Below are 288358 nucleotides of genomic sequence, written 5' to 3' on the forward strand. Positions count from 1 at the left end.
AGTAAGTGATGGTTTCCATTATGAGGGCTTTAAAAAGCTCGGGGGAATATAGGCACCAGGGAGGAAATGAAGTCACCCATAACCTCACCTCCTCAAATTTAGCGTCATAAAAATTTTGATAGAAATATGACAATGGCTGTATCCATACCGACTCGTCTTTCACTCGGTTAGCAGCTGATCAGCTTCCATTGCTTGTAAATGGTTTCTTTAGAGTTATCAGCCTTACAACATGTTGAATTCCACGAACTGTAATTTATTTAGTCTCTGTTTTTGCCCGATTATTTTCATCTCTCTCTCTTTTTTTTCCTGTTATAAATCTTATTATGGACAATTTCGTATGTCCACACATCTCCTGGGTTGTTTCCTTGAAATACATTCCTAGAATGGAGAAATTGCTGAGTCAAAACATGTTGGCAATGTGTGCTGTGCACTGCCTGGTTCCCAGGAGAAGGGCGGTCCTTACATTTCTCCCTGGGGCAGGGGGAAGAGTCCCCCGAGGACCAGGCATCCTTGCGCTGGCTGCCGGGCATCTCTGGTGATGCCCCGCGTTATTCACAGAGGCAACAGTTTCTCTTGCTGTCTCTATTTGCTTTGTTTTTCTTTCTCTCCCCCTTTGTTTCCCTTCTTGGTTTTCTGCCAAACAGCCCCTTGTGAAAGGACCGCCTAATTAACCCTGTGCTAATTAACAATTTAAAATTACACAGTGTGACTGTTCATGTTTAATTCTCTGGGAGCTGAAGCAACAGCAGGAGCCCCCTCCCCTTCCTTAGAACCGCACACCCCTACCCAGCCTACTAGAAAACTGTAGCATTTTATCCAGCCCTGTCTCCTTCATGGAATAAGACAGAACTTTCCTTACACACCCTTTTTAGTTTAAAGAGGAAGATAATTGCCTATATGAGTGGCATATCACATTGTACCTGGTAGCATTTTATCCTTGAAAAGCAATCTTTCCAAGAGGTTGGTGTTTGCAAAACTGCAGTGGGCTTTAACACAGGGAAGCACAATGTGGGGGTGAATACAGCTCCCCCTTTCATTGGGATTATTTATTCCTAAGGTGTTGGGGCTCTTCTGCATGGGGTACTCTGCAAATGGCAGACTTAAATGCTGAGTAGAATGAGACAGTGGACAAGACTGTATGTATGCAAATGCTTGCCGATCGCTCCTGTGTCTCCCCTCGAACTTTGTCATTGGGAAGACGTGCTTTATAAAACCTTACTGAATTCTCAAATAGTGTTGAATGCAATATTGAGGTGATTTAAAGGGAACCTGAGGGAGTGGCCGGGAAAGATGAATTGGCCTGCAGGAAGAGTTCCGCGTTCTGCATGTGGGATGGGTTCACAGCCCAAGGACTGGGTTAGAGGGCTGAGGAGAGGCTTGTGAATTTTGACTGGCAGGGCTTCCCGTGAATGTGTGGGGACCCACTCGGTTCCCAGGCCGCCCTCTGTAACTGAAGAACATTGATTTTACGGGAAACCATGTTTACAGACAGAGCGCTGATCGACCTGCCGAGTTGACTTCTGCCTCCTTAAGTAAGAACTACCTTTTTCTTATTGACTGGCTGATAAACAGAGCAAGCACGCTGGGTGGGAGAGTAGTGGATGCCCCGAGGCCCATGAGCTGCCAGCCTGGGCAGGATGAAGAGACCGCTTCATGTCAGTGCATCTCCCCCCTCCCCCTATGCATCCCTTATCTGCCAGGGATGGAGGCAGAGGATGTATGCGGCCATCCTTCTCCGATTACCTGGCAATGTGGGGACCAAGCACAGGCAAGCTGGTCGTCTGGTGCGGATGCAGGGAAGCAGTGTCCCAAGCTTTAGTTCAAGTTCCCTGGAGTGATGTGGACATTTACACATTCTGTTTGGGGTGGGGTGTGAACCAGGAGCCTACATGTTTCAGGACAGTGTGATTAGCCCATGAACCATGCCTCTTGTTTTTCATGGGGCTGTCCAACGCTCTGCTTGGTCAGCGTGCATGGAAGAGAAGCTTCAGAGCAGGCAGCCCAGGTCTAGAAATCGGGTTCTCTTTCCCACCTGTGTCCTTATGGACTGTCAGCTGTGAATGAATCCTCCAGCTCACCCCGCTGGCCCAGGGTCACCAGCTATCTTATCTGCCTTTCAGAAGTGCCCACAAGGGTCATTGCCTGCTTAGGACCAAAAAACAAATTAAGGTTTTGTTTTTTTGTTTGTTTGTTTGTTTTAATTTTGTCTTTAAAGTCCCAACCCTTAGCTGGCCAGTTCATGGAGGAGGAGGAAGAGAGCCGAGCAAGCAAAGCCCACCAATTAATTGGTAAATGCTAGCAGGTTTCTCTGGCCCAGCCCAGGCTGGAGAGGAGATTGGCTTTGCTGTCGATAAACAAGTCCCTGGTGCGGCATCAAAGCTCTTCTCCTTTATCAATCGCGGCCTCCCCTTCCCGCATGTTCCTGTAACTTACCAAGCATTTATGACATTGATTTTACAATCGGGCTGTTAACCCTCCCGCCCCTTCAGACCTGCCAACCTTTTGGGCTTGAACTGCCAATCAGGTATCATCCATCCAATCAGGAACATCCTTAAGAAGAGCCTCCCCAGATTCTCACCTGTATCCCAGCTAAGCCTTATGGGAAGTCCCCGTTCATTTGCCACTGGGGTTGATTTAGCACGGTGATCTGTTTCAAACGAACCCGTCCTTTCTAAGGCCTACAGAGGCTCTGCTGTCTCGGAGACTGCGGTTATCAGTTGACAGCCATATATGCATGTGAGTTTCAAACCAGTCGTGGCACATTCTTCGAAAAAGTGATTTCTTCCAAGGCTTCTGCCAGCCTGCCTTCTCCGTCTTTTCCCGAGGGGGAGCTGTTGGCTCACTCTGTAGTCAAACCTGCAGAAATACGAAAAGAGTAAGACAGGGTTGGCAGGAGATGGAGGGGGATGAAACCCGGCCAAAAGCTTTGTCTGCTGCAAGAGGTGGTGGAGCAGGGGAGCAATGGCTTGGGGCCTGTGGGTAAAAGACCAAACTCTGAAGAAGTGCTGAGCCACCTGTAGGAGGGCAGCAGCAGCAAGGCAGTCACCACCCCTGTGGTGATGTCGCAGGAGCCAGGCAGCCTGTGATCCGGTTCTACCTTCCCCAGGGACGGTAGCTCTCAGAGGGCAGGTTCATCTCAGGAGCTCTCTGGAGTCAGAAACGGAAAAGCCCCAGGGCTGAAGGACAGCTGCTTGGGTAGCAACTAATAACGAAGAGGCAGGTGTGGAAGTAGGGCTTGCTAAGCCCAGCTGCCGTCTCTGCTTGTGCTAAGACCTTTGCTAGGGAAAATCCACTGCTCGCCTGGTGGATGGGCTTCCTGCAGATGGGGCGAGGCTTTGCCCCCCTCCACAAGGGCACCAACAGATTGAAAGTCCAGCCGGCTCTTATTCTCGGTGCCTTCCTATTTTCATTGTGAGCTCTGCTGAATCCCAGACAAGGAAGCTTTCCTGGTTTGGGTAGAGGAGATGGGAATTTGGGGTGTCTTCAAGTTTGATAATGAGAATAGTGTTGGTCTCTGGTGGGATTTACCCTGTAAGGTTTACTGCTCAAGAAATGGGACTTCTGTTGCTTCCGAGACCTGAAAGGGAGGGATGTGGACGCTGGCCCCCTTGGGCCCTTTGCAGAATGAACCTAAGGCTTCACCTTTGCCCTCTGAACCTTGTAGACCTTTGTTCGAACTTACCAAACCTGACACGCGGGCACTGAAAAGCACCTGATTTCTCTATGTCATTGACCCTTCTCAGTTTACCACTCTCATTCTGAAGCTGCCTCAGCTCCCTCCTCTCATCCTCCCTGACGCCCCCCCCCCCCCTCCAAGTGTCATGCACTTGGGATGACTTCATGCAAGCTATCTGTATGCAGGAGGGCCCTTCCAGTGACCTCGCTGGGTCCTGGAAAGATAACGGGCCTCTTCCATTATGGCTCCCTGCCCAGCCTGACTCAAAGTCCCGATGGCATAGAGTGAAAAATTTCAACAAGTCTGTCTCTAGGGTGAGAGTGACAGACAGTGTGAAGTCAAAGAGGTGTGCTCCTGACCGCTTTCCCCACTTCCCATTCATTACATGGACCTGGCTGTGTTGTCCATGGTGCTGCTTGCCCTCTCTGTACTGCACTGTGCAGGGCCATGTCCCCCAGCCTGCCCTCTGCCCTGCAAGCTTTGTGTTGTGGGTATGGACAGAAGCTGCTTAGAGCACTCCGTGCGGGACCTTAGCCTTGGCCCTCCTAACCTCTTTCCTTTCTCTCTCTCTTTCCCCTCTCTCCCTCCTCCCCCCCCCCCTTGCCTCCACCCTTCAGGTCCGATCCGTACTGGGTGCAATGAAAGCTCCACGCTGGCCTTACCATGGAAGGCTGTGACTCGCCCGTCGTCTCGGGGAAGGACAATGGGTGCGGGATCCCTCAGCACCGGCAATGGACTGAACTCAACAGCACCCACCTCCCCGACAAACCCAGTAGCATGGAGCAGCCCACAGGCGAGAGCCATGGGCCCTTGGACAGCCTAAGGGCCCCCTTCAATGAGCGCCTGGCAGACAGCAGCACCTCGGCCGGGCCGCCAGCCGAACCCGCCAGCAAGGAGGTCAGCTGCAACGAGTGCTCAGCCTCCTTTGCCAGCCTCCAGACCTACATGGAGCACCACTGCCCTGGCACGCGCCCCCCACCGCCCCTGCGAGAGGAGAGCGCCAGCGACACCAGCGAGGAGGGCGAGGAGGAGAGTGACGTGGAGAACCTGGCCGGGGAGATCGTCTACCAGCCAGATGGCTCCGCGTACATTGTCGAGAGCCTGAGCCAGCTGGCCCAAAGCGGGGCCGCGTGTGGCGGCAGCAGCAGTGGCAGTGGGCCTGTCCCCTCGCTCTTCCTGAACTCTCTCCCCGGGGCGGGGGGCAAACAAGGGGACCCTTCGTGTGCTGCACCCGTGTACCCGCAGATCATCAACACTTTCCACATAGCCTCATCCTTCGGGAAATGGTTTGAGGGCTCAGACCAGGCCTTCCCGAATACCTCAGCCCTGGCGGGGCTCAGCCCTGTCCTGCACAGCTTCCGCGTTTTTGACGTGCGACACAAAAGCAACAAGGATTACCTGAACAGCGACGGTTCTGCCAAAAGCTCCTGCGTATCCAAAGATGTTCCCAACAATGTGGACCTGTCTAAGTTCGATGGCTTTGTGCTCTACGGCAAGAGGAAGCCCATTCTGATGTGCTTCTTGTGCAAACTCTCCTTTGGGTATGTCCGTTCATTTGTGACCCATGCGGTGCACGACCATCGCATGACCCTGAGTGAAGAGGAGCGGAAAATTCTTAGCAATAAGAACATCTCCGCTATCATCCAAGGGATCGGCAAAGACAAGGAACCCCTTGTAAGTTTTCTGGAACCAAAAAACAAAAACCTTCAACACCCTTTAGTTTCCACAGCTAACCTCATAGGCCCCGGACACAGTTTTTATGGTAAATTTAGTGGCATTCGCATGGAAGGGGAGGAGACCCTCCCAGCCGTCGCTGCTGCTGGCCCTGAGCAGCCCCAGGCTGGTCTCTTGACCCCCAGCACCCTCTTGAACCTTGGCGGGCTCACCAGCTCTGTCCTGAAGACTCCCATTACCTCAGTCCCCCTGGGGCCTCTGGCTGCCAGTCCTACCAAATCCTCGGAGGGCAAGGACTCTGGGGCAGCGGAAGGAGATAAGCAAGAAGTGGGGGATCCAGATTGCTTCTCCGAGAAAGCAGAGCCAGCCGAGGAGGAGGAGGCGGAAGAAGAGGAAGAGGAGGAAGAAGAGGCGGAGGAGGAAGAAGAGGAGGAGGAGGAAGAGGAGGAGGAAGAGGAGGGCTGCAAAGGACTCTTTCCCACTGAGTTGGAGGAAGAGCTGGAGGACAGGGCCCCCGAGGAGTCTGGAGCCACATCAGGTGGTAGCAGCAAAAAGGACCTTGCTCTCTCAAACCAAAGCATTTCTCACTCCCCCTTAATGCCTAATGTGCTCCAGAGCCTGTCGAGGGGCACAGCTTCTACTACTTCTAATTCTGCTTCTTCCTTTGTTGTCTTCGATGGTGCGAACAGGAGGAACCGTTTAAGCTTTAACAGTGAGGGCGTCAGGGCCAATGTGGCAGAGGGCAGGAGGCTGGACTTCGCTGACGAAAGTGCCAATAAAGACAATGCCACAGCACCAGAACCAAATGAAAGCACAGAGGGCGACGATGGGGGCTTTGTCTCTCATCACCAGCATGCTGGCTCCCTCTGCGAGCTTGGGGTTGGGGAGTGCCCCTCGGGTAGCGGTGTGGAGTGCCCCAAATGTGACACGGTCCTGGGCTCTTCCCGCTCCCTGGGTGGCCACATGACCATGATGCATTCTCGTAACTCGTGTAAGACACTCAAGTGTCCCAAGTGCAACTGGCACTATAAGTACCAGCAGACGCTGGAGGCACACATGAAGGAGAAGCACCCGGAGCCTGGGGGCTCCTGTGTCTACTGCAAAAGCGGGCAGCCCCACCCGCGGTTGGCACGAGGCGAGAGCTACACGTGTGGTTACAAGCCTTTCCGCTGTGAGGTGTGTAACTACTCCACAACTACCAAAGGCAACCTCAGTATTCATATGCAGTCCGACAAACATCTCAACAACATGCAGAACCTGCAGAACGGAGGGGGCGAGCAAGTCTTCAGCCACAGCGCTGGGGCCGCTGCCGCCGCAGCAGCTGCAGCTGCCGCCGCCGCCAATATAGGCAGCTCCTGTGGCGCCCCCTCCCCCACTAAACCAAAAACCAAACCCACGTGGCGGTGCGAGGTGTGTGATTATGAGACCAACGTGGCCAGGAACCTCCGCATCCACATGACCAGTGAGAAGCACATGCACAACATGATGCTGCTGCAGCAGAACATGACCCAGATCCAGCACAATCGCCACCTGGGCCTCGGCAGCCTGCCCTCCCCGGCCGAGGCCGAGCTCTACCAGTACTACCTGGCCCAGAACATGAACCTGCCCAACCTGAAGATGGACAGTACTGCCTCGGACACCCAGTTCATGATGAGCGGATTCCAGCTGGATCCTACAGGGCCCATGGCCGCCATGACGCCTGCTCTAGGTGAGGCTGACCCCTCCTCGGGCTTGTGTGCTTTCACCATATAGGAGGTTTGTTCCGTTGGGGCGGGAAGCACGTGGAAGAGGTCGAGGTGTGTAAATTGGTTTTGATTTTTATCACCTTGATTTTTTTTTTTTAATGGGAATGTCTCACAATCCAGTGTTTTCCTTCAAGAATCCCTTGCACTTGCTGTGTGCGTCTGGACAGTTTTATGCGTCCGACAGAGCTGTGATTGTACTCTGGCTATCTAGGGCCAGGATTAAAACTCATGTGTTGCCTCTAGTTTTTGGCTTATGGTCAGCTTTCCTTTACTGTTCCCATTCTTTCTCTCTTCTCTTTCTCAATTTGAAAAATTGCCATAATCACTCAAAACTTTTGGTTTCCATTAAATATTTATTAAAACTTACAAGAAACCATATCTGGGACCATCATCTCAATAATTTAAACAGGGACAGTCATCATTCCAATAGGAGCTATTGGAAGCGGTAACACATCGCATTGAAAACCCAAAGGCTGGCTCCGTGCCGAACTGGGAGCCACGGGGAGATTTCTGGAGTTCTCTCTGTAGCTCTGTGGATCTTGATGGAAGAGGCACGTTCTTATCCTCCCTTAGTTTGGATGAGTTGTTGATTAGTGGAGTTGGGAATGAATTAGGAATTAAATTGCCCTGGGGACATGGTCACGAGTGGTGTGATAGCTGAAGAAGTGAAGAAATTGTAAGATTGTCCTTCAGAGAAAGCTGACGTTTTGATAGCAGTTAGACGCTGACTAGTGGGCCTTTGTTGCCAGGAGAAACAGTGCTGAGTGAGTCTACACCCAGACCCCAGCTGTGTTGTCCGCGTTAGTAGTAGTCAGCTTTCCGTTAATGCGGCAGGTGCTTGAGATGTAGAAAGAAAACCAGTTTGTCTCCCAGGCTGGGTGGTTTCAGTCAGTGGTCAGTGGCGCTATTGCTCTGGGTCCTGTGGTGAAGCATTGTATCATGGTAGAGAAAGCAAAGGGCTAAAAAGGAGAGGAAGGGGTCAGGAGGTTCCACATGACTGACTGGCAGAGGTCCAGCTGGTTCCCACCTCTTGAAGGTGGTTCACCACCTTCCCGTTGAGCCACAGGCTGGGGACCAAGTCTTTAACACGTAGCCTTTGGTGAGGGACATTTTTTCAAACCACAGCGCCAGGTCTTACTGCTCAGCTTGACACATCTAAAACAGAACCAGAAATGAGAGATTTGGATGCTGAAAAAGCTATGGTTCATGATCAATTTTTTGAGCGGGAAAGTGTACAGATTGACTTTATGAAGGCTAGTATGTTGACCAGGTCCCCTTTGACCCCACTTGGTGTTCCATTGATGGAGCCTAACCTGGTCTTTATTCCCTGCCTCTACTGTCTAGCCCTTTGGGGATCTGTGGAGAGACCCTAGTTAAGTAGAATTCTATGATCAGCCTGGGGATAAGTAGTTTTCTTAACAACGAAGAGAGCACATACCTTTATTTGGCATGGGTTAGGTAAGTGCCAGGAGGCCAGATCTCACCAGTGTGCGGTCTTCACTTTGTGTGGGGCTTCAAGACTAACTTGCTAATGAGCTGTGTTCCCAAGCATTCAGCTTGTTCTACCTGCTCTCTGTTTTCACTGTGAATTCATGATATTTGAGCTTTGTTTTCTATCTTGAAACATTAGCCTGTTGATCCCTTATGACCAAATGATGTGAAGACGTTTTGCTGACTGGTCTTGTTAGCCCACGAAGGCACAAGAATCCATTGTCTCACTTGTCCCCAGAGTGAACCATGCACCCCAGGAAGGGTGGGTGTTGGCCACTAGTGTTCTGAAGTCTGTCTCTCCTCCTCTCCCCATCTCTTTCTCTGTCTGTCTCACCAATAGGAAGTAGTTTCTTATCTTAGGGACAGTAAAATTCTGGTAGTCAGATCTTCAGAATAAACTGGGCATTCTCTCCATATCACAGAAGCACGGAGACAGGGTGACTTCACATTGACAAATCAAGGACTTGTTAGCTATCTTGAAAATCAGCGGCTACTGTTTGCATTGAGCAATGGAGACATATACTGTGGGCTTTTTTTTCTACTTGGTGTCTTTGAGTTCCAGGGCATCACAGTTCTTAGTGTAATCAGGCACAGAGGGACAGATCCTTGTGTCCAAACACACCAAGGCTATCCCCACGGTCTGTCTTGGAGTAGAGCTGCCCTGCGTCTTGCCCAGTTCAGTCAGGAAGGGCTCTTGAGTTACCGGCGCTGCAATTGCATGACGTGGGTCTCCGTCCTTTTAGCGGCCACGAGGTCAGTTGGGGTGACGAGAGTCAAAGTTGTTGAATGTTACACGGTTGACCAGGTGTGCGGACAGTAGGATGTGTCCACATGATTTGCGGAGGAGGTTGTGTGGCCCGAGCAGGAGAAAACACAGGCAAGGGGAGAAGCTGCATGTTGCGGTGCCTGCTGTGGTTAGGCTGCTGGTGAGGTGGATAGAGGATATCGGACATGATTGGGTTCCGCAGTGAGGCAGAAAGGGGCTTTTATGAACTGTCTTCTTTTGGAGCAGGGTACCATTCGTGCCTTCCTTGACAGGACCTTCTCTTTAGGTACTTGTCTGGAGATGCCATCATTCTGGTGGTCATGAGGCGGAGAGGGTTACGCTCCTTGGTCTGGTCTGGCTGAAGCGAACCTGCCACCATTTATTGACAGGATATTAAGACCTGCAGCCATGTGAACATCCTCCCAAGCATCCCTTTAGACTCCCAAGTCTAACATAGCGTCAAGAAATGGGTCCCTTGCAAGGCATTTTCCTCTTTCCCACCAAGTAGCCTGGCGGCCATAGAGCACTCGCTTGTCCTTTAGGAGCCCCCTGCTTTCTTCCTTTGCTTTTGTGTTATCTGATTCGTGCCTCCTGAGGCTGAGCTTCTTTCTGAGCAGGCTCACATGCCACGGTGTGAAGCCCGAGCTAGTTGGATCTCTGTCATAGGCGGCATGGTCCTTCCCAAGGCCCATAGAGGGCTCAAAAGAAACGGCCTGCTGCAGCCTCACTTAGGCAGCTCCCAGATGCCTGTGGATCAAGTGAGGGTCATCTAATTCACTGGAGTTGAATTGACTGTGTGGACTGGAAGGATTCTAATGCCTTGGCTTTTCTCCAAGGTGGAGTCTTGGCGGGAGTCCTGGCAAGCTCTTCGTCATCCCGGTTTCCCGCTGCTCCTCTGCTGGGCCTGTGAACTGGGGATAGGAGCAGTAGCTTATTCTCTCTGCTTCTTCTGAGGGCTTCTAATGTTCATCCAGACCCGCAGCAAGTGACAGTGGATTTTCTCGGTAGAGTGGTGGTATTGATGTGCCGAGCTTGCGTTTGAAGGTTGGGGAAGAGGTTGCTGCTTTAGGTGGTTGACATCAGAAACAAATACGCATTTGCTCCTGTCTCACCCTCTGGGCGGTTTTTGCTTTGAGTGAACGCTGAGTATGTTTTGTGGATGTTGCCTGTCTTCATCCTCATTAAGGATAGAACTTTTTTCTCTCTCTTTCTCTTCTTTCTTTTTCCCTTATTTTTTTCCTCTTGCTCTAAAATGAATGTCATAGCTAAGGTTCCTCTCACCGGGGGAATAGGTGGGGGAGGGGATGGTAAGAAAGACCACACAGAGAAAGCTTCCTGAACCTTCTGGAACGCACGCGTGGAAGGTCTCTGTGGCTTCTTACATTGTCTGCAGATTTCGAATGTAACTGGTCTGGCCTAGTGGAGGCCGATCTGAGCTTCATAGTCAGAACAAAGTCGCTCTCGTCATTATCATCATCGTCATCTTCATCACCTTCACCACCACCGTCGCCATCATCATTTTGTTTCCTTTGATGAGCCACCGACTTGAATTCTAATCAGTCATTTAAAAAATATCTTCAGTCAAACCACTCTCAAAAGGTCAAGTTTAAGCATCAGTTGGAGGGTGGGGGCAGACCTCGTAGTTCAAGGTAGTTCAAGTGTGCACGTGTTCAGAGGAAAGGTAGGAACCAGAAGCTGCCAGTCAGCTCCTGAATTACTGTGCACGTCTAGGGGATGGAGGTAAGCCCGCAGTTTCCAAGGCTTTCTCATGGTGTAGGTAAGAGCGGGTGTGTTAATCTCCCGCCAGTGAAAGTGAGCGTTCCCCTGGTTTATGCACGGTAGTGATGGGCTGAAAATGGGCCGGGGTACAGAGACCTTTCTTAGGGAGTGTGAGCTGGCATGCGCGCGCGCACACACACACACACACACACACACACACACACACACACACACACCCGCCTGCCTCCGTCTATAACTGCCTGTCTGGATTTACTTCCTGAGCGTGTATCATTTGGTGCTTTTGACCCTTATCTGACGCAATAAACATTTTGTTCATGTGTGCAGTGGGGTAGGTTATTCAGCATGAGGCTGGACCTCTGCTCTAGTCTGCCCCCACCGTGGTAGGGATGCAGCTGTGCTGGGGTCCTGTGTGTGGCTAGCTCGGGCACAGAGGCTTGGGAAAGGAAGATTGTCCTAGAAACAGTTAGAGGTGGGGGTGGGCAGCTCTGATGGACAGGTAGGATGCTGACAAGAGGGTGCTGGGAGGAGTGGAGGGCTCGCTTCTGAATTCTGTGCTGTATGGTTGGTTGCGCATCAGTGTGGCCATCTCTACTAATATTAATGGCAATAAATCATTCCACTTTAGCTGGGCAGTGGTGGCGCATGCCTTTAATCCCAGCACTCAGGAGGCAGAGGTAGGTGGATCTCTCTGAGTTTGAGGTCAGCCTGGGCTCCGGAGCAAGTTTCAGGACAGGCATCAAAGCTACACAGAGAAACCCTGTCTTGAAAAACAAAGAAAAGAAAAAAGAAAAAGAAAGAAAAATATAGTTTCTTGTTGTATGTACAGCGCAAGCTTCCCCTTCCTACGGTGGTGGGAAGTTTTGTTCATTAGCAATGCTATAGATGAACTCTGGGCACAATTTAGAATCTTCCTAAAGGCCCGGTGTTATAGATTGCTCTGCTCCTTCTTGATTCTGGAGGTCGGCTGGAGTCTGGAGTTTCAGATTCTGTTGCATTCAAGGGTCATACAGACTTACCACTTTTCCTAGAACATGAGAGAAGGGAAATCAGTCAGGAGACCGAGCTCCCCAGATTTGTCTAGATGTTCTTTTTGAGAAGGTGGAAAGCCCGGAGCCTTCCGCAGACCACGGAGTCTCCAACACAGCAAGAGGATGTTGTTTTCCAGCAGGTAGCTCCTTGCAGTGTTTGTGCCTTGTACCGCGTCTGTGAGCCTGGCTTCTGACCCTCTCCCTCTGTCCTTCCCTACAGTGGGCGGTGAGATACCCCTAGACATGCGGCTCGGGGGCGGGCAGCTGGTGTCGGAGGAGCTGATGAACCTGGGCGAGAGCTTCATCCAGACCAACGACCCGTCCCTGAAGCTCTTCCAGTGTGCGGTCTGCAACAAGTTCACGACGGATAACCTGGACATGCTGGGACTGCACATGAACGTGGAGCGCAGCCTCTCGGAGGACGAGTGGAAGGCCGTGATGGGGGACTCGTACCAGTGCAAGCTCTGCCGTTACAACACGCAGCTCAAGGCCAACTTCCAGCTGCACTGCAAGACGGACAAGCATGTGCAGAAGTACCAGCTGGTGGCCCACATCAAGGAGGGCGGCAAGGCCAACGAGTGGCGGCTCAAGTGTGTGGCCATCGGCAACCCGGTGCACCTGAAGTGCAACGCGTGCGACTACTACACCAATAGCCTGGAGAAGCTCCGGCTGCACACGGTCAACTCCCGGCACGAGGCCAGCCTGAAGTTGTACAAGGTGAGGGCGGCTCCTTGAGACCCAGGAATGGGCTCTCTGCGGAGTGAATTGGGGAAGATTGAGAAGGGGGACTAGTAATTTGTGTTATAATCCTGTTAGGTGCTTGTCGCCACCCAGCAGCAAACTAACGCTAAAGGTGTTGCATCCAGTGGCCAAAGAGGCTGAGATGTGTCGATGGCTTCCATCTGGAGGCTGAAGGTTCGGGGTGTCTCGTTGCAGGGGCAGGTTAATCCAACAGACCAATACTGTGGTTTTTCCTTTCTTGGTTCCTGGTCTCTGCTGGAGTCTGTCGAGTCACCGTCAGCCGCTATGGCCCACTCGTCCTTCTCTCCTTTAGTCCGTCTTTTATTTATTCTCTCCTGATGCTCCCAGAATGCTTCATCCATTCGTTCACTCTGTTTACCCATCCCGCCAGCGGCTACACACCAGACACGTTCTGTATACCAGCCGCTGTTCTGGAAGTATGTCTGTATCAGTGCATATAATAGATTACCACAAACACACGTACGTATGTACATAGATACGAACACACACATTCATATATACATGTGCATATGTGTGCACATATAACTAGACACACATTTATATAGATATACATGCATGCATATGCTCACACCCCCATCCCTGTCCTCACAGAGTTTTCGTTCCTTTGGGACAAGTTGAGGTACACTCATAATGGGCAAATGACATGGTAGAAGGTGGTAAATGCTATGAAGGAAACTAGGTCAAGCAAGAGGGCCCCCATGTTCCTGTATTTTACATCCCTGTTCTCTGCTTCCTCTCCTTTTAGCCCCTTTGGTTTCTCTTTTCTCTCCCCTTCCCTTCCGTTTGCTCCCGCACCCCCAGTCTCTGGCTGTACAGCTTAGGCCAGGCCTTCAAGAAGGAGGAGGGCCGCAGACACTGTAAACAGCCCTTTTACTTGCACGGCAGGATTGCTCCAGACGTCCCTATTGATTTTCGGTGGACTTAAGGCCTCACCTTTTCCTCTAATCATCCCGTAATGGCTTTAGTATGAACAATCAGGTACAAATCGCCATAAATCTCCCCAGCCTCATTCCACACACCCTCCGCTCCCTCGCTCCTCTCCATCCTCCTCACTTTCACCCCTAGTCTCTCCTTTCTCTTTCCACACCATTGCTCACTCTTGGGCTAGCAAGCGTTCCGTTTCCGCTGACTCTGGAGTCGGTGGAGCCTCCTGTGTCCCCCTCACGATTATAGATGGAGACCCCGCCTGAGGAAGGCTCAGGATCCTTAGCCCACACCGGTCTCTGCTCAGTTGACGTTATAGATGGAGACCCCGCCTGAGGAAGGCTCAGGATCCTTAGCTCACACCGGTCTCTGCTCAGTTGACGGTTGCAATTCATTTTGCTGTTGCTCTCATTCTCGGGGAGTACCATGGGTAAGGAACAATCTTAGAGCAAGTTAGTAGGGATAGAATGTCCTAGAAGGGACTGCAGGCACCAGCTGTAGTGGGCTAGGATTGGTTTAGGTACCAAGTAAGTCATAATCCTTTGTCCTGTGCAAACCTTCATGTACTGGCTTGATTTAGTGCTACCCTGGAAAGACAGTTTCCTGCAGTCAGGTTGAGTTGGAGGTCTGACTGGCCATAGGACAGTGCTGACGTGGTCAAAACAACCATGTGGGAAAACTGGAGGAAACAAGCATTTCTGAAGGACCCGGCAGTCAGATCGGCCACAGGAGGTTGTAGGCCACTCTGATGAAGGGTCACAAAAGCATGGAGTGAGGCTGACCTCTTGCATCTCTTGAGATGGATTGCCCTTTAGGTTATAACTGCACACAGTGGCCACTAAGTCTGTATGCCATATCTTCCATGTGGTCCAGGTCTCGACTAAAGCCAAGCACTCGGGCTTGCTTCTGAAGGCCCCCCGAAACAGAGGATCTGCTGAGAGTTTCCCCCAGCCCCCAAATCATGTCCACGACTCACACCCTGGTCATCAGGATAAGGCATTTTCTGAGGGTGGGTGTGAAGGGGACATTTCCTGTACTACTCGTTCTGGTCACTTACATGACTGGGCCTTATTTATCTTATTTTGTTGGTTGGTTTGTTTGTTTTCTCAAGATAGAGAGACCATACACACAAGATCTTGTTCAAAGCTTCTGCCACGAGTAGAAGAGGCCTAAGTCCTGGGAGCAGCAGCTGTTTGACCAGTGTGTTCCCTAGAGTAACCAGCCCTCGTACTTCAGTGTAGCTGGCCCTGTGTCAGGAGGCAAAGGTCTTTAGTCTGGTCCTATTAGTCCTTGGATAATGAATGTCCCTCTGCTTGCTGATGCTCTTTTGAGGGGCAGGGAGACCCCCCCCCCCCCCGCCTCAACCTTCGGATGATGAGTCCAGAGCTTGCTCCAAGCCCCTTTGTTCCCTCCACGTGACTAAGATAAACTTCTTGCCACAGAGGGGGCTCCCTCTCCCTGGGTTTCTTCAGTGCCTGGACTCGGGTGGGGTTCGGAGGTGGTTGGGCCCTGGTGTGGCCCATCGTAATGGAGATTGATTGCACGTTATTTTTCCTCTTGCTAATGTAATCCATTAGCCCGGCACATGCATAATCAGTTTAGAGCACAGTTAACTGGATGTAATCGAGTTCTTTACTGTCTGCTAGAGAAACCGCTCCAGAAGCGGCTGGCTGACAGAGGGGGGCACTCAGCCTGCCCGGCTCACCCCATCCTGCCTACCACCCCTTCTCACTCTGTCCCACTTCCTGGTAAATTGTTCGTGACTAGCCGGTGAAAACTTGAAGTTTTTTTTTTTTTTTTTTTTTTTTTTTTTTTTTTTTTTTTTCTGTTCTGCTTTGTGCTTTCATTTTTGCCTTTGGAGACAGGGTGTCATGGATCTCAGCATGGCCCAAAAGTCACCCTGTATTCGAGGATAACCTTAAACTTCTGATCCTCCTGTCTCCATCTCCCAGGTGCTGCCACGACAGGTGTGCATCTATGCACCCAGTTTTATGAGGTTCTGGGGATTGAACAGAGGACTTCATGCCAGGCAAACACTCCACCCAATCTGCTGCATTCCCAGCCACTGAAGTTAGTGGTTCTCTAGGGTACCCGCTGAATGACTGTGACGTGGCTTCTCAGTGGAACTCCCACACTCCTCCTCTGAGCCAAGCCTTTTATTCTCCCTCTCTTTCCTTTGTGTTAGAGGAGGTGGACTCCCAGGACCAGGAGATGCAAACAGTGCTAGGCTTGTGATCTCTTACCAGCATTGTCACTTCCTTGACGTCATGGGGATTGATGTAGGCGGAGCAACCTAATCGAAGTATCCCCAGTCCGAAAGTTGATGACCCCGGGATGGACGATAGTCAAAACATCTGGGCACTGTAAATATGGCATCAAGTTATCTCCGGCTGTGTGTATACGGGGATGAGTTTTGTGCTTAGATCCCAGTCCCAATCTAAAGATGAGTCTTAAGGTATGGGCAGATATTACAAAATCAGGAAAACAATTTCCCCAAGTACAAACCACCTGGGTCCCCAGGTTTCAGATAGTGGACAGATAGCCTGTAGCTATGCTGTATTAGAACTGGACCCTCCAAAACTTGGAATGACCTAAAATTCAGGCACAGAGGTGAAGCCAGTCTGAAGCCCCCCCAACCCCCAATCGTCTATTCTGGATTCTATGCAATTTTTAAGACACACACACACACACACACACACACAATTTGAAGGAATTCATTCTTTTTTTTTCCCACCATGTGGGTCCCACTGCTTGTTGGCAGGGACCTCTACCCAAATGAGACATCTCAGCTCCAGTGACGAATTCTAAAATGAGTTTTTTGTATGGTGGGCAGGGGGTCTGGAGAACACAAGGTATCAGATGGGAGGCTCCGTTTTCTTACCTCTGTACTCCTGCAAAGCGCCCACAATGGAATCCTTGGCTTTTGTTTGAACCAGTGGCTGCCTCTGGTCATGCCTCTAACTGACCAGAACAGTGTTCTCCATGACTGTAGTGGTGCCCTGATCACCTGTCCCCTGCCTTCTGTGTTGGGTCAGTTTCCTAAGCCATCGTGGAAGTGCAGTGAGGAACAGTACCCTTCCTCTCTCAGCAGGGTCAAGCGCAAAAGCCTCAGTTACACCTTTTCATGCTTCTCTGTGTAAATACATCCTGCCCACTCCCACCTTCCCATCCCTCCCGCTCACAGATGCTCTTGCTTGTCTTGATGCAGAGAACAGCTCATGCTAACAGACATGTTCCCTGCACTTTCTTCCCTGGACAGTGTAGATTCTGAGTCCATGAGCTAGCCTCGCTTCTCCTGGGTTCATCTTGGCCTTCATGATCCTAGAGTGCCAGTGATGTGAGCTCTGGGAAATACGTGGTCTTTTCTGACTGGGGAAGAAGGGAGGGGTACAGGAAGCTGAATGGAATACAAGCATACCTGCCCACTCTTAGAACCTGCTTTGCAGGGAAAAATGCAGCAGCTCTAATAGATGGATTAAGATTCCACCCGAGCCCGTTACTCAAGCAGTTCCCAGCTGAAGTACCTTTGATTGGGCCAAGACCCCAGGTTTTATGGTAACCTTAAATTACAGCAAGGACCGTTGCCTACCTAGCTCATTGTCAGGATTGAATGTGAGCCACCTGGGGCTGGAGAGATGCGAAGCCGCACCTAAGCGACCAGAGGGAAGGAGAGGTGCTGGTTTACAACAAGCAAGCATTCACAGCTAAGTTGTACATGTGGTGGATGGTGCTCCTGCCTCTTCTGATAGGGACACAGAACAGAAGGACAGACTAAAGGACAGGAGAACATTGCTTCACATTCCTCCTCCTCCTTCCTTTATGAGTAAGTTGCTCCTTGGATTTCATTTCCGGAGCAGGGTCATAAAACCATTGCGTGGTGGATGGACAAACCGGAAGATGTAAAAATGCTCAGGAGTTCATATGAAATCCACATCTTGGTCTCCTTGATGGCCACACCGTGTGTAGTGTGTATGTCCTGTGGCAGCCGGGCAGGGAGGGATCTTCAGAAGACAGCTGCATCCTCAGCACCATGGTGGCTGATTGATAGCTTTCCTCTTGCTCTGACAGCAGGGAGCACAAGTTCTCGCGGGGGGGGGGGTGTCCCTCCACCCCAGCTAGCATTGTGCATGATTTGATTTTGGAACCAGTCTCTTCTAAGCACGTTTTCCTATTAGGTAGACTTGTAAGTGTCTGCTGGTGCCTCTGCCTACCTGGGCGGCTTCAGCCGGGAAGTGGGGGAAATTAGATGCTTTCCTAAGAGGTTCGGGAGGTGAGAAAGGCCAGATGCTTTGGTGAATTTGACCACACTTGCCCTTTCTGGCCTTCTCCTCTGGAGCAGCTGGGTCTTGGAAGTTCCTTTCCCTCAGTGGACAGCAGAGCTGACAGGACACGGGCTGCTGACCTGGCCTGAGTCCGTGCTGGAGGGATCCCAGGCTGGCTATGGTAGCGCTTCCAGCTACTTGTCAGCCTCAGGGAACTCTAGGGAGAGCCCTCCTTGGGGGCAGGGCCCAGACAGGACTAGGTTAAGTCATCACTGATGTGGGAACATGTGACCATGTGTCACCAGTGTCGTATGGATGGTCCTTACCCCACTGAAGGCCCTTGACCTTTCAGAAGCATCTCGGGCTCCTTCGTCTGCACTCCCTAGAAGGTCCTTATGTGTTCACTGGATGGCCTCGCGCACATACACTTTACTCAGGTCCTCCTGGTTAAGGGCTTGTGCAAACCCTCAGGTCAGGAGGTTCAGGTCAGTGTTGCCTTTTGGCTCTACACTTGAGACTTCACATAATGGAGCTCAAATTGTGTTAGATGTGTGTGTGTCGCTCTCTCTTTTTAAATCCCGTGCTTAATATGCCATTTGTGGAGAAAACCGGTGCTATGACCATTAGCCAAAGCACTTCCCTTTCATTCTCCATGTTCGTGCCCACGCTCCCCTGCCATCCCCACCCCCTCTGGTGAGCGCTCATATGGTCTTCCTCCCCTCCCACCCCATTCTTTTTTTTTGTGGGTGGAAATGAACAGTGCAAACTCTGATGGAATGTTACTCTATTCTGTTGCACTCTCTATTCTATCTTACATGGTTAGTATTGCATTTACAAGCCAGTAATGATGTGGATTACCTTTTTTTTTTTACTGCAAATGTAATATGAATAGGTGTAGCCATTGTGAAAATACTGTTTTTAAAGACAGGAAGAAAAGGGAAAATTACTGTCAGTTTAGTGATCTCTCGCAGTTAGATATTTGTGTTTCCCTGTTATGGGGAACAGGGTCTCGCTCTGAAGCCCAGGATGGCCTTGAATTAGTGGTTTTCTTGCATCCATTTCTGCAAGGATAGGATTACAGGTCTGTGCCATCGCTGCCAGCTTTTGCCTAGCTTCTCTTTCTCTTGTGCGCATGACAGAGGTGTTTTTAAAAGTGTCAGGATGACTTGGGATCCCTTGGGGGCTGGGGAGGTGGCTGGGTCAGTCGGGTGCTTGCTGCCAAGTTCTGCAACCCAAGTTTGATCTCTGCAATACACAGAGTGGAAGGAGATCATAGACTCATGAAATCTGTTCTCTGACTTCCACATGCATGCTGTGGTGAGTGTGCGCATGCTAGGCACGCCAAAAGTGTTACAGCTAACCACAGCAAAGAGAAAGATACTTACTTTTCCAGCCATTTTCCAACTCTGCCCCTCTGCTCTTGTAGATTTTCATATGCTTTCATAGACAGACATGTATGCGTTTGAAGAGATGTGTTCACATCTGGACTGCTCACCCAAACACCGTTTAGATGAGGTGCAGAGAGGCTGTGGGTCACAGCTGGTGAGTGCTGGTGGAGCTAATGCACAGCTCAGGACATTGGCCACAGGTCCTGGTGCTTCTTAAATCCTTTGCTCCCATTTACACCTGTTAAGTCTGAGGGGTGTGTTTGGTTTATATTTTCTTTCAGATAGTTTCTGTTTTCTTTCAAATTTCAAATAGAACGGTTACTCCAAATAGGATCGTTACTCCTATGGGGGAGTTGGGGGGGGGGGAGACAGAGAGAGAGAGCTTGAGCATCCGAGGTTGGCACTGGATACCCTCTTTAATCTTTTCTTTATCTTTTGAGACAAGGTCTCTTACTGAAGCCAGAGCACAGTTCAGCTAGACCCCCAGCCCCCAGGACTGGAATTACAGACCATGGCTAGCTTTTAAGTGGGTGCTAGGGAATCCAAACCCAGGCTGTCCTGCTTGTTCAAGCTTTACCGAGTGAGCCATCTCTGCAGGTCCCCAGCAGTTCATTTTTTAAAGGGACTTGCCTCTTATGAGCAATGTAAGAAGGTTCATTTCACGTTCCTCACCCTCCAAACCTTACAGAGCGCCTTGCGAGGACCACACAGACCTAGAAGGCTTAGAATGTGTCTAGGGAGGCAGGGAGACAAGGCAGCTTCCAGAGTCCTGTGCACACAACATTGCCACCCGCTCCCTTTCCTGGTCTCTCTGGCACACTCAGGGAGAAATGCGTTGGGTTCGTTGTTTTCATCAAACTTTCCATCTTGAGCTATTATCTGAGATATTCAGGGGCTCAATGGGGAGCAGTTTCATAGTACGTTAATGGGGCCTGCGTATATCTCTCATCATTTATCTTTAAGAATAAATGTTCTGAGAACAGTCCCAGGATGCTATAGAAGCTCCCTTTGCACTGTGTGTGTGTGTGTGTGTACGTACGTATGTACGTATGTTTGTTTATAGAACAGTGTCTCTCTAGGCAGTCCAGGCCGGCTCCTTGTAGAGATGGGTCCTCCTGCTTCTGCCTGAATCACAGGTGTTCAGTGTCACCCAGTCAGGGGGATCATTGCTTCTCTGTGAAGTTGGTGCCCAGATGGTATGGATGCCATTTCTGGGTAAACTGTTTTCCAGCGCAGGCTCCAAGTCTCCTGTACGCTTCCGTTAGTGCGCCACAGTCCCCGAGTTGAGCCGAGGAGAAAAGGAACCATCATTTTGTGAGAGGGCGAGAAAAGCCCCGGATCTTTTTACCTCTCCGCCCGCTGCGCCTGCTCCCTTCTAGAGCTCCTCCTGCTAGTGGCTCTGCCCTCTCAGGGGTGGACTCTAACAATTAGGAGACTGTTTGTACAGCTATTACCTTCCTTTGACTTCTAGAACAACCCTGCGTGCCGTAGTTATGTGGATAAGTCAGGGAGACCAGGACAGCCCACATTGCAGGTGCCCGGAATGGGGCAAAAGTGTGAACTCCATTTTGAATCTTTTCATGTTGCTGGGGCCCTGGACTCAGAGGGCACATTTGAATACGTACAGATCCAACAGGTGCTTCTGGTTCTTTGTTTTGAAAGGGAAATTCTAAGGGAACAATTAAGGCATTGTCAGCAACACTGTCAGGAAAAGGCAGGAGTTTTTAAATAATTACATAATATGCCCGAGCCATATTCTTGGTTCTGTTTTAAACAGAACTGAGAACTATAAATACTACATACATGTGGGCTGGGAAAGGCTGTTCTTATGAAAACCGTGTTGGTAGTACTAAGTAATTTTATACTTTAATAAAATTAGATTTCCAGTCCTTCCACCCCTGCATTTTTGAGAAGCAACTGTGATATTAGATGGGAGTTTGAAGACTTTAAACAGAAATGAGGGCGATGGCTGAGAACGTGGCTCTGTGGGGAGAGCGCTGGCCCAAAGTGTTAGAGACTCTGGGGTCAGTCTCCAGCACCCCATAAGCCAGTATTGTGGTCTGTGTCTGGAAGCCTAGCCCTCAGGAGGTGTAGGCAGGAAGTTCGGTAGTTCAAGGTTATTCTCAGCTACATAGGGTGTTTGAGGCCAGCATGGGATACAAGAGACAACAAATGGTGGCAGGAGGAGATGACCTTCGAATGGGAGTTCTGCTATAGAGTACTCTAGGTATGGCTGTCATACCTAGGAATGACATCGCCTAGACATACCTAGGTATGGCATAGCCATTGGCATGGTATCGTGCTCAGAGACTTGCAGATTTTAGATGGACCACGTGAAATATGCATACCATGGCTGGCCCATGCTGGCCCATCACCGCCTGTAACGCTGCTTCTAGGAGATCCAGCAGCCACTTATAGCCTTCATGGGCCCCAGGCACATACGTGGTGAGGACATATGTGTGGGCAGGACACACACATACACAACACACCCCTACCTACCCACCTACAACTCACGTTTCAAGTGACCATCTTACTTAGTTTGGCATAATCCACCTTTGGGTGTTGACCTGCCAGCAGGCCCTACAGGAGGCTGAGAACAGATAAGTCGCTTCCTTTGTTTTGTCAATCCCCCTTCTTTCCTTTTCCTATTGTTTCTCAAAAAGACAAATGCTTCTCATGATAGTTTCCAGTTTTTCCCCCTCATAGCAAACTCATATCAGATGGTCATATATATTTTGGTGTTAAATAAATAAAATGCCTTTCCCTATCACAAAGGTGGAAAAATATCCCCATTCATTTTCGTTAGTTTCCCCCCTTTAATGCCCTTCCCTCTTGTTTCCTTTCATTGATGTGATTCCGTTGCTTTTGCTGCTGTGGAGTCAGGATGCCTGGTTGGGTCTGCGGTACCTGTGCTAGCAGTGTGCACTGCCCTTGCTTAACCCAGGCCCCGGGGTCGCCGCCCACAGTTGTTTTTAAGATGCAGAAAGGCACCCGGATCCGCCTGGGAGCCTGGATTATTGCACGAGGAGGACCCCTGTGTCTGTGGCGTATGATTTGTTAAGCGGGAAGGCAGAGCAGGTTTGAATTCAGCCTCATCAGAAGTGATGAAGGAGCCTCCTCTAGGGTCCTTTTCTGGTCCGTAGAAGGTTAGGACTATTTACCTATTGCTGATATTTGATCTGTAATTGTTAATGAGCAGGGCAGGTTCCCAGGCTCAGGACAGCCTCCGAAGCATGCTTGGTCTCTTAGGTCAATAAGTATAGCAGTGTTTTCTTTGCCGATGTGGCCTGCACATTGGAATTACTGTAGGGAATGCCCACCCCTGGCTGTCGGCCCCCTCCTTGCTCTCTCTGGTGATGACCTCCTCCTTGGGGACTGTTGGGTCTTTGCAGACACTTCTGAGCTGTCTTCTGTGGCCTGCTGTGGGTGACATGCGTCATACCATGAAGCCACCACCTTCTTGTACCTTGGAGGAGGGTTGAGCCCACGGACTAATAGCTTGTGATGGCGATGTCCTGATGTCATGGGATCTGCCCTCTTCCTCTAGCTGCTTCTGAACCCAGCTGTGGCAGCCTGAGAGGAATCAAATCCCAGACTTTCCCTGACTGTGCTTCTCACCCAGGGAGGCAAATAGGAAAGGGGAATTCCTACCCGGATCAGCTTCCCTTACTGAATGTTTGTCAGCCTCGTGGGACAGTGTACAGACTGGGGCTCAAGGCTTTCTAACCTGGTCCTGAGGTCTCTGTTCTCCAAGGGGCTTTGTCTCCAGTATCCATCCTCCGGGTGGTGGTTCCCAGGCCCTGAGAGCACTCTGTTTCCTGTATGTGTAGTCAAAACCCTCATTTCTTCTGCAGAACTCCCTTTGGCCCAGCGGGGAAGATGAGCAGGTATTGGCGTGCCTCTGAATTCAGGTGGGGTGGCTTGTCTTGAAGTTTCATGGGAGTCGTCTTTCCGACTGACAGAACCCCAACCTCTTTGACACCTCTGACCAGCAGAAGAGGCTGGAAGGGTATTGCAGACAACCCGGACAAGATGGTGAAACTGCTGGGCCTCGGACAAGGGGAGAGAGTGAAATCCTGACTGTCCCCAGTGTTCCTCGCACAGGGTTGCCCAACCCTCATTGTCCTAGGAGTGTAGGTTTCACCTGACAGAAGTTAGGTGTTGGGTCTTGGCACTTGCGTGTGAATGTCAGAGAGGAAACTGACATAGCAGAGAGGAAGTGTCCTCAGCTCGTGATGACTCAGAAACCTGCTGCCTCCAAGCAAACCTGCAGGCTGAGAGGTGAGGGATGGGAGTGAGGCAACACTACACACACACACACACACACACACACACACACACAGCGCAAGTGAGCACGCACTGTAGGATCTAGATTCAAAGTAGGCCACAGTGAGACTGCCCAAGAGGAGGTTAGAACTCTACTCTCTGAGGAGACTGTTTGCTTTTTCCTACCTGGACCAGTTGGCAGTCATCACTGATGGAGCCAAATCTGGCAAACTATAACCATTAAAAAAAAAAAAAAAAAAAAAAGCCTAAGCTGAGACTTAGAAAGTGAGTACAGTTGTAAAAAGGGGGTCTCCAGCCGAGTGACTCCCACATCTCTCCCTAAACCAGAGCTGGCTTAGGGGCCGTGGTGGGGGCTGCCTCACACTCATTGAGCCATGTCTGGAAGAGTATTAAGGAAATCACAAGCCTGGGCCCAGTGCCACTTGGCTTGGCTAGAGGGGATGGAGGATGCTCCTTAAGCCCCTTCTATTTGGAATCCATCTAGAAAGCTGGGGAGATAGTGGTTATGAAATACGGCCTATCACAGCAAAGCAGATGTGGGAAGATTCCATGGGCCACCATCTTGGATGCGGGGACTGTGTTCTGTCTTCCCCCAAACCATTCTCTATAAGGAAGCCACTGCATGCAGTGCGCAGAGAACCTACCTGGGCCCAGGTACTTTACAGTGTCTGGAACTGGAAAGCATTCCATTCAAACACTGCCTGTTAAAAGCAGTGGTGGGGGGCATGTTCTAAAGCTAGGTAGGGTCTTCCTGCTATGGCAGGCCCCAGTACCAGTGAATTCAGATCACTCTGGAATCTTCTTCTTCTTCTTCTTCTTCTTCTTCTTCTTCTTCTTCTTCTTCTTCTCCTCCTCCTCCTCCTCCTCCTCCTCCTCCTCCTCCTCCTCCTTCTCCTCCTTCTCCTTCTTCTTCCTCCTCCTCCTCTTCCTCTTTTCCTCCTCCTCTTCTTCCTCTTCCTCTTTCTTCTCTCCCCTCCTCTCTCCTCCTTCCTTCTTTTCTTCTTCAAGATTTAGTTATTTTTATGTGCATTGGTGTTTTGCCTGCATGAGTGTCTGTGTGAGGGTGTCAGGTTCCCTGGACCTAGACTTACAGAAGGTTGTGTGTTGCCATGTGGGTGGGGGGAATTGAACCTGGGTCCTCTGCAAGAGTAGCCACCGCTCTGGAATCTTCTTGACACCTGTATCGCAGCTCCCTCCTAAGCCCCCTTGCAGGGCAGGGCCTAGGGGAATAAGAATTAACACCTACTCTGATGGTGTCATCCCTGCTGTCTCAAAGAGGTGACTCCCCAGGAAAAGCCAAGAGGGAAGTGAGTGACAGCCCCAGAAGAGACCCACCTCCTCAGTCTTTTAGGAATCCGTATGTCCATGTATAGCACAAAACAGTGTGGAGAGAGAGAGAGAGAGAGAGAGAGAGAGAGAGAGAGAGAGAGAGACAGAGAGACAGACAGACAGACAGACAGACAGAAGGATGTCAAGTGCCTTCTTCTGTTACTTCTCATCTTACTGCCCCGGACAGGGTCTCTTACTGAACTAGAAGCCCGACACCTCTGCTAAGCAGACCAGCCAGCAAGGTCCTAGGAGCCTCCTGTCTCTGCCCCAGTGCCTGCTGCTACTGTGGGTGCTGGGATGTGAACTTTTCCTCTTGCTCCTATAGGAGGGAAGCACTCTTACTCACTGAGCCATCTTCCCAGCCTCAATCCATGACTTTTTGATAACACCACTCTTCTGCCTTCAATCTTTCCTGTGTCTTGTGTAGATATATAACTAAATAATTTTATATATTCATTTACATTTTTTTAATTTTAATAAAATAATTTCTCCTTTGGTAGTGCGCAGAATATCTTCTGGAACTGTGAACACTAGTCCATGGGGGAGGCTCTGGGTGTAGTAGGCACCAGCTGGACTTTTCCATGTTCAGTGAGTCGTATAGGTGTTGGCTTCAGCTAGGGCTTTACTGATAACTGATGTTTTATAATTTGGCTCTCATTGGCTCTGGACTTGACACACTGTTGACTTGGAGGAGAGAGTGCCCAATGTTTTGTGTGTGTGCCTGTGTGTGTGAGCATGTGAGTCGCGGGTGTGGGGGAGAAGTTTCTTTTTCGAGACGCGTCACAATTACTAGTGTTTAGTGAGACTGAGTGTGTTACTTGGCCTTGGTTGGTCTGTGGTGGCCCTGTGTGAAGAATAAGAAGCCTGGCCACATCACTGAGGTTCCTTCCAGGACTAAAAGTATACGGTTATTGAAGTTTTTGAAAAGTGGCTATGTCTGCCTCTTCTAAGAAAGTAGGGGCCTAGGGAAGGACTTAGGGACACCGTCCCGGGCCAGCTTCACTTTGGCTAGCACTCACTCCAGCCTTCTCTGGGGAGCACCTGCTGCGTAGCCCTTAGGAGAAGTGAGCTACAAGCTCCCTTTTATTGCTAGTCTCATAATAGTGGCCTGCATAACCTGAGGCACTGCCACCTACCTACCTATCTATCTATCAACCTATCTACCTGCTTGCCCTGCCGCCTGGCCATCGTCCGTCCGTCCATCCATCCATCCATCCATCCATCCATCTTTATTTGGTTTTAGTCAATGTCCAGCATCAAGGTAGCCACATTTTTCTTATGTGATCAGAATTAGCTGCAAGTGCGCGCCTGGAGGCTTGGAATTGCTGTCGAGCATGCAACGCCTTCTCTGAGAACAACATTCTCTTTCCTTCTTTTTCTCTTACGGTTTGGGACAAAGGCTAATACGTACTTAAAAAAAAAAAAGAAAAAAAAAGAAGAGAAGACAAAGCAGGCAAACAGCAGCAGCACAACTTTAGCAAAGCTCCAGCCCAGACGTGTGTAACAGAGAGGGCAAAGATGAGCACAAAGAAAGCTGAACTCTAATTAAACTGGAATATGTCTGACACCGGCGTCCTTTCATGTTTTGTGTCTGCTTCCAAGAGCATCTTGTAACCTTGGAAATACCACAGACCATCCTGGAGTGGGAGCAGCCCCCCAGACACAAGCCCGGGGTTGGCTGGCGCCTCAAAGCCGCCCTTCCCCGCCTTGCATACGTGAGTTCATTTACATCGAAAGCCACAGTGTCTGTGACATGGCTGACTTAACATTGCCTTAGGAGTCTCCCTTTAATGTTTACATTTGTGTCCCTGCTTGTGGCCTTCAAGTCCCCACTGTCCCTGCCTTACAACCAGCACCTGCAGTCAAGTATGCAAAACTGTTTCCATGGCAACCTTTGGTGAGCTATTAATTTTAGATATTCCAGAAGTTTTTTCCGCTGGAACTTTTTTTTTTTTTTAAAGGATGCTTCCCTCCCTCCTCGTCCCCATTTGAACGCTGGAAGTTAATCTCCTTGGCTGCCCTAGCTGTAACTGTCTCCTCATTTATCCCCTCCTCTTTTAAAGGCAGATTTGCTTGCAGTCTATCTAGTACTCACTCCAGCCCTTCCCTGTGGAGCACACAGCTAGCCCTGGGGTTCCGGTTACAGATCTAAGTCAACAAGTAGTAGGAGAAGCCTCCTGTCTTGATTCCCCAAGTGCTAACTTAATGGCGACTTTTAACCCCACAGCCATGTGCCCAGGACACACAAGGGGAAAGTCTCCCCTGGTGCACTGCCTGCTTGGTAGTCAGAGCAGTGTGAGCAGAGTCCAGGAAAGTAGACTTAGCGACAGAGCAAAAAAAGCCGCGCAGCTCTTCTCAGTGGAGCCGATAGGTCGAACCAGGGAAGTCTTTGTGATGGTTTACCTGGGCCTCAAGGGCTCTGTGATGCCCAAGTCTCCAGGGTTGGGAACACCTACAAAACAGGATGCAAACGAGGGACAGCAACTCACCAGGGTTGCAAATAAAGAAATGCAAAAGAAAGTTTTGCATAGCAACACTCATTTCCCATGCGGTGATCACCCACCACACCATATTGTAATGTCCAGGATGTGGGGTTGGCCCAGGTATTACGCAGTTTTACATGTTTTTAAGGACCGTGTGCAAGTCTTTTGCATTCCTTGTTCACGTGTCAGCAACGGCTCTGTCATTTGTTCCTAGTACTGCGAGAATCATCCTTACTTTGAGAATGCGGAAGCCTTAGCTCCATCTTCTTGCCCAGTAGGTCCTGTCAGTGTTTGGCTTCCCTGAATGTGTCGGCTCCCACCTGTTACCCACTGGGGGCAGAAGCTTGACCAAGGGCAGCGCGGGTTTTGTTCCATGGCAGCCGAGCTTTGAGCTAGCATTGCCCTCTCTCAGCCCTTCAGCGTAGAAGAGGCCCTCCTTCCTCCTCTTATTTGGGTGGGCACTAGAGATGGAGCCCCCAGGGCCTTGCTGATGCTGGGCCAGCCAGCACTCCCCAGCCAGCGAGCAAGCGGAGCTGGGCCTGCAGCCCTTGGTTAGCCCTTCACTTTTGTGCATTCCCACCACGCTGGACCTTTAGACCTCAGGCTGCGCTGCACAGCAAACCCTCGTGGAGGACTGGAGCCCACCCAGCCTGCTGCTAGCCTCTTTCAACTCCGGTTTTGTTGTTTTTTTAATAAGCCTCTTTATGTTTTTTCTTCTTTCCTTCCATTTCTGAATAGTTTGACAAAAAATCTTTTCCGTGGGGAAGAATCTCACAGTAGTGTTTTCGTCAGTTGCTAGCTAATCTTCTCTCTTGGGGAGATTAAAAATAAAATGAGTGGGAAGTCCTGCTTATTAAGTGAGTGAGGTTATGTTTCCCCTCCCTCTCCCCTCGTTTTCATTCCATCCCTCCATCCCCCCTTCTTTCTTCCTCTGCCGCCTTCATTCATTCCCTCTCTCCTCCCCTTCCTCTCTTCCCTTCTTTTCCTGTCCCGCCCCTCATTCCCATCCTTCCTTACCCCTCTTCCACTTCTACCTCCTTTTCCTCTGTTGTAGTTCGGTTTCTCTTGCTGTAATAAAAACCACCATGACCAAAAGCAACCTGGGGAGGAAAGGGTTTAAATATCTCACACTTCCATAGCGCCACAGTTCATGAGGGCAGGAGCTGAAGCAGGGCAGGAACCTGGAGGCAGGAGCTGATGCAGAGGCCATGGAGGGGTGCTGCTCACTGGCTGTCTCTACATGGTTCGCTCAGCCTGCTTTGTTGTCGCCCCCAGGACCACCTGCCCAGAGGTAGGAGGCACAGTGAGCTGGGGCCTCTCATATCAATCATCAGTCAAGAAAATGCCCCCAGACTTGCCTTTTGGACAGTCTGGTGGGGGCATTTTCTTAATTGAGGTTCCTGCCTCCCCGAGTGACTTCAGCTTGTGTCAACTTGAAAACCTGCCAGAGCACCTCCCTTTCCCATTTACTACTCACCCCCACCCACTTCCTCCTTCCTGCCTTCATTCCCTCCTATCTTCCCCTGACTCCCTCCTTGTGGGCGCCCTTCCTTCTGGAGTGCTCTGTGAGCACGGCTGCTCCAGGCCCAGCGCCTGGGTCTCATTTCCCACAGCTGATGAGGAATCTATCAGCTTGGCTTAGCAGGCTCATTTTCCGTTCCCAGTGCAGGCTTGTTTTAATGTGTTTCAGTTAATGAGGTAGAAGAGAGAATGAAGTAAGTGGCACTGTTTACACACAGACAGCCTGTGCTGAGGGCCCTGTTGCAGCCCATTTGGCCCTGGGCATCCTCAGGGAACAAGTCCCACAGAGCAAGGACCTTTTCCAAACAGGGTTTTGTGGGGCTAGAGCAGGTGATTGTGACTATGTGAGCCTCCCTGAATCATCTACTTTGGGGTTTTGTTTGTTTTTCTAGGTGAGGCTTTTCTTCTGGGGTGATGAAAGATAACCAGACTAGAGCTTTAGGGGGTAATCAGGCGAATTGACCCAACCCCTCTCCCCAGGCCATTTCAAATTCTTTTGCTTTCTCCAGCCCCACACTCTTTAAGGGCCGCCTCCTGGGCTAATGGTCAGTTCCTGTGTAACTCAAAACCAGTTTCAGGAGTCCCAGAAGAATCACACCTTGTGCATGGAGTAGAGTCTGGTTGCCAGCATGGTTCTGCATGCCTGTAATCCTAGCACTCAGGAAGAGGTAGAGGCAGGAGGATAGTAAGTTCAAGGCCAGCTTAGGTTACATAGTAGTTAGACTGTCTCGGAAAACAAAAGAAACAACCCCCCCCCCCCCCCCAAGCCTCCAACAGCCCAGGCAAGCAGTTAGAATTGGTACCTTCTGTTACGTGGGCAAAGGCAGTACTGCTGATGTGATAGACTCCGAGGGGTAACCTTGTCTGAGCAGGTGTCTAGTTTGGGCCGTGACCCTGTTGTTCATTTTGGGCCCCTTCACCACCCAGGTGCAAAACACCGATGTCCTGTCCCATCTCAGATCTGGGTGTCAGGAAACTGAGATTGGGTTGATCTTTTCTGTCATTCAAATCTGTAGCTTCTGAATGCATGGAAGATAAAGGGGTTGGGGGCAACAACGAGGGGGCTGTCCCTCTGTGGGACCCCTCTCAGCCACGGTCTCACTGGCACCCGCATTGTGGAAGGACATATTCCCATGCTGTCCACTCCTCCCATCTTTCCTTTAGCCTTTCTTCCCTGGCTGCATGTAGCCCCTAAATGGTTAACCCTGTTGCCTGGTCTTGGCATGGCGCCAGCCCCGAGGGGCGATGCACCGGCTGGAGGCCCCCAGTGCATCCTGGCTTCCCGAAGGCACAGCAGCCCTGGGTTCCAGCAGGAATTAAACAATTACCAAGGCTTAGTCCTCCCCACCTTCCGTGGATCGAGTCTATAAATTGTCAGCCTGTTGACATTTTAATGCGAATTATGTCATGTGGTATCCCCTTTGATTTCGACATGCCTCAGTTTGTAAATACATGAGCCACTCAAAGACTTGTGGTTAGTGTACACTCCGGAGGCCTCGGGGTTTTTGGTGGGGAAGAGAGTGCTGGAAGAGAGAGCACAATGCTGGGAGTGTGCCTGGCATGGAAAGCTGTTCTCTGGCGCCCAGGGTGGCTCTGGAGGGATGCTGGACTGTGCTGTGCATGGGGCACCCGCTGTGAGCCCTACTGTGCCAGTTCCTACCTCCCAGACCCTCCAGGGACCCTGGGAAGGCTCCTGCCGTGGGGGTGTTTTTACTGGGTGAGTGGGTGGGCGAACATTTCCCATGTGACGGGGTAACTGTGTTCTGTAACGTGATGGCCACTTTCTCTGTCTCTGTGCCCCAAGAAGAACCAACTTACTCTAGATTTCAGGGTAAGCCAGCAGGTCAAGGGAACCTCACCCAGGGCAGGGCTTTTTCTAGAAAAAAAAAAAAAAACGTGGTTGAGCCAAGGGGAGAATGGATGGTGGATTCTCCAGCTGAAGATAAACGTGAATGGAGAAGCTGAGGTGGAAGGAAGGAAAAGGCTGTTAAACTATGTGGTGGACATGGCACCTCGCACCCATGATCCCAGGACTTAGGAGGCCGAAACAGGAGGATTGCTGTGAGGGCAACGCCAGTTTGCACTGCAGAGCAAGACCCTGTTCTGAATAGATGATTCGTGGTGGTGGGGCTCATTATTTGTGTGGGACAAGGAAGCTGGACATGTTAAATGCTCAGATTCTGAAGTGAAATTCCATGGGGGGGGAGAGAAACACAAGGATAAATTTGTATAGAGGGTAGGTATTTCTTGGCGTGTGAATGTGTGCGTGTGCATGTGTGTGCGTATGTGTGTGTGTGTGTGTGTGTGTGTGTATGCTCACTCGCGTGCGCAAGTACGTGACACTCACACAGAGGTCAGAATTGAACACTGCATGTCTTCCTCAGTTATTCGTCCTCAGAGTGTTCTCTGCTTTGCTTTTTGAGATAGGGTCACTCACTGGCCTCGAACAATTCAGCAGCCTCACTCCCAGCAGCCTCTTGTGCCCACCTTCCCAGCCCTGAGGTTACAGGTTCTGGCTCCGGGACCTGACTTGTGCACATGGATGCTGGGAATCCTAACTTGGTTGCTCTTGCTGGTGCGGCGGGCACTTTGCCTGCCCTCCCCAGTCCCTTAGGATAGACTTTAATGGTGATTTTTCTCCTGAGAGCAGCCAAGCCCCTGTCCCAGGACTTTCTACCTGTTTTCTGCCTACAGGTCCCCGTATCAGAGGTTTCGCTTTAAGTCTTAGGGCCCTGGAGGTGTTGGATTCTTGGCTTTTCCCCCACGTATAGATGTCATTGTTCAAAAATGGGAAACTGAGACCTTGTGAGGGTTGATAGATCGTGCCCAGATAAGAGTGGTTGGACAGATTCCAAGAATGTGCCTCAAATCTGGAAGCTGGTGTCTTCACTATTTTGCACAGAGGGCCTGGGAACATGTAATCTTCCCTGGTCTGAACATGGCAACTGTTGAGCCCGCTGTCTGGGATGGAATTTGGCTGACTGACAAAAATGTCACGGGATTTTTAGTGGCCCTGGGTGGTCAGGACCTGTTTCCCACATGCTGCGTAATTCCAGTTTCATGTGTGGATAATGCCTGTATTAAAGGCAGTTAGAGCCACGCAGAAGCTGAGGAGGAAGAAGGGATCCATGTTCAATGACACATTTCCCATTCATCCGAGACAGAGGCTGGGAACTTCCCCAGGAGGTTGGGAAATGGTTCTGCAGTGGCTTCTGTCTTTCTACTTATTTTAAAAGTGTTCTCATATGAGAAAGGATTTGAAAGTTAGAGTTCAGGCTGAGTCTTTCTTCTCTTGTCTCTTCGATGATTTCTCTGTCTTTATTACTTGGGGAAGATGGGATGTAGCGAGTGAGTGTAGGATAGACAGACATGTGTGGGAAACATATAGATTCCTTCTGAGAATGGTCGTGGAAATTCTATTCAGGCTCTCTCCAGTATCTACTTAGAGTTTAGCTGTAAGGATATAATTTGAAATAAAATGCCAAGACATTAGAGTTTGAATCATTATAGCCCACACTGGTCCTTGCTAATTAAAATATAGTTGATAGATTACAAATTCAAACACTGGCACCCAAGCTAAAAGAGGGCTCCCTGCCTTAAAATATACATATATATACATATACATACATATATATATATATATATGAAGTATTGTTTGCAACTTGAAAGTAGGGCTCATCCATCTCTTTTCTCCTCACTGTGGGGAGCAGGCGCTAGTGCTTGGAAATGCTTCGATTCTTAAAGCAAGGCCTTCTGTGAAAACACGCTGGGGCGAGAGTCATGGCTATATGGTTAAGAACACTGACTGCTCTCACAAAGAATCCAGATTTGGCTCCCAGCACCCATACAGTGGCTCCCAGTCACCTGTAGCGTCAGTTCCAGGGGCTCCAGTGCCCCCTTCTGGCCTCTGACAGTACTCTGTGCACGTGGTGAGCATACACACATGCGGGCAAACACACACACACACACACACACACATTTTAAAATAAACTTGCACGTATAAGCTGGGATGTGCCTCAGCGGTAGAACTCTTGTCTAGCATGTGTGAGGCCCTAGGTTTGAGCCCCGTAAGAGAACTAGATGTATGGTGTAACTTGCCGGCAGCAAGCCGTTTATTTGATTCATGCTTTCCAGTGATTGTGGCACGGTCATCGTGTTCTCGCCTAGACGCCATTCTCGCCCTCCTGGGCTGTTGGTGAGCCACATCAGAAGAGAATGGCACTTGGTTCTCCATTTTATAGAAGAGATGATTCTGATGATTTTGGTGGTGTTAGTAACGTGCGTTCATTCTCTCCCACTCCTGATTACTTCTGCCTTCCTTCCTTCAGAATTCACTGGAATTGGGTACCGGGCACAACGGTGAGCTAGTTAGAAACACATGTGAGCTGCAACTTAGTAAAGCTGGGGACTGTCATCACAAGGGGCCACTCCATCCTCATAAAAAAAAAAAAGTCTGTGCCTGTGGGGCGGGAGAACACCCACGGAGGCCAGAAGAGGGTGTAGAATGCCTTGATGCTGGAATTAGGGGCAGTGTGAGCCCCCTGTCGTGGGTGTGGGCAACAGAACTCGGGTCCTGGAAGAAGGATAAATGCTTTTAACTGCTGGGCCATCTTGCCATCCCCGGTGAGTGACCTTGTCCTGACTAGATAGCACCTACTCTTGGCTTTGCTGCCTCCCTTGGGAGCTGTTGCCTCTGACCTGGATGACCCCGGACCCTTTGAGTTTTTCTGGCACCTGGGAACTCTGTAATTTCTTTGCCTTTCATAGATTTAGGGGCTCTCGACATTCTTTCCGTTTGGGCATCTGCTTCTTTTTCCGTCTCTGCATCCGTTTCAAGTAGAGTTAGCTAGCCAGGTGGCAGGCTAATGGACAGGGTGAGGGTGTGCTTCTAGGGTTGGGTTTGTAGCTCATTTGGTACAGTGCTTGCTTAGTGAATCCAGAGCCCTGGGTCTGATCGCCAGCAGCACATAAGGCAGGTGTGGAATCGGGCATTCTGCGGCCTTCTTAGCAGTAGAGTGAGTTTGAGGCTACTCTGAGCTGAGGCATCCTTCTCTGTATGAAGGAGGAGGAAGAAGGTGACAATGAACATGAGGCCCTTGCCTCAGCTGCAGCCAAGCACAGAACATCAAGGTGTACCTGAGGGCATGAGAAGAGTCGTAGTTAAAGGGAATCTAGCCAGGCTCTGGGCAGCCAGGAAGAGTGTGCAGGCCCATCATCTCTTTCTGCCGTACAGCAATGGCTGTGTATGAACTCCACATTCTAGCCACTCTCCCCCTATGGGTTATTTGCATTGCGTACAAAGCGCAGGTCGTACGGTATGTGCAGGTGTCACAGACCCTGGCACCTGACCATGGATATGAATGAGACCTCTGTGTCCCCGTCGTGAGGCCTTCCCCAAGTACCCCTGTGACTGCCTGGGCAGAGTTCAGCATCATCAGAGGGGGCACCTGGGTAAAGACCCAAAGGTTGGGCGTTCCCACCTCTCAGGACTAAAAATGTATCAAGGAGGGGTAGGATGAGATGGAATTAAAATCCCCAACGAAGTAAATGCCCCAAGGAAGAAAACCCAGGGTATTGTTTAGTAAGGGAGAAATGGGAGCGAGTTAGAGGGAGTTGGAGGGTGTGCAAAAGAGTTAGTAGTGGGGCGGGGGGGTCTGACAATTAACTAATTCTCCTTGCTCTAACCCATGACAGAATTAATCACACATTAACATAGTGACAACAAAATTAATGTCATATGCAAATTAATCGTGCAGGCTTGGCATTCAACAGCCTGTTGGTTTTCTAAGGCTTGTGTTGTGTTTAGCACCCACCAGAGTAGTTGTAGTCCATCAGCTGGCACAGCCCCACCCAACCCTTGTTCTGCCTGATAACACATCTAGGGCCTCTTTAAAGCAGAGGGGACTCCCTTCCTGCTGCCGGCTTCCCTGAAATGGCTTAGGTTAAAACTTAGTAAAGTCAAAATAACACCAGCCTTGACTGGAGACCCCTCGGGCTCTGATGTGGTTTGCTCCCCCTCTTCAACTGTCTGTCTCTTGTAGGAAAGCCAAATCTGTTTTCCTGAAGCCTTTCTAGGGAGCTATTAAAGCGCCCCAGAGATAGATGCCCTGTTGAAAGAGAGCATTGGGTTGGCACAGTCAAATCTCAGCTCTTTCTAACATGAGTTCGAAACTATGAAGGGCATTGTTTTGTGTGGCTTCAAAGAGTTAGCCCAGGCCCATTAAATCAGCTCTGAAGCAGTAAACCTGCGCCTCTCCTTGACGGCAACAAATGAATAAGTAAAGAAGAAGCAAGAACAGTGTGTTGTATAGCATTCTGCCAGCTTCAACTTCTGGGCCCCAGGCAAGTGTGGGCTCGTTTGGTCCAGCCAGCTACCAACCCGCTTGCACATTCACCATCTGTGATAATTACTATTTTGACACTTAATGAGTAATAGCCTCGCTAACCAGGCATTGTAGGGAATGTAGACACAGAGATGCGGTCCTGCCCGGGAGCCACATGGCGTAAGCGCCAGGATGACGCGATTCAAAGTAGGATAAAAACGGTCCGCTGCTGATGTTGATGGCGAATGAGTATTGGCGTTTCCTTAGTGGTACTGATTTCCTTAGCTTTTTCATTAGCTCCCACTTCATCTGCTACCAAGGAGAGAGACTTGAGATTGATGAGGTCATGGCAGAGATCTGGGAAGTGCCGCATGGGCTGCGAAGAGTCTTCATTCCTGGGGGTGTGCTTCCTCTACTTTATGCGCATTGGACGGGGGTCCAGGGAGGAAAAAGTCAGGGCCGTAGAACCTGGGGCACTAGGATACCAGTAGCCAACATTTCGATGTCAGAAAGCAAGGCATCAAGAGTAGATGGTGTTCATACTTGTTTCTTCTCTGCTTATTATAGACAACTTAAGAGACAGGTTATGCATGTATGTAGTCTATGTGTAGATACAAGCATACATGTGCATGTAAACGTATTGTAATTTTTAGGTGTGTTATGCCTTATATACTAACTTTACTAGTCTTTATAACAGTTTTAAAACGACTACATTTATGTTGTGTGTGTGTATATGTGTGTGTACATGCGTGCACATGCACTCGGGTGTTTGTGTCTTTCTGTCTGTCTACATATATGTGCTGTGGCATATAGGAGTCAGAGGACAGCTTCCAGGGGTCTCAGGAGTTGGTTCTGTCCTTCTACCATGTGGATCCTGGGGATCACACCCAAGTCTTCAGACCTGACAGCAAGTGCCTTTCCTACATGAACCATCCTGCTGGCCTGTAACAGCTTTACTATGTATCGACTGAACGATTCAAACAAGAACTTAGTGTGGCCAGAGCAGGGAAGCAGGGCGAGGGTGGGGGGGCTTCCACTTCTGTCCCCAGCTCTGACAGGTGCCAGTCCCACCTCCTCATGCATGGATCATAATGTCATCTGCAGAACAGAGCGGTTTTCCTTGCCTGGGGTCTAGGATTGGATATCCTGATGCTTAGGAGGGATTCTAGAAGCGATGCAGCATGTAACAATCTAGAGAAGTACCCAGTGATGCCTGATCATGACCGTTGTGTACAAACAAAACCAAGCAAAACAAAAGACGCCGGGTGTTAGAGTTGCTTGGAGTCATGTAGTGCATTCCTCCGGGCTGGGACACACGTGGCCATATGCAGGCGCATCTGGCCCTAGTGTTACCTTGTCTCTGTGTTTAATATGGTGCCTTTGAGGCCATCTTGGATGATAGTCCTTTGCTCCAGGTGCTGGTGCCCATTGCCACACCTCCCACCTGGTACTTACTGGCACAACAGGTGGGACAGGATAAGATGGGCTGAGGCTGGTAGAGAAGGCACACACAAGTGACCATGGCCAGAGAAGTGTCACTTGTGTAGGCATGTGGGCCTCACTGTCCCCATGGGTATCAGGAGATGATCATGCCCAAGCAAGAATGGTCCAGGAGAAATTACTTTAGGGAGAGGAAATTGGGTTCACAGAGCAGTCCAAACATGGTGTTTGGGTGTCCCTGCTTATGACCAAAGCCTTCAGGAAGACAGTTGGGAGGGCACTTCTGGCCCCGAGATGTGACCTGTGTGGCCATGTCCTGAGTGGCCATGTCCTGATGCTTCAGTACAAGGAGGTCGTCTCCATAGCTTCCCCCACTTCCCCCGTCCCTGGTTCTTTGCCGTGGAGATTGGTTTAAGGACCAGCTGGTAGGGGTCCCTGCATGCCTTCCACCGTGCCCAGCTGGGAGGCGGGCCTGCTTTCCTTCTGCATCTGTGCGTGTGGCCATTTTAATTTTTCCCTGGACAGCCTTGCCTGGGATACTGCTTGCCGCCTGCCATGGTTGCTAAGAAACCAGCAGAGGCCGGCTCCTCCTTGCTCAGGACAAGGCCCCAGCCAGCATCCCAGAGCCCGAGCCTGCATGTATCCTGCTGAGAGCTGGCCACCTGTGCTAACCCCTTTGCTCTCTGTCAAGAGTTCTTCTTTCTAGACCCCAGGACTCCTTTCTACACGTTCAGCGGCCGTGTCTGGTAGCTGTCTCTCCATGTCTCTCCTGTTAGTATTGAGATTCCCTCAGTTGGGACTGAGGATGGCCTGATGGCCACATGAAAACGATAGTCCCTAAAGTTTATCCCATCACCCTGCTCACACCACACTCGAGCAGACCAGATCCCTTCTGGGTTCTCCGCCCCTCTGCGTTACCCACAGCCCCTCTTCCTGTAGCTTCATGCCATTCCTGCTTCCGCTGAAGGAAGGAAGGGGGAAAAATGGGTGTGTTTTTTGGCCCTGAGGTCGGGGAAGGAAGTAATCCTAGCTGCCTTATTTCCCATGCGGACTCTGCCCAGTTTCCAGAAGCTGCAGTTTCTGGAAGCAGTGTTGCTGATGTTGCCACGTTACCTTCAGCTCTTTCAGAGCTATGTAGGTGGAGCAGGAGAAAACAGGGCAAGAGTGGGGATGGTCGGTTAGAAGTAGACCTTTATCAGAAACTTTATTTCAGGTACTCAGTTATTTTTTTAAAGTTTAGCAAACTGTTCGGTTGGATTGATTAGAACAATACAGTTCACTGTGGAAAGTAATGATACATATGTATTTCGTAGTAAGAAGAACAGCCCCCGTGTACTAGGAAAATAGTGCCTGTATTGGCTTTTGCGTTTATGTAAAACTGTGGCGTATTATATGTTGGACATACCAAGACAGACATCAGTGGGAACTGTTCATCTCAATGGTATGGAATTTGGTGGTCGTTTTTTATTTTTTCGTTTCTTTTATAATGCCTTTAAGGAATAACAAGCCCACACTGTAGAGATGGCTCAGTGGGTAAAGTGTTTGCCTTCCAAGTATGAGGACCTGAGTTCAACCCTGAGAACCCACAGAAAAATGCCTGGTTGTGGTAGTGCAAGCTGTAATCTCAGCAGAGAGAGACGGGAGGGTCCCTCATGCTCGCTGGTAGGCACTCCGGCCAGTGAGAGACTGCATCGCAAACGCAATTGGTGCTGTTTCAAAGAACGGTACCAGCTGTGTCCTCTGACCTCCACACACGCGTGGGCACGCACTCACACAATTTTTTAAAAAGCAGATAGATTACTTAAGGTGTCAGACTCAACTGGGGAACAGTTTTAAAGGATGGGCTGAAGTTCTTTTCTGAGGTCTTCTGGGCACATGGGTGGAGAGAGAGAACATGTTTCAATAGACTTTTCCAACATCTACCCCTTGAGGTGATTTAGGAACTTTTGAACCCCAGGAAAGAATATCCCACTGAAATATCTCTGAGCAGCAGCCATCAGGTTCCTGGGCACGGTCCCACTTCTGAACAGTCAACTCCAGACACTGTTAATTGTAGGAAAGTCTTTCCTGTATGAGAGAGACTATGTTTCACTATCACCTTGGCTAGACACAGCTCTGCCTTGTTCCTCGTCCACAAAATCTTTCTCGTGTACAATCGATCATTTTATAGACTATGATGCTGAGTGTATTTTGTCCCCAACTTAGAAAAAGCTTCGAAAGGAGTGATTTTTTTTTTAAATCGCTTTTAATATTTTTCTCTGGCGTGACTTTAGCAGCTATGGTGCACTGTAGTCCTAAGGTGCTATCGTGGTGGTCACTCACCGCCCCTCCTTTTTGTCATTTTTCCATGCCTCCGGCGTGTCCTTCATTCAGCTTCTTTCTGTCTCCTGCATTTGTCACGACCTATATCCTCACCCCATGTTGTGAATGATGATGCTCCTCATGAGGAGCCTTGGTAAAGCCTCCCGGCATCAGTGTCCGTAATACACACATCTATCGCATCACCTTTTTCTTCCTTCATTCTGTGGTTCTAAACAAATCCCCAGTCCCTACAGAACTCCCAGTGCCTTGAAATGATCAAAACTCGGGGGCTGGAGAGATGGCTCAATGGTTAAGAGCACTGCCTGCTCTTCCAAAGGTCCTGAGTTCAATTCCCAGCAACCACATGGTGGCTCACAACCATCTGTAATGAGGTCTGGTGTCTTCTTCTGGCCTGCAGACATACACACAGACAGAACATTGTATACATAATAAATAAATATTTTTTAAAAAAAGAAATGATCAAAACTCAAGGAAGGAATTCCTTGCTTCCCTTTGTCCTGTTGACTGTATTGTTTCATTGAGTCCCCTGCCCCCTCGATACTCTAGCAGAAATTTAACAGCTTTATATATGTACACATAGAGTCCTATTTTTATTTATGTCTAGCTTGAAAATTCTTCATTTAGAAGGTCTGAAGTGCAGAGAACACACCAAAAGAAAGCTATTCCTAACCTCATTGCCCAGAGGTGATTTTAATTTGAAATATGTTGGTACATGTAAATTTAGCCTTTCCTGTGCAGATACGATACTGTTATTTTATAGAATTAAAATGATCATGCATATAATTTGTAACTAGCATTTGTGAAGTTTTACAGAGTATGACCTTTTCTTTAGTGGGGAGGGACGGGGTGGACACGGGTTCTCCTGTTACCCAGACTGCCCTTAAACTGCTGGTCCTCTTCCTTCCAGCCCTTGGAGTTAGAAGTGTGTGCCACCATGCCTGGTGCGTGACCTTGCTTTGCTGCCACTAAATATCTTCCTACAACAGTAATATCTTTTGATCCAGTGCATCTGCTTATTTGTGTGTGCATGAGTGTGGATGTCTGAGAACAACCTGCAGGAGTTATCCCTCCATCCCGTGGGTCCTGAGGATAGAACTCAGGTCCTTAGACTTCCCATCAGCCTCTGTTGCGGGCCCCACGGCAGGACTTCCAATAGCTGTGAACTCTGCTGCTATACAAAGGTTCTCTGGTTTATTTAGCTGCCCCTTCATATGACATTCAGTGGTTTGCCACTTTTTAACTATTGTAGGAAACATTAACAAAGACGCTAGAGGACTCACTAAATTGGGGAGGACTTCCTCTGTATTTTAGGCCCCCCGCTCATCATGGCTTCTTACTGGTGACTATCCATTTTGAGACCCACGTCTCACATTATTATAATGGTGAAATCTTTGCTCTTCTCTTTTCTTCCCCTTGGTGAAATGCCTCCCCCATGTCAAGGTCATGTGTCGGGTAGTTCCTCTTCGTTCTCTTCCTGGCTCTGTGTTTTCCACACACGAACCCATCTGAAGTTTGTTTATCTGTGCGCTGTGAGGCAATGATCTCTCTATATTTATTTTCCATGTTTAGTCATCGACGTCAACTTCCTGTGCCAAACAGTCCACCTTCCATTCCGTGGTTCCCGGCAGTGCTGACGTACTACGTACTAACGTTTTACTTAGGTCTGTTAGCTCGTTTCTGTAATCTTGGAACTTGAGAGACTGAGTCCGGAAGATTGCTGCAAGTTGAGGGCCGGCCTGGGATCTGGAGGAAGACCCTGTCTTAAAAATACCAAACAAAACAAACAAACGAAAAGCTTCCTTTTCCTCCTTATCACCTGTTTATTATTATTATTATTTATCACTCGTGACTTTTATAGACTGTTGAGTTAATGGGCAGTGCCTTCTGTGTCTGTTCCAATCTATTTGAGATGTTGGACAAAGGAGGACCAGTTAGACAGCTGGGCTTTCCTGCCGTGGTTTCCCTGCAGGTTCACTTTGATTCGTGAGCAGCATGCTTTGGGCCAACACTCTTGAGTGCAGGGATGCTTTCGGGCACCCCGATCAGCCCCTCCTGTCTCCAGATTGCCCACAAGGATCTCCTGAGTGACAGAAGCCATCGCCACTCATGTTTAGTGGCCCCTTGACCTCATAGCCGAGCAATCACCATCACAGTCGTCACCGCGCTTGGGTGGCAATGGGGCGATGAAGAGTCGGGGGGAAAAAGGCGGCCGGCCCCACCTTCTGTGCTCCGTGTGCACAGCTCTCTTCTCATCATTCCTGGCTATCTGTTCTAAGAATCTGCCGACGTCTGCCTGGGGATTGGGTTTTTGCCTCGTTGTCCAGGCCACAGTGTACGGGTTCCAGTGGCCTTGAAAAACCAGACACCGTGCTGCTTCTCACTGCTGCTCTTCTTTCTCAGGATTCGGTCAAACATTGAAAGTGCTGGCTGGGGGAAGCGAGGAGAACATGTCATTGGTCCTTGGCGATTGCTAACTGTCAGCTCCGGGGTACCGAATCGTTAGAACTGTGGTTGGCACGCGACGCGGCCTGCAAACTCACTGCCGTTGTAGCCCTTCTCGACAGCTTAGAAAATGGGCGCCCCGAGAAGTATCCTGTATCCAGAATGCTTGGGACCCAGACATGTGGGCAGTTTTGGAATTCTTCTTGGAATGTTTGCATATACATATCAACATAGATTGCGATGGGACCCAGGTCTAAGCATGAAATTGATTTGTCTCACATGTGTCTCGGTAACGTCACATGGTATTGGTAGTACACCCGTGGAGTGACCGTGATCCCTCATGTGGTATTTTCCAGTTGTGTTGTTACGTCAATGTCCTCAGTGCTTTTGATCTTAGAGTATATCGGAGCCTATGTGTCCTTTAAAGTTCCCTCTGAGGTTCTGTCTTGAGAAGAGGTTTCCCTGTTACTGTCTAGCTTACTGGATAGTTTTGGGCTAGACTCCAACACTTGCCGATTTGGAATGGTTACACCTACTGTGTTGACAGTTGAGAGCCGCCCCTATTTCTTGTGCTTAGCTGTACTGTGTGTTCACAGGAGGTCTCCTCTGCTCAGGTCCAGATCCATGTCAACATGGGGTTCAAGGAATGCGTGTGTGATCTGGTTCTGGACGAGTGCCATCCTCTTGGTCACCTCCTCCCCATGGCAAAGAGTGGCGGGGAGGGTCAGTACTGACACGGAATAGCATGGACTGTGTAGGTGAACATGGCCGTTCTCACCCTCACATCTGTTTCCCGCTTGTTTTCTGGAAGCGGTTTATTTTCTGTTTGTTTTTGGATGACCAAACATTGAACCGTTGGAATTAAACAAGCTAGCGTAACAGTGTTTGTAGGTTACAGATCTCTGGGTCCCTGCCAGGTTCTGCCCTCTTGCTGGCTGTTGGCCACTTTTACAGACCTGTGTGCCTTCCTGCTGTGACCGCTCCATTGGCCGCTCAGACTGGTAGAGGTCAATATGATTGGTGAGGCTTGTCCCTGTGTTGCACGGTCAGAGGCAGTAGCAGTGAACGCTGTGACCTTTGAGCATCGCTGGCACCTGTGGCTGGAAAGTTCTCGGCTCAGCTCTCTGAACTACCAGAGGGCTGCCCTCTGTTGTAGCTGAGCAGAGTGTCTCTGCTTTGTGAGTTCGCCTTAGCCTTTAGTTAGTTATTGCCACTTGGCTACGCACTGTTCCATTTTGATGGCCTTGAGCTTTTTTTAGGTTTGTTTGGTTGTGTTTTGTCTTGTTTTGAGACAGGGCATCCCTTCGTAGCCCAGGCTAGACCGGTGCTCCCTGTGCAGCCCAGAATGGCCTTGGCTTTGCAGTTCTTCTGCCTCAGCCTCCCGCGTGTTGGTATTATAGGTGTAAGTCTCCTTGAAATTTTAAAGTTGAATATGAAGGTGCAGGGTAGCAGACAACTCTTGGGGCAGCAAGCATCATCTCTAGAGCAGTGTTTCTCAACCTGTAGGCCAGGACCTCCTTGGGGGGTAGAATGACTCTCGCATCCTGCATATCAGATACTTATGATTCACAACAGTAGCAAAGTTACAGAGGCAACAAAATAACTGTATGGTCGGGGTCGGGGGTCAGCACAGCATGAGGAACTGTGTTAAAGGGTCACAGCATTAGGAAGGGTTGAGAACCCCTGCAGGAGAGCAAAACAACCTGAGTTCGAGCCTGCCTCTGCCCTTCACACCAGTGCCAACACGGACCAACGACTCACGCCTTCTGCCATGTCTTCCCACTTGTCGTCTGAGGCGCATCATCCTAGTGCTGGAACATCGCATCCAGTAGGCTGCTATAGGTCCAGCGATGTCGTGTTTGTGTGCTCACAGGACCCTCACTGGTGTAAGACCTCGACAACCCACGTGTTCATAACGGAGACAGCAAACTCCTGTCTTTTAGGTAGACTGCGGTGAGATGTTAGTGCAGAGAGAAGCTTACTTCTGTTACAAGATGTTTTTGTTTTCTACTTTAATGCCATCAGTGTGGAGTTTCATTCCTCTCACCCCCCAGAAGCCTGGGAAGGACTTAGTGATTTGTTTCCTAATGAAATACGTGGGAAAGGCCTGCAGAGGAGTGACTGGCCCAGGTTTAGAGGGGCTGGGCTGATGTCATCTCCACCAGGTGGTGGAGGTTGTCTTGCCATCTTCCTTATGATGGGATGTTGTATTGGATCCTCTTCTCATCACCAGATGTGGGACAGAAGCACACCGAGAGAGGAACTGCATGGTTTGTCCTCTGGTTCCTGAGGGGTCGGATGAGGTCACTCGGCTCCATGTTTCTGGTTCTGGTGTGAGGCAGAACATCATGGCAGATGTGGAGGGAGAGCATCTTCCTGGGGAGAAGGGAAGCAGAGAAAAGAGTCATGGGGGAAAGAATCCAGAGTAACATATAGCCCGGATCATGTGCTCACAAGGATCTGCTTCCTGTAAAGGCCCATATTCTCATACACAGCACTGCTTCCTGGAAGTGCTATCCTATCATATGTCTGCTGGAGGATGAATCCACCGGTTAAGTCAGAGCCCTAGGGATCTAATGGCCTTCCCACACACAGATGCTTTATTAGCCTTCTCGGCATGTCTTAACCCAAGCAAGTTGACTAGGAAGAGTAAGCACCTGAGAGGCCATAGGCAGGGCACGTGACCAGCGCTCTTCCGAAGTATCCAGGCCTTGGAATTCAGGGGCACAGAGGAACTGTCATCGACAGTCCAGTGCCATGTGGAGTCCTGATTCAGATCCCAGATCACCTGTGAGAATGGAGAGCCTGAGCAGTCTGAGGCTCAGTAGCCTCGGGTCCCGGTCTCCCTCGTACTGACAGATGGCCTAGGTGTCCGGATGGGTGGTGTTGCCACCAGAGGAAGCTGTGTGAAGGGTGTATGGGAACCTGGAACTACCCTGTGACTCTTCTGCTGTGAATACAAACTGATTACAAACTGAAAAGTTAGAAGCAAAGAAACGGAACCTGGCGGTACATGCTGGTTCTCAAAACACTTAAAATGGGTTTAAAGCCGGAACTTCAAGTGGATGCCACCGTGACTACCTCCCAGGGACAGTGAGCTGTTAAATGTTGGTGGCCCCCCTGGACTTCCTTCCAAGGGCGCAGGCACATTAATGCTTTTATTAAATGTTTTTAAAGGCCCTTTCCTTGATTCTGATTGCTGGCCTTAGAAGTTCCAATGATTGTGCAGCCCTCTAGCCCCCCCCTCCCACGCCCACCTCCACCTCCCCCCCAAAGTGTCGTTTTAGACCCGCTCGGCTCTTCCATAGGATTTCTTTAAAGTGTCATTTGTTTAGCTGTGTTTAATTTTATTTTCCACTCATATTCCTAACCCATCCAGGTCCCTTTTATATTGCCTCTGCCCTTGCCAGTCTTTTGAAAGCCTCCCAAATTAGCATCATCTGAGAATTTAATTAACTTGCTGTTTACTAACCCTCTCCTTTCAAGATAATTAATGAGGATGTTAAGTGACACTGGGCCTGACACTGCTCCCAGTGGCACCTGAGCGGGGCAGCTACCGGAGTGAAGCCTTGGCAGGGTGGGGCTCTCCCCTTGGCTGTCCTGCAGCCCAGTGTCCAGCACCTGTCCAGCACCGTGGCCACACGAGGGGCAGGCCCCCGGGGCCAATGTTTGCTTAAAGTCAGGCTTTCCCACCTCACGTTTTCCCACTTTTTTTTTTTTTTGGCTTTGTTAATTAAAAAGCCCATTTTACTTAGAGCGGAATGCTTATTTTTCGTGTTATTCCCCAGACAGCGCCTCCATTACCAGACTCGAAATTAAACTGGCTGAGAACGTCCAGTGTCACAATTCCCTTTTGTTTCTGTCTGAGTGGTGGCACAGCGTCTTTGGCTTTGCCCCGCCCCCTCCCAGCTTTCAGCTCAATCCAGGTAACCAGAGATTATTGTTGATCTAGACCTGAGCACTGCCTGCTGGAACTCCTGGGGCCATGGAAGCCCACTGCATCCAATGTGGTAGCCCCTAGCCACTTGGAGCCCTTGACCACCGTAGCTGAGGACCGAAACTTTAAATGGTATTATTCGGCATGCTGGAAGTTTAAATAGTCACACGTGGTTAGGCGGTGACTCTTGGCCACCGAGGCTGCTGGTCCCTCATCTGCTTGGGTCTGTGTGGGTCTGAGGCCGTTTGCCTACCCTCTCCAGGGACTTTCTCCTCAGGTGGAGAGGGTAAACGGATTGCAACATGGTATCCAAAGGACCTGTAATTAGGAAGGTAAGTTTTCCGAAGGAAAAAGATGTTACTTTCTAAATCCAAATGTAAATGACTTGGATTATCCGTGTCACTGAGCACTTCATTCATGCAGATAATTGAGAATTGACAGTGCCCTTTTCCCTCAATTACTTCCTGAGAGTTCCATGCGGTACAATGGGGGGAAACATGAAGCTATTTTTAAATAGCTATGTTAATGTCCTCATTAATTTTACCATTTTTCTACCAATTAGCAAATATTAACTCTCGAGGCAGAATTAAGTTGGCTTCCCCTCGGAAGCCATGTTGGCCGGTAACTCCCTTGCCACGAGAACCTAGTGAGGCTTTAGCATTTCAAGCCTTGTGTTTGACAGTGCGCAGGTGAAGCGGAAACACGGTGGTTTTCAGGGTGATCCTGTGCTGGACCACACCCAGCGTAACTCAGTGCCATGTGACAGATGCTGAACCAGGACAAGAACCACAGGCTTGAGTTCCATGGCCTCATTTGTCAGCCTCACATATAACGCAATGCAGGGCTACATACATACTCGGTGCCTACAGGGGCCCCAGGGTTTGAAATGGGTAACTGGGGGGGATGTGGAGCCTTCCTTCTGCCACTCGGGAGGCAGAGGCAGGCGAATCTCTGTGAGTTCAAGTCCAGCCTGGTCTACAAGAGCTAGTTCAAGGACAGGCTCCAAAAACTACAGAGAAACCCCTGTCTCGAAAAATCCAAAAAAAAAAAAAAAAAAAAACCTACATGAGTAAGTAAAATCCCTTAACGTGCAGGGTCACATCGCTGACACTTGGGCTTCTCATCTGCTGCCAGCTTGCTCTCACTGTTTTAACTCGGGGATATCATCGGGCCTCTCTCTGCTCCCTAAGAATCAGCCACAGTGTGGAATAATGGACAAGCCCTTTGAGATCCATATAGGGCTGGAGACAAGTGTGGCCATGTTATTGAGATGTTTATGTGATTTCTTTTCCAAGTCCAGACTTTGAGACCGCTCCTTCCTGACTTTCAAGATCCTTAGCCTTCTGCTTTTCAGTGGATGCTTAGGGGGTACCCTCATGGGGTGTAGCGAGAGACACAGGCTTGGCAGTCACCCGGGTATCACGGTCCACCTGTGTTCCCTGGGCCTTGTAAAACCCGAGCTGCTCTCAGCTCCTGGAGAGCATCAACGGTGTCTGCAACCTGCGTTTTCAGCTGTTGCTCAGCTCAGAGTAAACATCCGGTCTTCACCCCCCCCCCCCCAAGGTGTTGGTTACTCTTGATTATAGAAGAATATGCAAAACCTGAGGATCACATGGCCCAGGGCACATTTACACCGAAGTCCTTACAGCGGAAACGAGGGATGGTGTTTAATTATTCTTAATTCATTTCGCCATTCAGAGTTAAATGACCCTTGGCTAGGTGTTCACCTTCAGTTCCAAACAGCTTATTTTTATAGAAAGTTTTCCAGCCTGTGCGTGTGTTTGTGCGTGATTGCGTGTGTGCACGCATGGGCAGCAAACAAAGGCTTGTAGATCGGGGGCGTCCCATCTTCTTTGAGACCAGGCTTGTGGGTTTTCATGTGACTGGGCCAAATTTTCAGTTTCAGATCAGGATCAGTATACTACCAAGAGAGGAGGGAAAGCCAGCTAGCCAGTTGTCTTTTATACATAAAGTTTTATTGGTATGCCACCACCCTTCATCTTCCCATTACAGTTCACCACTGCTTTTTACAGTGCTAGAAACTGGGTGACTGTGACAGAGATGTGATGGCCTCGGCTTCTAAGGTGTTTGTCCTCTAGGTGTTTGCAAAGTCGCCTGAGCTCTGGTCTGAAAGAAAGAAATGAACCTTCTTAGTTTATAGCAGTGGTTTTCAACCTGTGGGTCACGACCCTTGGGGTGGGGGGTCAGATGACCCTTTCACAGGGGTCGTGTATCAGATATCCTGCATATCAGATATTTACATTATGGTTCATAACATTGCAGTTATGAAGTACAACGAAATAATTTTATGGTTGGGGCCACCACAGCACCAGGAACTGTATTAAAGGGTTGCATTAGGAAGAGGGGGACCCACTGGTTTAGAGGCTTGTTTTACCGGCATTCTGGAGAAAGTGTGGAGTTAGACATCCCACTCACAGCGTCCTTAGAATGCCTCTGTTGTCAGCGTGGCTGGCTCTGGCTCATTCCCGTGATCTGAAAACTTGGCCTAGGAGCTGTTGAATGCAGTGACCCTGGCTGCCTCGGCCTCATGCTGATGCACCGCTGGTCCTTCGCTTTACTCCCGAGAGCAAGGAGTTTCCAGCCTTGCTGTGGGGAGGACTCTGCTCATTAGTGTGTGCATGCAGCCTTTGGTTTCGCTAAAATCAGAATGCTTTCTCAACCCGAAGCCACGGCTATTATTCTAAATGGTAAGTGATACAGCTCTGTCCGAAGACAAAGTGTTCCCTGGTCATCACTAGACAAGGTCCATCGTCGTGGTAACACCGTGAGGTGGGCTCTAAGTACTGCCATCTGGCTTCACTGCTGAAACGGGATGGGATAGTGACTCACTGAAGGTCATTTGATGACAAAGCCCACTGGCCATTCGTGTCATCTCATGAGTCACGGTGGCCCTGGGGAATGCAGCTGGCACCTGCAGGGCTCACACCCAGAGGCAAGCTGGTCGGCCTAACAGGTTCTTCCCTGACAACCCAATGATTTAATCGCCAAGGTAAGTGAATGGGTGATCAAGCAATTAATTCGTCGCCATGTGGACCCTGGCTCCCCGTGAAATCAGAGGCTCCAGCTTCCTGTTCACACTGGTCACCACCTGACCTCGGATTTCAGTTTGCTTTAGCACTCGTGAAGCACCTCCACGCTGACTTCCTTCCTCCCGCCTCCTGGCATGTGGTGTTGCTGGTCCTCTGCTTACAGTGGAAGACACCACTTGGTCTTCTCTCCCCCTGTGTTCTCGCTGTTAGATGATCTAGGTTATGGATGCTGAGTTCAGAGTAGGATGCATAGCTCCTGCCTTCAGAGGCCGTCCACGGGGACTACAGGCACAAAGCAGAGATCGTAGATCCTGAATGACAGGGAGAGGAAGTGGGTGGAGCCTTCAAGGCTTAGAATCCAGGAGGGAAGGGCTCTCTGTAGATAGAAAGGAGATGCATACAAGGGACGGTTGTGTTAAGACGTGCCGGAAGTAGACGCGTGCACAGACTAGCACACACCATATACAGAAAGAACCATGAGAATAACTTTTCTCTCTTGAGTGGTCAAAAGTGTGAGGTAATAGAAAAAAAAATTAGAGCTAAGAGGGGGATGAATGAGTTAAAGCTGGAAGAATGATCGCTTAAAAAACAGTGACCAGTACTTGGGAAGCTGAGACAGGAGGATTGTCATGAGTTCTGAGGCCAGCCTGGATACTGAGTAAGATGCTGTCCCAAAACAAAACAAACAAACAAACAAAAATATTACAGTGGCCAAAAGTTGAGACTAGATGTTGGGTCGCCTGGCCTTTGGTTATTGTAACTGCAAAGGCCCTTGGCTCTACGATTGGAAGGTTTTAAGACTTAAATCTTTAAAATGCCACTAACCTGAGAGATTTCAGAAAGATGGCAGTTTTAGATTGGCAACATCTTACTGACGTGGTCCAGGAAAGGAGCACAGCCAGGCTTAGTCCACATGGCCCCATGCCCCTTTCATGTAGGATGTCTGACATGGCCGATATGCTGTAGCTTTCTGGTGCTTTGCTGCTGCTGGGGTCTTGGGTGTCTGTTTCCGGGCCCCATCTTCCTTCCCTTCCTTTTTTCCCCTACAGATTTTACTCCTATCTTGCTCCAGTGAGTTTGCACTTCAGTGAAGGGAACTGCGTGTTACATTTCTGCAGGGTTTGTGGACTGTGCCTAAAGTGGAGCTGCCCCTGCCCCCAGCAGGTTCCCATGGCCTTTTCTGGCCTATCCGTATTTCTTTGCCTGTTAGAACGCTGAGGGCATGTCTCTGAGGAGAGGATGTTTGGATTAGTGCTGGACTAGTTGCTGCAAAGCCTTCCTGTGTATCACACTTAGAAGTAAGCTTCCTGGGGCTGGAGAAATGGCTCAGTGGTTCAGCAGCTCTTGCTGCTCTCTCAGAGGACACAGGTTCAGTCCCAAGCACCCACATCAGGTGGCTCACAAGCACCCGTAACCCCAGTTCCACTCTATCCTCTTCCGGCCTCCATGGGCATATATCCACATACACAGAAATAAAAACGTTAAAAATAAATTTAAGAATGTTTTGCTGGCAACTTTGTCTTTGGTCTCATTCCGCTGATGACTTGAACAGAATCCTGTGTCAGGGGCTTAGGTCCAAGTTGTATGGGCATCTCCCAGAAGGGGACAGTTTGGGCTGGCCAGCCAGGCAGAAGGGTGGAGATAGAGCTGAGATGGGAAATATACACACTGCAGTTGTGGATTTCTGAGCCCCAGTGGGGAGTATCCCCCCCCCCCGCCCCCTCACAGGCCCTGGAATTTGGAAATCAAGGAAGGCAAGGCACCAAGGCATTTCAAGGGAGTTGAGAGACTCAGTGGGGAGGGTCAGACCAGGCCCCAGCCACAGTCAGATATGAGGATGGCAAAGTTACGTTGTTTGTGAAGAAGAAGGGCTCTTCCCATGAGCACCTGGGAGCTGAGGTGCTCACCTTGTGCACTGTGTCCCCTGTGTCCCTGAGCAGCATCACGGTGCTCCTTTGGCCTTGGTAGCTCTTTCGGGTTTTCTGCTGATAGACGGATGAAAGGATTCTTTGCTGTAGGGTGCGGTGGGCTCTGCCACACCTCCCACAACTTGAGTGGCTCCCTGGCATGAGAAGGCATGTACAGGAGGCTGTTCTCTCTCTCTTGCCATCTTCGGTGTTCTTTTCCACGTTCGGTATCCAGGTCTTGTACCTGCTATCCCAATAACAAGAGAGCGTGGCGACCAGCCTCTGCCTCAGAAAACAGGGCAATCCAAAGAACAAACACAGCTAGGTATATGTAGAAGAGATGGAAGGGTGGGACACCTGTGACCGCTCAGATGTCCTCTAGCTGGGACATTCTGTGATTTGTATACTAAGAAGGGGGAGGGGGACACTGACACTCTCTTGTGATTTGTATACTAAGAAAATTGGGTCACTAGGTACAGCCATTGAAAGTCATTATCTCCTGTCTTAAAATAGTTTTTAAACAAGTAGTAAATCTTAGCAAACATTTATTTTCTTCCATCCCCAACCTTCAGTTCAGTGAGGAGGGTATAGAAAAGGAGGGTGCAGTGAGGTTCAAAGGAGATGATGCGTGGGGGCTACTGACAGGGATTGCCTTTAGCCCCAGGACCCGGAGGGAAAGAGACAAAAATTGCTCAGCTGTGATGGGGAAGGAACTCTGGAGGATGCCGGTGTTGTCACCTGCATTTTGATTCCTGTGGCATTTTAGCATGTAAAGGAAGTACCTGGGAGGGCATCCAGCCAGGAAAAGGCGCCCAAACCAGAAAGATCAGATTGGTGAATGCAGGGGGAGCTACCATAGATCTGCTTTTGTGGGATGTGGAAGGCTGAAACCTGAGCCAAAGGGAGCAGGGCATTCAGACTCCATTAGCTAGGTCTTGACAGGCATGCCAAAGACCTAGAGTCAGATGGTGCGGGAGAGGATTTTCCTCATTCATGCAGATCATCAACCACCAGGGTTTAAGGACCCACCATGAGTCTGGAGCTGTGCTGATAGGAGAGAACAGAAAGATAGGACCTGGACCCAGCTTGAGAGCTGCTGTTCTGGGGAGGAGGAGGGGGCGCGGAGAGAAGGACTGCCGGTCTCAAAGGAGGGGCTGCTGGACCTCTGTAAAGGGCACAGGTCTGGCCATTCCAGAGGAATGCTTCTTTACATCTGTGCACACCCAGACTCCCTTCAAAAGACGCTGTGCATTGTTTTCAGTCAGAAGATGAGCCTGTCAACACTTGGAATTCAGTAGTATGACCGATTTCATGATCTTCATTTAATGAAAGGAAGCTTTGCTATAGGATAGTGCATATCTTTTGGTGTTGTTTTTTTCTCAGGGACTTTGCGTTTTGTAGCAGGCTGTGGGCTAGCCTGCATAGTTTTTTACCCTGAGCCAAATCTCAGTGCACATATACCCTTTCAGATGGATCTTGGGCACTGAATAGTTTCTCACGGGCAATCAGCTGGCCACCACATAAACACACAGAAGGTCCTCTCTGTATTGGAAGCCCGCCTTCCCTGACCCACTGTCTAAGACAGTGGGCCCCAGACAAACTTCATAAGAGTCACCTGGAAGGCTTGGCTGAAACCCATGCTTCCAGGTCCCACCTTTAGAATTTCTGTTGACTTGGACAGAGCCTAAGAGTCTCCAAGTCCAAGGTTTCCTAGAAGTGTTGATGCTGGCAGTCCATGGCCGCTCTTGGGTAATGTTTGCCAAAAGCTAAGCATCCTTGGGCAAGGAAATTGCTGAGTTCCTGATGGGACCCCCCCTTTAATGGCTCCTTCTCAAAGACTGGAGCAGGACTAAAGAGGGGCAGGAGCCGCTTCAGACCCCGAGTCACCCTCCTCCTCATCGTTGTGAAAGTTCAGGCTCCTCCAGTGTCCATGCACTTTGTGTGATGCTGGGCCCCAAGCCATGGCTTTCAACACTCACAGCTTCTCGCCTCTTCCATCCCTGAGGAGCAAACAGCCCTTGTGAACAAACACCAAAGCTGGGTATCAGCCTCAAGGGGTGGCGGTCACACTGCAGGGTTCAGTCTTGCCCTGCGTTCCTACTGAATGGTACCGAGGTCCCTCCGTGAGAGGTCCCTTGTGACCTGTAAACACTGCTGAGGAAACAAGGGACAGCACAGTCAAGAGAAGACTCCCAGAGATTCCCCTTGCCCAGGAGATAGTCCCGTCTTTGAGCCCATGCCCAGTGAAGTGATTAATCAATGCCCTCCACTCTGCTGGACAATTAAGGGAAGCAGGAGAAGGAGGGAAAAGTCTTCAGTTAGACCTAATTTGGCACCATATTGTTTTCTGTTAATCTATTTTGCTTTCTGTCCGTCTGTCCCAAGGGACGGGTGCCTTGCTGCTTGCTGAAGCATGCATAGCTAATGTCCTCATTAAGGGCTGGTCTGTTTATCAGGTCCATGCTAGGAAGCTGGGCTGCCAAAACCTAGGCACAAGCTGGGGGCCGCTACCTCCCTCCGGGCCTTAGCCCCACCTCATTAGGCTGGTCCTGGCTATTGATTGGGAGCCTGTGTTTGGAAGAGTCTTACTTACTCCATGCATTATCTTGACAGATTGATCAGACCTGATTGAGAACCTCTTAAAGGAACGAACAGCTGTAATGGGAAAGTTGGACTCTGTCATCCGTTAGGATGATTCTGGAAGCAACAAGAACAAGGCTGACATCTTGGAGCAATTGTATTTACAATTAACATGGCTGAAAACGATTGCCTCTATTGATCCCCCCTTCCTGCAATTACAGCCCCATTGTTTACATTCCAGCACTTCAGTTATAAAAAGGAAATTCAATAATTATTGCATTATTTAAAGTTAAAGTGCCACAGAGTTTGCTGGCTGCGCTCGCTGGTTGATTTAACGTTCAGTAAAATCCATGCTGAGCTCTCCATCTTGAGGCCAGCGGTATCGGCTTTTAATGAGACTTAAGGTGGGGGGTGCTCGGCGAACATGGTGTTTGTCTGGGTTATTTATGGGGGTTGGGGAGCAGAAAGCAGGACGGAGAAACCAGCCATGTCATGGTTCATGAAACAGTCCCTCTCGTGTGGGACCTGCGGATGGCCATGTCTCGATCTCTTGGCGGCCACTCAGCTCTATTTCCTCCAAATAAGTTTTCTTTGCCTTGTTGCTCCCTTGTCTGTCCCCCTTCCCTTTCCTTTCAGCCTTCAGCAAAACCTGTAGTCTTTGAGGAGAAAAGGTGGGCTGTCAACAGCGGACAGGAGGATCCCTACCAAATCTGTTAGTTTCTTTCTGTCCCAGTCCCATTTTTTCCTTTCAAGGGAGAAATTAAATAAAAAAAAAAATCACCCCTCATGAAGAAGTCAGTGATTCTATATCCGTGTACCTGGCAACAAGGATCTGGGTGTTTGGAAAGTGACCCTGAGTTTGGAGTACCAAATTCATACTCTCTGCAACAGCAACTGGAAAGTTGGAGAGTATGGGAGGAATCTTCTAGACCGTTTTCCTGTTTTTCCTATTTGGTTGAGAGTTACTGTGGACTCAGTTCCAGAGAGCATCTGGGCAGGTGGACCTAGCAGGATGCAGAGCAGAGGAGGAAAGAAAAGCAACCCCTTTCACTTAGCCCTCACCAGCCACGCTCCCTTCCACAGCCCCAGGACGTTCCTACTACAGGTGCCGAAAGCAAGAGGAAGATGAGCAGAGCCCATTGTGACTTTTATGAAGTATCCGAAGTAGACCGGTAGCGGGCAGCTACTTCCCAGTGAAGTTGTCCATCAAAAAGGAGAACTGTTGTGTGCAGGTCTTGGGTGATTTCTCGGATATCCCTTGTGGGAATCCGAAATTCTCTTTAGGAAAACAGCAAGTGCAGAGGTTGGAAGGAAGCCTTGAAGTTTTCGTGCCTCCTGTGAGATTGTCTCTGTTTCCTAGCCGGGTTTCTTTTCTCTGTGATTGCTGTCCAAGCCATAGCCTCAGCCTCAGCACACACACACACACACACACACACACACACACACTCCTGCTGAATTAGAAGGCACTGTAAGGGACCTGATTAGGAATGACAGCCGTGCCTGCCCTGCAGGTGCTCCTGATGGTGGTCAAGCTGGAGAGCCACTGAGCAACAACACCCATTGCATCACAGACATCTGGGCCTGTGGTGTGGCGCCCACCTGCCAGATACGATGAGGCAGGATCTGGGTTCACAGTCTGATGATCGTGGCAGTGCCAGATGACAGTCCTTCCCCGTTTCCAAAGGGTTCCACTCGTGGTTTCTCATCATGGTTCCGTGAATGGCTTCTGTGGAGGCACCGCAAGTGTGAATATCTCCATTTTTCAGACGAAGTGGTGACACCTATTTGGGCCACCGAACAGCCCCCCTCCCCACCATGTGGATTCTCACGGAGTTGGAGATGCAGATAAGCAAACTCATCAGAGTGTACTTGGGGACAAGGGAAGTGTCTCCCAGACACATTATCCATCACTTTCTCCCTGTCCTCACCTGGGGCGTTGACAGACTTGATTAAGAACGTAACCCTTGATTTTCATTCTGTCAGCATCCCAGTAGACCAAAGGGTGGGTAAACACATGGTTTTGTGGCAAGGTGCGTGGACTGCCTACCCGAGCTGCAGGGCATCTAGGTAAATTACTTCCAGTAGAAACGGAGCATCTTTTTATGAGGAGGAAGGTGGGTGCACACGTGTTCAGGATCTCCCAGCATAAATTCTGTCTATTACAGTTTCTGTACTGTTGACACTGGCCTCCCCTTTAGGATCTGGGAAGGTGTGGGGTTGGTTGTACTGAGGGAAATGTTAAATGAGCTGTTTCCGTTCTTAACCCCAGAGATCAACTAATTTGAAAAACATCACAAGTGATAGTAGCCTTAATGATTAGGAAAGCTGACTGCATATCAGGTATAGTGAATAAACATTTTGTGTACAACACACTATCAAGTCCTCCCAGCCGAGGGATAAGGGAGTTCTGGTACTGAGGAGATGGAGGCCTGGTAGGAGGTGTGACTTGACCCTTAGTGTAGCCAGTGGACTCACAACGAGAGTCTCGTGCTGGGCCGGTGGTCAGCCATGGTGCGTCCTGGGCCAGCATTGTTGGCAGTGGATTGATGAGGAGCAAAACATATCATCATCCTTGTTTTTGTGTGACAACTTCTATCTGTGAGGACTGGAGAGTAACACCAAGGCAGGCAACCATCTCAGCAAACGGAGAAGGGCACAGCTGTCAGAATGCTGTCCTGGTGAAGATTTGAGTTTCCCGGGCCTGGGGCCATGGGCGTTTTCTGAAGGGTGGTGAGAATTTTCCTCACAGGGAAATTTCCTCGCAGGGTGCTAAGGCACCGACCTCACCCAGACATCCACGTTTGTAGTCTTTCCGCAGAAAGAGTCCAAGCACAGGCGACAGTCCGCACAGGGTGTCAGATCTCGGTAGTTCTTTTCCTCTTAGGCTTTGGCGTCTGGCACAAGGCTGCCAATACTGAGATTTAGGGACCAAGCAGTGCTCACGTAGGAGATAGAGTCGGGAACCTCAGCCCAGATCCTGGAGTTGGGAGGCAGAGAGGGGGCACCCCGGTGACTCGTTCTGGGACGTGAGGAGCCTGGCCTAGAAACCGGAAAATAGGGCAGAGCCACCCAAACGATTGATCTCGGAACCATTTTTACTTCCTTTTGTTTTTTTTTTCCTTTTCTTATAAATCATATCTTATGGTGTCTGCAGGGCTCCTACGGTGAAATGGGGTTAAATTAGCATGTGCCAAGGACGAGGGCACCAGTGGATGAAAAGCCAAGATTAAACAGAAAATATGTATATATTTAGGTTGACCTTTCACGCATCATGCCGGAAATTTGACATTCAGTCTGAAACCAACTCAACCCCACTGATTAAAAAAAAAAAATTAACTGTCCTCGCCCCTGGATGCAGCGCATCTGAAAGGGATTCTTTTTATAGGCGCTCAAGGTGAAAGCCTGGGCTTTGGGGAGCCTCTTGGAGAAAGGTCTTTCAGATCAGCTCCACGTTGCCCACGGCACACACTTGGAATTCTGTCCTGTGCCTGCTGATGCGAGGACGGTCACGTGACCCTCTCAGTGCTGGACAGGAGTCGGGTTCTCTGAGCCTCCCAGGGCGCCAGTGCACCCATCTTGGCTTCCTCTTTCCATGTTGGGGAATTTGCAGGCTAACTCAGGATCCTCCTCATCTTCCCAGCCCCTTCCCATCAGATTTGCTGGTGAGGTTTCACTACTGTACCCTGGCCCCCAAGAACCTGAAGCCCTTAGTATGTAACCCCAGGGGGCTGTTCCCTTAGAGCCCTCTCTTCCAGCTTCGTGGATGGAGAGAAGTCCAACACACACACATCTTTACTAAAGGTGCCCTCCAGGACCCAGCAGGTGACTGGAGTCAGCCAGGACGTCCCCTGTGGGGATTGTTCTTTCACTGAGCAAGAGCTGTGTGGTGGTCCCTTGCTTAGCTGGTTCACTGGGATGGATGCCTAGAAGCTGTCTCCCTCACTAGAGAGCTTTGCCATTTTTCTCTTACTCTCAAAACACAGTTACACACCATGTACCCTGAAGTGTGGCGAGAGAGTCTGTGTGGGCGTGTTGATAATAACAGGTGCTACTCCCAACGGCCTGCCTGTTGTGAATCGTGTGTGCTCTGAGTGTGTGTTTGTACACGCACGGGCGTGTGAATGTGTTCTGCCCATTTTTTCTTTAAAGTGGCAGCCGTGACCGAACCGGATCAATATTTCACATCCCATGCATGAAGAACCAGATGTTAGAAGTTTCCTTTTGCTGAGGAGGAGGTGGTAGCTGGGGCCTCTCCAGATTTATAGAAATCAATGTTCTCTGACAGAAGTTGGTTCATTTTCCTGAGAAAGAAGTAACAGGAGCACATTTTTTTTTTCCCATGATGAATTATTTCCTAACGAGCCCTCTTTGGCTTTCCATATTTGGCTGGGGTGAGCTTGCACAACATATTAATGGATAGACTCCCACAGCCACACAGCCTGGTTCTCCCTTCCTTCTTAAAATACTAACTGGAGTTCTGCGCTCACATTCCATTGCCAGGCTCCTTGTCAAAAGCATCTCACTGTGGGGAGGGCTCTCCGCCTTGACCCAAGTCAGAAAGGGAAGCCATGGAAAGAGGTGTGGGACCTCAGGTGTCTCCAAATGAGGTATACCATGTTCCACACAGCTGGGACGAGCATTTTAGAGCAGAGAGAGACAAAGAGAGAGCAAGAAACCATGATCTGGTGGAGACACAGGAATGCCACTCTGACCAGTGACTGAGCCACCCCCTTTATGCTCGGCATAGGATGCCAACTGCCTGGCATGTACCACTCCTATTCCCGGTGGCTCGCCGTGATGGCCAGCTGGTCTTCTGTTGCTGCTCGGTGGTCATTTAGAGACCTCAGAGATAGAGACCTTTTCTGCTTCTGAGTATGGGTCAAGCTGGGTAACCTCTTCCCTCGTAGAAGTCTTTCACGGTAAGCCTCTCTGCCAGTCCTTTGCAGCATTCACTCATGCAGTTTGCCGTCCGCCCTCCCACCTACCCATCCATCATTCATTCCTTCAGGTTAATATCCGTCCGTCTACCCACCCACCTATTCACCCGTTGATAGGACAGGGGTTTGTTCTCATGGTAGCTCCTGTAGACAGTTTCCTAACAAACAGAACTTGGAGGGCAAAAGGACTGGCATCCAAAGCTGCAGACAAAGGACGACTAGGCCCGGAAAGTTTGGATAGACCTGGGTTCCACTGTTTGCCATTTAGCTGGGTGCCTATTATTATAATTATTATTGTTGTTTTTTTTTTTAATTTTCTCATTGGTCACCCTTCTTTAGTAATCCTTTGCTGTCTGTGCTGTTTCTCTGGGATGTGCTGGATTTCAGAGTCTGGGTGGCATAGTCATACAGTGACATTAGAATTGATGGGATCCTGTCCCCTGGCACCTGTCATAGCCTCTGCATCATCGCTGTCATCGCCTGAATTCTCGGTTGTGAAGGCCCTGGTGTGGTACACTGTGTTTCTGCCTGTGTAAAGCTCATGTGTTGTAGATACTTAGACTCAAACCCCAAACAAACCCCAACAACTGGGCTCCACAGCCATCTTTCTGTGAGTCCCAGGAGGCCAGACACCGCACTCACCACAGCCGAAGCTGAGGCTTTGTTTTGTGCAAACCATACTTGTGCCCTGACAGAGAAGGGCACGGAGGGATGATGAACATGGAGGCAGGGAAATGGAAAGAAATACAACAGAACTTGGGTTCCTCCTCCCCATTGGGAGAACTCCATGATAGAGACGAAGCGTCCGTCGGGGAATTCAGGATTGGCATGGGAGAGAAATTTCCTGCCTGGCTAGGAGAGCAAGGAGGCTGAAAGAGGTAGCTGCTCTGTTACTGAGTGCAGCAGTGGGATTTGTGCCTTGGTGGATTCCTCATATATTACAGTGAATTTAATTAAATACATTGTGATCCCAATTGAGGGTATTCTAATTAGCTGGGTCAGGAACAAATTATTCTCCCTCCTTCTCCAAATGAAAACATCTCTGCTCTTCTGCTGGGAAGGCATGTCCTTGGCGGCCTGACTTGCCCTGTGGAGTCCTCTTCTGGCCCCACCCGCTCCTGCTGTCTGGCATTAGGCAGGTTCCCAGGGTGGGACTCTGGCGAGAGGCAGTGCCCCCCTGTGAGGAAGACAGAATCTGGACAGCTGGGCCAAGGAGGTTGACACACTCAGGGCTGGGGAGTTACTGGAGGTGTTCAGGGCTCAGGCGGAAATCAAGAGTCTGCTACAGGCCTTGAGTCCTTGTTGACTCCAGTAACAAGGAATAAGGACAGGGTTGTCACATGCAGGTAAGCGCCAGGAACCCCATGTTGTGCATGGGAAAGTGGACATCTGGAAATAGAGAGAGAATGAGAATGTGTGAGTGTGTGTGTGTGTGTGTGTGCGCGCGCGCGCGTGCGTGTGTGTGTGTGCACGCGTGTGTGCGCGTGCGTGTGCCCACCCTCATGCTCACTTGCTTGCTCCCTGTACTATTATTAGTAGAGGGGACTGTGGCTCAGGTCTTCTTGTTTCCTTTTATTCTTTCCTCTATGATTTGTGATGGGTGGCCATTTCCTTTCCAGAATGGCTCTCCAATGGCAGACAAAAGAGTTGGTGGCAGTTCTGTGGGTTGCACCTTACCACGGCGATCTTGTGAGCAGAATGGTTTTAGAATTTATCTCCCCCCCCCACCACCACACACACACATTTTTTAAAAACAAGAACTCCCAGCGTGATGTTTATCTCAGTTCAGAATTTATGTGGCCTGGCCATCCTAGAGCCCCCAGATTGGAGAACAAAAGACAGTTGGACATCTCAGTTCCTGTCTGACTCTTTGTAGGTCTTAGTCTTCTCTTCTGGCTCAGAGACTAGAAGCCCCAGCCATCTGGAATAGCACCCTCACCTCTATGTTTAGGTGCTTTGCTTCAAACTCAATGCATTCTGGAAGGAAGTCCTCTTCCATGAGGAAACCATGCGGGTTTAGGGGTTGGGACTTTTACAAATCTTGCTAGTTGGTGATGCTATCAAGACCTCTTATGGAATGGGACACTCTGGGCCCTGGCTGTTTTCTCTCTTAGTTTTTGGTCCCTTCGGTTTTAATGGTCTCTTTAACAAGTGTTATTTTGTTAGTCTCTGACCCAGGAGAGCAGTTTCTGTGTTCCCAGCTCCCACTCCCAGGCCACACCCTCATTCTCGGGAAGATCCATCCCCCTGGGAGATTTAGCTTTTGCAAGGCCCAGAGAAGAAGCTGGAGAGAATGACCTCTCCAGATCTTCCTCCTCCTTGGGTTGTGGACCCCACTAAACATTGTCTTGTTGTATACCCTAACGGTGAACAATGCGGAAAAAAACCCACACACTTTATCTGCAGAAGATTTTTATTGTACTTCTGTGCTTCTCATGCAGGTTCTTCTGGCTCCTGGCTGTGGAGTTGCTCTGGGCAGCTGTTACTTGCAGGGGCTTCATTTTGTTCCAAGTGCTGCATTGGAAAGAGTTGACTTTCCCATTTTTTTTTTTTTTTTGGAGAATGGGGTGGGGGTCAAACCATGGACCTGTTCTCAACTTGGTGCCCGTGAAGCCCTCTGAATTTGCTCCTGCAGGTTGGCACAGGTTCTTTGCAGAGCCTCAGTTCTCGTGGTTGAGGGCCACCATCCTCTCGAGTAAATTGGCCATAGTACCTCATAGGTATATTCCTATTTCTCCATCTGGTTATGTGCAAACCTTTTGGATTTCCCTCATCCTCTTGGTGGATGTAAGATGTGCACGTGTGACCACGTGAGCACCGGGACGGTGTTGTCAGATAGGGTGTGCTCGTGCCCGTAGGGCCATTCTGTCATTTGCAGTCTCTGGAAGCACATGGTGTTCTGAGGGCTCTGGCTTTGTTGTGCCTTGCCTTACTAGCTGGACAAGAAGGCATCCCTTCCCGTCCCTACAAGATCAGAAATCGCTGTCAAGGCATGGGCATTGCACAAGCCCTCTGGAGTCAGGAGGGAGACTTTTGCCACAGAGCCATCCCAAGACATTTGTTGTGTGCTTGTTCAAGCTCCTCCGGCCAGGCTCTGGTGACCCGAGTTGAATGTGGGAAGGTGGAGCAAGAGGAAGGGCCCCCAATCACATGAGCATGTGAGGCCTGTAAGTCTCCTGTACTCCTTCATCCCTGGTGATGCTGGCTGTACAGTGTAGAGGGGACAAGATGGGCTCTAGCTGTTTCTTTGCCTGTAGCTGAGTTACTTGGGTCAGCCACTTGAGCTCTCTGGACTGTTTGCCCTGCTTCATGTACAGTGAATGGGGACTGTCAGAATAGTCCTTTGGACTATGAGAGATGTCTTTTTTTTTTATGCAAAGAGCAAATCAAATCCCTGTTAATAGCCACCTCTTTCTCACAAGAGGTCCAAGAACTTGGTGACTTTTGCTCTGGGGTGACCGTTAAGTTGCACAGGTGCAGAAGTCTGGCCTCTGTGGACTGTTTCTCTGGCACCTGCTGTTCTTTTGCCCACGCTTTAAGCTGCCTGTGTTCTGCTTCCTGTTGGCTCTTGGGCTTCCATGTTCTGGAATTGATGTGGTGTCTGCCAAACAAAGCATCATTGGGACCAGTGCAACTAACCAGTGATGAACTAGATGACCTTGCTGTACTGCTGTTCTGGCTTTGTTTTAGTTTTGAGGCCCGAGCTTACTATTTAAGACTAGGCTGGCCTTGAACTAATGATCGTCCTGTTTTTCAATCACCAGGTGCTAGGATTATAGGTATGTACCGCCATGCCCAGCTAGAAAAATTTTAATTAAATTTTTTTTTTCCCAGATAACCTTATGTAGCCTACTTTAACCCCACACCCACTGTGTAGCCAAGGTTGACCTTGAACTTCTGACTCTCCTACCCCTACCTCCCACACTGGAATTATAGCTGTGCACTCTTAAATTCTGATCTCACAGATTCATACATGCTGGGCAAGCACCCACCTACCAAATGGGCTGCATCCTCAGCTCCGTCATTTTAAATACAAAAAAAAAAAAACCCAAAAAACAAAAACCAACAACAACAAAAGTCCCACGATTGTTTTTATTAGGGAACTGCCCAGACCTGTACTTTGCTTCTGTGTGAGTGATGGAGGGGACTTTGCTGTCAGATTGACCACGAGCTGTCCCAAAAGCAAGGAGGTTGGGCGGGGTGGGGAGGGAGGAGGCTTTGTCTGTAAAGGTCCAGATCATAATATTTTAGTCTTTGCAGGTCATTCATCTGTGTCACAATTGTTCAACTCTGAGGCTTCAAAAAGGTCTAGAGATTGTAGTCTGTCAGTGGCCCTAGCTGTGCACTAATAAAACTTTATTGATGAGAACAGACAGCAGGTCAGATTTGCTCTCAGGCCACAGTTTGCCCACCTCTGCTCTAAACGAAGCAGTGCACGCTGCAGTGCGAAAGGGCGAGCCTTTTATAATTGTGTGGAGCTGAGAAAAGTGGATGAGCACCGTTAACAGGGCTCATTGTGGAAAGTCGCCCGGGAGGGGCCGGCCACACGGGAGAGACGGGCGCACATACCTCAGCATGTCATTTAACCCTCGAAGTGCTTCCAGAGACGAGGACGCGGGGGAAACAGAAAACAGCCGGTGCAAGGAGCCTAGCATTGGCTAACCTGACCTACCACGGTCCCTAGCTGACACACCTGTCTCACTGTGGCCAGTACAGGAGTGGCTTGTGCCTCCACGTGCCTTGAGTGTTGCTCTCCTCTGTCCCTGCAGCACCTGCAGCAGCACGAGAGCGGCGTGGAGGGGGAGAGCTGCTATTACCACTGTGTCCTGTGCAACTACTCCACCAAGGCCAAGCTCAACCTCATCCAGCACGTGCGCTCCATGAAGCATCAGCGCAGCGAGAGTCTGCGCAAGCTGCAGCGGCTGCAGAAGGGCCTTCCGGAGGAGGACGAAGACCTGGGCCAGATCTTCACCATCCGCAGGTGCCCCTCCACTGACCCAGGTGAGACACGGCAGTGCACAGGGGAGGGAGGGCTTGGTGGGCTTCTGCGAGAGCCTCCCCAGTGTGGCTGCTCCTGTGTCTGGCGTCGGTGCCTCAGCCTGCTGTTGTGTTTTGGGTGGGAGGAATATGGGTTGGTGTTTTTTTTTTTCTCAAGGACTGCCTTTTGCTAGGCCTGTGTTCACAACCACAGGGAAGTCGTAGATGTCTTGTCCAGCAGCAGGCCCATGGCAAGTCTTCCACACCAACCCCTGAGTTCCTCTCGCTCAGAATCATTCCAGATTCTGTTACTGCTGCACACTGGCCTTGCCAAGTCCTAGGACTAGTGTTGTGGTCCCTAAGTCAGGGCTTCAGAACTGAGCTGCAGAGAACCTTAAAACTAGCACCCGTTATGGCTGTATTTGAACGGGACTCATATTGTCCTACTGGTCCAGGCCTCTGGGCTTCCTGCTACTTGTAGATTCATGCAGTTTGCTGTGTTTCTCGACTTCCCGCCATCTCATCTCTGGAGACTCTGTCTCTCTTTCCTTCTCCCACGTAACTCTCATTCCTAACAGGACCTCTCCTGACTCTTAACGTGGTAGATAGTACAAGATAGTCACGTGCTTCTTGTCAAACAGTCAAACAAGGCAAGCCTGGTGGTACAGGCTTGTAACCCCGGCACCTGGGAGGCTGAGGCAGCAACTTCACAAGTTCTAGGCCATCCTTGGCTACACGGTGAGACCCTATCTCAGAAGCAAAGGAAGAAACCGGTCAAATGAAGCCTCTCTCAGTCTTACTCTCTAATGAAATCCTAATGAGTTTTGAAACAAACAAACAAAAAAATATCTTTGTAGCTTATCTCTAGTGTGTTCCCAACACGTTATCACCTGTTCACTCTTGTTACTAAACCAGTCTGTGTGGGGAGCCCAGGGCCTTCTGGGGTTCCTGTTCTTTTCTGTGGAGTTTGAAGTGTTGCCCACTCCCTTGGGAAGCTCCTTTTCTTTGACTTCCAGGTTGTTTATCTCTCTAGGCGAGAGGAGGAAGATGCTTCTCTTGACCCTTGTCGATGCATGTCCATAGTTCACGGTGCTTTGCTCCTCAGGACGCCCCTGCTCCTCGCTCAGCCCGCTGGTCTGGCCACATCTACTCCAGCAGTTCCTTGGATGTCTGTTGTACCACCTCTTGGACTCAGTGTTTTGTAGAACTCACTTGTTTGGTTTTGTTGTTGTTTTGTCTGTTTTTGTTCTCCATTTCCTAAAATGAAGTGACCACATGTGAGCTTTTAGGCCGCTAATCCCTCATCTCCTGCAGCAGCTTCCCAGCCATTCAGCTTCTGTGGAGTGTTGATTTTGATGCTGTAAATCAAGTAGGCATTTGAATAGTTTTCAGAAGTGGAAAGTTACATAAACCTTAGGGGGGAAAAATGCCAACCCTTCCCCCATCCCATTCACCAGATTGGGAGAGTGGTTCAACTTTTAGATGTTGATCTTTTTTACATATCTCTATTTCTCAGCATGCTCATGATGAATTTTGAATTTTGAATTTTGAACACTGCCTGGTGTTCTGAGCTGCGAGACCTCCCCCCCCCCCCCCCAGTGCGCTGCTGTGCGGCTCCCACCCCATTCCTGCCTGCCCACCCGTGCATCCGCACACAAGCTTACCCAGACCTCACGCAGACGAGCGCCCCTCAGCCCCCAACAGGTGGTTACCGGACCCACTTTTGCCCATACACACTCACGCACATGCTGCCAACATACAACATGCACTCAAACACAGTCACAGCACACATGCTGTATTTGCACATACCCCGGAAACTGCAACAGACTCTCCCTGTATGTATCCCCGCCCCCACCACAGACAGACAGCACACCTCACATTCCCCTGTGTGTGCTCACGCTGCCACAGGTGGACGCCACTTTGTACACATAGGCCAGCGGACGCCACCCCTCACCCCAGCTCTTTCTCATTGTGCTCCCATCCCCCTACGAACCCCCTCCTCCCCTCCCTCGCCCTTCTATTAGGATGAAATAATAATTGGGGGTGATATTAATATTCAGTATTTTCATTATTATAACTCTATAAATATTAATCACAGCTGAGCCTTGTAGAGTTTTATAATTTCATTTACCTTCTTGTACAACTTTTTGTTTTCTCTGCTTTTCCAGGTAGTCATGATTAATTCATGGCTTACCTAGCGCTGCCGGAGCAGACATTTCCTAATCTCCAAGCGCTCCGTGCTCAGTTCTCTCCGTCAGCTTCATTTCCTCTTGGAGCCATCCCACTAAGCCCCCCCCCCGCAAAGCCCCAGGCTCCTCAGCTCCGTTGGGATCGTCCCATGGCTCCTTGGCTGTCCCAAATGACAGGACACACAGACCTCCATTTAGGACTTTTCTTCCACTGGGATAGATGACGTTTCCCGTCTCTATGAAAAGCATCCCCTGCCATGGTAGGCAGTTCAGGAATGTGCTCTTAGCAGGGGCCAGGATAATGTCTGTCCCTTGCAGGCCTGGGAAGGCTCGTCTCTTCCCAGGTGTTTTCAGGTAGCTGCTCTCCTGATCTTGTCTGACCCCATCGTACAAGTGGGTGTGTACTCTGGGGAGCAACAGCGAGAACGGGCACTTGTAGACACTCCCTTGTCCTGAAGGCCTGAGATCATGTGTCTCCTGGCTGTGGGATCCCTGGTCCCACCATTTTATCCTAGCATATGTGTGGTCCTTCTCTGGCCCCCTCCCCAAGATGCACTGTGCCGTCATGTCGCAGCATTTCCTTCCGTGCACCAACCTTCGCTTCAAGGTCTCTTTCACCCTGTAGTAGTTCTCTCTTTCCACTCAGAATTCCCTTTTTATTAGTGAGGTGCCCCGAACTAAATCGCATCCAGCCGCCATCTTACTCAGTTCAGGTCTGTGGAGTGGAGCAGGCTGCCCCCTGCTTGCTAGTGCAGTACTCTCCTTTCTGCTGGCCACTCTGGAATGACTTTCTCCCATGCCACCTTCTGCACTTCCTTTCACTTACTGTGTGCTAGCCTCCCCCGCCCCAAGTATGCGAGCAGCTTGTGTCAGGGCGCTAGACTTCCTTTCCGAATTTCAAAATCCTTTGGTGTTGTCTTTGGCCTCTAGTCATGCTGCTGCCTCCAGCATCCACACACACACACACACACACACACACACACACACACACACGCCCCGCCCGCTTCCTCCCACACACGTGCTCCCGTGAAGTTCATCCTCCGCTGACGACAAAGGGACAGATTATTAGGTAATGCGCTGACATTGACAGGAACACGGTTCTGTCTTAGAAATCCCCGCAGGAGAGAGAACACATCTTGAAACATCGCCTCCCTCTCCCCCAGGGACTCGCTCTTAAAAACTTGAAAGGATGTCTTCAAGAAAAGGGATGTCCGAGGCCCGATGAAACCGAGATATTTCAGATTGTCAGCTTCAGCTCCGTAAACACGGACTTTGTCAGCACTTCCCGTCCTGTGCTCATTAAAAGACCAGGACACGACCCTCCAGCAAGAAGTGTCTTTCACATGCCGCGTGAAGCATTAGGAAGCCCGTGAGCCCCTTTCAGGTCCCTGCCTACCCCAGCCGCGAGCCAGGTGGTCATTAGCTGGTCCACCTGCCTGGAGGTTGTGACGCTGGTATCCCGTGGTCTGCTTCAACTCTGTGGTTCTTACGCCTGTCTTCTCTCCTGTGGTCCTTGTCCCGCAGAGCGGCATGCAAAAGGCTTGAGCAGTCGTCTCCTGTCCTTTGTCAGGCCCAAATGTTCTCATCTCAGGCCCCTTCCGCAGTGGTTGGGAGTCTCCCTCACTGACAGCTTCTGTAGGAATGAATGCGTGACCGACTTCCTTCCCAGAGATGGTCCGCCTTCCAAGACTTCCTGTCTGGCTCATCCGGCATCTGGCCAGAACCTGTTGGTTCAAGAAGGAGTAGACATGCAAGAAAGGATGAAGATTTTTCTTCATCCTTTGTAACCCTTCTGAGATTGACACTGTCGTGATGGCTGCATAGCCCACAAGAGGTCTCAGAGCCAGAGTTAGATCATGCAGGTCCTGCACAGGGCACAGGTTGATGGGCCACCACTTCTCAGGTGGTTCTGTTTCTCTTTGGTGCCTGTAGGTGTGTAGCCCACCTGGCTCCAAGTGTTGTGTGTGCTATAATCTTCTTTCTAACCTCAGTCCAAAATGAAAACTCACTCTTTCTCTCCCTTTCTCTCCCCCTCCTTCCCTCCCCTTCTCTCCAAATCGCAGAACACATGCTCACCCATGTCACCCCCATGCATACGTGTTGGGATATAACACACTGTTATATGCACAAGGTCCTGAATTTGATCTCCAGCACTGCAACCTCTACTAGGCACAACCATGTCCTGTTCCCTTAGAAATTTTAGTTCTTAATTTCTACCTGGAGTAACCAGTGTGTCAGTTTGAATTTTTTTTGTTTTGTTTTCTCTCAAAGGCCAAGTAGTCGGTCTCTTGGCTTGGCTCGGCTTTGGTCATGTCCTTTCCCTCCTGTCTGGAGGCAGGAGCTGTTGGCATGATCTCTCAGTGGCTGGCACCTGCTGTCTGCCTTGCCTTGGCTGACCAGAAGCCCTAGAAAAGCTCGTGTGGGTGTGTCACTCGAAGGATCCCATTCCTGCTTTGCTTATGAAAAAGGTACCTCTGGCTCCTAGGTAAAGCTGTGGTTGATTTTATTTTATCAGTGACCTAACTCCTGAGGCTATGAAGCCCTTTATGTTTCTGCTGTTGCCTTTTCTTTTTTGTCCTCCCTCCTCCTCTTACTGGCTCGTCTCATCGCTCTTGCCTCAGCTACTTTTTCTTTCATATCCACAGAGATCTCCAAGCTTTATGCACTTATAATTTAATCAGATTATCAAAGGGTGACTTATGTGCTTTTTGTTGAGTTGGGGAGCACAACTGAAGTCTTTGAGGGTAGTGACTTTCTGGGGTCGGGGAGGTGAATGCAACTTGTTAGGTGATGCGGTGTTTTTGTGCCGGTCTTTACTGAAGCTCTCTTTGGCTTCTTAGTGGCTCTTGTCTTTAAGCCAAGTCCCAATGAGTGTGTTTGGACTCTCTTGTGACTTCAGAGAACAAGACAGTGAGTCCAGCATTCTCATTTGGCTCTGTTTTCAAAATCAGCGGGGGGCTGCCCTCTAAACATGAAGTGTGTCTTTTTTGCTTTTGTAAAAATAACTAAATTGCATGCAATTTCAATATAATTTTTCTCACAGTGCTAAAAGGCATCACAGCCAGCTCCTCACATCTGAAGCTCTGTTTTTATGAAGCCTCTGCTTTCTCGTTTCCTTTTTGCTGGGTCTTTGTTGACAGGGTTTGGGAAAGCCTAGGGCTGAAGTGTACCGAAGTCAAGATGTCAAAGGTAAAGGGGCAAACAGATTTGGGTAGCTGCAGGTCCTAGTATCTGGAGGAATGGCACCCACAGGACTTCTTCTATTTTGAGTGCAGTTTCCTAACAAAGATTGTAAATTTTGAGGTGTTTTTCGAAAGACGTTTTTGCAAAGGGTCCGTCGGCACTGCGCATCAACAGAAACAGAGTCTGCAGAGCAGATCTGGGCTCGCAGGATCAAATATAAATATAGCTCACTGTTTTCAAAGAAACCTTTTCCTTGTGCCTTTCCAAATGGCCCATGTTTAAGTAGAGTTTATTACTTGGTGTCGCTGACAGCTTCCTGGGAGGGATCTGTTTATGTGGCACCAAACAGCATTTTGCCCATGGCAGGAGCTCAAGCTGGTGATGTCCATTGAGATTCCCAGCCAAATCACCTCGCAGCATAGCAAGAGCATCTCCACTGGCTTTTTGTTCCTGGACTTAGTTTTCTGTCGCAGGCACAAAGCATTCCGTGGTCTGGTTCCCATCTGACTCTGGTGTATTCTGCATCCACCTCTTGGGGCCAAGAGTAGTTCTCAGGGTGTATGTGGCCTTGTTTTTCTGTTGGAACCAAGTTCTTGATTTGCCTTAATTAGTCCTCTAACAATCTACAAAGGTCAGTGCCAATTGCCTGCTCATTTACATTTGTAATTGTGACGGCTTCTGATTACATATTCCTTGTGTCAGTACTTCCTCTGAGTATATGCTGGAGTCCCCAGCCCCCACCGCCGCCCCACACACATGCAGGCACATGCACGCTCACGCACAATCCCAGCTCCGTTTCGGCTGAAGCACAGCCTCTTTACACAAGAGCCTTGTGTAGTGGTGGCCCCGGATGCCAGTGTCTGCTGGAAAGGCACCTTTGGAGAGGCTCTCGTCTGTAAGGTGGGGATATAAAGGAGCTGGAGTCAGGGAAATTACGTCAAGACCAGGCCAGAACTCTGAGAGCCATTATCCAGGAACCTTCTTGAACTAGGTAATTAGGGGCAATTAAACTTTTCTGCAGGCTCTCTGCAAAATATGCTAATGCCCTGGTCTGTTGGAAGGTGGACATGGGCAGAGGGCTGCCTGAGTGCTGTCACCGATTCCTGGTCTGGAAGGGTCCCTCTGGAAAGAGCATGACATCAGCAAGAAGGTCACCTGGGTGGTGGGTCCAGAGTCCACAGCTTCCTGCCTCACCTGACCGGTGCCCTGTCTGTGCTCCAGCACCAGGGCCCCTCTCTCTGCAGAACTTGTCTTGGTTTCAGGAGTCTAGGTTGCAAAAGTTCTCACCCATTCATCCTTTCCTGCTATCGAATATGTTCCGTCCTCACTTTATATTTCATGGCTTCATCGGGCTTTTGTGTTAGCTCACCACTTCACACTGGATCACAGCTTAGCCTGTCCCAAGCTGGGTTGTCATCACACCGTCCAAACCATCCTCTTGAAGGATGTACTCTTGTGTGTCCTGATGGCCGCCCGTGGGCCCACTCTGAGAGGCACAGCACTGTGTCTTTGTTGAAGACTGGTGTTAAGTACCCAAACATTCTGGAGACCCAGGTGGATGTTCGTAGCGTAGACATAGGCACCCGTAACAGAACCATAGGACGTTGTTGTACCAAGCGTTACTTAAACGAAACTTTGTCTTGAGATATCTCTCACGGCTTTGGAAAAGGGCTATCTAGGGAACTTGAAAATTTGAAACTTGTCCCTGAAGTGAACATGGAGAGGTTTTTTTGTTTGTTTGTTTGTTTTGTTTTGTTTTACTTTACTAGATTGAGAGCTGGGAGTCCTGTCCTTGGATTTCAATGGAAGGGACCTTCTGATGTTGGCACCTGCCGCGGGAAGCGGTGGTCTTCCTCAGCTGCCCTGGCAAGCATCCTCCTGCACTGACCCTTCTTCCAGCCTCTGCAGCTCACACCTTTGTTACTCTGGTGTCTTTTTAAAGAGAAACAGAAGTTTGCATCCTTGGAGAGGTCCAGAGTGTCCATTTCTGGGGCTAATTACATCCTATCCGAGTCCCCAGCCTTGGCGGGGCCAGTGGAGAAACGGAGTGCAGGTGTCTCTCTGCTTAAGGGAAATAGTGCAGAGGCCTTTTCTTCACGTGCAGATGTTAAGGAACCTTTCAAACCATGACCCGATCATAAGAATTAGAGTCCAAATCCAAATGATCTTCCCCCTCCCCCATCACACATAGGTGGGCATTGGAAAGTTTTGTGACCTTGGAATCAATGTAAGTGTTGCCTCTACTTCCCTGTCTGCTGGCATCCCCCTCCGGGAGAGCAGAGCTCCTCTTTGGATCCTCGAGTATCACTCAATTGTACATAACAAAATCTAAATGTATCTTTTATCGTCACGGTATTGCCAGTGTTCCACGGTGGGGTGTGGATCGCTGCTGTTTCAGTACAGGCTCAGGACAGAAGCCGGAGTGCTGTGCTGGTGGCACTGGTTTCCTCGTTGGGAACTCTCTGGCTCCCAGCAGAGCCAGATGATGTGTATTGTGTTCGCCATCATTTTGTTTGGCTGGTGTCTTGAGTTGATGGTAGCCGCTGGCCACCTACTGTCCACCAGGCTGAATGAATTCGGTCTTTCTTGCCTCCCTGAATCTCTGCTTTCTTTCTCAGAATGGGGGGAACCATATGCCTGGGAAGAGATTTAATTTTGGGTTTTCCTCCTTACATCTTTTCCCATTCGCACACAGTTTGGAGGGATTTTGAAAGGGACTCTGTAAGGTTGGGGGGGGGGTTTAAGAAGGGATGTTTGAGGGCTTTTTATAGTTTCATATCTCATGGCTATCTTGAGACCTTTTGTGTATATTCTAATAAAAAAAAAGAGCTATTTATTGCTTTTTTAAAAAAAAGACTGTTGACCTCTTTATCCTAGCTTTGCTGTCTAAAGCCTCTCCCCCAAAGGATCGGGATTTAAATATTTTACCAGAACAGAGATGTGGGAGAAGCCAATTGGGAGCCAATTTCCTTGCTCTTGGTAAATTTCAACTTCTTCAGCAACAAGTGTTTTTGAGGGGCTGGGCTGGCTTAAAAATCAAGACAGAATGCGCCAAGACCTGAAATTTCCTGCTTCCATTTAGCAGAAGTTATGATCCTCCTAGGATTGCTGCCTGCTGGAAGGGGGCTGGGAACCCATAGAGATGCCAGACAGAAGCTGGGGTTGTCATGGCCTGCCCTGCTCAGCCTACTGTCCCCAGCCATGAAGCCACTTCCTCTCCTCAGGGCACCACCCAAAGAAGTTTTTTATTAGCCAGATACTTGGGGGATTCTGTATATTTATATTACCTCCTTTTGTTCTACCAGGGCATGGTGGAGGAGGGGCAGAAGTTATGATGAACTTTAATAAAAACAAAATTAAAATGATTAAACCTTTCATATCCTTTAGAGATAATCTCTCTTCTGCTAGCTGGTCAAACCACAGCTTGCTGCTGCTGTTTTTCAATTTTTTCCCCTCCCCCCCCCTAAAGAAACAAACAGTAAAGGCTGCCTGGGGCTAGATTTTTGAAATAAATTAAATTTGTCCTCACACACGGCAGACAGGTGTGGTTTAAGCATTCTTTCCAGATACCCAGGACGGACGCCAGCATCCTTCTCTCCCAGGGTCTTCTAAAAGGAACCTTATAGAAGTGACTAGATTCCCCACTCCAAGAAAAGCCAAAAAGCTAGATTCCCCCAAACCCCCAGTCTACATTCTTGATTAAGGAAGAGGCCAGAGAAAACAGCAGGGTACAGCACAAACTTCCCTGGTCTTATGTGTTCTGAGGGAGCCTTCAGATCTGCCTGGGGTCTGGGCACATAGCCACCAGGGAAGAAATGGCTGCAGAATAAGATCAGTCCTGCCTGCTGCAGGCGGCCTTGGCATGGAAGTCAGAGGTGGGTTTATCAGGTGTCTGGACATGATAACAACCTCCGGTCACACAGCCCTGGGGATGCTATAAGGGTAAGGTGTTAAAGCGCTGGGGGCTTCTTCAGGGTTGCATTAGCATGAAAGGAAACACACAGGAAGCTTCAGATCCCAAGCCCTAAGACAGGGCTGCCCAAAGGTGGGCAGCTGGCAGAGGAGGTCTCAGTGTATGGTAGCCAAGTGCTGTCCAGATTAGTCACGACCTGTATTTGCACAGCGGCACTTTGTATGTTGCTATTACGGGCAGCCACCCGCTCATCAGAAGGGTGGCGGCTTTTCTAATGGCAGCTCCATTCAAGTCCTGCAAGACATCAACGCTTCCTCTTAGTATCTGTGAAAATGAGTTAACCTGAGCCCTGGCAAGCCTGTGGACATAGCATTTGTTGTCAAGGTTCTCGTGGGGTCTGAGCCTTGAATCCAGTGCCTCCTTGCAGGGCTCAAAACTGAACCAGTCCTCTCTGCTGAGCAAGGGACTGGAGCCTCAAGGGTGCTCCTCATCAGCTGCACTGCACCTGGCCGGCCCTGCAGCACCTGGCTCGCTGTGCTCCGAGGGGTGTGCCTGAGCCTGAGCCCAGCAGCACCACCAGCGTGGGTGTTTATGGCATTGAACTGGGCCAGCCATGGGCAGTTTTCTTTGGAGTTGCAAGAATACCACAAATCAACAAACAGGCCTGGCTCTTTCTCGGTGGGATTCTTGATGGTAGCCCTTGAGCCGAGGGTCAGTTAGTCCTCACTGAGGAAGAGAAGCCCCACAGCTCTCTTGTCGAGGACTCCCGCTCTGCAGAATCAGACTGAACATCCATCTGTGGGAATTCTGGGCCGTGACTCAAGATCTCGGGGGCCTTAGTTTTGATGCTGTGTAGAGTGAGCGGGACCCTCCTCTGTGCTGTTTCCAGCATTTAGCTGTGCACTCCGGAGACACTCTGTGTGGTTTGTGTAAGGCAGGGGTTTAACGTCTCCTTTAGCAGCTTTGGGAGGAAGGCCACTGGGCACAGAAGGGGAGACTCCACTGACTCACTAGGCACCAGGTTTCTCGCAGCCTTTTCATGGAGCCCTTCCTGCTCCAGGCCTGTTGCTGCCGCCCTGATCTCAAGCTCACTGCGCCTTTGAGTTCCAGGAAAGGAGGGCTGGGAGAGGACCACCATGCTCCACCCGAGACTGCCTCTTCAGACACTACCAGAGCCCTGCCTGCTTCCCCCCCCCCCCCCCCTTATCTTATTGGCTGAGACTCGGTGACATGCTGATCACTGGGCCGGCCATCTAGATCCAATTCTTAACTGCAGGAACTGAGCCCTGATGAAGGCAAAGAGCAGTTATTAGGGAGGCAATTATAGTCTCAGCCATGCGTCTTTTTTTTGCGATAAGGAGAGGATTAAGTAAACTGTGTTCTGATTATGTGTTGGAGAATATAGGTAGCCATTAGAAGCCGTGTTGTAGGTGAACATTTAAGGTTATGGACGACAGCTCCATAGACAGAGGAAGACATGGAACCATATGGAATTGTCTTCATTTCCTTTAAAATGTATATAAATATACTGCAGTATTATAACTGATTGTGGTTGGATTTTACTTCCTTCAACACCCTCCCCCCTCCACACACACATTTTCGAGATCATTCGACAATAGGCACTTACTCATTTTATGACCAGGAAAAAAAAAAACTTTGACGTGTAAGAAGTAGAGACTCTGATAATTACTACCTCATATATGAAATATACTTGATGGGAAAAATAAAATGAGTAATAAAGGGGAAATCCATAAACATGGAGTGATAATGGAATGGCAGTGAATAGATAGAGAGCTGCGGATCCATCGAGAGCAAATCCCATCACACTAATAAGATGAGATGGATGAGTTAATGTGCATGGGTTCCCTCTGAAGGGAGCAGTCACACCAACGCAGACTGTGTGTGTGGGGATGCCACAGGTACACCGGCAGAACCCCTGCTCCGGGTGTCATTGAGGTAAGTGAGTGGCGGGTCCCCCACGTCCTGGTATTGGAAACTGGACGTGTTGAGCTTTGAGACTGTGTATGAAGCCCATGCTGGTTGAATGCCAGTTGCTATGAGGCAGGGTAAACAAATAGAAGAAACAGACCCGTCTGTGCTCCCTTTGCGGGATGTGGACACGCAAACAGGCACGCACGCACGTGTACACACACACACACACACACACGTACTTATACACACATGTGGAACAGGACAAGTGCCTCTCCTCATCCTTCATGGGTGTGAGGAATTTTTGGTATTGGTGGTGAGGAATCTCTGAGAAGAAGATGAGCCTGTGTCTGGATTGATGAGTAGCGGCGGCAGAAGAGGACCTGGTGTGATTTGAGACCCCAGGAGCTTGATCACATGCCAGTGAGCAGGGCATTTTAGCTAAAGAAAGGATCTTGGACAAAGACCCAAAATTGTCCCCTCTCTTTTTTGATCCTTTGAACTAGGTTCCCTCCATTTTCCCTTTCCCCATTTGAAAGAGACTACTAACACCGATATCACAAATTTATTCCAAATAAGTTCTTAAAACACTTGACTTTCCTTGATCTCCTGAGTACATCCAGAACCTAGAAGGAGTGTGTTCGTGTGTGTCAATCCTGACTGAAAGGAGGACTGAGCTGTAGATACCGAGTTCCGATTTCCGGGCTGGTCCGGTGGCTGCTGCAGGTGCCGACTCTGTCTCCATTAGTAACATGGAAACAACAGTCCACGAGATTCGCATGAAATCTAAATTGTGTAATGCGTATACTGCAAATTCTTACGGCTAGAAACTAATCTATAATTGATCTAGGTATGCCACGAGTCTTGTTTTCCATTTGTGTCTTCTTTGAATAATGGTAACACTGATGGAATTTCACTCACAGAACAGTGACGCAGCGTACAGAACTCTTATATGGAAGGTCCACAGCCATTTGTGGGCCTTTCCCCACTCCCATTGTCTTGCGCTTTTTCCCTTTTATTGTCTCTGATGCTCTGCATACACGTAGAGGATATTCGTGTGTACAGATCCTCGCATGTATGCATGCAGATATATGCCTTAATTTTTTTTCGGTTGTCTTATTTAAAAAGAAAAAAAAAGCTATTTCAGAGCAAATTTTAGGCATGGTACGCCTACCTAGTGTATATTTCCTAAAAGCAGAAGTGTTGTTTCATCTACCTAGCAATTAACTAGGCAAGTCAGAAAGCCGTGATACAAAATCGTTAGTTATCGACAGATCTCAGACCACAGGTTGTATATACCTCTTGTGCCTCTTTTAAGGCCCTCTACCTGGAGTGGTTCCTCAGCCCTTTCCCGATCCTGTAGGGTCTCTACATATTTGAAGCATACAGTCAGCTATCTGAACGCCTTCCTTTCGAGTCGTGTTTAACCGATGTTTCCTTCTGGTTGGAAACAGGCCGCACATTTTGGTAGATGTTCTAGAAATGGCGATATAGCTGTCTTCCCAGGACATGCTGTCTGGAGGCTCATGGTACCTACCGACTTGTGTCTTTATTGACAGCCTGTGTCATCTGGCTTTCCTGGTTCCTTCCAGGTCACCCCGTTGTCGTTCCTACTTTGCTTTTCCTGAGAACCTAGTGGAGAAATACTTTGAGACTGTTTAGTAAGGAATGAGGGTTTTAAATGGGGCTATTTGGAGAAAATAGAAGTTAATAAAAATGGATAGATACTTGACAAATGAAGGCAAGGTCACTAAATTTGCTTTTAGCTGGTGCTCCACTTCTTACTTTCCCTAGAAGCCTAGGAAAGGAAATAATGTTCTAAAGTGACATGGATCCCAGATAGTGCAGGTAAGGAATGGTGAATTTGGGAATGGCTGAAGACAGCAGTATAGTGTAAGAAGGAAGACTGGGGAGATAGCTCAGACGTAGTGTGCTTTGCGCAATAGCACAAAATCTGGAGTTTGGACCCCCTGCACCCACATACACTCTGGGTATGGTGGCATGAGTCCAGGGCCAGGGGGACAGTCGAGAGTGCACTGGTCAGCCAGTCTAGCGGGGATGGTAAGTTCCACAGCCATTGAGAGACCCTGTCTCAACAAGAAAAAAAAAAGTGAAGGACTGGAGAGATGGCTCAGCTGTTAAAGGGAATTGCTGCAGCCCGTGGTGGCGGCAGTGGCAGTGGTGGTGATGGTGGCCCAGGCCTTTGATACCAGCACTCTGAGTTCGAGGCCACCCTGGTCTACAGAGACAGGTTCAGGATAGCCAGACAGAGAAACCCTGTCTTGAGGTGAGCCTGAGGGCTTACTGCTCTTCCAGAGGACCTGAGTCCAGCACCCACATCAGTCAGCTCACAACCACCTGTGACTCTAGCTCCAAGGACCCAGCACCCTCCCCTGGGCTTTGCGGAATGCATGTCGCACACGCTCACACAGACACAGACACACACACACAGACACACACACACACACACACACAGACACACACAAATAGCAAGACTAAAAGAAAATGTTGACAAGGCTAAGTTGGGCTGGAGAGAAGGCTCAGCAGTTCATAGTGTGTATCACTCCTCAAAGGACCCGCCATTTGATTCCCAGCACTTACATATAGGGGGCCTCACAAGTCCAGGTCCAGGGTATCCGATGCCTCCAGTATCATATTAAACACAAAAATGAAAAAAAAAATAGGTGGAATGCAATGGAAGTCACCCAACATCGAGTGCTGGTTTTTATAGACAATGCATGAGAGAGCACGCAGCACATGCATGCATGCATGCATGCGCGCGCACACACCCATGCACATACCCCTCTACCTCTCTCACAGTTGAGTAGCAGGATCTTAGGGATGTGAATGTTGACCCTGTGGTAAAGTAACCTCTGATCCATTTAAGGAAATGAACACTGGTTGTCCTTGGGGTGCCCTCTTTTCAGTAAGCCAGTGGCTCTGGCAGGACGCTGCAGAGTGCAGGGCTGGCCCCCAGGGGGAGCAGGACAGGTTGGCAGCTGTGTTGAGAAGCATAAAGGAAAGGGGGTTCTGGAGCCAGGCTTGCTGTTGACCATTTCTAGTCTCCCCACCCATAACCCCCGAATCTCCTAGGTTTTCCAGTGAATATGATGATCTCTCACTTTGTCCTGGGATGGCTCTGGTCATGAGGACTCAACGTCTGTTCTTCTTTTCCATATTTTTGTTTGTTTGTTGTTGATTTTAAACACCGCCCTCTGACTTTCCTCCTGGATCGGTCGTTGTCACCTCTTGCTCTCTGGAGGTGGTTACTCAGTCTGCAGTAAACAGGGCAGAGCCGTTAACTCCTTACATGGCCAGTGGTCTGCTACCCCTGAGCCTGGTGAAGTGGTCAAGGTAGAGGGGCCAGAGGTGAAGGCAGAGCAACATGGTGTAAGCCTGAAGACACTCGCTATCCTGTAGGAACGGATTCCCAAAGGGTTCGTTGGAGTGGATTGTTCTAAAAGCTGCCCGTACTCCATAGGTGAGCAGACGGAGGGGGCAGAAGTGCCAAGGGACACCCGTAAAGGACCATGTTCTCTTTTAGGAGACCGTGGGCTCACCTTTTGAGGGAGTCAGGAGTCATATGATAGTCATACAAAAAAAAATCTCATGATCTGCCCTTTAGGGAGATGCTCCTGGCTCCCCAAAAGAAGATGGGAGGACTTGAAGTTAGAACTTGGCTGTGCTGCCTGAGAAGGAAGCATTTGGAGCAGCAGAATGGACCGGGTGGTGTTTAGACCAGTTCTCGGGGAAGAACCGGGGACAGAACAGATGAAGACGTCAAGGAGGGTCTGAGCTCTGGGGCTTAGGGAGGTGCTGGTGCTGAAAGTGGGGACAGAACACACAGGGACCCTGTATGGTACAGGGCAGGGGCAAAGACTGTTACTAAAAGCACACTCGCTTCCCACGTTCCTCACTTTTCCAAATGAATATAGCACTTAATCCGCAGTGCGCTGTCGCACGCGTGATTATAATTACGTACTGTTTGTTTATCTCATTCCGAAAGGGGTTGACAGCCTTGTTTGGCTGATTATTTAATATCTGCTTACTGTTCATCCCTAAAAGTGTAACCCTCTGTGGGGCAGGGGGAGTGCAGGCTCTGCCACTCAGCAGTTCCTCAGCCAGAATCCCTGCTTCTGTGGGCACCATGTTGGTGTGGGCGCTGAGCAAGCCCTATCCCGCACATGTCTGTGGCTCTCCATTGCTCTTTGTGTGATTTTTTCCCCCTTCCTTCCCAAATACTCTTTTTCATTGATCAATGGTAATCAGCCAAACAAACCAACTAAACAGGTTTATCGTAGTATACCAAGTGTATAATCTGAGGCTGCCACCTTCAGAAAGGTATTGATCGACATAGCGCTCTCTCTCACACACGCACACATGTGTGCACGCCTGCGCACACACTACAGGCTTTCTTTTTTTAACGCTAAGACTGGACTGTCCCTGGGTCCACTATAAGAGCACTGACAGGAAATGAGCAAAAACAGACGAGCCAAACGAAGTAGGGGTGTGCGTTGCTTGTTTAAAGCAGGGTCAGCAGTAGATGGAAGGCGTTTAGCTCCTGGTTGTCTCCAAAGGGCACCAGCTCATCGGATTACAGTGTCACCAGTGTCACTCATTGCAACCCCTGAGGTATGCTGTGTCTGTCTTTCCCTTCTCTGGGTAGAAGGAGAACCCACTTGGTTCTTGCCTGCTGCTGCTGGCTCATGCTAAGAGCTCGCACACCCCCAACGCTTCTAGACTCCCTCCTAGCTTGACTGAAAAGGGATAGTTCTCCTAACTTCCCTGTAACTGCTCTCAGTAATCCCGCCTTGTGCTGTGATGCCACGGTCGGCCCTTGGTGGAGCAGAATCAAAGCTGAGCCTGTCCAGACGGGTGGCTCACGGTTGGCAAGGGTTTCGATGCTCTGGGCCCAAAGCTAGGAACTCCAACCACAGAGTCTGATGCTCCGTTAGCGAGACTTGAAGATGAGGTTTCCTGGTTAGTTTTGCTCTGCCCGCGCGGGGATATTGATGTCAATGAGATGTGGTCTGAGTTGCTATAGTAGCCAACAATCCAAAACAAGGTGTAGTGTACTCTTAGTATTTTACCTCCAAAACTCTCTGTGTGTGTGTGTGTGTGTGTGTGTGTGTGTGTGTGTGTGTGTGCGCGCACACGCGCATACATACACACTAGGGAGAGACTGGCCATAAGAATGAGCATCCCCTCCCCTAAGAATTAGCTATTCATACTTCCTACAGCTCTTTCCCTTTTTGGAACACTGATTCAATGAGTCTTAGCCCTGAGTTTTTACTATGTATCCTGCAGTTGGCTAGCTGGCGCTGCAGGCTGAGTTTATGCCTGTGCGAATGGGAGACCTGGGATGGTGGGGTCAGTCCCGCTGCTGAGCAGCGAGTATGTTCAAAGGCATGAGATTGCTTTGAAAGCCCTCTAGGAGGGAGCGGAAGGACCCTGTGAATGCCCTCTGACACTTCCCGTGACCCGGCACCCATCTTATGTTTATCCGTGTCCCCTCATCTCGGAGGAGAGGCTTTTGCGGTCCTTCACCTCTCTGGCAAGCAGTGAACACAGTGGACTTTCAGGTCAGCCACACAGGAGCTGTGCCTCGTGCCTCTCTGAGCCCGGCGGCCTCAGTCTCATGACCTAACCTGAGGCGTCTGGAGCCTTTCAGCCGATCTGATGAAAGCAATGACCCCTTTACCCTAGAGCAGAGCATGCACAGACACACGGAATCCTGCCCGCCTCTTCCATGATCCCAGTGCTCCCGGAGTCCAGAGCCTCAGTCATTTCGTCTGTAAAAGTGGGCCCACGTGTACATTTGAGGTCTGCCTCATTGATGCTCCTGTGACAGGTGGACGAGGGAGTTTGGGCTGAAGAACTACACACTCAGCATGAAGCCATGGTGTGTGCTTTCTGACCCATAATTCCCTGTTCCCACTCTCTATCTTTGTCTGTCAAGGGGAAAGTTACTCTCTTACTTTTCCTTTTGGGCCATTTGTTCAGAAGGAGCCTGGTGGGATGTCCCTCCCTCCCTCCCTCCCTCCCTTCTCCCCCCTCTCTCTCGCCCCCCCCCCCCTCTCACTCCCTCCTTTCCTCCCTCCTTCCCTCCCTCTCTCTCCTCTCTTTCTGTTGCTTTGGTGCTTGACGGCCATGTTGTTATCTTTCAGTTCTCCAGCCAGGCATTTTCTCTTTCTGTGAAGCAAGTGAAACCTTCCAGATTCCGTGTTTCAGAGACACGAGAGTGACACAGCCATGTCCTTTGCCCGCAGGGCACATAGCCCTAGAGAGGGCAAGAGGGTACGAGCCTTGGTCAGTGGAACTGGGAAGAGCCACCCCCAGATAGCGTCTCTGCTCCGGTCTCTTATGGTTTGGAAGGTTCCCTGACAACCCCCTCCCCACTCCCTCCCCCCGTCACCTGTTTCCTTGGCCACCAGTGGTGACAAGAGATCCTCTTAATCTTCCTTATTGCTGTGCTAGCTCCATCTCTTAGCTGCTGCCTTTGGATTGGCCCTGTGCGCAGTTTTGAGGTGTTTCTTCCTGGAGGCTCCCTTGTCAACAAGCAGAGCACTGATGCTACCTGAGAGTGGTCAGGCCGTGTGCCCCGAGAGCCTAGCACAGGAGAATGCCTGACAGCGGCGCTCAGTCAAACAGGGAAAGCCGGTCTTGTTTGTAATAGAGGGGGCGCGTCTAGGGTGGGTTAGTTTATTGTCGCTGTGGTGGGATACCCTGGAGAAAAGTTTGCTAAGATAGGTTATTTCAGCTCATGGTTTTGGAGGTTTTAGGTCACATCTTGATGACTCCTTTCCCTTTGGGCATGAGGTAGGGCACAGTGTTGTGGGGTTCATAGCCCTAGAGAGGAGTGTGGTGGAGACCCTTCAGTTAGTGGGAGGGAAAGCAGGGTAGGGAGAAGCGCACAGGCACCTGGGCACAAGATAACACCCTCACAAGAATATAATTTACTCTAACCAGGCTCTGCCTCCCAATAGCCCGTTCAGCTATGAGTTTATCGATGGGTCCAGTCCCTTGTTGACCTTAGAATCCTCATCATCTTCAGACCCACTGACTACCGCAGAGGGACCAGGTTTGAACACATGGACCTTCAGGGACCTTTCCTGTCCAGTCCATAGGACCGCGTTCCAATGATGAGGACTCGGGTATCTCGGCTCTGAGAACCTCCCACTGACCTCCTTTCCTGGTTTACCTGATTCTCAGCAGGGTGATTCCAGCTCTGCCTGGGCACATGGCAGCCATCCACAGATGCTTATTGGTAGCATTCCCTAAGTTAAAAGTTCATGAATGTGAATGTTTTCTGTCAGGTTCTTAGGTGAATGTGTCATCTTCTATTTAACATAATGAAAAAGCAGTTTCACCTGGTTCTATAGCCTGAGGTCAGAATGCCAAAGTTAACCTTTTAAGAATGTTTCAAAAGGGCTGGAGGATTTGGTGATTGAATGCTTGTATAGCGTGTGTGATACCCTGGGTTCAGTCCCTAGAAACACATGGACAGAAACTCATGGATCAACGCATGCTCACATTGCCTGTGGTCTGCCTAGGCTCCGTGATACCAGCCCTTACCTCTCTGCATCCTGCAGAATTCTGGGAGTGCCTGTCATTTCCCAGTTGACTTTCTCACAACTTGTAAATTGTACACCATTCCATGTCATTGCCCTAGGCCCCATCTTCAAAGCTGTAACATCTGGTTCTTTCCAGATAGCCTGTCATGTGGACGATTGATGGGTTTTAACTTTCTAGTTATCTTTTGAATTTTTGAGATAGGGTATTTCTGTTTAACCTAGACTAGTCTTAAACTCTGAATCCTCTTGCCTCAACCTCCCAAGTACTGTGATTACAGTCATCTACCACAATGCCCCACATGACTTTTATTCTTGGGTCAGATCTGAGAACTGTTGGGACTGAGCTGTTGGTTCCGGAATCAGCCACGTGGCCCAGCGATGCTTGCAACCATAAACAGAGTGAGGACCATGAAATGTCATTCAGAAATTTCTAGAAAAGGTCCCAAGCTTTACCCATATCTTAATATGTTTTTAAAGTATTTATTTCATATGCTGTGGCTGGACATTGAGGGACACGCACAGTGGACAAGTGAGGGTCAGAGGAAGTTAACTTGTAGACGTTAACTCTGTCTCCACCATGCGGGCCCTGGAGAGTGAACTCAGGTCATCAGGCTTGACAGCAAGTGCCTTTACCTACGGTGCCTCCTCTCCAGCCCACTGGTGTATCTTCTGATAATATGATTGTCTGTTGTGAAGATGTGGCCCTTGACCCCGGCTAGTGGCGTGGGAGCCCTTACGTCTTCCTAAGATGCAGGATGAGCAGTCCCTCAAAACGACGTGCAGATGCAAGCCAGGGCAGTGCCTCAAGCGGCTGCTAAATGACTAATGTGGTCTTGTTTGTGCATGTACCTCTCTGCTTCCTAGTGTGTATTTAAGGAAGCTTCCTCGTGTGCCAGGCAGTATCAAAGCCCGAGGGCCACGGTGGTAAATGTGGGTGGCCTGGCCCCATCTCTCACAGAGTTTTCCTTCCAGAAAAGCTTGAGGGTAGAAAAACAAAAAGTGTAACTATGAGGCAAAGAATTAAAATCAAATGACAAAAAGAAAAAAAAAACACACATGTTAGGCGAGGAATTAAATGTGCATAAGATGGGCGCTCAAGATAGGAAGTAGCTTTGGTTTTTGTCCAGAGGCTTCTCGTGTTAGACAAGGCCAAGTACGCAGGTAAGTGGAAAGTGAGGTATGGCAGCTGGGTGTGGTGGTGCAGACCTGAACTCCCAGCATTCCACAGGCAGAGACCGAGGTCAGCCAGCCTGGACTTATGTAGTGAGAACAGCCAAACACCACCACCACCAGCACCACCTCCACCACCACCACCACTGCTAGCAACACCACCAGCAGCAGCACCAGCACCTCCACCACAGCAGCAGCAGCAGCAACACCAGCACAAGTCCTGCAGCAGGCCTTGTGAACGCCCCTCCCTCCTTAACAGGGTCAGTCATGTTTTAGCCGTGTGTTCCACACATTCCCATCACTCAGTTATTTTGCAAGAACAAAAGTTCACTTTATTTAGAAGTATTTCAGTTGGTGTATTTTTTAACATAACTATAATATCATTATCAAACTCTTAGAAATAGTAAGTTTATAAAAATCATCAAATAAATTCCTTAATTCATGGACTCCCCCCCGCCCCCACCCTCAAGAGCTGATTCGTTTAAATCCAGGTGCAGAGCTGGGAAAACGGCTCAGTGGGTGAAACACTTGCAGTATTAGCATGTGGATCCAAGTTTGAACCCCCAGCACCCTGTAAAGCCAGATGTGGTAGCATGCGTTTGTCATCCAGTGTTCCCGTGGTGAGATGGGGGGCGATCACAGTAGAACGCCTCAAGCTTGTGGGCCGGCTAATCTGACTGACGTTGGACCCAGGAACAGCAAGAGACCCTGTCTCAAACAAGGTAGACAGCGAGGACCCCCACCCACGCCAAACATGCACAGGTTAGCGTAGCCAACTGCGCGTGTAGTTCTCATAGCTTCATGTCTCTATAACCTCCTCTTATCTGTAGGCCCCTCTTCTACCCGCCATACCCCTGAAGTTAGATCAACACTTTCAGGATTTCTTCCAGCTAGATCTTTTTTTTTTTTTTTTTTTTTTGGCTTTTCGAGACAGGGTTTTTCTGTAGCTTTGGTGCCCGTCCCGGAACTAGCTCTTGTAGACCAGGCTGGCATCGAACTCCCAGAGATCTGCCTGCTTCTGCCTCCCGAGTGGTGGGATTAAAGGCTTGTGCCACCACCCCCCGGCCCAGCTTGACTTTTGATGAGCGCTCCTGTTGGTGTTGTCTAACACATTGTTCTGTCCCCTGTGATTGTATCTCGACTTGACCTGAATTATGGCCAATTGGACTTTTCCTCCTGGCCTCCGCACACGTGCCCTCTCTCCCCAGGGACTTCCAACCGCCTTCCCGATGGTCAAGGCCATTGGCGACCTTTGCCCACGCCTCCCGTCTCTTTTGGACTTGGCCAATGGGGGCGGTGTTTGAATTCTGTCGTTCTTCATTTGGTAGCTGGCTCTTCCTCTCAAGGTCGTCTTGCTCATTGGTTACCCTGGGTGCAGGCGGGTGTTAATTGTTTCCCTCGCCTCTCCAATGGTGACATTAAGGCTGAGACCTGGTTTGGCCATGTGAAGAAGGAAAGGAACACCACAGGCTCCAGTTCCAGCTGGTGCAGAAGCTCTAGGGCAGAAGGATGGGCCATGCAGCTGGCATGTCCCTGGGAGGGTGCCACAGGTTGCACAAGCCATGGTTTCCACCTTCAGAACAGAGTCCTGAGTTAGGGGGTGTGAATGCCTGGCGTGGCCCGGCTTGCCTTTGGGTCACAGTCACTCATGTTGTCCCCAGCTCTTCTCCGCATAGAGTTCATAGTCGTAGGAAGCAGAAGACACAGAGCATTCCGCAGGAAAGAGGGCCTGCGGCTCTTGTGTGGGGAACCTTAAAGCCCTGTGCATTTTCCTCTTGTACTTAGTTGTACCTCTCATGGTGAGTCTGTCGTTACCACTCAAATTTCCCTCTATTTTCTCTCTGTAGACAGGGCTTCCTGGGGAAGCATCTGGACCATTCTTGACAGGTGTTAGCATGGAGTCGCAAAGGTTGTGAAGCTTGGCCGACTTTGTAAACTGTAATGTGAATATGAGTACCCTTCCTTTTGCAGAACTTTGGTTTACTTAAGACAGACTACCATGTAACCAGGCTGGCCTTGAACTTGGATTACAGCTGAAACTTGCCTTGAATGACTAAGTCTCCTGGTCCTCTTACCTCTGCCTCCTTTATGCTGGGATTGCAGGCAGGTCCCACCACGTCTGGCTCCTCTATAGTTTTTGGGGGCTCCTGAGCACCACTGTAGGGCTTCTCTCAAAGTCTGGGCCTGTGAGGTTAGGGGCCGGCTGCCTGAGGTTTGCTCAGCTCTGTTTTGCCTGGGTTTAGCTACTTTTCCTTTGTGAAAGTAGAGTCACCCCCGATGCTCAGGGGACAAATGAACATTCCTTTATCTTTGCATGCACGATCCTTTACCCAGAGCTTAGGAAGCACAGAAGGAGGGCTAGGGTGATGCCTCAGTGGTGCGGACCTGAGTTCGGGTCTCCGACTCCGATAAGGTCTGATGAGGAAGTGAACACCCGCAACCCCAGGGCTTCTGCAGTTGGGAGAGAGGCGGAGACTGGAGAGTCCTTGGAAAGCTGCTGGCTAGCCTGCTGTGGGCAGCGATGGACAGCAAGAAGGTAGAAAATAATGACTGACTGTCAAGGCTGTCTCCTGCGCCCGCCTGCACCCCTCCCCACCCCCAATGAACACACCCATGGGCACATCCGACGGGAAGGGAGAGCCGGGAATGGTGCTGTGTCAGGGCGTGCTTCAAGACATCCCTGTCCCTGTAAGGAAAAGTGTGGGTATGGAGCCCCAGGGTTAGTGTGGACGTGCGTATAGGGACTCGGGAGTCTGCCAGCTGTGTGGTGAGTTGGCCAGAAGGGGAGAAGGATAAGAAAAAACACATGAGTTAACTAGTGGCTATCGGCCATCTAGAGAGGACACCATGCAAGGGTGGTAGCCAGTGGCGTTTATAACCTGGGAGAACCCCAGAGGCTGCAGGGTTGTCCTTGTGGGCCCCGCCCCAACCCTGGTCGATTCAGTTTGTAGTTCTTGGACGGGAGTGAATTTTTGAGAGATTTCAAGGAAACTGCCAGGTGTCTGAGAGGTTTAGAAAGGAAGACCGAATTAAGCTCAGGCCTGCTCTGAGCGGCCACATGCAGTGAGGAGGTCTCAGAGTGTAACAGCTGCAAAGGTGACCCACGTGTTTGTGACTTGGAGGCTGAGGTAGAATTGCCCCAAGTTCAAGCCTGGGTTACACACAAACACTGTGTTTCGGAACACACGTGCACATGCGCGTACATACACAGTTATTAAGAAAGCAAAAGAAGTTATTTTAAAAAAAATAATGAAAGGTTAATAGGTTGGGGGTGGGGGAATAGACCCACTTAATAGTCTGCAGATTGTCAGCTCTCCAGAGAAAAGAAAGATGTTCGGTTCCGTACCTGACAGTCCAGGAAGGGGTTGTGTGTCACCATCCCAGGGCGAGCAGCTAGCACGGACCTTGTTCCTTCAGTTTAAAATAGAAAATACGTTTTCTAGGTGGGACTCTGACCGCAATAAATAAATAAATAAATAATAATGATAAAAAGACAAGATTGGTGTTACTTAAGTGTGTGACACCGGATGGGAAGACCCAGGCTAGAAAAGAAAGCAAAGTGCTGTCGTCGGGAGCGTGTTCTGCCACGTTCTTAGCGGTTGTGTGAGGAATGACAAGCATCCTTCACACCGAAGGCCCATGAAGACGTTCCAGCTCTTCAGAGACGCCCACGAGAGTTTCTCTTCTGGTTCAGTACTGCAGCTCTGGGTCTCTCTTGTGGCCCAGGGCCCAGTGCCTGGCAGTAGTACCATCGGAGGAGGCTTCGTCCATTGTCTCCTGTCCTGAAGAATGTGACTAGGCACCCAGAACCTTTTCTTACATCCAGGCCCAGAAACCGCTGCAGCTAACAGTTTCGTCTTCTCTAAGCCATGTCCTGTTCCACTCCCACCTGACTGGGAGAGCCTGTAGTCGGAGGAGTGGACTGACTCAGTCATTCTTACCCTTGAGTGTTCCCTGTATTTGGTGGAGGACAGCACCCCGTTTCCTGGGGCTTCTTCTGTGGCAATTTTGTAGGAAGTCAAAGCAATATTTAAAATTCTCCAGAGTTTTTGTTTCTCTCTCTGGGTGACAGGAGAAAGAGGGGCCTTGTGAGTAGCCCACCAGGCTTTTGCAGACATTGTCGCCACAGTTAAAGGAGAGAAGAGAGTGGAGGTGGAGATGGGGAGTGGCTGGGACTTTGTCCTGTCCCGTTTGGCCTCACTGAGACCATAATGGTTGTCATAGAAATCCAAACCCCGGACCGCCCCTTGCTTCATTTCCACCCACTAAGAGTGGAATCTAGGGAGTTTTTCTGCCTTCCAGGCCTGAACAGGATGGCTGAGTTAGTAAGGGGAAAAGAGAGTTGGCCCAAGTTTGTTTCTCCAGGTTGGGTGTTTCTGGAGAGTGTAAACAAGGCAGTCTTCTCCCTGGAGTCGCCCTCTGTGGGTCCCTGCAAGGAAAACAACTCAGGGAGGTGAAAGTTAAGCTCCCTTTTGGGAGGAACCCAGCGAGCATGGGGAGGGCTCTTGGGAGTGTCCTAGGAACTAGGGAGAGGCCTAGGAATGCCCACAGTGGCCAGTGCAGCTGTCCACCAGCATGGAGGACTCAGGGGCTGATGGGAGGTGAGCTAGGCATAGCTTTCCAGCCCAGCCGCCCTGTTTAGATTGGCCTGCAACTGCCCAGGCAGCCTGGCAGGCTCTTCTTCCCGGAGGGAGGCCAGGCGTGATCTCTCCATGACACCCAGGTTGCAGCCACTCATGCATAAACTGGGTGGCCAGGTCCCAGCCTCTCCTTCCCTCTGCGCAAATTGGACGCGACTAACCTTGCCATATTTAGCTCCGTGCTGAGGGCTGCTCGCCTCCGCGGGGCGGTCATGCAGGCACAAATTCGGGAAGTCGCTAAGCCACGGGCAGCCTTATGAGCCTTAAAAGTGTCCTCTTGGCCAGAAAGGTCATTCATAACTTGGCTACCCCTGCTGATGTACAGTCAGCGATATTGATTGATTAATGTATAAAAGCCCCAGGTCCATTTGCCTCTATGAAAAAGACTGAAGTGCCGCCGGCTCTCTCGATTTTCGCCTCTTCCCTTTGTTTGAAGGACACGTCCCCCTTCTTTTTGTTTTGCCGGCCGTGTGTAAGGGGGTTCCAGAAAGCCAGTTTCTGCCCAGTAATGCGTTCACAAAGGGGGCATTGATCCGCATCAGTGTCGCCTCAGCTATCCTTAAAGGTTTGCCAAGGAGTTGCTCTTATTATTAACCTTCTGTCCGCGGAGGAAGAAAAAAAAAAAGAATAAATAAGTCGTAAAGTCAGCCTTGTTGATTTGAATTTGGGTTCTGGACTTGATCTGAAATAGTTTCTCCCATGTCTGTGGATCCTGGTGCAAGGTGTTGACGAGAGGCACCGTAGTAAGTTTAGGGATAGGGAGCAGTAAGTGAGGAGCCACCCCCACCCCCCTTCTTGGGCACCACACCCCAGAGAAGGATTCTGGATGTCCTCTCCATGCTAAGACTAATGCTGAGGGGCAGCGTCCCCGTGCTCTGTGTGGCCCGGTTCACAGAATCAGGTGCGGTAAATCCGTTAGGAGCATTTTGGTGTGGCCAGCTGCTCTGCTCTTGAGCACCGACAGAATTAGCAGGGCGGGTGCAGCGCCATTCGGGCATTGCAAAGCAGAGGCAGGCAGTAGCCTGGGGGTTGGGGGCAGAAGGTAGCTCTGCTTTTGGTAACTTCTAAAGAAGTTTGTTTTACTGTTAACTCCCCACCACTAGCATTTTTTTTAAAAAAAAAAAATTCTATTATCCAGGTAACCTAAGGAAGGTCCTGTTATCAAAAAATCAAACCAGGGTTGGTGGTCTCTAAAGGCCTGAAATGTTGTTGGGTTAGCCTTGTGTTTCAGGTGGGCTGAGGACATCTTGGCAGCTTATGAGCTGTATTTAAGGTTTTCTTCCTGTGGCCTTGTCAGAAATGCCGAAGGAGATAGCCCAACGCTGGGCATGCGTATAAGGTCATTTAGTCAATATTGGCAGGCCGACTTTCTTCTTCGGCTTTTGACAGAGGTGTTTCCGTGGGTTGAGGGGAGTACCATCCGCGCCTGAGGAGGTGCAGTCTGCATCTTCGTCTGCAGGTGTCAGTGTGGAGTTCTCCCTTCTGGCAGGTCCAGTGGGAAAAACAGGTGACTAGATTTTTGATAGGCCATAGAGAATGAAAGCTTGGCAGTCGGCTTGTCTGTTTCCATGAGCCAAGCCTCACTCACCCAGCAACGAATACATCACAAGGGATGAAGATGGCCTCAACTAACTGTTCATTTATTACAGCCCAACAGAAAGTGACCACCTCTCTGTCCCTGTGGTGTGGCCGGGAGTAGGAAATCGAGGTCCTTGAGCATTGTGAGCGTTCGTGGCAGGAGCCACAGTGGAGCCTCCCCTGTTCTTGGAAAGCATAGATATTTGTGCCTTCCTAGGAATTTGAACCCAGCGCCTCCTTGATGCCTAAGCAGCTCCCATTCCAGGTGGCATAAAAGCATCAGGGTGGGGCCTGCTCACCCCCACCCTGCCCTTGCAGGTGATTTAGAAGTCTGGAGGGATGTACCCTCTGTGATTCCCTCCTTGTTAAAAGATGCTGTGGTATAAGCGGGCTGCCTTTGGCCTGGGCATAATGGAGATGCTCACCACCACACCCAGACCCCCTAAAGCCTCCTGTGTTTCGCAGGACCCTTTGAATAATCTCTCCTGTTCAGTTACGAGCAGCACAGTGTTGCTGATTTGCTATGGGCTGACTGTAGTCCTGGTATTGTGCCAGGCTGGCCCGCTTGACCTTTTGTTCAGGAACACAGCAGAGGCACAAGAGATGCGCGCGGTATCTGGTGGGAACTACCGGCATACTGTGTCGTCTGTTTCTTTGCTAGCACTAGAGAAGCACTGGCCCATATGGGGGTCAAAGTCACTTTACGTAATTGTTTAATTGAAACCTTGCTTTTCTAGGTGCAGTCCAAACACAGCGCCTTTTGTTAATAGCTGGAGACCCGCGCTTAGAGTTTCCGATGTGCGTTTCTTTTCCTTGGGCTTTCCCCTTTTTTGGTTTTCCATTTTCGGCATGAAAAAGCAATGTTTTAAGCCACACAGAGAGGCACACACCTGTAATCCTGGCAGCTGGGAGGCAGAAGCAGTAGCATCTGGAGTCCATATGTAGCCTCATCTTCGTACTGGGTTCTGGGCTAGCCTGGGCTACATTAAGACTGCCTCAGCAACAACAGATGAGTAGTTAAGTTCCTACTGTGGGGAAGGTGGCAAGTGACATTTCTGACCACTGGGGAGATTCCCCATCATTTCCCTAACTCAAGGTCTGCGTTCTCTGGGCTGTGGTTGCCCCCCTAGTTTCCCGTTGCATTGAACAAAATCTTCAAGCCTTTCTTTACCTGCCAGAAGATTCAGAAAGCTAGGGATCCCCCCTCCCCATTTCTCTGGCTCGAGCACTATTTTCCATATTCCTCTTGCAAGAATTGAAATAGATCTTAACGCTTGCTTTTTCCGAGGGAAACCCTCCCTCGGTTTTCAGATGAGCCTCGGAGCCCGCCATTCCTTCCTCCTGCTGCTGGGGTGATAAGAGCCAGCTCGGAGGATAGACCAAGAATGAATCCATTTTCTTTCCCCCTCTCTCGGCAGAATAAATTAGAATTTGCCTGATTTAATAAAATGGCTTCATCTCCCTGCCGTCTTCCCCATCTCCAGAGTATTTCTTCCTCAGTGGCCTGCCCTTCTCTAATGGATCTCAGTTCCATGCCTCCTTATTACAGGCCGGCGGCCGCGCACGTAATGCGTTTACCGGAGCTCTCACGCACACACACCATTTCGCACGCATGCACGCACGCACTCCAGTGTTGGGGGATCCTGATGGCTGAAGGTGTAGGTGTGGAAATCTGTCACCCGGTCTCATTTTCTCCATTGTCAGATGTGATGGTTATAATTGATGCTGAGGCCGGTGCATTCTGCCATCCATCTGCCATTAACCCAGCCTCCCGGAGTGGAGCTGACCACAGCACAGAATATATTTTGGGGGAAGGGGAGAGGTTGAAGATGGAGAATTGCAGCATAAATCTCTCCCTGTGGCCCAGCCCTTTCTCTGTCTAATTGGAACCCATTTATCTGGGCAGACCGGAGAGAATTTTGCAGTCTCCCCATTGCCCTCACAGAGACCAGCGTGTATTTGTTGCTTGAATTTGGAATAGTTTTTCCATTTGAACTTCCCCCTCCCTCCTAAATTTGTGTTTTAATTTCTATTTCCTAGGCTGATTTTTTTTTCTTCTTCTTTCTATTCTGACACTAATTACGCCAGCCGCGTTGGGAGCTCTCACTGCTGGGAGGTACCCAGCTAAGTGTTAAGAAAGGGTTTTAAAAACAGGCTGAACTCTTTCTTAATGAGGCTCAATCGGCTTCTCCTCCGGGTGGTTTTGTTTTGCTGATCTGTCAGTTTTTCAAGGATTTAATTGCACTTTTTTTTTCGTATTAGTCTTTGAGATTGGCCTATACAATCTAGCTATAAAATACTTTTTTAAAAAGGCAAAAGTTAATAGTTTTTCTCCCTCACCTCCTTTTATTTTATCCTTCGCCTGGATCACTCCAAGGCCCTCCCTGGCGAGTCCCTTTAGAGAACCAGCTGCAACGAGAGTTCAGGGTAGGAACGGCACACGGACGGACCGTGTTGGGTTGGAAGGCCTACGAGCCATCTCCAAAGACCCTAAGCTTTCCTTCCTTCTGTGGGCGATGACAACTTGGCAGCAGCCTCCTCTTCAGGGTTTGTTGTCAATCAGAGGCAGGGTGAGCCAGGGGCACAAGAGCTGCCTCTTTGGGTTACGGAAGCGTCAGGAAGTGCCAGTCCAGCTCGCTAACACCTCAGAGTCCTCAAACATGGCAGCCAAGAACGAATCCCGAAGACAGAAGGCAGAAGTTGTCAAACAGAGGCAGGGAGATGCAGCAAGACCATATCCTTTATGCTATTATCTTTATGGCATAGAAAAACATGCTTGAAGCAATCAGCATGAAATTCTTAATTGCTTCGCTTACTTCTGCTCTCCTCATGGGACAGATTGCGCAAATGCAGGAGCTGCCAGGCCCCTCATGTTAGCACACTGTCCCTGCTGCACACACTATTTTTAACCGGCGCTGTGTTTTGCAAAGATACACAAAGCATTTTCTTTATTTCTTTGTGTTCTTCCCCTCGCTCTACCCAAGGGTGCTCGGAGGCAGCAGAAGCAGTGGAAAGTGGCTTTAGCCAGGCGGGCTGGCGCAGCACCTCAGCTTCCCGACGTCTGGGCACCCAGCCTGGTCCACAGCACCACCTTCCACCTCTTCGCTTTGGGTTTTATCCCCTGCCCTCCAGCCCGAGCTTTTGTTTTGTTTCCAGCCTCTGAAGTTTCCCTCCAGACCAGCCCGTTTCCCTCTCTCCCTCTCCTCATCCTCCCAGAGTGCTTCGCATCCCTCACGCCCGCCCCCTCTTCAGATGTGGATCTTCCTCTTGAAGGCCTTCAGTCCCCTCTCACGAGGTTGTAAAAAATCCGAGGACCAGATCTCTGAGATTTCAAAATAAAATAAAAGTAAACTCTGCTTAAAAAACACTTTAGCAGGAAAGCCAGGCTAATTGTAAATCAATGGGTCTTAAAATGCAGCATCGATCTCCAGTTAGAAGTTTGAAGGGGAAAAGCAGTAATTACTGCAGCAGAAGGTAGTTTTCCTTCTTAGTAAGTTCTGGGCAGAGAGGGGGCTCATTAGGGCAGCACTTTGGAATCTGAGTAATTAGTTTAAAAAGTACTTCTGTGGTGTTATTCCCTCAGCTGGAAATTATTGGAGGCTTCACAGATTTATGGCTCAATTCTGATAAGATTTGATTTATTATTGTGTTTGGTATGGAAGGGCCTTGAAACAAAACCAGCCAGGTGTAGATTTAGGAAAGCAGGGATCAGTCTCAGGAATGAAGTGGCCTTTTGGAATAGGCGGATCTTGATTCTGTAGTGATTTCTTCTGTTGATTGATAGTGTCAAAATGGAACTAACTCGGAGTTCTAGCATACCCAGCCCCAAGGCCAGTAGTGAGCTGAGATCCACAGAAAGCATGTCTGGGTTTGTTGTTGTTTTGTGGGGTTTTTTTGTTTTGTTTTGTTTTAAATTTTTTCTTGCCCTCACACCTCCCATCAGAGTGGTTGAATTTTTCGCAGCCACGTGGTATCGCCCACAGTGCATCTGCAGAAGGATGGGAGTTTATCATTCTTGCCCAGTTGGGTCCACAAGGGCTGGAATCTAGGAGGCATGAGCCGAGACACATCGACTATGACCAGGAGTGAACCGACAGGCAGAAACACTCCCTGCTTTGTGGTCTTAATGTTTTTGAGAAACTCATCACGGAACCTTTCCGGTTAGGTTACCACAGCGGGGAAAGCAGCTACTCCAAGCATCCCCCCATTGCGGAGATTACTGAAATTTCGTGGGTGTTGCTTCCTAGGTCCACCTCGCCAGCAGCAGGCATTCTGTTCTTCTGGGTCCTGCAATCCCTCTGCCTCCTCTTCCTCTGTGTTCTCTGAGCCGTGGGTGTGAGGGTTGTGAATGTGTAAGTTGAGGTTGTGCCCCTCACAGTCAAGTCTCTGCGTTTTGGCCAGCTGTGGATCCCCCCCCCCTACACACACACATACACACACACACACACACACACACTTTTTTTTTATGTGTATGTGTGGTTTACCTGTATACTTGTATCTGCAAGCCCGGTGTCTACACAGGTAAGAAGAGGATGTCAGCTCCACTGGAACTGGAGTTATGGATGGTGTGTGCCCATGTGGGTGCTGAGAACCAAACCCAGGTCCTCTTCAAGAGCGACAAGGACTTTTAACTGCCGAGCCATCTCTCCAGCCCCACAAGTTGTGGATTTCTGTAGTGGTCTCTGGGAGAATTTTATTTTATTTCTTTTAAATAATATTCTTATTATTTAAAAAAAATTAAATTTAAATATATTTTGATCATGTCCTTCCTCTTCCCCAAGTCCTTCCAGCTCATCTCCCCCCACCCAACCAACTTTAAGTTCTTTCTCAAAAAAAAAAAAAAAGAAGCAAAAACAAAAAAAAAATCAAAAACCCAAAAGCCTGGAAAACAAAATAAAACAACACCTTCCCCCCTTCCCCCCCCCCGGGGGGGGGACGACAAACTGTAACCAAATAAAAGCACACTAAATAAACGAATGAATAAACAGCTGTGTGCTTGGTCAGCTACTCCTGACTATGCTTTTCCCTCTCCCAGCAGGTGAAAGCAACAGTTCAGTTGTTAACTTTTACACTGGTGGCTAAGTTTTCATTCATTCACTCATTTCTTAAAATATAACAAGATGAGGCAAAACTATCACATTGCATCTGGGAGGATTTTAAATTCCCGGCAGACACTTTTCACGGCGTGCGCGCCTCTTCAGGGTGACCCTTGGGAGTCTTCTTTCAGGATGCCAGGCTGGTGCGTGTAGCAGGTGTGGTAGAGGTGTATGGACTGTGCTAAGACGTGCGCGGGGGGGGGGGGCTGGAAGAGCAGAAACCGATCTTAATTCTTAGCCCCAGAGGGTGGAGTTAATTACAAACAAAAATGGGAATTGGAGAGATGACTAAGAAATTAAGAGGACCCTTGCTGCTCTTACAGAGGACCTAGGTTGGATTCCCAGCACCCACATAGAAGCTTACGTTCACAGACATGCATTTGGTCAGGACACCCATATGCATAAGGTAATTTTTCATCATCTTAAAAGGCCAGTAGGTAAACAGTGCTTTTGAAGGTCTCTGTAACTATAGGAATTCATAATTGTCACATCTGCTCCTGTCATCATAGAGTCAGAGCGATGTAGAGGCACTCTACGGGGGTCTAAATGAAGGCTTACAGAAGTAGCTGAATCGCATCAAGAACACTTCTGTTTTCCTTGTACGCCCTTGTTTCATTCTGTTGCTATGTGAATCCTGTTCGCACAGAAGCACTTCCAAACAGTAGTGGTCTTAAGTAACCTGATTCGCAGTCTCCAGAGAGTTTCCAGTTAGGCCCAAGGGTCAAGTGTTTTAAGCAAAGCTCCTAGCAAAACTAGCTTTGGCTAGTCAAGTGACCTCTGGCGAGGTAACCTTTGGCACACTCACGTAGGCTCTATTGTTTCAGCGGCTAGGATGACATCAATAAAAAAATGCAGAATCCTGTAGTATTTTGGGGTTCCCGGAGAGGAGTTCAGGCATTTATTCTTTGAAGTACATTGGGATTTTTGCCATTAGAAGGACTCATGACCGTTTTTTTTTTTTCCTGGGAAAAAAGACCATAGTGTAAGTGCCAATGAAGGGCCTCTGTCTGGGTGGCTCCCAGTGACCCCCAGACCTCTGCGTGGAATGCAGCCCTCTCTTGTATAGAGAGGCACACTTGGTCTTTGCCTCCCCGTGTGGTCTCCTGCTTACTTTTCTCTGGTGTCTGGGAGGGTGACTCTTGCCTGGGGCATTGCCCTGGCTCAGGGCTCGGGACTGTCCTCTGTCCCAAGACTCTGGAAGTGCTGATGGTCCACTTGGGGGGTGGGGGGAGAATGTCACTTTCTATTTTTAAACGAGAAGAAACATTTCCACTGTTTATCCAAGGAGCCCTGAGCTATGCTTTCAAACGCTAAAAATGATGTCCCTCGTCATGGCCTCGGTGGGCTCCTGTTTTCCGTCACTGCTCAGGAAAAGGCCGCTCTCTTCCTCCATGACATGGTCTTGTCACTGGCTTTTGTCGCTTGTACAAACTCTTCCCTCAGCCTAATGCGTGCGCTTGCAAAGTTTACAAACAGCATTAGCACCATGGAGTGGAGTAGTCACCTCTTCCTTTTTTAATTTTGACTGTTTTCTAAGGCACGTTTAGATTTTAGAAGCAGGCCTGGGCTAACATTTCAAGCACCCATTTTGGGAGTGAGTTTCAGTTAGTTCTTTGAAAAACAAGTCTTGAGAGCTAGGCAGTCTCCATGGTTTCTCTTAAAGCTGAAGGCTTGGGTACCCCCTCTGTTGTCATGGTAATTCCCTGGCATTCTGAGTTACCGGAAGTCAGTCAGGTCCAGATCTAACCCCTCACATCCCAAGTCTGTAGTTCCCCAACCCTTTTCTGAAGCTGCGCACCTAAACACACACTGTCGCCTGAGCCATTCCCCGGGCTGTGGCTGTGCGGTTGTGAGGTAGTGCCTGCGTGGCTGTGCGGTAGTACTGGCGTGGTTGATTTGATTTAGTGTATGTGTTTTGAAACAGCAGAGCTCTGCTTATGCACATTGATTGACTGGTCATGTGACACCCATGGGCAGTGGCTGTTCCTAGCGTGGTAAGTTCTTTTCTATACCAGAGCTCAGTTTGTAAGGTGTGTGTGTGTGTGTGTGTGTGTGCGCGCGCGCGCGCATGTGTGTGTGATAATATTTTCATCCAGGTCTGTTGTCACTAGAGATTAGTGTGTGGGGCCAGCACCCTGGGACAGAACCCTAGAGTGACCAAGTACTTTCAGGCTGGTCCCATGGTTGCCAGGTTCCAGCCTGGGAACCAATGATTCTGTTGGCCCCTTATTGAGACACATCTGACTTTTCTAGTCCTTCTGTTTGCTGTCACTCTCCCTTTGCAGTTTCCTTCTGGCTTATGTCCCCTGACAGGACAAGACACATCTGTCATCCCTAGAATGTAGGAAAATGGTTTTTAAATGCAAGAGCAGGAAAAAAGAAAAAAAAACACATTTGTTTTTTGTTAGGCAAACCCTGAATAGCACCCAGACCATCTGGGTTTTGGTAGACAGCTGGGAACCTCAAGTACAGGCATGTTGGACATGGTTCTGTCTCCTATCCCTGGGCAAGTAGGAAACCGAATGGCAGCCGCTGGCCAGGAATTGATTGCATTAATTGATATGCCAATAATAGAGCTTGTTACATCCACCATTGGTTAGGAGGCCAGCTAAACAAGTCTGCTGATCAATGGCACCAATAAAGATTTCATCCATTAATGAGCAACATGGTAATTAATGTTATCCCTAAACCAATTAGCCTGGCTAGCTAACACACGCAGATTAGCCCAATGACTGGCATCATGGAAAGTGGGCAGATGACTACCTGTGTGGCATGGTTTGGGTGCTCAGGAGCTTCATGGAAGAGATCCTGGCACTCTGCAGCGTGTTCTAGATGGAGATAGTACGCATGGTATTCTGAGCCCCGGCCGAGGTGACGACACTGGCAGCTGGCTGAGCATTGGAGCGCAGCAGAGCCCACACCTGTGGCTAGGGGACTGGGTCTGAGTTTCACTTCTAGCCCTTGGGCTGAGCAGCCTTCCCACAAGAGTCTCCAAGGGACTGTTAGGGGTGTGATGGAATGGATGAGTCCCCAGGTCACTCTGGTCCCAGCTGGGCATGCTTTCCCTGGGGACACCCCGATCTGAAGCTCACGGGCATCACCCTGCGCTTCTGGAGGGCAGGCCATGGCCTCTTCTGGGAACCAGGAGCAAGGCTGGTAAAGTAATTAACCTCGCCCAAGCCCCATGTTCCATTAGGAACAACAATTTTTTGCTATAAGAAAGGAGAAACAGTCGATTTGAAGCTGGGTCCTTTCCCTTCCCTTGGCTTTCCGAGATGACATCAGTGGGGTGTCTGCCAAGCATAACCTGGCAGCCCGGCGGCTCTGCCTGACTGCCTGACATTTCTGGGGACTGTGCAGTTCGCCAGCTCCAGCCGTGGCAGCATGCCAAGGTGACGTTCCGTGACTAAGCAGAAACAAGGGAGAGGGAGAGAGGGAGGAAGAAGGTATGTGTGGTTGGGGAGCTGGGGGAGAGAGTGGTCTGGGCAGGGTGTGGCACGGGGAGCTGGGGACCAGAGGAGGCATGTCAGGGGCATCAACTCAGGAGGACTGATGACAGGGGAGCGCACTTGCAGGCCAGGAAGGCTTCCTTTGTCTCTGGCTGGGGGTAGTAGTGGCACAGGGCAGCAGCCACGGATCCATCCTGAGAGATGGCAGAGCGAAGGGGTCTGACTTAGGAGGGAACCGAATGAGCCAAGCAACAGCGACGGCTCAGAGGGGCCTGGCACTAGGAAGAGGTGGCTCAGGGAAGCTTCCAGCAGCATGAGGACCGATTCTCTGCAGCAGAGTTTCCTTTGCATTGTTAGGTATTGACCCTCAGAGACCCCTCGTGGATTCCCTAATTGAAAATTAATACTAGATCAATGCCATGAGCAATTTGCATATTGATCATAAACAACTTTGAAGGCACCGAGTGTGCAGTGGATCAATAGGGCTCCTGAATCGGCTGCGGAGGGAGCACCTCCCAGTACAATGCACTCCGAGAAAGGTTAATGATTTGGGAAGTTCCTAACTGCTCAGTGTGGGGATCAGCCCCCACACCGCATAGCATCAGCGAGAGCAATTAGGACCAGACCTAAGCAGTCGCCCCTTGGCCTCCTCTGCTCCCCAGCCCCGAAGCCCAAAGGGGACGGTGACTGTGCCCCAGTGGCACAAGGGCTGGGACATCAGGGATTTTAGCAGTTGCCTTTTTTGGAGATGGATGAAGTCTTGGGGTAGTTTATTCTGGGAAATGTACTGTAAAAGGAAGCAGCCAAGTTAAGGCTCCAATAATTGTCCTGGCCCCTTCCCCAAACACAGTTCTGATGAAATGAGATGGGGGGGGGTGGAGCCTGACTCTGACCTGCCTCCTCCTGGCTTTTGCTCAAGGAGGAAACCCACGTTAGCCCTTCCCTTGTGCTGGGTTGGATTTGGCCCCATTTTGCTTCCTGTTCCTTTTGCTTCCCCTCCCTGGCCGCTCCCCCGTTGCCCCATCACTTATCCCCCTCCCCCGGCTTTCATCCTTGTCTTTGTGCCCTTACTACGGCCCCCTGGCAGGCCTGGAAGGGGCTCCCAAAGGTGGTCACTTTTACCTGCCTCCCACTTGGCTCTGATCCAGTTCTGCTCCTGTCTTGGCCGGAGAAACAGTGAGTTGGCCAGCCCCTGATCAGAGCCACACACAGCTTGAAGGTAGGGAGGGTGGAGGAGCCTTCTACCAAGCCTAGCAGTCCAGCCACAGCCCTAAGACATGGAAGGAGGGAGGCCTGTAGAACTAGCCACAGAGAGGTTTTGTGGGTCACCAGGGGAGGCACCGCTCCTGTGAGGTGCCCCGAGCAGACATAGAGTCTCAACAGCCAATCTGAGGAAACACAGCCCCCCACCCCAATAACAAACTTAGGTTGTATGTCCCAGAGTTCACTAAGAGTCAGTGGAAGCTTGTGTTAAGTCACAGGCTGTATGGCTTTAGGAAAGGGATACACAAAGAATCCGTCACCATAGCTGGCTTGTCTTTGTGCCATCACCGTCCTGGCTCCCCTGCTGCCGCCCTGAGCCCTTCCGTTCCTGGTGTTACCTCTGCTCTACTCTGGTGCTTGCTTTGGAGCCTGGTGTCCATGTGACCACCTCTGCTGTCCGGTGCTCCAGCACAGCGTCTGGCAAAGGGTGTGTAGTAGTCTTCCCTCCCCGTGCCTTTCCTCACTTCAGAGCCAGCTTCGTCATACACGCATGTGTTTGTAGGCAGACAGTAGCCTTTCTGTGGGGACCTGCCTTGGGACCACCATGGGAAACACGCAGAATGCCCCACCACCCACCACAAACAGTTCGCTGCTCTTCAGGCAAGAGAGGGCAGCAACCAAGGCGATCTGGCTATGCTGTGGTAGTTAGGTCCACATAGGACCTGTGTGCTCATAGGAAGAGGTACTGGGGAGGAGGAGCATGCTGTGCCAAGCCTCTCGGAGTGCCTGGTGTGTCCAGAGGCTCTGGCCTCCAGGACCTCTGTGCCTCTGGTCTTCAGTCACTGCCCGTGTCTGGCTAACCTCCGTGCTTTGGGCATTATGGGCTAGCCTCTGCGGCTTACACCATCCCTCCACATGTCTGGACACACGGGCCACCCTCCCTGAGCTTCCTCAGATTCCCTTTGCCCCTCACCCCTGCTGTGCCCCTTTCCCTCATCTTTCCCACTCTGCTTTGCTTAGCTGCCTTACTACTCTCCCACCCTCCTCCCAGCCTATGACCTTCACCAGTCATTTAGCCTCTCTCAGCCTCAGTTTCCTCATCCATGGAATGGGACTGCTGATTGCGTTACTTCAGCCCCAGTGGGTGTTGTGACGCTTCCACTGGGCAGGTACTTAGTAAAGTGTATGTCACCTTGCTGGGCATGGGACTGCTCTTTGTCTGTTTGGTTTTTTTGTTGCTGTTGTTGTTGTTTGTTTTTTGAGACAAGGTTTCCCGGTAGCTTTGGGGAACTCTCTCTGTAGACCAGGCTGGCCTCAAACTCAGAGATTCCGGCTGGGACAGGTCTCCATGGCAGGGGTAAAGGAGGAAAGGAGAGAGGGCACCACAGCCATCCCATCACCCGCGTTTGCCCAGTTGTCCGTGCTCTCACTTTGCAATTAAAGCATTTGTGATCAGGTCAAAGAAAATGACCACAGGAGCCTGAGGCTCCATGGACAGGTAGTGGGGGCGCGCGGGTGTGTGTGTATGTGACCTGCAAGGGGCAAGGTGGAGAGCCCAGGTGGCGTGGCTTGGCTGGGCGTGGCTGCCAGCCCAGCGGACACCCGCACGCATGTGATTACTTCATTGTGGAGCCTTTCATTGACTCGGTGCACCATGCCCATGAACTGAGACTGGGGACAAGAGCTCGTAATTGAGGGAAATGCATTCCCATCACAGGCCTGTCTGCAGCCGGGAGGGAGGGCGCACTGCAGGAGTTTGTGCATGGGTGGGGATGCAGGTGTTTTGTGGGTACAAAGACGGATCCTCTTTCCCCCTCCCCTTCCCAGCCTGCACAGACCCTGGGTACAGCGGCCAGAAGAAGGGTGCGGAGGTCCGTGGTCCTGACTGTGTCTCCCGCTTCAGGTTTCCCCAAGGAAGCCTTAGGTGTTTGCACACTGCCCTCCTCCCATGCCCTTAGAGGGCTGGCATCTGCCATGGCTTCCCTCTTGGTTCTCCGCACCTGTGTTCTGTGTCATTCGCTGCTCCCTCTCCGTGTGCTCACCTTCAGTTCTGTGCTGCGGAAAGGGAAGCACCACCGCTTCCCTGCTTAATGGAAGCTGTGTTTTGAAATGAAGCAAAGAACGAGCGAGGATCGTACAGGGCGTTCATCCACTCGCAGCTGATTCAGTGGGGAGCTTAGCTTGGAAACAGTGACCCCAGGAATACTTAAGGCGATCCCAAGAAAGGGATTTGAGAAACAGGGCTGGAGTGATGGCTCAGGGGGTAAACTGCTTTGCCATGCAAGCCCGAGTTCCAGTCTCCAGCACCCACGTGAGAAACTGTGTGAAAGCGAGGCGCTGAGGCGTGGACCTCTATTCCTGGTGCCGGGGAGGCAGAGGCAGGAGGATCTCTGGAGCTGGCTAGTCTGTCAGTCTAGCCTGAGCGCTAACTTCAGTGAGAGGCCATGTCTGGAAAAATATGATGGAAAAGCAATAGAGGAAGATAGAAAACAACGGCTTTGGCCTCCACACATACACACGAAGATGCACACACCCCCTCCCACACACCACCACCACTACCACCCTGTCCCACAAAATCAGACAGAATATAGAAGCAGAACTCATTTTCAAAGACCTAAACCAAAAGTCCCACGAGCAGCCACCCACCTGAACACACCCGGCTATCTTGCTGCTGTGCGTTTTCTAAAACCTGCAGCCTAGGCCACCAGCTGGTATCTGTGGTTGGTCGTCACCAATCAGTTGCTTAGTTTATGGCTAAGCGACCTCCCTTCAATGCAGCCTGGGCCGTAAGAGACATCTCCAAGAACGCGTAGCCGGCGTGCTGCCCACATAATGGCTGGGCCAGCGAGGAAGGTTGCCTCAGTTACAAAGAAGCACGGGTGGCGTGCAGGCAGAGGAGGAGAGAAAAGGAGAGCCCTCACTTGACACCCTCTGACCCCAGCCGGTGGAACTGAATGCTGGAGAGGCAGGGCTGAAATTGCAGTCACTTTAGATTATTTGGAGTGAGGAGAGGCAGGGAAAAAAGGGTCTGTTGACTACAGGAAGCTGAATTCTTCCCCTGCTGAAAGCGTATTAGTGCAAGGGGAAAAGCAATTATGTGGCTTTTGCTTGCTCTCTGTGGCTGGAACTCGGGCCTGTGACAGCAGCCCTGTCACCAATGCCTGGGACTTAACCCGGATCTAGAATATTCCTGGGCTCCACCCTTCCAGAAAAGAGCAAGAAGGAGACATGAAAAAGAGAGGCGGGCAGGAAGAGAAAGGGCAAGCACCACCCTTTGTCCTGGCTTTAATCCTGGTGGTTATATCTGGGGTGTCATTTTACCACTGGGCAGGGAGTGAACAGCATACCATTTGCTAGAAACACGGCTGTCTGGGATGTTGGGGGCCAGTGCAGGCTTTCAGTTCTGTTTCTGGTAAGTTTGGTTCTTCTTGCTTGTCTTTTATGTCAGAATATTAGGAAGATCTATCTATGGCCTAGAACGGCTGCAGCACCAACTTGAGCCTTTGGGGAGGGAGCGAGATGGCCAGCCCCCTTCCTTGGTCACGTGACCCTTGCTTGACTTGAGCACTTTTCCCTTCCTCCCATTCATTCCCTCATCCTCCTGTGAGCTCCCTCATTGGCCCATCCATCTCTTAAGTCTATAAAACCAAGGCTCTCCTGGTCACTTCCTCCAAACAAACTCCTTTGACCAAATGCAGAGCCCTTGGGTGACCAGGTTTCTACAAACAGCACTTTCTCCTCATAGAGTCTTTACACTTGAACAGCACGTGTTATCTCTTTGTTTGGACTACCCTGCTTACTTATCCTTTTTGAATTTCCTAAAATGTAAAAGAAACCTCTTGATTACGCCCTATGTTAAATACGGCTACCTAAATTTCACTTAGCTCTTCTCAGCTGTCCGCACCCTTCCCAAGCCTTTTTCCGAGGCCTAGTTTCTTCCCCTCTCTTGGGATATTTGCTGCTTCCGGCTTTTCACCAACACTCTTTGGTGAACTTTATAGCTGAGTTAGTTCATAGATGAGCACCTTTTGGAGAGAAGAGGGTGTTTTCGCTGTCATAGCATATGCGTAGTTGAAAAAAGAAAGATTTGTTTTTACTTTACATGTATGATTGTTTGTCTGCATGTGTATATGTGTACCTTGTGCATAGAATGCCCATGGAGGCCAGAAGAGGCATTGGGTGCCTGGAACTGGAGTTACAGGCAGTTGCAGTTGTGAGCCACCATGTGGGTGCTGGGAACCAAACCTTTGTCTTCTGTAAGAGCAGCAACTAGTCTCACCCCCAAAGCCATCTCTCCAGCCCCATATTCTTAATTTTAACATACTCTGCTCTGTTTCCCCTTACTGATCATTATCCAAATTCTCCCCTTTCTATAGAAAGGTGGTGCTTGGTAAGGAGCGGGGCCTTGCTTCATTTGTCCACCACACTGGGTGCTGTCATCACTGACATCACATTGAGCATTTGGCTATTTTTATTTCCCCATTTCCTATAAATCCATGCCAGACAGTGAAACAAATCCTTCAATGGTCCCTTACTCTCTTTGTGCTAAGGATCTGTCTTTCACATGGAAAAAGTGGGGCAGATCCTGCATGAAGGATTTCCCCGTCGGTAGAGTTCTAGGATGTTGACCCATTTCATTGCTTACAGAGAAGGATCTCTCCGCCCCAATTAAATGGAAATTTGTGCTACAACCCTACATAGATCAGTTATGCCTGTGTTAAGTACCAGTTCTTTGTCATAAAACTATACTTTTCTACCCAAATCATCTGCATCTCATGGCTGTTTCGTCTTCGGTGTCCAGTGTTCAGTCTTCCAATGTCCCCAACATTGTAGCATATGGACATAAGCCTCGATTTGGGCTAACATTTATTGTGGTGTTTGCTGTGATTGCTTTTATGACTATGCTTTGAGATGGAGTGCTGTGTGGACTGGGGGCAGGGAATGGAATCTGTTGCTTCTCAATGATGCCTGCCCTGCCGTCAGATCTCATAAACCATTTATAAGAGGAAAAGCTAAGTAGATGAACTAGAATCTTAGGGCTTGGTTTAAAACACAGCACCTCAGGGAGACAAGAGGAGGAGCTGCTGTGGGTAGCATTCTCTGAGAAAGGAATATGGGTTAGCATTTTGTTAAACCCCAGAAAATTACTGTTTTGTTGCGTAGGATCCAAATTCACAAAGCAAAACAATGACAGGCTTTGGGTGGAACTATTGGCATGCCTTTCAGAGTTCCTCCGTGGAGGAGCCAAGAATTTTCCTTCTCCCATTGACACAGAAGAACTGCAGAAGGTGCCATGTGCTTGTCCCCACCATTAGTGCAGGAGCACTCTCTTGATGGTTTGGGAGAATGCCCTAGGATTTGACTGTATTCATGGCAGTGTGTCTTTAAATGCCATGACCATGAGATCTCCTCCCAGAGTTGGCTTCTTTGCTTGCAGCCAGGCCGTGTGTTATGGTTATCTGAAGGTTCTCCGGGTGCTTGGAGAAGAGGGGTCTGCTGTGGGTTCCCGCCAGGGTCTGTGTGTGTGTGTCTGCATCGCACTGTGATGTGTGGTCCCTTGCAAATACATCAACCTCCTTCGCACACACTTGGGTCTGCCCAAGTACGGGCAGTGAGTTTAACCAGTGTTTTCTGAGTTGGCCCGATTTCTGTTCGGTCAGATTTGGTTTGGCAAGTGTAAGCCTTTGTTTGTGCTTTGTTTTTATGAATTAGCTTGTTTTACCAGCTGTGCATGTAAGGGGCTTATGATCCGGGCAGAAGCAGCCCATTGACAGCCAGTCCCGCGCTGCTCTGCCATCCGCTGGTAGAAGTCAACAAACGTTTCCATCTGAGTCCTGCACTTCATGGGCGGAAAGCTGCTTTCTGAATGGCTATACTCCTCGGGCACGGTGGACTTAAGAATAAGGTGACAACCGAGCTGAGAATTGAATCCAGGCCTGTCACCTTCATGCCCCGCGACTCAGACCTGCAATCAGGGTTCTGTTTTTCTCCATCTTGTACTATTTGTCTCAATGGTCGGAAACAAAATGTTCACCTGTTACTTTCTCCCTTAATTGGCTTTTTTTTAAAAAAAAATGCCTTTTTAGAAGTCCATAATTCCCTTTGGCATCGTCAGATCATGCCTTCCCTGGTCTTGTAAACACCCTGAGTCTGCAGGGCAGCCACGCCTCCTTCCCTTCCCATGCTCCGCTTCCTGTATGTGTTGCATCCATCACTGCTGCTGTTCCCGTCACGGGAGCCATCCCTCAAGGTTTTTGCGTATGCCCATTAGGTTCTAATCACCTGCCTGTAATATCATTTCTGGTACATCCTGTTCATTTCCCATACCCCTTCATTTGCGCGTAGATGCCTGAGTGTGCCTACCGCCTCCCCTCCCCCTCTCCCCCCCTTGCCTCTCTGCATTAAGCACAAGACCTCTCCAGTAAGTCAGTTTTAACTCTGAAGGCCATACCAGTCTTCTGTATTGGAAAATGTTAGGTGTGTGTGTGTGCGTGTGCATGTGTGTGTGCGCGCACACACGCCTTAATTTACTCTATCACTCATGTGTGTTTATCTATCTTGTCTTCTCCCCTTCAACCATGGAGGCTTGGCAGTGTTTATTTGAAGCAGGGTGTTATTGAAAGACAGATGCTGTGGGGACCGCTCGGGCCTCACACCTGGAATGTTAAAAAGCTTTTCAGGCAGATCTTTTCTGTTGATTGAAAAATGTCCCTTTCTGCAGTGGGGGCAGGCAGGAAGGAACTGGTACGCATCCAAGAGGCTCCCCATCTGCACCCACAATTCTGACCCTACCCCCCATACTTTAGTTAATGCGTTCAAGTCTGTGAAGTGATTTGGTCTGATGAATGAGCATGCAAAGTCCTTTTCATCCCCTCGTCCATCTAGACCCTCATCCCTCCCTCAGCTCCAGAGACCTTTCCTTCGCAAATGCTATGTCCTGCAGACTTGCAACCCCTGCCTCTGTCCTCTCTTCCCAAGCAGCGTGCTGCGCTGCAATCAGTGTTTTCTCCCAGCGACTTTGTTTTCAACTAACTGCCTGGAGAGGGGCACCTCTCTTGGTATCAAGGACCTTCTGTTTTGCATGCCTCTACTTTCCAGAATATTCCAGTTTGGTGTGAGGTTAAACTGCAAAGTGGCATTTAAAAAGAAAGGAGAGCAAGAGAAAGATACGTGTCGAAATGCATTTGTTAGGTCACGTTTTAAACGAAATACAATTGAAGGTAGGTAGGTAGGTAACTTTTCCCCCCCTCAAAGAAAGAAAAACAGAAACAAAACCCCGCAAATCCACTAAGCTCCCAGAGAGCGCGCCTCCTTTGTCACGGCACTGACATTGAAGTGTAATTTTTCATGGTTATTTGGACTGGAAAATGGGGGGGAAAGGGAGAGATGGGTCTGCGATTATTTCCCATAAATGACAGCACAATCACATCATGCTCCGCCACAAACATTCTCAGGGAATTTGCCTTTTTTACACTTCATGTGTGAAAGCAGCAGCCGCAGCCAGAGCTCTGTGGAAACCCAGGGACCGCGTCTCTGCTGAACTTAGTTTCCTTGGGAAACAAGAAACCCGGGCTTCTTGTTTACCGTGTGTGCTGAGGCCATTTCAGAGCCTGGGTTTGTATTTTACAAACTGGAGCTCACACCTCTCCGTTATTTTCTTTGCTTCCCTGTGAATCGCCACCAGGCGAGTCCGAGGCACATTCGTTCCTGTGCTTTGTCACTGCTCGTTCCCTTTTATCCTTTCTGGGATTCTGCAGGGGGCTGCCCAGGTGCTTTCACTGAAGCACACAGATAAATGGGACCCGGTGCAGTGCAGGCTCTCGGCATTTCCTCCCTTTTTTCTCCTCTCTTGACCCCCACCCACCCCCTTAATTCCAGTGTGGTTTTTGACAAACTGTTCAAATGACCAAGTGGCCTTGCCTGGGAGAGGAAAAATGGCAGGGCCCGTCCTGGCCACACAATGGCAGCATTCTTAACTCCTGTTCAGTGTTGCTCCCGCAGGAGGGATGGCTCAGAGAGGGGAATTTTCTCTGCAAGGCCACGGGCTCTGGACCTACAAGGATTCTGCCCCGTGGCTGCACCAGTCTGAATAAAAGTCAGTGCAGAAGCAAAGCGAGGAGCCTTCCCAGGCTGCTGCGTGCTGCACAGCCCCCATTTTTCTTGCTTCTGTAAACAGTGGCAGGATCTTCAGATATACAAAAGCATAATGGTCTCTCGCCCCCAATTAGTCATGTTTAATAACACCCAGAGTTGCCTTCTGAGTGGCGATTCTTCCAGCCCAGTGCCAGAAGGCAGGTGGGTAGGGTGGGGGTGAGAAAGGAGGTCAGGGCGGTGGCGAGGAGGCTGGATTCCTCCATTGTCCACCTTCCACGGAGCTTTTCCCAGAGGCCTCTGGGAGGGTGGTAGCCCCATACCTAGACCTTTCGAGAGGCCTCCAGAATCTCCAGGTGCAGCCCCCAGGTGTCTTTGCTGAATGAGCAGAGCACAGAGCAGAGAATTCCTAAGTCAAACAGTCACTTCAAAGACCCAGAGGAGAAGAAGCCTCTCACTGGAGAGCAGCCCAGGGCTGATCCACTCCACGTCCTCCCAGGTCCTTTCCTGTCCACGTCTTCCCGGCTTCTGGTGGGCTGGAATGTGTTTATAAACGTCGTCTCTGAGAAGGTGGTTTTATATAAACAGTGTGTCATGACTTTGACTAGTTTCTTTCTTCTTTGCTTTTTTTCACCCACCAAGGTGAGAAAACGACATGTAGGAACACTGGCCTGGGCCCCCACGGCTCTCCCGGCTGCTGGACGGCTGTCCTTGGCAAACCTGCAGAGCTTACCTGGGTAAAACGGCCAAGGCAATGATGGCCTGGAGAGGGAGCCCCCTCCTGCCCCTTTCTGGCTCTGTTGTGAAGTTTTCCTGCCTGGACTATGATAGATGCTCCCCTCCCCGACCCCCATCCCCTGCCCCCCACCCCCGTTGCTGTTTTCCTTGATGAATCTATAGGAAGTACAAAATAAAACAGACAAAGTTGTTCAGCTGTTTAAAAATTAGAACCCTCAGGTAACTACTCCCAGGGAGATGTGCGGATGCCCTCTTCTCCATGTGCCGGTGAGGGTGTACACTCTTCACAGAGACGCTGAGGACCAGAGATGCGAAGACAAGGATTTGTGTCTGTGGTGGGCAGGTACCCTGTTACCCTGTTTTCAGGGAATGTTCCTGGAGCTGAGGAGTTGTTACCTAGAAGACTTCAGTGCTCTGAGTTGCCCCTCAGGCAGCTTCCAGACAGATTGTCGGGGATGGGAGGAAGTCTGTGAGTAACTGGGTAAGTGGCCGTGTTTGGGAATGCCGCTATAGCTTCTTCAGGACTAGTGTGTGACCGCAGTACAGACACAGCCCAGGGGCTCGGAGAGGCACCTACTGGTGTAATGCCTTGGGTCACCTTTCAGGGAAGGTGCCAGAATGTCCAGGAGGGAGAAGGATGTAGTTTTCTGCTCCACCCTCGTGGTTGTCGCTTCCTGCATCATCACCATTAGATTGGAGGGAGAAGACAAGGATGAGAATTAACAAACTGACAACAGAACAGCCATCTGCCGGTCAGCATTGAGCATCACAACCTGTTACAAGTTTCTGTTGCGTGTCAGAATCTTAACACGGGGTGGGGGGTAAAGTGGGGGTGGATTTTATTTGAAGCAAATGGCCCGGGCCTTAGCAGTTATCTTTTATGCTGTGGGGTTTGATCTCCTTCGCAAAATAAAGCGTGCACACTTTGCATAATATCTGTACCCAGTAGAGGTTTCCCACTGATAAGAAAAGGCTGAGAGGACTAGATACACCAGGCTGTTCCTCGCCTTGCCCTGTGCCAACCAAGGCTGAGAGAGCGGAAGCGATTGGCTGGGCAGATAGCGCATGAGCCCAAGGCTCCCACCCAAGGAAGAGGGACAAGAGGACAAAGCATAGCTCAAGTCCCTCCTGCTACCCACCACCAACCAACCATCCCCCGTAACTGCCACCCTCGGCGCCTGGGTCACTTCCGCTGGTCAGAGTGCATGGTGCTTCCCACCTGCCTAGGTGGCCATTCCTTCTGTTAATTTAGGTTGCAGACGGGAGGAAGGCAGCAAGGCAAAAGCCTTAACCCTGCCTTTAAAGTAAGCAGATTGGTTATTTTGTTTTTTCAAAGAAGAGGTCCCATATACAATTAAAACTTGTTTCTGGTAAACCTCATTCCAGGAAGGATGGGCTTTTAACAAAAGGCTTTTGACAGCTGCAGGCTATTTCATTTTTTTTAATGCCGAATGAAAAATCAATACATTTTTCTGGGTTATACATATTCAGAACGGGCCTGGTATTTCCATTATAATGGAGAGCGGGCGTCTGCACACCTCGCCTGTCAGCACCGCACCAGCGCATTTTCCGAGCCACTGCTAAATATTTCAAACCTGATTTGATTGTGGCTCGTGACAGCTAATGTTTCTCAGCTCTTGAGCCCGCCGACAGGCAAACTCTATCCCCCTCCGCCCCCCCCCAAGCATCCCCCCACCCCACCCCCGGAAAAGAGAAGGAACAATTTCATTCTTCGGGGATCACAGATTGGTGTGTTATTTAAGGAACATGTTCGTGCGAGAGCCTTGGGTACAGACACCCTGATTCTTAGGAGAATTTCCAAATTTCTATCATATCAAGGCACTGTGGGGGCTTTGTCAGGTTTGAATTAATCTACATTATCCTGTTAAGAGGTAGGAACAGAGGGATTAGTTATAATCATTGATTGGCTCCCCTTTCCTTCAAGCCTGGAAGCGATGTGTAAAATACCCCCAGTGGACACGTCACTAGACCCATTCTTTGGCGGGGAGGAATGGTATTTTTTTTTTTAACCCAAATGCTCTCGTGGGTGAACTATCTGGGAAGCGTGTGCCGTGGTGGAATGCTAACCTCATAATGACGCTGTTTTCTGGGTTTGGCTTCTAGCTCACACTCCTTGCACGCACCAGCTTCCAGGTTGCTCCCCAAACTCCTCCAGATCCCCAGGGTTGGCAGCTGACCCAGGTTCCTTCCACTGGAGAGGTCACAGGAGGAGAATCTCGGGTCACCTTGGTCAGGAGGCCAATGGTCAGGGGCTAGAGAGAGCATTTGTGGGAGACGTTTCTAGGTCCGTGCCTCTTTGAGGGTCCGTCTGTTTGCTGGGATTCTTGGGCCAGGGGTGCCTCGCTGCTCACAGGAAGTTGAGAGTGATTGGAGCAGGCTTGCCTGGCTCCGCCCTGAGAAGGAGGGCCTGGGATTTGTCAGAAAGAGGCAATCAAGTCATAGGTTTCTCCTGGGTAATGGTGGCACACACCCTTAATCTCAGCACGGGAGGCAGAGGCAGACAGATCTCTGTGAATTCGAGGCCAGCCTGGCCTACAGAGCTAGATCCAGCACTGTGAGAGCTACACAGAGAAACCTTGTCTAGAAAACAAAAACAAACAAAGCAAATAGGCTTCTAGTTTGCTCCGAGGCCGTAGGCCATGTTTTATGTGGCAGTGAAAGAGAGGCAGAGGGTACCACTGGAAGGCCTTGTTAGTTTTCAAGATTTCCTTCACTTTTGGGCCACAGTGGAGCTCCCGCTGGTCAAGTGTCTGCCTAGCAGGCATGAAGCCCTCGGCTTCATCTTGTTTACTATCACAGCCCTGGGGAAATGGAGACCGGAGACCGTATGATCAGTTTCCTTTTCTGGGTTTCACATTGGCAATGGAGGCAGGCAGGCAGGCAGGCAGGCAGGCAGGCAGGAGTACTCTAACTTGAGGGCCCAAGTGGGCACGACCATGAAGCTGGGCTCCTGCAGCATTGTGGCGGCCCCACCTCTGGTATCTTTTTAAACCAGAGTGGTCTGGATGCCTTGGACCTGCTGCCTCCTTCTGAGAACTGGGGCTGGGGTGGGGAGTGCCCTCCTTGCCCAGGTCTTGCCACACACCCTTGAGAAAGCATTCCTGCTGTGCTGCAGTTAGGATGTGGTGATCATTTCCTTAATGCTTCCAGGGAAAGCCGGTTGTGTGTCTGCTTGAGCTTCATGGTGGCTGTTGTGAGTGTTGGTTGGAAGAGAACAATGTATTCCTCGCGGCAATGGACAGAATTTTCCAGATAAAACCTATCGCCAGCCCATGCCTTCAGTCATTCCCGCCATCACTCTGTAGCTGATACTACAGAAGGAAAACCAGAAACATGGCCTCTTCGATGACCCCGGCCAGTTGCCACCACACAGGGTCGGGATGATCTATAGGAAAACTGCCCCTCCATTCCACACCCTGTCAGTACATGAGGAACTAACAGGCGGCCCCAGCTCAGCGGTCAGGCTCTGGTCCAGACCCAGAGGCTCCTGCACCCTTGCCCAACACTCATGTCCAGGGGCCTGGAGACCGACCAGCCCTTCCCTGTGGGTGCCCAAGCCAGGCCTTTGATTAGAAAAACTTGCATTAAAAAAACACTCCTGGGACCAGTAAAGACACACCCTGTCTGCAAAGCATCAGGAGCCTGGGCTGTCCAGACAGATTTGCAGTTGTTATCCCTGTTTTTTAATCATTTCTCTACCTTTATTGGTATTCAGCTCTCACAGGTTTCCGGTCAGTGTCAGCCTGGGCTTTCATCCATGTTAAAGAGCCTTTACCCTCTCTCTGTTGATGACGATGGTATGAAGACAGATGGTGTAACTGCTTATGAATGTTCTATTCTATTTCCTCAGGACTAGGCCATTCGCTTAGAGATGTGTATTACTTCCACATGCTCAGGTTAGGCAGCCCAGACTTGTCTGCCTCCCAGCCAGTTGCCCTCCTGGGCCTTGCCATGCAGAGGGCGACACCTGTAGGTCACAGGTGGAACTGCAGAGACTCCTGTGACTAAAGGAGACCTATTTCTTATTTTGTTGTTGTTGTTGTTGTTGTTGTTTTTTAAACTGGGGTGAGGACGCTAGTCCCCTGTAAGAGGATCTGGCTTGTTCCTAAGTTCCTTAATCATTCTTCCTAGAGCACACAGACAGCATTCTCTTAGTGTATACGTACAGATGATAAAGCGAAGCCTAGAAACTCGAGTGGATTTACATCTTGAACAAAAATCAATAATAATAATAATAATAATCACCTCCTGAAGTAAAGGTACATGATTTCTCACTGTATGGGGAGCTGTCCATTGTGAGAGCCGGCCTGTTTCCATCTGAGGTGACAGTGTGCCCATTGGGCCAGCTCTGCCCAATCCCATGAAGTGAATCTTTCAATCCTGCGAATGATTTGTGCCATGGAACATATTTAAGATGCCTAGCGAGTGTGCATATGCCCAGTTTAGTACTGGTTAACTTATTGCTGGTATTGCCATTAAAGATGAATTTTATAACCATCCTATCAAAAGCATCAATGTGCAGAGAACATATTACCTGGACACAAGATGACATGTGTATCTTTTGGTACAACTTACTTGTTTTGCCCTCTCATATTTAAGCTTTTTGTTTGTTTGTTTGTTTCTCTACAAGACTGTATGGTGTTGATGTTGAGTGGTATATTTACTGAATGTCAAGCCGTGAATGCCCGATTTTTGTCTGTTTGAACTAAAGGTAAGGCCAGGAGACACCATTAACTTTTCTGTGCAATGAGCCAACAAAGACCACAGGAAAAATAGAGCCCCGAGGTGACGTGGATAAGCAGTTCCCGTGCCTCTGTCTCTGGGGCTCTCTGCTGTTGGTACATCGATACGCTGTCATCTTTCTAGAAGACTTAGGAAAACACAGTTCTAGAATACTCCTGGCCTTGAGTATTTTGGAAACCCATAAAGACGAGTTGCAGTGACTGTTCCCTCCTCCTGTGGGGTAGAACTTAGAGGCTAGTTCGGGGGGCGGGGGTCAGGAGGTATAACACCTGAATTATTTAAAGGTCCATCTGAGGCCAGCCTGGGCCACAGTGTGAGACCTTGTCTCCAAAACAAAGCAACCTACAAAGCAGGCTGTGGTTGGAGAATCTGATGGTGGCACTGGCTAGAACCCCAGTCCCTAGGTTGTGTCCTGGTCTTGGCTCTCGTTGAGTCTGGTCCGAGCTTCTTGTGTGTTCTCGTGCTTCTGAACCCAGGAGGTGCATGGCAGTTTCTCCATCGCTTCAAGAGATTTTTGCCTTGACTGTTTGCTTTAGTCTTTTAAAAATGAGGTGTCTGTGTAAGTGTAATGTACGTGTGTGTGTGTGTGTGTGTGTGTGTGTGTGTGTGTAGTGTACCTGTGTGAGTGTCACGGCCACCCTCGTCCCGCAAGGATGACGCGACCACCGGAGCTCTTCTCACTGCAGTTTATTCCAGGACTTTATTCACAGCAATCTATCTCCTTCTCTTTCTCTCTCTTCTCTCTCCTTCCTCTCTCTTCTTTCTTTCCTCTCTCTCTCTCCTCTCTCCCCGGGCAAACCTCTCCCAGCCCTTAAGTAGGCATGGGCTGCCAACTCCGAACTGCCAGGTGGGCACTGCCCATAGGTTCACGCATATGCAGGCAGCTGATAATCATTGCGTGATCATAGCATAGGTCAGGCCTTAGCCGTCTCAGGAGTTGATTATACATCTCCATCAGGTGTGACACCACTCAGCTCGCTACATGTGAGCACCTGCGCCAGAGCACATGTATGGAGGTTAGGGATCAGGGGATCAGTTCTATGGGCTTGGTTCTCTCCTCCTATCTTTATGGAGAATCTGGGGCTCACACTCAACCGGCCAGGTTTGCAGAGTGCTGAGCCATCCTCCAGCCCTGAGTCTTTCTCTCAACTCACTCCCATTAAGAGCGGTCAGGAGACCAGGGATCAAATCCCATCACTACAGAGTCTTCTCTTCTTGCCTTGGGCAGAAGCGGTTGGCTCCATAGCCAGCCGACCTTGGGCAGTGGCCATTCCACTGTGCCTCTCCCATCAGGCTTCTAGAATATCCTATACCAGTAAAACATATCACTGATGTTCTGTGACTTTTCAGAACGTAAGTGACTACAGGCACATATATAGACACTGCCGGGCCAGGGAGGACTCGGCCACCCGGTCTGATCTAGTCTCCAGCCAGAGTTCAGTAAGCAACCGCTTTGCTTGGAGAGAGCTCAGGCGTGCCCCTCAGAGTCTATTTGGAAGTTTCTGGCACACATCTAGCACCAGTCAGGCCTCACTGCTGCTCTGTCCCTGGACACACCCTCAGCCCCACTGGGCCACAGGAGAGACAGGAAGGGCAGAGTCACCAACATCTGTGCTTTGTGGGGTGAGGAGTGAGTCCTTCATCACCTTCCCAGCTTTATCCTTGACATCTCTGCTTTTCTGTATTTCAGAAGAAGCCGTTGAAGATGCCGAAGGACCCAGTGAAGCACCCGCTGACCCAGAGGAGCTGGCCAAAGACCAGGGGAGCGGCGGCGAGGAGGGCCAGAACAAGCGGGCAGGTAGTATGCATGTCCGTCCTTGGCCCCAGGCCTTCTCCCTGGGAGAAACGAAGCTGTGCCGGGGAAACGGACCCACCCCTCAGCTCATCTTCCAAAGTATGCGCTCTCAGCACGCCAGAGAGGGAGTTTTGTTAGGTCCCCTCTTTTTGTTCTTTCTTCTTTGAGTCAGGATCTCACTCGCTGTAAAGACCAGGCTAGCCTTGAACTCGCAGAGATTCCCCCTGCCTTTGCCAGGGTTAAAGGCAAACATCCTCATTCCGTTTTCCTTTCTCTTTTCCATATTCTTTTCTAAGCACCCTTCTTATCGAGCACCGGGCATCTGCCGTTTCTTGGGCAGCTGCTCAGCGTTGTCGCCTTGTGCTTCTTGTCCTCCTCCTTCTGTTGAAGGCCCATCAAAGACATTTTGGTTGAGGTCACCCCTGATTCTCAGCCTCAAGCTTACCAGAAGCAGCAGAGGGTGGGCACTGTTCTGCATCTGGGGACCTGAGAAGGGCCTTCACACTCTTCCCAGCATTCCCCTTCACAGAGGGACAGCGGTGTAGTCTGGTGGGGGAACATTTTAGCAAAAGCAGAACAAATTGAAGGAGCCAGGGCAGGAAGTGCTATTTCTGGAAAAGCCAGTGCCAAGAGAGGAGAACGGCCATTTCTCAAGATGACAGGATCTCTATCCTGAGGAGAGAAGAGTTGAGACAGAAGAAAAGCTCGGGGGTTCGGAGGAGGCGCTGAGTCATTTCTGAGAGGGTTTACTGGGCAGATAAGTCCCGCAGACACCGTCACAATGCTAACAGGAAATGCTGCGACAAGCACCAGAAATTATTCTGTTTGGTCAACCTAATTCTCACCACCATGCTCAGTATTATAATTCTTTGATTTTTTTTTTTAAAGAAAAATATTTACCTTCTCGAGTCTGTATTGGTTAGGCCTTTGTTACTTTTCTAGGCAAGACTGTTCTTAAATCATATTGAGGGTTGGGGGGTTGGCCTTCATTATTTAAACAAGATACAGAATCTTGGAGAGAGGCCAGAGGAGAGCAATGAAAATGACTGACGGCCGAGAAGTCCTGCCTGTGACGAGCCTGCGGAAGTCAGGGCTGTGTGGCCTAGAAAAGTAAAGTTTGGGAGGCTTCCAGACTCTGGGGATAGGCGTAAGGAGGAGGAAGCTCCCTGAGGGAGCAGAGGGGTGCGCCAGGTGGATTTCACGGTCCCTGTGGCTCAGAGTCCTCTTTTTGAAGTAGGCTCTGTGGAGTTTCTAGCTGGATCTTGCCATATAACTGAGGGTCAGGGTCAGATTCCCTGGGAGGGTTTGAGGGGAGAGCCAGGGAGGAAGGGGCGGTCATCAGTGAGCGAGGTCCCCTTGGATGCAGGGAGAGGTGTCTCTACCTGTGTTAAGTCCCTGGTTTTGCCTAAACTGTTGAGGTGAGAAATAGAAATAGGCAGTGTATACAGTCACCAAGCATCGTGTGCCCCAAGGGGAGCACATTCTAAAGGCTCCAGTGACCTTCAAGGTCACCTGGGTGTTCGCATGATCTGGGTGCTTGGTTTCTGGTCACAACCCTGTCATTTGCAGGGTGACAGTACTGAGTCTCTTAACCTCTTCGTGCCTTCCTATTTAAATGAGAGAGGTTAAGAGCAGTTCCCAGTGTCGTGTTGTCCTAATACAGGAAGCTCAGAAGGAAGCCAGGAGCATGGTCAGCTTTGTGTCCGGAGTTTGTTTACCAGCCAGTCAAAACTGAGGCAGAACAGTAGCCATGTCTCTTGGCTTTCTCCATTTGAACATGAAACCAACGGCCCACGGCGGTGGCTTCTAAGACTTTTTGAAAAGGTAGCAGAAGCAGCATACAGCCACGTCTTGTCACTGATATTTGCTGTGTGTTTCTTGCATCCCATGTGGGTGCTGAACACATTATAAAAGAATGGTTTGTTGCAAAGCTCCTACTATGTGCAACACCCTGCACTGCCAGCTTCTGATGTGCTTTTCACATCCGTGCAACCTGTATAGGGCAGGCTTGTTGAGGTCGGTCAGTTCAATTAAACTAGTCCGGTGTACATGATTCAGAGTGAACACCATCTTCCATCTTAGCGCCAGCGGACATGCTCAGCAACCAGGAGGCCACTAAAGGGTGTACAGCGAGAACCATAGAGTTCATGTCCCTAACAAGGCTCTCCTGTCCGCGTTCATCCCCGCAATGGGCCCACCTCTCGCTCTTTGCCTCCAGAAGACATGGAGGAACAATGACTCAGGGCACACCTTGCCAGATGCACAGAGAAGCAAAGGAAGAAGGTGGGCTTCCTTGCTGACACCTTCAAATGACCCTCCTCTGACCGAAGCATAGCTCTGTCCCTGGCTTCCGAGTTTGTAATGGCAGGCTTTCTTGAAGCACTTGGAGCTAATTTGATCTTGGAATAGATACAGGTGCCAGCCACTGAAACCGTCATTTTGGATGCTTAGTATTTTGTTTAAAAAAAAAAATGCAATTAGAAAAAAAAAAAGTCTGCATGTCTTTCAATTGTTTCCTAAATTGAGCTGTTGCAATCTGATTGAGCATGCTGGGGTCCGCTTCCTCCCGCAAACAAGTAAACAATGATTTCCCAGTTTGCTATGATGACCAGTGACTGACTGCTGCTGATGCAGACTAATGTTTCAGAGGGGTCTGGATAGTGGCATCTTCCCTATCTATTGATTTTGTAGTTTGGGGCTTTGTGTAGGAATGGATAATCTTGAAGATTTTTTTGTTGTCTTCTGTTGCTTTTTATGGGATGAGGACTGGCAATTTCCGTTGTGGATGGCCCTGAGACGAAATCCACATGTGATCGGTCAGAGAGGGACCAGCAGTTTCGTCCCTGAGCTCCTGTGAGGCACTGGGCAGAGTTCCAAGGACCACAAGTTTAGGGGAGGCTTTTGTTTTCAGGGTACATGACACTGTCCTTGGGCTATCAGGATGCCTGTTGTCAAAATAACATTACAGGAACTTGTATGATGACCAGACTGTCCAATGTCTGTATTGAGCTTGTACTCAGAGGCAGTAACATTTAAGTTTTGTTTCATTTTAATGAATACAAAGTAGCCACATGTGGCTGGGAAGGAACAAGATTAGCCCTGAAAGAATTCATCATGGGCACTCTGACTCCGAAACTGGCTAAACCTGGAGGCTTCCCATCTGACCTGCCTGGCATAGACAGGTGCCCAGGTACTTTTTTCTTCCCAGCTAGGTGGGCAGGGCTTCTGTGGCAAGTGCCAGTCACAGCTGTTGATGCTCCATCCCAATTGCCATCGGGTTCCCTGTGTACCAAGACCGCTTTCCCGACAGAAGCATGACCGATTCTCGCTCTTACTCTGAAAGCGAGTACACGGCTACCCCTCCACTTGTGCGGTTCTGCAGGCTCGGACGCTCAGGCTGAGTAAGCTCAGGCAGGGTACAGAAGTGCACAGGCAGATTGAGAATCGTATCCTGCTTTCCTAAACCTAGGACAGGAATGGGTTTCTCTGTGTGGGTCCTGGCTCTCCTGGAACTCACTCTGTAGAGCAGGTTGGTCTCGAACTCACTGAGATCCTCCTGATCCTCTACTTCCCAAGTGCTGGGGTTAATGGTGTGCACCACCACTGCCCAGCCAGGAATGGGCTTCTTAGTTAAGCACTTGATCTGGTTTATGGTCACTGACCCAAGCATAAGGAGTAGATTCCCAAAGTTGTACAGTGAAAATGGGAACCCAGCTTGGACCAGCATGTTCAGGATGACCTGGATCGTCTGCTGGGCCAGCGAAATGACTCAGCTGGTAAAACACTTGCCCAGCGATCCTGCTGACCTGAGTTCCATCGCCAGGACCCCTCTCCCCCAACGGAAGGAGAAAACCAACTCTGACTGCCACATGCGCACCTTGACATGTTTGTGTGCTCAGTGTGCACACATTCGTTAAAACAAACTTCAGCGAAAGCAGGTTGTGGACGTGGAAAGGAGGGCTCTGGGTGTGAAGTTAGGAAGGCCATTAGCTACTGAGTAACCGTTGGTCATGGGACTTAGTTATGGAGGCCTGGGGTCCTGTCTGTGAAACATGGTCAACTCCACAGGGCTGAGCAGTGGCGTGTGTGTGTGTGTGTGTGTGTGTGTGTGTGTGTGTGTCTGTCTGTCTGTCTGTCTGTATGTATGTATTCCGTTGAAAAGCAGGGTCATGTTTAGTCAATGTGCAGGCCAGTAGGTGGGGGTGGGGCGGGGTAGCATGCGAAGGCTCCTCGAAGCCAAGCGTCTGCTAATGGACCGCCATTTCCACTGTCCAACTCTGTGGTTTTTCTCCTTTGAAACTTGAACATGACCTCTTGTTGTCGTCTGCTGGAGTGGATTTGAGTGTGAGCGTTTGAGATTGAAGAGCCCCCTGTGTCCCCCACTAAACAGTGATTAACGCTGTGATTAGCCAAGTCAATCATTAATTGCTATAAATTAATTATACAATTAATGTGGTGCTTTTATCACCAATAATTAGGGGACAAGATTGAGCTGTTGGCGAAGAACCACAGTGAGATGGTTATTGAAAGGCTACAGCCACCATGGTCTCTAGCCACAGAGCTTCGGAGTCTGCCTAAGGGGACTTGAGACAGGATGACCAGGGGATGCCAGGGTGTTGTAAAGGGGCGGGGCAGAGGGGGTCAGAGCACCAGCTCAGCCTAAAACAGAGGCACGGCGCTGCTCTAAAATGTCTCTAAATTGGTGCTCCTGTGTATATTTTTGTTAGATTTTCCGTTAGAACTGTAGCGGAATGCTTTCTCTTTTCTGGAGAAAGGGCCCAAAGGGACTTTACTCTTTTTTTTTTTTTTAAATCCACGATGCTCACCTAACTCGGAGCAATTAGTGCAACGGAGCATCCATGATTGGAATCTATGGGAGATGGCTGTTAGAGGAGGTATTAATGGGCGGCCGTGAGCGGAGAGCGTGTTTGTGGGCGCCGGCGCTGGCAGGCATGATTTCAATCGGGTTTGACATGTTTAACATAAATGTATAGTGCACGGCTCTTGCCGCGTATGAATAATTCCTGCGGAGCCACTGCCCTTCTAATTACTCAGTCTGAAAAAAAAAAAAGCAGGGCAGGCGCATCGTGGTGGAAATCTATTATCAGCCCTCCCTGTTCTCTGTTGTCTACAGCACTGTATAGAGATGCCACAGTATAAGGGACTCAATGCCCAAAACGGAATCCGTCACAGCCTAGAAGGGGCTGCTGCCTTCTCCCCGTCTACCCACCACCACCGCCTTCCCTCCTTCCCTTCCTCCCCCTCCTCTGTTTTTAATTCAGTCAGCTACACGGAGGTAAAACAAGGTGTATGCTAAGAGGGAACACAAGTTGAGGAAAGGTCTGGGCTAGCAGGTGTTGGCAGCCATAGGTTCATTTCCATGCGTGACCTTAGGTCTTTGACCTTCAGTTGCCCGGCCCATAAAATACTGAGTTGAACCAAATTCCAGAGCTTAAAATTCTGGGACCGTAGATGTTTAACCAGCAGAAGCATTGCTGATGGGGTAATATAACCTCCAAGAATATTTGCTACTAAAGTCAGAGCACCAGTAACGTTTCCCAAAGGTCTTGCTAATGTGTGGGTCTGTAACACGGCACGGGACTGGGTAAAGGGTTCGAACAGGCTTTCTCTGTGGGGTCAGATAGCAGCAAGCCCACGCCTCTCGGTGGGATGTCAAAGACTGCAGACCCTCTCCTAGTCCCACGTTTCTGTGAACACGGTCATCACAGCCCAGCGTGGTGTGGGTAACAGTAACAGTGACAGTGCCGCGCGAGCAAATGGCCAGCCAGCTCTGTGTGGCTGGGAGCCATCTCATTCCCCAGCACCATACACCCCTCGACAGAAGGAGTCTGGTTCCGTATCATTCTGGCTCTCGCTTCCTTCTCTACCTCACCCCAAAGTCGGTTTGCCTCTGCAGTCTAGTAGGAGTGAGGGGATGCCGGGAGCCGTGTTGGCGTGGCCTGCTTCGTGTCCTTGCAGGCGACACAGGTTTCTGTTTTCACACGGCTGGAAATTGTGTAGCTGTCAGCCTTTCCAGGGTCCACTTGTACCCCCACCCCCTCATCCATTTTCGGACCGCTTTTAGCAGAGCTTGGCTGCTTGCAGTCACTGCAGGCAGAGTCCTGCCTCACGGCTGACAGCAAACCAGCAACTATTTTTACGGTGGTACGGAAAAATAGATCTAGGGTGTGGTATGTAGCTAGACTTGCCTGAGTTCCAGTAATTCAAAGCTTGGCTCTGAGAATTATATTGTTAAGTCGTCCGTGATAGGACCTATCAATTGAATGTGTGTGTGTGTGTGTGTGTGTGTGTGTGTGTGTGTGTAGACATGCAAAGAAATGTAAGCGACTTTGTAACAGACGTGTCGTGTGTAATCAGATAATCATGCACGATGTAACGAGAATCACTCTTCAGGTATAGATTAGGGGCATGGCACATAAATGAAGGTGTAAACCATTGTTCATCGCTATGGAAAACACTTTACAGCGGTCCGGAAGGTAGCTCTGCCAGCAGGCGCTTGGCTTTGTGAGTTGGAACCTCAGAACCCATGTTTTAAAATTGCTGGGTGTGGGGCATGTAGCTATAATTCAGCTCCAGGGAGCTGGAGGCAGGTGGATCCCTGGGACTTACTGACCAGCTCCCTAGCCCATTGGGTGCCTTGCGGGCCACAGGAAGACGGCACCTGAGAAATGACAGCTCCGGTTATCTTCTGGCCTCTGCCCACGTGCGCACCCAAGGAAATGACGAGCTTGTGATTCTCACTCTGCGGCCCTGTCGATCTTCCCTGCCTTGTTTTGAGCTTCAGATTTCATGAAGGGCTTCTGTGAGAACCATAGCAGGTTTGTTTGTTTTTTTTTTTTAAAACATACCCCAGTGCCTCATGGGACATCACTTTTCTTAGGCACAGCTATTCTTCTCGGGTCCCCTGTTATCTTGATTTTTGCAGCTAGAGAACTGCGTGCTGTAGATTAGGACCTCCTGGGTTCAGAGCTCTGATTAGCTTTCTCCATGACGCACCAGCGGGTCCTTTAACCTTCTAGGTCAGACATCCATCCCCTACCTTATAAACTGAAGACTGTATAACATAGCTACTTTCTTTTATTATATGAAAAATGGAGAAGACCTTACAAATCCTGTGCTTTTTAAGATGCCATGTAATTGTCAGCTGTGTATGTGATGGGTGGCAACTCACATGGCTTCTACTGAGTTTCGTGTGTGCTGCTTAGCACTGCTCAGAAATGGCCCCGGTATCTGTTTATTAAATAGCGCGGCATGAGGACTTTGAAATATAAATGACTCTACTTTCTGCTTAGGGCATCCAGCCCTTGGGGTAGCAGAAGTATTTCAATTGCTGTACATAAAAAATAAATTTAGGATGCTTTCACTTGTCCTAAAACCAGGGACCCTCTTTCATATGGTTTCACCACCCCGCGTGGGCTCCTATTCCCAGACACTTCTAAAAATGAAACCCGTGGAACAAGTGTCTGAGACTTTTCCAGCGCCCTAGACCCTGTGGTTGACCTCCCCTTTGGTCGGTTCCTCGAAGCCCTGTGCCCACGTGGAGGTGACTGCAGGTTCAGTGCCCTCAATAAAGTGCTCATAGTCTCCCAGCCGGGATCTGATCCAGGTGTAAGCAGCTGCAGGGACCACCGTGCCTTATTCCCTGGCGACGAGGACTGGTAACTTCCTATCAAGGGGACTCTGTTGTAGTGAGCTGCCGGTTGCATTCCGCCAACCCAGCTCCCGCCACTGGGTAGCTTTACCCAAAATAGCAACACACAAACTGTATTCTTTCAAACACTGCTTGGCCCACTAGCTCTAGCCCTTACTGGCTAATTCTGATATCCCGATCAACCCATCTCTAATAAACTGTGTAGCACCCGTCTTACCAGGAAAGATTCAGCATGTCTGACCTGGCGGCTTGGTTCATCGTGTCTGCCCGGGAGCGGGGAGCATGGCCTCTGTCTGAGGCATCTGCCCCCCTAGAGGAGAGCTATCGAGTCTGAGCTCACTTCCTCTTCCTCCCAGCTTTCTGTTCTGCCTACTCCACCCACCTAAGGGATGGCCTATCAAAATGGGCCAAGGCAGTTTGTTTATTACCAATGACCTTCCTCCATCAGGACTCGGCCCAGGAAAAAAACAGGCACGTGGAAAAGGAGCAGGTTTGAACCCTCCCCAAAGGGATATGGGAACCATCTCCCCTGTGGACACATCCGGTAGCTTTGGGAGTGCCGTGAGCAAGCCACACACAGAGACTGTGTGACAACTCAGGCAGCTGTACACACCTCGCTTTCCGTGCTGACAAAGATGACTGACAGGGGCCTCCCCAGTCTCCCCCAAATGCTAGAAAAGGGGACAAGATTTCCGTTTGCTGACAAGGCTACAGCAGGGTCAAGGAGAAAGCTGCTTTGTCAGGGGAGGTTTCATTTGGTGGTCCTGTCGTCATGGGCACATTCCCAAGCTGCTGTGGTTTCTTTGGTGAATGAACTTAGTCAAAACCCGAGGACGTTAGGTTTGAACTAGGAGAGCACTGGGAGAGTGTGATTATATTTGCATCTTTGGGACCTACGCTTGGAACCTACAGAGATTGACCCTCGCTGGCCTAAAGGATGCTTGAGCCTATGAAGACTGAAGGACTTCCGTTAACTAATTACCTTTGGCCTGGTCCCATGAATTGTGTCTCCGTTGAGTTTTTGCTGTTTTGTTGTAGGTTTTTAAATCAGTGTATTATGGAGCCCAGAATATCTGTGACCTTGAGATTCCCCTGCCTCAGTCTGTTTAGTGCTGAAGTGACTAGCATGTCCCACTGATGTGCACCCTGTGTGAATCCACCTCTGGTTGCTCCATGGTCATTATCGTCATGTCATGAAGCCCAAGGGGAACACGGTGAATACAGACCAGACTGTATCCTCTCCCTGTGGCCACAGCAGCAAGCAGCATGTCTAAAGCCAGGGGCTGACAGGATGCTTTGTAGGAACTGACATGAGGCCAGAGGCAGGCAGAGTTGGCTGACTGCTTCCAGGTGAGGAATCAGGAACACTTCTCAGGTCCCTGCCACCTGACACGAGCCGGGCTCCCGGTGGTAACCAGTGCCTAGAAGTTCTCCAATAGTCAAGACAGCTGGGCTGGTCTAAATGAGGTGGTGGCTGTTTTGACTGGTGCTTCATTCACAAGCCTGACACAGAAGGGAGCAAGGTGTCTCGCAAGCGGAAATACAAGATGTCCTTTTGGGAGCTCAAATCAGCGTAGTAGTTAAGCAGCCTTATGCATATTTCAACAAGGAATTAGGGCAGCAGATTGATGCCTCTGATGTAGAATATAGTACTGTTTCCTCCCCGAAGATACAAAGCGGCAGCTGCCGTGGCATCCACCAGTTAACACGGGCGTGCCGTTCCACCACGAGGCTTCCAGTGTGCTCCAGAGAGACCGCTTACTGGCAGGACAGAGACCCCACAGCTCAGGATATTGCCAGATCTCCACTCCCAGAGGCAAACTTGTGCAAACAGAAGTTAATGTGCATCTGTACATCCTCCCAGGGTTGAAGTTTAGGGGACTTTGGCCAGGACGGCTTGCCGGTACATAGGCAGAAAGGCTGGCCCTGCCCCTTTGGGCAAAGTGAGAGGAACCTACGGCTTTTGCCAGGTTTCTCAGGACCTATGGGAAGAGATTTCTCAAAACAAGGCACCCTGACATTCTGGGTCACAGAGCAAACAGATCGAATGCGTGGAGGTGATGCTCTCTCTCTATTTCTGACTTTGAAAATGTGTCTGTATTTGCTTTTAGAGTGAATAGGTGAGGGACAACTACATGTAATCCCTCACCTTTGGCCAGAGACACTTGGCACTAAGACCAGGCCTGCCTCTTCTCCCCAAACTAAGCCGAAAGTCTCAAGTCGCCATAGTCACGGAGAGGGGACTGGCAGGTTGCTGTGCTTGTCAGACTCTTGACCTTAATCCAAGTTAGAGCAGAATTCGTTATGACTCCTACCAGTGACAACAAGCGCTGATCTGGGTAGCCGTTTTCCAAGTGTGGTCCCTGGAACACCTGCCTCGCCAGGGAACTTTCTGGAAAGGCATTCTCTGGCTCAGAGAGCCCTACAGAATCAGAGCCTCTTCTGGTAGGGCCTTGCATTCATTGAGCCTTGCAAGGAATTTGGACCCTCTCTGGTGTTCCCAGAGCCGAGGGCTGCAATCCCAGAGACAAAAGCTAGAGTTGTTTGTTTATCCGCCAAGTCCTGAGTTCCTTCTCGACCAGAGAGAACTGAGCTTGACAGAAGATGGGGATGTCCCTAGAAGAGGTAGGTGCAGGTGCTGAGTCTGGGCAGCTGACACCAGCAGTGGTAGGTGATAGAGGTGGGGGACGGAAGGGTGCTGTCACAGTGACAGAGATTCAAGCCTGGGGAATCTTCAAGAAGCACAGCTTGTAAGTGGCATTGGATACACGGCCTATACCTGCTCTGTCCTCGAAGCTTCTTGTGGACCAGTGCGTGTTTCAGAGGGAAAGGGGACGCAGTGGTGTCTGAGATGGTTTTCAGGCGCTACCCTGTCTTGTTTATAGCCGAGTTGATAGAGAGAAATTAATCTCCTTAAGTTACAGTTGTACCCATCCGTACTGAACTCAAAAGATTTCTTTGAAAAGGTCTTTCTAGAAACACAAAGTCTTCATTAGTGAGACCCTTATGGCATGCTGAACCAGTGCAGGCACTGTCTTTCACTCTGGGGCCGATGACCCTTGAACCTGCCTCCTAGAGACCTGCTTCCTATAGAGAAACACAACTTGGGGTGCCATTCCCAAGGAGACGCGCCAGTAGGCTGTTGTCAGGCATGGAGGAGAAGCTCCAGTTCTTAGCAGGAGCATGTCGCCCCTCCCCTGCTGTGTCTTCAGAGGCCTGCCTCTGTTCACTGGAGCTCTCTCCCAACCCTCTCCAAAGCATCTTGAAGTGTCTGGCTGGAGGCAGAAGGAGACCGTGCACGCCTAAAGACAGCTGGCAGCAAGGCAGACTCTTCAGAGGAATGTTGCTCTCTGAATTAGCGGAGGAAGAGAGTTTAGCCAGATCTCTGGCCACTTAGCAAGCTCAGTAGCTCTCCAGCACAGAATCAGGAAGCCCAGCTTGTCCCCCAGGGAACAAGGAACGGCAGCAAGCGCCAAGATCAGCTCCCCTCACATCGACAGCATGAAGATCACAAAGTCCTCTGGAGGCACCGCACTTGCGCTGCTGAGAGGGAGTTGGAGGTCTGCGAGAAGCCGAGGGAGAAGGGCTGACGGGGAGAACGCACCTCGCCTTTCCTTTAACGAGAGCCTTGAGCTGCATGGCCACTTTCAGATCTAGTGAAACATCCCCATCCGTGTGTAGCTGTCCCAACTCTAACACTTTAATAAGAAGTTGTGTGAGGAGGGAAAAAAAGTTCCCACTAGTCAATGGAGGTAGATAAAAGATTGCTGTAAATTTCTGGGGCAGGTGGCAAGCTGGTTTACGGAATGCAAGGCGGTGAGAACCTCTGGCTTACGGAAAGTAACATGAATTAATAATCATTTAATTGGCTCCTCCATTACGCTGCTGGTTTGGGAGATGGAAGTTTAGATGGAGGGGCTGTCAGCTTTGCTTCAGCCGTGAGTCGGATGCTGCAAAGTGGGGGCGGGTGTCAGCCTCTGGACTCACGACTGTCCTGTGGTATCCCAAGCGTTCAGTGGGCTCACCCCAGGGCCCCACAAATGAAGAAACTCAGCACATTGGTAAATAGAACCTTCAGGTGACCCCAAGAGGGGCAGTGGAGAAGGAACTTCCAAGTCATGTGGACAGCTTGGCCCTACTCAGGATCTCCCCAAGGTAGTAACTCTGGTCAAAGGGAAGCTGGCCTGTCACACCATGGTGTCCACCATGCCAGCAGCCCCCCATGCCAGTTAAACTGGTGGGAGGATGGATTTTGCATGGGAACACAGAAGGCAACTCCACCAGTACCTCGGTCTTCTCAGATTTCAAGCAGTTCCTGCCTAACATTTTGAGGAAACCGGAAACTTGGACCTTACAGTCCCTTTCACTCTCCTCCTCCGTGTTTCTCACAAAGCCCTTGCCTTCCTCGGTTTCAGCATCACATGGCCCATGGCCCTAGATGAGAAAGAAACATGTACCACCCCATGGAGTCCACAGTCCACGGGGGCCATACCTCCAACCCTGTTGTCTTTTGAATTTCAGTGACTCGGGTTCAGAATTTGTGAGAGGAGATTGAGGTTGGGGAAGCATTTGTTCCAGGAAGACTCTTTCCTCCAGAGTTACAGAGACTGGCACTTGGATGCTGTGTTCCCATGCGCTCCACACATCGGAAGCCCTGCCCTTAAATGGACGCTGTTCCTAACAACAGATGGGTTCAAACATCATAAAACCATTCCCCAAAAACTACCAGCAAGTGCTGAGCATGGTGGCTCATACCTTTAATCCCAGCCCTTGGGGAGCAGAGACAGGCTGATCTCTGTGAGTTCAAGGCCAGCCTGGTCTACATAGAGAGCTCCAAGACAGCCAAGACTATATAGAGAGACCCTGTATCCAAAAAGAAAAGAGGGAGGGGGGAGGGAGGGAGGGAGGGAAGGGGGGGGGGGGAGAGAGAGAGAGAGAGAGAGAGAGAGAGAGAAGAAAACTACAAGCAAACTTTCATGGTTTCAAATGAGCTTTCTTCCTCCTCTTCCTTCACATGAATGGAAAAGGAATAACTTACTAATAATTATTAATAATAAAACATACTGATAATTGTTTTTAGAAGTTAAATAAATACTTGCCAGACAAATGCAATAAGGTCAAAGTATATACAGAGGTGGATTCTAGGTGGATGTCTCCGTTCACAAATGGTTTCCCCCGCTAAAGAAGTCATGTGCAGTGCCATGTTTCCCCCTTGAATGTAGAGGAATCTCATGGCCTCAGTGACAGAGAAGCAGGAATCAGGCCACCTCCTTTCAGTATTTGTCCCTGTCAGGTTTAGTGGCCCGTCCACCACGATTTAGAAGACTATGACAGGAAGCTGTGACAGCGACATGCTGGTGTTTGATGAGTAAGCTGGGCAGGGAGACCCTAACTCCCAGCTCCTGAGTCTGTACGTGTGACCTGTTAGGGTTAGTAAGCGGTTCTTCCCAGCTTTCCACTGTCCCAGAATCTCATGTTAGGGTTAGTAAGCGGTTCTTCCCAGCTTTCCACTGTCCCAGAATCTCATGTTAGGGTTAGTAAGCGGTTCTTCCCAGCTTTCCACTGTCCCAGAATCTCATCTGCCTTGCCTTAGGTAGTGTGCCATGCACCATGCATGTGTCCTTTGATTCCGTACCACATTCTGGTCCCTTCGCATAGCTGGGAGCCCAGCATGTTTCCTGTGAGGATTCATGGAGATTTAAAGTATTTTCATATGACCTAAATGCCAAAAGGGAAAAAACAAACCTGCCTTAAACAGCAAAGTTTTTTTTTTTAAAAAAAATTACCCCCTGCTGTTTTACACAGCATGGATCCAAAAAACCCGTTTTTTCACGGACAGCTGAATTTAAGTGCTAAGTCATTTAATTATAATATTTAAAATAATGTAGCTACTCAGTAAACATAGGAAATTAACCTAATGCTGTTACCTAAAAGAGATAATCACTTTCTATCTTTTCCCTCCAATTCTTATGGTTTACCTATAACAGAATATAATGTACATTTCATCTTCTCTGACCTGTACTTCTGATTTTTTCATAGCAATCATTTTAATATCTGTAATACACACAGGAATGGCAGTGTAGTCACTTACTAGATCGTGCCCTGTTGTATAATACCAGTTTTTGCTTGCTTGTTTCCTCATCCCCAGCCCAGGTATTAGGAATTGAGAGTGGCTAGCCCTCCCCCCGCCAGCCACTGCCCCTGGGCTTTATTTTTGACAGAGTCTCGCTAAGTTGCTCAGGCTGAAACCTACAAAATCCTACTGCTTCTGCCCTTCAAGTAGCTGTGCCTCCATGCCTGGCTTGATTGTTTCCCTTTCGTTTAATCATTCTTATAAAGACGGCGTCAGGTAGTCTCTGTTGTTGCTGTCTGTTAGCTGCAAAGATTCCACTCACTGATAGTGGAAACCATGTTTCTGAGGTCCATCTGTTTCCTCCTCGCTGCCGTGACATCAGAGAAGACTAAGAGTAACCAGCCATTGATTTTTTTTTTAAATGATGTTTTCTATATTGTAACATCCTTTTCTAGAGTTTAAGATAGAATTTAGAGATGTCTTTAGAGCAGAGAACCATAGTTCCTTTCTTTCCTGGTGGTCACAGCTCCTCCTCTCCTCATGTTGATGGAGAACTGTTGGCTACATGCAGAAATTATACAAAGAGTTCTAACCCAGACTTGCTAGGGATTAGATTTTATGTCCGAGGTCGAGTGAGGGAGGGGCTAGTGTCAGATCTTCTTGGTCTGACTCTGAAGAGCAGTCTCCCCACACTTGCCAGTACATACAGGAGACTGAGTACATGCTTGTCTTCTCTCTCTTTCTTCCTCTATCCCTCCCCCCCTCTCTTTCTCCCTCCGTCCCTTCCTCCCTCCTTTTCTTTTAAATACAGGACTTGGGGAGCTGTGTGGGGGTGTCTAATGTCCACTTCTGGGCAGATTTTATTTAGTAATAATGTTAAGTCGTCTTGGGTAGAAAGAAGATAAGCTGGAAGTTTGTGTACCTGTGGGTATAATATTTCGTACATAGCCAGACTATTGAGTTTCTGGGAAGAAAGAGGACTGAGGGAGCCCATGTGCCGATTTGATTTGATTTTTCAAACCCTTTGTAACAGCTCTGTAGCTCACGGTGGCAGAAGAAGCTTTAGGATCCCAGAGCAGTTGGGGGTTTATGGGGAGAGAAGGGCAGCAAAGATCCCCACCACCACCACACCAAGGGAAGGAATAGTAGCTTCAGATACGAGAGTTCTCACCTCTGCCCCCTCACCAGACTTCCTGTGTTCCAGTTGAAGGGAGAGGATGGACTCTTTGTTCCTTCGAGGAAGCTGAGGTTGCCCTGGTGTTTGCTTTTCAGCTCTGAGAGACTGAGCTGGGCTGGGTGGTCTCAGTCTCATTGCCCATTCATTCACACTATTGAGCAGCCAGACAATCGTCTCTTCTCGTAGCGGGGTGGCAAGTGATGGAGGCCTTTAGTGGGTCGGTCGTACCATTGTCCCATAGCAAACACACGACTGTGCAGGGATGGGCACCCGGAGTAGCACCTGTATCTTGGTTGCCTCTGCTGGAAGGAGGCTCTCTTCTTCTAGCGGAAGTTCTAATGCCTTACCACTTAGGGATGGAACTAAGGGCGCAAAGAGGATGACTTGGAACAACTAAGCTTTAAAAGTATTTTTAGGAATTCTTTGAGAATTTCATACAATGTATTTGGATAATATTCACCCTCAACTCCTTCCTTTAGCTCCTCTAAGATCCAACTCCATCTCCCACCCCTCCCAACTTCATGTCCTATGTTATTATTTCACCTCATCATCGTCGTCATCATCATCGTCCCCATTCCCGTTGACTCCAATCTGTGCCATCTGTGTACTTCTGGGTATGAGGCGAAAGCAAAACAGTATCTTCTGGGCATGATGGATCCACCGCAGCCATGAACACACAGCAGGTGTGGTTGCCGCCGCAACGCCTGCTCAAGATGCAGCCAGTCAACATTCTAGTAGGGAATGGGAAGAAGCTCCTGAGCTCCCATCCCCAACTGAGAAGCTACGGGCCGCCAGTTTTCTCTAACAGTGGGGGTCGGGGGTCAGCCACCCTGCAGCGGATGGGCAGCAAGCCTGTAAAGAGCTTATCATCGGTGGCTTCCGCTCACCGTCTGTAGCGTGTACTTGAAGAATAGTGTGTGTGTGTGTGTGGGGGGGGGGGATGAGGAACTTGCTCGTGGCCGAAGGAACTCCTGCAGCTGGGGAAGTGTTCGTGCTGGGGCTGTGACACTCCAGGGCCTGCTGGGGGCCAGGAGCTGGGAAATGGGCCACGGGGGACTATGTTACAGCACCCAGTTAATCAGCAGCCAGTCCATCACATCAAATATCCCGCCGTCATGTATCACCTTTCAGCTGAAAACGAATAACTCCCATTAAGAGCAGAATGGGTTTGAAGTCGATCCGAGACAGATTAAAATACTGTTATGAATCTGTGCTGGGAGTAGGAGGGGGGGGGTCTGTGTGTAATACGCCTGCCCTTGTACTTTTTGAATAATAGATGCCCCACAAACTTCAGGAGACCAGGTTACCAAGATATCAGGGTTAAAGGTCACAAAATATACATTCTGGGAAGAGCCTCAACTTCCTGGAATATTTCTTGTATTTGGCAATTCAAAAACAAATTTTATGGCCTTATGATTTCAATGAATAAAATTTATTTTTTAAGAATAATTTATTATTAAAGTATGTAGTTCAGTGGGCGAAGGCACTTGCCAACAAGGCTTACAACCCGAGTTCAAAATCCAGGTCCCCCGTGTTGGAAGATGAGAACCAGCTCCGGCAACCTGCCCTCTGTTCTTCACGTACACGCGTGCGCATGATGCAAGCATGTGCCCCCCCACACACACACAATAAGTAAAGAAAATTTAATACAATACAAATTCTTAAGAAAGCACACCTCTATAATGACAGTACCTTCAGGTCCACAGCAGAAGCGGCTTCAAGGTCGAATATAAAGGGAAAGTACATGTCGGATAACAGACAGAGTGAGGCAGAAATCTCTTTTACCATGGATTACACCTTGGGCTTTCTAACACAGTGACTTAATGCTGAGGCATATCGTTTGTAATGGCAGTGATGCACATTTTCAGTTTTTTTTATATAAAATTATTTCAAAGAGCTTGCAGATGGAAAGCATCGGCAGCCACTCACACAAGCTCTTGCCCAGACCCAGTCCAGACGTGGCTGTCAGCGTCACAGTTGGAGCAGCCGTTCTGTAGCTGTGTGCGTGGTGTGTGTGTGTGTGGGGGGGGGGGCTTCACTTCCTACTTTTGCTGTCGATTGCATTTTCTGCTCTTCACCGCTACAGAAGGCTGAAAAACCCGTAACAGAGTTAGAAATAGAAAGACGGGTAGCTTTACACCCTCCATGGCGATGAATGTGTCCTTTATCTGCATCTTGCCCTTCATTATCTAATGTCTACCTTTCTTATTCTCCTTCCTGCCTTACTCTGTGCCTGCACGTACATCTGTTCACATACATTCACATACATGTTACAGGCTCGGATCTGCATGTGAGAGAGAATGTATAGCTTTGGTTTTGAGATTAGATGACTTTGCTTAATATTACACAGTCTAAATCAGTCTATTTTCTTGTGAATTTTGTGAGTTCCTTTTTCTTTGGTGACAAATCGCATCCCATTTTATATATGCACCTTATTTCCATTATCCATCCACCTGCTCATGGACAGCTAGGGTTGGTTCCATTCCCTTGCTTTAGTGAACAGCCAGCCATAGACACCAGGGTGCACACACCCCGGTGGTCAGGTATGGACTTCTCCGGGTGTGTGCCCAGGAACAACTAGCTGGGGCATACGGGAGTTCTACTTTTAGTTCTTTGAGGAACCTCAAGTTGATTTCTCTTTGAGGAACCTCATTTCCATAATGAATATATTAATTTACAACCTCACCACTGGTAAATATGGATTCCCATTTTCTGTTTTGTTTGGGGTTCGGTTTGGTTTTTGTTTTGTTTTTTCCGTACTGCTTTAAGCAACATTCTGGAAAAAGTGAAATTTCACATCCTTTGTTGGCAAGGAGGACTGGGATGAGCAAGCCCCGCCACAGAGGAGTCTCTGTTTGCTCTAGAGGAGCCCTTCTCCCCATTCAACCTTGAGCCCCATTCTGTCTTCACCAAGATCTCCTAGGTCCCTCTCTCTGCTTCCTGCAAATCCTTCTGCCAGCCTTTCTGTCCCTACTATGTGATATTCAAGCTTCATGTGCCCTTCTGCATGTATTGTCTGGGGGCCTTGTTTTGGCTTTTAGCAGCGCAGGCAAGGGCACTATGGCTTGTAATGGTTTGTGAGCGGGAAGGGCACTGGCCTCTTTCCAGCCACTCTGAAGACCCTGAGCATCTGCAGAGCTGCTTCAGTCAGTCACACCTCGAGGCCACGCCCTTTCTCACTGCAGTCCTCAGTTACCCGCCCCCCAAGCCAACCACTGAACCTGGATTACAGTGTTAACATGTTAATACGTAGCTGTCCACTGAGCCTGTGGCAATGTCGTGATCCCCAGAAGTGCGACTATATAGTTGGGAGCACATAGCTGTTCAGTTCTATGGTGTATCTGGTCCTCAGGCTGGTGAAGCATTTGGTGAGACTTCGCCACCTGTCCCTTTCTCCCCCAACCTCTTATAATGCGGCAGGCTGTGTTTAGATAGTGGGACTTTGGAAGATACTGAATTTAGACCAGCCTGACACCAGGGCCCTTTACTGAAGTTCTTTCCTTCTCTGCTCAACATTCAGTTCACGGGGCAGGGCGGGGGTGGGACGGGGAGAAACACACAGGGCTTTCCCAGCATGCATGGTAAGCCATCCTTCCTGTGCTATCCCAGAGTGCAGCACAAAGCCTCCTCCAGATGACCTGCTCTGGCTGCGGTATTGCATCTTCTACTTTTTCTTTTTTTTTAGCGCCGTCCAGTCAGGCAGAGAAGGAGTTGACAGAGTCTCCTGCAACCTCCAAGCGCATCTCCTTCCCAGGTAGCTCCGAGACTCCACCCTCTTCGAAGAGGCCAAAAACATCAGAAGAGGTCAAACCAGAACAGGTGAGGCCAGAGGGGTCTGCCGTCGTGGGGGAGGGCTTTAGGTGCTGCATGGGGTGCCGTAGATGTTGATGGGAGTGAATGCTCTTTGGGTGTGGTTATTTTCGATGTTGGTGGGAATGAATTTCATGGTGCTTGGGGAAGGACCAGACACCATTCTGGGAGGGAACAGAGGATTCGGTCTGAGTGGCGGGTGTGTCCCCACAGATGTACCAATGTCCCTACTGCAAGTACAGCAACGCTGACGTGAACCGGCTGCGGGTGCACGCCATGACGCAGCACTCGGTGCAGCCCATGCTCCGCTGTCCCCTGTGCCAAGACATGCTCAACAACAAGATCCACCTCCAGCTGCACCTCACCCACCTCCACAGTGTGGCCCCGGACTGCGTGGAGAAGCTCATTATGACGGTAAGGTGGCCTGTGCGTCTCCTTCCTTCAGAGGTCAAAAGCCAGGCAGTCACATGAGCAAGATCTGCCTGTTGGCCAAGAAAGCCAGGGTGAGGGAATTGTTCCAGTTCCGTGACCAAGGTTTTGCTGTTCTCATCTTGCACTTGGTGTCAGTGTGGCAGGGTTGTGGCCCCAGTTCAAGAGGTCATTGTTCAGTCTCCAGGTCTTTATTGCATGGTCTGGGGTCTGTCTGGCTCCCCCATTCATTATGACCTTTTTCACCCTCAAAGCCAACTCTATTTGAAGAATTTTGACACATCCCCATGAACAGATGGGGAAACTGAGTCTTAACAAAGTCACTCAACCCCGTGTGTCACTTGTCAGCTGAGATTCAAACCCACGTGTTTCACTTCTGGGTATGACGCTGGAGTGTGGGACCTTCTCAAGTTGTTCTCAGAGGAGGAAAATCATCCATTTGGCTATGACATGACATGCTGGTTCATGAGTGCAGGCTTTACATCTGGACATGAGACTGTTGTGCCCGTGTGCATTGAAAGGCTAACTCTTAATGGCCCTCATGGACATGGCCGAAAGATCAGTACTGACCATAGTGTGAAAACTTCAAAACACTGTACCTGGTAGCAATGTCATACTTTCGGCTATGCTAGGACAGCTAGGAAAGTCCTTTCTGGTCACTGTGGGAGAAACAGCAGAGCTTATCCCCACCTCTAAAGGAGCATTGGTCCAGCAGTGGGAGAACAAGCCCACACAATTGATGGTTCATGTGGAAATTCCCAGAGACGTAGTCCATTCTGAGTCCCATGTTGAACGGGCAGGTTGCAGGCCCATCACTTTGAGGCATCTCCAATTCCATTTGGTTATGTAAAATTAATGAGTCGTGTTGTGTAAGGATGTTTGGTCATGATGATTGACATACCAAGAGAACAGGAAACAGCCAATGGAAAACTCTAAAATAGCATAGGCTGAGCTTTCAAGCGTGAATTTACTTTCCATGGGCATTTTCAGATAGGCTGGCAAATCCCAGGGAAAGATTCTCTGTAAGTGGATTGGGTCTTCCTCCTGGGTAGGCGAGGGTTTCTGCATGGCAGGTTTCCCAGGCAATTCCCACCAGCTGTGGAAATAAGAAGGGCTTTTCCCAGGCCTCATCTCACTTTCTGCATGCCTAGAACCCTGGAAACTGAAAGAACAAGAAGAGGCATGGGAAATAATCATTCTCTTTACTTAGCTACATTTTTCTTCTGCTTGGATGGTTGTTTTTGTTGTTTAATATGAATCTAGTATAGCAACTGTGGACCTGAACTAATCTCCATGCCTAGTATACATTAGATAGTAAAATATAGTTTTTCCTCCCTCTACTATGTACGTTGTATTCCAGATACCCAGTGTAGTTCATGTTTATGTTTTATTTATTTAGTTTGGTGTTTCAAGGCAGGGTTTCTCTGTGTAGACCTGGGTGTTCTAGAACTCACTTTGTAGACCAGGCTGGCCTCGAGCTCACAGAGATCCTCTGCCTCTGCCTCTGGAGTGCTGGGATTAAAGGTGTGCACCACCACCAGCCAGCTTAGGTGGTCCTGTTTCATAACAGAACCAGAAAGGCAAATTTTAAGTGATAATTTTCATGATCGCTATGAATCTTTGCCAGTGAAATCTTCAAGGGCAGTTATCACTGCGGTGTTGCTTGGGTCCCAATCTCTCAGGTAGTTCTAGACATTACCCACTAAATAGCACTCTGTTGAGAAGTGATTTTCAGCCTTTTAAAGAGCAATGAAAACAAGCCCACAGCCACCCCAGCCTGCTCTGTGCACACTAAATCTCAGTAAGCCCTGTTGCGGGCCCTCCTGGTCACAGTGAGCAGATACAAAAGCATGCACGACAGTGTCAGGGAACACGCAATACCCTGGGAGAAGTAGCTGCCTGGCTTGTTCTCGAACCCCCGCTGATGAGATTGTGTAGGAGAAACCACTGCCTCAAACCCGATACTTTGCATAGAAACCCCACGTGCCTCGTTTTCCAAAGACAATAGAGATGTTTTCTAGACGTTTCTGAGAAGTGTGCAAATTATGGGAAACATGCTGGTTCCAGGAAATGAGTTTGCTGGTATCGGTGGGTAATAGATTGTGAAGGGAAGCTGAAAGTCGTAGGATGCATGAGAGATGCGAGTGTCTAAGTGCCTCCCTCCACTTCAAAGCACGGTGTGGGGGTGCTCTAATGTGCCGCTGTCTGCCTGGGAAGCCGGAGTCGTGTCGCGGCTGTCCCAGGGACCGGTTCTTCCGATCGTGAGGATGGTTTCACAAGTGATGTGTTTCCCTCTCCATCCCAAGCAGATGAACCACGAGTACTGAGGGGGTCTGCAGCCAATCTCTAGGGTGAACCCAGAATCCTCGTTCATGACTAGGCTCCTAGTCTTGAACGGGGGCCAGAGCTGTTCTTGTGAAAAGTTTGGTGTTAGAACAGAATTTGTAGTCGTTCTTCAACTAAGTGATGCTAATGAACCTGTGGCTGCAAATCCTGTCCCTGAAGGGTATTTTACAGTAATTTTATTAGAAAATTGGCCCTGGGAAAGTATTGGTTAGGCTTCCTGACAGTTTATCTGTTTGTGCGTAGCCAAGTGGAGCAGGCACTCAGAAAGCAGTGTGATGAGGGTGTCTCTTCACCAAGTCAGCCTCCTGGGTTTCCCGTGAAGGGGTAGCCAGCGTGTCTGCTCACTCAGCCTCCAAGAGGAGGAAGTCGTGCCGTGTCTTGGATCCTGGACAGCAAGGCAAACGGCAGTGAGCAGAGCAGCTCAGGCAGGCAGCTTTGGCTGCAGAATAGGAAATGCTGGCAAAGGCTTCCAGATGCACCATCTCCCGGTGGATGCAGGACACAACCAGGGTATCTAAAGCTAGGCGTTCTGAAGAATTTTTATTCAGTCCCAGGAAGTGGCTTTGTATTGGGTTTCAGTCCATCTGAGAGTAAATTCTGCCCTGATAAATGGAAGTAGGTGACTTTGTGCAATGTCTTTCCGTTCCGTTGTAAGTGGAGAGTGTTTTGAGGAGGCTTCATTTAATAATACCTTATCAGACAGCTTTCAGGAACCTGCAGTGTCTAATATGTCTGTTGCTATGGTAACAGCTGCTTGCTTATGCTCTGCATCTCATATCTATGTCTTCCATGGGTCCCCTTCTTTTTACTGATGAGGGGGCTTGGAAAATGCTCTCAGCTGGCAAGGTTTGCAGCCCCGGCCCTCCACTGTGGAAGCCGCACCCACAGCCCCTCACTTCTGTGTGGCCTGGTGGCAACAGCCCAAAGGGGATCTTTTTACTGAGGATCTCTCCAGCTGCAGGGCAATGAGACAAGGGCCCCTCTCTGCATTTGGCTGGGCAACCCCCATCCCCATGTTGATTTCAAGAAACCAGGTCTTATTCCCAGACCCGCCGAGGCTTCAGATTGAGGGAAACCGTGGCACTTCTACCCTGTCCCTGTATTTTCCTTCTTTGGGGGTGGAGGAGGATGAGCACCTAGGGACACATGTTTCTTGGTCCTAAATAAGAATGGGAAAGACCACCCACCAGGCATTTCAATACTCTTAAATCATTCTAATTGATCAGTGTCTTCTAAGTGACAGGACATAGCCCTGGGATCCTAGATCATTAATATGGGGACATTTTCTTTGTTCCTTAATCACTTAACAAAATGGGACCTCACAGCTGCAGTGAGGCTGAGCCAGGAACACCTTTTCCTGTAGCCCTCCCTCTTCCTCCTCTTTCCTGGTCCACCATTATTCCGTGTTTTATACACGCCCAGATGTCTCTCCTGTGTTTCTGGCCCTGCCTCGCCTGGGGTTTTCTCTCAGCCTCTCTTCCGGGGACAATAGTTTTGTCTCCTGTGATCTTTAAACAGCATCTCTGACTCTCTCCACTCCATGCATGTGGGGAATCTCAGGGGCAGGCTCCCCCCTCCCCCACAAGGGGGCTCTTCTGCTCCCTCTGGCCCCGGGGCTCTCACACCCACCAACCCATCAGCTCTTTCACTGTCTCCGTCTCAGAGGAAAGTAATGAAAATAATCGGGCTTCATTAATTCCAAGCCCTGTGAGATGATAGCCATTTGGAGCCTGTTTGCCAATTAGATGGTCTAAATTAGAAGTGACCTTGGTATATTGCCACTGCCTGCCTCTCGGGGTCTAATGAAGCTATGCTCTCCAATTCTTTCTTCCCCAGCTCTCTCGTCTGTGTGTACACACATGCACGTGTATAACTGTTTGTGTTTCTTGACTCCCCCCCTCCCTGTCTTAGCAATCTTTCTCATTCTCAGTTTTTAAACTCAGGTTCTGGTCTATGTTTTTATTCTGGTCTGCATAAATGTTAGTGTAGCCTACAGTTTTGTTGGGGGTGTGTGTGTGTGTAGGTCTTAGGCATTATAAATAACTATATAAACAGCCATGTAGGAGCCATTTTGGAAGGGAAACGGGTGGGGAGGAGGTGGAGGGGCGGGCCAGTGAATTCAGAGGTACAGGTGGGCAGAAGAGTGCACCCCAGCGTCCTCTGGCACCGTAGGCCAGCGGCCGTCCAAAGCAGTAGATATTTCAAATAGAAGCCTTTCAATGCTTCTTGAAGAAGTGATAAATATTTGAGGAGATGAATATGCCAAGACCCTCATTTGATCAGTACAGAGTATATGTGTTTTGAAACGTCATGTTGAGCCCCATACATTTATACAGTTGTATATGTCAAACTGTTTTGGAAGTAGGCCAGGTGGTACACATCATTTCCATGCCAGCCCTCAGGCAGGAGGATTATGAGCTGGAGGCTTGCCTTGGACTATGTATGGCATTCTGTATCTTAAAACAATAAAATTCAAAAGTATGCTATTATTTTTAAGACGACCCATAGACAGAGACAAGGTCCCGCAGAGACTGTGCTGCCGTGTCTCACCTGCAGTGAGAAGGACGTAAGGAAGGGGGCGCTCTCAGGCTCTGCTAAGTTTTAAGCTCATGCCTAGTTGAGACAGAGCCTGTACTTCATTGACCAGGACAAAGAGGGTGACTCAGTCCAAACCTCAGGAGATCTGTCCTAAGGCTTCTAGTCTTCTGCCCTCTGTTGTGTTGGTTTCCACTGAAGAGTGATGGCTTTGAGACTTCCCTGGAAATCTAGGTCTTGGCAAATCTACCTGTCACCTGGGTAGCTACCCTTTCAGGGGATGCTCTCTCAGTGAAGACTGTCGCCAGGTTCCTCAGGGTTTCTGAGACGATAGCTCTATGTTCAGCGTATGGAAGGTGTTGATTATATTGATCCAACCTCGGCTCCTTTTCTTGAGGTAGTCTTTGCTGTAAAGAGGCCACTCGTTTGTTTCCCAGCTGCCCTGCAGCTCAGACCCAAAATAATCACACAGAAACTGTATTATTTAAAACACTGTTTGGCCTATTAGCTCTAGCTTCTTATTGGCTAGCTCTTACTTATTAATTTAACCCATTTCTATTAATCTGTGTATCACCACGAGGCTGTGTCTGACCATGTAAAGTTCGAGTATCTGTCTCTGGTGGAGCTACATGGCTTCTCTCTGACTCCGCCTCCTTTCTCCCAGCATTCAGTTTAGTTTTCCCCACCTACCTCTATTCTGCTCTGTGAAGGGCCAAGACAGTTTCTTTATTAACCCCACAACCTACAGAGGGGAATCTAACATCAAGCCTTAACAGAGTGATGGATTTCTTACTATGTAGACCTTCAACACCCATGACCTGCCGGCTGGTGAATCTGTCTGACTGCAGTTTTCCCAAAGAAATGACAAACAGCAGCAATCTCCTCAAACTGTGGTGGGAACCAGAACTCCTAAGACCCTGGGTATACAGGATGCATTCTTGGTTCTTTGGGGTCCACTCACCACACAGAATCTTGAAAGGGATTTATTTACAATCCAAAATACTGAACTAGGAGGAGGTTAGACATAGGTATAGTCATGAACTATACCTAGTCTAGTTGGCCGAGGGAGGTTTACCTGAGTCCATAGATTTCCCATTAGGGAACCTTTGGTTCCTTGACATTGTGTGAGGTACTCTGTGTTCACAAATGTTTTTCCTGGAGGCTGCAATTTTCACTGGACATCCTGAGAGGTTGAGGTCTCCCAGGCGACTCTGGGTGGTGCGCTCCTTGGGAGCAGGAACCCTGTATTGCCACTGCATCTCGCCGGCAGAAGCAGAGATTCTGCCCGGTGGCTGGTGCTGGTGAGTGGAAGACAAATGAACAACCAGAGTCAGCCAAGGCTCTTCGAGACTGCCTTGGAATTGCTTCTTGGCTTGATGTGACACTCTTTGGGTTCTGCTGTTACATGAGAGGGAGGATTGAACTTTAGCCTTGGAGTTGGACGCCCCATTTCTCTTTCCAACCATGTCTGTTCACTTGTGAGGGAGATTTTAAAGCCTCTGCTTCCAGATTTTCAGTACCTACTTCTCAGCCAATGGTTTCTCCCAGCATTCCCTTCACCTCAGCATATTCTGGAATATACTTAATTTGGCCCAGAAGAGATGGGAAGAAAGCAGAGGGTCATGGCCCAAGCCAGTCTTTTGGGGAGTAATAGCTCAACTGATTTTTTTTTTCCTAACCAGAAGAACTCTATCTTAATGTTGAGTCTGTTTAAATATTCATGGCCAAGAGATGTGACTTAACGTGTTTGGTATTTCTACATAGGCGGGTATCATAGTTCCTGGTGCTGCACTACAATACCACGACCAACAGCAACTTATGGGAGGGTGACTTTATTTCGACTATGGCTCCATCATGGTGGGGAGGCATGACAGCAGGCACGGGAAGCTGAGGGGTCACAACCACAAACATGAGGGGGGGAGGGAATAAGGGAGAGAGAACAGAGGTGGGGTAAAGCAATAAATCCTCTAAGCCCACCCCTAGTGATACACTTCTTCCAGCAAGGCTGCACCTTCTCAGCCTCCAAACAGCACCAGTAACTAGAGACCGAGTGTTCAGATATGTCTGCCTACAGGAGACTTTTCTCATTCAAACCACCGCAAAATGGTCATCAGAAAAAAAAAAATCAGTCCTATGTGCCTAGGTGTCGGAGCTGATTGCTGTACTGGCCGTATTTGGAGGTGTGGATGGGTCTGGAGGGCAGGCACTTGAGGAGGAGAAGGGGTGGCAGAGAGCAAGACGAGATGTATTTATGTGTGGCCTGCAGAAAAGTCGGTGGTGGGGTCCAGTTATTGCAGGGTCTCAGAGATGTGGCCATGTGTAGAATGGCTGCTGTGCTTGGGCCATGGCCAGGTTAGACCCACTGTACACCCAATGCTTTGATGCAACCGCTGGAAGAGAAAGCCCTCCCAGATCTTCACTCTGCATAGTTGAGGGACTGAGGAACTAGGCCCACAGAGACTGTGGCTGTGACCTTCTGAACCTTCGGTGCAGTCCAGGAGCCAAATATGATTGGAAGACATTGGCGGCCAAGGTGACCACTGAGGGATGCAAAGCTCTGGAAACTGAGAGGAGGAGGAAGAGACACAGGCCTGGAAATACTAACATTTGGGAACTGATGGGGGCCCACAGGTGATCTACACAGTGAGGCAGTTTCCTCATCAACCCTGGTTCAGGCGCGAGCGCCCGCCTGCACACAGACCCTTAGTTCCCTTCAGGGATCTTCCTCTTTGCCTCCTGGGGATTCCTTGCCTATTAAATTTTATATGCTGCCTCCCCAGGACAGGTTAGGCATAGTGCAGACGAGACAAGGCATGTAGATAAAAGTCACTCCTTAAACACACATGGGGCAGGAGTTCCAGGTTTGGAGGCCAGATTAAGATGCGGAGGAGCACGTGAGGTTGATGATTATATTTCGGGGAGAGTTAATTGATGGAAGGTGAAGGCAGACAAAGAACCGCTGCTTACTGCCTTCTTGAATCCCAATCAGGAATTATGATTAAAGTCGCAGCGAGACAACAGAGGGCTGATGAATTGGTGTCTTTTTTCCCCCCTTTTTTTGCCGTCATTCACACTTGATTGACTTCAACCTTTCAAGTGCAAAAGTCTCTCTTTTCCATTATTATTCATAGCCATCTGAGTTTTTCTAATTAAAGTGTATGAAAACAATTACTGATCCGTCGTACTGAGTCTGCAAGAGGGGTTGTCTGCCTTACTGTAATGCCTATAAAAAGCCCATGGTTTTCTATAATGATGTGCAGCTGAGGTGTTAGATAATTTTATTCTTTTTTACTCTGTAGGGCTTTTTTTTATTTCTCATGATTCATTTTTCATAATTCCTAAAGATCCCCAAAAAGGACTGATCCTGCAGCTACAACTGAGAAAAAAGGTGGTGGGGGGGGCTCTTTTTCCCCCGCTCCCTTTCTCCCCCTCTTACCCCCAACCTCGTGCTCTCCCTTGGCTGAAGACGATAAATTAATCGGTGACCTTTCACTCCTTGGATTCCCGCTGGACTCCCCGACCACACTGGTCAGAAATGCTTTCTATTAAAAAGAAAATAGACGGAACGAGTTTGGCAGTCTCCACTCCACTGTGGACCACGCAGCAGCAGCTCGCTCTAAGCAGGTGCCACAGGCATGTGTGCAGCGCAGCTGTCTGGGGGTTGGGCCCGTGCCCCTCCCATTCACCTACCATACACATGCTCTTCCTAGCACCGGGCTTCTCAGGACCCTTCCTTCTGTGGTTCACCTGTTGCTTAAGGGGCTGAAGAAAACTGTCACACACCTAAATGTGACCTCTTTTTGGTTAATGGTCACAGTTGTTTGGGTCTCCTCTACTTGTAGAGCCTTGCTGACACTAGAGAACACGCCAGCCGCTATTTGAAGAAGGCTAGGATCTTACAGTCATTAAAATATCTTTTAAATATTAATTTTAATCAAAACTCTAAGTGAAATTATTCTTGCAGCAAAGCTTTGTCTGATTGGTACAGCAGGGCCTCCAGGTGGGGCCTGTTACCATGTTACTTCTCCCCCAATTGTCAAGTTAAAGACCGTTTCTAATTCATTTGGAATTGTTATTGCTGCTGGATTTTCCTGCCTCATGGCAGGCAAAGAAAGAATACTCTTATTTTCCCCCCTTTTAATCTCGAGAATGTCACACGTGTATACGATGAGATATGATCATATCTACTCCCCCTTTTGGTCCTCCAACACACCATCCATGTCCTCACTTAGCATGCCCCCTCCCCAGTGAGGTAGGTGATCTACAGGACCCACCTCAGACTCAGCTACGGGCATGGGTCGTTACTGGGAAAGGGAGAATCATTTGATTTTTTTTGAAGACGTGGCCTCTGGTGGGTTGTGCATGCAACTTGGCGAGATCGTTGCTTTTTAGATGGAGAGCCCTTATTCCTTTCCCTGGGTACTGAAGGCCTGTGATAAGTTGTTGGGATTGGCTTCTGGCCACACAGCAGGGAGGCAGAGAAAAAAGTCTGAGGATCTGACCTAAAATGTAGCTACTTAGATCAGGGCTAATTATGGAAATGCTCCATTAGGGGCTAACAGCCCAGTCTCAAGGTCAGGGAGGGTGCCCTGTTGTAGAGCGCTGTGCAGAATTAGCTGGATGGCTGGGATCCTGGGTACAGGTTCCCTCTGATGCTGTGGACCTTAGGCACAAAGGCTCTGGATGAAATTCTGACTTCAGTGAGTTACAGAGAATGCTTGTTTGTGCGTGCTCTTGGCTTGTAAAGAGTTGTGGTGTTTCCTGGAAGATCTGCCAGTGTGTCTGCTTGTCCTAGCTTCCTCCCTTTGTTCTCCTCTCTCCTTACCCTTTCCTTCACTCTGCCTCCCCTCCTCTCCTTGCCTGAATACATTTGAAAACAGTGCTACAATGCTCCCTGCTTCAAGATTACCATGTACTTTACTAGGTATGATTTAATTAGGGCCCTTATTATGTTTTCAGCAGCTTAAGGTGGGCCTTTCAACTTATCTACCTAATTGGCTGCACAAGAAGTTTCACAGCCCATGACAAAACATTGTCAGTGATCAAAGTCAAAATTCTGCATAAAAGAAAAATATTAATAATAAGATTATTCTTCAAGTGTGCACTGCTAATTATGTCCAGAATGTAACCGTAGAAACACTTTTGACTGATGGGAGCTCTGTCTAATAAACATGAGTCTTCACTGAGCTATGAAAAGTGACACCGGCAGCTTAACACTGGTGAAGGCTAATTCTGCTTATTAAATAATTTTTAAACCTTTCGTATTTTGTGTCCATTCCCTCCGCGATCTGACTCCTCTTGTTTCTCTGCTTCTTCCTCCTCAGGTGACCACTCCTGAGATGGTGATGCCCAGCAGCATGTTCCTCCCTGCAGCTGTTCCAGACCGCGACGGGAATTCCAGTTTGGAAGAGGCAGGAAAGCCACCTGGTTAGCGACATTCATCTTTTTACTCCTGCAGACTGAAGCGAGATGAATTCTTGGGCCAAAATTTTTATGGGGCAAGGGGACTAGGGATTCTTTAGAATAGATTCTGGGTGAGCGGGGCTGAGGGGCTCCATCATCAAAACCTGTACACTTGAGGTCTTAGCATGTGTCCTGTAGACAGTTTGTTCACATGGTTCAACGATAAAGGACTGCCTGAGATCTCGTAAGATACTGTTATGGGACGTAGGTCCCCACAGAGTGCTCAGTTAAGGACCAAGTCTCGAGAGACCTGCCGTTCAAAGATCTTAAGGTTCCTTTGTTGTCTTTCTTGCTGCCTTTGCATAGCATTCTTGGAGTCTTCTGGAATTACCTTTTTGTAAGTGAAACGTAGCATTTGGAAGGACCGTGGCCACGGATGTGTCTCCTACAGTTGTCATGGCCACAGAGTGGTTCTTAGGTCCCCGCGAAGCTCTCCTGAGTCTTGAACACACTCTCAAGGACATCTAAGGCCGACACTGCAGATGCCTGGCCTTCGTCCTTGTGATGTGTCCAGGTGACCTGGGAAGAGCCAGAGCACTTACGGATATGATGATCTCGTTTAAGGGGGGGGGTGTGATGCATTTTTGGAATCCTTACTGCTTACCGAATAGAGCTGACATTCTAAAGCCACACTAATACTTACCTGCTAGCATTAGCAAGGACCTGGATTCAGGAAACAGCGATGCTAAAAAAAAAAAGAGTCACGTTAAACATGAAACTAAATGCCCTTAAGAGACCCCAAAATGTGTTAGCCTCCTCACGACTTGGGACAGCACTAGTGTAGGTGACAGTAGATCTAATGTGCTAAATTTTTATGACAAAAAAACAGTGATCGTAAAGGATGCCGTTAAGATCACAGTAACCTTCAAACTGCCTTTCGGGAAACTGAGGCTTCTGAGTCAACTAAATACTATTTAGAAGGTCCGTTACATGACTCAGATATGGTATGAACTGAACCTGTTTGTATCCTCCTATTCACCTCTGTTCGCGCGCTCCTTGTTTATGTGTGCATTCTAGAATCTGGCCCTGTGGAGAGATGCTGGCACCAGGTCAGGTGTTTCCTGTATTCATAAAACCTGGCTAGATGAACGGCCCTGAGCGCCACCCTGGGAACAAAGCCTTCTTTCTCTTTGGGCTTGACATGTCTCCTCTTTTTTTTTTTTTTAAACAGAAACCTCAGAGGATCTGGGAAAGAACATCTTGCCGTCTGCAAGCACAGAGCACAGTGGAGATCTGAAACCCTCCTCCGCCGACCCCGGCGGTGCAAGAGAAGACACGGGCTTCCTCTGCTGGAAGAAAGGGTGCAACCAGGTCTTCAAGACCTCTGCCGCCCTCCAGACCCACTTCAACGAGGTGCACGCCAAGAGGCCGCAGCTGCCTGTGTCGGATCGCCACGTGTACAAGTACCGCTGCAACCAGTGCAGCCTGGCTTTCAAGACCATCGAGAAGCTGCAGCTCCACTCTCAGTACCACGTGATCAGGGCTGCCACCATGTGCTGCCTTTGCCAGCGCAGTTTCCGGACTTTCCAGGCCCTGAAGAAACACCTCGAGACAAGTCACCTGGAGCTGAGTGAGGCTGACATCCAGCAGCTGTATGGTGGGCTTCTAGCCAACGGGGACCTCTTGGCAATGGGAGACCCCACCCTGGCCGAAGACCACACCATTATTGTTGAAGAAGACAAGGAGGAAGAGAGTGACCTGGAGGATAAGCAGAGTCCAACAGGCAGTGATTCCGGGTCAGTACAGGAAGACTCAGGTTCAGAGCCAAAGAGAGCTTTGCCTTTCCGAAAAGGCCCCAACTTTACCATGGAGAAGTTCCTAGACCCTTCCCGCCCTTACAAGTGTACTGTCTGTAAGGAGTCTTTCACTCAGAAGAATATCCTGCTGGTGCACTACAATTCCGTCTCCCACCTGCATAAGTTAAAGAGGGCCCTTCAAGAATCGGCAACTGGCCAGCCGGAGCCCACCAGCAGCCCGGACAACAAACCATTTAAGTGTAACACTTGCAATGTGGCGTATAGCCAGAGTTCCACGCTGGAGATCCACATGAGGTCTGTGCTGCACCAAACCAAGGCCCGAGCAGCCAAGCTGGAAGCGGCAAGTGGCAGCAGCAGCAACGGGACTGGGAACAGTGGAGGTGTGTCCCTTAGCTCCTCCACGCCAAGTCCTGTGAGCACCAGCGGTGCTAACACCTTTACCACCGCCAACCCAAGCAGTGCTGGCATGACTCCAGGCTCCAACCTGCTGAGCCAGGTGCCCACTGAGAGTGTGGGGCTGCCGCCTCTGGGGAATCCCATCAGTGCCAACATCACTTCCCCTCCAGAGCCCAAGGAGGCCAACCGGAAGAAGTTAGCGGATATGATTGCTTCTCGGCAGCAGCAGCAACAGCAGCAGCAGCAGCAGCAACAGCAGCAAGCTCAGACACTGGCCCAGGCCCAGGCTCAAGTGCAGGCGCACTTGCAGCAGGAGTTGCAGCAGCAGGCTGCCCTGATTCAGTCTCAGCTTTTTAACCCCACTCTGCTTCCTCACTTTCCCATGACCACAGAGACGTTGCTCCAGCTGCAGCAGCAGCAGCATCTGCTCTTCCCTTTCTATATCCCAAGCGCAGAGTTCCAGCTCAATCCGGACGTGAGCCTGCCTGTGACCAGTGGGGCTCTGACACTGACGGGGTCAGGCCCAGGCCTGTTGGAAGATCTGAAGGCTCAGGTCCAGATCCCACAGCAGAGCCACCAACAGATTCTGCAGCAGCAGCAGCAGCAGCAGCAACAACAACAACAACAGCAGAATCAAGTCTCTCTTTCCCAGAGTCATTCAGCCCTCCTTCAGCCAAGCCAGCACCCCGAAAAGAAAACCAAATTGGCCATCAAAGAAAAGGAAAAAGAAAGCCAGCGAGAGAGGGAGGGGCCAGAGGGGGTAGAGGGTAACACAGGACCAAAGGAATCACTGCCAGATGCCTTGAAGGCCAAAGAGAAGAAAGAGTTGGCACCAGGGGGTGGTTCTGAGGCGTCTATGCTCCCTCCGCGCATCGCTTCAGATGCCAGAGGGAATGCTACCAAGGCCTTGCTGGAGAACTTTGGCTTTGAGCTGGTCATTCAGTACAATGAGAACAAGCAGAAGGTACAGAAGAAGAACGGAAAGACGGAGCAGGGCGAGAACCCGGAGAAGCTTGAGTGTGACTCCTGTGGCAAGCTCTTTTCCAACATCTTGATTCTAAAGAGCCATCAGGAACATGTGCACCAGAACTATTTTCCCTTCAAACAGCTGGAAAGGTTCGCCAAGCAATACAGAGAGCACTATGACAAACTGTACCCGCTGAGGCCGCAGACCCCAGAGCCGCCGCCCCCGCCCCCGCCTCCTCCTCCGCCCCCACTTCCTGTGGCACCCCCCCAGCCAGCTTCTACGCCAGCCATCCCGGCATCTGCGCCACCCATCACTTCACCCACCATTGCCCCGGCCCAGCCCTCCGTGCCTCTCACCCAGCTCTCCATGCCGATGGAGCTGCCCATCTTCTCCCCGCTGATGATGCAGACGGTGCCGCTGCAGACTCTGCCAGCTCAGCTGCCCCCTCAGCTTGGCCCGGTGGAGCCTTTGCCCGCCGATCTGGCCCAGCTGTACCAACATCAGCTCAATCCGACCCTGCTCCCGCAACAGAGTAAGAGGCCACGCACCAGGATCACCGATGACCAGCTCCGTGTGCTGCGGCAGTATTTCGATATCAACAACTCACCCAGTGAGGAGCAGATAAAAGAGATGGCGGACAAGTCTGGCTTGCCCCAGAAAGTGATCAAGCACTGGTTCAGAAACACTCTGTTTAAGGAGCGGCAGCGCAACAAGGACTCCCCGTATAACTTCAGCAACCCACCCATCACCAGTCTGGAGGAGCTCAAGATCGACTCCCGGCCCCCGTCGCCAGAACCCCAGAAGCAGGAGTACTGGGGAAGCAAGCGGTCATCGAGAACAAGGTTTACCGACTACCAGCTCAGAGTCCTTCAGGACTTCTTCGATGCCAACGCTTACCCGAAGGACGATGAGTTTGAGCAGCTTTCGAATTTGTTGAACCTCCCCACCCGTGTCATAGTGGTGTGGTTTCAGAACGCCCGGCAGAAAGCCAGGAAAAATTACGAGAACCAGGGAGAGGGCAAAGATGGAGAGCGGCGCGAGCTTACGAACGACAGATACATTCGAACGAGCAACCTGAATTACCAGTGCAAAAAGTGTAGCCTCGTGTTTCAGCGCATCTTCGATCTCATCAAGCACCAAAAGAAGCTGTGTTACAAGGATGAGGATGAAGAGGGGCAGGATGACAGCCAAAATGAGGACTCTATGGACGCCATGGAGATGCTCACCCCTACCAGCTCCTCCTGCAGCACCCCTATGCCCTCCCAGGCGTACAGCACCCCAGCGCCCTCAGCTGGCACAGCTCCCTCTGCATTCTTGCAGCTCACCGCGGAGACGGAGGAACTGACCACCTTCGGTTCTAAAGCAGAGGCGAGCGACGAGAAGCCAAAGCAGGCAGACCCTCCCAGCGCACAGCCAAACCAAACCCAAGAGAAGCAAGGACAGCCAAAGCCAGAGGTGCAGCAGCAAGAGCAGCCAGAGCAAAAGACTAACGCACCTCAGCCCAAGCTCCCACAGCTGGCTGCCCCCTCCTTGCCGCAGCCGCCTCCGCAAGCACCCCCTCCGCAGTGCCCCCTCCCCCAGTCAAGCCCCAGCCCCTCTCAGCTCTCCCATCTGCCCCTCAAGCCCCTCCACACATCAACTCCTCAGCAGCTGGCAAACCTACCTCCTCAGCTCATCCCCTACCAGTGTGACCAGTGCAAGCTGGCGTTCCCATCCTTCGAGCACTGGCAGGAGCATCAGCAGCTTCACTTTCTGAGCGCACAGAACCAGTTCATCCACCCGCAGTTTCTGGACAGGTCGTTGGATATGCCTTTCATGCTGTTTGATCCCAGTAACCCCCTCCTGGCCAGCCAGCTGCTCTCGGGGGCCATACCTCAGATCCCCGCCAGCTCAGCCACTTCTCCTTCCACGCCGACCTCCACGATGAACACTCTCAAGAGGAAGCTGGAGGAGAAGGCCAGCGCGAGCCCCGGCGAGAACGACAGCGGGACGGGCGGAGAAGAGCCTCAGCGAGACAAGCGTCTGAGGACGACCATTACACCAGAACAGCTGGAGATTCTCTACCAGAAGTACCTGCTGGACTCGAACCCAACTCGGAAGATGCTGGATCACATCGCCCACGAGGTGGGCTTGAAGAAGCGCGTGGTCCAGGTGTGGTTTCAGAACACCCGAGCCCGGGAAAGGAAAGGTCAGTTCCGGGCTGTGGGCCCAGCGCAGGCCCACCGGAGATGCCCCTTTTGCAGAGCACTCTTCAAGGCCAAGACTGCCCTCGAGGCTCACATCCGGTCCAGGCACTGGCACGAAGCCAAGAGAGCTGGCTACAACCTGACCCTGTCCGCCATGCTGTTAGACTGTGACGGGGGACTCCAGATGAAGGGAGATATTTTTGACGGAACTAGCTTTTCCCACCTCCCCCCAAGCAGTAGCGACGGTCAGGGTGTGCCCCTCTCGCCTGTGAGCAAAACCATGGAGCTGTCCCCCAGGACTCTTCTCAGTCCCTCCTCCATCAAGGTGGAAGGGATCGAAGACTTTGAAAGCCCCTCCATGGCCTCGGTTAATCTGAACTTCGACCAGACGAAGCTGGACAATGACGACTGCTCCTCTGTCAACACCGCAATCACGGACACCACTACGGGGGACGAGGGCAATGCCGATAACGACAGCGCGTCGGGAATAGCGACCGAAGCCAAATCTTCTGCACCCAACGAGGGCTTGACCAAAGCGGCCATGATGGCAATGTCCGAGTACGAAGACCGACTGTCATCTGGTCTGGTCAGCCCAGCCCCGAGCTTTTATAGCAAGGAGTATGACAATGAAGGTACAGTGGACTATAGCGAAACCTCGAGCCTCGCGGACCCCTGCTCCCCAAGCCCCGGGGCAAGCGGGTCTGCAGGTAAATCTGGTGACGGCGGGGATCGCCCCGGGCAGAAACGTTTTCGCACTCAGATGACCAATCTGCAGCTGAAGGTCCTCAAGTCGTGCTTCAATGACTACAGGACACCCACCATGCTGGAGTGTGAGGTCCTCGGCAATGACATTGGACTGCCAAAGAGAGTTGTTCAGGTCTGGTTCCAGAATGCCCGGGCGAAAGAGAAGAAGTCCAAGTTAAGCATGGCCAAGCATTTTGGTATCAACCAAACGAGTTACGAGGGACCCAAAACAGAGTGCACTTTGTGTGGTATCAAGTACAGCGCGAGGCTGTCTGTACGCGACCATATCTTTTCCCAGCAGCATATCTCCAAAGTTAAGGACACCATCGGAAGCCAGCTGGACAAGGAGAAAGAATATTTTGACCCCGCCACCGTGCGCCAGTTGATGGCTCAGCAAGAGCTGGACCGGATTAAGAAGGCTAACGAGGTCCTTGGACTGGCAGCTCAGCAGCAAGGGATGTTCGACAACGCCCCTCTCCAGGCTCTTAACCTTCCTACCACGTATCCAGCGCTCCAGGGCATTCCTCCCGTGTTGCTTCCCGGCCTCAACAGCCCCTCTTTGCCGGGCTTTACTCCATCCAACACAGGTGGGTCCTGCTCCTGGTGATTGTTTTCAGAGTTCGGTAGGCAGACGCTCAGTTTTATTATGAGGGTTACCAATGCTCTGGGTGGTGGTCAAGTAGGAGGCTTGCCTCTCTAGCCCCCTAAAGGAAACACAGTGACAGGTCCTATTGCAGTTCCCATCCAGCCATGTATCTCTCCCACCCCCCCCCCCATCCCCCGCCAGTGGGTACTTGGATTCCTGGGACTCTCCTGTGCTGCAATGGAAGTGCCCACTTGGGAGGATGTCCTCTGACATCACTCTCAGGGTGCCCGTTGCTAAGAAACATCTGACATACTAATTTCCAACCTTGCGGTCATATGATCCCACGTAGGTAATTGTTATAAATAGAAGACCAGGGAATTGCCTAGCTGAGACTGTATTGGCCCCGGTAGCAGCTGCCTGGAGATACCTGAAATCAACCCTTTGTCCTCACGCATGTAGTCTCACACACCTTTCCCAGAGCAGGAAGCCGCTCTTCGTGCTGGGTGCTTCCTCCACCGGTTCTCTTATATTGAGAACAGTGTTAATCTCTCAGACAGGTGACTACTGTGTGCTCCAGGGCTCCTCAGCCGCCCTCACATTCTCTCTTCCCTCACACTTGCTTGTCTGGAGGCACACACGTGTGCTGCTTATATGGACTCTTAAGGATGGGGACTTTTGCAGTTCTTTCGACAGATGTTCCTTTCTTGTTCCTCCTCATCTGTCTTCACCCGTCTTCGCAGCCCTCCGAAACTTGCCCTTCTCCTCCAGCATCCTGCGAGGATTAGACACATGCTAGTGAGTCCCCTCTACAAAGGTCTGTGCTAACCAGCCCACACACTAGACCCCCACAAGGCCGCCTCGTCTTCCCGTCTTCCCAAAGCTTGAGGCTTCAGTTGGCGTCCCTAGAGCAGTCCTAGTTCAATTAACCTAATAATGCCAGTGGTGCTTAACAGAGTATAAGCTACTGCATTCCTGCTCTCAGTTTCTTGCTAAAGAGAACAAGAAAAGAAAGCATTAAGACAAAGGCTTTGCATAAATATATCACACAGACTGATGTTGAAGCCAGCAAGACATAAGCCAGGAAGCAAATTGAGGCAAGTGGTCAGACATTTGAATGATCCTTGCAGCCTAGGGCACTGGCAGGAAGGCCCAGTATGCAAGATATAGTGGCTTGAAAATAAGAGAATCGAGATGAGCAAGATGGCTCATTGGGTAAAAGCACTTGCCATGCAAACCTGATGGCATAATTTTGATCATCAGAATGTACATACACACACACACACACACACATAGAATCTGATGCATTGGCACACATCTGGAATCCCAAGAGTCCAGATGAGAAGTGGAAACAGGAGATTCGCCTAGAAACATATGGGCTAGCTAACCTGGAAATAGCTGGGCAGACATAAGAGAGACCCTACCTTGACAGGGTAGAAGGTGGGAAATCATTCCCAATAGATGACCTTTGGCCTTGACGTACCCACCATAGCACATGAACACCTCCCGACAACAAAAGTTTTAAGGTAGTCTTAGAATGTCTGATGTGTGGTGCCCTTGTCTTACAGATGGGAAATCTGAGGCCCAGAGAGGTCAAGACCATTCAGCAAGCCACGGGGCGGTGGGGAGGGAGAGGGAGCCAGAACTCCCACCCACCCAGGCCTCTGGGCTCCCAGTGCTAGGTGCTCTTCCACAGCACCCAATACGAGCCAGTCAGTCAGCAGGTGTAGGTGCTACCTAGGTTCTGACCACTCAGAGTGAACTGGAGAAACAAAGCTGTCCTCCTCAGGGCAGCCAGATGTCCCCCAGCTGTCAGCACCTCAGCTACCACAGCTCACAAAACACTGGACCTGGCATGGGAGGGAAGGAGCTTGGGTTCACTAAGCAGTTACCGCATGCCAGGCCCGATGCTAAGGTCTTTTCTTGTGGCCATTCATGCAGCCCCTGCCATCTTGTACTATAGAAGGCTGAGGTTCTAAGGAGTCTCCTAGGGAACCAAAGGTCACACATCTGATGTGTGTCAGCTGCCATCCGCACAGGGTCAGCCCAACTCCACAGTGACTGAGTTTCAGGGGGATGAAGTACCTGGCCCAGTTCTGATCTTACAGATCAGAAACCCAGCGTTAACGGCAGTAGAGTGTGAGTCCAGCCAGTGCGGAGCCGGATAAACAGCAGGGCTTCAGGGAGTGCTCCTCCTTAAAGTGTGGAGCTCTTGGTAGTCCATCAGTGGAACACGCGTAAGGCCTTCTGACCTGAACCTTTCTTTCTCTTGAAAGCAGGAAGCCATGGCTGTGGGCCAATTCTCAGACATTCCTATTGGCTCTGGTCCCAGACCTCAAACCTGGAGCAGGCCCCACTGCCTACCAGCACACAGAAAGCCGTGCCCTAAGCTCGGAGCTTATAACCCCCACTCTGCCTCACTTGTACCAGCTCATCCAACAAGCCTTGAACTTTTCTCAGTTGCCAGTTGCATCTTCTCACCCAGCCTCCTTCCCTAGTGTACATTGAGGAAGTCGGAGTTGCCCTCAGTGGTTGTACTGAGGGAAGCTTGGGCTCTCTTGGGATTAGTAACCTTGTTACTCACTTCTGTAATATGGAGGTTTTGATACACTGTATCGTTCAAGTTGGAAATGAACACAGTTTTCATCCATGTCTGGGCTTCAGAGTCCTCCCCTTCCCCCATGAAGACAGTGTTGTTTTGCAACCTCTGTCTCAGCTTTCTGGGAGAAGGCAGTCCTGCTCCAATACTGAGGAGCAGCGATGTGTTCCTGTGTTCCGTGATACACCGTCTTGTTTTTCAGCTGTGGTAAATGTGGAGGTGTTCCGAGGTCTGTTGTCTGCGCCTTTTCTCAGCATTATGCATTGTCCAGTGAACTCTGCCTCTTTCCGGCACATGCTCTCTTAGGCCCTGGCGTGCGTAATATTTCTGTACATAGTGATAGATTGGGATTGAGCAAGATCAAAGATAGAAAGGACCATACTTTGGCTGGCCCCAGAGTTACAGTTCCATGATCACGAGTAAGCAAAAACTGAGCACTGGGTAGGATGGGCCCGCATCCCTTGGGAACTGGGAGTATCACTCCGAGTGTCTGCAACCCTGCTGGCCCTGTTACGTACTGTTGACACAGAGGCAAGAGCAAGTGGTATGTCTTGCTGCACAGACATACTGAACCAAGGCACTGGACCAATTTTTCCTGAGCAGGTTGTTTCTCAATCATCTTCTCTCTGCCCTCCTAAGGCATCCACTCAACTGCCATGGTGCAGGATGAGGACATGTGCAGAAAGTGTGGTGCTTGTTCTTGTGGCCTTGGGGCCCTGCTAGGAGTCCTGCTTTGGCTTTCTCTCTGTGGCACTTTGGTAATGGCTTTCGGTTTACGTGAGTCCCCAGTTGCTAGAATCTAGTTTGGGGGCCTCCAGGCGAATTTGTCCTGGACAAATTGAATGGTATCTGGAAGTACATGGCAAGGAAGAGGTGAGCTAGTAAGTGTTGATATTAGGCATGGAAAAGTCCAGAAGCTGACCCAGGTCTGTGTCTTGGTTAACATGCTTGGTCACCCAACCCTGAGCATGGCAGGGTAAGCCTGTTGACAGCACTGGCTTTGACAGGACCCTTCAGGTTTGAACATTGGTGACCGTGCCAGAGGCACAAGTCCAGCACCTTGAATGTGTGACTCACCACTCAAAGTGACTGATCCGTGACTTTTCTTTCTGTCTCCATTCCTTTTAGCTTTAACGTCTCCTAAACCGAACTTGATGGGTCTGCCCAGCACAACAGTTCCTTCCCCTGGCCTCCCCACATCTGGATTACCAAATAAACCGTCCTCAGCTTCGCTGAGCTCCCCAACCCCAGCACAAGCCACCATGGCAATGGCCCCTCAGCAACCCCCACAACCCCAGCAGCCGCAGCCACAGGTGCAGCAACCTCCTCCGCCGCCAGCAGCCCAGCCGATACCCACGCCACAGCTTCCCCTGCAACAGCAACGCAAGGACAAAGACGGTGAGAAAGGAAAGGAGAAGGAAAAGGCACACAAAGGGAAGGGGGAACCCCTACCTGTCCCCAAGAAGGAGAAAGGAGAGGCCCCTACAGCGGCTACAGCTACCATCTCAGCCCCACTGCCCGCCATGGAGTACGCGGTGGACCCTGCTCAGCTGCAGGCCCTGCAGGCGGCCTTGACTTCAGACCCCACAGCATTGCTCACGAGCCAGTTCCTTCCTTACTTCGTACCAGGCTTTTCTCCTTATTATGCCCCCCAGATCCCTGGCGCCCTGCAGAGCGGGTACCTGCAACCTATGTATGGCATGGAAGGCCTGTTCCCCTACAGCCCTGCCCTGTCGCAGGCCCTGATGGGGTTGTCTCCAGGCTCACTACTGCAGCAGTACCAGCAATACCAGCAGAGTCTGCAGGAGGCAATTCAGCAGCAGCAACAGCAGCAGCAGCGGCAACTACAGCAGCAACAACAACAACAACAAAAAGTGCAGCAGCAGCAGCAGCCCAAAGCAAGCCAAACCCCAGTCCCCCAGGGGGCTGCTTCCCCAGACAAAGACCCTGCCAAAGAATCCCCCAAACCAGAAGAGCAGAAAAACGTCTCCCATGAGGTGTCCCCCCTCCTACCGAAACCCCCCGAAGAGCCAGAAGCAGAAAGCAAAAGTGCGGACTCCCTCTGTGACCCCTTCATTGTTCCAAAGGTGCAGTACAAGTTGGTCTGCCGCAAGTGCCAGGCGGGCTTCGGCGACGAGGAGGCGGCTAGGAGCCACCTGAAGTCCCTCTGCTTCTTCGGCCAGTCTGTGGTGAACCTGCAAGAGATGGTGCTTCATGTCCCCACCGGCAGTGGTGGCGGTGGCGGTGGTGGCAGCGGCTCATACCACTGCCTGGCGTGCGAGAGCGCGCTTTGCGGGGAGGAAGCGCTGAGTCAGCATCTCGAGTCGGCCTTGCACAAACACAGAACAATCACGAGAGCAGCAAGAAACGCCAAAGAGCACCCTAGTTTATTACCTCACTCTGCCTGCTTCCCCGATCCTAGCACCGCATCTACCTCGCAGTCTGCCGCTCACTCAAACGACAGCCCCCCTCCCCCGTCGGCCGCCCCGTCCTTGTCCGCTTCCCCCCACGCCTCCAGGAAGTCTTGGCCGCCAGTGGGCTCCCGGGCTTCGGCCGCAAAGCCCCCTTCTTTTCCTCCTCTCTCCTCATCTTCAACGGTTACCTCAAGTTCATGCAGCACCTCAGGGGTTCAGCCCTCGATGCCAACAGACGACTATTCGGAGGAGTCTGACACGGATCTCAGCCAAAAGTCCGACGGACCGGCGAGCCCGGTGGAGGGTCCCAAAGACCCCAGCTGCCCCAAGGACAGTGGTCTGACCAGTGTAGGAACGGACACCTTCAGATTGTAAGCTTTGAAGATGAACAATTACAAATGAATTTAAATAAAAAATTAATAACAAACCAATTTCAAAAATAGACTAACTGCAATTCCAAAGCTTCTAACCAAAAAAACAAAAAACAAAAAAAAGGAAAAAAAAAAAGAAAAAGCGTGGGTTGTTTTCCCATATACCTATCTATGCCGGTGATTTTACATCCTTGTCTCTTTTTTTTTCTTTTAATATTAAAAAGAAAACACAAATCCTACCCCTGTTACATTGTGTCCTTTTAAAGGTACTATTGGTCGGGGAAGCTGAAGTCCGCAGGGCCTGCCTATTGTCGTTGGAGCTTAAACCCCTTGTATATTTGCCCCTTTTGAGAACTACCCCACCTTGATAGCACAGAGGAGGCCGGCACGCGCTGTATGGGAAAGCACTCCGCCTTGTTACAGTTTTAAATGTCTTGCTAGCTTAGCACTCAGATACCAATGGCTTGCTAAAAGAAAAAAGAAAAAGAAATGTAATGTCTTTTTATTCTCAGGTCAATCGCTCACACTTTGTTCTGTTTTCAGAATCATTGTTTTATATTTTTTTTCTTTTGTTCCAGAAAAGATTTTTTGTTTTGTTTTGTTAATTTAAAAATGGGCAGAAAGTATTCAAGAAAAACAATGTGAACTGCTTTAGCTTTCTGGGGATTTTAAAGAATAGCTTTTCTGCTGAAGCCAATTTCAAGGGGAAAAGCTAAGCACTCCCACCTTCATAGAAAAAAAAAAACCCACACAGAGTGTTGAGGACTTGTAGCTTAAAAAAGATGAGTTTTAAAAACTGACTTTCTGTATTTATGGTAGGTATGAGCATTTTTGGTGTTGAGTAGATTGCGGCATTGGAGATGAGCTGAAGCAGTATGGTAGACTTAAACCCTTGGTGCGCTTAGCTTTTGTGCGGTCCAGCCACAGCTCCTCATTTGATGTCTTGTTCATCCCTAGTGGATAGATTGCAATCTGTTGCTTCACCTACACTTTTCCCCCTTCCCCCCCCCCTCTCATCTCCCTCTTAAAGTGGCTGCCTTCGTTTCTCAGAGGGTGGCTGCAGAATAAACCTAGAGAAAGCATTTCGGAGGACTCCAGGGGTCACCAGGGTCCTCACAAATTATTTTTGGCTGGGGAGCTGAGACTTTGGAAAGGCAGTTAATTCTAGTTACCTGTGTCTGGTAGCCCTGAGCCTTTAGCTTTTTATTTATCCTTCCTTTGCTTTTTCTTTGTGCCCCTCCTCTTCTTTCTCTCTCTCTCTTTGATCTGTGGACTCTTCAAATATTCTTTTCTTGAACTAAAACATTCGTTTCAGTTTCTGTAGTTGAGGCTGTATGCGTTTCTTTCTAAGAGGTTTTTGGCTAGAGATTTGGTTTTGGTTTTTGTGTTTGTGTCTTTTCTTTCCTCTCTCAGAAAAAGAAATTTCATGCTTTAAAAAAAAAAAAACAATCCAAAGACACACCCTTTCACTGCTGATGCAGAAAAGGGGGAAAGGGTTCTTGTTACTTGAGAATTTGTTTCTGATTTAAACAAACAAGAGGTAGTGTAATAAAAGAAAGAGTAACACAAAAGAGTTCCCAGGTCGTTGTGTGCTTCTTCTGCAAGCAGAGAGGCAACTGTTAATGACAATTCCAGATACCAAAAGACACATTTTTTTTTTTTACTTCAAAGTTTTGGTCTTGTATTAGGCAGTCTGAGCGGCGAGTGATCCAGAGTGCAGCCAACAAAGAACAGATAGCAGTGTACAGTGAGCAAAAGAGGAACCATGTGCATCAGGCACTTGTGTTTCTGTTACTGTCCATATCCCTGTAACACAACACAATGCAACACACACCCATCTTCATCTTAAAACAGTCTGAACATTGAAAGGAGAACTTTGTGCTGCTAAAACATAAGTTTTGAAGACAAATAGATGCTTTGCTGTTTCAGTTTCATAGCCAAACCCCAACAGACATAATCTCCCTCACCCCCAAAGTGCAAACGCCTCCCTCACTCTCTTCCTTATGTTTCAAAGGGAACTTTGAAGACTGTGAATCCAAGTTCCGTTGGCCACCTTCTGGGCTTCTTCCCCAGTGCTGAAGCCACTCATTGACTTTGCAAAAGACTGGAGCATTCCAAGATCTGAAATCTTTTCATTTTTCCTTTTTCTTTCTTTCCTTTCTTTCTTAGCCGGGACTATTTTTATGAATTTGTTTTTAGTTAAAGAAAGAGTAGGTCCTGAACTGTTGTACATATTTCTAACTAGGCTGATGCACAGTGCAAATTCCTTTTTAATTTTTTAAAAGTAGAAATACTAAAAGAAAACCATCGTAACTATCAGTATCCAGTTGTAGCATAAGGTGTCAAAAAAACAAATACGCAAAACACTTACTGTTTTAAATAGCTATTTCCTTTAAACAAGAATTCTTGTATTTCTCCCTGTGTTTTGAGATGAACACTTTTAAATTTTAAAGTTGTACAGTTTTTTTGTTTTCCATTATTTTATCTTGTTTGTAACTCTATGAAATATATATATATATTTTTTGCCATTTAACTGTTGTATGTTACTGTGTCTGTATCTATAGAAAAATGTTTGGTTTTGGTTCTCTGTGTGATACGATTTAACAATTTAACACTAGCTTTACCTGCCGTTCTGCTAGGTCTTCTCGAAAACTGTTTTTTAAAACGATATTGCTTGGTAATAGTGCAATTTCTATCCTCCCCACCCCCAACCTCAAGTTTTGTTTTTTTTTTGTTTTTTTTTTTTTTTGTAACTCTGCCAGCCCTTCCCCAATGGTTTTGTTTGTTCTATTTTGAGCTACTACCATCCTCCCTCTGTGAGGCAGAGTGACTGTCAGTGTTTCACTGTGCCATGCCTTGACCCGTGGGTGTGTTTGGCAACAATAAGGTGGCTGGGTAGAATGGCTGCTGCCCACCAGTGCCCCTCAAAGGAGATTTGTGAGGGTTTCAACCTAGAGTGGCCAACCTAGAGTGGCTTGCGTACTGACCGCTTTCCTCTATGGCTGCGGCACCCACACGTATATTCATCAAAGAAGAAATCCTCAGCACTAAGCCAGAAATAGCAGAGCAGTCAGTGATGGTGAAAATCAGCAGGCAAACAAGAGCTGGTCACGGAGTTGTGGCCTAGCAGCCACAGTGGCCGTGACCTGTAGTGTGACAAAGCATGCATTTCCTACAGTGCTCAGCCATTTAGATGCTCTCCCTCGGGGAGTCTGCTCCTGTCTGCTGCCGGAGCAGGTAGCTGAGGAGACTGTCTCACCTCACTTTTAAAATTAGTTCCTAACTTCTATTGGCACTTCGGTTTTGGGGTTTCGGTTTGTTTTCGTTGTTAGCGTGAATATCTCCCCACCCCCACGGCCCAGTTCCTTCATGGTGTGACTTGGTGCTAGACACTCTTGGGCATGAGGCACCTGGATACCTGTCAGAATCGGAAGTTATTTCATCCATCCTTTATCCCTCCCATAAGTTTAAGAAAGGAAACGCACGCGCGCGCGCGCGCGCACACACACACACACGCTGCATCTAGGAAGTTGGGGTTTTTCTTAGTTTGCTTTTTTAGTTAAAAGCTATTTAAAAAGATGAATGTGGTCAAAGTGTTAGACAATTGAAAATATACTAAAAGAGGCGGCACACGATGAAACCTGAGTGATCAGGCATGGCAGGAAGTTGCGGGAGAGAGGCAGTGACCCAGGCCAGTGCACTTGATGTTCATGGACATATATTTTTTTTAAATAATAAATTAAATTAAAACATTTTAAATAGAAGCATAAAATTGAGTTGGTTGTTTGTTGGCGCTGAGATACTGCCCACTGTGAAACAAAGCTTTGACTAGTTTGTTTTGTTTGTTTACTTTCTTCAGGGGGGGAGGGGGCAAGTTTGGGTAGGAAGGAAAGCATAAATGAACGTGACCCTGAGGTAAAGAGGTATATGAACAGCCTTTGCAATGTACAAAAAAAAAAAAAAACCAACAACAACAAAAAAAAACACAAAAAAACAAACAAAAACAACAAAAACAAAAAAAAAATAGAGCAAGTGAAACCAAAAATGATGTTCTTGGTGTTTTTCTATAATGTAGTCTTGTTAGCTTTTTTGTTACTGTAACAACGCTGATCTCGAACTGTACCAAAATACATGGAGACTAACAGAACCACAAGGAACTCTCAAACTGAAAAAAGAAATTTGTCACAAAAACTTTGTTGTCATAGTTAAGTTGATTGTAGATGGTAATTGAATATACTCCTTTGAAAATATTTCATCAAGTATGTTTCCTGCTCATTGTGATACATTAAAAAATATGAGCAAAAGTTCTTGTCTGTTACCAGATTTATGTGCATGGACGGGAGCTACATGGAAAAGATGCCCACAGCTGGGGAAGTGTAAATTTTATCCGATGTCTTAAGGCTGTGTGTGCCAAGTGTACTTATACCAAGGTGCATGAGAAGGTACACAAAGCACAATTACTCTTCGGTGTCTTTGTACTGCTGTGTGTCTGGGCCAGAGCAAGCCTTGGAGAGTCCCTGATCCAGAGAGCCCCAGTAGTTAGCTAATTTTTTTTTAATCCAAACTTTACTATGAAAATTTGAGGTATCAGTACAACCTCAAGCAATGACATTTTGCTAATGGTCAGGAGAGAGGTAGGTTTAACTTATCTGAAGTAGAAATTGGAGGTCATGGCAGAAGGAAAGTGGTGGCTGGCAGTTTCCGTGTTCTATGAAAGGGCTTGCTCAGCCCCTGGTAAGAGGATCCAAGGCAGCCCAAGCACAGTGGCCTCAATGATTCCTCCATGCAAGCGACTAGACATGGCAGAGGCTCCTGATGGAAGCCTTCATTCTGCAGTATAACATTAATGAGGAGCACATCTACGATTGGGCCCAAAGAGCTTTAATTCATCTCTAATTTATTAGGCACAGCTAATAAATAATTTAGAAAACTCTAGCGGCTGGGCTTGGGTACCACCGCCAGCTTCTTATGTCTTTGCAAGGGGTGCAGTATCAGCCGCTGGCCAACAGGAACCCCCTGTCTTCTAAGGTGTTGAGCTAAGGAACCCCCTTCTGTTGGCCCCAGACATCTACTGACAAGCAAGTGTTCCCCAACCCCTTGGGCTGGTGCAGCAGCCTTCAAGGGGCAGCAGCGACAGTGTGCAGGTGTCACAAGCATTGCTTGGACTCAGAAGAAAGCTGCCTCTATAGCCAGTGCTCGAAGTTCTGTGCCAAACAAATACAGCCACTGTCCCTAATGAAGTCCAGCTATTTCCCCAAGCATGAGACTTTTCTTTCTGATGTTGCTGACAAAGCATACAGCTGCACAGCTGTGTCCCTCATCTCTCCCTAACCCCATGAAACCATGCAGTACAATCAGAGTGGCTAAGAGCCAAAGCCGTCTCTGCCTTCCGTATTGCAGCTGGGAGATCGCATTGTTTTCAATGGAATCTATTTTGCATAGGCTACAAATTCTTTCACAGGTAAAATTTTACCTGGAGAATTGGGTTAGAGACCAGAGGTTCTCATTCTCTCTCTCTCTCTCTCTCTCTCTCTCTCTCTCTCTCTCTCTCTCTCTCTGGAAAGCTCCCCTACCCCCAAAGGCAGTAAGGCTTCAGGATCACTCTCAAGTGGATATTAATTTCCTTGGAACTAAGAGCCTCCCCACCCACAGAACATGAGCAATGCGCATTGGATAGCTGTTTCTAATTTGCTTTAAAGAAAGTCTGGTACCTAGCCCCCCGTAGACTAACGACTTTCTCACTTTGAGCAAGTTTAGAATATAAGTTACAAGAGGCAAACTGGGGGATGAGAGATTTGTGCCCGTTGCTCTGCAGCCTTAATTCTAGCAAGACAGGTGTCCTTGCTCAGCCTCCACATGGGTGCTGGGTGGACCAGACAAAGCTTGCACAGAAGCTAGTGGTCTCCAGGCTGTCAAGGCAGAGGCCAAGTTCATCATTCTCTACTTCATGCTAAGGGTGGGTCTTTTCTTTCTCACATACATACATACATACACAGATAGATGATAGGTAGATAAGATAGATATAGTGTGTGGGTTTATATATAAATATTTTCTTTCAGTTCTTTAGCAAGCATCATGTTTGGTTGGATTTCTGAGATGGGGGGAGGGAATCTTACTATATAGCCTTGGCTGTCCTTGATCTCACTATATAAACCAGGCTAGCCTTGAACTTACAGATCTGCTTGCCTCTGCCTCCCAAATGCTGGGATTAAAGCAGCATATTTTGAAAATATTTTAGCCAGTTAGGTTGGTTTCCTCTGTTTCTAGTTACTGACAACAAAAGTAAATGAGGAGTTAGCCCTCCCTAACTATGGCTATTTAACCCAACTCTTGACCCCTATATCAATCTGAGAATGAAAGCTTCCAGATGAATCATGTTACTCTTGGGTCAAGAACCTTTGGCCTGAGAAGGAACTAAGAAAAGCAGCAAATGAGAGCCCTGCCCTGGTGGCCATTCTCCAGCTCTCTTGAGTTCATTGCTTTAGAACACTTGTTCTTCCCAGACCCCTGCCTCTCAGTCAACCACTCTCCTTTTATCCCCCCCTGCCTTCTTATTTGTACAGCATTGAAAAACCCACTGTAAAATTACAACTTTTGTTTTCTTGTATCTAGGGATTAAACTCAGGGCCCCGAACATTAACGGGCAAGTATTCTATACCAAACTACATAACCATCCTCAGATTGTGTACTTCCTTGCTTATTCCTCAAATGACCTGTAAGTGGGTGACATTTATCTCAAGAATCCAGGCTAGGTAAGGAGTGAGGGCCAGCTAGCTGTGTGCTTAACCGTTGGTGTGCCTCTTTGCTATTGCATAATTCCCGAAACACTAGATAAGGGAGGGAACTGAGTTCAAGTCAGGTGCTTTGAGTCAAATTCTGGCTCCACCAAATTGACCTTAATTGAGTTGCTCATCCCTACTGTAAAATGGGGATATAAGTACCCTATTCACAGAGCTGTTATGACAATACTGCCTGGTACATTCTAGATGCTCAACAAGAATTTGCCTCAACTATTGATACTATCTGTGGTCCACGTGGGACCGTGGTTTTCTTGCTTTTCTTCCCAGAGGGTCCAACGAATGGCAAGTAGGTCTCATCAAGCCCGCTCAGATGTGTAGTTCTTCTTGCCTGCCTGTACCTATATTAGATGGTGTCTAGAGTATCTAGCAGGTTTGTGTTCATGAGTTCAGCAGCAGCTTTTAGGTTTCACTATTTTACTCAGCAACCCCTAGTGATTAATTTGGTCATGAAGAAAGGATGGCTTTGATGTGCCGGATTAGGGGTAATTTGCTTCGTGATGCCTTGAAGGGTTGAACAGCCTAGCAAAGGGTTAAAGAATAGAGGGAAATGAGTATATCACTCGCCTATTGCCTATTTAGAAGTGGGTCTGATGTCCAAGTCCAGAGCTCTAGAACCTGAAATGAGGCTTCGAGAATAAGTAGGTTACCAGTGAAACAAAGTTGAAAGGGGGTACAGGAAGGGGTGTTCAAGATCTCATTTCTTCTAGACATAGGGAGAAAGTGCTATGGTTCTAGCAAGCCCCAACATAAACATGGAAGATGTATTGGAAATAGGGCGTGGAGAAAAGGTTTGAGTAGAGTTTCTAGGCTAGCCTTTGCATCTCATTGATGCGGGCTTTAGGAGCAAGTGATCTTATCAATGACTAAAGATGATTGTGTCTAATAGAGACAATGATGAACTTGGCAATAAAATTGCTAGTACTGGTATCAGATAGCTTAGTAAAGGGTATGCAGAATGGCTGCTGGGTAGTTTTCATTTTTCTCTGATAACAAGCCTCACGTGTAGTCAGGAGATAGGATCCTTTGTGCCGTGTCTTGTTTCGAGCTCGAAAGCTTGAAAGTGCAGAGCTAGGGAAGCATAATTTGTCTTCAGCCTAGTTTTGTTTTCTTTCAAACATCTAAGACTTCTACTCTTACATGGCCTTTCAATAGCCGACTTGATGTCACCCATATTTGCTATGTGGTTTTTACTTGTGTAGAATCGCCCCGCTTCTCGCTAGTTTCATCACATCTTCCTTTCATTAGGATGTACCCTCATACAGTTTGAGTCATGGTTTCTTGACCTCTTAGATCTGTAGAATTTGGCTTTTTTTAAAAAATCAAAATTTCATCAATGTTTTTTATCTCCCTCACCCCATTCCAGGGACTCTCAATTATTTCAGAATTAGTCACTGAGGTTAACTCTTAGCTTACTGCTAGTCCAGGTCTTCCCATCTGTTTAGCTGGTTTTTGTGCTTTTGTTTGTCTCTTCTTTGCCGGGTGCAGTATTTTTGAAGAGTTTATTATGCTATGTCTTTTTTCTAATCAGGAATTAATTCTAACCAGCATTTTTTTTTATCTCAGACACTAAATTCCTCACAACTGGCAGCTCCATTTATATTTCATTTGACCTTTGAATGTGAGCACACCAAAACCAGTATTAAGGTGTGTTTTCACCAGGCATGAGTGTTCTTGCATGTGATTTCACTGAGGCAGGAAGATCAATGTAAGTCTAAGGATAGACTGGACGTTTACAAAAACAAAAAGTATTTGCCTTACTGTTACCCTCTGCTAAGTTATCTATGTCAATTCTGATTTGATTACTGTTATTAATTAGGAGCTCTGTCTTCCTGACTCTTTGCATGCTCACTAGTCTTTGGCAGATGCCAGACATTGTGTGTTTTCCTTTGTTAGAAACTGGGTATTCTGTATTCTTGTGAACTTACTTCAGCTTCTTCTGGGATGCACTATGTGACGTAGATGCCTGGAGGTTAAGACTTGCAGAGTATAACCAGAAGTCTGTTCCCCATGACTGAAGAATACTTCTTCTGAGAACAATTCCTGAAACCATCAGCTACCATAGCCTCTTATCCTCAGACTTTCAACTGCTTAGTCCCCCAAAGAAAGCACACAACAAAGAATAAAATGAAGAAGACACCTAGCTAAATAGATGGGGAAAGCTAGACTATCGGGAACCAAGGAGTTTACCTCAGCACACTAATTTCTTTCTGGGCCTCCAGTAGTTTTTCTCTGATACTTGTTTGTATCCTGAGACTTTCAGCTGCTTAGGTCCCCAAGACATCTTCATCTCCTTAACGGAGAGGTCTGTCTACTGGGCTTTCCTTAGGTCTCTCATGATATGAAAACTCCCAATACAGTAGAGTGTGGTCATCAAGAGCTCACTGCTGCTGCCTTTCAGGGGCCATGTCCTTTCTCATGTGATACTCAGGGCCCCTGAACACCAGTTTTTCATATATTTTCCTGTGCAACTTTAGTTTTCTCAGAAGATCTTTATTATTCTATCTCAGCTGGAGGCAGAAGTCAAGCGTATTGTTGACACATATCTCAAGAGTCCTATGGCCCTTTCCGAGTGCTGCCACCACTTGTGAAGGTTCTGATTAGCACAGGGGCCTGACCCAGCCCTTCTCTGGGTGTGGTGTGCTCTAATTGACTGTGAGACTGGAACTAACTCATCTCTGTGCTTACAGAGATCAGAAGTGGGGAAGAGTAGGTAAATGAATTAATTATTGCAGTCTCCTTTCCGCCTTGCCACATGCCACATAGCACGGGGAGGCCATTTCTTAGATGTCTTAGGTATACAAGTTTGAGCCAGCCCGTGGAAGGCTGTGGAACCGTTTGAGCTCATCTCCCTCAACTACAAGAGTTTTCTCTCTTCCTAACGCCTCTAGCTTTTTCATCAAAGTGATTTCATTTCAATGTCTTTCTTCACAAAGATGATTTTTCAAACTAAGCTCAGCTTAATGAAAACCCATTGATTTTAAAGTGGAACTGTTGGAGGCGAATCCTCGGCACCAGGTAATAAAGGAGCATAAAAAAGCAGGCCTAGAAACATTAGCCATTGCTTGCTAAACCTAAATTATAGTTTTTGCTTGTCTTTATTTTTGTAAAACTTAGTCCCTATCTACTTTGGGTAAGAACGGATGGATCTGAAAACAGGGGTCCTGTCAAATAGCCCACTAGTACTAGTGTGAGCTGAGGCAGCTATCGTGAGATGGCTAAACACAGGCCCAGTCTCGCAGGCTCCAGCAGCAGAGCCAGGTAAGGGTTCTTTCTGGAGAAAGCACTGTAAAGGGAAACCTATCTAGGATAAAACTCCATAGGAAGAAATGTCAGGCACAATAATCCACAGTTGACCAAGACAGAAATAAGGGGCCAAGGAAGAAGACAGAAAGATGTGTTATCTCAGATAAAACAGAGAGGAAAGAACAAACCAAGAAATCTCAGTGGACTGTATTTTTTAGTAACATGCAAGCAACATGAAGCCAGTAGGATCTCTAGAGCCACGAAACTTAGAAAATTGCCCAACTCAGCCATTTTTCCTAAAAGTTTAGGGATGCTATTTTTATAAGAAAAGTATTCGCAAGAAAGAAGTATGGTCAAATTCCACTGAAAAATATAGTTTGAAATTAAAATTTCAGACTGATGAGTTGGCTCTGTGGCTAAAGGTGCTTGTTGCCAAACTGGACTACCTGCGTTCAATCCCTGAAATACCCTGTGGTAGTAGAGAACCAGCTTCTAAAACTTGTCCTCTGGCCTCCATCTGTGCTTGTGTCGTGATGGAGGAAGGTCATTGGTTAAATAAAAAGAAACTGCTTGGCCCTCATTGGTTAGAAGATAGGTGGGAGGAGTAAACAGAAAACGCTGGGAGGAAGAGAAAGTGAGCTCAGACTCCACAGCTCTCCTCTCAGGAGCAGACGCCTCAGAGAGACGCCATGCTCCCAGCTCCCAGGCAGACGCACATGATGAAGCTCTGACCCAGGATGGACATAGGCTAGAATCTTCCCGGTAAGCGCACCTAGGGGCGCTACACAGATGATTAGAATTAGCCTAGAAGAGGCTAGATAGAAATGGGCCAAGCAGTGATTAAATGAATACAGTTTGTGTGTTGTTATTTTGGGCATAAGCTAGCCAGGCAGCAGGGGTGCTGGGGATGCAGCCCCACCGCCCTTATTACTACACCCTTTGTCTGGGGCTGGAGAGATGGCTCCATGGTTAAGAGCACTTGTTTCTTCAGAAGTCCCATGATCAGGTCCTATCTCAGAACCACCTGTGATATCGGCTCCAGGGAATCCACCCTTTCCCAGCCTCTGGTAGACTTGCAGGTCACAGTGGATGCTTTTGAGGTTCTGAGAAGCAGGAATGGCAGAAAGACTCAATTTTCATTGTGCTCATTTTGCTGTTTGATATATATGCTTAAATTTTGTTAAAATACATGCTATATATTAGATGAGTCTAATATTGCAGTAGGCCAAGAAAACTGCTGCACCTCAGGGAAGAAGGGCTGTAGATACAAATGTGGCCTCCTGAAGCCACAGGTAATTCCTTAGGTTAAGTTTTGCAGCAGGTCACTTCTTAGGTTTGGACTGTTTGCTATAGTGTCACCTCGGTGAACTTGTAGGCGCCGATGGTAAAAAGTCACTTTGGGTCTAGAAACAGCCAAGATGAGTAAGACTTCAGAGCACATCACTGACCGACTCTGGGATTCCTAGAGATAGACCCTTGTCTCTCACAGGCCTGGAGATTCTCTTCTGCTCACGCACGTAAAACTAACTCTGTGACAAATTCGCTTGAGCACGCAGTGAGAATCACAAGGTGGCTGACTCACTGGGACAGCTTATGGAGCCTTAAGGTTTTTCTTTTAAAAGTTTTTCTTGTTAATACTGTAAGATAATTGCTCTAGGAGTCTTTAAGCACTCACGACATCCTTTTGGATGGCTATTTATGGGTAGAAACGAGATAGAAAGGGTTCCTGTTTAGTTAGGTCTTTGGTAAAGTTTTAATAACATTTTGATGCTGGAGGATCCAAGGCGGCAGCTACAACAGACTCATCTGAGAATCCCCGCCCCCTCTACTGAAGCCCCGTCGGTGCAGCGTGTACAGCGTGTACAGCGTGTACAGCATGTACAGCGGTACAGCGTGTACAGCGTGTACAGCGTGTGCAGCGTGTGCAGCGTGTACAGCGTGTACAGCGTTTGTCCCTCCACTCTCTCGCTGTGTTCTCTTGCTTCGCCCTTTCCTGGAATGACTGCGCATGTGCGACTGCGCATGTGCTCCCTTTAGCCGGCTGGCTTCCCTTCTGTCTCCCTTTCTCCCTTTTGCGTGTGTATCGAGACCCCACTACCGGTGACTGATTATAAATGGTCTTCTTTACAATACACTGAGAATAACTAGATGATTTTTCCTCTTCTGGACTTTTCCTGGTCAAAGTTCAAGTAGGCTCACCTTGCAGCTTGAGCACCTATTTTAGACGTTTACCTGACTGAACTGCTCCTTGGGTAAAATACACCACGGCATGGCGTGCTAAGTGAAAGAATGCATCTGAAGGAAAGATTTCCTGGAGCCTTGCTTGGTTTTTATTTTTAAAGAATGATGTTAGATTTTTATCTCAATTTAAAAGTCCAATAGATACAAAGACTGGCAACGTTTTAACATGTTAGACATCATAGAAAATGAGATTTACTATCAAGAATTTATAAATTACTTCCTAAAGCTTGTCACCTAACTAAAGTTACTACATAGAATATTTATGTAGGTAAGCCTTCCAGATCAAAGCATGCCACTGGGTTCGTCTTAGGTTGGGACTCAGTACCTTTTTCTTCTTTCTTTTTTTTATTTCTTAAAACAATCTTTTCTCATTTTACTTACCAATCCCATTTCCCTCTCCCTTCCCTCTTCCCACTCCCCTCTCCTTCCACCCACCTCAACTCCCATCCACTCCTCAGAGAAGGTAAGGCTTCCCATGGGGAGTCAATAAAATCTGTCGCATCACTTGAGGCAGGACCAAGGTCCTCCACCCTATATCTAGGCTGAGAAAGGTATCCCTCCAGAGAGAATGGGTTCCAAAAAGCCAGTTCAAGCACTAGGGATAAATCCTGGTCCCACTACCAGTGACCCCACAGACTGCCCCAGCCATACATACAACTGTCACCCACGTTCAGAGGGCCTAGTTTGGGCCACTGTCAGTTTGGAGTCAGTGAGCTCCCACTGGCTCAGATCAGCTGTTTCTGTGGGTATCCCCATCATGGTCTTGACTCCTTTGCCTCTCGGGATGGCCAAGATGAGGGAAGGACAGAGAAGAAGAGCACAGAGAGAGATAACTTTATAGAGGGAGCCATTATGGGGCTATCGAGAAACCTGGCACTAGGGAAATTTCCCGGAATCCACCAGGATGACCCCCACTAAGACCCTAAGCTATAGTGAAGAGGGTACCTAAACTGTAGTCAGATTGATGACTACCTTAATTGTCATCATAGAACCTTCATCCAGCAACTGATGGAAGCAGATGCAGAGATTTACAGCTGTAGCTCACAGAGTCCAATCACAGAAAGGGGGGGGGGGGGGGACTCAATACTCTAAAACCATATTCTTTTTTACTGAACGCAACAAGGGTTGAACCACTGTGCGTTCTTGGCTGATGTAGTTGTGATTTACCTCAGTGGCTGTTCTCCCTTTACAAGAACATAGTGTTAAGCCTGGCTCTAAAAGGAGATGTGGCTGTCTGTAAGGCTGTCTGTGAGTTCTTCAGGACTCTGGGACAGACAGTGGATGGCAGAAGGAATATCAAATGTCAGGGTCTCTGGGATACTAAGGACATCCCTCTGCATTACTCGTCCTCCCACGCACAGCAGGAGGAATGATGTTGCTTTTTTAAAGGTCCTTGGGTATATGAAGAGATGTGGGATGCTGTGTTACATGAGACCCTTCCTAATAAGATCTCCCTGTCTTCAGATGAAAATCTTGAGCTCTTCCTGCATGTTGACCCTGCTGTAGCCTTGTAAGAGCTTGTGGACGACATTTTCCTTGGTTATTACTAGCAAAGTATTCTAAAAAGATGCCAGATACAAGCAGAAAAGGACTAGCCTCGGCCATGGGTACCCTTGAGTTGTTTTCTGTTTCTGCATTCCTGGACTTTTTTTTTTTAAGAGAACTGCTCAGCACCTCCCCATCTGTGCAGCCATGAGGGCTGACAAAGTGAGCAGAGGAGATACTTATGACATTCTAAATTCAATCCCCAGAGTCCATATTTAAAAAAAAAATGCCTGGCACATGGTATGCATTTGTAAGCCCAGGTCTGGGGAGGAAGAGGTCCAAGCACTCCTGGGACTCGTTGCCCAGGTAGCCTGCTCTGTAATCAGACCAGTGGCAAGGGGTAAAGTTGACAACACCTGAGGAACACTGTCAGAGGCTGTTCTCTGGCCTGCATGCACACATTCCTGTGCACCCAGGCACAAAACGTGCACACGCACACATACCCACGCATATGTGCCAGCTTTCATGTGTGGGTGAGTCTAGATCTCTCTGTGCTTGTGGTCTTAGGAAATCGAAATCTGGAAGTTTGAAGGAGTCAAGTTTGAAAAGGAGTTTATAGTCCACGTCTGAGGCTCCCGAAGGCAACATTTAGCACGGATGACTGTTCTCTAGCAGGTTATCATATTCAGTATCTTCACAGACCGGCCCTGGATTTGGGAAAGCTCACAACATCTAGATCTTTTGATACTCTGTCTGGGGACGTTTTGTCAGCTCACCGGACCCAGGTTATTCTAGAATATGATGAAATAAACCCTAAAGCATTTTTCGTTTATCAGACAGAGCAAAACAGCAGTGCTTTCTTCAAATCTATCTATCTATCTATCTTTCTTTCTTTCTTTTTTTCTTTCTTTCTTTCTTTCTTTCTTTCTTTCTTTCTTACCTAACTAACCTGGGGCTGGAACTGATTGGGACTCTAAAAGCTTTGTGACCGTCTGTTCCTCTCTCTAACAAGCACAATGGTTTACTCCCTCTTGAGGCAGGGGCTCCGTGTAACGAATCAGTGCTTCTGTTAACTCCAAGAGCCTTTAATTATTTCCACCATTTTCCCCATGCGCTTCATCCGCCGACTGTGTGAATCAGAGGCAGGCTGCTGGCCATCAGAGACGGGGAAACGTCACCGGCCTTCCTTGCTGGCAGGGAACCACATTCTGCAGCGTCTGGATTCATGGGTGAAGTATCCCGTCTCAGAGTTTGTACAGCACCTTCTGTTTTCAGTTTACTGGTGAACAGGGCACATCACAAGAACTTGGAGTAGAGCTAAAGCCAAATCAGACTTGACAGAAAATTATTAGCAGGGTACAGAGGGAAAAAGATCCCCCTTCCTTTCTGTAATCAGGTTAATATGTGCATGGAATGCCTCACTTAAAAAGGTAGTGTGTTTTGGCAAAGCTGGTTTCTTAAGTAGAATTTCAGTTCCCATTATACGAGGCTATCCATTGCTGCTCTGGCAGGGCCTTTGATCAGTGAACTCAGTGGGGGGGAAGGGCATGGGCATATTAATAACTTCAGCATGTGGCCCTTCGGCCCAGCTGTACCCTTGTCTTGGAAATAGGCCAACTGGAAGGAGTTTTCTTAACATGACCTATATATGCATATTGGGGGAAAGGGTAAAGGCAAGGCAAGGGTTCAAAGAAGGAAACAGAAAGGGGTTTTGGCAGTAGTTCTATTTGCCTGTTACCTATTTGAAGCCTTCTGCTACTACACAGATGGATATCCTATGGACTCGGGCTCCATCCTCAACTTTTATTGTCTTTATCTTTTCTGATATAATGTTATAAAGATTACGGATGCTGGCAGCTCAGGACAAGACTGGAGAGAAGGCAGGGGGCACTGCAAGAGTCTGTAGAGATGAGAGATTAATGCAAACCAGGTGCCTGAAATAGGAGCCTGGGTCCATCTTGCCAGGGCTCTACCTTTCGCCTGCTCCCTTTTCCTCACTGGTATTTTGACTTCCATTTTAACAACCAGAGGCTTTGGTCCTCGTTATAGTGCCGCCATAATCTAGAGCCAGGACTGCTTCTTCCGTGCCTCACCTTGCGGGGCTCAATAGCGTCCTTCAACATTTTCCTCCGTGATGTCTGAAAGAATGACTGAATGACTCTTCATCCAAGGAGTGATGGGGAATGACCCCAAAAGGTAGGATGTGGCACGCATGGGCACTCCGCGAGTTAGGGTATATATTCAATTTCTGTTAATAAATGTCAAAATAACAGTGGTTTAAATAAGCCAGCAGTTGATGTTTGTTAAGGTGGTAGTTCAGACAGCCGCAAGGAATTGCAAAGATGGCCCTGGTGTTTCGAGTTCCTTGTTTCCCTTCCTCCTATGCTTTCTTTTCTCCACACGGGTTCCTCCTTAGTTGAGGACTGGCTCTTCAGCTCCCATGGCCATATTTTCACAGGAAGTTGAAAGTGAAGGAGGAAATGCTCCTGTTTTAAAGTTGCCAAGATGTTCTTATAGCGTCTCATAGCCCAGAGCCTACTTAGCTGCCAGGGAGCCTGGGCCATGAATTCTTTATCTACTGGCTTTCTAGGCCACAGAAACACAGCTATGGGGATTTGGACACTGACAAAATCAAACCCATGCAGCTGTTATTGTCTAGATAGGCGAGGATGAAAAGACTCACATTGCCTACAGTGTGAAGGTTGTGTATTCTTTTTGTTTCTGAACCAGTGTTCTCTGATGAGTTCTCATTCAATAACTAAGCATGCAGGTGCTCTACAGAACTCTGGGCCCAGAAAAGCACTTCCAGAATAGCCCTTGCTCTCTTCCCACGGCCAGAGGAAGGGATTGGACAGAAAAGCAGGTGTGTATCAACGTGCACACTGAAGAACGGTGAGACTTCACTAGACTCTGAAAGCAGAGTTTTCAGAGAAGACGAATGAGTTAGGTAGACATGAGGTGATAAGGAGGTGTCATATGCTAGGAAGGAGATTCACATCCATCCCATAAAAATCAGTAAAAAAAATACCAAAGATATATTAGCAGGAAATACATGGATTTGGGTCCTAATGGTATGATTCCCCCATAAAAGAGCTACTTGATCAGTTTGACTACATGGACATTATGAGGGGAAAGTCTGCTGGCACGAAAATCATGAACAAAATAAAAATATGAATTAGAAAATGAGAAAAGTATTATTTATACATATGATTGCTATTGGCTTTCTCTGCCACAAAAACTTAGTATTTAGTCTCACATAACTATGGGGATTGTGATAGGCTAAATTTCTTATGTATGAAAGAAAAAGCCCAAAGATCAGAAGGTCAATAATTCAAAAGCATCCTTTAAAAATTACTAATGACTCCCAGAAGTAGGGATTAAGCTCAAACTTGCTTAAAAATTTAAAATAATCACTTGGTACTGGTGAGGGGGCTACAGAAAATTGGTACTTAAGGGCAACAAATGCTTAGTTCAAGATTTTTTTTTAAAAGTTGTTCTTAAAGTTAAAAAAAAAAAAAGATATACTCCACCATGGTGTGCAGTCTCTAAAACAGCCCCCCCAACTCATTTCCTGGCTGTGCTGGCTAATTTTATGTCAGCCTAATGTAAGCTGAGTTGAAGAGGAAGGAGCTTCAACTGAAGAAAACCAATCTCTCCATAAGATCCAGCTGTAGGGCACTTTCTTAAGTATTGACTGATGGGGGAGAAGCCTGGCCCATTGTGGGTGGTGCCATCCTGGGCTGATGGTCCTGGGTTCTGTGAGAAAGCAGGCTGAAAAAGCCATGGGAAGTGAGCCAGTAAGCAGCACCCCTCCATGGCTTCTGCATCAGCTCCTGCCTCCAGGTTCCAGTTGTTTGAGTTCCTGTCTCGACTTCCCTTGACGATGAACAGTGATGCGGAAGGGTAAGCCAGATCAACCCTTTTCTCTCCAGCTTGCTTTGGTCATGTTGGTCATGGTGTTTCATCCCAGCTATAGTTAACTAACACTGCACAGGACACTAGCACTGACATGTTGGTGTAATCCCTTCTCCCGAGGTGTGGGAGGGACCCAGTGGCACTCTTCTAATAAAAGAATATATAACGAGGATGAAAGAATTGTTTCCAGATGAAGCTGAGAGAAGATTCTGGTTTCTATCCTTCTCATTCCCTTACTCTTGCCCTTTCCCTGGTCATTCTAAAGACTCTCAAGTACCCCATTGTAAGTGGTCAGTACAGAGGCTGTGAGAAAAACCTGGGATCTTGAGCCAGCAGCAATTGAGAACAGGAGCCTTCCCATAGCTAGGCATCCAAGGAAGCTTGAAGCAGGTTGTCTCCTAGTTGAGCCTGAAGGTGACTCAAGGCTTAGCCCCATCTAACCCTTAGACAGCGTTGGAAGACTGAGCCTGTGGCTCTAGCCCAGAACAGCCTTGTTGCACAAGCAAATGAGACAACAGTTGAGTTATTTTGGTTTGGCTTTTTGCTTGTATGACATCACTAAACTTTGGAACAATCTGTCATGGAGCAGTAGAAAAGTAAGAGAGATTGAATAACTGGAAAAAGAAGCCTGTCTTGGGCAGTAGCCACAGGCTGACGGAGTCTGAATAACAGATTACGAAAACAGACTCTTAGTAGTAATTTCAACTTGGATGAGGCTGTCAATATGGGGCACCTGCTGCTGGAAAGTAGCAGAAAGGGACTCTTGTTCCATAGTGGTAGAGAGCCTGACAATACCACGTCTTCTAGTGACATGGAGCGAGGAATTTGAATGAACTGGGTGGTATTCTAAAGGGCCGAAGCTGCTGCTCACCTTGTTGTTAGTCTACAGAGATGTTCACTTCCACAACTATAAGCTTCAAAAGCATGCAGTTTTATAGAAGCACACACACATAAATACACGAGGAAGAAATGGGAAAGTATATAGCATTCAAAGAAAACTCAAATCAACAGACACTGTCCTTAAGAAGGACCAGATGCTGGAATGACAAAAGATTTTTAAAACAGTAGCCTTATGGATGCTCAAAAACAACTAAATAGAGATATGAAGAAAAAGTTCAGGAAGGCTGGCAGTAATGGCACACATCTTTAACCCCAGCACTTGGGAGGCAGAGGCAGGTAAATCTCTGCAAAGAGTTCAAGGCCAGCTTGGTCTACAGAGTGAGTCCCAGAACAGTTTCCATAGCTACACAGAGAAACCCTGTCTCAAAAAAACAAAAATAAATGAACAAATAAACAAATAAAAATAGATTCTGGCTAAAATATAGAATAACAAAAAATATAAATTCACTCGATTAATTAAAGGATGATTTGAGAAGACAGGAGGGAGAAACAAATTTTGAAGAAAAGATAGATGAAATTATTGAGTCTGAGAAGCAGAAAGGATGGCAGAAAAGTGAGCAGAACCTAAGGGACGCAGCAGATAAACTTGCACTATGGCCATCCCAAAAGGAGAAGAGAAACTAGAGGGGGCAGGGAACATTTGAATAAATAGCAGCTGAAAACTACAGGAATTCCATGGGAAACATGGTAGAGTCGTCCAGTGAGCTCAATAAACTCTCCCAGGATGCTCAAAGAAGCCTTGCAGAGCACACTGTTATCAGAACCACGTATGCAGGCTAGTGTTCGACCGTAAGGATTCCAGTGGTTTCTCATCAGCAGTTTTGGAGGCCAGCATGCAAGTGGGCTGGTAACCTCAAAGCACTAAAATTTACAACAAATTTTACACAGCGGAACCATCCTTCAAATATGAGAAAGGAAAACACTTGCAGATAGGTCAGAGTTGAGTGGATCTGCTAGTACATAGACCTGTCCTTCAGAAATGTCCTTCAGTGGCTGACTGTCATGGCCAGGCCTTTGATCCAGGCCCTTGGGAGGCAGAGACAATCTAATCTGGGAGTTCCAGATTAGATTGGTCTATGGCAGTGGTTCCAAACCCTCCTAATGTTGTGACCCTTTAATACAGTTCCTCATGTCATGGTGACCCCCCAATCATAAAATTGTTTTTTTTTGTGTGTGTGTTACTTAATAACTGTAATTTTGCTACTGTTATGAATCATAATGTAAATATCTATGTTTTCGGATGGTCTTAGATGACCCCTGTGAAAGGGTCATTCAACCCCAAAGAGGCTACATAACCCACAGGTTGAGAACTGCTGATCTACAGTGTGAAACTCAAGGCCAGCCAGGGCAACAAAGTAAGTGTTTGCCTGATGTGGAATATTAGTTAAAGATGTGTTACATTTATTTATGCTGTGGAATATTTATTTAATGATGCAAAGATGTCTTGCATTCTTTTATGTTGCATTTGTTTTAACTCTGTGAAGCTATATTACTTTGCCTGTCTAAAACACCTGATCTGTCTAAAAAAGAACTGAACGGCCAATAGCAAGGCAGAAGAAAGGATGGGTGGGGCTGGAATGCAGAGAGAACAAATAGGAGGAGAAACTTGTGGAAAAGAGAGGACCGAGGAACAAGAAAAGAAGAAGAGAGGACACCAGTGGCCCGCCACCTAGCTATGCAGCAAGCCACAGAGTAATAAGTAACGAAAAGTATACAAAAATAAAGTAAGATAAAAGCTCAGAGACAAAAGGTAGACAAGATAATTTAAGAAAAGCTGGCTGGAATCAAGCCAAGCTAAGGCTGGGCACTTATAAGAAGTAATAATCCTCCATGTGTTTATTTGGGAGCTGGGTGTTGGGCCCCCAAAGAGTAAAGAGCAAAAAAGAAAATAACCAGTTATCCTTGTCTCAAGAATAACACTGATAACAGCATATACGCCTGTTAGGTTGGAATGAAGGAATACTAGTGAGAAACTTAAATTAAGCATAAAAAAAATCTCAACAAATGCACACATGAGCAATTACAAAAATTAGTTTAACTTTGGTTTGAAATTCTATTTTCTACATAACAAACTAATAATTTTTAAGTTATTAGTTCAAAAAATCTAGTATTACTATAGTTTTCTCTGTAGCTCCACTTTTATTTTCTGTAATGTATAAGAAATTAATTCAAAAAACAATTTTTAGTCTGTGCCTTTAGATCCACAATATACACTATTGTGATGTCAGTAACAAAATAATGAGGTACAAAGCTGTACTGTAGCAATGTCGTTTTTGCTTTTGTTTTTAATATAAATTCAAATTCGAGTCTTATTACTTGGAGATATTAAATGTTAATCATAAGAAAATAGTCACAGAATAAAAAGAAATGAAAAGCAATTAAAATGTTCTACTATTAAAACAATCCCCAGTGTGTTAGCTTCTTTTCCTGTTGCTGTGATGTGAGTAGCCCAACCAAAAGGAACTCAATGGAGAAAAGGTTGAGTTGCCCCCCCCCCTCAGTCCCTCACTGTGGGGAAGGCGAGGCAGCAGGAACCTGAAGCAGCAAGTCACCTCATACCATGGTCAAGAGCAAAGAACAATGAAGTCATGTTGGCATGCTAGCTGACCCTCCTCTTCTCATTCAGTTCAAGACCCAACTCAGGGAACAGTGACACCTACATTCAGGGTGGAGTTTCCCATTCCATTCATGCAAGGAAATTCCTTGTGGGTTTGCCCCCGGGTAAATCTAATTTAGACAATTCTTTCCAGGAAGTAAGTCTCTCTTCCCACGGATTCTAGACTGTGTCAAGACACTTGCTTTCTATCCAAGGACACAAACAAGCCTGAAAGGATGAAAACAATCCGTTCTCTATTGGGTGATATAGTTCATTGGTGGCGTTTTTCAGGGCTGAATATGCCATGGTTCCAATCACTAGTACTTCTACACACACAAAAGAAGCAGAAAACGATTTGTTCTATATAAACAGTAGCCAACAGAAAATAGCGGAGCTATACCAAAAATAACAAAATGGACTTTAAATTTCAAGGGTTAGATAAGACCAAGCAGACAGGTCCAATATAGCAAGAGACAAAAACTATAATTATTTGTATGCTTATATTTTGTTGTCAAAATATAGGAAGCAAACTTGACAGAACTAAAGATCTAGGTGGCTCTAAGTAAGTTCTAAATTACAGGAGTCCTTAATAGGCCACTCTCGATAGCAGCTTTTTAAAGAGAGAGAGAGAGGACACAAGACCAAAACTATGGGACATATACAGAGTAGTCAAAAGCAGAATATACATGGTTCTCATGTGCACGTGAGACATTCTTTAAGATCAGTCATATGGTAGGACACCAAGTCAATCTCAATGAACTTAAAAAAGTGATTTCATGTGAAATACTCTGACCACAAGGAGATGATATTAGAATAGCCGAAAGTGAACTGAAGAGTTCATACATATAAACACTACTCTCTTGAATGACCTGTGCACCACAGAACAATTACAAAGGAAGTTAGAAAATACTGGAATAGCCACACAGTGTACATGTTCATTAAAGAAGAAGATCCAATGGGTGAAAGTGCTCATCGTGTAAGCGTAACAACCCAGCTCAGTCCCGGCAGCCCTTGGTGGAGGGATAGAACCCACTCCCCCAAGTTGTCCTCTGACCGCCACATGCATGTGCCTAGAGTCAAATACATACCACACACACACAACAAAAATGTCCTAATGAACAAAAATCTGAAATCAACAAACTGATTTTTACCAACAGAATAGAAGAAGAACAGATTAAAAGGAAATATCAGAAGAGATTTAAAAAACACACAAACAGGTTTTATGTGGAGTTTAATTGACCATGTTGAGGTGCCAATCTGTAGTAAGGAGAGCGAGCTGCATCCCACCACTCGGCTACCTTAACCCCCAAAATAACCACACAGAAATTGTATTAATTAAATTACTGCCTGGCCCATTAGCTCTAGCCTCTTATTGGTTAACTCTCACATCTTGATTAACACAGCTCCATTAATGTGTATCGCCACTTGACTGTGGCTTACTGGCATGAGTCTAACCAGCGTCCGCCTTGGGCAAGAGGATCATGGCGTCTGCCATACTGCCCTTCTTCCCAGCATCCTGTTCTGTCTACTCCGCCTATCTAAGTCTGCCCTATCAAAAGGCCATGGCAGTTTCTTTATTCAACCAATGAAAACAATACAAATACAAAAGAGCCTCCTACACCACATCTCAAACCCAAAACATCTGACCTGGGACTGAAATCATCATCATTAAACTGCAAAAGAATAAGAACTTTTTCTCTAAGATTTGGAAAGACGCCAAAAGAATGTCTGGTTTTGTCCAGACATTCAAAATACTTCTGGAAGTTCAAGCTAGAGAAGTTCAAACAAGAGAATGAAATAAAGGCCACTCACATTGGAGAAGTAAAATTATCAACTTGTAGAAGACATTATTTTATACAGACAGAACTCTAAAATATCCTGTTCTACCAAAATATCCTGTTAGCTATAGAAAATTCTCTACAATGACAGAACAGAAAAATTAATACTCCCCCCAAAATTGGTTTTATATACCAGTAATGAACAATCTAATAAAGAAGAAAATTCTATTTACAAAAGTATCAAAAAATATTAATTAGCCAAGGAAACAGATTATATGTATAATAAAAAATTTAATAAATTTTAAAAAGACATAAATAAACAGAAAGATAGCCCATGTTCATAGTTGACATGCTTAATATTGTTAAGAATGTTACTATTACCCAAAGTGATATACAGATTCAATAGAATCTCTGGAATATTTTTGCATATATAGAAAATAGCCAATCCTAAAATAACTACCTAATCCTAAGAAACACCAAATAGCCAAAAAGATATTTTTAAAAAAGAACAGTTTAAAGACTCAATATTTTTACTACAGTAATCAAAACAGTGTGAGAGGCTGGGAGATGTCTCAGGTTGTGAACCCCTTGTCGCCCAAGCATGAGGATCTGGGTTCAAATCAGAGAGCAGGGTGTGGCATCTTGTGACTATTTTCTCAGCATTGGGGCTTGATAAGTCTATCAGAACTGAAGGACTCCAGGCTCAATGAGAAACCCTGCCTTGGACAGTAAGGTAGACATCAATATAGAACTGTATCTAGTTTTGACTTCTGACTCTAGACACACATACATACACACGCATGCATGCATGTATACACACATGTATGTACATATAATATACTAAGTATGATGTGGGCATACAGACAAGCAAAATAGAAAAGAATAGACAGTCAATAAATAGTCTTTTTTTTTCTTTCTTCCTAACACCCCTCTCATCTGTCCCTTTTATTCTGTCCCATCTTGAACGCACCCATAGAAATAAAGTCTTTTATGTACAGTCGCCAAGACCTGAATTATGCTCTACTCCCTGAATTCACTTGTGGAAGTCCTATTGTAACTATTGCTCCTTTGTAACTACTAGTGATAAGAGCTTTAAGGAGGTGATTAATGTTCAATGAGGATGGGGCTTTAATCCAACAGAACTCATTCCCTTATAAGAAGAGGCAGAAACCAGAGAACTCTTCACCCTGTGAGGATTTACCAAGACAGATATGTGCTTGCCAAGCTCCCACCAGCATGGTACTCTGACTTAGGACTTCCGAGAGTGGATCTGTGCTGTTCCAGGCACTCAATCACGGCATTCTGTCATGTCATACTGCGTTCACAAATTCAGTATCAAGTGTTCTGTTCTCTTTTCCTCAAGGGAGAAAATTCTACTCAATGGGAAAAGGACAATCTTTTCAATAAAAGGTGATGAGAAAACTAGATATTCAAATGGAAAATATTGAAGATACACCATTATCTTAGAATATACAAGATGAAAATGGAAAATGGATGAAAGGCCTAAACACAGGACAGAATTCTAACACCATCTGAAGGCTTATGTTATAAAAGTGCTATGACATTGGACTTGACAATGACTTTTTAGATATAACACTAAATAAGTCACATGTTAGGAAAATTTAAAACTTGACTATAGAAAAGGGTATTACCAATAGAGCAACTTCCAGTAAGGTTGAAAATATTTTCAATATTTTGGTATCTATGTTATACAAAAACCCTCTAAAACTCAACAGCAACAACAAATTATTTTTTTTAAAAAAAGCCAACTCCTTGAATAGATATTTCTCCAAAGAATATTTACAAATAGTCAATGATATGAATGTGAAGGTTCCCAAAGTAGTGGTTATCAAGGGGCTATGAACAGAAACTAAGCCAAGGTACCTGCTCATCCCCAGCAGGAGAGCTTCTGTTAAAAATAAAAACAAAAAGTAGCCAATGTTGATGAGGACAGAGAAATCAGAAACTGTATATTTCTGGTGGATGTGCAAAATGGTACCTCTGATGCAGTAAACAGTAAGGTGGTTCCTCCAAAAATTAGAAACAGAATTATAATATGATTCAGAGATTCAATTTCTGGGCAAGTATGTCATGTTTATAACTGAATTATTCACACTTTGTCCAAAGGTAGAAGCAACGTAAGTTTTATCAACAGATAAACAGACAAGCAAAATGTAGCTCACATACACACGAGAGAGAGAGAGAGAGAGAGAGAGAGAGAGAGAAGAGAGAGATGAGAGAGAGAGAGAAAGAGAGAGGAGAGAGGAGAAAGAGAAATGAGAGAGAGAGAGAGAGAGAGAGAAATGAGAGAGAGAGAGAGAGAAATGAGAGAGAGAGAGAGAAATGAGAGAGAGAGAAATGAGAGAGAGAGAGAGAGAGAGAGAGAGAGAGAGAGAGAAATTCTGGCACATGCTACAGCATGATAAGCCAGTCACCAGAAGACAAACATTGTATTATCCCATTTCTATGACTCCCTAGTCAAATTGATGTGGACAGAAATTAGAATGGTGGCTGTTGAGCAAATGTGGAGCTCCTCCTCTTTAATGGGCAGAGAGGTTCACTTTTGTAAACGGAGACGTTTGTGGAGGTAAAAAGTGGTGACAGCTGCCCAATACGAATGAACTCAACACCAATGAATGTATATACTTACTTTAAAAAAAAAATGAATGGTTCAGGACTTGATAGTTTTAAAAGTTCTCAGCCTCAGAAATGGCTCAGGGGTCAAGAGCGCTTGTTGTTCTTGAAGAGGACCTGGTTCAGTTCCCAGAACCTACATGGTGACTCACATCTGCCTCCAACTCCAGTTTCAGAGGATCTGGAACCCTCTCCTGGCCTCCACAGGCACCAGGTGATGCACATACATGTAGGCCACCACACAGACATATAAAATTTAAAAGCTTTCAATGTCTTCATATTTAAAAGGTACGATATTGAGAAATGACATCGAAGAAAATTTTGCATTGTGGGGATGGCCAGGAGAGCCATGGCTTAAAGGCTGTGCCGATGGTGTGACAATCAGAAGGTTTTAGAGATTAAGAAAGATGAACGGTGGCATTCAGCAGTCTGCTCAGCCACACAGAGGGAAACTGTGCTTCCCAGATCTTCTCCATCAAACAGGATTTCTGGGAAGCTTAAAAGCTCTGTCCCTTAGACTTCTAAACACAAACCTAAGGGGGAAAGGCTTGCCTGGAAGATTTCTTTCCTGCCTTTTGTGGAACTGAATCAACACTAATGAGACTTACAAGGAGCCCGTGATGTCTTTGTAAGAATTCTGCCAGCTTGCACAGAACAGGACAGGATGAAAAGTACAGTGGAAAATTAAAACAAGCCGTGGGATTCCCAAGTTTTACTGACAGGAAAAGCAGGCTGGAACAAGGCAACTGTAACACACACTCCCTTTCTGCATAAAAAATGCGATTCAAGGTGAGACCAGAAGCCCAGACTGCAAAGTCAAAACCCACAGAGATGCTCCTGGGTCCTGAGAGCTAAGCAAAGACCCTTTAACATCAGAGCATCTGAATTTCATAACTACAGTGAACTTCCCTGTCTTTTCCCTCCTATTTTCTCTGATGGGGAGATCCAGTTCCCATCTCTCTACTATATAGGGGTTATTATAGTATTATGGGCAGGGAAGACTTCATAGATAGAGAAGAACAAATAGAACCAAAGGCATTATGAAGACTTTAATATTCACATGGGCACGAGCCAGGTGCTGAGTGTATTTTGGATAAATGAAGGACATGGATCATAGGGGGAGACACAGAAGAAAGACTGCTTGGCAGCCTCTAAATGGTCTCTAATAACCCCTTATTCCCAGGGTAGAACTGTCTTGCAATCCTTCCCTATCTGCATGCTGCAGGACCTAGTGAGAGGAAAAGAATGTGTGCCTGCATGGGAGCAGAGGTAAATGTTGGCTGTTGCTCCTCAGAAGTCAACCTTGTTGCCATCTCTTGCTGAGATCTGGTCCTTGCTGATTTGGATAGACTGATAGTCAGCAAGCCCTGGGAAACCTCTGCTCCCCACCTCCCTAGAGCTGGGGTATAAACACGGACTACCATATCTGACTTTCATGTGGTGCTAGGAACCAACATTAGGTCTTCATGCTTGCATAGGCTCCTGCTAGTCTTGTGTGTGTTTGCCATAAGCTAGAGTTGTCTCAAACAACCTCAACTGAGAAACCGTCTTCCTCAGATCCAGCTGTAGGGCATTTTTCTTTATTGGTGATTAATGGGGGAGATCCCAGTCCATGGTGGGTGGTGCCACCCCTGGCTGGTGGTCCTGGTTCTGTAAGAAAGCAGGCTGAGAAAACCATGGGGAGCAAGCCAGTAAGCAGTACCCCTCCATGGCTTCTGCATCAGCTCCTCCCTCCAGGTTCCTGCCCTGTGTGTGGGTTCCTGTCCTGACTTCCTTTGAGGATAAACAGCAATATGGAAGTGTAAGCCAAATAAACCCTTTCCTCCCCAAGTTGCTTTGGTCATGGTGTTTCATGGCAGCAATGGAAATCCTAAGACTCATGGCAAGCACTTTATCCGACTGAGCCATCTCCCCAGCCCCTGCTTTTTTTTTTTTTTAAAAGGAAAGATGAGATGCCAGTTCCCAAGTTACAAAAAGATGGTGGATTCCATCTTCCTACTCTCTTGCTTTTTGCCCCCACTCACTCTGGGTGACACCATCTTGTCACACTGTAAGCTGCTCTCTAGAGAGGACAGTAAGAATTTAAGGCTGGCCAGCAGCCATTGAGCAAGCAATTTACAAGGTCTCATCCTCTGTGAAAACAAAAGAAGACCCTCTCCAAACAAAGCATCATATCCTTAGACCCAAATTTGGAAGTCATGATACCTTTAGAACATACATGTAGTTTGGCAGACCACACAATGAAATGTCTCTCTGTATTTAGCTCCTTCACAGTCAAAAATTTTAAAGAAAACACAATGTACATAATCCAGACTCTCTGTGAATTTTCCATTTTTACGTGGCTTATTTTTCTTTATTTCTTTTAATCTATAATTATCTGTACTCTGTCTCTTTAAAGACTTTACCTTTTTTTTAGGCATTAACTTTATTTTTTGTATTCTTTTTCTTCTCTTTCTCAAGCCTACGTATGTCTAACACTATGATCATTTAATGGTCTTTTATGTCTGAATCTGTTCTATTGTGAATCTGTAATTTTTTTTATTATCCAGGAGCATTTCTTAGAATGTTAAGAACTTCTTAAAAACTTAAGATGCACCATGTAGAGGCAGTACAGTACCACCTGTGTCCTGCCCAGTCTAACTAAACCTTAACTGCGCCGTTATTATGGTACTTACGATAGTTTCCTCCTGAGATCAGCACAGTTCAGCACGGGGGAGCGGAGCTGGAGCCACTTGTGACTTAATCAGTTGCACCTCTGAGCTGCAGAGCAGCGGGCTGTTCTGGATGTTGGCTCTACAGCTCTCCAATTTCAAAATGGAGGACGTACCATTTTCTACTAGCTCTGGGGCCGCCAGGTAGGAGCCGCACTCAGCAGTTTAATTCTGAGACTGAGTCTGCGGAACAGAAACACATTTCATCCAAGTTATAGTCAAATCTGACACGCAGAGCACTGCGCAGTCTGAAAACATCTGTGTGGGGCAGGAATTGCCTGCCTAAGCCTGATCCCACAGTCTGCCCAGGCAGGGAGTGCAGGCATAATCTCAGAGTACTTTCTTCCTGATCCCAGCGAGAACACAAACACCCAGGCCCACAAATGCACCATAGCCAGAGTTTGCACCAGCAGCAGGGCTCAGAGCCGCGCTTTAAAACTGCGCACATGTGGCTTTTTTTTTTAAGGCTGCTGAGTCAGGAAATTCTCTCTGGCATGCCACCCACAAACAGCAAAAAGCTGCATTAAACTGTTTGTGTATGTGTGTGTGTGTTTAAAATTAAACTCTCTCAGGTTTTACGTGGAGTTCATTACCATGTTAGGTGCCACTCTGTAGAGGGAGCGGCGGGCTGCGTTCCACCGCTCAGCTCCCAGCCACCCATTAGCTTTACCCGGGCGATGGTGGCGCACGCCTTTAATCCCAGCACTCGGGAGGCAGAGGTAGGCGGATCTCTGTGAGTTCGAGACCAGCCTGGTCTACAGAGCTAGTTCCAGGACAGGCTCCAAAGCCACAGAGAAACCCTGTCTCGAAAAACCAAAAAAAAAAAAAAAAAAAAAAATAATTACACAGAAACTGTATTCTTTTAAACATGCTTGGCCCCTTAGCTCTAGCCTCTTACTGGCTAATTCTTACATCTCAGTTAACCCATTTCTAATAGTCTGTATAGCACCACGAAGTGCTGGCTTACCAGGACGGATCTTAACCTGCGTCCATCTTGAAGAGGAGAGGCGTGGCGACTGTCTCACTTCCCTTCTTCCCAGCATTCTGTTCTGTCTACTCTGCCTACCTAAGTTCTGCCCTATCCAGCTAAGCAGTTTCTTTATTAATTAACCAATGAAAGCAACAGATAGATAAATGACCTTCCCACATCAGTCACCCCAGCACAATAGCTGTGAATGAAGTGACCAGAGGCAGAGAGAGAGAGAGAGAGAGAGAGAGAGAGAGAGAGAGAGCTGCTATCCAGTCTCAGTAGCATGGACGTTCAGTAACCAGAGTTGATTTAGGTCCTGTTGTCTCTACCGTACCAGCCACAGATCCCAGAGCAGCCTCCAATGTAGTAGTTAGCTATTGGACGGGAAGTTAATTGCATTGGGCCGGTTTCATCTCTAACAATTCAAAATGATCCAACTGACTATTTTTGAGACAGAATATCACATACTCTAGGTTGATTTTAAACTTCTTACGTAGCCAAGGATGGCTGAACTTCTGATCTTCGGCTTCTACTTTCAGTGTGCTGGGATTATAGGCGTGTGCCACCATGGCCAGTTCATTTGGTCCTAGGGGTTTAACTTAGCAAACATTCTATTAATGGAGATATATCCCCAGATCCATTTTTTTTTTTTTGGTCAGTTTTCCCTTTCTTTTCCCTAGGACACCAGCCAGCACCATACCATGATATAGGAACTCAATAATTCCTGGCATGTAGCCATAGAATTCTGGCCTGCTTTGTAGTATTATTGCCATGATTATTTTTGTCTTTCATCAGCCAGGATCTAAGATAGGTGTCTGTCCAGGTGGTTTTGTTTGCCTTTGCCCTAATCCTGAGCCCCTAATGCAGAATGAGGTGTAACGCTGTTATGTTTGGACTTCTGTGCTAAGCTGATTTTGGAGATAACCCTGATGCCATCACAAAGCTCACTGGCAGCTCTGTTCTCTTCTGCTTATAAACACTTATCTTCCTTCGACATCCCCTGAAGTTATCTGAAAGTCACAGTCCAGTGCAATAATAGAAACTTTATCCCCGGCATTCTTTGATAAAAGAAGTCCCCATCCCTAGGTTCTGAGCCTTGTGTGGTACTGGAGATTTATGCCCCACCATTCAGTTGGAACATTTTATTCTTTATCCAGCAGGATCTAAACCTGCACAGATACGGTCCTAGTTTGAGATCTACAGAACAGAAGATCATTGACTTCAGCTGGGCTCATGGTTTTGTTTTTCTATCTGTCCACGGAGATATTTTTTTTTATGAGATTATCACTCTTAGGGTCTTGGTAGTTTACTGAATGGTTAGAATATTTTATTATTATAAAAAGTCATTGTGACTACAAAGCCACTAAAAATGTGCATGGATACATACACGTACACATACATACACACACATGTGGAGGAGGTGCTAGAGATGGAGCCTTGTACAGTACTTTAGCATATGAACTGCAATCCCAGCCTCGAATTTTTGTGTGGTGGGTGTGTGTGTGTGTGTGAGAGAGACAGAGACAGAGAGAGGTTGTGTGTATGACCTTGTACACTTGGAGGCAAGTGATAAACCTGTTGTTTCTCTAGAGCCATATTTTTTTTCTGATACAGGATTTCTCGCTGGGACTGGAGGCCTATTGGCCAGCTGACCCGAGAGCTCCAGGGCTCTACCTGCCTCTGCCTTCCCAGGGCTAGGACTACTGTGTGCCATTATGGCTAACTTTTCTTTTGTGTGTGTATGCTGGGACTTGAGTTCATAGCCTCGCTTTACCAGAAGAACTGTCGGCCTAGTCCCCTAAAGGTGGCATTTTAAATATTTGTCGGTAATATTTTTGGAAAATTGAGTGAGCATCTAGAGGGCGAGTGGATCTCTAACTCATATCTCTTGCTAAAATAAATTTTCAAGAGGTTATAAATTTTAACATGATGCCACTGAGATTTTTTTAATGCTGTAGACTGACTACGTGCCTTTCAATATGTGCAGTGTGCTTGCTGTTTTTTGAAGTAGAAGATCTTGTCATAGACTGGCTCTTGGTTGATTTGGGGAATTGACAGAAATGTATAGAAGTCTAAGACCCAAGTACTGACTCAGGATCCGTGCTAACTAACATCAACTTCTTAGATTGTTATTTTTCTGACTTCAATTCCATCAGAATGCTATTCAAAGCCACGTGAGAGCTGGGACGATGTCTCAGTGGTTAAAGGGCTTGCCTCACAAGCCTGAGGTCAGAGTTCACATCTCCAGAAACCATATACACACCAGGTGGCCCTGGTGGCAGTCTGCAATTCCAGCCCCAGGAGGCAAGAATGGGGACTCCTCAGAGCAAGCTGCCTAGCAAGATGGGGGCACTTCAGCGAGCACTGGGTTTGACTGAGAGATCCTGCCCCAGTGAATAAAGGGGAAAAGACATCAACCCTGGGCTTCCACATGCCTGTGCACATGTGTGTGCCCCCCCTAGAAACATACATACACACATGCACGTGAAAATGGAAAAAGGAAAATACATACTAACGACTTTCTACAGCTCTTTTGTTTTGCTAATATTTCTCTTGGTTGAAATCCTCAGTATTCAAAGTGGGGTTCGCATTTCCTGATTACAATCAGGTTTCTGTCAATTCTTGCTTGGTATTTATTTTGTTTCTGATGCCATCTATCTGTCATCTTTGAGCCCAGCTGAACCTCCTGTTTGTAAATCTAACTAAACCTGCTGCTATTTTATTACTAAAGAATTTCCACTGAAATGGTCACCTGGGGTTTACCACAGGTTTTCCCAACAGAAATGCTTTTCATTCCTGTTGCTCACCAAGACTTAGTAAACCTGTATCAGGAGAGAAAATAGGACGATCGCTGTGGTTAAAACATCTGAACGCCCTTCCAAATCTTCTTTGGGATGATGCTAAGTTGGTGCCTATACTGTCAGACCATGGGTGTCCAAGCGTGCTGAACCATCAAAGCTGGACATCTATTTAGGCTCTTAATACTGCCCACATTAACAGGCCTTACAATATTCTATAGGAGACTATAAGACATCCATAGGATGTTCCATTTAAACGCAGAAGATTAGAAACCTCAGGTCAATTTTTTGTTACCTAATAATACACTAATCACCATCCTGGGGCCCCTTTGCTAATTACAAGTCTCTTTCAAAAACAGTGAAACTTTTTAGTACCTAAGAGGGGCGGGGAGACTCAAGTTTCAATTTAAAAAAGAGAAAGCCTAAATGTTTCAAACAGTTTGCTGGAACAAAGAGAAACAAAGAAATCTCCCCAGATGTCAACCTCTTCCCCAGAGATCAAGAGGCCTGGGCATGGACAGGGTACAGAGTAGTGCATTCTGAGCTCTGAGTCTGCAGGAGAGCTTTCTCTTGATTGATTAAAGCAGCAAAAAAATACTGAATTAAAGCAATCTGGCCAAATGAGACTACAGGTTGGTAATGGCTTTTCCCTCCTCCTTCAGAAATCGCAGGACGGTTCTATACATGTGGGAATGTGCAGTCGACTTCAACACACATTTCATTTCAGACTCTGGAATGGTGGAAAGTTTTTCCACATGAGCAAACAACCAAGCGAATACCGTATCCAGATAAGTCACAAATCATGTCAGATATGTAATGATCTGTGTACTGTATGTCTATCCTGCACATAACAAGTTACCTGTGATCAAGGTGCAGTGCATAGTTGCTACATGGCCCACTGCTCACGCTTATTAAAAAAATATGATCCAATTTCCTTTGTTCCTCTCTTAATTAAAATTTTCACAGGGGCCGGGCGGTGGTGGCGCACGCCTTTAATCCCAGCACTCGGGAGGCAGAGGCAGGCGGATCACTGTGAGTTCGAGACCAGCCTGGTCTACAAGAGCTAGTTCCAGGAGAGGCTCCAAAACCACAGAGAAACCCTGTCTCGAAAAACCAAAAAAAAAAAAAAAAAAAAAAATTTTCACAGGGCCCAACTTTCTTGCATTCCTGTTTTTCTGACTCTGCTCGGTCTCCTTTAGGGCTCTTCTTTTCTCTCTGGAACGAACTAGAAGAGTTCCCAGGGATAAGATTGTGAGTCTGAGTGAAGGCAGTGTATCTGAAGTTCTGAGACAAGCAGCAGCAACCGCTCACCTCGGCCTTTAGTCTCTCTGGAGAACGGATTTCTAAACGGACCGTGCTTCTAGTTAGTCCTCATGAACTGGAGAATGAAAATGTACTCTTCATCTCCCTCATGGTCAGAATTCATTTCTAGCCTTATGCAACGAAAAAAAAAATATCCTAAAATAGCCTTTTCACCATTCCCCAAAGACAGTTTGATCACAACTCCAAATAACACTTTTATTTGATAATATGCCACAAAAGGCTGTGATATTTTGGTTATAAATCTGGTGAGCACGTGGCCTATCATCTAAACAGGGCATTCTAAACATCAAAACCTGGTTATCAGTAATTCGTAGGTCCACCTGGCACAAAACAAGACAATTCGAGGCAATCAGAGCAAATGACAGTCCCGTGGTTCACTGCCCCCTTCCTTCCTACTTCCATTGCTTGAGAGACAATTTCACGCCATGCATTTTTATGTACCTAAAATGTCCACTTAGAGTCAAATGTCCAATTATTTCAGTATTTTGGTATATACAGCCTCACAACCATCACGTCCACAATTTCAATCATTTAGTAATTCCCAAATGAGACTGTGTTCTCTTCAGCAGCCCACTCCAGCTCCCCCACGCCTCTCCACCAACTTCCTGTTTAACTATTTACCTATTTTGCCTCTATGTATCTGCCAATTCTTGACGTTTCTGATGAATATAACTATTGGATAAGTGGTCTTTTATGATGGCTATCAAAGCTAAATCCTGTGGTAGCATGGGTTGGCTCTGCATCCCTTTTCCGTCTGAATAGTGTCGCACTGTAAGGATGTACCACATCACATCACATTTACCCACTCGTCAGCTGTTAGACATTTAGGTTGTTTCTACTTTTAGTCTGTTCCGAGTAATGCTGCTTTGAACATTTGTGGGCAAGTTTTTTTTGTGTGTGTGTGTGTGTGTTGTAGACATAGGTTTTCTTTCCTTTGAGGGTATTTACCTGTTTGTGCCCCCTCCCTTTTGTTACCTCTGTGCAACGCACTTAACCTTGCAAAATTCTAATAGAGGGTTCTCACACACCAGGCAGGAGAGCAAGAAGTCAGTGAGCAGGATGTGCAAGGAAGGCCACTGGAGTGAGCGTTTTTTGCTTAAAGACACAGGGAGGGAGGGAGGGAAGGGAAGAAGCTCCTGCTGGGCTGCCAAGGGTCCTTGCTGCACAGTTTAAAATCACTTACCCAGGAGCAGCTGGACTAACACAGCAAAGCTAACCTAACACTTACCAAAGCTCCAGGGCCTTTGCTCCTCGAGCAAATGTTTACATTGTGTGTCCAGAATGAAAAGTTTTAATTTCTCCCGTTAATAGTTTACTCACTGATGACTCCTTTAATTTGGCCTCTTTTGTTAAAATACATGACACAGGCGAGCTGCGTTTTCAGGGAATGTGTTTAGCCTTATGGAGGTCTACACATAGGCGGATGGTCTTATGTGAGTGAATCTAGATGTGTTAAAGTAAAATCAATACCAACAGAGGAGGAAATTAGCAAGGAAGTCACTGGGTTTTTTTTTCTCCCTCTTTTTCTTTCTTTCTTGTCACCAGACTGTGCAAGTTGGGAATTGTTAGGATCTTTATGTATAAAAATCTCCAGGCTTCTATTCTAATGGGTTCCAGGTTTCCCAGCGATGGAGATGAGTCTAACAGACTTAGTAAATCCTTATTTATTCGTCCCAAAGGCCAGACTGTTCTCTCCTCTTTGGTGCTGGTTTCTCTTCATCCATTGCCTCTTCTTGGGGTCTTTTGGCTGCCTATCATTAATCTTTCAAGCCACAGCTGGGTGAGTTCAGAACAAAACTATCAGAGGAACTGAGAAATGAAATATTTACCCATACCGATGGGGGAAAAGGTCTATCAACCTTAACCCTTCCAACTCAATCACTTCTATTCTATTCTATTCTATTCTATTCTATTCTATTCTATTCTATTCTATGTTTTACTCTATAGATAGAAGGTATGATAAATACACACACACAAATATTACCATATGTATGGATGTATATATTACTATCTACCCCCATTCGTAATGAGGTATAATATTTAAAGCTCAGTTAGTTACCATGGAGATGCAGGTCCTGTTTCTTATCACAAAGGCACACTATCGTTTGGTGTCAGCCAAGAAGGGATGACAAAGGCCTCCCCGAGAGCCTAGTTCTGCAATTACTGAGCAATCAAGCACCTCTTCTAATAATGCATATCCAGGTACACACGCTCCTTGCTCAGTGCTGTCTTCTTTTCTTCCTTCCGTTTGAAAGCCATACGGAGGAGGGAGGATGCAGTTGCCAAGAACAGACGTCTTCTGTTGGATGGCCTGCTTATACGGGATTTCGGTGACATTCCTTAGTTCTTACTACAGAGCTCATTAGTTGCTATCCGCTCAAAGTCCCCCCCCCCACTTGAGTTTTAACAAGTATTTTCTTCTGAGGCTATACAGCAATCTTCCTTTTATGCATTAGCTGTTTTATCATCTGTCATTAACTAATGACGGGAGGTGGATAAATAAAAATCACAGTCCTCTACATTTCCTTGAGCCTTCCCTGTTCCTCTAACCACACCGCTAAAACTATCAACAGAAAAACAAAAAGGAAGAAAAGAAAACAGAATGCCCGGCACTAATTGCACCTGATGGTGCCATCTACAGAACAGAGTGCACGTGACAGGACAAGCAGAAGGCCTGGGTTTTTTCTTTACAGACTTTTATTTTTAGGGTGACTGGGCTGTTCCCAAGGTTTGCCTTGGATGCTCAGACAGACATTTTAAGTTCACATGGAAATTTGGGGTGAATTAAAGGATGAACTGAAGCATTCAAATTAGTCTGATTATAGATAAGCTTCTTACGGTGATCTTTGCCCTGTGCAGTGTCTGTAATTTCATAAATTACACAGTCATCTTTGATTTCACACTCAAATCCTAGGATGCTGGAACTCCTTTGTCCCCGAGGAAGCAGGATGCTTAGTTTTTAAAAAGCATGCGTGTTGTTGGGTTCAGGAGAGACAACAGTAAAGTACCAAAAAAAAAAAATGTCTAGGACACAATCACTTCTTTGAATACACCTCCAGACTAACGAGGAAGACAGCCTTTAAAATCTATATACCAGCAATGATCAATAATATGAGCCAAACAGCAAAAGTTCTGCAACAGTCTAAATGTTAGTGGGAGGGTGGGCACCAAATCCTGAGTCTGTGCTGTGGTTTGATGTTTCCCCAAAATTCTTCTATTACAAATACAAACCCCAAAGCAACAGTATCAAGAGACAGAACTTGGTCAAATTGCCATCTAGGTGAATGGATTAACTGGGTTTAAGAAAGAAAGGGGGGGGGGAGAAAGAGAGAGAGATGAGTGAGTTTGACTTTCTCCCATCTCTTTACCTGTTTCTTCATCTCTGGACATGTCCTTCTCATCACTGGAACTTGTTCTTGTACCATAGGACAGTGCAGTATGAAGTCTGTCCTCAGACATAGCCCCTCAACCTCAGATGTTCCAACTTCCAGAAAAGGGAGACAAATACACTTCCATTTCTTAAAATTTGACTAGCCTGGCATTGTCACGGCAGCACAACCTGGCCTGAGACTGCTGCTAAGGTCTGATGCAAGAGGAGCAAGAGGTCTTGAGAAACAACACAAAAGAGAGGGGGGGAAAGCAGCTCAGAAAAGAAAGACAGCGGACGTGGAGATGCGCCAACAGGGATGACCATGGACTTCTCGGGGCTGTGGTCATGTCAGCATCACCAAAGCAAATCACTCCTGAATAACAAGGAAAACTGTAGACTCGGTTCAGGTGAGGGGATAGTTTCCTCCTCTCAGACCACCCCAGAAGTACGTCCCTCCTCATATTACGAGACAAATGAGGAGGAGAACAGGAAAGAAGAAAGAGGCAGAGGAAAAAGTGGAGAGATGACTCAGTAAAGAAAAGCAGGCCGCGCATGGACACATTCTGAGGGAGATGAGCCCCACATGCCGGGAATGTCATTAATTAAAGAAGAAATGAATGTGTGGAGATTTGCCAAAAGCAGCTCAGGAGACCAACGGCTGTGCACTCATATATTCACCTGTGTGCTAGAATCTTCGATCGCGCTCTACAGACGTCGGCAAGGGCCTGAGTAATGCTGTTTTTAATGGACAACTGACTCCTGGAATGTTTGTTACCCAAAGATGGCCTTATAATATACAGTGTGTTGGGGTTGAACCCTGGGGAAACATTTTATCAGTGCCATGGGCTGGAAGACAGCTAAACAAAAACTCATTAAGGGTGTTCAAAAAAGTGTGCAGAGAAGGTTCATGGCTGGTGGATAGAAGGAATGAGGATCTTCATGGTATTGAATCAGGGAGTACTCCAAAGAGCCTGTGCGTTCCATATGCCCGGAAGGATACCCAACACTTCATGTGCTTGGCTGTAAGACCTCCATACATGAAAGAAGAAACCCACATTGCTACCTCCCTGAGCTCAAAGTAGCTTGTCACCAATGGAACCCAGCAACTTCCTTCTCAGATAGCAAAGAGAGCAAATACACTTCAAAATGCATGCCTGCTAATCGCCGCTTCGTCAGTGTTCCCCTCCTGTTTCCTCTGAGAAGGTTACCCTAAGACATGGAAATAATTGGTATCTTCTCTGCAAATGTTGCAAGAAAGGGAGTGAAAAATGGAAGAGTATACTTCAATGGATTCTACTCATTTATGTGTGACATTTTATTCATATGAATATAGAATCTTATTCATCATTATATTTCCAAGTCTTAGAGGAGTTGACGTACAGAAAAAAACTTAGTAAATTCTTGTTGAATGATCGTCCACAACGATGTCAGCCAATGGAAGGGCTACATTCTGTAGTACTTCACGATCTACAAAGTAGTCACATATATCTGACAGCCAGTATCTCATAGGAGCTGATCTGCTTAGGAATTAATATAGCAAAGCAGAAGTGAGAGAATCTTTCTTGCCATCACAAAGAGCCTTATTTCCTAAAAGCCTTCAGCTAAATTTAAATTTCCAAGGGTTTGGGAGACGCTCAACAGGTAAAGGCACCTGTTGCCAAGCTTGCCAACCCTAGTCTGAGCACGATCGCTCCAAAACTCACATACATGGTGGAGGAAGAGAACGGACTCCTGCACATTGTCCTCTGACCTCCAAAGGTGTCCTGTGGCAAGTGTATCTGTGCACGAATGTATACACACACACCACACATGCATGCACACTCAATATATAAGTATAAAACATTCTTAGCACGGCTGTGTGCCTGATTACTATCCAAACTCCTTCCAAAGCCTTGGACTCAGTAGAATGAAGCGCAGCAGAAGTGTCTGTTGTTTTCATAAATTTTAAAGTATTACGTCATTTTCAATAGACGATGAAGTCCCCACGTTATTAAAGGAACATGGAAAAAATACCCCTGCCTATACTTGGGGTTTTCTTTATATTTTTTTTCCTGACTGTTCAAGTTACACAGCTCTGAACACCTAGATAAAAACAGAACTCTAGGATTAACGAATCAAAAACAGCTGAGACCTGGTTTATAACTCCAAGTTTTAAGATGTTCTAGGTACTTGAGAAAAGCATGGCACTTTGGAGTGGAAAATTCAGTCCTACCCCCTAACATGGTCTTCTTCTGTTTTCTTTGCTCATTTGTCCTGGGATTAGGAATATGCCCTTCATGAGAGTTATCCCACACCGGTCCCCCTGGCCTGCTGCCACACCTAAGAATTGGCCCCCTGAATGCATCCACCTCAATCCCTGCTGCGTAGCTTGACTAGGATCAACACTTCTCAGTGTAGTGGAAGACACAGATGGCAAGCTGTTAACTTTGATCAAAGACCTGAAGACATTTCAAAAGCACTACATTACTGCTGTCCCCACTGCCAAATGATTTTTGTTGTCATTGTCCTTTGCAGAATGGACCTTGGCTAACAAACGTCATTAAGAAAAGTCCATGTCAAATCCATGTCAAACTTGAGAGACGTCGCAGTTCTCTACTCTCTGATGGCAGTCCTGACCTCCTTTTGGCTGAAGCGGTGATTGAAGGCTTTCCCTACTGGCTTTTCTTTCCAGCAAAGAAAGGGCAACAGACTAAACTCACTGACCACCATCCGGATTTCTGTTCTTTTTTCATTTCTGTTTCATTTTCCTGACGTTACTCAATGCTGCTTCTCTGCTTCCTCTGAGAAGTAAGAACAGATAGCTACACTCCTTGTGTCCACATGACGGGAAAGTCAGTTCCCTCGCCACAATAGGTCTTCCTAGTCAACAATTACTAAGACAGCTTTGTTCCCATACACGTGCTTATTTTGGAAACATTTCTACCAATTTCACCTTACAACTTAAAATGTGGTTCATTTGCCTAGAAAGGGTTGTTTTTAAGTAAAACACAATGTTTGATGAGTCATGAGAAATGTTTTTAGGTAAGGCTCATGGCGTCACTATACCAGATCAGCTGGAGGTGGTAAAGGAAAGTTGATCAGGGGCCAGTGAGAAGGCTCAGTGGGTAGAACTTGCTGTGCAAGCCCGACAACCGGAGTTCAATTCCTAGAACCCATATAAAACTAGAAGGAGAGAGCCAACTCCACAAGGTTGTCATCTGACCTACACATCTACACACACACACACACACACACACACACGGTGGTGTGCACTCAACATACTCTATAATGATAGATAATAATATATAATATTAATTATATAATATATAATGATAGTTTACTGCATGCGGGTACTCAGTATGGTACAGAGGTTCTTAGTAAACACCATCATGGTATCAGGAGGTGGTGACCAACTATAGAAAGTGTAGAGCAAGCATTTACCCTTGAAATACTGTGCAAAGCCAGAGGCCAGCCTCTTCTCTGTTTCAACAGTGCCTAATGTTAACCCCGGGCTTTGCTGTCTGCCCTTATCTTCTTCAAGAAGCAGAGTTGTAAAATATAGGAAAAAACAAATATTTGAAGATGTCCATACACAAATAGTAATAGACATAAAGAAAACCAACGAGATGTGGCAGCATCTAAGAAGTGGAATGAATAAGTTCTGGTCCTTAATCTTCAAATACACTTGATCTCTGCTTTAGAAGTATACATTCCAGGAACTCTGATTGTATACTAATGATTTACTTTTTTACTTCATTAATTTTTTCATTAAAGAGGTAGTGCAATACTTATGCCACATTACTAGTGATGACCTACATATGATAGCATCTAACCACACAGTAATAACCTGGGGAATTATACATTTATTTATTCATGACTATACATTTCACATTTTTAGCAATGTCTTTTTGATTGCCTTTACTATCAGTTTAATAAGCTATAGATAGAATAAAATTTGTTTCATTACTTTAAAAATTCATTTTTCTTCTTTCATTTTTTTATTGTCGCTATTTTTGGTTGGTTGGTTTGGTTTTTATGAACCCACCCCCACACACACACATTGGCCATTACACTTATTTCCAACTATTTTTATTTCTTTTAAAGATACCTGCCACCCAAAAACTTAAAAAGATGAGTGTGTATGTGTCTTAGGGACTCCACATCTCTTGCCTCTGCCTTTCAGTTTTATTCTCATAAACAATGGCCCAGTCTACGCTGTCACTTCCCCTTCACAGGGTCTCTCTTTGAAATATCTCTAACCGATTGTACACAGTGCTACCATAATTAAAGTGTAGCACCTATCTTTCCTTTCTCTGGTTTATAAACCTTTAGTGGCTTCCAGTATAACAGGAGATAACAGAAAAGAGTCTCCACGACTGATCATTCATATCCCCCCACTCTCTCTGCAATGCGTATATTTCCCCTCTCATAGTGGTATGGAGTATGTGGGAGGTGCAACATCATCCTTATTCCACAGAAAGGAAACCAAGATGCAGAGTGTCAAGGCATGAGTCAATCCCTTGACAATGTGCAGTTTCCACTCTGAGATCAGCACGCAGGAATTCATTCTCCCCATCTCTTTTCCCAACACCTCCTCCACTGCTCACCACTCCCTTACAGAACCAGTTCCCTCTCTCTTCTTTGTTTACACTGTTGTCTGCCTGTCATTGCCTTTCTCTCCCTCTTCCATGAAGCTCGGTGAGGACCTTGTCTATCCCACTGTACTGTTTTTATTACAACATTGCATCTTGTACTATATTACTCTGCATATACATTCTAAAACATAACTCTTGTAAAGTGGAACAATTTATTATCCCACTGTCTCTTTCTTACCAATGAAAGTAAGAGTGGGAGGCAACTGCAAAGAAAGAAATCAGTCCACTACTGCTGGACGAAACTGTTACGTTAGAGATGTACACATACGCAGTCAGTAAATATTAATTAATACTAAGAGATTATTATTCATCCCTGAGATCCCCCAGAACAATTTAGGCTATCTCCATTGCTTTTGGTTGTCCACCAAAATGTGCTAACAAGCCTTTCCTGCTAAGGACACCATATTCATACAGAAATCAAATGATTACTGGCCAGACAGCTTCCTCCCTCTGCATAGCTCTTAAAATACTAGAAGGTGCTATGCAGGTTGCTGGGTGAATCAAATCATGTGCAGTCTTACCCAGCTGTGACCCCTGTGAATTATAATAGTGACCAGCAAGGCATGCCTATGGGTACAATAATGGCATGGCTGTTATGGGGGTAACCAACTGGTTTCTGATTCAATTTAAAACCTTTCCCACAAGGGTATCTGAACCGCCCCTCCCCAGTAATCACCATCCTAACTGTCATCATAGAACCTTCAACCAGTAACTGATGGAAGCAGATGCAGAGTTCCACAGCTAAGCACTGGGCCATGCTCCCGGAGTCCAGTAAAAGAGAGGGAGAAGCAATAATATGAACAAAGGGATACCCACAGAGACAGCTGACCCGAGCTAGTGGATGCTCACTGACTCCAGACTGACAGCTGGGGAACCCACCTAGGACCAAACTAGACCCTCTGAATGTGGGTGACAGTTCTGTGACTTGGGCAGTCTGTGGGGCCACTGGCAATGGGACCAGAATATATCCCTAGTACATGAACTGGCTTTTTGGAGCCCATTCCCTGTGAAGGGATACCTTGCTCAGCCTCGACAGAGTTGAGTGGGACTTGGTCCTTCCTCAACTTGATATGCCAGATTTTATTGACTCGCCATGGGAAGCCTTACCTTTTCTGAGTAGTGGATGGGGTACTGGGTAGGGGGAAAGTGGGAGAAAGCAGGAGGGGAGAGAGAGGGGTTGGTATTAAAGTGAAAAAAAAAACAACTTTTAAATAAAAAAAGACTCTTCTCCACAGGAAAAACATACAGCATCGTTTGAAACCTCACAGCCCTAGTGATGACCCCACTATGATTATTCTGCTAATTGGACACAGTATCAAATTGCTTTCTAAATTCATATTTCTATATCCACAGTTCAGTTCTCGGGCCTCACCAGAGAAGGTTCTTTGTGCACTGATACTGCTTAAAGAAAAACAACTGCTCAAAGTCCAGAGAATAAGTGACCAAAGCGGGCTCAGCCACAAGTAGGACATCTGGATGACACTCCCTCCCTAAGGATCGGGGCTATCACTGGAGAGTAGACAGAAAAATCGGAAGAGCCAGGGGCTGGAGAGGACCAGTACAAAGCAGTGTCTTCTGGGCGTGACAGAAGGCTGTACTCAAGAACTCATAGCGGCTGTGATTACTGCAAAAGAAGACCCGTTGTAAGATCAAGCCCATCAACACGGAAAGAGAAGGGGACCGTGAGTCCCTACCCCTAACTGTGGAGCTATGAATAATAGCTCATGGCTTCTGGGGGAGGGGAAGTTAGTTTTCTTTAAGGGTATAGACCCAGTAGACCACCCACACTCCAGCAAACAGCCCTACACCCTGAAGGATGTAAGCAGCACATATTGGAACCAATGAGTTACTGAACAATAATTTTTAATAGATCTCATTAAGTTGGAGGGGAATGGGGGAGGGGACCGAAGAGGAATTAGGGTGAGGAGGTGGTGATGAATATGATCAGAATACATTGTGTAGAGCTCTCAAAGAATCAATAAAAATATTTTAAAGGGGTTATATTCAAAAGATTGTACACAAGTCCTACGGGAAATTTCCAAATGGTTTTGGACAGTATGTAGCATTACAAAATTGCCTTGAAAATATTATTTGAAAATAGAAAATTATAGCTGGGCATGGCAGCACATGCCTATAATCTCAGTACTCAGAAAGCTGAGACAGGGAGATTGAGAGTCAGTTGTTATCCTGGGTTACATAGAGCGACACAGTAAAACCCTTTCTCAAAAAACGAAGAAAAATAAAACACATAACAAACAACAGAATTTTATGGATTTGAATATTATTTACTAAATACATACTACATACTAAGCATAAATGATGGAAACTCAAAGAAAAATGGAAATTGCAGTGTCTAATTAAAAGCAATAACAAAAATCTTGTCCCCTCCTGCATTTCAGGAAAGAAGTCTAAAGAGAAAGTAAAAACTTCCCACAATTCAAAGTCTCTAAAAGCCACAGGTATCCTGTTGGAGGCAGGAATGGTCAGGAAGAATGCAAGGAGGAAATCTCAAAGTGAAGCAGAAATGATGTAGATCCCCTCAGAAATATACAGGAAGAGGGTCTCACCTGTAAGTCAGGGTGGTACCACACGTCCTCAGTCACAGCACTTAGGAGGTAAGGGCAGGGAGCATCAGGGGTTCACAGTCATCCTACACAGCAAATTCAAGCTCAGCCTAGACACAAGAGAGTCTAACATAAAAAAAAAAGCAAAAACAGTTTCATGTTTTATATGTTTCATATGCAGTAAGTGTATGTGAAATCTGAGGGAATTTGAGGTTCCTGGCTGGAAGACGCCATACTAGTTCAAAGAATGAGCAGAGGTGATAGTGTTTTCTTACATCAAAAAATAAAACTTCAATGTTTTATTTTTATATATATAAATATATATATATTATATATATAATGTTTTATATATATAAGGGATATATTTCAAAATGCTTTATTTACTAAACAGCTTTATTATTATATCTCTAAAAGAAAGGCTAGATTTGTTCTTTCCTTCCTTCCTTCTCTCCTTCCCTTCTTCCCACCTTCCTTGTTTTTTACATACTAATCCCAGTTCCCCCTCCCTCCTCTCCTCTGGCTTCCCACACCTTCCCTCCACCCCACCCCCCATTCCCTTAAAAGTAAAGGGAAGTCAACTAAGTCTGTCCCATCGCCTCTGAGGGAGGACCAAGCCCCATGCCCACCCTTATTCCGTGTTTAGGCTGAACAAGATCTCTGTCTATAGACTGGGCCATAAAGTCAATTCGTGCATTAGAGTTAGATCCTGGTCCCACTGCCAGTGACCCATATACTGCCAAAGCCACACCATTGACACCTGTATTCAGGGGGCCGAATTCGGTTCTACGCAGGTTCCCCAGTTGTTAGTCCAGATTCTGTGGGTCTCTTCATCGTGGTCTTAACCCCTTTGCTCTTACTATGGCTCCTCCCTTACTTCAATTGTACTACAGGAGCTCAGCCTAGCAGTTAATTGTGGATCTCTGTATCTGCTTCCATCTCTTTCTGGAAGAGGATACTAGCTTCTCTGGGGTTGTGGATTGTAGGCTGGTTATCCTTTGCTTTATGTCTGGTATCTACTTATGAGTGAGTACATCTTATATTTGTCTTTCTGGGTCTGGGTTATCTCACTCAGGGTGTTTTTTTTTTCTAGATTCATCCATTTGCCTGCAAAATTAAACATATTTTTTTTTACTTACTGTTGAATAGTACTCCATAGTGTAAATGTACCACATTCTCTTTATCCAATCTTTAGGTTTTTTCCAGGTTCTGGCTATTATGAATAATGTCACCGTGAACATAGTCGAGCAAATGTGCTTGTGGTGTGAGTGAGCATCCTTTGGTTATATGCTCAAAATTGGTATTGCTGGGCATTGAGGTAGACTGATTCCTAATTTTCTGAGAAGTCACCATACTGATTTTCACAGTGGTTGTACAAGTGTGTACTCCCGCCAGCAATGGAGGAGTGTTCCCCTTATTCCACATCCTCTCCAGCATGTCATCAGTGTTTTTGATCTTAGCCTTTCTGACAGGTATGGTGTATCTGAGTCACATTGATCTGCATTTCCCTGATGACTAAGGATGTTGAGCATTTTCTTAAGTGTCTTTTGGTTATTTGAGATTCTTCAGTTGAGAATTCTCTATTTAGATCTGTACCCCATTTTTAATTGGATTATTTGGTATTTGATGTTTAGTTTCTTGAGTTCTTTGTATATTTTGGAGATCAGCCCTCTGTCCGATATGGGGTTGGTGAAGATCTTTTTCCATTCTGTAGGCCGTTGTTTTGTCTTGTTGACTGTTACCTTTGCTTTACAGAAGCTTCTCAGTTTCAGGAGTTCCCATTTATTTACTGTTGCTCTCAGTGTCTGTGCTACTGGAGTTATATTTAGGAAGTTGTCTCCTGTGCCTTGTTCAAGGGAACTTCCCACTTTCTCTTCTATAAAGTTCAGTGTGGATGAATTTATGATCCTTTTGAACTTGAGTTTTGTGAATAGCAATAAATATGGATCTATTTGCATTCTTCTACATGTCGACATCCAGTTAGACCAGCACCATTTGTTGTAGATGCTTACACATACACACACACACACACACACACACACATATTAGCATCTTTGTAAAAATCAGGTGTTCGTAATATCAGGGTCTTCTATTCTATTTTTTCTATTGGTCCACCTCTATTTTATGCCAATACCAAACTGTTTTCATTACTGTAGTTCTATAATGGAGCTTGAAGTAAGGGATGGTGATGCTTCTAGAAGTTCCTTTCTTGTACATGACTGTTTTGGCTTTCCTGGATTTTTCTTCTTCCTTATGAAATTTAGTATTGTTCTTTTAAGCTGTGTGAAGAATTGTGTTGGGATTTTGATGGGGATTGCATTGAGTCTGTAGATTGCTTTTGGTAAGATTGCCATTTTTACTATGCTAATCCTACCTATCCATGAGAATGAGAGATCGTTCCATTTTCTGATGTCCTCTTAAATTTTTTTTCTTCAAAGACTTAAAGCTCTTGTCATACAGGTCTTTAACTTGTTTGATTAGCATTACCCCCAAGAATTTTATGTTTGTGGCTATTATGAAGGGTGATATCTCTCTGGTTTCTTTTTCTGCCCATTTATCATTTGTATACAAGAGGGCTCCTGTTTTTTTTTTTTTTTTGAGTTAATGTTATATTCTGCCACATTACTGAAGATATTTATCAGTTGTAGGAGTTCCCTGGTAGAATTTTTGGGATCACTTATGTATACTATCATATCATCGTCAAAGAGTGAGAGTTTGACTTCTTCCTTTCCAGTTGCTTGTATCCCCTTGATCTCCTTTCATTGTCTTATTGCTCTAACTAGAACTTTGAGTACTTTATTGAATAGATATGAAGAGTGGACACCCTTGTCTTGTTCCTGATTTTAGTAGAATCACTTTGAGTTTCTCTCCATTTAGTTTGATGATGGATGTTGGCTTGCTGTATATTGTATTGTATATTATGTTTAGATATGTTCCTTGTATCCATGATCTTTCCAAGAACTTTATCATGAAGGGATGTTGTATTTTGTCGAATGCTTTTCAGCATCTAATGAGATGATCATATGGATTTTTTTCAGTTTATTACATGGTGGATTACACTGATAGATTTTTGTATTTTGAACCATCCCTGCATCTCTGGGATGAAGCTGACTTGATCATGGTGGATGATTTTTTGATGTGTTCTTGGATTCGGTTTGCCAATATTTTATTGAGTATTTTTGCATCTATATTCACAAGTGAGATTGGTCTGTAATTCTCTTTCTTGGTTGAGTGTTTGTGTGGTTTCAGTATCAGGGTAACTGTAGCCTCATAAACAGAGTTTGGCAATGTTCCTTCTGCTTCTTCTGTGTTGAACAATTTGAGGATTATTTGGTATTAGTTCTTCTTTGAAATTCTGGTAGAAATCTGCACTGGAACCATCTGGCCCTGGACTTTTTTTGGTTGGGAGGCTTTTGATGACTGTTTCTAGTTCCTTATTGATTATAGGTCTATTTGGTTTGCGATCTAGTCTTGATTTAATTTTGGTATGTGGTACTTATCTAGAAATTTGTCTATTACCTTTAAATTTTCCAATTTTGTGGAGTACAGGTTTTTGAAGTATGAACTGATGAGTTTCTGGATTTCCTCAGTGTCTGTTTTTATGTCCCCTTTTTCATTTCTGATTTTGTTAATTTGGATAGTCTCTCTCTGCCTTTTATTTAGTTTGGGTAAAGGTTTGTCAATCTTGTTGATTTTCTGAAAGAACCAACTCTTGGTCTCATTGATTCTTTATATTATTTTTTTCCATTGTATTGATTTCAGCTCTCAATTTGATTATTTCCAGCTGTCTACTCCTTCTGAGTGACTTTGCTTCTTTTGTTCTAGGGTTTTCAGGTGCTCTATTAATTTGCTAGTTTGGGATTTATCCAGCTTCTTTATGTAGGAATTTAGTGTTATAACTTTTCTCTTAGCACTGCTTTCATTGTGTCCCATAAATTTGGGTATGTTGTGTGGTCATTTTCATTGAATTATAGGAAGTCTTTAATTTCTTTATTTCTTCCTTGACCCACAGGTGATTCAATTGAACATTGTTCAATTTCCATATATTTGTGGGCTTTCTAAATTAGTTGTTGATTAAGATAAAAGGGGTTATTCCAATTTTTTTGGTATCTTTTGAGGTTTGCTTTGTTACAGAGTATGCGGTCAGTTTTTGAGAAGGTTCCATGAGGTGCTGAGAAGATATATTCTTTTATGTTTGGATGGAATGTTCTGTTGATATCTGTTAAGTCCATTTGAGTCATAACATCTGTTAGTTCCCTTATTTTTCTGTTAAGTTTCTGTCTGGCAGATCTGTCCAGTGGGAAAAGTGGGGTGTTAAAGTCTCCCACTATTAGTGTGTGGAGTTTAATGTGTGATTTAAGCTTTAGTAGTGGTTTTCGTTTTTTTTTTTTTTTTTTTTACAAATGTGGATGTCCTTGTATTTGGGGCATAGGAGTTTAGAATTGAAATGTTCTCTTGATGGATTTTTCCTGTGAAATGTCCTTCCTTATTTCTTTTGATTGATTTTAGTTTGAAGTCTATTTTTTGTTATAGATTAGGATAGCTGCAACAGCTTTTTTCTTAGGTTTATTTGATTGGAAAATCTTTTTTTAACCCTTTACTTTTAGGTAATGTTGTCTTTGAGGTTGAGGTGTATTTCTTGTATACAGCAGATGGATTGAGTCTATTTTCGAATCCAATCTGTTAGCCTGTATCTTTTTTTTTTTTTTTTTTTTTGGTTTTTCGAGATAGGGTTTCTCTGTAGCTTTGAAGCCTGTCCTGGAACTAGCTCTTGTAGACCAGGCTGGCCTCGAACTCACAAAGATCTGCCTGTCTCTGTTCCCGAGTGCTGGGATTAAAGGCGTGCGTCACCACCGCCTGGCTTAGCCTGTATCTTTTTATAGGTGAATTGAGTCCATTTATATTAAGGGATATTAATGACCAGTGATTGCTAGTTCCTATTATTTTTGTTTTTGTTGGTGGTGGGGGCATTGTGTGTGTGTTTCTCTTCTTTGGAATTTGCTGCTGTGAGATCATCTATTGCCTGTGTTTTTGTGGATGTTCCTGACTTCCTTGGGTTGGAGTTTTCCTTCTAGTACTTTCTGTAGGACTGGATTTGTGGATAGGTATTGTTTAAGTCTGTTTTTGTCATGGAATATCTTGTTTTCTCTATCTATGGTGATTGAAATTTTTTCTGGGTATAGTAGTCTGGGCTGGCATCAATGGTCTCTTAGTGTCTTTATAAGTCCTGTCCAGGACCTTCTGGCTTCGTTTCCATTGAGAAGTAGGGTATAATTATGATAGGTCTGCTTTTATATGTTATTTGGCCTTTATCCTATGCAGCTCTTAATATTCTTTCTTTATTCTGTATGCTTAGAGTTTTGATATTATGTGGCGAGGGCTCTCTTTGTGTTTTGTAAGGTTCATAGGTATGAACCTTTGTAGCTTTTATAGGCATGTCCCTCTTTAGGTTGGGAAAGTTTTCTTCTATGATTTTGTTGAATATATTTTCTGTGCCTTTGAGTTGGACTTCTTCATCTTTCCCTATTATTCTTAGTGTTTTTTTTTGTTTCATGTTGTCCCAGATTTCCTGGATATTTTGTGTTAAGAGTTTATTAGATTTAACATTTTCTTTGACCAATGAGTCTGTCTCCTCTATCGTATCTTCAGCTCCTGAGATTCTCCCATCTCTTGTATTCTTTTGTTTATGCTTTTATTTCTGGTTCTTGATCATTTACCCAAATTTTTCATTTTTAGAATCCCCTTGGTTTGTGTTTTTCTTTTTATTGCCTCTATTTCAGTTTTCAACTTTTGAATCATCTCCTTCACCTGTTTAATATCTTTTCCTCAGTTTTCTTTAAGGAAGTTGCTGATTTTTCCCCCAATTTTTGTTTGTCTTTTCTTCCATTTCTTTAAGCGAATATTTCATTTCCTTATTAAGGGTCGCAATCATCTTCATAAGTTATTCTCCAGCTTGTTCATCTTTGTTGGGATGTTCAGGTCTTACTGTTATGGAACAACTGGGTGGTGCCGTATTACTCTTTATGTTGTTGAGCGCATTCTTGCCTTGTTGTCTACCCATCTCTTCCTCCGATAGGTATGGGTGTAACCCTGCTTCAGGGGGTTCTTCTTCCTCTAATTGGTATAGTTGGGGCTGTGGCTCCATTGAATGCTCCTTAAGGTGCAGGCAGAGCAGAGCCTCTGCTGGTTGCTCCTCCAGAAGCAAACAGGCCCAAGGCTCAGATGGTGGTTCCTGGAGGTACAGGTGGAGCCACAGTTCTGGTGGTTGCTCCTCCAGGTAGAGGAACGGCCATGGTTCTGGTAATCACTCCTTTAGGTGTAAGTGAGGTTGAGGTTCCGGTGGTCACTGCACCAGCAGGGTATCTCATACCAAGAACGGCAATGTATGCTGGCTGGGACACAGGTGCTCTTTCCCAGGGGAACTTCTTAAGATAGCTTCTGGAAGTCACTGCTGTTTTGTCGTTCCAATTGGTAGGTAGTCATTTCTGGTGGTCTCTCAGGCCTCTGGGTTCTGGATGGCAGTTCACTTGGACTTTTGATGCTCCTGGGTGGCAGGTAACTAGAGCCATGTGTCAATTGGGTGTCTGATGCTTCCAGGTGGCTGGTTGCTCAGGCCTCTGATGCTTCTGGGCAGTGGGTCACTTGGGCCTTGGGTCATTCGGGTCTCTGAGGCTCCATATTGGCCCGTGTGGCTTGGGCCTCTGGCCAGCTGCTTGCTCCCCACCATGATGATCATGGACTCATCCTCTGAAACTGTAAGCCAGCCCCCAATAAAATGCTTTCCTTTATAAGTTGCTTTGGTCATGGTGTCTTTTCACACCAATAGAATACTGACTGAAACAGTGAAGAAGAAAAAAAAGAGAGAGAAAAAAATAAGGCATAACAGATCAGGGAGAAGAAATAATGGTTAAAGAAGAATGATAATAAGGAACAGATTCATAATTGGTTTTAAAGTAAGATGTGTATGCTTGTAGGATGAGAGGCGCTGTGGAAAGTTTCACACCATGACCCCCATCCTACTGGTCAGTACTCAAATGAATGAGTACGTCACGCTGGGTACCATTCTAGGTACACTTTTTTTCATAGCTCACAGAATCCTCTGAACAAAGGATTATTCCTCTATCTCAGAAAAAGCTACCAACACTGCTTCATTATATTTTCATGTACTTTGTCTTTCTCTAGAGCAGATATCAGTATTTGTATTGCACAGTTGAGGACACTGAGGTAACGGGTTAAGTAACATGTACCTTGCTAACATAACGAGCTAGGAACAGAATTGGAGCTCAAACCCTTCTGTTTGATCCCAGATGCTTTTTTGAAGACATGTGAGTGCTTACTACCTGTCAAGCACTGTTTGAAAGTGTGTACTAACATACTTGATGCTCCTAACAATCCCAGGAGCATGGATGCTATCACTATTTCTGTCCACAGAAGGAGGAACAGAGGCTCAGAGAGACTGTGGGCTCTGGGGCTGTTGGTCTGCTACTGGAGAAATTAAGACTAGAACCCAGGAAGCAGTTCCAGAGCCACACCCTTAGCCTAACACTACACTGGCTCTTTTGCTCTAATTGGGTGATGGTGCAGTCATTTGAGGCACTGCAAACAGAGATGGGTCTTGCAGCCGAACATCTGCTGGTACCATTCCTGGTAATGTTTACTGAGCCCTTACTAAACATGTCTGCGAGACACTGACATGCCATCCAAATCCGCTTCGGGGACAAAGGCTTGCTGCTCTAACGGATGCGGTGCTGCAAGAATGCCCACCCCCACTATCTGCTGTCCCCTGAAAGCAACCCACCTGTCCCTCACCATCCGTGGGGGTTGACTATCGGGGAAAATCTGATGAACACTTTGGTTGCTAGATGTGATGGCATGCACCAGTGCAGCAACAACAACAAAAAGAGAGACAAGCAACCAGAACCCCGTTTGGATATCTCTCTCTGCTTCTCAGCCCACTAACCTAGAAAGCCTACCTCTGACAACTCACTACTGTGACTACTGACTACTTTCCTTAACGCACCCTGTGCTGTGTAGTGGGTGCTGTTATCGTCATGGGATCACTTTTGTACATCAGAGTACAAAGGCTTAACTTGGCCAAACAGAGTTGGCCATGGATGGACCCAGAACCAGAATGGAGATAGTCTAACCTAGAACTTCTGATCTTTCTTCCTTGACTTTCCAAGTGCTTAGATTAGGTTTATACCACTACATCTGGCTTATATGGTGCCAGGAATCCAACCCAGGGCTCTGAGCTTCATCCCCAGTGCTACAGAGTATGCGTGTGTTCTCAATATCTGTGTGATTGTTTGTAGGGGAGAAGACTTCAGCAATTGAGATTTACTAGTCCAGCATGCACTTAACACTGAGGGAGAAAGGGAGCACTTGAAAAGATTTCAGCTAAGAGCCGAAACAGAGCACGCCCAAGAACAAGAGCAGTGAATGGCCTGAAATGTAAACAGGACAGCCGGAAATAATTTTCCTCCAGGTCTTCTACAACTCATTTCTTGGGAAGACAAGACTGAAATAGCGGGGGGGGGGATATTCAATTAGATATATACACATGTATGTTAAATCAGCTTCACCTCAAAGAGAAAAGGTTTCATCCTCCAAGATGAGATGCTTATCATTTAATACATCTGTCTAGTATCTTTCCTCACATGAGGGAAGTGGAAAACATAAAAGGCCAGCAGATGGCCCTGACTTTAATGAGAAGTTACAAGGGCTGAGATCTGTCGACTCTCCTCAGAGATGTGGAGTAGTGTTAGAAGATGGGACGGGGGGAGAAAGCTGAGGCAGCCCAGGATCATAGGTTCTGAGTTATAGTCCACGATTACAGACTTTATCCAATACTATAAATTTGCAGGTGCTTTTATCTGTCTTAATTTTACCACTCTTTCCAGGACAGCTATATTCAAGACAAAGACAAATTTCACGAGTCATATGTCAGCTTAAATCATATGGAATCCATTTTTTTAATTACACGTATTTTTTTTGGTAAGTATAGGTATTTCTAATGGTGACAACTGAAAACAATCCAAATATTAAATTTATTTCTGATCCTAGAATGTCTTGGGTACACCTCTCTTTCACTTACAGCCTAAAGTAAATCTAAACTGTACCAGGACACAAGAAGGCTGAGAAATCAAACTCGGAGAAAATGGGATTCGGTTAGCAAGGATTACATGCATGGGCGAACTGTACTAAAGTGAATGCTTGCAAATGCCAGAGGTTCTCTCTCTGAAACTGGGGAGTTTAAAAGAAAGATCAGTCATGCTGGAGAAGGGAACCCCTCTTCGCCCATCTCTAATTAGTTGAGCACAACCCCCTGGGTTTCTGTCAGAGCTGGATCAAACTTGTGAAATTGGTTTTGACCCCAAGACTGGCTGGTCCATCTTCAGGAGGAAGCTTCTTCGCCAGCGACAATGATCCTGAGGGACGTTTCTGTTGCTTTCTGTTGCTTTCTTCCCACCTACACTGTCTCACGAAGCCTTATGTTGGCCACGCTGCACTCAGTGTGTTTTTTGATGATGACTGCAAGTTTCCCTGGATTTACTCTGTAAGATCTCAGGGTGCAAGAACAGGCAAAGAACCTTTAAACTGGCTGAGTTCAAGGCTGAGCCTTCAAAACATCTACCTGTAATGCTAGCACTTGGGAAGCAGACGCAAGAGGAGGACTTCCGGGCTACACAGTAAGACTTTGTCTCTCAAAGAAAAAAAAGAAAGAGAGTGGGGGTGGGGGGAGGGCCCACTATATTATTAAGTGAAAGCAGGCATAAAGAGGCGGTTCTTCAGATCTTTTATTTTTTAATAAATCAAAAAATATTGGCCATATTGTTTTTATTAGGGCAAAACCCCTTCTGTAATGTCACTGCTCAAGTCTAATAATGGAGTAGGTAAAGGGTTTCTGTATTTTCTGAATAATCAATACCAAAGCTGCTGATGTAAATTTATTTGAACTCTGGGGAACACAACCTTTGAAGTTCTGGGAAAATTTTAAATATAGTGTGCAAATCAATAAATGGACAAAAACATCACTGTCAATGTATTCATTTTTATTTGGAGAGAAAACACGTCCTTAAATGTCCTGGCTCACTCCCTCTCTGAACCTTTTCTTAATTTTTTTTTTTTTAAACACAAGAAACTCATGACAGTGTCTGAACATGAAACATTCTTTTGGGCTATAATTGGAAATGGTGCAGAGGTCCCGCTCTCAACAGGGTGACTCCTTAAGCCCAAAGAGTCCTCCTCCTCTCCTTTGTACTGCATATATATATATATATATATATATATATATATATATATATATTTTTTTTTTTTTTTTTTCCCTTACTCGTTAATTCACATTCAAGTCTAGAGCCTGCACTAACCAGAATGGCTTGAGAGTATTTTTTTTACGGAGGGATTCTACTGGCCTACTTTGGTGGTATGTCTCATTTTGAATGGAATGCAGCTATGAGATTTTTTTAAAAAAATATTTTTTTCATTACTGACGATTTTCACAGTCCACTAAGCAAAAATACAAAGCAATTTTTTTTCTTACCCCCATTTTCCCTTTTTCCCTTCCTTCTCTTTCTTCTCCTGTGGAGTTCAAATTAAAGAAAAGTGAAAATTGAAGCTGTTGTACGCAAGGCGATTGCAACATGCATATTTGATTTTTATGATGGATCTAAATTGCTGAATAAGCCAGTGGAACAAAGGGAGACGGCAGCTTCCTGCCCATCACGGGCAGCCACCAAAGGCAGAACAAAAGCTTCGGCCATTAGGGGCTCAGCAGGGAGACACATTATATAAATGACTTTGTCTCCTTTGCCCCCTCCCCCCTACTGGGTGCACTGGACAGGGGTAGGGGTGTGTGTGTGTGTGTGTGTGTGTGTGTGTGTGATGATTTAGTAGGGCAAGAGATAAGAAATGCTGGGAGCAGCTATGGGAAGAGAAATGAAGAGTTGTGTTATGATTCAAAGGGGCCATGTTTTACTCCCTGGGCCAGGGTGACTCCCAGCGCTGTGGTAGAGCGCCACCTGATACTGTTCCCCAGAGGACTATGGTATGTTTCCAGAGAAATCTCTAGCTTCTCTTCATACTATTTTATTTCTTCATTGAGAATGATGAAGCAAAAAGGAAAAATGCCTAGGAAAAAATATGAAATTCTAATATTCCAAACTAATTGCCAAATACACTGAAAGAACAAATCTACCCATGATTCACTATGGCCCTGGCTTTCTAGAAAAAGAAAAGCATCAATAGCACCTTCTAGACTGAAGGAAAGAAAGTTTGTAGGACTCCACCCGGTCACATAACGTGGAGTCAGCCTGCTTTAGGCACCGTCCCTCTGACCCCACGTATGACCTGTACGCTAACCCCAAGTATGACCTGTATGCTTCCAACACCAGCAATCAGCACCGGAGTTAACAACCTCTGTGCAGAATTTGTTTTGTAGAAGAATTTGAAAAAACTTCACAAAGGCGAATCATTTACAGCTTCTAAAGTCACCCAAGAAGGGATTGTGGGGATTTCCAGGGGAGAATTGCTTCATAGTTAGATTGAAGCACAAAGCTCCCAAATGCTTTGTTGGAGCGGACAGCAGGGTGAGGGTGAGGAGTCTGGGGTCTCCAGTCACCCTCTTCCATCTCCATTGTGACTATGCATCCCTGTAAGGCAATACCTCATGGCAAGTTTCCATTTCCAAACTTGTCCTTAGGCACCCTGATTCTTCCTTCACTGACTCACCTAACCCGCTGAGGAAGTCTGTCTGTCCCCAGGTAACAGAAGTTCTTTCCCTTCTAGGTTGTGGCAGCAGACCTGACATTCTTGGAGAGAAAGGACCCCAGCGGTAAACCCAACACGCCTGCCGACGCCACCTCAGCCACCTCATGATGACCGCGTGTAGTATAGCCAGCTCAGGGAAATGATACAAGGAAACTGTTCTTTTCTCAGACCGTCAGCACAGTCTCAAATCTGAAGCAGAGACAAACCTTATCAGAGGTCATAAAGGACAATGGAACCTTATTGTCACCAAGGTACCTTTTCTGCCAGCACTTTGGATTCTCCCTTTAAGGTGGTTAAATAATAATTAGAATATTACGTATCTTTTTTGGAGGGGGAGGTGTAAAAAATTCTTTCCAAAGATTGCTCAATGGACACGGGATGAATATGTGGTTAAAGGGCAGCCCCAACCCTGGTCACCAGAGGTGACAGTTGATACAGATAAATCTGTAGAGAAGAGACTACAGTATGGCCATTCATGTCACTATTTGTTTAGTTATCAAATATTCATTTAGGGCCTATTATTAATATGATTCTATGAGCTATAGGTTCTGTGTAAATAAGACACAGTCCCCAAAGAATAAAATACTTTATGTGTAATTGTGGCTTGCCAAGAAAATACTAAGTCGTCAAATAGTTACCTAATTTAACACATGGTAAAACTTACCATCAGAGGGGGAGGATGTTTAAGGCAAGGTGGGAAAGAGTAAGTCTGGTAGATTCTCTCAGAGACCGCTGATCTTTTGAAGCTCACTTACGTTACCAACACATGAAGAAGAGGGTGCTTTTTATATGTTCTTTCTTAGACACCTTCTTCCTTATCTTTAGCCTACAGAGAAGAACAGTATTTTATTTCCTTAAAAGTAAAACAAAATATCATCTTGGGTAGGGACTTGCGTAATGAAACTGACTTCAGAGTCAAGCCAGTGCTCTGTCTAATAGGGTGATTCCCCAGCCTCCTGTGCTGTTTTCATTTATCTTTCAATTTATAAAAACTAGGGGCTGGGGCGATGGCTCCAGGTGAAGAACATTGGCTGCTCTCGAAGAGGAGTGGAGTTCTGCTCCCAGGCCCCACGGCATGTGGGTCACAGCCACCCTCTTCTGGCCTGCACAGCCACCTGCACCTAGATGGTCACATACATACACTCAGGTGGGCGCCATACACATACACTTAATAAGCCCATGGGGTTTAAATAAAAATTAAGATTTGATTCTTCATTTATACTGGCTCTACTTCAGCGGTACCTGAGTGTAGTCACTGTACTGGCCACTGGTGGCGAGGTCAGCACGGGCACTGGACACACAGCGCCTTGGGCGCACTAGCCACGGTGAGAGCGCTTGGTTTCAAGAGAGCAGGCAACATCTGCAGGAGGCGTGCAGAAAGACTTCCCACCACTATGGCAAGCACTGCTGTGCGGCACTGCAAGCCTGGGAAGACCTTTCCCGCTTGCACCCACTTCTGCTCTTCTCCCTGGCTACGTCCTTGCCACCCCTGGCTGTGAGCATCACACAGGGCTTGGCCCCTTCTTTGTCTAGCCCCAGCTTATACAGTGCCCCACCCCTGTAACTGTCTGCACTTAGCCTCGTCACTGTGCTGTTCTCCCTCTCCTCAGGGTCTTGCACACATGAAGCACACACTCTAGCAGTAAGCTCCACCTTCAGCCTCCAGGGCTCTCTTGTCCAGGACGTGGCACCACCATTCCCTCTCAGGAAAAACCTCCTCCTTCCCTGCTTTGCACTTCAGGCACCAATTCACTTCACTGGGAAAGCCTGCTCTGCTTAGGTCAAACCCCCGCACAAACGCACATTCCTTTTCACATACCGTTTATTACAGTGGCAGATTTACATTTATTTGTGTCATTTTTTGATGCAAGTCAGCCCCTTCCAATCCACGGAGAGCTCCTTGAGGGCAGGGACCACGTCTGGTTTTGATAACTGTTATATCCTCCAAAGGGGGCAGAATGAGCGGAATAAACCAGGAGTTTGACAAACGTGTGGCTGAAGTAAGGGTGAATGTGAAGAGAGAAAGGAGCGAGTGTCAGCGAAAGGATGCACTGCTGCTTCCGTGTTCATCCAGCTCCTGGATGTCACAGTGAGTGCGGAGACATCCCACAGCTACGGAAGTGTGACATACTTGTTCCAGAGAGAGAGGGGGGGAGGGGAGAGAGGTATCCTAGGCTGGTATCAACTTCCTACACAGCCAAGGATGACCTTGAACTTCTGATTCTCCTTGTGCCTCCTTCCTGAATGCTGATGTTATAGGCATTTTTAGTGCCACGGATCACACATACCGGCCAAGCACACCACCAACTGAGCCATATCCCCCGCAATAAAGTGGACTTTTCTTTACAAAACAAAACAACAACTAAATAGTGAGTAATAAAAATAATACGTGAATTGTTTCCAAGGTAGACGATTCCAGGAAAACAGTTCAGAAGGAAACACTAGGAATCCAGCTCACCATCTGGACAGCAACTGTCCCACCAGGCCCTGCCTAAGCTAAGTGTTTTGAATTTAAAGGGCTTCAGCTTTCAGTGTAAGAGCTAGACAGTGATTGAGTTCAGTCTGGTTTTGGTCAAATGTTAGCTACTCTCTCTCTAGTCCCCCAGCACAACCAGTCTCTTGTCTGGTAGTTACACACATGTTCCGGGAAGAACCTGAACACCAGTATGGGAGGCAAGCTGGGAAGAAAAGGCCCTGCCCAAAAAATACAGGGACCACACAGGGTATCTCTGCTCTAAGCACTACCTGTAGCTCCTGAGAGTAAAGGGAAAGACACAGAGTTAGGCAGCCATTGCTGGAACTCTTTGCAACAACCAAAGGAACTTCTAAGGAATGTAAATAGCCAACCAAAGGCCAACCATGAAGTACATGCAGGTAATTCCCACACATAGTGAGTGGGTAAGGCAGAATTATCACAAATTCTAGGCTAGTCTGGGCTGTTCAGTAAGTGACAAGACAACCTGAGCAAAACAAAAGGGCAGGGATGTATCTCAGTGGCAGAATGCTTGCAGAGCACGTGGAAGGATCTTGATTTTCATTTCAGACCACAACAGACAGTCAACACACTTTTTCCTTGCAAATTCGCCTTTGTTCCTTTCTTGAAAAGAGATGTTTAAGAAGTAGGATGCTGTTTCAGTCACTTTTCTCTTGCTGTGATAAACACCATAACCAAGGCGTCTTAGGGAAGAAGGAGTTTATTTTGGCTGATGGCTCCTGAGGGAGAAGAGTCCATCATGGCAGGGGGCGTGGCGGCAAGCAGCAGGCCTGAGAGCGGGAGCAGGAAGATGGAGAGCTGACATCTTCAAACACACGCACAGAGCAGAGAAAGCAAGTGAACCGGAAGTGCCATGAGGCTTTACATCTCAAAGTCTGCCCCAGTGATGTACTTCCTCCAGCAAGGTTGCATCACCTAAACCTTCCGGAAAGGCAGCTCCAACTGGGAAGCAAGTATTCGAATGCTTCAGAGTGTGGGGGACGTTTCTCATTGGAACCACAGCAAATGTTCAACAGCCACTGCGTGTGTGTCCCATTTTAAGTCAGGTCGGGATGAGAGAAGACCTAAAATCTTGACTTTATACTTCTTGCTAGCCTCCGGTAAAAAGATAGCCTGCAACATTTTTAAAGCAAAAAAATAGGAAATGGTTTTCCGAGTCAGATTTAGTTTTTTAAAAGTACTGATGTAAATAAGTCACAAGACATTAAAAAAAAAAGTAAAGAAAGGTCCATTCAAAGATTAAATTAGCAGAGCCTAAAGGTCTCAGAAGAGGATCTAGAGGAAGTCAGAACATTATTATGAACAAAGTAAGGAACCGATAGATAAAGGAAGCAACAGATATTTGTGACCTGAAAAGTTTAAGAACTGAAATGAAAAATTCCCCTGAAATAGCCAGAAATAGATTTGAGTGGACACTACAATTAGCTGATTTCAACACAAGTGGAGTTATCTCATCTGAAAAACAGAAAGAAAAAAAACATAAAAATGGAAACAATCTAAAAGATTCAGGCAGATAAAAGTCTCTATTCTATGATCCTCAAGAGAAAGACTACTCCAAAGGAGGAGGGATAGTGTTCAAAGGTGATGGTTGAATCCCCTGATTTCATGAAAAGCACAAATATAAAAATCTACCAAATTCAACCGACTCCAAGAAACACTACGGCACTGTCAGGAGACAATGCAGGAAGGCTCTCCAAGGTAGCAGGGACACCACCTAGAAAGTGCCGCTGAGAGGGCTTTCCAAAAGACTGTCATCAAATCAACAAAAACCTTGCCAGTCAGAAATAAAGAACTGAAAGAGAAATAAGCAATTAATGCAGAATCCTTTATTCAGCAAAATTGTCTTTGAAAAGTCGGGCAGAGGAAGGGGCCGAGGACGTAGTGCAGTTGGAGACTAGCCAACCAGCTGAGCGCCATGACCTCAGCACTTCAGAGACACAAGCAGGAAGTCCAGAAATTCAAGAACTCAAGGTCATTTTCAGTTGCATTAGACCTGACTCAAGGAAAAACATAAAGAAAGGGAGAAATGAAGGTATTTTTTGATAAAGAAAAGCTGAGGGAATCCGTTGTCATTAGACCTGCCCTTAAATAGACGTTAACTAACAAGCCAGACACAGTTGTGGTTATAATCCTAGCACTTAGGGAATGGAGGTGGGCGGATCAAGAATTCAAGGTCATTTTCAGCTACCTGCTGAGCTCAAGGCCAGCCCAGGCTATGCTGAGGCTCCATTTTTATCGTATTATTTTATTATTTTTATTGTTGTCGTGTGTATGCATTAACTTGTGCATACACACGACATGGCGTGTGTGTGAAAGGCAGAGGGATAACTTCTGGAAGTCCTCTGGGGTTCTAGTGATGGGACTCAGATCATCAGGTTCGCACAGCTGAGCCATCTGGCCAGCCTTTTACTTTTATTTTGCTATATGACTTAAGACATTAACACATTAAAAAAAATCCCAGTTATTTCCCTGTGTTTCTGAGTTTCTAGTATGTGCAGATACAATTTTGCAACATTTAAAAATCATTTTTAAGGTTAACATACAAAATAATGGGTTTTTGTTTCATTCCTATCTCTCATTCTATTTGGTGTTCATTTGTCCCGCTTGTACATGGATCTATCTTCCTGACACCCCCTGGCCCCCTCTTGCTGGCTCTTCTCCTCACCAGGGAAGGCCCATTTCTCCTTTCTTATGACACTTATTCAATTACATCTTTATTCCCCTTCCCTTAAGATCTCCTCTCCTCTCTCCAGATCCCCTTTCTAGTTTCATGACTGCAACACACACACTTTAAACCTAAGTTCTACACATGAGAGAAACATTCACATTTGTCTTTCTGAGCCTGGCCTACTTTGCTTGAACTGGAAGTCATGTTAAGCAACATCACAGAAGTATATGGCACTGCTGTTGGTCTACTTTAAGTCAAGTTGGTAGGAATTTAAATTAGAATGTTAAAGTTGGAGGCAGTGGCGCATTTCCGTAACTACCAAGAATGGCTGCGGAATATACACAGGAAAAATGAAGAGAAATGAAAACATTGCTCTATAAAAATTAACTCAATAGAAAATACGACTGTAATGTGGAAACTGACAGAAACTATGAGTTATACACTGAAAAATGCAGACTGAAGGAAGACATTCCTTATCAGTAATTACTTTAAGTGTAAATAGAATAAAATTTCAATCAAAAGATAGAGATTCGCAGAATGGCTTAAAAACATGATCCAATTATGTGCCGTCAAGGTTCACTTTAGATTTAATGCCACAAATAGGTTTTCAACTGATGGAATGGCAGAAAACTATTTCACAGCCATAGCAACCAGACGAGAGCATGAGTTGCTGTATCTGTATCAGACCAAAATTGGGACAAAGACTGTTCGTTAGATAAAGGAATCAACCCATTACAAGAATCTACCAATCTTAACAGACTCACCCAACACTGGATCACCTATTACATACACAACAAATGAACAGATGTGAGGTGAAAAAGTACAAATCAATACTAGTGGGGATTTCAATACTATGGTTTCAACAATGAGCAAATGATCTAGAAGAAAATCCACAGGGGAACACATGACTTGATATGTTGCACCAAATCAACCAAACAGACATAAAGTCGCATCCCATCCACCAGGACTAAAAGTTATGCCCAATCCCGCCTCACTCCACCCCACCCTGCCTCACTTTACACAAAACGAGAAATGAAAGGAACTTGGCTCTCTCAGATGCTAGTTGGGAATCTTTAACATTATTGTCAATCCTAAAATGTCTAAACACACGCAGTTCCCTCCGACTCTCATTAGATGACGAGTATATGACCTTTGATAGTGCCATTTCACCAGGCAGGACAAAGTCAAGAGAAAATGGCCACTACGTATGTCCTGCAGCTTCAGGGCAACACTGTGCATGCACCCAAGACATATTACGGTTATGCAATTCATCGCATAACTTCTTTATCACAAATGGTGGAACAAGTCACATGATTCCCTGCTAACCATGCCCCTCTCACTACTATAAGAAGCAACACCCCAACTGTCCATGTGGAGTCTTCGCTCACTAGTCCCTTGAACTGCTCTCCAGTGCTTCAGCTTTCCTAAATAAACCCTCTGCTTGTGAGCCTACTGAATATGTGTCGAAATTCTTTTATTGGCAATGTCAACCTTGGACTAAAGGGATCTGGTTTCCTGGCTGACCTCCCATATAATAGCATTTATCTATTTTTCTCAAGCACACATTGAAAACGCTCTGTGACAAAGCATATGTTAGGCCACAAAAATACCATAACAAATTAAGATTAAAGTCAGACCAAATATCTCTTCCAATTAGTAACAAAATAATTCTGGAAAGTTCAATAATATATGGTGTTTTCGTTCCTTCCCCTGTGGCTACGATAAGACTCCCCAGAAAAGCAACATTAGAGAAGAAGGGCTAATTTCAGCTCACAGTTCAAGTTAGAACCATGGTGGAGATCTCAAACAGCAGGAGCTTTAAGCAGATGTCTGAGTTATACACACAGTCAGGAGAGCAGTAAATACACACGTGTTCAGTTTGATTCCTATAGTCCAAGATCTTCTGTCAAGGAAATTGTCCCACCAGCAATTAAGATGGGTCTTTCCATGTTAAGTAAGATAATTAAGATATTCCATGAGAAAAATGTCAAGAAATTGGTCTCTCAAGTGATTACAGATTTTTCACATTGACAACACTAACAATCCCACATGGGAATCAAATAATATGCCCTTGAACAATCAACATATTAAAGAGTAAATTAAATGGAAAACTGAAAAATATCTGTGGATAAATGAAATTGGAAGTACAACACAGAAATTAATAGATTCCTAGAAACAAACATGTTACTAAAATGAGCAAAGAAGAATTAGAATGTACCAATAATGAGTAAGGAGATAAAATCAATAGAACTTCCGTCAAATAAGCCTAGAACAGCATGGCTTCACAGTGGGTTTTTATGGCACAATTAAAGAATACCAATTGTATTGGTAACTTTTCTGCTGCTGTCATAAGACACTATGACTACGGTAACCTACAGAAGAAAGAGTTTATTTGGGTTTGTGACTCCGGAGGGCTGAGCCAATCATGGAAGGGAAGCAGCAGGCGTAGCAGGAGTAACAAGCTGAGACATCTTACACTGAAAGCACAAAGTAGAGGAGGAGTGAACTAGAAATGGCTCTACACTCTTAAATTGTCCTTAAACTCTCAAAGTCTGCCTCCAGTGACATACTTATTCCAAGGTCATGCCTAAACAAATCTAAACAGTGAGGACCATGTATCCAAATGCCTGAGACTATGGGGGACATCTAGTATTCAAATCACACCACTCTTTCTCAAACTCTTCTAGAAAACTGAAGAGGAGGGGTAAAGCTCTTACTCATTTTATACAGCCAGAATCACCTCAATACTAAAGGACAATGCCACTACAATAAAAGAAGATTACATGCAAAATTCTTCAACAAAAAAAAATACTAGCAAACCAAACCCAATAGCACATTAAAAGGATCATTTGTCATGATCAAGAGAGATTTATTTATGGACTGTAAGACTTGCTCAACAAAAATCAATCAATATGATATACCATATTAACAGATGTATGGGGAAAAAACCCAGAATGATCCTCTGGACTAACACAGAAAAAGCATCAGCAAAAGTCATCCTTTAGTGAAAAAACATTCAACATTCTGAGAATAAAAATAATTATCTTCAGACACAGAAAAACATAAATGAAACACCCATAATTAACATCATACTCAATACTTGTGTTAGTCAGTGTTCTCTAGAGGAACAGAACTGACAGAATGACTATATACATATTAAGAGGGGATTTATTAGAGTAGTTTACAGGCTATGGTCCACTAGTCCAACGAAAGCTGACTTCCAGCCAAAAAGGCAAAGAATCTAATAGCTATTCAGTTCACAAAGCTGGATGTTTTAGCTGGTCTTCAGTCTGCATTGGAATTCCAAAGTAGGTTCTAATACCAACCTCAGCCGCAGGAGAGATGAACTTGCCAGCAAGAGTGAGGGTAGCAGGCAAACACAGAGTGCACTTTTGCATAGGCTCTCATCAGAAGGTATGGCCCAGATTTAGAGCGGGCCTTTCCACCTCAAATGATCCAGTCAAGAAAATCCTTCACAGGTGTGCTCAGCTGCTTAGGTTCCCCTTGATTCCAGGTATGGTCAAGTTAACACAAGATTAGCCATAACCATACTGAAAAGTTGAAAGGCTTTTCATAAAGATCAGGAATAAGATAAAGATGGCCACTCTCCCCTCTTTCAGTCAACAGAGCCCAGGAAATTCAAGCCAAACATAAATTACACAGGAAAGACAAAAACAAAAGTTATCTGAAGAGAAGGGATGAAGTAAAATTGTTCACAAATGCCTGGTTGTATACATATAAAACCCTGAAGACTCTAGCTGAAAAGTATTAGAACTGACAAATTAATTCAGTAAAAAATAAGATTAAAAACCAAGGCAAACAATCAGTAGCAGCTCTTTATAATAACAGTAGGAACTATCAGAAAAAAAATTAGGAAACCGCTACCATTTACACCACCAACAAAAAAAATTATGAATAAACTTTACCAAGAAGGAGAAACATCTATACACCCAGAGCAACAATGAAAGGAACTAGAACAGCATAAGTAAATGGAAATATGCCCTGTGTCATTGGATTTGAAGAATTAATCCTGGTAATATGTTTATGTTATCTGAAGTTATAGATTCAACATTAGCTTCATCAAAATTCCAACATTACATTTCACAGAAGAATAAAGAGATTCCTAAAACTCATATGAAACCACAAAAAGCCTCAATAGCCAAAGCAGTCTTAAGTAAAAGAGCAAAGCCGCAGTAACCAGAACAGCACAGTCTTGTCATAAAAACAGACATATCGATCAATGGAACAGGAGAAAAAAATCCAGAATTACACATGCAGTGAAAAAAATGACAATCTCATCAATGAATGGCGCTGGAAAAACCAGATGTCCACATGTACAAGAGTTAAACTGGACCATTTTCTCTCACTACACATAAAAATTAGTTCAGAAGGCACCAGTTATTATTATTATTTCTTTGTACATTTTGTGGTGCTGAGGTAACCCCAATGCCTCTTGTGTGTCATACAACCATTAAACCTAACATACTTATAATTACATAATTTCTCCTACTCTTTTCCTCTCTCTAGACCCTCCAGTGTACCCCCTCTTATTCTCTTTCCAATTCATAACCTCTTTTTCTTAAAATTTTCATGAAAACTATAAGCTTTTTTTGGGCATCTGAGAACATTATCAGTAAAAGTTAAAAAGAAAAGAACCAACAAAGTGGGAAAAATACTTGCAAACCACAAATCAAGAGTTTGAAAACTCTTCAAACCAAGAGTTTGAAATCCAAATATATCAAAGTGTCCTACACAAAGCCCAGCCACTTCCAACATAAGCCATGGCCAACAATTCCATCATCTGAATCGTCCATAGGAGTCTGTTTCTATTGGGTGTTGGCTCTCTCGGTTCTGTCTAACATATGATCTTTCTTGAATCTACTTTTAGCTTTAACTGAGGACCAGTGTTTACTTTTTTTTCTTTTTTTTGTTTTTTTTTTAATTTTTTTTATTGAGAAAAGGAAAAAAAAAACAAGTTTCCGCCTCCTCCCAGCCTCCCATTTCCCTCCCCCCTCCCACCCTTCTCCCCGTCCTCCCACCCTTCGCCCCCTCCCCCTGCTCCTCTCCCCCTCCCTCTCCAGTCCAATGAGCAGTCAGGGTTCCCTGCCCTGTGGTAAGTCCAAGGTCCTCCCCCCTCCGTCCATATCTAGGAAGGTGAACATCCAAACTGGCTAGGCTCCCACAAAGCCAGCACATTAAGTAGGATCAAAACCCCGTGCCATTGTTCTTGGCTTCTTATCAGCCATCATTGTTCGCCATGTTCAGAGAGACCGGTTTTATCCCATGCTTTTTCAGTCACAGTCCAGCTGGCCTTGGTGAGCTCCCAATAGATCAGCTCCACTGTCTCAGTGGGTGGGTGCACCCCTCGTGGTCCCGACTTCCTTGCTCATGTTCTCCCTCCTTCTGCTCCTCATTGGGACCTTGGGAGCTCAGTCCAGTGCTCCAGTGTGGGTCTCTGTCTCTATCTCCATCCATCACCAGATGAAGGTTCTATGGTGATATGCAAGATATTCGTCAGTATTGCTATAGGATAGGGTCATTTCAGGTTCCCTATCCTCAGCTGCCCAAGGAACTAACTGGGGACATCGCCTTGGCACTATAAATGGAGAAAATAAAATTTTCCAGTGTTTACTTGAATTCTAATGAGGCAACTGATGGGTCAGAACAATTTTACCTTTCCATTAGACCTATTCAAGTTTGTCTCTTGTTGGAGGATATTCAGTCACTGTGAATGCTGAGACTGTTAACCGAATATAAGCAACCTGGGGTCAGGAGGCAGAGCCAGCAACTAGTTGACAGGAAGTAGTTATAGAGAGTCAGAGAGAGTCTGGAAGATGGATAAGAGATGGACAGGAAGTAGTAGAGATAGACTTTTTGGTTTCCCGCAGCAGAAGGATGCTTTCCTTTTGAGATGCCAGCAAAGGAACAAGTTCAGCCAGTTGCTCCTCAGCCTCTCTGAACTAGCAGGTTTTCACCCCAGCCTCAGACTCCAGAGTCTTTATTGGTAAAACTGTAAGATATAAATTTAGATATAATACAGTCTCTGGAGTGGCCAAGAGCACAAGCACCTCCCCAACAGCTAAAGCACAGCAGGATTTCTAGTTAACTGGAGCTAGTTATCTGTCCTGGACTGGTCTGTTTCAGGTTCACCCTGTCTTGTAGACATCGTCAAATAGCATCTTCTTCTTAGTGGCCTTTGCATGCAAACATTGCCCTTATGTTTCATAATTTTTGTAATATTTTTGAAACTTCAAAGCCTCTGAGCAGTCTTTAAACAGAGATCCTGTAGGAACCGATAGACACTTCTACAGGTAGATGGGCCTCTAAATGCCAGGTTCACCTCTCTCAGATGCCTCCCAAGTTAACCTCACAATTTTCTAGTATTTTAATATGACTAAGCCTCAGATTCTTCTATTTTATACACTTTGCCCAATTGTTTTCAGTAGGAGGGATAATCCCAATCACTTAATGTAAAAGTCAAACTCTACAAGTTACTCAAAAAAGATGATAAAGTCCTGTGTTTGTGTGTGTGCTTGTACATGTGGGCATGCATTTATGGATTGGTAGGTACATATATGCGGGTGCAGGTATAAATGTATGTCAGAGTACATGCATGCAGAAGGCAAGAGATAGCCTTGTGTGTCACCCTCAGAAGTACCACCCATTTTTTTTGAGATGGCAGTCTCTTATTGGTCTGGACCTCACCAATTAGGTTAAGCTGGCAAGCCATTGTAGCCCTGGAATCCTTCTGTCTCTGCCTCCCTAGTACTGGGAATGCAGACACACCACTATGCCTGGCCATTTTACTTGGGTTCTGAGGAGTGGAGTGTGAACCTTGTGCTTGTGAGGCCAGTACTTACCATCTGAGCCATCCCCCGAGCCATAGATAATACTTAAAAATTAATAGTTAACTATTATTTTTTTAAAATTTCACCAAAAAAGTCAGGAGACCATTTATGGAAAAATCATCTAAGATGTTGGTTTAAAATGAAAATCTCTAGCTGGGCATGGTGAGACTTGCTGCTTGCAGTACCAGTACGTATGAGGCGAAGGCAGGAGTATCAAGAGTTAAGTCCAGGCTAGAGTGTGTGAACTCACATCAGCGATAACAACAAATACTAAATAAAATGTAAATTCTTGAATTCTATCTCCAATATAGCTGACTCAGGTTTGCATCTCACACCAGAGTCCCAGTTTCCTGACAGAGGGGTCGCTTTGGCAGGTAGAACATCTTCATAGTTATTCATTGTCTTGTGTATGGAAAAGGTACTTTAATTTATGCTTGACTAGTTGTAATAAACTACCATTTTATATGTGAATTAATGGAAGTATCTGCCCTTTAAAGAAAAGCTCCTGTTTAATCTGCATCTTTAAAATGTAATTAAGTCCAGGAAAGATGAAGTAGAACGGGATTCTGCCTTCATACAACAGTCTTAAGTGTCTGGACAGACATGCTATACATCTTTTTTGGAGGGGGGGTTGTTTTTTGTTGTTGTTGCTGCTGCTGTTTTTGTTTTGTTTTGTTGAGACAGGGTTTCTCTGTAGCTTTGGAGCCTGACCTGGAACACATTTTGTAGACCAGGCTGGCCTCGAACTCACAGAGATCTGCCTGTCTCTGCCTCCAGAGTCCTAGGATTGAAAACACGTGCCACCATCACCTGATGGAGGAAGGTCATTGGTTAAAAAAATAAAGAATCTGCTTGTCTGGTCCTCATAGGTTAAAACATAGGTGGGAGGAGTAAATAGAACAGAATGCTGGGAGGAAGAGGAAGTGAGCTCAGAGACGCCATCCTCTCCTCTCCTGGGCAGACACACGCGATGAAGCTCCGACCCAGGATGGACATAGGCTAGAATCTTCCCGGTAAGCGCACCTAGCTGTGCTACATAGAATATTAGAAATGGGCTAGTCCAGGTGCGAGAGTTAGCCTAGAAGAGGCTAGATAGAAATGGGCCAAGCAGTGATTAAAAGAATACAGTGTCCGTGTAATTATTTCGGGTAAAGCTAGCCGTGGGGGCGGCCGGGTGCTGGGGATGCAGCCCCGCCGCTCCTATTACAACAATCACCCAGCTCATACTGCACATCTTTATACCCAAATCATCACATTCTACACTTTTACTTAAACATAAACCATTAGCCTGAAACAAGAGACTTATATCTATAAATGTAAAAAATCCAATGGAAAGAGGCAAATGAAGAAAATTTCATCTCATTAATAAGATAACAGGTCTTAATGAGAAACTTCAACAACAGACACCATTGTATCATTTCTCTACTAACTTGGGATTCTTATTTCACAATTTATCAAATCAAAGATTTTAAGATCAAGATAGATGATAAAGATGAATATTACAGAATTAATCTTGGCTCTTAGCTACATTTCCTATTAAAATTTCCCATTGAAATTAAAATTTCAAGTTTAGAAAAAAATGTGAATAAATATATTATCTTATATAACTTGATTTCTATTTCTCCTTGGCAGTTAGAGATTTGTAGTCAGTTCTTACTTAGTTTTACTTTAGCCAAGACATATATAGTAGCTTTTATTAAGTTCAACTTAGGCTTTAGTTACTTTTAATTCCTTAATTTGACTAAGTTTGTTAGTGTGTATATAAAATGATGCTAAAAGTCAAACCCCAGGGCCTTGCATATGCAAGGCAAGCACTTTGTTTCTGAGCTAGACCAACACCTCACGAAAATTTACTGATTTCCTTGAATGTGATCTCCAACATGCAACAGTGTATTTTGTTGTAATGCTGGAAAGCATATATACTCACATGCCTACATGCATGTGCATGTGTGAATACACACACTCTTGTACATATACACGCACACATACACCCTTATACACCTACATGTATGCACACACACCCTTATATCTCTACATGTGTGCACACACACTCTTATACACACACACACATACACACACACACACACACACACCTTAAATTGTATTCTTTCCTGTGATCATTGTTTCAAAGGTAGGAACACTTTAATCAGCTTTTGCTGACATCTATCATTTGTCTCTTTCTATTGCTTATCCATTTCCATAAATGTTTACATTGTCCTTAACCCTGTAACCCATGCTAACCACAGCAAGCCCCAGAACTCTGTTCTCCCATCCAGAACCTTAAGCTCTGGTAGGAAGGTGGCTCTCGCTTCGTTTACCTGTCCTCTGGAGATTTTCAGTCATATGCTCAGTCTGTCTCTTCAAGGTGCAGTTTTCTTTCTTTCTTTCTTTCTTTCTTTCTTTCTTTCTTTTCTCCCTCTCTCTCTGTTCTATAGCCTGCTTTCTAAAAGTTTTCGTGAAACATTTTTAAAAAAGCAAATCAAACAAAAACAAACAAACAAAACCCAAACTCACATTACCTGGGAAAAACATAAAGCAACCAGGCTAATCAGAGAACTTAAAAGAAACCCTGTGAAGCAGGGATCTGGGGACCACACTGATTGTCAAACCTATTACTCAGGTCAAAACAATATTGTACTGTAGCATGAACAGGCTATTCGGCTCTGAGTGACAGCCATAGCTGGATCACACTCTGCTTTCTCTCTTGGGTTTGGAGACGAACCCTTTATTCCTGGGCGCCTACACTACCGAGTTTGGAAGTAAAAGTGCTATGTAAAACTATGATTACGTTCACACATTTCCAGTCATGGTTCTAATCCTGTTGTACTTGCCAATACCCACACAGCTCTTGCCCACCTTTCTCTTCCCAATATCAAGTAAGGGACTCAGCCTGTTTTTCCCTCTCCTAAAAGCGCCGTTTCTTTATTTCTACCTTAACCACTATTTCCAGGAATTAGCTCTGCTTTTCTTGATGAAGATAATCCAAAGTGTGGAGACTACTAACTGGGACTGGGACTGTCAATCACTCTCATCATGCTTTAAGACACACAAGAAGACATAATGCAGAGGTGAAGGATAGGGCTCAGGAAATAATACCATTATTATTTACTAAGTGAAAAAAGTAATTTGGTAAAACTTCATGCCATATGGGCAGTTAATGTTTATGTATTTGATATATATTTGAGAGAGAGAGAGAGAGAGAGAGAGAGAGAGAGAGAGAGAGCACCTCATGTAACCCAGGCTGATTTCGAACATATAGCCAAGAATGGTCTCCTACCTCCATCTCCCAAGTGCTAGGGTCACAAGGCCACTGTGTGAAGCCCCAAGGCTTCATGTAAGATAATGTTAGAATTAATGAAAGTAAAATTTTGGGGACAACTTAGAAATCCATGGCTCTAACCACAAATCTCAGGCATTTCTCCTTTAAAAAATTTACTAGAGAACAATTTAAGATTTGACTTAAGGGCTTACAAAGTTTTTCTTTTTTTCTATAAGTGTGAGAGGAGAAAGGAGCATGAGAGGAACAGAACCATCTTGGCGTCTCTCTGTGATGCCATCTCAAACATCAAAAAAAAAAAAATCCTTGAAAAACCAAAAAAAAAAAATCCAAGTAGACACTCACTGAGTTATATATGAATAAAAAGAGACAAAACAACCATGTGAAACACTTTGGGCACCTACGGTACATTTTCCGCTAGCTGCCTACTTCTTCCTTTGTTCAAATATTTGCAGTGGGAAAGGAAGCTGAGCTGCTGAGTGACAATTCCCATAATGCACTATGGGCTGTGCTACATCTGAGTCCTCTGCTCATTTTCCCCCTTGTTTTTTAAGAGGGCAGAATGCAGTAATAACTCACATGCCCAGGCCTCTCCCCAGACATCATTTTTCTAACAGTCCAAGAGGAGCTGATTCAAGACCAAAGGTCAGAGGCTGTGCTCCATTTGCCAGCTGGCAGTAAGCTCCAAGGACGGAGAGTGCACGGAGCGTGACGATTCCTCAAGACGCTCATTCATGGAGCATGGGGCAGTATCCCCACAGACGCCTCGAAAATACCCATTTTACCTCAGCCTGGTAGGTTGGAGAAAAGGGGTCAGTTTTCCTGTGTGGTCTAGAGCTTTGCAAGCAATGATCCCAGCTGAGAGGCTGAAGCTGGAGAGCGGATAAGAAGTTACTATCGGAGATAAACATTGTTTACCCTGTGGCTCAGAGCGCAGCCAGACACTGAAGAAGAGCCAGGGCTAAGGAAGAAACAGCGCATGAGCACTCTGGAGTGACCCGAAAACTTCCAAATGGGGACATTGCAATAGGAAATGTGTATCTGTAGTTATTTTTGGTGAGTTACTTTCCTCTCCGAACTTCTTTAGATTTTGTGTTCTTTCTCCATACTACATCCAGAATTCGGCTGTTCTCCCCTTCCTACACAGCTAAACTGAGATGCTGTATCTAAGAAATGGAAAGTGACAAGATATGACCGAGGCATTGGAAATCAATCCAAACTAAATGTGCTTCTTAACTATAAGTGAACAGTTGAGAACAGTCCTCTTTTATAGCCATGGAGATAAATACTCTGTTTTTATTAGGAAAAAATTGCTTCAGACTGAATAAAGTCATTTGATTAACAAGTCAAAGCAGATGGTTTATTGATGTTTCAGAAAGGAGTTTACAAGGTCTAGTGAAAAAAGAGACTAGGCTCCGAATTAACAAATTACCCTGGTATCGGGGACATTGACAGTTCACTGCTAATAGATTTATGGGCTACTGTTGGGTGTTTCATCCCCATTTGGTTTGTTATAATAAAATATTGTGGCATGAGTAACCTATAGCCTTATTGCAATATACTATGCTGACCTCTGACCCCAAGGACCCAACAGCCAAACTGTGCATTAGATTTTTAATTTGTCTTAATCTAACAGGATCAGCACCGGTGTTGTGTGGCTTATTTTGATGAGAACACTCAGTGGAACTAACACATGGTGTTCTGACTTGGGATTTGCTAAGATTCAGTACATTTAGTTCTCAGACATTAAAGTCACAAGTTAAGACCCAGCAGTCACCGGCAAAATGGCACACAGTTTGACCCCAGGAAAGGATGAAAAGACCGTTATTATTCAACTTATAAGGCAGTGGTTCTTGTTTCTTGGGAAGTTTCAGAAACTTTGTATTTAAAAACAGATCTTTAAATGTTTTTCTAGATACCTCCTTCTTATCACTTCAAATCTGCTTGTTTATTTGGTGTTGCCATTCTTTTAAGTGTGTGTGTGTGGGGGGGTACATGTATGTGTGTTTGTATGCCACAGTGTACATGTGGAGGTCAGAGGACAACTCTGTGCAGTCTATGCTTGCCTTCCATGTTTACACGGATTCTGGGGATCCAAGTCACCAGGCTTTTGGAGCAGGCCTCTACTCACTCAGACACCTCCCCTATGCTAAGGCTGCATATGACTATACTTTATTTCAAAGATTTAAAAATATTATGGGTATGGGTATGTGTCTGCGTGTATATTTGCCATTGTGGGGAGCATATCTGTGGAGGTCAGAGGAGGGTGCTGGATCTCCCGGAGCTGGTTACAGCAGTTGTGAGCCTCACTATTTAAGGTGCTGAAAAGTCAGCTTGGGCCCTCGGGAGAGCAGCAAGCGCTCTTCATCCCTGAGTCATTGCTCCAGCTGGACACTACCTATTTTTTTTCTCATAGTTTCCATTCCTTCTTTTATGTCTTTATTATTTAAAAGTAGTTTATAGCCTCTGATAACCCTATTGTTGAAAATCCGTAGCCAGGCAGTGGTGGCACACACCTTTAATCCCAGGACTCAGGCAGAGACAGGCAGATCTCTGTGAGTTTGAGGCCAGCCTGGTTTACAGAGTGAGTTCCAGGACAGCCAGTGCTATTCCACAGAGAAACAAACAAACAAACAAAAATCCTGAAAATCCTTGAGCTAGTACTGGTATGCTGTGCCAAAGGGTGGCTTGCTTTTCTCCTGCATTTCCTCATTTTTGGATATTAGCTCATTTTTAGCAGCATTCTCTTCATGGGGATCGTTGGTTGAGAGGATGTTTCTTTAAAATGTTTGGTTTCTTGCATGCGGCATGCTGAAGTGTTATGGAGATGTTTTTGGTCTCAGTGACTTTTACTGTTGGACATCTGATGCTTAGAGAAAGTCACTGTCTGCTCTCCAACTCTGTGTGCCATTTTCCTCTCCCTCCCTCCCCCTTCCTCTGCTCACCTCTCCACCCACACACAGCCCTACATCCCTTAAGATGGAGTCAGCAGCAGTCTGACGTTCTTCTGAGCTCTGTCTCCTGAGAAGATTCCCGCTCTGTTCTTCACTTGGGATAAATTACAGGAGAACATTTTAACTGGAGGGTTTTTGTTGTTTTCCAGTGCAGGAGACTAGGCCCATATACTTGGGCATGCTGGAACTAATCTATGTAGCGCCAGTCACGTGTCTGGCCTCAGACTCTTGTTTTATGAGATCCACCTGTCTCTGCCCGAGTCCTGGGATTAAAGGTGTGTGCCACCACAGCCTGGCTAAAGATTTTCAACGATAGTGTTATCAGAGTCTTAGGCTTATCTATGTCTTTCACTGACCCAAATCCTTAAGCGCCAAGAACGGCAGCCTCCTCTAAGAACTCAGTATTGGCTCTTCGTCCTCGCCATTTTCAGATTTGGGCGTTTATTTTCTTGTTGTCTTTTGGGGCTTTTGTTTGTTTTTGTTTTACACTCCACACAGCAATATCTGATTGTGGTTCTAAAGGTAACAAATCTATAAAACTGTCAGCACTGGAAGCCGCAGTCTTATTGTAGATGTGTGCCTTTGGGGCTGGGGATGGAGTTCAGTGGCTAGGCTGTGGGTCTAGCACACATGAAGCCCTGGGTCTGATAGTCAGCACTGCACACACTGGGTGTGCTGGAACAGGCCCATGGGCCTAGCACTTGGGAGGCAGAGGAAGGAGATCAGAAATTCAAGCTCATTCTTAACTACCTATCTATCCGGCTGGAGGCTGGACGACATGAAACCCTGTCTCAAAAAAGAAAAAAAAAAAAAAGCTCCTTTTTACATACAGAAGTAGAAATAGAAAGCGAAGGCTCAGAAAATCAGTTTTCCTAACCTAATCTACTTTCCAACTCACGCTATGAGTTGCACATCTCGTAGCATGTTCCTTTTGTCTGGTCTATTTTATATAGTCTGGGAATGGTGGTTTTTTTTTTTTTAATTGGGGCCAAGGTACAGAATAAAATACCAATATTCCTGTCTCCATTTTTCTTTTAATGAAACTGCATCTTGCTGCATAGCTGAGGCTGCACCAATCCCCTTGTTTCAGCCCACATGTGCCAAGACTACAGGCAGGCCCTGCAATGGCCAGCTGAATAGCCATGCTTTGGTCGCGCCTGCACTCCTAGCACTCAGGAGGCTGCAGTGGGAGGACTGTGGGCTTGAGGCCAGCCTAAGACATAGAATGGAATCCTATCCACAAACAAGCAAGCAAAAACCCAGAAATACAGTCAGTGTTCTAAGCAGTCAGTTTTATATAAACTGTAATTTCACCAAATTCATAATATAATAAGTATTTTTGCTTCATTATGGTATTTTCAAAGATATTTCACATATATTGTTACACATATGGGAAGTGATACATTCAATGGCCTCAAATATATATCAGAAATATGCATCCATTTAAACATTTTTGTTTTTCCATAGACTCGATCAACAACTGATAAATACAATTAATATATCACCCTTCTGCGAGTCTCACATTCCCACCTCAGATCCTAAATCTGCTAGAGCCAGCGACAAGTAATGGCCTAACCAAAATACAACAGAAACGAAGTAATGGGAGGTAGAATTAAGCACTGTAGCTTAGGGGGCTCGAGAGATAGCATACTCTGCTAAGTGCTTGTTACGTACACATAAGGACCTCCTGACCTTGTTCCCCAAGACACACGCAAAATGCTCCGCACATCCCAGCACTGAGCTCGCTGGCCAGCCCCACAGTCAGCCTTGAGGGCCCAGTGAGAAACTCTGAATTAAAACACACAGGAGAGGATTTGAGAGATGGCTCAGTGGTTAAAAGCCCTGGTTGCTCTTCCAGAGGTCTTGAGTTCAATTCCCAGTACCACCATGGTAGGCCACAACCATGCGTAAAAAGCAAGAGAATACTACCCAAGGCTGACCCATGGTCAGACGCATGTATTAACACATACACAAACAAAAACACGTAAAGTTTTGATAGATACCCACACCTTCTACAATTAGAGGTAAGATCTAAAGTGGGGGGGGGGGAGAAAAAAAAATATAAAACACCAACAAAAAACACCTGATACATTTGTATTTTCTTTGAAGAGATCTCAGATATATTTTAGCGAAGTTGTTTAATACATGTTTTATATAAAAGTTTTAATGGCTTTTCTTACTCTGTGCCTTTGGGAAAGTAGTCATAACAAAGATGAAAAACTAATAATGTAATTCAAGGCCTCTATCATTTGAGAGGCAGAAGCGGCAAGCTGGCCTTGGGGGATGATCAGTCCCTCCGAGTGTGTGGGGGCATCTGTTGACCTGGCCCTTCCAAGATGATCTGGTGGCGGATGATCAGTCCCTCCGAGTGTGTGGGGGCATCTGTTGACCTGGCCCTTCCAAGATGATCTGGTGGCATGCAGTGTGGCAGGAAGGTGCCAACGAATAACATTTCCTTGAACTTAAATCACCAATGTCTCTCATACTGGATATATTAAGAAACAATGCGGGCACATTTTGGTGTTCCCATAGACCAGGATTTGCTGATTTGGCAAGACTATGACCGATACTAGGAGTACCATTCATGTTACTGGGAAAACGCTTTCTTTAGAACCTTCTCAAAGACCTAATTTTGAGTTGCTCCTACACTTGAACTCTGAGTATTCTGATGACTACGAACCTACGATTTCATCTTTTGCCTTCCATGGTGAAGAAGCCAGTTATCTCAGATTGCTACATAATATATGGAAAAAGGAGGAGGAAGGGAAAGTGATCTTTCCCATCCTTCCAAGCTGACTTGAAATATATCATCACTGCTCTAAGACAGAACCAGCCAGTGAGAAACTGATCTGCAAGTAATATCTCAACCGTGAGAAAGGAAGCTGTCCTCGAAGACGAACTGACTTTTCTCAGCTCACACTGCAGGAACCACCCCAGCGTGGAAGAAATGTCAATATCAGCGACCTCTGGGCTGAGTGCAGAACCAGATCACTTTCCAGGTGTGGTACTTCCTCCTCTTCTTCCTCAGTCTTCTCTCCAGGCTCCAATGTTTTTTTCCCGTGCATCCTAAATCTGCACACAACATGAATAATGGGGCAAGTAAAATGAAAAGGCAGCCCTCGGGTGTTAGCAAGATGAATGGCGGCCATCGTTCAAAAAGCCAGAGGGCTAATGATGATCCAAACATGTTGGATGCTCTAAAGGACATGAATAAGGTCAAACTTTGACTTACTGGAAGGTCACCAGGTGGTAGACCCATTCGAAAGAGAAGACAGAGTTTACAGTGGGATCCGGTGTCTTTAACATCTAACACACACAAGCAGAAGTTTGCATTTCAAGATTTCTTTGACAAAGAAAATAGGTCGTGGGAGTACTCTCCATTTTCTAGCCCAGACATGTCAGGGTTTTGATGTCACATTCCCTCAACAGAAAGTCAGTGACCTAAGGGAAGAACTGATACTATAAAAGCAGCTATCCAAGGGATCAGGGATGAAAGTTATGCCCACAGTTGGAAGGACAGATCCAGAAATATGCTGTGGTATTCTTCACTGCCTTCCAGAGATTTACGACCTTTGTTAGGAAGATTCAGCCGTATCTTGGGATCTGTTTGGGACAACCTGAGGAAGGGATTTAAGAATGCTTGTTCCTGGTTTTGGAAGATCTGGCAGTTAACTGGTTACTGAGGAGAGTTTGGCGTGTAGATTTCCCCCTTAATGTGAATGCTACTGAAAACGGAACATAAGCGGCAGTGATTTTCCTACTCAAGCTCCTTGGATTTTGTAGGTTGGTGTGATATGGTTTATTATTTAGCCTTCAGCAACTTGGAGATTTTCAATGAGCAAAAAAAAAAAGTGATAATTTTTTTCATTAAGATAGTCATAGTTTAGGGCTGGAGAGATGGCTCAGTGGTTAAGAGCATTGCCTGCTCTTCCAGAGGTCCTGAGTTCAATTCCCAGCAACCACATGATGCTTCACAACCATCTGTAATGAGGTCTGGTGCCCTCTTCTGGCTGGCAGGCATACACACAGACAGAATATTGTATACATAATAAATATTAAAAAAAACGTAGTCATAGTTTTAATCATACAGGAGTGAACTTTCTAAAACTTCCTGAGGTAATAATAAATGATTTTGACTACCCAGTGCTGCAAGCAGAAGGAGACTCTGGATAAGTTTTATCCACACTGGCCGTGCACATGCCTGACATGGATAAGTTTTATCCACACTGGCTGTGCACACGCCTGACATGGATAAGTTTTATCCACACTGGCTGTGCACACGCCTGACATGGATAAGTTTTATCCACACTGGCCTGACATGTTTCCTTTGCTGTCTGTTACATTTGCACTTCCATGTTTGTAAGTAGGTTGCCTTTGTTCTCTGATACATGTGCACTTCAATCTTTGTAAACAGGTTGTACAATAAATGAATCTTTTGGAAAAAAAAGAATCATTTTTGAAAGAATGGCAATGTTACTGTTTCTTTGTCCATGTGATGAGTGTTTTTTTTTTTTCTGATCTCTTTTCTCAAATACGAGAAAGTGATCCACTTAACAAAAAAAAAAAAAAATGTTACTCCAAATGTTATTTTTCTAAGTGTGTAGGCAAGATTACTGAAGCAGAATTAAAAAGTGGCACAAAGATATTCCTACCCTCATTTAAAAAGCTATTCTAAAACATTCACAAACAGTGACTACCTTCATTATTTTAGTATAGTTTAGTTTGTTTCTCTCTCTCTCTCTCTCTCTCTCTCTCTCTCTCTCTCTCTCTGTGTGTGTGTGTGTGTGTGTGTGTGTGTGTGTGTGATCTGTCTCTGTCCATCTCTCTCTCTCTCTCTCTTTCTCCCTGTGGTGTGTGTGTGTCTTGTCTGTCTGTGTCTCTGTCCATCTCTCTCTCTCTTTCGCCCTGTGCGGTGTCCGTATGTGTGCGCGTGAGCGGCCCTGGGATCAAATGCAGGGCCATATGCATGGTAAGCAAGTGCTGTACCACTGAGCTCCAGGCCAGTCCTTAGCATGAGATTTTTATTCAAGTGTGGAAGTGTGACACATCTGATTCAATAAGGTTGATCTCTCTCTCTCTCTCTCTCTCTCTCTCTCTCTCTTTCTCTCTCTCTCTCTCTCTCACACACACACGCACAATTTTGAATTCTGTCATCTCATCAATTTGTTTTCTATCCAGGAAAACCAAGGAGCAAACATTAAACCAAATAAAAACCTAAGAAGAAATGAAGGGTAGTTTAAATCCTCATCCAAGACATAGATCCTTTCGAAGGCGAGAAGAGCAATGACACAGGAGAGTAGCTGCTGCCTTTCGCGTCTTACCATAAATTCAGTATTAACTCCAGTGGGAGAACGTAAGTCACCGACACTTTGAGAAGTCACCTAAGCTAAAATGGGTCAGATGACGCTTTCCTTCAGAAATCAGAGAGGAAAGTCTTGCATAATTTTCAAAACGGCAGTGTGGAAAGACCTGAAATCAGGACTTTATGTTAATGTTCAGGAGTTTGAGATCCACAACGCCTACACCTGGATGCCACAGCTGAGGACGCCGTGGTGCTGAATGGGCAGACAGGGCTCTTTCCTTGCCTCTCCTTAGGTGACAGTGGACAGTGAGATACAGGCATTCTTATGATTGTTCTTCTCCCTCCTACCCCCATGATAAGATCTGCAGAAATAATTTTAAATGCTGAAAGATAATTTACAGTTTTCCTCTAAGCTTTCTTTCTTCACTTCCTCTCCACTTTCTACAAGCACTAGGTATTTTTCAAGTGAATTAATCCTACTGTAAAGTATTTCTGGTTTTAATTCTTTTAATCTATCACTAGAACTCTGGTAGAAATTAATGTTCTTGATTTCTGGGGTTTTGCTTTTTGTTTTGTTTTGTTTTCTGGGTTTTTTTCTCACTTTTGGTGTTTACTTTTCTAAAAGCTGTTTCTATGTCTTCTCACCCCCTCTCTTGAGCCCCCTTCTTTGCCTCCTCCCTGTCCTGAGAGGGGTATTATAGCAGACAGAATTATAGAATTTCCCTTTTCACACCATCTCCAAATTTTACTTCAGAATACCGTGCTTTGGAAAAAAGCAAAGCCTCGGTTAGCACATGATTAGAATATCTAGGCAAAGGCTTTTCTCAGAATAGACCTTAAAGTGAATCTTTGGAGTCGGGACAAACAAGAATTGCTAAGTGACACAGCCCATCCAGAGTTAATTGCAGGACAGAGGGTGCTCGAGTAAAGGAAGAAGCCAGGCACATCACTAGGTGATTCTGGAGCAGAATCACTCTGGTTCAAGGACAAAGTACAGATAATGGGATAGCAAGCCTGTGTATGAGCCTTAAACAATAAACAAGATGCAAACCTAAGCAGTTTTGCTTCAATAAAACCACATCAAATGAGATCGTGAACATGTTTCAGAAAGGTAATGAAGCGTTTTGAATTATGTGTACCTTTCAGATCTGCACCAATGGCCATGACTACCACTCCTCCACTTCTTCCTCCTCTTCAGCCGTAGGAGAGGAGAGGTGCGCTTATGTAACCAAAGCAACTGTTTTAAGAGCAGGGGCTATAATAAAAGGCGCTAATAGCTAGCTTTAAGTACTGGCTTAGGTAAAGAACCGAATACCTGTTTAATTTTTTTTTTTACAAAATCATCCAAGCAGCTATAGCAGAAGCACATAAAAATATTTCAATATCTGCCATTCCCAAATTAGCAACATTTCAAATTATGAAAGTTGTCTTGCATCTCATATTTTTAACCTATACAGAAAAATGAAAGTCTATTTTTAAGGCACAAGTGGGTCAAATGTGTATTGTAAGCACAGTCTTCATAACAACTGGACACAGAAATTATACTATAAAAAGTAAATGTTAGGATAGAGAGGCGAGTGATCAGCCACAAAGCTGGACACCCCACTCTCTAAACCCTTGGTAGGAGGGCAAAACCCCGGGGTGCCTCCCCCACCTTGTTAAACTTCACTAGCTAGTCAGCAGGCCAGCTTCCTGCAGGTAAGGTGCTCCAACACCCCCCCCCCCCCCCATCGATCAGACCCTGTAAGCTACAAGTCACACTCCACCCCCAAACCCACCCATCCCCTGCGACCTCAGCAGACTGCCCCTGCACAGAGCAGACCAAGAGAGACCTCAGTGCTCCCTGAGACACAGACAGCCACTGCACAGAGCAGACCAAGAGAGACCTCAGTGCTCCCTGAGACACAGACAGCAACTTCACAGAGCAGACCAAGAGAGACCTCAGTGCTCCCTGAGACACAGACAGCAACTTCACAGAGCAGACCAAGAGAGACCTCAGTGCTCCCTGAGACACAGACAGCATCTACAAGGACTGGACCAAGAGGCAGATGGGTAAGAGCTTGGTGGAAGGGACAGGAAGGAGAGGAGGAAGGGGAAAATGTAATTTGTCTTGGAAAATAATTAATTAATTAATAAAAAAAATGTAAGAAGGAAAGTAAATGTTAGCTCAGTGTGGTAGGTTACAGCTGCAATCCCAGGCTGAAACAGTCACCACAAATTTCAGTTCTTGGGTTACAGAGTAAGACCTCATCTCAAAAAATAATTTAAAAAAGCTAAATAACTAAAATGAATATCACAACAGCCACTGTGAAATGTTTAACAGTTAGAACACAAGGCAAACTTGCTGGGAAGACGCTTCACTGGGCAAAGTACCTGCCACACAAGTGTGAGGACCTGAGCCCCATCCTCCTCGCCCTGGTAAAATGCTGGCCCTGATGGCACACACTTTCATCCCACCGCTGGATACAGAAACAATTGCATAAATTAGTAGTGTGAAAGTCTCAATGTTTTGGTTTCCTGGAAGTCCAAAGCTAAACCCGTCATGGAAAGAGAACAAGAAAACAACCCAGATGACCCTCCCTCTAGGCTCCTGAGGTAAAATGGCCAGGGACCTTGGTTTATATAACCCAGCACTGCATCCTGCATCCATGAGAGCTCTGCATTCCCTGTGGATTCGTGGTCAACTGGCCAAGGAAGCCACGCCCAGGTGATTACCAGCAGCCCTAATTTGTACTAAATTCATGTCAAACTCCATCGACTTCTCACAAAATCCAGGGTTTAATTTAGAATGACAACTTAAAAAGACAGCAATATCATCAAATAGTTTTGAATCCTTAATTATTTGCTTGTTTTGTTTTACGAGGCAGGGTTTCTCTGTGCAGTCCCTAGCTGTCCTGGAACTAGCTCTTGTAGATGAGGCTGGCCTCAAACTCACAGAGATCCGTCTGCCTCCTTAATTCTTATTTAATAAACTTTTGTGACTTGAATAGATCCTAAGAATAAAAGCTTATGGCTTGGTTTTGATATGACAGAGTTTGTACCGACGGCATTAAAGCCCCACTACTTCATTTTAGTCAGACATTACCTAGTAACACCCAGTGTTGATGAATTCAGTACAAAAGGGGGAACTTAAATCTCACCACACCAATTTTAGACTTTAATTAATAGGTCAGAAATAGAGACTAGTGATATATGGTGAAAGGAGTGATAGCAGAAAAATTATAAGGAATGAAGCTAAATCCATATGATTCTCCTTTTCGCCAATGTCTAAATGAAGCAAGCACTCTCTTAAGTCAATGAAACACACATCCTACATCCAAGTTTTATGGACTGTGGTTTGAATAAGAATGGCCCCCATAGGTTTGTAAGTTCCAATGCTTAGTCATCAGGGAGTGGCCATATTTGAAAGGATTAGAATTAGAAGGTGTGGCGTTGGGGAGGAAGTGTGTCACTGGGGGTGGTGGGCTTTGAGGTTTCAAAAGCCCATGCTAGCCCCAGGTGTTCCCCAGTCCCCCTCTGCCTGTGAATCAGGATGTAGCTCTTAGCTGCATGTTCCCCACCATGATGATAATGAACTAAACTTCTGAAACTGTAAACTAGCCCCCAATGAAATGCCTTCCATGTAAGAATTGACTTGGTTGTGGTGTCTCTTGGCAGCAATAGAACAGGAACATGAACAAAAGAAAGACTTGACCCTTTGAAATGTCTTACTCAGATTCTACGGATGATGGATAGAGCAGCTGATGAGGATAGAGCAGCCTTGGGGGAGATGAGCAGGAAGCACAAAGGAAGCATCCAAGAATGGCATTGGGAGACATCTGCAGGACTTGGAGGTACTTAGGAAAGCAACCTGGGAAGACTAATTTAAAAGATACCGCAGACTCTGCTCTGTGTACCTCTGCAAGTGTCAGCATCACAGACTCTACTCTGCAAACCTCTACATGTGGACATCACAGTAAGAAGTGACAGACTCTACTATGCGGACCTCTGCAATGTCAACATCATAGTAAGAAGTGAAAAAGCACCAGGCATGGTAGCTCATTCCACAATGCCAGCATTTTGGATACTGAGGCAGGAGGATGGTCATGAAGATAGACTAGGCTACACAGTGAGTTCCAGGCCAGCATGGAACTACAGAGACCTTATTTAAAAAAAAATAACAAAAATTAAAAAAGAAGCCAAAAACAAAACCAATGGGGTAAGAATCCAGTGAATGTATATTACCATGAAAGAGTTATCTCTAGGCGAGGCTGTCCAAATATCTAGGTGGTTTTACATTTTTAGCACACGTGCTTTCTTCGACACAGTATAGGAAGCAAATTGCAAAACAAGAGAATATGATCCCCTTTTCACAATTAGGGTATGTGAATGACAACAATAAAGCATGAAAATCTAATGCCACAGTTAGGATAGTTCTATAATTATTTTAATATTTGGCTAGTTTAATTCAAAGTATGAAAATGGCCAATAAGCTGAGGTTGGGAAAAACTTAAGAAACTCTGAAGAGACAGCATAATTGAGTAGCTGAAAAGAGAGGCAGCAATAGAGCAGCCAGAATCAGAATAAATTACCCATTTATTAAAATGAAACAGTAATATCTTTAAAATGATAAATTCCTGAAATAAGCAGACAAAGGAGGCAATCAATAATTTTAACCTTAACTTTCACAGGAATAGCAAGAAAATATCCTCAGTTATCTTCCAAGCAGTCCTTAATAATACTTTTCAGAATCCATGGAAAATTCACATGTGAGAATTGTATAAATTCAGGTAATGGCCAATGGTTCCTGATAAACCGTGTAATTCATTACTGCCCCAAAGCAGCGATAAGGAAAGCTGATAAAGAAGCAATTCACACATACCAGGAACATAGGGTTCATATTTAAAGATCTTAGAAATCTCTAACTTTGGGGAAGGGCACTGGGGATTGAACCACGGCTATCATAAGTGCTAAATGAACCCCCTGCCAGTGAACTATAACCCACTCTCCCAGGTTTCAAACCTCTTAGAATTTTGAGCAGAGCAGACATTTACTCTCTCTAACCAATTTGACTGTTTCTTGTGAAAATTAAATACTAGGTTTGTTGAGCCCCAAGTATGACAAGTATGGTAGCATTCGTGCGTGTGTGTGTTTTATTTTTATCACAAATAATAATGATTCTTAGATAAAATCATATTTGTTATACTCAGAATGAAATATATTATACCAATGTCAATATCAAAAATCAATACTAAAGTCTAAAAAGTCCAGGTATATTGAAAAACTTCTTGAACTAAACCATACTAACCATTTCTTAGATTTTAACTTCTAAATCTCATTGTGTGTGTGTGTGTGTGTGTGTGTGTGTGTGTGTGTGTGTGAGAGAGAGAGAGAGAGAGAGAGAGAGAGAGGTGTGAGAAGAGCAGCCGTGAGAGAGGTGGTGGTGTATGGGTGTGTGTGTGCAAGCGTGCGAGAAACAGAGAAAGAGAGGGGTGGTGTGTGGGTGCGTATGTGTGCACATGTGTGTGTGTGTTTACTATGGTCAGGATCAAAGTGTAATGATTTTGCTGGCCATTTTCATTATGATAGTAGCTAAAGAAAATGTTCCTCTTCCTCAGGCACATCATACAGAACCCAGAGCTCTTCCTCATGGTAGCAGATGTGTTGGAAATATACAGACACCACATTTAATCACAAACTCACTTGATGCTCACAAATATAAAAGGCTTTTGAAACAGAGCTTATTTCTAGGTGCTCACGCTATATGATATTACTTCAGTTCACACCTTTGCAGACAGCAACACAGCACAAGTGATGACAGCGGAGGGGAAACCAAAGAGGATGATGAAAAGGGACCCCGAGAGCCACGTGTCAGATGAATGAAACACACAGGGAAACCTGGAAACGTCTTAGAGGACTTCCGCTTACACCGGTGAGAGCGACCGGCCTAAAGCACCGCACATGGCCGGGAAATCGCAGCCAAGTCTCCGCAGTACTTAGACTCCAAGACTCAGTTTCCACCTCACTTACCACAATATAAAGATTAAGGTATAAGTCAACAATTTTGCAGGAGGAAATGAATTAACAAAATAGTGATGTTATGCAGTCAAAAGTAATGTGATTTCATTAATATATTATCAGTATTGCTTTCGTTTTCCAGTGCTGGGGACCAAACCTAGGCCTCGTGTATACTAGGCAAGCGCTCTACCACTGAGGAACATCACCAGCCCTCAAGCTTCTGTTGTCTGGTGACAAGTATTTTGTTGCTCAGGTTATTTATTGTTTTAAGATCTCTTACAAAAATTAAAACCATTTGGGGGCAATGCAGGCTGGCAGTAAAGGTCAGAGTTTATGGGTCCCATTTTCATAAAGAGTATCTAGGAATCAAAGTGAAAGACGATTATATACCTCAAATCAGGAGCCTTCCTGTGATACAAATGATCAGAATTATTCAACGCTTTGGATACAATGTGTGGAAATTTTAAATGCCAAGCTTCAGAGATGGAGATGTCTCAGATGGTAGAACGTTTATGTAGCATACTTGAAGCCTTGACTTTGATCCTGAGGTCCACATGAACCATTCACGGTGGTGCACACTTGTAAGCCCAGAACACTGTAGCTTAAAGCGGGAAGATCAGAAGTTCAAGGTTAGCTTCAGTATACAGTGAGTTCAAGGACATTCTGGCTTACATGAGAAATTTTAAAAAAAGGTATGTTAGGCTTCAAAGAGGTCAAGGTCAAATAAAAAGTGCTGGATCCTAACGAATAGGTACAGATGTTCAAAACTTTAATAAAAACTATGAAATGGCAATTAATGCTACCTACAATGATGGCTAAGGAAGAGATGGCTTTCCAAACAAATTAAGTTTTTGGTGATCAAAATTCAGTGTTTAATGTCAGTTCTAAACTGGATTTTCCCATGAATTTTAGTCAGTGGACAGGAATAGTTTGCTCTCTATTACTGAAGTAGCTGTATAAATGGCAGTTATGATTCTGAAATATGGGTGAAGATCAAATTATCACAGGGCTACCTCAGGAATATAAAGAAGGCAGCCTCTTGGGGTTGCTATAAAGATGTCTAAGAATGTGAACATTCTGAGCTATTGCAGACAGAGGAACATCACGCCCCTTTTACTGCCCATCACAAAGTTCTGCAAAGAATTAATGACCAACATGTATCACTCTTTAGTCTTTCTACCCTTCTTATGCGAAAAGTTCAGCATTCTAGAGAAGTGGATACCAGGCTTTTTGGGAATAAATGATTTGATAACCAAGCACACAATCCAGGGAAATAGAGCATGAAGTGACAGTTTTGTTGACTTGTTGCAATGAAATTTGTTACATTTTTATAGAAGATAGACATGTCTATTTAAAAAAAATGAATGGTTGCTGCTCTATTTACTTTTGTGATTCTGATGCAATCAAATTTTCTGTGAGTTGTAGAGGCAAGCGATAACCAAACGAACAACAGCAAATATCCTCAAAGCGTTCAGAGGGCCTCAGAAAAGACCTGGCTAGGGCTGAATAGACAGCTCAGTAGATAATAGCATCTGCTGTGCAATCATGAGGACCTGGGTTTTAATCCCCTGCATCCAAGTAAATGCTGGGTGCTGTGACAGCTGTAAACCCAGCTCTGGGGAAGCTTGGAATGGTGAAGAGACAGGCAGGGCTCCAGAGCTTGCTAGCCAGCTCGCCCAGTTTATCAGTGAGCTCTTGGTTCAGAGAGATGCTATCTCAAGCCATATAATAGAGAGCAATAGAGGAAGCTATCAACACTGACCTCCTGACTGCCCATAGGTGTGTGTCTGCATAAACATCAAATCCTCCATCTAATGCAGGGATCTCACTTCTTAAATAAAAGATGAATGCCTTTTCAGCATCCTTTCCCCAACCATGTGTAGGTTCCCCTTCGTCACTGCGCCCCGTCACCTTGTGCACACACAGCTGGGACCAAGGCATCACCAGTGCTCCTACCACTTTAACAGCGTTCATCTATCTTCTAGTTAAAACTTACTGCGCTTAATCATCAGTAAACTTGCCTCAGATTTAGTTTTTGTTTTCCTGTGAAAACATTAAAAAAGAAACCTTCTTAAACTATAAAATAAAGGTTCATATAGGCTTTTTTCATGTTGAGGCAACATTTAAAAATATCTATTATTTAACATTTAGTTAGTATCCTGGTCACCTATACTTGGGATAGTGATTTAGGCTATGGCCACTGGAATATGGCGTTATAAATTCCTACCTGGAGTTAATTTCTTTTAGTTGTCATTCACTTAAGCCTCAAGTCTATCATACTTTTTAAATGTTATTCTTATTTACGCTCTTTGTTACATAGCTGCTGGTGGGAGCCCATGTCTGCAGCACTGGCTTATAGATGCGAGTGAAGCCATGACAGTTTTAGAAATTAATCAAGCTTGTAAGTAACGTAAATAAAGAACGTTAAGAATTAGTTGATAATCAGAGTTGAGAAACAACGGAGAGTGTAAATGCGGTTGGCAAGGTGCTCCGAGGCTCTGAAAGAGTCTGTGGCTGAGGAAGGAAGGGTCACCTACACCAGCAGTTATGAATGGAAAGACGTGTAAAACCGCTCAGAATAATTTGCTGAAGATGAATATACTTGTCGGCAGTGTTCTGGGGCTTAATCATTTTTATTACTCCTCCTATTTTGTCGGCAGCGCTTAGGTACCAGGCTGACATAAAAGGAGCTCTGTCTTCCAGATGTCCTTTTGCCAGAGGTTTGAGGAACAGAGTATTCTCTCTGTGACATGCAGAGGATACAGCCGTAGTCTCCCGAATCGCTGTCTCATAAATTCCTCTCTACTTTGTTATTCATTTGCACCCTCAGGTCTTTCTGACCATTTGATGACTTTCGGCTCTCATTCCCTTTGAATTCCCATTTCCTTTTATCGTTTTCCTCCCAGTGCAGCAGCTTCTCCTCCGAAGGGGCAGACCCTCACCCCCGCTATTTCCATCCATCTTCCTCGGCGCTCCTGCTACCTCTTCATTGCTTTAATGCCCCTTGCTACTTGCATCACCTCCTAATTTAATAGCACCTGTGAGTTTCATTAACATGCTTTTTACTCCGTTTTCTCCATCATTAATGCAGCAGCTGTATAAGACAGGACGTAACGCGGATCCCGGCAGCACCTAGATACATTCCCCGACTTGATACATTGCCATTTATCGTTTATCAATATTTTTTATGGTTCTTTAGCCAGTTTTGAGTCCATGTGACTCTGCTTATAACCAGGATAATTTGAATTAATCGTGCGCAGATGTCAAGAGGCACTGCATCAAATTCTTTGTTGAGTTTGAGCAACACTATACCTACCATAGTTTTGGGATTGTGGGTATGAATTGTATCTAGAAATGTTCCAATTTCAGATCTTTACAATTCTAGCCACTTCTGTATATGTACTTCTCTTTTAACATTTGTGCCATTATTTTCTCGTGAATACAAATAAAATAATGTTTTCTGTATTTCTTGTTGTACATGCGTGCATGGCCATGCACACTTGCACAAACACACACGCTCATGTAGAGGCCAGGGGAGGCCTTGGACTCCATTTCTCAGGAGCTATCGACCTTTACTTTGGAGACAGGGTCTTTCACTGAGGCCTGGGGTTTGCCGATTAGGTTTGGCTGGCTGGCCAGTGAGCGTCTGGATTCTGCCTGTCTCTGCTTCCCTGGTGCTGGGACTCCAAGCACATACCCCAGTGCCTGGCTCTTTCACAAGGGTGCTAGCAATTGAACTCGGGTTCTCATCATGCTTCCACGACAAGCACTTACTGAGGAAACATCTTTTTAACTTCGTCATTATTTTAGCTTAGCAGAAAAGTTACAAAGAGAGCAGAGTTCCCTCATTCCTTTCCCCCATCCCCTCGAGAATCTTACAAAATCAGTGTAAGTTCATGGGAATCAAGGCGTCAACAGAATAATAGTAGACTGCCATTAACTAGAGACTTCTTCCTGTTCTCTTTTCCCTTCAACTTTTTTTCTGTGCCATCACGTATAATGGCCTTGTCTGCCTGGTTTCCAGTGATCTTAGACACTTTCTCAGTTCCCCCTCTTATTACTGCTATAGATTGATTTCTTCTGTTCCCCTCAAAATCTGTATGTTGGAGTCTAATTCCAGCAGTATTTGGAGGTAGAGCCTCCGAGAGTAGATGATGTCATGAGGATAGCCTTCGTGAATGGCATTGTCACCCTTCTTAAAGAGACCGCAGAAAACCCCTTGACCCCTGCCAGTCAAATGAGGTCATGGCAAGAAAGCCAACGAGCCAGGAAAGAGGCAATCATCAGATGCTGAGTGCAGGGGCCTTGACTGTGAACTTCCCACTCCAAGAACCGTAAAGAAGTAAGTGTTTATGAGCCACCCACTACATGGTATTGCCATAGTGTGTGGCAGCCCTGAAAGACCAAAACGCAGTGACCTTGATAGTTCTGAAGAGCGCTAGTAGCTTTGTCCATGATTACACATAGTGTTGTGCCCAAATCGCAGGGACCCCCAAAAGACCACCATGGAGACTGAGTCCTGCATGGAAAAGCAACGAGCTCTACTTTCATTCGTTTAAGCTTAGACTTTGTGTGTGGCCAATGCATTGGCACGATCAGAGAGCCCCGAGCTCAGCTGGGGTTGGGTTTTTATAATAGCAGAGGTTGGGGTGAGGGATTTCTAAGGTTCAGGACCCCTGATTGGCTGACATTTGTCTAGGGTGCCCTAGTGAAAGGGGCTGTGCTAAGGGACATCAGATGATCCTATCTATAATGTTGGAACGTTAGAAATTTCCTTTGGAACGTGAGGTACTCTCCCTTTGGATGGCCCTTTCCTGGGTAATTTCAGTTTGTGGAACTTTTCTGGAACCAGGTACTCTGAAACTCAGGCCTCCATTGAGCTTGTCATGGCTGGGCCATAAATTAGCACAAGAATTATGGGAAAAAGTACCACCAAGGCACCACAGCCTTCTCACTGCGCCACTCTGCAAGGGTTTGGTATTAACCTACCCACCACTGATGATGTAGTTGGGGCCCCGGGTTAGGTGGCATGCCTGTTTTCTGTTTCCATACTCTATTCCGTGCAGTCTCGGGGGAGGCATTACAACACTACCGAGAGCCTGAAAACCCGTTCCTAGAACACACACACCTGTAATCTCAGCATCCCTCGGCGAGATGGGTGGCGGAGACACAAGAATACCCAGAAATCATGAGACAACTAATTTCCTGTGCAGAGATGTGTTAGCCACAATCACATCGTTTTGTAAAGTTCCTCCATTTTGGTAAAACAATGACAATCCCTGTAACTAAAATAACTTGGTATTCTACATTCTTGCCCACTCTGCCCTATTGACCCCCAGGAACAGCTGGCCACGAGAAATGGTTATCAGTCACCTAACATTCCTTATCGCACCACACACCCTACTTTGCCAGCTACCCCTAGCAATGACCACAGAACATAAAAGGGAGACATCTTGGTCCCCTTCCCAACCTTTGCCTTTTCTGCTCTATAACTACCCTGCCTGTAAGTGGACGCCAGGCCCCCTGGTTCTTAGACTAGAAGCACCCCTTAAACAGTCTTTTCCTGAATAAAGCCTGCATGACTGCTGAGCTATTTACTTCCTCGTCTGTCATTTCTTCTCTCTGTCCTTACATGGAGAACAATAAAAGAGAGACTGTCAGAAATAGGGTAGAAGGCAATGATTAATGCTCTAGGGTGTTCTATGACCTCCAAATATGTGCACAGTTCAAGACATGCCTGGACACTGACACACACACACACACACACACACACACACACACACACAATGAACACAGAATGAAACCAAATATTTTATGTGCTAGTTTAAAAATAAAAGATAGCCGGGCGGTGGTGGCACATGTCTTTAATCCCAGCTCTTGGGAGGCAGAAGCAGATGGACCTCTGTGAGTTCGAGGCCAGCCTGGTCTACAAGAGCTAGTTCCAGGACAAACTCCAAAGCTACAAAAGAAACCCTGCCTTGAAAAACCAAAAAAGAAAAAAAAAAGATAAACATACTTTATTATTTCTGGCCTTCTTACAACAATTATATACTCTAAAATATAAGAACGTATTGAAAACACTATTTAACACTCAAAAGCAGACAGAAAGATGACAGTAGGCCACATTTATGTTTATCTAATATTTCCTGGCAGGTTACTCCCCCATCTGTATGGTACATAGGAAACAGAACTTATATCAGACATAGCAGTTGGGGTGGGATCAGCAGTGTCAGGCTGCCCAAGTCGCTGGGAATCCAGGCAGGGACTCTCTAAAAAGACTCAAAGAGCAGGAGAGGAGTGGGAACTTGCTTCAAAGACCTTTGGCAGATTCTTCAACCATGCATAGGCAGTTAAGATCTGAAGAATTTAGAAATAGCAGTAACTAGAAAGTAGAAACAGCTAGGCAGAAACTTAGCAGCTTCCTAATGAGGAATCACATTAAAGAGTAAATTCCTTGCTGGGCAGTGGTGGCATGTACCTTTAATCCCAGCACTTGGAAGGCAGAGGCAGGCTGATGTGTTCCAGAAGAAACATACCTTAATTTGAGAGTCCATGCCTAACAACAATAACAACAAACAGCAACAACAGCGACAGCAGCAACAACCCTGAAGGAAAGCCTAAAACCGAAGGCTCCAGAGAATCAAGATACACTTGTAAAATAATTATTTTCTAGAGAAAATTCAAAATACTCTTCAGATAAACACTACAGAAGCAAGACTTTCCCAAAAGCATCGTTTACAATGGTAACATACAATAAAACTTTATGGGAAGGGAAGGTGGGCATGAAGTCCCACCTGAGGACTATAGCTAAGAATTGGGAAAAAGAGAACTGGGCTTTTTTTTTTTTTTTCCTGTTAAGTCAGGGTTTCTCTGTGTCAGTTCTGGCTGTTCTGGAACTCACACTATAGACCAGGCTGGCCTTGAACTCACGGAAATCTGCCTACTTTTGCCTCCCAAGTGCTGGAATTAAAGGCTTGTCCACCACCGCCCAGCAGTACTCTTTAAGAGTATGCCCTGCCCCCACTAGGTTGACCATGCTCCAGCGGAAAGACACCCTGAGGGTCTGTGGGCAACACAAATTGTACTTGATTGGTGGGGGGGGGGGGGGGAGAGAGAGAGAGAGAGAGAGAGAGAGAGAGAGCGCTCAGATTTGGGTTAGCAGGGAAGTGCAGAGTGCAGATGCAGAGCTGGGTAAGAGGAGTGAATAACATCAAAATACATTGTATGAAATTCTCAAAGAACTAATAAAAATAAGAAAAACCTGTAAAAGCAAAGGAAAATACAACGATAGTTAAGGAGAAGCTGCCAATAGGTCCTACTGACCACCCGGATGCCAGGACTAATAGAGTAGCCGAAAGGCCTGGTTAAGGGAAAGCTATTGCCCCTAGCTAAAGAATGGAATCTACCTCTAGGTGGGGGATGTGTCATTGCCTCCTCTTTTAAGAGATAATAGAATGGGCTGGAGAAATGGCTCAGAGGTTAAGAACACTGACTGCTCTTCCAGAGGTCCTGAGTTCAATTCCCAGCTACCACATGGTGGCTCACACCCATCTATAATGAGATATCTATAATGAGATCTGGTGCCCTCTTCTGACCTGTAGGAATACATGCTGGCAGAACACTGTATACATAATAAATAAATAAAAAAAAAAGAAATAATAGAATAAGGCAGGTTAATCACCAGGAGGTCAGGTTTACCTTAACCTAAAACCTAACCTACCTCCTAAAGAGGTAGGAGGAATAATTAATCCTTTAATGAGATAATATAAATTTCCTTCCAGAATCCTCACCCCTTAGTGTAGTACCTACAAGTTGACTTTGAGTCTGCCTACCTTTCTGAGTGAGTATACAAGGAGCATGGATATAAAGAATTTCAGAGTTATGGAAACTGAAAATGTCAAAAGAGAATGGAAATCCTATGATTGAAGGGATTTTTTTCTTAATCAGAAAGAAAATGACTCAGTGGAACTGACAGAAGACTGGCTAGTGTACAAGAAAGTATCAGTGAATTTGAAGGCAATTCAATAGAAATTATGTAAATTGAAGCACATAGAAAAAAAAGACTGATGGAAGAGAACAGATTCTGGAGGGCACGTGCACTCAAGATTAAGAATCTAACACACTTACATTTGGTATTTCAAGGGGAAACAGATAATGGGGGACATGAAACAACATTTACTGAACCATTGCCCAAAAATCCAAAGCATTAAAAAAAAAAAAGCATAGCCATAGTACATTAAAAACACAGAGCAAATCCCGAGCAGGATAAACACAAATCCACAGCTGGGTGCATCCAAATAAAACTATGGAAAACAAGAAAACCCTTAGCAGGTACCAGATGATCAAAAGTTATCCAGGCAACAATACCAGTGACAACCGACTTCTGACTGGAGACAAGGAATGAAACACAGCAGTAGAACAGCTTTCAGATGATATTTAAAAACCCTCACTCTAATAAAATTCTACAGCCGAGAAAAGTGCGTTTCAAAAATGAAGGTGAAAGAGTCATTTTCAGAAAAATGAAAGCCAAGAAAGTGTGTTACTGACAGCCTTAACCCGCCCCACCAAAAGAAAACTGCTAAAGGAATTCACTAAAGAGAAAAGTATATAGGAAGTCAGAACAGTGGGAAGATACGGAAAGCACTGGAATCCTTACCTTTGGTTATTAGACTACCAAAACAGTGGACCCCAAGACATCAGAATTGTCCCAGGAATCTCACACCGAGAGCAGAGAAAACATCATAAAAGGTTGGGCCGCCTGGTACCTTAGTTCTCCATACGGTAGACAATGATGGGTCAATAGTGGGTGGGACCACAGAACTACCTAGATAGGATAACTCTGGTCTACTACTTGAATCTTGACCTCATTTCAAGACCCCAAAGACTGGCTTGGAGGACTGCTAGATCTCTTTATCTTCTCTGCAATGCTACCACATTGAATGGAACTCCCTAAACCAGCATAATCCCTAACTACATTCTAAATACTAATCTTCATACTTATAGATAAGTATAGTCCTTACCTCTCATCAAGGAAACTTCCTTTTGCAACAGACAGAGATCATTGTAGGAAACTACAACCAATCAAAATGTAGAATTGTAGAGCCCAGTTCTGTTGGGTCATAACTCTGGCATCTAAGCTTCAGGAAAAAAATTGAAAGAGAGTCAAAAAGATTATAAGAGCCAGGGGATCAGAGAGTTTGCTGTAAGGTTGTATCTCCTAGTAGGGTCAGCTGCTACACCCATACAAAGTCTCAACAACACGACTGCCTACACTGGAACTGAGCAAAGACAATGGCAATAGGCATGCTAATGTAAATGGGAGAAAGATCACAGGGCCTTGACCAGACAAGAAACAAAGGACTACAATTAAGGATGCACAGAACAGGAGAAATCGTCTTTCCAGAGAAGCGCACACCCATTGCTTATCCAATACCAAATGGCCAGTCCTAAAAACACACATACAAATAACATAATTTAGACTGAGCAGGTTATACATGTGTGTACGTGTAACAACAAGCATTGAAAAAAGAGGCCATGAATTTGAAAGAGAGCAAGGAAGAATATATGGGAGGTTTTGGATGGAGAAAAGGGAGGGGAATTATTTAATTATATTATAATCTCAAAAATAAAAGAACCAGGGGGCTGGAGAGATGGCTCAGCGGTTAAGAGCACTGATTGTTCTTCCAAAGGTCCTGAGTTCAATTCCCAGCAACCACATGGTGGCTCACAACCACCTGTAATAAAATCTGGTGTCAACTTCTGGCCTACAGGGACACATGCAGGCAGAACATTGTATACATAATAAATAAATGTTTAAAAAGAGTCTGTTAGGACAACATATAAAAAAAATAAAAGAATCAATAAAAATAATGTTGAACTAGAATTTTTTTCAAAATGCTAGGTGAAGTTTTTTTTTTCTATTTAGTTGTTATGTATATGACATTGTACTGGGCACGTCACCTCTATTGTTTTAGTAAAGTAAATCTCTCAGACAGATGCCCATTTAGCAAATAAAGATGCTGTTTCTATAATATCACCCAGAGTAAATAATACAGCTGAAAATGAAATACTGTATTACTTCAATGTCAGATCTTATAAAGCATTTCTTGAACTTCAGGCTCAATTTTATTTCATTATTAGTTTTGCACAAAGATATTTTAAACTCATTAATACGTTGTGTTAGACAATGTTAATTTCCTGGCATTGTCCTCAGATCTGAAAACCAGTTTTAGAGGAAACATGAGACTATGCCAACTCAACCAAGAGTATTGGTAACAGTGTTCTGCCTTTGGTAGGGAAACTCTTAATCTGCACTGCTTACTTCAGTACAGAGCTTTATACTGCAGGCTACGGAGGGATGAATCACTCTGTCAGGTCTGCATCTGCTGGGATCCGTAGGAAGGTCACCTTTGACTAATGGGAACTCTCAAGTGTACTATCAGTTCTGTTCACAGTGACTGTTAATCCTAATTGCAATTATAATATGCTTAAGGGCTCACTTAGAAATCACCAATTACTAAAAATAAACAAATGTTTACAGAGGGTTTGACTAACTACATTGGAGTAGTGTGCTAGCTGAGAGAGACACAGAAGAAACACAGGCTATGAAGCATTAGCTGAGCAAAAGATATTGGCCTTCACCTTGTAATTCTAGCAGTTGGGTGGTGGGGGCAGGAAGATCAGGAGTGCAAGGTCATTCTACACAGGGAGTTCAAGGACAGCCTAGACCACCTTAGACTGAGCAAGTGAAGTCCTGGGTGAATGTGTATTGACATGAGCACAGCCATGTCAAGGCCCATAACACGGCAAAGCCTTTCCCTGCTCCAAGCAAGTAGAAGTGTTTAACAATGATTGACCAATGTGTGCAGAAACTACCAACCAAAGGACAACTTCCTTATCCTACATGACTATAACCTGAAACTGCGTCCTACAGACTTCTTGCCAGGATTAGCTAAACCCAACTTCTCCTTCAGCTGTCTACAATAAACACGTCTCCTTATTCAGACATATAAAATAACTGCCAAATTTTGGGGCTGCTGTGTCACCATCTGAGCCCATGGCTCACCCAATTCCAGCTTTTCTGCATCTAGTCTGTTTGTCTGTCCTTTCTTCATTCCCTCGCTGCCCTACTCAGGTCAATCATGAAGCCATGCAGGTTGTAGCATAGGGAGATGAGGAGAAGTCCCACAAAATAATGAGACACAAAAACACAAGGAAATGCACCAATAAGCAGCTATAATGAAAAAAGAAATTCAGCCGGGCTATGGTGGCGCACGCCTTTAATCCCAGCACTCGGGAGGCAGAGGCAGGAGGATCTCTGTGAGTTCGAGACCAGCCTGGTCTACAAGAGCTAGTTCCAGGACAGGCTCCAAAGCCACAGAGAAACCCTGTCTCGAAAAAGCAAAAAAAAAAAAAAAAAAAAAAAGAAAGAAATTCAGATCAAGGGGAAAGTTATATGATCAGTAAATATCTATATAGGAATATATACATAAATAAGTAAATTATGTATACACATATATGTATAGACACACACACACATATATTTTATAGACATAATTTTTTGAAAGACAGGGTCTCTCTGTGTAACAGCCCTGGCTGTCCTGGAACTCACTTTGTAGACCAGGCTGGTCTTGAACTCACAAAGATTCCCCAACAGCCTCTGTCTCCCAAGTGCTGGGATTAAAGGCATGCGCCACCACCGCCCAGCCAGGGCTATCTATTTTTAGGATGTTTTAAAAGCACAGCTGTTGTTTTCTCCTAGCTTCATAAAATTAGAGAAATAATACTTAATCACTAATAACAATTCTTAGTAAGGGTAGCCTAGATGGTACAAGACATTTGTTCTCATGTTATCAAGAATCTCCACATGATGGCTTCCACTGCTGTCTCCATTCCAGATGCAGAAACTGAGCTAAGTGAACGGAAAGTACACAAAAGTAAAAACTTACACGGCTGGTATTTAACATGGAAGTCTGTTTCTAAAAACCTTTCTTTTTAATGTATTTGTGATTGACTGCACTGCACTTCTATGTAGGTGTCTGTGGTGGTCAAAAGAGGGCATTGGATCTTGGTCCAGCCCTGGATCTGGACTTCCAGGCGCTTTCAGCCATCTGATATAGGTTCTAAGAGCCAAACCTGGGTGCTTTACAGGAGCTCTTAAGGGCTGAGCTGTCTCTCCAGGCCCTGAAGTCTACTTTGCCATTATCAATGCTGACAAATTCATTAAATTTTGCCCACATTGAGAAAGAATTTAGAACACCTATAAATACCTCATCTATATAGAAAATATTCTCCTCGTTTTATAACAAGTAGGCAAAAGCAAACTTTGATATTTTAACTTTCTTGAAACATTAAGTAACTCACTGAAGATATCAGTAACCCACTCTACAGCAGCCCCAAGAAACTTCAACCTCTAGAATGTGATTCACAATACTTAGCCCTCTGTGCAGATTTCAATTTGCATATTTTCAAAGTCCATCCATGCTTTATGTATATGTATTATATACTATATGTATTATATATAGTCATTCTTCCTTGAAATTTTCCTCTCTGGAGGGGATGCGGGGTGGGTTGGGGGGGATGGTAAGGGGGGATGGGAGGAAGGGTGGGTGGGGGAACTGTGGTTGGAATATAAAATGAAATTTTAAAAAGATGTGTTAAAAAAAAAAGGTTTTCCTCTCTGATGTTTCAGCTAGTTTGTCAAACACAGTCCCAAAATCTTCAATGGAAAATTTCAGAAGTAAACAATTCATTTAAAGAGCACACTTAAAAACAAACAGACAACCCAAGCAACTATCATAGGATCCTTCACAGGAAGGCTCAGTATGCACATGCACACAGTCTGCGTCCCTGACCTCTTCCTCAGTTCGTAGCCATCTCAGTGATCAGAGTTACTATCCAAGAAGAATGTTTCCCCAACCCAATGTGCTGAAGCGTACTCTGTGCTTAAGAGTTCTGCAGTTTTAGCCTAAAGTGTGGGTCTTCAATCAGCTTTGAGTTAGTTTTTATGTATGCCGTAGGAGTCTGAAGCCGTTTGCTCTTTCGTCCCTTCATAACCATCGGTCGGCAAACTTATCCTCTCCAGCTGAACAGAGTGTACAGTTTGGAGGAAGGTTGATACACACCTGAAGATATATTCTGAGGCTCTCGGGTTTATTTTATTGAACTTTTCATTTGTTCCCATGCCAGTCTTAAACTGATTGCATAATGGTAGCTTTGCTTAAAATAAGACAGTGTACACCCACTAATTTTTTTCATTAAGTTTTTTTTTTTTTTAGTATTCTGGACTTTTGAAATTCCATATATTCAGAATGGTCTTAAACTTCTATTTTTTAGAAAACACTGACATTGGGATCTTGTAGGTCTTGAAGTAAATCTGTAAGTCATTTTGGGGTCATACTATTATCCTAAAAATATTATTTTCCTGGTCTATAAGAGCTAGTTCTGGGATGGGCACCAAAGCTACAGAGAAACCCTGTCTTGAAAAACCAAAAAAAAAAAAAAAAACCCTATTATTTTCCAATCCATTAAAATAGGGTGCCTGTTCTTCTGTCTTCACCCAGGTCCTCTGCAAGAGCATCCATCTCTTATTATTTAAAACCTGTCTTTTTCTTCACTCACCAGGATTCTGTGTGGAGTGGTGCATTCTTAAACTGAGGCCGAACATCGAAATAAATAGCTCCCACCAAAATTATGAGGAAGGATCATAAAAGACTCATCTTCACAGGCTTCACCCCGGACTAAATGGGGAGGTTTCTACCATTTCTGTAGTTGTGCCCACTCCACGTTCTCAGTACGTCTCAGCCGTTTCTTTCCCACGGCCGCTATTCTGGTTTAGGACTGCTTCGTCTCTTAGTCAAACGTCTACGTAGCAGGGTTTCCTTGCCTCCAGGACTCTCCCCACTGTGAATTCATCCTAGACACCAGGGGCTTATTAATCTCAATAAATCACAGCTTTTGTCCTCTAATGTGACAAGAATCCCTTAAGTACATACTATATATGAGGTGCTCCCGGGGAGGATACGCTCATGAAGGCCGTCATCAGAATTATCTAATGAAGGAAATATTTTCTAAACATAGATTACCTACCATTTGTCCAAGTCTACTACCTTAGAATATTCAGATCAGGTACCGAGAAAGGCATATTAAAAAAGTAAGTCCCTCTGAATTGCTATCCTGACTCCTTTTAGCTAACAATAGCCTGAACTGTATAAAGACTTAGACGCTCCTGAATATTTTAGAATATATTTGGGTTGTGTTCTACGATCCCTCAAAGGAAGCCTTAAATCATACGTGGATAACCCTAAGCTCTACATATACTATTTTATTATTTATTTAAAAACTGGAATGGTAAAATAACAATAAAAACAACCCAGAAATGTATGTTCTTAAAATAATGAAGACTAGATGTCCCAGATCACAATGTACACAGGGTTAGTTTCCTTCTGAGCTCTCACCATGCTGGTAGAGGGCTAGGCAGACACTAGGAGCTCTGCTCCCAGTTTGGGGATTTCCTAAGGACGACAAGTACCTTATCTCAAACATTTCTGCTCTGTCACTGCTGCTTTCCGGGGCTTTGTGGTGTGCCTCCAAACTTTCCTATGTTGATGCTTCATCCCTAGAAAGTAATCTACTTCAAGATAAGGCATTCAAAGGGATAATTAAGTAGAAATGAGGTCTTTACTGTGGCCCTAACTTGGTAAAATGGTGAAGAGTAAATTTGGAGTTAGATGCATATATAAATAAAGGAAAGACATATGAAGACAGAGACGGCGTGCATCTCTGTGTGTTCAGTTACCAAGTCTGTGTCATTTTGTTGAGGGAACCCTAGCACACCCACTCAGCACATTAACTCTAGTCTAAACCTGTTTAGCATGTTCAAGCTACTCTGCCAGGAGCAGGGATGAATCAATGTCCATGTGGTTTATCATTCAGTGTCCAAAGCAAAAATAATAATCTTCATAAATGAAAATCATTATAAGGTATGGAACAAAAACACCAAATAATAAGTTCCGTTTTCATTTTACACAGAGAGCCGTCTGTGGGCTAGGACACGAAAGGTGCAGATTTTGAGCTGGGGTTGAAGAAAAAGTAGGATTCAACTAAGTAGAGGGGAGAGAAAAGGGGGTAGAAAGGCAGATATCTACTATAAGAGGAAACTGCTTTTCCTTCCAAAGAGATGCAGCTTAGGTTTGAGTTATCTTTCTCTAGCAGCTCCTGATCTCTGAAACCATCATATACTGTTAAATTAATGTCCCGTGTCTCTATAAAATTTAGGCCTCCTTTCCTGTGTCAGGTAAAGTTTAACTGACTTTGTCCATTTTGATAATGGCATCCCAGGATACTTTAGTTCATCACTAAGTTCTCTTGAGCTTCTGCTGAGTTGTTTCATCTTCAGATGGCTTATGTAGGCAGTGAGTAGCTTGCAGAACATTCTGTCTTGAATTCTTGGGCATTTCATAATTTCTTACCTATTTACCAAATCACACCACATTAGATGGCTGTAATAACGCAGGTGTCCTGTGTTGTATGTGCCTCTTCTGAAGACTGTATTTCTCAGTCCATTAATGTTTCATATCTAAGTATTGTAACATACTTAATTTTTTATTTAATGAAATTTCGGATCTTCAGGTTGAGAGGAGATTACTCAGAATGACATCCAAGCTATTCTGAAAGTGCTTGCCAGCAAAGAGTTTGGAAGAAGTTTTGGAAAGGAGTTGGGAGAAACTTAAAGATAGAGATCTAAAGTTTTCATGAACACTTTCTTCCATTTTGAATTTGGAGCTAAAATTCTCCTAAAGAAGCAAATTAAATTCAGCACATGGTTTCTCTTAGATTTTTGATGACAAGAAATTAACAGTGATTTTTGTGATTTGTTACAATATACTTTTTTGTTTGTTTGTTTGGTTTTTTATGACAGGGTTTCTCTGTGTAGTACTGGGTGTCCTGGAACTTGCTTTGTAGACCAGGCTGGCCTCAAACTCACAGAGATCTGCCTGCCTCTGCCTCCCGAGTGCTGGGATTAAAGGCGTGCACCCCCACCCCCATCCCCGCTACAATATACTCTTTCAAAACTAAGATTTTATTGCATTAGCACCCAACTGTCTGTCTCTTCAATGCTTCTAGAAAGCTCCATCATTTCAAAAAAGCTTACTTTCTTACATTGAGGAGATAAGCGTGTTACATGTTAACCACCTGAAAATATTTACCGAAACTAAGGAGAAACAGGGAGACTCAACTGAGTTAGTTTGAGTCTTGAAATGGTTTGACTCAAACCGCCAGTTATCTTACCATTAGATTTAGAGACAATTAAGAAATGAAGCCACAGAATCTTTGAGTGTTACAGGAATAACAAAAAAAAAAAATCCAAATCTTTGTCCCTTTGTCAGACAGAATTCTGGGATCAGAAAAGAACTGTAATTTAATGGGCATGGTGGTACCCATCACTGAGGAGTGTCTAGTAGAAGAAGAAAATTCCATGTAACTGTGGAATTCAAATCGCACCCAATACTTAATGGCAGGACAATGGACTGCATCTAACAACAAACACACCGGAAGAAGGAAGCTAAAGAACATTCACAGCCTCATCCGTTTTGTGTGAGCCCAAGTGGTCACTGGGTTTGTGCGGCCACTTGCTTACCTTCCGGAAACCCTTTGCAGAGCCTAACTTGCACAGGCGAACAGTCTGGTGAAAGTGGAGAAAGGAGGCCGGATTACTGGTGTGACCCTAGCTCAACCTCAGGGCTCAACCTCAGGGCTGCTGTCCGGGTCCCGTTGGGACAAAAATTCAGTCCTGCAGCCGCCAGCCAGAAAACAACTCGCCCGCCTTAGCCACGCCCACCGTCCGAGGCGCAAGCTCAACGCTAGGCTTCCATTGGCCCCTTGGGCCTTCACTCTGGGCTTCGCAGCTGGGCGCTCTCCCTGGAAAGCGTGGCACTTTCCCGCGTGGATGTTGGATGGTGAACTGCGAGAGACTGAGGACTTCTGAGCAAGCGAGGAAGAGCATGCAGGAGCTGGCGCTGCAAGCTTCCTCAGAGGGGTGGCCTCAGCTTCTTGGCTTTTACCTCAGGCTGAGGTGCCATTTCGGCCTTTTATGTGCCCCTGAAGGGGAACTCTGCCTGTAACCTTCCGCAGTGCTCCCCGCGCTCCACACTTCTCTCCCAGTTCTGTTTTCCAACCCCCAGATCTCTGTCATCCCATCCGCAGCTTCATCACCAGCACCGTCAGAAACTTTTCTCGGTGCATCTTAAGATGTGGGAAAAGTCTCGCCAGCAGCCTCCCAACCTGCCACAACCCTCACAAACTGAGCCCAGAACATTCCTCCTGAAGAAAGGGTGCTGCTGGTTGCCTCCCAAACCCGGAAGCTGTGACCTTCGAATACAAAACCCTAAGCTGAAAGCTCTTCGTGAATGCGCTGCCAAATGTAAGTTATTCCTTTGAAAATAGAATTATTTGATTCTTGGCCAGACCCGATTGATACGTGCATTTTCTATTTGTGCTCTGAAGACTCTTAGATTTTGAAAAGACTCAATGTCGGTTGGAAAGCGCCTCTGACACTTGATCTGAGGCATCAAATCCATGGCTGATCGGAACCTTTCTTCACTAACGTGCCCCTTCCCCGTGTATGATCACCCCCTTCCTTCCCTTACCTCGGTGTATTTAATTTCGCTTGAAATTGGTGCTATGTCAGTAGATTTATAACGTACCATCAATAGCTCTCCTCAGATCCTCCATTTCCTTTCCAATTTGCTTATTCAATGAGTGTCTAAAACGGATTCTTAAATTTTGTTTTTGTAAGTAGTGGGAAGAGATCACAGTCCCCTTACAAACCAGAAAAGGAAAGAATGGAGATTTTCTTGAGAATCTGACACATATGAAGACAATGTTATGTCCCTTTCAGAAAGTCTTAGACTCATCTGTGAACTGTGGATGCCCCGGGGCTCTAGAAACATTATTTCTGTATATTCTTTTTTTTTTTTTTTTTTCGAGACAGGGTTTCTCCGTAGCTTTTGGTTCCTGTCCTGGAACTAGCTCTTGTAGACCAGGCTGGTCTCGAACTCACAGAGATCCGCCTGCCTCTGCCTCCCGAGTGCTGGGATTAAAGGCGTGCGCCACCACCGCCCGGCATTTCTGTATATTCTTAAGTGGAAATAATTAAGCAGGAAAACCAACTACATGTTGGTCTTTTACAAAATGGCTATCGTTTTATATAGTTGCAAGAAATAGCTTCAGGTTTTTTTGTGCGTGTATGTTTTTAATTGGCTTTTAAAAAATGATCTGTTGCTGTTTTTATCAAGTTCTGTTTGTACCCTGCCATGATTATTTGATTATTTAGTTACTTACCATCTATGGCTGCGTTTGTGGGATGGCGTCAGAATTGATTCCCTGGACTGACACAGAAAAAGATCTGACAGCCCTTGGACCAGGGCATCCTTTTGCAGCTGAATTGATAGTGTCACTTTTTTCCCTCATGTAGGTTACATGTATGGGTCTCTGTTTTTAACCTTCCCAGTTTATCTTTTTTGTCAATCTGTGAACATGTATAATACTGTCATAAGTTACTCTAAATAACTCTAAAGTAAGAATAGTCAATAGGGTAAAGTGCTCTCTCTCCTATCTCCACACCAAGTTGCTTTAGCCTTTATAGCTTCCCATATGACGTATTATGATCAGCTTGTTAAATGTCTTGAGAAATCTTTCGGAGACTTTAAGGAGCACTTCACTGATTATTCAGATGGATGTCAGAAGAATGAGCACCTTCATTGCTCAGTTTTTCCATCCATGAACATTGTACATCCTAACGTCTACAAGTCTAAGTGTGATTTTAAAAAAATAATGATTCTTTAGAGTTTTAAGGCGATTTGGACTTGGTTGTGCTTTACTGTGATGGTTTGGTTTTAGAATTCGGAGGGCGGTTGCTGTCTTTAAGTGATCTGAGATGTGTAGTGCACCTCTCTAATTTTCCCGAAGAGTTTATAGGGGTTCCTGAGATGGCTCAACGCAGAGACATTTGTTGTTTAAGCCGGACAATGTGAGTTTGACCCCTAGGACCCATGCAAAGGTGGAAGGAGAAAGCTGCCCCCACAGAGCTGTCCTCTGACCTTCACAGTGCACGTGGTGTGCCCCCCCCACATGATAAACAAACACAATAATAATGCAGTTTGAAAAAAGAAATAAATAGGTTAAATGGGGTTAGTGGTTGTTTTTTTGTTAATTAACTGTTTGATTGAACACACTTATTGGCCTAGTATTTTCTTTGTCACGAGATTTTAACGAAGTTAAAATGATGGATCTAGAGAGTTGATGCGGTGGGTCAGAGCACTTGCTGCTGAAGTGTGAGAAGGTGATTAAAGCCAGCACCCACAGGGAAAACCAGGGGTGACTGCACATGCACCGTAACCCCAGCCCTGTGCGAAGCAAAGACGGTTTGGGAAAACCATGTTAATGGTGGTTTTGTCTGGCTTATTTCATTTAGCACACAACTTCAAACATTCTTCCACATCTTCCCGTAGACAGTCATTTCTCCTTTTTACATCCAAGCAGTGGTCCATTGTCCATTGTATCACTGTTTGCTTATCCATTTATTAGACCACAGGTGTTTGAGTTCTTTAGGTTTGGGCTGTTAGGAATGAAGCTGCTATCAATGTTTTCTACAGATCTTTTGTGTGGCCATAAATTCTTGTAGTTGCTGACTTACCTAGGAGTGAAACTAGGTCATGTGACAAGTGTGTGTTTGAGTTCACTAGTGTCACTCAATAGTTTTCCACTGTTCATTATTCACGCGTTCCCTTCGACAGGACACACAGTTCCAGATATTGTAATTCACACCCACTCTTGGAATTGTTAGTAATTTAAATTTTAACTTCTCCAGTAGGTCGGTGTGTCCTGATGTCTCAATGTAATGTTCATTTTCACTTCTTAGATGATACTTTTATAGAACATCTTTCATGCATTTGTTTGTTCTCCGTACACTTTTGGTTAAACACCTACTAAAAGGTTCTAAGTTTTCACAGCTTTCTTAGGATTCGGTCAATATGCACAAAGTTGTATGAAGGCGTAAGTCACAAACAATGCCACACCAATTCGGGGTTATGATTATTAGGGTGGTATTTATTTAAAGGGGAAAAAACTTACAGATCACTGTCCCAGGCAACAGCCCTCTACGCAACCAGGAAAGGAGTCTAGTCGCAGGCGGAGCAGGAAGTGAAGAGAGCGAGGAGAGGGAAGTGGCCGCTTTTTTAAAGGGAGAGAAACCACGCCCCAGTGGGCTGGTACCTCAGCGGTGATAGGCTGGAGGAGTGGGAGGACCTCCTGCAACACCTCCCCCTTTTGTTTAAATAAGAGAGTTCTAAACCTACTATGAAATTATATACAATAAGTACAAATATCCTATTCTAACTAGCTTAGGTCTTGTATAATAAATAACTTGGCCAAGTCATGAGAGAAAGTAACTACATTTATATAGTCTTCAACCCCATCGAAGATCTGAGAAGGGAAATAATGTTACCTGGGTAATTAGGAAGTTCAGTAAAACAACTTCCAAAACATGCAACAAATTACAGAGACAACTAGCTACCTGGGCAATCACCCAAAGTCACATTAGCAGCGTTGAAGCAACCAACTTTGGCTAAGGCCTAACATAACTGACATACCATTTTCTAAGGCAAGCAACTTTTCAAAACTATCTTACCCTGTCTTGGCAGGATATGACAGTCCTGTTTTATCCATTGATGCATGCTCTGTATCTTTGTCAGTTGTTGAGGTATGGGCATTTCTTTGCCCAAACGCCAGTTCTGCCAAAAAGAAAGGCTTCAGGTGGAGTGTCTTTGGTGCTCAACATTCTCTCGGGAATAGAGTGGTGTTGCCAGGAGCAATTGTGTCTCACTACCACAAAACTCTGAGTTAGATTAAAGGCCATTTTCTACAGCTCTTTGAAGAAGTTGAAGATTATCTATCTATACTGAGTATAATCTCTATATATCTAAAGAACCTGATTAGTCTATTATAAATGACAAACTTAGATGACTATTAGTCTATATAATTCTCAATATCTATCTAACTTAAAGACTAAGACAATGAACGACTGTGAAACAAATGAGGACAATGACCTCCAAATATAAACAATGTACAAATATACATTGCAGTAGGTAAATATATATCAATACACAATCATTATATAAGTATCTTAATCAGAGGTAGAAATGTACACTGCAATATGGTAAATATATACTATATATATATATATATATATCAATACAATATATGTCAATACATAAAAAAATGTTTTAAACAGAGGTAGAAACATGCATGCGTACAATAGTCAATATAATTTAACTTTGTATCAATATACAAGAATCTATACCAATGTATTTGTCTAAAAACAGTAACTCACAATTACAAATCTATTATCCCATCATCCCTCTTTTTTTTTTTTTTCAAAATGATCCCTGAGCGTATAAAATTCCTCCCCCAACCCTCAATCGTATACTAATTATAATCAACCCCTAAATGATGTCCCTAAACCCAAGGGCAAGTTTTACTGGGAAAGGGGACGTCGTCCTCTAGAATTACTTCCAGCTGTCATGGGGGCAACGTTCTTTCTGGGGGATCCTGTGAAAGTGAAATGATGGTTAAATTTCAAGATCAATGTCTTTTAAAATTGCCAATAGTCTCTGAGTATTTTGTGCAGGTCTGGCCAAAATGTTGTATAAGATGTGCACCATTTCAGCTAACCAAGTTGGAACTGTCTTGTGCAGCTGGTACCAAAAGCAGGTCTTGTAGTAGCGCTATCAGTATCATGACGTCATATCAACCAGGTGGAGTTGTTGTTATGGGGCCCCATCTTCTTCCTGGAAACTTCAAATGTCACTTCAGGAAAAACTCATTGTTCATTATGAAAAACTTAAACATTAATCATATAGACATATATAGACATATATATATATATATTCAATGAAAGACATGATAGATATATTCAATGAAAAGTATGATAGATATGAAGAAAAGCAAAGATGTTTTCTAAACTCATATTTCTTTCTGTCCCATATCATGGCTCTTGACATGAGACAGAAACTCCAGAAACTCTGGGTTTTTCTCTTACTAACAGGCTTGGAATTGGAGAGGGACTGAGCCAGAGTCCAACTTCAAAACCAGCTTTATAAATTTAGAAATATGGTTTAATATTACTTACACAACCCATTCAGTTGTCTTGATATTTCCTATTGGGCAGGTATTTTTCCATCTGTCAGTATCCAAACATCCAGGGTCCCTTGAATTTCTCAAAGATGAGTGTTTTCCTGTGGAGATAAGAACAGAACCCTGCCCCCATTCTATATGTTTTTCTTACCACCTGTATGAATATCATCGTTGTGGATGAGTTGTCATTTCTCCTTTCCAAGAGGTTTCTCCTCTTCAAATCGAAACTTTATTAATTTTGATGGTATCCACAATTTTTCTTCTCCTGTGGAAACAAGAGCAAAACCCCTTCCCCAACGTAGCACATCTCCTGGCTTCCACTGAGAGGTCAGCACATCTTTGAAATAAATCGGTTGATTTAGTTCAGCAGACTTTTCCATTATCCAATGTCTTTCTGCTGCTGTCGTTCCTTTCTCATTAGCGTTAAGAAAATTCAAGGTTAATAAAGCATTATGTAATCTATTTCTGGGGGTATTTTCAGTCCCTTTCTGTTTGTTCAGCATATCCTTTATAGTACGATTTGATCTTTCTATAACTGCCTGACCTGTAGGATTATTTGGTATACCTGTAATGTGTTTTATATTATAATAATCAAAAAAGCGTTTCATTTTCTTAGATACATATGCTGGACCATTATCTGTCTTTATTTGCGCAGGTATACCCATGATGGCCATAACTTCCAATAAATGTGTGATTACTGAATCAGCCTTTTCTGAGCTCAGGGCAGTAGCCCATTGAAAACCTGAATACGTGTCTATGGTGTGGTGTACATATTTTAATTTACCAAATTCCATAAAGTGGAACACATCCATCTGCCAGATTTCATTTCTCTTAGTACCCTTTGGGTTACTCCCTGCAGGCAACGGTGTTTGATTATAGAAAGAACAAGTAGGGCATCTCTTTATAATGTCCTTAGCTTGTTGCCAAGTAATGGAAAATTCTTTCTTTAGGCCTTTACTATTGACATGATGCTTCTTATGAAATTCCGAGGCCTGCAACACACTTCCAATCAATAATTGATCAATCTCAGCATTGCCTTGGGCTAGAGGACCAGGCAGACCTGTATGGGACCGGATGTGTGTTATGTACATCGGACAAAGCCTGTTCCTGATTATGTCTTGTACCTGGATAAACAATGAAGTCAACTCTGTGTCATCTGGTATAAATTCAGCGGTTTCAATATGCAAGATAACTCTTTCTGCATATTGTGAATCTGTAACTATATTAAGAGGTTCTTTAAAATCCCTTAGCACCATAAGAATGGCATATAATTCTGCCTTCTGGACAGAATTATAAGGGCTTTGTTCCACCTTACTCAATTCATCTGACTTGTAACCTGCTTTCCCTGATTTATTTGCATCAGTATAGAACGTACGGGCTCCAGTTATTGGAGCATCACGTACAATTCTAGGAAGAATCCAAGAAGTTCTTTTTATGAGATTAAGTCTATCACTTTTGGGATAGTTGCTATTAATTTCTCCCAAAAAGTTAGCACAAGCTCTTTGCCACGGTTCATTGTCTTCCCATAACTTTTTTATTTCTTCAGTAGTAAAAGGCACTATAATTTCTGCTGGGTCTATACCTGCTAGTTGACGAAGTCTCAGCTTACCTTTTATAATTAATTTAGAGACCTTTTCCACATAAGTTTTTAATTTTTTACTTGGTTTATTAGGTATAAATATCCACTCTAAAATAATATCTTCCCTCTGCATTAGAATCCCTGTAGGAGAAATTCTGGAAGGCAATATGACTAGGATGCAGCTAAGATTTGGGTTCACCCTATCCACATGTGCCTCCTGTAATTTTTCCTCAATCATTGTCAGTTCCTTTTCTGCTTCAGCTGTCAGTTCTCTTGGACTATTCAAATCTTTATCAGCATCTAAGGTTTTGTTTAAATGAACTATTAGATCAGGTGTTATCCCAACAGCTGGTCGTAGACTGGAAATGTCTCCTAACAATCTTTGGAAGTCATTAAGAGTCTTTAAGCGGTCTCTCCTAATTTGTGCCTTTTGCGTTTTAATTTTCTCTAACCCTATTCTGTAACCTAGGTAATTAATAGAATTTCCTCTTTGAATCTTTTCAGGGGCAATTTGTAATCCCCACCTAGGCAAGACTTTCTTTACTTCTTCAAACATCCTTTCTAAAGTATCTTTATTTGAATCAGATAATAAGATGTCATCCATGTAATGATAAATGATGGACTTGGGGAATTGTTTACGAATTATTTCCAATGGCTTACTTACAAAATATTGGCACAGTGTAGGACTATTGAGCATACCCTGTGGGAGGACAGTCCATTGATATTTCCTAGTAGGCTGAGAATTATTATAAGTAGGCACTGTGAAGGCAAATTTTTCTCTATCCTTTTCTTGTAACGGTATAGTGAAAAAACAATCTTTCAAATCAATAACTATAAGAGGCCATCCTTTTGGTAACAGAGAAGGCAAAGGAATTCCAGATTGTAGTGGGCCCATAGGTTGAATTACTTTGTTGACAGCTCTTAGATCTGTCACCATTCTCCATTTACCAGATTTCTTTTTTACAACAAACACAGGAGAATTCCAAGGGCTGGTTGATTCTTCAATATGGTGAGCATCTAGTTGCTCTTGCACCAGCTGTTCCAATGCCTGTAGTTTATCTTCAGCTAGAGGCCATTGTTTGGTCCATATTGGCTTCTCAGTTAGCCATTTTAAAGGTAGGGCCATTGGTACCTCTAAAGGTTTGGTATTTGCTGTATGTTCTTGTACAGCCTGAATGGCTGGTGACCTTTTTCCATAATACCTCATCATATCCTTCCCAGAATTATGAGTTCCTGGAAATACAGGAATGTTAATCTGGGTATTCCATTGCTGTAGCAGGTCACGGCCCCATAAATTTATGGCAATATTGGCTATATATGGCCTTAGTCTTCCTATTTGCCCTTCGGGCCCTATGCATTCAACCCATCTTGTGCTTTGTTTTACACGAGATAGGGTTCCAATTCCCAGGAACTGAACATCTACCTCTTGAAGAGGCCAATTCGGATGCCAAGATTCTGGGGTAATGATACTTACATCCGCACCTGTGTCTAATAAGCCTTCAATAAAAGTGCCATTTATACAGACTCTTAGCTTTGGTCTTTGATCATTAATAGAAGTCTGCCAAATATACGTTTACTCTGTCCTATTGGGTTTTTTGACTCATCCTCCACACGTAATTCTTCATTTAGACCAGTATTACTTTTTACAGCAGAAATTGGAGCTTTTAATTTTCTTGGTGAGGCACGTTCTCCACTGTGACTGGGAATGACTGGGCCACTGTTGGCTTGGGGGCCTGCGAGAGGCCCCCCAAGGAGTTTCCCGATGATATCGGATTGCCCCGTCTGTCTGTTGTTGACCTACATTCGTTGGACCAATGCCTGCCTTTACCGCATCTCCTACATATACCTGAAGGCCGAGGTCTCCTATTTTTGTCATTCCCAGAAGAGATATTATTCCTAGAAATTCTTTGCCTGCAATTCCTTTGCAAATGTCCTAATTTACCACAATTAAAACACCTGGCAGTTTGATGTCTCCTCATTGCTTTGGAAATCGCTTCTCCTACCCAAGATTCATCATTATAGCTAAACGTCTCAACATTCATCGTATGCTGAATCCATTCATCCATAGGTGCTGATCTAGACTTTAAAGGCCCAATTATCTTTTTGCATTCTATGTTTGCATTCTCAAAAGCTAGAGATTCAAGAAGTATTCATCTAGCTTCTGGGTCTGTTACCCCTATGTCCAGAGCCTTAATTAATCTTTGCAAAAAGTCAATAAAGGGTTCTCTCTGTCCCTGCCTAATTCTGGTATATGATTCAACCCTTTTTGCTGGATCTTGTACCCTATTCCAAGCATTTAAAGCTGCTTGGTGACATAGACACAGTACTTCATCGTCATAAAGAGCTTGGACCTGTGGATCAGCATATTCTCCTGCACCAAGAATTTGATCTTGGGAAACCTCAATACCTTTTGCTCTTCCTTGCTGTTCCATATGTTTGGATTCTTCTCTGAAATAAATTCCGAACATCAAGGAAGGTCCATTATCTAAAACTGCAGACACTAACTGATGGAAATCATGGGGAGTAGCTCTAGCATTAGAAGCCCAAGTCCTTATCATTTCCTTTACATATGCATTGTGCAAGCCAAAATTAACAACAGCTTGCTTAATTTCTTTCAGATCATTCATTGCTATTGGCGTCCATCTAGCTTCTCTGACTCCCTTTGAGCCTTTAGAAGTTGATGCTTTTTCAGAATTAAGTATAGGGTATGTCGCTAGAACCCTGGGTAAGCCAGTTCTAATAGCTGGTGGAGGCCTTGTATCCTGTCCTTGTGCCTCCTTACTCTGTTCACCAGCTGCAATCATTTCTTCAATCATTTCAAGTCTTTTTATTATTGTCTCCCTTAAATCCTGAATCTCCTGACCTGTATATATTTCCAGTGATTTCACTGAGGTATCAATTTTTTGGTCCCCATTCTGCACCTGTGATTCCAAAGCTTTAATTTTTTTCCTTCAAAGATAACATGTCCTCCTTAAACTTTTCTTGTATATCATGTAGATTCCCATCTTGGAGGTACATTCTGTCTGTTACCTTATCAAAACTTTGTGATAAAGTCTGAACGTCAAATTCAACAGCCTGAACCCTTTCAGGTAACTTTCTAATACCCTTGGATATGGAATCAATTTTGTCTGTCATAGTATCCACTTGTTCAGATAACCTCTGATTTTCAATAATTTTAATCCTGTCAATTAGTTGTTCATTATTAGTTCGTAAAGATTCAATCGTTCTTAGGAGTGCCATATTCTTCTGTTCATTATTAGTACGTAAAGATTCAATCGTTCTTAGGAGTGCCATATTCTTCCTTAATGATAGAATATGGAAAAGAAAACTGAAGGCTAGTAACAAGCAAATTAAGGTATCCCCATAATCATATAAACCTTGTATGATGTAATTAATTGTATTAGTAAATATAAATTTACTAATCCATTGTATTAGTGAAAACAAAGCAGTAAAATTTGCGTTAGAAACAAAAACTGCAATATTACCTATTATCCAGCAGGTGGCGCTGTTGCAGAGTCGCGGTGAAAACATGGTCCTGTTTCAGTGCCTTAGTAGATGTTAAAAACTGGAAAATGCAAGTTTCTCAACAAAGTAAATGTAATTAAATCAATTCCTGAGACGGAACAAGTCACCCTGAGGGGTTGCAGCTTTCAGCAACCACGTGCTCTGGTTCGTGCCACTTAAGAGCTGTACTTGCAAGGGAGATTTAAAAATGACTCAGAAAAGAGCAAACCACGCGGCCAGAGACTACGCGGGCCTGTGGAGTTTAAATCCACGTGGGGAGTCCAAGGCCGCTGGCGGCTGAGGAAGGCAGGGCTCCCGCCAAGCCGAACTAGAGCCAGCCAAGCCCGTGGCCGCCAAGCTGAACTTGCGCCCGCCAAGCCCGCAGCGCCAAGCCGAACTTGCAGATGCGAGTGGGGAAAGGAGAGGTTCTAAAACCAAACGTTGGGTGCCAAAATGAAGGCGTAAGTCACAAACAATGCCACACCAATTCGGGGTTATGATTATTAGGGTGGTATTTATTTAAAGGGGAAAAAACTTACAGATCACTGTCCCAGGCAACAGCCCTCTATGCAACCAGGAAAGGAGTCTAGTCACAGGCGGAGCAGGAAGTGAAGAGAGCGAGGAGAGGGAAGTGGCCGCTTTTTTAAAGGGAGAGAAACCACGCCCCAGTGGGCTGGTACCTCAGCGGTGATAGGCTGGAGGAGTGGGAGGACCTCCCGCAACAGTTGTATATGTTTAAAGTGTGCTTTTGTAAGTGTTGACATATACAGCCATGAAATCATTATTATAATCAAATTAATGTACATGCCATGAGATGTGTGAACCTTGAGAACATGTTAGACAAAAGAATCTCATTACAATTTATCACGTGTTTTATTTGTTCACGTTTAGAAGATGCCAGACTATGAAATCCACAGAGACAGGAAGTAGATTCATGATTGTTAGAGACGGGTCAGAGCATAGGAAACGAGTGCCAGGGAGCGTAGAGTTTCTTTTAGAATAATGGAAATGTCCTGAAATTAGATGGTTGTGATGGTTGCACAGCTATATGAATGCTTTAGAAATGGCTGGACTGTACACTTTAAAAGGGTGAATTTTATATTATATAAATTATATTTTAATAAAGCTCCTTTAGTGAAATAGAAAAATAACATCATAATCTAGTTATGAGTTAGTTGTTCATAAAGCATTGTTTGTAGTTACAAAAACACATGAATAAGTGTCCATAAGAAGAAGACCAACTATTAATTGGTTTTATATTCTCAAATAAAAAAGTAAAGCTGTTAATGACATAGAGAGGTGCTGGTGAGATAAGCCAGTAAATAAAGACATTTTCACCAAGCCGGATGCTCTGGGCTCAGACCCTGGAACTCTCATGCTGGTGAAGGAGAGAACTGATTCTTACAAGTTACCCTCAGGTCTCTGTATGAACACAGTCTCTCTCTCTCTCTCTCTCTCTCTCTCTCTCTCTCTCCCTCTCCCTTTCTCTCTCCTCACACACACACACTCACTCTCTCACACACAAATAAAATGTAACTAAAAGATAGAGCACTGTCTATCAGTATGACCACTCTCACAATCTCACAGTCGGAGCTCAAAATGTTGCCAAGTTATCTATAACATATGCAGAAAGCTTAAAATATGTGAAATGTTATATAATTTATTTAGAGTACAAACTAGCAATTTGTGTAGCGTGTACCTGTTTGCTAACAGGTGGAGTAGGGCAGACAGGGGGCGCATTAAGAACGATTTCATAGAGTGCTTTAACTCACAGTTGGCAGGGGCTTTATTCTTCCCTTAAACTAATTAAGATTATGATGTTGAGGGGAGGACTGATTTGCATACATGAAGCCATCATTTTATTTCCTTAAAAAAGATTGTATTCTCCACTGGGAATACCACAGCAAGCAAAAATGTAAAGAGTGATGGCCTGCAAGCAGCATTACTAATGCATATTTTGCATTTAGTACGGCTCTCAGAAGTTAAATCAATGCCTTATAGAGGATTTTTGAATGATAACAAATAGTCTCCGAGGGAGGAAACCTGAGGATGCGGAGTGTGAGGAAAAGCCATAAGCGTATCTTTCTTACATGGCATAGATGCTCAGTTTAAAGGTAATCACCTAGTCAGGAGGTCCCCCGAGAAGCAGATTACATAGCTGGAACAAGAGGTCATGCAAATAGTTTCTAGTTCATAAAAAGATTTATTGATATCGGGTCGCTTTCCTATAGCAAGGAACTATAAAGGCTCAATCTTTGTCCTCATGAGGGTAGAACTTACTTTAACTATACTATCAATCCCTGATTTCTAAGATAAGAATGTTTTGCAAAGCGAGGCCTTTTTAGAAGCTGTGGGTTAGGAGGCAAGGGTCGTTTACAAAGTGCTGCCCACAGAGATGCATGAGAGTCTAAGGAGGGCCAAGGGTTTATCAAAAACCCAGACCTTCAGAACAGACGAGGATCAGAAGAGCTTTGTATAGCTTCTTAAATGTAGAGACATTCTCTGTTGTGGTCTGTGTTCCTCGTAAAGATGTTCCTTTAGGTCCTGCCTGGAGTGAGTGGAATTAAAGAAATAACATTGTAGGTATCCTTAAGATTGAAATGGGACCATAGTGGGTTCAGCTCGACCGTATCCCTGTAGCTGTGTCTTATATGGGAAAGGAAAGGGAAATTTGAACAGACAGAGACTGCAGGAAGGCGGCTGTGGGATGATGGACACAGAACCACAGCTGTTGTAGCTCCAAGCCAAGGAACACCAAGCACCTGCAACCAGCAGCTAAGAAGCAGAAAGGACAGTTGGACATTTCAAAGAGGGTAGCTGCTGCAGCCTCAATTTTAGACTTTTAGTCTCCAGAATGCTGAGCAGATAAATTCAGTTGTTTTAAACAAGGAGTTTATGGTCGTTTGTAACATGGTAAACTTAGCGTTCTCTACTGGACACTGCCTGGTTTTCTGTCGCAGTAGCAGCGTGGGACACTCCTCATTGCCTCATTTGGTCCTCTTGACTACACTATGTGCCAGTATTTTTGTCTTGTTTTTTTTTTTTTTTTTTTAAAGATGAGATGAAGTTGCTGGAAAGTTGACTTACAAAAAAAAAAACAAAATCACCATATCAAAAAAGTATCACCCTGTCTCTAATGAGTGAGGAGAATAGGGTTCTTTCATTAGTTTGTGGCTAAACGTGATACTTGCTGCATAGTGAAAGAGTAAATGCAGACATTTTGATTAATTCACATGGAGCATTAGCCAACAGATATATTTTGTACCTCTTTTACAAAGATATGACTTTTCAATTATCATTGTAAAAGTTGATATCTTTTAACTATATTGATTTCCCTCTCCTTTCAGCAAAATGAAGTAGAGGATTTTGCTTTTGTTTCTCCATATTAGAGAGGCTTCCCCTTTGCTTTCTCCACATGACAACGTACCACGGGTGTCTTTGGATTTGAGGGGCACTGGGACTCTTCATCATCACTAACCTCCAAGGCAGGTAAAGCCTGCTTGTAATTTTAAAAGTGGTGTTAGTTTCCTTAAGAGACACAGATACATGGATCAGGAGAGATCTAGACCCTGAAATATTAGTCATGCTTTATGATATTCCTGTGATATTCATGTGATGCATGAGACAGACTCTAAGGCCTCGTGCATTCTGCATGACTCTTCCACTGAGCCACAGGCCGCACCTTGTTTTTACATCGTCCTTTGTGGTAAGGTGCCATTCTCATACCTGGCCCATTTTGAACTTACTCTGTAACCTGTGCAGGCCTAGAACTTGGAGATCTTCCTGCCTTACCCCCCTGAGTACCTGGGATTATAGGTATGCACCCCCAAACTCAGCTAAAGTTTTTCCTTTGTCTTGTTTTCTGAAATATTGTTGTAGTTTGGAAGTCTCATATGTTGATGGCTTGGTCTCTAGGTTGGTTCTGTTGAGATGGAATGAAATCTGGAAGCTCAGCCTTGGAGATCCGTAGGTTACTGAAACCACAACCCTTCAAGGGGATTTTGAGACCTGACATGTCCTCTTTGTTTTCTGGCTAGAGATTTAAGCTCTCACTCAAACAGATGGGCCCTCCTGGATGTGCCTCCTTTCCCAGAGGTACAAACCAGTGGTGCTGCCCAGTTTGGACTAGAACCTCCAGAACCGTGAGCCAAAATAAACCTTCTTTTTAATATAGAGCCTATGTTAGGGGTTTCATTATAATGATGTAGATCTAACTAATAAATTGTACATTAGAGATATTAAAGATTGAATAACAGTCAAATTATTATAAATACCTCCAATAGTGTGATAAAAATAACCTTATTATTACCCAAGAAAACAAGAAACTCTTGTAAATTTAAGCTAAAGTTATATCATGAAAAATAAACTATATCTCCAAATGCCAACCTTTGTTTTTTTAAAGAAAATTAAAAAAAATTTTGTTCCTACAGTATAGAGGAAAAGATAACTTAAATTGCCATCTTTTATAAATACCTATATATAGAATACAAAACTCATTTTTTAAAAAAATAGTAAGGTGGTAGAGTGATAAAATCGCTGTACTAGGGGTTGGAGAGATGAGTCATGGGTTAAGAGCACTGGCTGCTTTTGTAAAGGACCCAGGTTCAGTTTTCAGAACCCACATGGTGGCTTACAAAGAGCTGTAGCTTCAGTTCCAGGGATCTGATGCCCGCTTCTGGTCTCCATGGATACCGTGGTGCACAGACATACATGCAGGCAAAACACCCATAGAAATAAAGAATAAAAACAAAAACCAAAACCCTTGCCATATTAGATGAAGGAGTTATTGGTCTTATTATTCAAAGGGTTCCATTATATAGCTGTAAGAAATGAATTCAGTGGTTAAACAGGAGTCCCTTATGGTCATTCCCAAGAATACTAACTTGTCAGTATTGTGGGACAAAGTTTCTTGTCAACTACATATATTCAGAATATTTGCTACCCATCTAAAACTTGACTTTGTGTTTTAGATATCATTTCTAGAACCATTTTTAATTTGATATTGTGAAATTTATCCATTCTCAAAAATTGTGTTTTATTTATGTTTGTATATGTATACATGTGTATCTGTGTGTTTGCACACTATGTGTGTGCTAATGCCCACAGAGGCCAGAGAGGATGTTTGATCTATTGGAGCTGGAGTTAGAGGGAATTTTTGAGCTACCTGACATGGATGCTAAAATTCATTTATTTTCAACTCTCTTCATTCTGAATCCTAAGAGGTTTTTGCCTGCCTTATGGTTATGAAGATGTCCCTCTTATGCTCTGTATTTTAGGATTTTCTTTAAGGGTTACGGTTATGAAGATGTCCCTCTTATGCTCTGTATTTTAGGATTTTTTTTTAAGGGTTAGGCTGACAATGATACATCTTATGTTGAGTTTTATGCATAGGAAGGACCAAGATTCACTTTTTTCCCATATGTGTATCCAAATAGTCTCTCTCTCTCTCTCTCTCTCTCTCTCTCTCTCTCTCTCTCTCTCTCTCTCTGTGTGTGTGTGTGCGTGAGTGCGCGTGTGCACACACTTGGGGGGTGCTCACCTATGTATGTGTATAGATTGATATTGGGTGTCCTCTTCCTCTATTGATCTCCAGCTTATTTTCCGAGGCAGAGTATCCCAGTGAACCTGGAGCTTGCTGTTTCAGCTAGACTTTTGGATCTGCTGCTCTGTACCCCAATAGTATTGGGGTTACAGCAGGTGTGCATTACGCCTGGCTTTTGTGTAGGTGCACTGCGAATACTTTACGCACTGAGTGCCTCCTCAGCCTAGACTACCCAGATTTGCCATTGCCAGTTCTCCCTTTCCCAGTTAACGTTCAGTTGCTTCTGCTAATGGAAGCATAGTACCTATTTTCACAGCCCTTCCCATGGTAACATTTGTAGGCTGGCAAGGATACATAATTTTACTACTCTGCCACAATGAGGAATAACGAAAACAAACATCGAAAGCAAGTAGAGGTTGTAGGATATGTATGTGGAAAAACTGGCGCCGGGTGACTTTCCTGTTCTGTATGATTTTTCTCGTCTGTCACGTGTGGACCGTAGTAGAGATCACATCATTCAGCTAAGACTCGAGTGGAATATTAACAGAGTTCTTGGCATGGGCAACTGGATTGAGGACTCAGGATGTTCCCAACAGCTTGAAAGAGTGAGCTCAGGGAAATGACAGTTCCCAGATGGAGGGGCTGCGAGTCCTGTGTAAAAACACTCTCCTCTCCCGACCTGACCACTGAACTTCCATCAGACAGCTTTGACCAGAATTAGCAGAGCTGAAAGATCCGAAGAGAGGGAAGGTAATTGGATGCTTGACTTCCACCAAGTTAATTGCCTATTAAAATGAAACTATTAATGTTCTTCTAAGACTACAACCTAATTCATAATTTCTGCAACACCCAAACTATTTGTAATATAGCAAAATATAGACATTCAAAGAAAGAATAAAGTATAGCATGTGAACAGGAGAAAAGGCAGTCAATGAAATCTGGTCCCATTAAAAAAAATAAACACCATAAGTATGTCCCACAAATGGGGGAATTTCTAATAAATTAAGGAATAGAAATCTCATCAGAAAAGCTATTTTTAAGCCAGGCGGTGGTAGTGCACGCCTTTAATCCCAGCACTCGGGAGGCAGAGGCAGGCAGATCTCTGGGAGTTCGAGGCCAGCCTGGTCTACAAGAACTAGTTCCAGGACAGGCACCAAAGCTACAGAGAAACCCTGTCTCGAAAAACCAAAAGAAAAGAAAAGAAAAGCTATTTTTAGGAAGTCTGGAATTGAGCAGTATTACACCTTTCGGGTGTTTCCCTGTGCTTCACTGCTTGAGAAACTGAGGCAAGAGCATCACTTGAGCCAGGAGTTTAAGACCAAACTCGGCACCATAGCAATTGCTTGTCTTGAAAAGGCACTTTTAAACAGTGACAGCAAGGTACGTTATACTCAGATTGTTTGAAATCAGGGTTATGAAAAAATACCTCAAGGCTGGCGAGATTGCACTTGCTGTGCAGGCCTGAAGGTCTGTCCTGGATCCCAGGGGAGAACCAACTCCACAGAGCTGCCCTCTGATGTCTGTACACTGTGATGTGTGTGCCTGCCCCGTCATGCACTCATACACACACAGTAAGTATTTAAGAAGAAAAAACCTAAACATTTTTAAGTAAAATAATTTTTGTCAGTAAAGGTTTAAATCCAGAAGCATTTGGGATATGCAGAAAGATTAGAAAGCCAGTATAGAGAGGCCACACATGTTGAAGGGCTATTTCCCTTACTACTAATGTCTTATTTCACTTAATGAAATTTTATTGATTCACTATTAACGGAAGAAAGGTAATGAAGTCCACATTTTGTTCTGTCCCAGAATCCCATCGAATATGCCATGTTGCATTTGGAGAATTCACGTCTCTCTGGGCACCTCCTCCTTGACTTGAGCCTACCCTGATTTGCTTGTGATAACCTTGACATTTCGAACAGTACTAGCGGATTGCCTTGGGAACGCCTCACTATTGGACTTTGCCTTCTTTTTCTGATGTTTTTATTCCAGGTACTCTGGGTTTGGGAGGAAGAGCACAGGGGTAAAGCGCTGTTGTCACCATTATCTGGCTTCAGCCCTCTGGCTGATGGTGTCACGACTCTCCATTGGAGAGTCTCTCTTCCTGACTTTGTGCTATGCCTACTTTGGAAAGTAGACACTGTCTACACAGTTCACATTTCAAGGGCAGAGGGCTATGGCTACCTGTAAGGGCAGAAGAAATAGAGAAATTAATTGAAAGTTTCCTTCATAAGACAAGTCTGTTTTCCCTTGTTTATTTGATTACCACTTATTGATATCAGTATAGAATAATGGATGTTTGTGTCTTAAGACAGGGTCTCGTGCAGCTCAGGCTGGACTCAAACTTTTCCATATAACTGGAGATGGCTTTGAACTCCTTTACTTCTCGCCCCCACCTCCCAGGTCCTGGGATTCTAGGGGAATATCATCACAATTGGTTTGAGTCATGGAATATGTAATCCAATAAGACTTTGTTTTGCTAAATAGATGTTTCTAGCTTTGGTCATTGATAGCTCTCCCGTTTGTTTTTGTTTTTTTTTTTTCTTGGATCTGTTTGAGATAGTCTTTCCTTGGCATTTCTACTAAATTACTCCTTCACTTCCCAGTGCTGTATGTTTCCATATACATTTTCAATTATTTCTTACATTTATTTACTTATTTATTTGTGTGTGTGTGTGTCCCATGCATTTATCACATCTCTACACAAAAGGGATATTGAAGGTTGTAAGCTTTTTATATGGACTGAGAAAGGAGAGAAAGCAAAGACAAAACATTACAGAAGATGGAGAAATAACCAGCTGGAGGAGTATCTCCATGCTTTAGTGGCTGTTTGTTGTGTGGAGACGATGGAGAAGTAGCCAGCTGGAGGAGCATCTCCATACTTTATTGGCTGTTTGTTGTGTGGTTCTGGTCTTACGGAAACTTTATCAGTGAACAGCTGCTGTAGTCACAGCCTCAACTATCCATCCTCATGGAATAGACTTGTTCGGAGGAGAGCTTCTTATTGCTCAAGCAGAGAGAAATGGTAGTTCCACTTTAGTTCCCTACTTGTATTTCATTGTTCAACTGCACCTAGACATGCAGAGTGTTTAAGAAGTATTTGTGAAGTCCTTCAAACTGCCTAGCACGTGCCAAGTGTCGTGTGAGTACATGTGAAGGAAAATGAATGAATTACAGGGCTTGCTCCACCTGTTTCTTAGCATGTCTTGCTGTCTGCACCTGACGGTTGTGAGGAACAAAGATCTGAAAGTGAGCTGTGTCAGACTGTGGTGCTGTATCCACTTAGACCTGCATCACCTCTGGGAAAAGCAGGACAAAATGAGGAAAAATATGAACCATGGCTTGAGCAATATGATTCTTTGTGATTCTTTTTACCCCCTACAACATATTCATTTTTAAAAGTTTTCTCATTTAAATTCCTCTTTAGTACTGGTTCGCATTATTTATTGCGAAGTATCATACCTTGGTCATATTCCTGTATGCTTCCTTACTTCCCCGACCCCCGCCTTGGGTTCTCACTTCCTTTCCAAATATTACCCTTTAAAAGACTGGCTTTTTTTTTGGAATAGTCTTAGCTTCACTACAAAGGAAAGCATAGAGTTCCCATGTACCCCTGCGCCCAGGCGTGCACAGTCTCCTTCACTATCCCTATCCTGCAGCAGAGTGATACATTTGTTACCACTGATGAATGTCCTTGACACAGTGTTATCACCCAAAGTCCATAATTTACATTAGAGCTAACTTTTGAGGTTTTATAGCCCATTGGTTTTGATAAATGTATAATGGCATCTATCCATCTCTTTATTAACACACAGAATAGTTCAATACCCGAGAAACCCTGAACTTGACATATTCATCTCTCCTTCCCCACCAATCCCTGGAATCTTGGATCTCTCCCTGCCTCCTGAGTTTTGTCTGTTCTACAATGTGGTGTGGCTGGAATCATACAGCATGTAGCCTTTTCAAAGGGGTATCTTTCATGTAGTAATATGGCGGAATGTTCCTCCATGTCTTTTCATGGATTAACAGCTAATTTACTAGCGCTGAATAATACTCCACTCTTGATACCACGGCTTATCCACGAGCCTATTGAAAGGCACCCGGTGTTCCAGGTTTTTGGCAATTAATAATAAAGCTTCTATACGCATCCCTGTGAAGTCTTTGTGTGGTTATACTTTTTACTCATTTGCTTAAATGCAAGTAGCAAGATTTCTGTGTTATAAGAATTTGTGTAGTAGCAATTGTTTTCACCTACAATCCTCTAATATGATGGTTAATGTCTACTGTCATCTTAATTAGATCAGTAGACACCAGGGACATCAGTCAGCCACACTTTTGCACATGTCCGTGAGGGCATAGCCAGACAGGGTCCCATGAAAGAGAAGACCCCCTAATTCAGTAGTAGTACTGTATGGGCTGGAGTCCTCGGTAGAAGATAGAGAATTTGAAAGTGCAAGCACCAGGTTTCATCTCTCCCTGCTTCCCGGCTGAGGACCTGAGGACATGCAACCAGTTGTCCCATGCTCCCACTGTAGTGCCTTCCCTGCCACGATGGACTCCAAGAGAAGCAGCACCTGCGCTAGTGATGCACCAGGCCTCACATCTTCCCACGTGCTTGCTCCCCTATCCTTGCATATTATTTTTGATGAGGTGTTGGCTCACATGCTTCGGCCCTTTTTAACTTAGATTGTTTGCTTCGTTTTTATCTACCTCAGATAGTTATCTGCTTAGAATTCCCCCACTTTCTGGTTGCATAAGTCTCTCTGTGTTCATCTCTAAGCCCTGCTTCTCTCTCCATTTCCTATACAACCTCAGAGTCTCCTTCCCTTCTTTCTCCCCTCTTCCTCCCTCCCTCCCTTCTGGCTACAAAGATGACTGCATGACTTAGTGTTCTTTTTCTCCATTTGTATACATTTCAAGTATGTAGTATTGTCTCTTAATTATGCTGTAGGTATTTATCACAACCATTTTTTTTTAAAAAAACTGCTCTATTTAAAAAACAGATTTTTAAAAAATTTTTATGTGGATGGGTATTTTGTGTACAGCTGTGCACCTTGTGTATGCCTGGTGCCCAAAAAGGCCAGAAGAGAAGGTTGTAACTGGAGTTACAGAGAGTTGTGAAACACCATGTTGGTACAAGGAAATGAGCCTGGGTTTTGGCAAAAAGCAGTAAACGCTCTTAACACTGAGCCATCTCTCTAGCTTTTCCACTTCATTTTAATGTTAGATAATTTGGGGAAGTTAAATGTAGATATTTGGATTTATGTGTTTGTCATTATTTTATGGGAAACCGAAGTCCTATTTTCCTAAATATGCTCGTGAGAGGCACTTTGAAGTGTACACATGGTAACTGGAATACCTGCATTTCTGGTGATTCCGTTTCCTTTGTTTTCTCTTGTTTTAGTCTTATCTCCTAGTATGCCTTGTAATTATCAACTGGCCTCAAACTCGTAGACATCTGTAATAGGTTTTCTGCCCTGCCCCTATAATAAGTGTCTATACTGATGCAGTAAACCAAATCAAGTTGAACTGAAAAAGAATAACAACAGGTATATTGAGCAGATCAACTCCCAGGCGTGTTCTCTGGTCCAGAGATCAAGGCCAGAGAATTCGTGCACCTGAGCCAGGGCAGGAAAGTTTTGTAGACTGCAGACAAGGGGTGGTGATGTGTCTGCCACAAGCTGGGCTTGTGCTCAAGTATGGTCAAAAGTCAAGCGCTTAAGCAGGGACTTGGGTGGCTGTAGGTATCAGGTATTGAAGCTGTAATAGCTGTCAATAACGTGAACGTGGAACTGGGCCTTTAGCAGCTTTCCTTTGTTCAGAGACTCTCTGAGTGGGCTGAGTTTGGAGAGAAAAGGAGTGGGGCTTCCATGATCGTGTGTGTGTGTATGTGTGTGTGTGTATGTGTGTGTGTATGTGTGTGTGTGTGTGTGTGTGTGTGTGTGTAGCTGGAGGATCCACCCGAACAATCTGCCTGCCTCTGCCTCTCTAGGATTAATGGTGTGTACTAATACACCCACCACTTTCTATTTTCTTACACACACACACACACATACACACACACACCTTTAAATGAAGACACTTCAACTTTCCTTGATTACAGGGAAAAGGCATTGAAATGCATCTAGTGGTCCGTAAAGATATTATTTGTGACATTTTTGGATTGTCTGAAGCCTTAGATAGTCATCTGAAGGCAGAGATTAGGCTCAACCACTTTATCTGGGGTATTTCTATAATCTTAGGAGTTGACCTGTGTTAAGTCATTTCCTTTAATACTTGAGGAACAATTAAGGTGTACGAAGGAATTGAGTCCAGGCCCCTCCTGTGTTCATTCTGCTCCACAGTTTGGCATTTGCTGAGTAGTTGGGAATTCAGCAGTTTGATGGCTTTTCACACTCGTCACTAACTTTGTATATTTGTGATTTTCTTTTTCGAAATCACTTCAGAATTTACCTTAAAAAAATGATTTGTTGACAGAGAAGGATTTGTTTTAAGAAGACATTAAAATAGCTTCATTTTAGGAACAACTCCTTAGTTGGGGTTGAGTGACAGATAGATTACATGTTAGAACAATGTATAACATTAATGTGCTTCCTTTAGTGTTTGGTTTTGTAAATAAACATGGAAAGTGATCATCTCATAACATTCTTTTAAAATCCATGTTCTTCTCTTTCCCAGAAAGTAAATAAAACCCTAGTTGTTTCCTAATCTTCATGAATAAATCCTTTCTGCCCTCAGGTAAGAGTCTGTTTCAAGGTCATCCTACACTCTCCAGGAGAGTGTCCTTTAGACCTGAGAGCCCAGGTCTCAGGGCAACTCAATTACAGAGAGCACACACTGAATTTTTGGATGACTTCAGTTGCAGACTTCAGAGTGCAGCTGGCACGTGTGTAGGGTGGGGGACCCTTATCAGGAGCATAAGCCGACTGACGAGATCTTGGCCCGCGTTCCCTTTTTTCCAGTAAGCTGTCTGCTCTACAGAGGTGTATAACCCTAATGGCTTGTTGTATGCCATTAAAAGGTATTGTACACTCATAAAAGAATGACATTTTGATCAATGCTGTTAAAAGAATTACTGTCTTGACACAGAAAAGCTTTCCTGCTGCAAGTTTAAAAATATGCCTTTAAAAGCTTTTTATCGGGTACCTTCGCATCCCTCAGAAATAAGCCCTTTTGGCATGCGGTTACTCTGAAGTATTCTACATTATAACTTAAATGCAAACCTCCTATTTATCTTTCGTAGTTCCAAGGCCAAACAGGCTATTTCCCTACCAAACGGGGCACATGGTAGCATGGTGGCATCTTAAGCCACTGTATATGTCCTAAAAATAGAAGTTTTATAAAAAGAAAACTGAAAACTAAAATTTCCTTTTTTTTTTAATTTTGCAAGATATTGATTTTTTTTCATGCTGTTTTGTTTAAAGTTTGTGATTTAATTTCCCTCGGGACTTAGGAATCATATCTTCCCACCCAGTTTAGAGATAGGTCTTTTCTCATTACACGGAAATTGGTTCTTTTAGATGGTGATGAGTTAGATATAAACCTTTATGCTTTACTTCTTTCTCTTTTGGTTAGGAGTTTAGGCAAACCATGCTACAGTAGACAGCATGTCTCCCAAAGTAGATACAGTCTCCAAAAGCTGTGTGTTTCTTCTCTTCACAGCTGGTCCTTCACAAGTTAACTTAATTATGACTATACTTTTGGCTTTGTTTCATACTTCTGTTATTGCCTAACTTGTAACTTACATTTTTGAAAAATGGCAAACTGAGAATTCTAAAAGTCTAGTACCCTAAAACCCACAATCCTAAAGCAGTGTACCAGTACAGGGTGAGTGCAGACATCATACTTCTGAACTTTCTGTCGTTCATTGGTTTCCCTAGATGTTTTCTCTGTGTAGCTCTGGCTGGCCTGGAATTCACTGTGTAGACCAGGCTGGCCTTGAACTCAGAGATCCTCTTGCCTCTCCCTCCCAAGTGCACATTAATAGTGTGCACCACCTCATCTGGCTAAGATTTTTGTTTTATAATTGGAAAATTCTTAGGTCCTGTTTTCAGCATATTAGACCATTCCCTTTCAAAAAATATAGATACCATCTGTGCTGATAGTTTTATGTCAACTTGACACAAGGTCAAGTCATTTTAGAGAAGGGATCCTCAGTTGAGAAAATGCCTCCATAAGATTGGGCTGTAGGGAAGCCCGTAGGGCATTTTCTCAATTGGTGATTGTGGTGGTTTGAAAGAAAATAATCCCCTTAGGCACATAGGGAAGAAGTGTGTCACTGGGGGTAGGCTTTAAGGTTTTCAGACGCTCAGGCTAGGCCCACTGTCACTCTATCTCTTCCTGTTGCTTTCTGATCTGGATGTAGAACTAGCTCCTTCTCTAGCACCATGTCTGCCTGCATGCTGTCATGCTTCCCACTATGATGAAAATGGACTAAACCTCTGAACAGTAAGATAGCCCCTACCAAATGCTTTTCTTTATAAGAGTTGCCATGGTCATGGCGTCTCTTCACAGCAATAGAAACCCAAAGACAGTGATTAATGATGAAGAGCCCAGCCCATGTGGGTGATGCTATTCCTAGGCTGATGGTCCTGGGTTTAATAAGAAAACAGGCTGAGCAAGCCATGAGGAGCAAGCCCATAAGCAGCACCCTTCTATGGCCTCAGCATCAGCTCCTGCCTCCAGGTTTCTATTCTTTTTGAGTTCCTGTCCTGACTTCCTTTGAAATTGAACAATAATATGGAAATGTAAGCCAAATAAACCCTTTCCTTCCCAAATTACTTTGTTCTTGGTGTTTCATTATAGCAATGGTAACCCTAACTAAGACACCATCTACCATATCTCTGATAGCCTTGTTTGTAACTGCTATGACTAGCTAAATCAAAACACCCACCTTTGAAATAAGTTCAGCATTATTTCTTCAAGGATCCACTCATGACCTGGGGCTTGAAATGCTAAACAAGCAATACCTGGCTTCACCCAAACCCTGCTAATATTTTTTTTTCACAAAAGGAAAGAAATTACAGTTTCTACCAGCAACCCATTCTCATGACTGAGCATACACAGTTCCCCCTTTGTAAGAAGAGTCCAGAGTAGTACTTGGAGCTGAGCCTGAATCTTACATTAATGTGATTAAGTTTCTTCCCTAGGGTCTCTCACAAAAACTGTGTGATTCTTTAACATGATGTTGCCATTTTCTTGAATATCCCCAGACGGGTTATTGAGAATTGTCTTCATTCTTGCAATAGAAATGCTCAGAGAGCTCTGATTTTACACAGCCTGTTGGCCTGAACATCTGGTCTCGCTCTGCTTGTAAAGCTAATGTTTTGTTGTCAGTGATGTTTTTATGTTAATTATGTTTTTATTATTCCGTATACACTAAGCGACAGATGATTTCTTTTCCTACAGTGTTGGGGATTGAAGTTAGGTCCTGTACATGTTGGGCCACATCTACTAATTAGGTGATTTTAACAGCAGAAAATAGCTGTTAGATACCGTGCTCTATACTAAGGTACTTCCCGTTGTTTGAAGTCATTACATAACCGCAGAACAGGGCTTCAGGTGTGCACAGGACACTGCTGTGCTGGCTGTAGATGGTTTATAGCATATTTGTTCTCCATAGTGCCATCCCCTAGATAGTATTGCAAAGAAGAGGCCTGGAACTCAGAGGTCTATACATAGTATATGGGCACATTGTGGGGGAGTAGCATAGCTGATACTTGAAGAAAGCTCCTCGTGCCTTCAAGATATGTCCCCTTCTGTGTGATCCCGGCTATTTTCTTCACCCTCCTTATCACACCACTCCTCTCATGTTCGGGCGTATGAATGTTTTCAAGCATGGTTACTATTAGAAATTTTGGAATAGAAATATGTGGCTTTCACTCATGACTTGGAGAGAAGCATATTGAAAAGTTAATTGAACTGCATGTTGGAAGAACTGAGCTCTGGTTGCATCTGATTCTGGCCACACATTATTGCCCTTAAAGTTTTCTCAAAATCTAAAATTTAAAATTTAACTCTATTTTGTTTTTTTTTCTTTTTTTCTCTTTTTCTCTCTCTTTCTTTCTTTCTTTCTTTCTTTTTTCTGAGACAGGCTTTCTCCTTGCAACAGCCCTGGCTGTCCTAGAACTCACTCTGTAGTCCAGGCTGGCCTTGAACTCACAGAGATTCACCTGCCTCTCCCTCCTGAGTACTGGGATTGATTAAAGGCAGGCACCACCATTGCCCGGCCTCTTAACTCTGTTTTTGATTCAATATTTACACTTCTTCTTTCAAGCACAGATACAATTTTATCTCCAATATTTCAGGCTGCTAAATACTATGTTTTCTAACATAAGGATGAGGTGCTTTGACTTTTATTGTAAGATTGGACCTGATACTGAAATTCATTGAAAATTTTCATGTAGAGGTAGTTATTTATTAAAGGATACTCTCTCTTTTAAGATATACAGTACTTTGATATATTTTATAGTCAGAATAAGTCTGGAAATCTCAATAGTATAGATGTAAATAAACTTTGTGTGTGTGTGTGTGTTTCTGCCAATAAGGTCAGGAATAGGCAGCTACTAGCTTCAGAGTACTTGTGGATTCTTGGGCTTGGCTACAGTGGTGATGCCTATAAGCCCAGCTACTTTATAATACACTTACTATATTGTTTAATATTAAATTTTAAGTATATTAAAATAATATTAAGTAAAATGTTATTTAGCTTTTTAATATATTAATAATTATGAAACCATGAGATTGATGACATATGAGCTTTTTACATACTAGAAAATAGACTATTACTATTTAGTAACTTTAGTAAACACTAAATAGAGAATTACTAAACTTTGTCTCAAGGTTACACGTTGTTGTTTACTGATGAAACAAATTCTACATAATTCTTCAGAGAGCTTCCTCTCTACAAAATGGAAAAACTAAGAGATTTCCTCCTGGAACACTTAGTGATAAAAATTTATTTGAAGAAGTATTTTAAATAAGGAGTGAGTCATCTGACCTATGACAAAAAGAAATTTTCAAATTTGCTTACTGCCAGCCAGTTATATTTTTATCTATTAATAAACTAAACAATAGCTGTCAGGTTATTTTATAACACTACTTATTGTTTGAACAGTTAATAGATTCACAATACATTTTTAAAAACATTGTTTAATTTCAGAATGAATATGGTTGAGAGCATATAGATCTATGTACATGCTTGTATGTATGTATGTGCATGACTCAGGAACTGAAGATTAGGGTATCTGTCCCAATGTGCCTAGGCTTGAGTTTCTAGACCTTAGAACATTCTCTGTGTAGTGTGTAGGTGTGTGCCTGTGTGTCTGTGTACACATGTGTAGGTCGGTGCATGTGACTCTGTGTGTGAAATAACGGTAGTGGATTTTGCTGACAGTCTAACAACTCTGCACAGCTCAGTGCCTGGACTGGTATTTGTCTGTTTTATTAGGGGAAGGCTCAGTCTGTTTCCCCCCTTTAGGTCACCTTTCCTTGCCATCTAGGAAATTAATTTCTTTGTTGGAATCATTGCAAGTAAACGTGACAGCAGGAATGCTATTATTGAGATGGCGTACACAGTGGTTTGCTAAGTACAGCCTCTTCAGCGGAGGTGAAGTAGAAGTCAATTATTGATTACTAGCCGATTCCAGGAACCTGTTGAACTACCCCGTTTTTTGTCCATCTTTATACCTTCGCATGGAGTTGTTTACTTTGGGAACATTTTTCACCGGTATCTTCATATCTAAAGTTTTCCTATATTTTCCATTTTTCTAGCACACAGTTGAAACTGTAGAAAGTCAGCCATGTGAATTTGGCAAGGTTCAACTGATCTGGGCAGTTTTGCATGACTTAGCTAGTTAATTTAACTTCTGGTTATGCAGAAATGGTAGGCTAGAAGCAAATCTATGTGACCGTTCCATGGATTCTCTGGTTAGTGTTAGAGAATAACTAAGATGAACTCTGGGAAGATTTTTCTATGCTGCCCATATTCTAAAAGTATCTTTAAGAGAAAAAATGGGGAGGAGCATGGTGACGTCATTAATATCAGACAGCATTTAAGCATTCATTTAAATCAAAGTTTAAGATCAGACTTAATCACGCTTATTTCTCAGAACTTTGATACACGTTTAAACTATTGAGCATGGCATGGTGCTCCTTTGGGGTAAAGTATGCCCCTTGCATGGAATTAGATTTCAGACTATTAATAGAGTAGTAGAAACAAATACTGACCAACAAAATGACCCCTTGCCTTTTGATCATTCAGTTTGGATAGCGTAGGAATCAAAGAAAGAAATAGCAGGGAGCTATGCCATTTGCTACCCCCGCCCAAATTTGCAAGTTCCTAATTGTTTCAGCCTTCTATGGTAACAGTCAGCACCAGAAAGCTATGTGTGTGAAATTGCATATGGGAATATTTGCTTTGAGAAACTCTGTTTTAGAAATCTTTTCCTCTTCACACTTGACCCTAAGAAAAGGAAGATCAGTTCCTGGTGTGGACACAGTCAACTAAACTAATCCTGGGAATTTCACCCCAAAGTAAGGCTACCTTGTAGAGTTAAAAAGACATTATGGAAGCCTCAGCAATAAACTAAAGCTTCAGAAGTTTGTAATCTTTTAGTCAGGCGGTAGTGCCGCATGCCTTTGATCCCACTACTCAGGAGGCAGAAGCAGGCAGATCTCCGTAAGTTCCAGGCCAGCCAGAGCTACACAGTGAGACCCTATTTCAAAAGACTAAAACAATTAAACAAAATAATAGCAATAAACCCATTTGTATCTTTTCAATTCTAACCATGACCTCAGTTGGATGAGTCACAAAGTGGAATTTCATGTCTGAATCTCATTTTTTTTTCTACTATGATCATTCTTATATACTTGGGTAAGTGTCTTGGTGTATGTTAGCTCTACCTCTGCTATCAATATGAAATATTTCAAATGTTCTTATTATTGAATATTGTATACAGTTTTAGATTTTTTTTAAATAAGCCGACTTTGTGGCTGTTAAGGAATATGATTTGTGGTTTGGTAGATCCTTTTGGGAATAAAGCATGGCTACTTAAAATACTCTTTAAGTCATAGAATAGGAGTCACATTATCACCAACTGTCTCATGAGGTAGCACACACAAGTATCATAAAATGTATTTTGTGGCCTTAATTTATCTAACTTAAGGCTATTTTTGAACAGTTTAGCCGGGAAAACAGAAAATCAAGATGAAGCTTGATCAAATAGGAATTTGATACTTTTGCCTTTCTCAGCAATTAAATTCATGGGGCAGGTTCAATAGAGGAGATAATGTTTTCTTAATCCTAAGGCTTCTTTGATGCTAGAGACTCACTCAGATATTGTAAGTATACAGTTCCATGGTCTTCATAACTCAGGTGCCTGTATAGCTAGAGTCTTGTTAGAGACTTCACTTTGTAGCCCATGCTGGCTCTGAACTCAGGGTTCTCCTGTCCTGTCTTCTTCAGTACTGGCATCACAGGTAGATGTCCCAAACTTGACTCCGTTGCTTCTATCTTCTTCAAGTAACAGAATATATTTGGCATCTCAGACTCCATCTTAGAGCTGAATGTAAACTAAACATCAGACTATGTCCGAGTGGTTTTTACTTGAATACCATGTGACACCTTACCTTAAATACTGTTTGAATATCAGCACTTCTTAATATCTGTGCAAATTATGTAGATAATCTTTGTCTTTGGCATAATGACTGTTGCATGCTGATACTGATTTTAATCCTCCAATATTGTAAGGCCCTGGTTTCCTTAGTTATCTTTGTGATGCTGTATAAGGATTTGAACCAATTTTTGGTGTGATCTTGGTATTTTTGAATAGCTACATTGCTTGGACAGTGACTGACACTCCAAGCTGATTGGATTGACCCCCAAAGTTTCTTTGTTTTGAATTGCTGGAATCACAGAAATCAAACATATGCAAAGAGTTTGCCATTCAAATAAATAGACAGTTCTGTCAGATCAGGTGGTGTAATTACTGTGCATGCCGCATACGCATTAGTCTCTCTCTCTCTCTCTCTCTCTCTCTCTCTCTCTCTCATCTACATGGAAACTATACTCTTGGTCTTGGATTAGTCTCTCTGCTGAGTTTCTATCCGCATGTACATGTTGAGCTGTTTTTGTCATAGCCCCCGAACTAGAATTTTTGACTGACATTTTGCCAGAGAGCTGTGGATCCTCTTTGATGAGACTGAAATGAGTAACGGTCTTTCGACGGTATTGGCAAATGGCTTTCACAGTCCATGGAAGATCTAACAAACTACAGCTGTCAGCTTAAAGAAAATTACCTTTCTGTTTTCTGGAAAGATACGCAGAATGTGGGCTTATATCCTCTGGGCATTAAAGCAGTAACAACACAATCTTGACAAATTTATAAATATTTTATAAATTGCTTTGTAAGAATTTTTTATAACGTAATATTAAAGTGTTTCCAGCTTC

The 288358-nt window shown here is 45.9% G+C and overlaps 1 protein-coding gene across 1 annotated transcript; it reads left to right on the forward strand.

Moving 5' to 3' along the window:
- Nucleotides 1-4339: 4339 nt before the first annotated feature.
- Zfhx3 (zinc finger homeobox 3) lies at nt 4340-160123 on the forward strand. Its single transcript, XM_041650527.1, has 9 exons — nt 4340-7058; nt 12341-12837; nt 62784-63015; nt 114199-114306; nt 132911-133044; nt 133249-133449; nt 143670-143772; nt 144980-150445; nt 154169-160123. The coding sequence occupies exons 1-9, from the start codon at nt 4340-4342 to the stop codon at nt 155827-155829; spliced, it is 11121 nt and encodes a 3706-aa protein (XP_041506461.1). The 3' UTR covers nt 155830-160123.
- Nucleotides 160124-288358: the final 128235 nt, after the last annotated feature.

This window comes from Microtus oregoni, unplaced genomic scaffold (assembly GCF_018167655.1).
Source record: "Microtus oregoni isolate MIOR12 unplaced genomic scaffold, Mior012 000004F_ref0000308, whole genome shotgun sequence".
Taxonomy (NCBI): Eukaryota; Metazoa; Chordata; class Mammalia; order Rodentia; family Cricetidae; genus Microtus; species Microtus oregoni.

Bases quoted from the DNA above. Each gene is read 5' to 3' on its own strand.
- Zfhx3 (XM_041650527.1), top strand. From the start codon at position 4,340: ATGGAAGGCTGTGACTCGCCCGTCGTCTCGGGGAAGGACAATGGGTGC. The intron at 63,016-114,198 runs GTGAGACACGGC...TCTGTATTTCAG, and splicing joins GTGCCCCTCCACTGACCCAG to AAGAAGCCGTTGAAGATGCC. The intron at 133,450-143,669 runs GTAAGGTGGCCT...CTTCCTCCTCAG, and splicing joins TGGAGAAGCTCATTATGACG to GTGACCACTCCTGAGATGGT.